Genomic DNA, 262,841 nt, shown 5'->3' with positions numbered 1-262,841 from the left:
TGTAGCCTCAAAAAAACAGTCAAAGCAGGAAAAAGAAAGTAAAAAAAAACAAGCACAAAAAAAAAGCGACCATAAATAAAGACTGCCGAAAACACTCAAAATTAGACCAAAAAAGTTGCAAACAACAATAATAAATAACTCCCATGGACTGTCTAACTAGCAATTTATGGCATGGAAATTAGAGAGCGTGCTCATCAGTATGACCGCAATCACAGCTCTCTCATTTATTTGTATTTTTTTATTCTAGATCTTTTTTTCCGAAAACTGATGGCGGACATTTCACTGCCGCGGGCCTGTCATTGCGCTGAGCGTTGTCTGCGGTTTCTCTGCACCTCGGATGCTGCTGTCCTGAATTTTGCTGATCACAAGTGCTGATGAAGGAAGACTAAAAAATCAATGTCCCATGGGAAGATGCAGTATTAACCCTTCAGTGACAATACCCCGGGTTGGATCAAGCTTGTTAGTTAAAGGGAGTATCCAAAATGCAATCATTTTTTAAATTGGTCTTTATTACAAACCAGCTGAAGGACCAATGTTTGTGTATGTCGTTAAAAGATATCAACACTATCCACTATAACAGTAACATCTACAGCACCCCGCCCCCTTAACAGTGACCTCCACAGCTCCCCACCCCCTAACACTGACCCCCCCCCCCCCCACAGTGCCCCGTCCCTTAAAAGTGGCCCTTCACAGCAGCCCACTCCCTTAACTTTGACCTTTACAGCAGCCTTCCCCTTTAACAGTGACTTTCACAGCATACCACCCCCTTGACAGTGACCTCCACAGGGCCCCGCTCCCTTAACAGTGGCCTTTACTGGATCGGGGGCGTGTCCTTTTGAACAGCTCACTCTAAGACAGCAGCACTGTGCTGTCTGAGTGTGAGCTGCAGTGAGAAAGTCACCCTCCCTCCCACCCCTGCAGCTGACAGAAGTAGATTTTTAACTTCATTTTTTTCAATCCCTGTCAGCTCAAGAGTGGGAGGGGCATTGCCTAACCAGATCAGGGGCGTGGCTTAGGGGGCCTGGGGACGGGTTTTTAAGTCTTTTGAGGGTGGACACATTATGGCAGGGGGCGTGTCTGGGCTCCTGCAAGAGTGACGCCCCTTTGGGCACCTTAGTGGCTCATTTGCATACCAAATAAACTGAATTTTCAGAGGATAAAAACATCTATTGCTGGAACAAAGGCACATCTTGAAATAAGGTACTAAGTGCTATTAGGCCATGGCTTTACTTCAATAGTGATTATCCTGGTGACAGATTTTCTTTAAATTTCTCCTACAGCAGTGAAGATAAATGGCTGGGTTGTTATGGAAACCTGGAGTAAAATTGTGTATGTGGAGGCTGGGGGACCTGCGAGCTTCTATTGGCTGATAAGGGTCATGTGACCAGGCTTCTATTGGCTAATGCATTTTTTGGGGGAATATCTCCGGAACGGCACGTCCTAGAGAGTGGAGACCTGGTCTAAAACCTTCCCGGACACCTGATGTACCTGTGTGCCAAATTTCGTGATTGTAAATGCGACAGTACGGATTCCTTTAGTGGACATACACACACACATACACTCAGCTTTATATATTAGATATGGAGCCCTTTTCTCTGTATAGAGCTGAGATACTCTAAGACAGAGATCTGAATTTTCTCTCTGCTCTGTCAGGCAGCTCATCTGACGGCTCCTTATCTCTGCTCTCTGACCTTATAAACACTCATTAAGGCCTCTTTCACACTACAGTATGGCTATTTCAGTGTTTTGCGGTCTGCTTTTCACGGATCCGTTGTTCCGTTTTTTTTGTTTCCGTTGTGTTTCCGTTCTGTTTTTCCGTTCCGTTTTTCCGTATGGCGTATACAGTAAATTACATAGAAAAATTTGGGCTGGGCATAACATTTTCAATAGATGGTTCAGCAAAAACGGAACGGATACGGAAGACATATGGATGCATTTCCGTATGTGTTCCGTTTTTTTTGCGGACCCATTGACGTGAATGGAGCCACGGAACGTGATTTGCGGGCAATAATAGGACATGTTCTATCTTTCAACGGAACGGAAATACGGAAACGGAATGCATACGGAGTACATTCCGTTTTTTTGCGGAACCATTGAAATGAATGGTTCCGTATACGGCCTGCAAAATGAAAAAAAAAAACGGTAGTGTGAAAGAGGCCTAAGGCTCCATTCACACGTCCGTGGTGTGTTGCGGACCCGCAAATTGCGGATCCTTAACACACCCGCCCGGCACCCCTATAGAAATGCCTATTCTTGTCCGCAAGCTGCGGACAAGAATAGGACATGTTCTATCTTTTGCGGAGCTGCAGACCCAAAGATCGGGGCCGCGCTCCGCAAATGCGGATGCGGACAGCACACTGTGTGCTGTCCGCATCCATTCCGTCCCCCTAGAAAATGAGTGGGTCCGCACCCGTTCCGCAAAATTGCCATTTCGTCCCCATAGAAAATGAATGGGTCCGCACCCGTTCCCATTTGCGGACGTGTGAATGGAGCCTAAAGCTCACTTCTTATCTTACTGATAAGAATGAGGCCTAAGGGCTCGTGCACAAAACAGTATGGCTTTTTCAGTGTTTTGTGGTCCGTTTTTTACGGATACGTTGTTCCGTTTTTTGTTTCCGTTGTGTTTCCGTTCCGTTTTTCCGTATGCCATATACAGTATACAGTAATTACATAGAAAAAATTGGGCTGGGCATAACATTTTCAATAGATGGTTCAGCAAAAACGGAACGGATATGGAAGACATACGGATGCATTTCTGTATGTGTTCCGTTTTTTTTGCGGACCCATTGACTTGAATGGAGCCAAGCGTCGTGATTTGCGGACAAGAATAGGACATGTTCTATCTTTTCCAGGTACGGAAATACTGAAACGGAATGCACACGGAGACACTTCCGTTTTTTTTTTGCTGAATCATTGAAATAAATGGTTCAGTATATGTACCGCAAACTGAACTCATAAAAAAAAAAACGGCCAGTAGGGGGGCGGAGCCTGACCTCGCTTCATGGCGGCTGCATCTGAATAGAGCTCCCGCCACCAAGCTCTCCATAAACCTATCATCAGCACGTTCTGCCTCCTATGGTGAAGATACAGCCTAAAGAACTAGCTGTGGCGATGTTCAGCACCGGCAAAAACACCAAACAGGACAAATCCATGGAGAAATTCCTGAATAAATCGAGACCTCGGGAAGATAGAGGACAACCTAAGATGGCGCCGGCCGGCGCACTGCCGCAAGATACAGAGGCGGGAGGCCGGTTAGATGGCTCAGATCTTGATGAGGATCCTTCTGCTGTCTCATCAGGGGTGAGTGCAGTGGCCCCTCTAACCACAGCTTACCTAGACAGAGCCTTGAGCAGAGCCTGTGGATCTTTCTCATATAAAAGCTGACGTCCGCCATATTGGCGACAGGGTAGAAAACCTGGAACAGCAATGTGAGGTCCAACAAGCCTTTAACGTTGCTGTTAGTAAATCCCTGACCTCATATCAGTCAGCCCTGAACGAATCCTTTGTATTGAGGACCAAGAAAACAGGAGTCGTAGGAAGAATTTGCGGATAAGAGGCTATCCAGAGGCTCCTGATAAGGAAAATTTGGGCAAAGCTATGAAAGATCTCTTTACTTTCTTGGTGGGAGCTGATCGGGCCACTTCCAGAGTGGTGGAACGCGTTCACCGAGCCCTCAGGCCCAAACCTTTACCCTCGGATAACCCAAGAGATATCATTTGTGGGCTACTGAGTTATAGGGACACGGAGATCCTATTGAAAAAAGCACGGGATCTACCTGACATCTTTATTGGCGGTGCAGAGGTCCAAGTGTTCCAGAACATCTCGCCCGCCACGCTACAGAAGAGGAGGATGATGAAGCCCTTAACTGTAGCACTGAGGGAAGCTGGGATCAATTACCCCTGGCTGTTCCCGTTCGGCCTCCTGATCACCGCAAGGAATAAAAGATATACCGTCCGAACCCCAAGTGATCTGGAACAACTTTGGGAGCACCTGGGACTAACTCTGATGAAGCTTCCCTCATGGCTACCGGTTCCCCTTGAGCCCGACCTACCTGTTATCAAGATTCCGACAGAATGGTCCACGGTCAGGAGACAAAGACCCCACAATCTTCAGCGCTCTGCTCTACCAGATTCCAACGACTGAGCAGCGGATGGAAGTGTCGTACGGCCTTCTTCCTTTCTGGATCAGCGGAGATCCAGAGTTTCGTTTTTCTTGGTTAGACTCTTATTGCCAATTACACCGAAGTCAGCTACTCGCGGTAATAATGTCAGCCTTGATGTTCCTAGTTTCTCCGTTTAAGGAATTATAGCAAGTAGTATTCATATTACTATTTGCCAACAGTCACTCCTTATATTTGCCTTATTTGTCCCCTGTTTGATATTTGATTTTTGATTTTTACATTATTAAGTCGAGACACAGCTCATAGAGAGCGATATAATGTGAGCTATTTAACCTTTTAGCATCTTATTGCTTGTCCATATTAAGTCGGATAGTAGGGAATTATTCAGGTCCCCTCTCCCCTAAATTTAGCAAAGTGTAACGCATTAGCCATTAACATTCCCCAAAATACCGTTGCAAACTTAGCTGCTAACTACCCTTTTCAGTGGGCTACATCGCATATTCGGTACTTGGGAATAAATATCTCCTCAAAACCTTCACAACTTTGTGACCTCAACTACACCCCTATCCTGAAGGAGATTAAAAAACAACTGGATGACCTGCGGGTCCCCTTCATGTCCCGGCTGGGTAGGGTTCACATGATTAAGACTTATATTCTCCCTAAAATCCTTTATACCATACAGACGCTCCCGGTATTTGTACCCGATCCCTACTTCAAAGCTTTGCGCAAAATTCTCTCTTCCTTTATTTGGAAACAAACCAAACCACGTTTATCTTATAACCTGTTGACTCGCCAGAAACACAAAGGGGGTATCGGCATGCCGGATTTTAAGTTTTACTACCTATCCTCCTTCCTCCGGCTACACTCAGAAATACTGAACCCTAATAACCACAAATTAGGCTGTCAAATCGCAAGACAGGTTCTCTCCCCAACTGATGTAGCTAGCTTATGGAAAGTTAGGTCAGCCAATACCCCAACCACACAGGGTCACCGCCGGGCCTTCTCAAACGCCTCACCTTTTTATCAAGGGGTTCTTTCCACATGGCAGACTTTGTCGACCCTACTCGATCTTCACTTCACTCACAGCCTTCGCCCCTCATGCCGATTAAACTCCTCCTATACTACCTGCTGAATGGTTACTCTGATACATACAACATGTGGAGGAGACTTGGAAATTATACTACAGGTGACATACTGAAAAACAGATTAGTCCCACAGGAAAGTGATCTCCTGGCGTCACTCAAGTTGGACAATTGGTCCACATTGCACTACGCTCACTTTAGTTTTTTCTGCAGACAATACTTGGACCTGACTTGTCTTAATTATCTCCCCTCCTGGTACGATGTTCTTTTGACATCTGGCTCCCCAGTGAAGAAAGTACTTTCCTTAATATATAACAAAATCCTAGTGGCTAATTCTAGGGATATACCCCATTTCATCTCTCAATGGGAAAGGGACATGGGAGTTCCCCTGGTGGCGACAGATATAGAGGAGAGTCTCCGTAATTCTCACAGCTATTCTAGGTGTGTCCGAATCCAGGAGAATTCTTACAAACTAGTAACCCAATGGTACAGGGCTCCCACTATCTTGCACACAATGGATCCCACCTCCTCTCCGTGTTGTTGGAGATGCCATAGAGATTTAGGCACGAATTATCACGTGTGGTGGGCCTGTTCAGAGATCACCGGGTTTTGGGGAACGATGTCAAAGGACATACAATCTATATGCTCTATAGGCACTCCATTAACCCCCAAGATAGTATTCCTGAATCTACCAACTAGGGATTACCCTCTTTCCAAATTCTCGCTAGTATCACACCTAGTGGCAGCGGCAAAAATTCTTGTCCCACGTCACTGGCTCTCGATAGAAGCTCCGACTAGAGGGGAATGGATAGAAAGAGTTAGGGAAATCTGCAGATTTGAAGAACTATCTAGCTGGGAAACTCTCTCTCACGATAAATACCTTAAACATTGGGCGCCTTGGTTCGCGTGGTGTGTTTCCAGTGGGTTGGCTCCCATGCCTTAATTTTCCATCAATCACCTTAAAGCTCCTTGTCTCCTTAGCACTCTCACCTAGACCTAGGCCTCATTAATAGATACGGTCTGTAGACATCAACAGCTGATGGCTCCTTTACAATAATACACCGGCCATAACATGTTTGTTTGTTTGTTGGTATGTCTTCCCTTTATGGGTATTATTGCCTCTCATGATTTTGATAGGTGAATAATGTATAGGGAAGGACAACGTCAAAGCAAATGTTGTAAACAGCTGTGCTACAATGTATACCAATTTGAACGTTGACCCTGTATGTCCTTGCCTTGATATATAAATAAAGATTTGAAAGAAAGAAAAAACGGCCAGTATACTGAACGCAAAATACTGTTGTGTGCATGAGCCCTAAATCAGTGTTTATGAACTCTCAGTAAATTAGAGATAAGGTTTATGATTCAAAGTGAAAGTAAAAGATTCACACAGCTAGACAAACAGTTAACCCTTTGGGACAGAACGGCTCAATATTTTTTAATAAAGACCAATTGCAAAAATGATTTTTAGCCCAAAATGAGTAAAATGCAATCATAAAATTTTTTGCCTCTGAAGGTGTACATAGCTTTTCATATTGATCACCTATCTTTGGCATAGGTCATAAATATCCAATCAGTGGAGGGCCCCTGGTCAACTGTTGCCGTCAGAATAAGATGGACCCAGCTATATTCAAAGCCTAGTGGTTGTGGCAGGTAACTGCAGCTCAGCGCCTGTTCAAGTGAATTACTACAATGCAGCAGTAAGGGTGGGTTCACATTGTGAACCCATCCTTAACACGTATACAAAAAAAGTATACGTTAAACAGATGCCTCAGATTGAGGCCATACAGTTGCATCCGTTCACCATAGAGTTCCATTGTAAAAAAAGAAACAACAATTTAAAAAAAAAGTATACTTTTTTTCTTCTTCTTTTTTTTTACTGGACTCTGCAGGATACAAGAACGTGGTGTGCTGCATTTTTGTATCCTTTTCTTTTCTTTTCAAAGTTCTTTTTATTGTGGAAATATTAAAGAACAAAAACAGCAGTACATCTGTACAATTTTCATATTGGCATACATATTGAGTTAACGACAACAGAAGAAGTGGTCATTCTAGTCTTGGGACCCGAAGAGGAAGTATATAGATTATAAACCGTACAGCTTAATACTGAGGCATGAAGAATAACTTCTTGTAAGTAAATTGAGATATACAGACATCGCATTCCATTAACCCCTTAAGGACCCATGACGTAGCTGTACGTTATAGGGGTCAGAATATGGTTATGAAAAAAAAAAAAATTTCCTCAAAGGTTTTAAAAAAAAAAATCTGTATTAAAATGCAAGAAAAATTATACAAGTGTGGTATCTTTGGAACCGTACTGACCTGGAGAACGAAGATAAAAGTGTAAAAATAAAAACCTTTATCTGAATTGCGTTTTTTCCCAATTCTACCCCATTTGGAATTTTTTCCCCACTCCCTGCTACATGGTATGCAACCGTAAATAGTGCCATTAGAAAGTACAACTTGTGCCCCCAAAAAATAAGCCCTCATAAGGCTATGTGAAATAAAAAAGTTAGGACTATGGGAAGGCGGGGAGTGAAAAACAAAAATGGAAAATCCCAGGGTCCTTAAAGGGTTAAATCAGTAAGTGGAGATAAAGAGTATTAGGGAGATAAAGGGAAAGGAGGGAAAGGAAAACAGGGGGGGGGGGGGGGGTAAGAGCTACTCCAAGAGGCCTCTCTACCAATGGATTCTTGCATCTGTAGACTAAGGCCTCTTTCACACTTGCGTTGTTGGGATCCGGCATGCACTTCCGTTGCCGGAGGTGCCTGCCGGATCCGGAAAAACGCAAGTGTACTGAAAGCATTTGAAGACGGAACCGTCTTCCAAATGCTTTCAGTGTTACTATGGCACCCAGGACGCTATTAAAGTCCTGGTTGCCATAGTAGGAGCGGGGAGCGGGGGAGCGGTATACTTACAGTCCGTGCGGCTCCCCGGGCGCTCCAGAATGACGTCAGAGCGCCCCATGCGCATGGATGACGTGATCCATGTGATCACATGATCCATGCGCTTGGGGCGCCCTGACGTCACTCTGGAGCGCCCCGGGAGCCGCACGGACGGTAAGTACACTGCTCCCCCGCTCCCCGCTACACTTACCATGGCTGTCAGGACTTTAGCGTCCCGGCAGCCATGGTAACCACTCTGAAAAAGCTAAATGTCGGCTCCGGCAATGCGCCGAAACGACGTTTAGCTTAAGGCCGGATCCGGATCAATGCCTTTCAAAGGGCATTAATTCCGGATCCGGCCTTGCGGCAAGTGTTCCGGATTTTTGGCCGGAGCAAAAAGCGCAGCATGCTGCGGTATTTTCTCCGGCCAACAAACGTTCCGTACCGGAACTGAAGACATCCTGATGCATCCTGAACGGATTACTCTCCATTCAGAATGCATTAGGATAATCCTGATCAGGATTCTTCCGGCATAGAGCCCCGACGACGGAACTCTATGCCGGAAGACAATAACGCAGGTGTGAAAGAGCCCTAACAAGAAAGGAGTGAGAGGAAAAGTTGTAGGTATCTACTGATCGGAGGGCAAGTAAGTAGAAGAATCTCTCTCCTATATGCATTACTATCAGCCCCAGTTAGAAAAGTGTCTAAATTTAGCCCAAGGACACCATATCTTCTGGAAGGAGGTGTGTGTCTTGGTCTCCCAGCTTGCTAGTTCCTCTAGGCGGAACAAAGAGTCTACCTTATCTGACAATTGTCCGAGTGTTGGAGGGGAGGTCAACTTCCAATAGGTAGGGACTCAAATTCTAGCAGTTGCCAGGAGGTGTTTTATGAGTTTCAATGTATGTTTAGGGAGCCTCTCGGAGGCAAATCTCCGGGAGCAAAGCGAGAATCGTTCCTGCGATAAGGTTAATCTGTGACATAAGGACATAAGACCAATATGTAGCTATAAGTGGGCATGTCCATCATAAATGGAAGTATGTGCCCGTCTGTTGTCCGCATCTCCAGCAGTTAGGATTATAATTAGAGTTGTATTTGTTTAGCATAACCGGGGTTAGATGCTATCTAGTTAAAATTTTATACCCGGACTCTTGCATCTGTATGCACTTAGAAGATTGCTTAGGAGCTAGAAAAATTTTACCCAAATCTTCGTCTGTGAATGCTTACTAAATCTTCCTCCCACGTTTTAATGCAGGGTAGTTTGTCAGAGGTGGGTGGGGCAAGCAATAGTTTACTTATAGTCGACAGTACATTCCGCAGCGTTTTAAGTTGGGATAGAATAGTTTCAAATTTTGTTACTGATCTCTGTAAGTCATTTTTCTGTATGAGCTGTTTATGGTTCAAAAACTTTTTATTAAGGTAGGTATATATAACAAACTACACCAAAAAGGTGTGAGATGGATTGAGCATCACACATCGGATATTGTATGAGCTGTTTAAAAGAGAGGGTTATTTTATTATACATTAAAGGAGATACAAGTGAACAGCCAAGTTGCTCATTTAAAGCCGTCATAGAGGGAAACGTCCCATCTACGAGAATAGAGTCAATAGTGGAACAATTGAGTTTTATCTCCTTTGGTATAGTGCTGTTGTAATCAACATCGGCACTATAAAGTAAATCCTTGACCTGGAGTCGGGGGGGTGGAAAAGGAGAGCATGATGCACGTACTGCACCCGAATACCATATTCTCCGGGTTTCAGAGATGAGATTATTATGTATTATGCGGGATGTTAGGCCAGCTGGGTCAGCAAAGACAATTTGGCGAAGTGGATATCGTAGAATGTCCTCTTCAATAGGGACCCAGAGTTTGTGGGGGGTTTCCTAACCCAATCCACTACTCTGTACCGATGTACAGCTTTAAAAAAAAAAATTGGTGCAGGGAGATCTATTCCACCATATTTTTGCGGAAGCTGCAGTGTAGCATATTTTATTCTTGGTTTCTTAAAATTCCATATATATTTGGAGAAGATCTGATTCAGTTTAGTATAAAAGGTAGTAGGGATATATATGGGCAGGGCTTGTAGCAGATAGGTTACTTTCGGCCATATGAGGCATTTGGCTATATAGTTTTATATCCCTAGCCAAAACCTGGCCTGGAACGTGGGGAGCAGCCACCCACCCTGCACTTTGGCTGCTCCCAGTAAGAGCCGGCCCGGATCGGCTCTACAGCCATACTAACTAACAAATACTGTCAGTCAGCACTAGCTGCCACTGACACTTAAAATTACCGACTCTTACCTCACTGAGGCCAGGAACCTCGGTGACACATACCTTCCGTCAATGACAGCCCCTTGCGCTTTCCTACAGTGGCTAGGATTAGAAGAGATTTTGATTCCTAGAAATTTAATGAAAGGTTGAGACCAGTCGAATGGAGATGTATTGGAGAGCTGAGAGGACTGTCGCTTGGGGAGGGAGATGTTTAGAGCCTGTGACTTGCTCATGTTTACCTTAAAGTTTGATATCTTGCTGAACTGGTTAACCCTTAGGATACCAGAGGTTTTTTTCGTTTTTGCGTTTTCATTTTTCTTCCCTATTTTCTGTGAACCATAATTCTTTTATATTTCCAGTCACATAGCTGTAAAATTAGCGGTTTCTTGGATTGCTGAGCATAGGTGGTAAGCTGTAGCACGTTATAAATATTGTCCTTACCCTCCCTACCCGGCACAAATCCCACCTGATCCAGGGAAATAAGAGAAGGAAGGATCGTTTGTAGTCTCTGGGCTAACATTTTCGCAAATAATTTGATGTCAAGGATATGAGCCGATAGTTGCTACACAAAGCTGGGTCTTTCCACTCCTTATGCATAATAGAGATCTGAGCCATCAATGTTTGTTTGTGAAAGGGAGTGCCAGTTAGTGCAGCATTGTATAGCTTACTGAGATGTTTGAGCAAGACATCAGAATATGTAGCGTAGTAGAATGAGGACAAGCCGTCTGGGCCCGGACATTTGTTTTTGGGTGTAGTAGCAATGCATCCTTAATTTCTTGGTGGGAGATATCGGAACACAATTTACGACATTGCTCGGGACTGATTTGCGGAAGAGACAGTGTGGAGAGGAAGTTAGTGATTAGATCCTTTTTAAGGTGAGGATCTATTGCTTCTTGGGATGTTTGCAAATTATATAAACTCGTATAGAAATTGCTGAATTCCTTTGCAATGTCTTCTATCTTATGTACTAGAACACCAGAAGGGCTTTTAAGGCTAGAGATGAATGATTTGGTTTTCCTAGCCTTAATCTGAGCTAGCATAAATCTAGTTGGTTTGTCACCATGGGCATAATGTTTGTATTTCGCGTAAAGGTAAGCTTTGGCTGAGCTAAGATTAAGGATATTTTAAAGCTCATCTCGCAAAGATGTTAGTTCTTTTTAATGAGAAGCTAAAAGGGATTACTTGTGCAAACATTCCAGCTTCGATATCCTCTGTTGTAAATCAGCAATTTTTTGGGATTTTTGATGTACATACTGTAGCCCTATACTCACGCCTCTGGACGCGCCACTGTCTGAGCTAGCATGAAACCACGTAGAGAAATGCAATCTATTCATGTTCGGGACACTTCTATTCTTAAAGTGAGTTTCTTGCAGTAAGCAAATATCAGATTTATTCTTTTTTAGAAAGTACATCACCTGTCCTCTTTTAGATGGAGAGTTCAAACCTCACACATTGTAGGAAATAATAGGAAATAATCTTAAAACGCGTCATTGGCAGAGTTGAAGGGAGGAGCCATTAAACGCTGTGTCCAGTTGGTACCAGTAGCCCTAAAAATGGAGGGAGGGAGGAAAAGGCAAGGAAAGGGGTGGTGGGGTGGAAACGCATGGGGTAGAAATGCAAAACAAGTGCAATATATCAATTCGAAGTTAACATAGATCAATTGAAATCTTGGCAAATGCAAAACTAGTGCAATGTTAAGATAAGGGGGGGGGGGGGGGAGAAACAGCCGAAGGCATTTCAACTTTAGATGCCCCGGCGAGTGAGACCCAACTATTCTAGTGTACATGGTGTAACAAGAGTAAGAAAAGAAAGGGTGGGGGAAAAAAATAGCAAAAAGGATAGCTCTAGAATCAGTGTAAAAGTGCTACAGATAGTAACGGAAATTTAGGGATAGAGGTATAGTAAAATGTTAGAGTGGAGGATGTTCTAGCGGGGCATGAGCCCTATTAGAAGTAATGCATTAGACAAAAGGTATTAAGAAAAGTAGGAATAAGAAAGGAGTCTGGGAAGAGAGCTTTGGCCGCGACGTAGTCGTGTGCCAATGTGGGCAGGCACTCTGACAGAACAGATAAGAAAGGAAGATCAGTATGCAAGAGAGCAGAATGGAATACAGACAGGAAAGGGAGGTACAGAGACAGTTATAATATTCAACTGTGTAATGGAAGAACCCCCGTAGTTTCAGGGTACCACTGGGAAGAAAAGTGTCCTTTATATCAGTGCTGCATTTCAGGTGTTATCCGGCGTCAGTTTCCCGGCTTTCTTCTTGGACTTCCCGAGTCTCCCGTGCATCACTTCTTCCCAAGGGGTGGGTGATTGAACATGAGGTAAATTGTCTAGCTCTTTCACCACCGCCCAGTCAGGGATTTGCAGATCTGGTAACTCAAAGGCTTTGTAGAATCCCGGGAGGTCTGCCACTGATCAGATCAGAAACTCTTTATTTCCAAACGTGAACATGAGACCAAAAGGGAATTTTCAGCTGTATTGGATGTTTCTAGCATTAAGAGCCTCTGTTAATGGTTTAAGGGTTCTTTTTTTTGTAGTGATTGAGGGGATAGATCTTGATAGATATGTATTTGGACGTCTTCATATTCGATTTGAGTAGAGGACCTAGTGTGGCGTAATATTTCTTCTTTCACCTTATAGTTGAGAAGGCGACAGATAACGTCTCTAGGTGGTTCTGATTCTCTAGGTTTTCTCCGTAATGCCCTATGTGCTCGTTCAATAATGATGTCCATGGTAGAAGAGTCCCCTGGGATAGAGCGAAAAATTTGCAGGACTGTAGAGTGCAATGCTGTCGGTATAGCCGACTCTGGTAGGACTATTTCTGCAGCTTCTGTTTTCCTGGTCTTCTATGGCATCAAAGGCCGCGTTAAGGAAGTTCTGTCAGGATGACATTTTAGCCGTGACAGCTGCACCGTGGTCACATATGGCAGTGTGTGACATCTCCAATTGTTCAACTCTGGCCCCTATATGTTTCATATCTTGCTTTATGTCTTGTAAGTCTTTAGAAAGGGGTCCAGGGCTTTTGCAAGTGCTTTGTCCAAGGACTTTTGTAAAAAAAGAACGTGAGATAGGAAGGGAATCTTGGCTGAGTGGGACTTCCATTTCACTATCAGACTCCTCTCCAGTGTCTGCATGAGCTCTAGAAAGTGCGTTGTAGCCATCTTCTGAGGAGCAGCGTTAGTATTCTTTTTTGTCATGAATTTGTCCATCTCACCAAGTAAGGGAAAGGGTTTTTGTGTAGTATTAGGATCTTTGGTAGTAGCGTTCCCTATTTTCACCATTTTCTTGGGATGGGAGCTGATGAGGAGTTGGGTCTCTCAGGAGCTTTCATTATAATCACATCTAAAGTTTATGAGCACACAGAGAATAAAAATAGTAGCAGGAGGGCGCCACAGAAAAAATTAGGACACACTCCTGAGGATAATGATAATGTAGCTCCGAAGTGCTGGCAACAGATTAGAATATTACAATCTAGAAAAATTGGAGCTTCGCTCCTACAAAGGGTGGGGGTGTGGAAGTGATATTTATATACCGCGCCTTAAGTGAATAGCCGGCAAGGAAGCACTTTTAATAATGAATCATGTAAATAGAGGACCCACCAAGGCCAAAGCTGACCAAATTCCCGGGGTGATCTGACACAGACGACGTGATTGTAGCATGATAATCACCCACCTGAGAGCTGACGAGAAGTAACGGGCAGCAAGGCTGGCTCCAACTACTGCTAAGTCTCAATGAGGCGCCCACATGATGGGTATCTTGTCAATGCGGTCCGGTTACCAGCAGTATCGTCGTTGGAGCTGGGTGAGGACGTGCCTCGAAGGGGTGTTTGTCCACCGTCCAGCGGGATCTGGTAGGTCTATAATTGTAAGCATATTAACCTACAAAAGGCCACCCGTCGGCTAAACAGTAAACAAAAAACCACTTGTATAACAACCAAGGTAAACCAAAAACTAACAAATGGGGGATGGTATAAAAATATAATTTTATTGATAAAAATTCAAAGGATGGAGCTACTACAGAATTACAAGAATGCGGAGAAGCACAGGGTCACAGACAACACAATACACCAAGATGTCAATGAATAATGACATCTATTACAGGTACCAGAGTAAAGTGCAAATGTGCATAAAAATAAACCAATGTGCAGTTGCTGTACGATTCCTTCCAACAATTGATGCAGAGTGCCCTGTTAGTAGCAGGGGAAAGACAAAGCGAATCCACACATAGCATAGAGGCCAGAGAGTAACAATTGAATTCCTCTCATAAAGAGCAGTATATAAACAATAATCGACATAAGTATGTAAAGAGGCTCGCTATGGATACGTGCAGAATCACCAGCAGGGTTAGAACAGGAAGAAATCAATGCAGACCGTACCTGAAGACATGGTGGTGAGTGGGTGTGAGGACCCTGAGCGCACAACCTCGACGCGCGTTTCGCCCTGCGGCTTCGTCAGGGCGAAACGCGCGTCGAGGTTGTGCGCTCAGGGTCCTCACACCCACTCACCACCATGTCTTCAGGTACGGTCTGCATTGATTTCTTCCTGTTCTAACCCTGCTGGTGATTCTGCACGTATCCATAGCGAGCCTCTTTACATACTTATGTCGATTATTGTTTATATACTGCTCTTTATGAGAGGAATTCAATTGTTACTCTCTGGCCTCTATGCTATGTGTGGATTCGCTTTGTCTTTCCCCTGCTACTAACAGGGCACTCTGCATCAATTGTTGGAAGGAATCGTACAGCAACTGCACATTGGTTTATTTTTATGCACATTTGCACTTTACTCTGGTACCTGTAATAGATGTCATTATTCATTGACATCTTGGTGTATTGTGTTGTCTGTGACCCTGTGCTTCTCCGCATTCTTGTAATTCTGTAGTAGCTCCATCCTTTGAATTTTTATCAATAAAATTATATTTTTATACCATCCCCCATTTGTTAGTTTTTGGTTTACCTATAATTGTAAGCAGCCTGGTATGTAGGTCCTTGTAGAGGCTCCCTCAGGCAAGATTTGGATGTGCGTAGAGTATGGCCTGCAATCTGCGTGCAGCCCAGTCCGATCAAGATGGCGGAGCCGTCAGAGCGCCCGCTGAGATTTGGAAGGCTAGTGATGGGCCAGGCCAAATCCACGAATGCTCCACCGGTGAGTTTTCAGGATCAGCCGGGTTCCTACGGTACGCACTGGGAATTAACCCGACCGTGATACAAGCGTACCTCGTATAGTACGATAGGTCGCGGTCTTCCATGAGCACTAGGCCCAATCTGCAACTCCAGTCTAGATGGACCGATCCGCCCAGGTAGATGGTTCCCAGGTGTTTGGAAGCCACTAGTGCGTATCTTCTAGATGGATGACGTTGGATTTTAAGTCCGCAGTCGGAGCTCTGTAGAAAACCAGCTGCTCTCCTCGACTTCCGGCCCGTATCCTTTTGTTTGTTCTAACGTATAGGTCAAATGGAGGCATAAAACGTGATGTGAACCCAGCCTAACCCGCCAGAGCTGCAGCTGTGCTTTCCTCTCCATGCAAAGTACTAGTCCTTACTAGATCCCCCCCACCCCCTTCCCGAATGGATCTTGAAGATCGGTCCTGAGAATGGGTCATCAATAGTAGGAGCTTGGAAAACCCCTTTAATTACACCACTGGGCATAAAACACATTTGAAAACATAGGGCGGTTGGTCAAGATGGCTGCTTTCTTCCATGACCGGCCCCAGATCTGTCCAGTCTTGCAGCTCAGCACCACGGAAGTGAATGTGGGCAGGGGTGGTGATATTTGTTGTAAGTAAGCAGCCATGTTTTTATAATCTTGACCAACCCTTTTCAAGGGTTCCACAGGATTTTTATATTGATGGTCTATCCTTAGGATAGGTCATCAATATCAGGTCGGTGGGGCATCGACTTGCGGCACTCCAGTGCCAGAACTACACAGCTCCATCCATGGTGTAGAGGATGGAGCTTGTTACTGCAGCTATGCTCCCATTCACTAGAAAACATCCAATATGCAGATTAAGCCACAATTGCCTACTGGGTGATCCCATTTGTAGTAAGTGCCCAGGCTTGTCTCCATGATGCCTCCCCCCGTTTTGCAGTCCGATGTTACTCTCTCTGGCAGTAAAATCTTGCTCATGTGCTGTACCCACCAGCCTATGGACATCAGCTTCAATAACCTATGCCCTCGTACATAAGCAGTACATCACTGAAGCCAGGCTGAAGAGTACCGTGCCTGGGCAAACCTGGGATCACACAGCGCATGCGCAGGTGTCATGCTTCGGTGTGGGAGGGAAACACCACACTGAGCATAGGAGGGAAGGGGGAAACAGGAAATCAGGCCTGAGAACTAGGGAAGGAAGATGGACACCTCCTAGTGAAAACCCTAACCAAAATCCTGACTGACTACCATTACGAACAGACCCCAAAAGTAGGTGAGTTCATACGCAGGAATACCTAGAGTCCTATCTAGCTCTATAGGATTCTGGTACTAATGGCAGTGATGAGACTACCTGTTCCTCCAATAGGAAGAACGAACTAGAGTCTACTTCAGGCCTAATACAAACAATAGAGAAATGCAACACACAGAACCCAAACAAAATACAAAAAGGAAAGGAAAGACTTAACTTCAAAGGAGCAATGGAAGCACCAGGAACTCAGCCGAGATCCAACCACAAACAAACCACAGGCACAGAAGCTATAAACCGCAAAGCATAGTGGGGGAAGCAACTATAAATAAGGAAGGCTAAATGACCACATAAGCAGCACCTGAGGGCAAGGGGGGTGGCCATACCAGAAACAACACAGACACCTATTGATCCACTAGGAAAACCTGTCAGATCAAACCACTGTTGCCAGTTTCACAGATCTGCCACTCACTGTCGCCGAGACGTCCGTATGTCTCGGTATGTCCGTGACAGCAGGATTTCAGCACAAGAAAGATTGATGTCAGAGAGCATAGGGGCTGTCAATCAATACAAAGGGGGGCACAAGGCAAGGATTTTGAAGGGGCACCTGGGCTTTTGCCATAATAGGGACCACCCGATAGGCATGTGTGGCCTCATTTGCATATTCAATATAACTTCCTTTCCTCCCAAATTAGACCTTGCTTGCATACAAAGCTTAGGAAATCTAGTGATAATCCAATGCAAAATAAGGCCTCATGCACACAAACGTATATTGTTTCCGTGTCCATTCCGTTTTTGTTTTCTTTTGCGGATAGGATGCGGACCCATTCATTTCAATGTGGACCCATTCATTTCAATGGGTCCGCAAAAAATGTAGACAAGGATAGGCATTGTTACGATGGATCCGCAAAAAAATGGATGCAACACGGGCATCTTCCGTATTTTTTGTGGATCCACGATTTGCGGACCTCAAAACACATATGGTCGTGTGAATATAGCCTTACTCAGATATTCAATGGTTGCATACTTCTTAGCACCTGCAGTATCACTTTGACGCTATGACCTTGCACTGTTGTCCAAAGGCTTCATGACCAACCTGGTCCGTGACTGGCCAAGTCACTTGACGTATGTAGTATGATAATTTATAAAGTGAATTTGGAAAGTCTTCAGACCCTTTCAATTTTTTCACATTTTGTTATGTTGCCGTCTTGTGTTAAAATTTAAAAGAAATTCAACTTTTTCCCCCTCATTCTGCTCTTAATCCCCCATAATGAGAAAGTGAGAACAGAATGTTCAAAATCTTTGCTAATTTATTGAAAAGGAAAAACGAAACTCTTGCATTGACATAAGTATTTAGACCCTTTACTCAGGACTTAGTTGAAGCACCTTTGGCAGTGATTCCAGCCTCCAGATTACTTTGGTATGAGGCCACAAGGTTTGCACACCTGGATTTGGGGATTTTTTGCCATTCTTTTCTGTGGATCCTTTCAAGTTCTGTCTGGTTAGATGGAGACCGTCAGTGGACAGCCATTTTCAGGTCTCTCCAGAGATGCTCTGCCTGGGCCACTCTAGGACATTCACAGAGTTGTCCCTAAGCCTCTCCTGTGGTGTCTTGGCTGTGTGCTTATGGTCATTGTCTTGTTGGACGATGAACCTTGGGCCCAGTCTGAGGTCCAAAGCACTCTGGGTCAGGTTTTCATTAAGAATATCTCTGTACTTTGCTCCATTCAGCTTTCCCTCCACCCTGACCAGTCTCCCTGTCCCAGCCTCTGAAAATCACCCCCTCAGCATGATGCTGACATCACCATGCTTCACTGTAGGGATGATATTGGGCAGGTGATGATTAGTGCCTGGTTTCTTCAGACGTGACATTTCAAATTAAGGCCCAAAAGTTCAATCATGGTTTCATGAGACCAGAAAATCTTGTTTCTCACAGTCTGAGAGTCCTTTAGGTGCTTTTTGCAAACTTGAATGTGTCTTCCACTGAGGAGAGGCTTCTTTCTGCTCACTCTACCATAGTTGACCTTCTGGAAGTTTTTCCCATCTGCACACAGAATCTTTGAAGCTCAGGCAGAATGACCAGTAGGTTCTTGGTCAGCTCTTTTACCGAGGCCCTTCTCCCCGATTAATTAGGTGGGGCAGCAAACTTTAGAAAGGGTCCAGGTTGTTCAAAACATCTTCCATTTAAGAATTATGGAGGCTACTGTGCTCTTGGGAACTTTCAGTGCAGCAGATAATTTTCGCCCCCTCCTCCAGATCTGTGCCTCCACACAATCCTGTCTCTGAGATCTACAGGCAGTTTTTTCCTCCTCAAGGCTTGGTTTTTGCTCCGATATGCGTTGTCAGCTGTGAGACCTTATATAGACAGGGCTGTGTCTTTCCAAATCATGTTCAATCAACTGAATTTACCAAAGATGACTCCAATCAAGGTGCAGAAACATCTGAAAAATTATTCCCCCAGAGTCCTCCAGAGCTAAATTGCAACTGTTTATAGCAAAGGGTCTGAATACTAATGTCCATGCCAAAAATGTTTTTTTTTCTTCTTTTTAATATAGTTGCAAAAATTTATAAAATTCTGTTTTCACTTTCTCATTATAGGGGATTGAGTGCAGAATGATGGGGGGGGGGGTGGAGGGCTTGATTTTTTTTTTTTTATTTCAGCACAAGCAACATAACAAAATGTGAAAAAAGTGGTTCTGAAGACTTCTGAATGCATTGTATGTACAGTGTACACATTGAGTATATTACAACCTCGGTGCATACTGCCTGGTTCCCGGGAGAAGCAGAATGTCTGCAGGGTACTGCAGTGCTGGGTGGATGCATTAGCAATGTACCTACAGTTCTATACAGTATTGTTCACTATGTGCCTATAGGTGGCCGCTGCTGAGTGGTAGCGCTTTGCCCGCGCAGCATGGAAGACTTGATTTTTTTCTTAAATTAACAAAGAATAAATTAATAGAAGGGTTAAGACAGAATTAGCTAATTTGGGTTAAGATGAGGGGTGCCATTAACTAATATTTTATTGTAACTAGAATTCTGGAAAAAAGTATGATTTCATGAGAATTATTGGGTATGGACGTGGGCAAGCTTTTCTTCACCCAGAGCAAAAATTCAGTCATGTACTGTATATAAATACCATGACCAAGGCAGTGTGGCTTTTTGGTACAACCGCATCCTCTGGTGTACAAAAATGCACAATGAACTGATATATGCCATATACATCTGGTGGATGGATGCTACTAATATTTAAAGGCCATCTCAGACAATGTAGACATATCAAAATCATATTAAAGGACATCTGTCAGCAGTTTTGTACCTATGACACTGGCTGACCTGTTACATGTGCTCCAGGCAGCTGGAGGCATCTGTGTTGGTCCCATGTTCATATGTGCCCACATTGCTGAGAAAAATAATGTTTTTATATGCAAATGAGCCTGTAGGAGCAACGGGGGCGTTGCCGTTACACCTAGAGGCTCTGCTCTCTCTGCAACTGCTGCGTCCTCTGCACTTTGATTGACAGGACCAGGCAGTGAGGATGTCTTCACTGCCTGGCCCTGTCATTCAAAGTGCAGAGGGATCGGCAGTTGCAGAAAGAGCGGAGCCTCTAGGAGTAACGACAACGCTCCCGTTGCTCTTACAGGCTCATTTGCATATATTAAAACACTATTTTTATCAGCAATGCGGGCACATATGAACATGGGACCAACACTGATGCCTTCAGCTGCCAAGCACACATGTAACAAGTCAGCCAGTGTGATAGGTACAAAACTGCTGACAGATGCCCTTTAACCACCTCAGCCCCTATAGCTTAAACAAAATTATAGCTGAAATTTTTCACTTTCAGGTGGGGTCACTTGTGGGGTAGTTATACTGCCCTGGCATTCTAGGGGTCCAAATGTGTGGTAAGTAGTTTGAAATCAAAATCTGTAAAAAATGGCCGGTGAAATCCGAAAGGTGCTCTTTGGAATATGGGCCCCTTTGCCCACCTAGGCTGCAAAAAAGTGTCACACATCTGGTATCTCCGTACTCAGGAGAAGTTGGCCAATGTGTTTTGGGGTGTCATTTTACATATACCCATGCTGGGTGAGATAAATATCTTGGTCAAATGCCAACTTTGTATAAAAAAATGGGAAAAGTTGTCTTTTGCCAAGATATTTCTCTCACCCAGCATGGGTATATGTAAAATGACACCCCAAAACACATTGCCCAACTTCTCCTGAGTACGGAGATGCCACATGTGTGACACTTTTTTGCAGCCTAGGTGGGCAAAGGGGCCCACATTCCAAAGAGCACCTTTCGGATTTCACCGGTCATTTTTTACACATTTTGATTTCAAACTTCTTACCACACATTTGGGCCCCTAGAATGCCAGGGCAGTATAACTACCCCACAAGTGACCCCATTTTGGAAAGAAGACACCCCAAGGTATTTCGTGATGGGCATAGTGAGTTCATAGAAGTTTTTATTTTTTGTCACAAGTTAGTGGAATATGAGACTTTGTAAGAAAAAAAAAAATCATCATTTTCCGCTAACTTGTGACAAAAAAAATAAATTCTAGGAACTCGCCATGCCCCTCACGGAATACCTTGGGGTGTCTTCTTTCCAAAATGGGGTCACTTGTGGGGTAGTTATACTGCTCTGGCATTCTAGGGGCCCAAATGTGTGGTAAGAAGTTTGAAATCAAAATGTGTAAAAAATGACCGGTGAAATCCGAAAGGTGCTCTCTGGAATGTGGGCCCCTTTGCCCACCTAGGCTGCAAAAAAGTGTCACACATGTGGCATCTCCGTACTCAGGAGAAGTTGGGCAATGTGTTTTGGGGTGTCATTTTACATATACCCATGCTGGGTGAGAGAAATATCTTGGCAAAAGACAACTTTTCCCATTTTTTTATACAAAGTTGGCATTTGACCAAGATATTTCTCTCACCCAGCATGGGTATATGTAAAATGACACCCCAAAACATATTCCCCAACTTCTCCTGAGTACGGCGTTACCACATGTGTGACACTTTTTTGCAACCTAGATGCGCAAAGGTGCCCAAATTCCTTTTAGGAGGGGATTTTTAGACATTTGGATACCAGACTTCTTCTCACGCTTTGGGGCCCCTAAAATGCCAGGGCAGTATAAATACCCCACATGTGACCCCATTTTGGAAAGAAGACACCCCAAGGTATTCAATGAGGGGCATGGCGAGTTCATCGAAAAAAAAAATTTTGGGCACAAGTTAGTGGAAATTTATTTTTGGGGTTTTTTTCTCACAAAGTCTCCCTTTCCGCTAACTTGGGACAAAAATTTCAATCTTTCATGGACTCAATATGCCCCTCAGCGAATACCTTGGGGTGTCTTCTTTCCAAAATGGTGTTATTTGTGGGGTGTTTGTACTGCCCTGGCATTTGAGGGTCTCTGCAATCATTACATGTATGGCCAGCATTAGGAGTTTCTGCTATTCTCCTTATATTGAGCATACAGGTAATGAGATTTATTTTTTCCGTTCAGCCTCTGGGCTGAAAGAAAAAAATGAACGGCACAGATTTCTTCATTCGCATCGATCAATGTGGATAAAAAAATCTCTGCCAAAAAAAGAAAAAGGAGGGGAAAGGCGTCTGCCAGGACATAGGAGCTCCGCCCAACATCCATACCCACTTAGCTCGTATGCCCTGGCAAACCAGATTTATCCATTCACATCAATCGATGTGGATGAATAAATCATTGCCGGGATTTTTTTTTTTTTTTTATATATACAAAGTGTTTGCCAAAGCATATGAACACCGTCACCTCCTCAGCTCATATGCCTCGGCAAACGTATCTTTTACTGCAGAGGAGAAATCTCGTCTTGCAGCGCCGCATACACCGACTTGCGTGTAATCTGACAGCAGCGCAATGCTTCTGTCAGAATGCACATCAGTGCTGCAGCTAGTCGATCGGTTGGTCCACCTGGAAGGTAAAAAAAACAAAACAAAAAAGAAAAAAACAGTCCGCAACGCAATAAATGTTATTAACTTTATAATAACTTTGGAACAGAACATATAAACTTTTTTTTTTACTTTTTGAACTGAAGTTAACTTTTTTGCTTACTGGTGTTTTTTTTTTTTTTTTTTTACCTTTATAGAACAAACCTCTCCTTCCCCATGGGACAATGTGCAAAGTGCAAATCGCCCAAAGATGTGGCGAAGTACATTATGCACTTTATCCCAGGTGAAAGGAGAGGTTTGCTGCAGCTGTGAGTAAAAGGGCCCTAATAGCCCTGTGTGCCTGTCCTGTGAGATGCAATCCCTATGCTAAGTGTACCTGTGTGTGGTACTTCCGGAAACACTCTCCATAGCATAGGGCAGGGTGGTCAGGGCAGTCAGGATAGAAATAGCGGGTGTCACGCCTTATTCCACTCCTGCTACAGACATGACATCTTTTTCGGGGTGACGGTTGGGTTGAGGTACCAGGAACGACACTGGGGAAATGTCGCTCGTGTAGACGGCTAACTACACTGGTGGATGGGGCCACGGAACCTTCTGGATACAGGAGGTTCTCGATGATCTCTTCCTGAAATTTGAGGAAGGATCGTGTTCTCCCAGCCTTACTGTAGAGAACAAAACTATTGTACAGAGCCAATTGAATTAAATATACAGACACCTTCTTATACCAGCGTCTGGTGCGTCGGGAAACTAAATACGGAGACAACATCTGGTCATTGAAGTCCACCCCTCCCATGAGCAAATTATAGTCGTGGGCTTTTCAATGACACGGGTTGCTCGCTCAATTTGGATTGTCGTGTCTGCGTGAATGTAGGAGAGCATGTAAACGTCACGCTTGTCTCTCCATTTCACCGCGAGCAGTTCTTCGTTACACAAGGCAGCCCTCTCCCCCCTTGCAAGACGGGTGGTAACGAGCCTTTGGGGGAAGCCCAAGCGACTAGTTCGCGCGGTGCCACAGGCGCAAATCTGTTCTAGAAACAAATGCCTAAAGAGGGCCACACTTGTGTAGAAATTGTCCACATAAAGATGGTACCCCTTGCCAAATAAGGGTGACACCAAGTCCCAGACTGTCTTCCCACTGCTCCCCAGGTAGTCAGGGCAACCGACCGGCTCCAGGGTCTGATCTTTTCCCTCATAGATTCGAAATTTGTGGGTATAGCCTGTGGCCCTTTCACAGAGCTTATACAATTTGACCCCATACCGGGCACGCTTGCTTGGGATGTATTGTTTGAAGCCAAGGCGCCCGGTAAAATGTATTAGGGACTCGTCTACGCAGATGTTTTGCTCGGGGGTATACAAATCTGCAAATTTCTGGTTGAAGTGGTCTATGAGGGGCCGAATTTTGTGGAGCCGGTCAAAAGCTGGGTGGCCTCTGGGACGGGAGGTGGTGTTGTCGCTAAAATGCAGGAAACGCAGGATGGCCTCAAATCGTGCCCTGGACATAGCAGCAGAGAACATGGGCATGTGATGGATCGGGTTCGTGGACCAATATGACCGTAATTCATGCTTTTTAGTTAGACCCATGTTAAGGAGAAGGCCCCGAAAAATTTTAATTTCGGAAACTTGGACTGGTTTCCACCGGAAAGGCTGGGCATAATAGCTTCCCGGGTTGGCGGATATAAATTGTGTGGCATACCGGTTTGTCTCTGCCACGACTAAGTCCAAGAGCTCCGCAGTCAAGAACAGCTCAAAAAATCCCAGGGCCGAACCGATCTGAGCCGTCTCAACCCGAACTCCAGACTGGGCGGTGAAAGGGGGAACTAATGGTGCGGCTGAAGTTGGTGACTGCCAATCATGGTTTGCCAGCACCTCAGGGACTCTAGGGGCCCTACGGGCCTGTCTGTGCGGTGGCTGCGACAGGGTAACTACTGCACGTGCCACCGTACAAGCTTCAACTGCCCTTCTGGTGCTCGCCACGTCACCATGTTGTACGGCAGTGCTGGTACTAGGTCCAGGGAGGGCTGCGCTGCTGGTGTATGCCTCACCACGTGATCCGACAGCTCCAGCCCCACTCTGCTGCTCTTGAAGCGGATCCTGCGCAACCTGTGGTCTAGCGACACGGGGCCGGGTACGCCTGGTTCTATCAGGGACCTCCACCTCCTCGTCCGAACTTTGGGTCAGAGTGCCACTGCTTTCTACAGGTTCATATTCTGACCCACTAGATTCGTCAGATGAGGGTTCCCACTCCTCATCCGACTGGGTCAGAAGCCTGTAGGCCTCTTCAGAAGAATACCCCCTGTTTGACATTTTGGACTACTAAATTTAGGGGTATTCCCTGAGACTACCCAAGAAAAAAAGCAAGCCTGTCTTACAAAGGGGAGGCTAGCGAAGTACCGGAGGCCGCTGCGGTTGATAAAGTGTAAAGTGAATGTGCAATGATCAAAAAAATATATATTTTTTGTCACTGCGGTGGGGCGGGCGTGGGTGAACGCACGTGTGGGCGACCGATCAGGCCTGATCGGGCAAACACTGCGTTTTGGATGGAGGGCGAACTAAGGTGACACTAATACAATTATAGATCTGACTGTGATCAGTTTTGATCACTTACAGATACTATAAATGTACAAATGCCGATTAGCGATACGCTAAACAGCGAATAAGTGAGTGCGGTGGGCTGGGCGCTAAACAATCGCTAAACTACCTAACCAAGGGGCCTAAACTATCCCTAAAACCTAACAGTCAATACCAGTGGGAAAAAAAAATGACAGTTTACACTGATCACTTTTTTCCTTTCACTAGTGATTGACAGGGGCGATCAAAGGGGTGATCAAAGGGTTAATTGGGGTGATGGGGGGTGATCTGGGGGCTAAGTGTAGTGTTGGTGCTACTCACTGTGAAGCCTGCTCCTCTGCTGGATCCAACCGACGAAAAGGACCAGCAGAGGAGCAGACAAGCCATATAACAGATCATATTTACTAATATGATCTGTTATATGGCTTGTGATTCGTTTTTTTGAAAATCGCCAGCCTGCCAGCCAATGATCGTTGCTGGCAGGCTGGTGACGAACTTGTCCTCTAACTTTTGCCGTCCCGCGATGCGCATGCGCGGGCCGGCTTTGAGCGAAATCTCGCGTCTCGCGAGATGACGCGTATATGCGTGACTCTGCGCAGCGCTGCCGCCTCCGGAACGCGATCCTGCGTTAGGCGGTCCGGAGGCGTTTAATATGATTTTGATATGTCCCCATTGATTGAGATGGGAATACCCCTTTAAGTCAAGAATGATAAGAATTTGAGTATTTTTTTCCCGTACTGTGCTCGGTCTAGGGTATTTATGGAAATGAAAAAGAATGCATCATGAGCCCCATGAAATATTTATGCAGATGATGAATACAAACAGGTCCCAGTTTCCATGTGGTCCATTGTCTGCATTTGCTGACGCATTTTGCCGACGCTGATTTAGATTTGTTTGTCACTACATGTGCAATCATATACTTTCCCGGTGGTTGTTTACCAGGATATCACCATGGCAACACTGTCTTCTTTTTCAACCGCCATTATAAACTCCTTTGACATAGTAATGCCAAACGCCTGTTTCATATCTTATCCTGCCCGAGTGTCAGCGTCAGTCTGGTGCTATGGACATTACTTTACAGGTTGACTTCTCGTATATGACTATATCTTCTCAGGAGAAATCCAGGGGTCATCGTTCTGGTGGCCTTCATCAAAACATATGATCTGGTCGGTGACTACGGTGGTCACTACAGGAGCAAGATGGTCCAAGGCAACGTGCTGAAAACTTGATGGATCCATTAGAAGTCGTTGGGGTCAATCCGGCACCATTGGTGTCCATCATACGGTTTTCTAGTGTGATGGAGCAGAAAAACTGTAAATTTTTGCAAATGTGTGAACAGAACCTAACACGCAGGCTTTGGAGACTGTTGACAGGCTACGGCTCTAGTTTACAGGGACTTTCCTAAGGCATACCTCCAGGACAGGAGGACTTCATGCTTGTTTGTCCCCCACTTTTATTTTCTATCATCCAAAAGCTGATTGCTAACCTTGTGTGTCCTGGGAAACCATCATCTATGCGTGAGTAAGTTCTCACCACCTTTTGAAAATGGATAAAATGAACCTAGGCTAGGCCGTCTGTTTTAAAGGGCATCTGTCAGCAGTTTTGTACCTATGACACTGGCTGACCTGTTACATGTGCGCTTGGCAGCTGAAGGCATCTGTGTTGGTCCCATGTTCCTATGTGCCTGCATTGCTGAGAAAAAGGATGCCCTTTAAAGGGGTTATCCCATGAATAATGTAAAAAATTAAAATCAGACATCATATAGGACATGGCAACTTCTAACAAAGCTAGAACCAGCCCTATACCTCACATGGATCCACAGATCTCCCCATTCATTGCTCTGCTAGATTTATATCAAGCCGACCACTCAAGGGGAGTGTCTTTTCTGCTGCAGATAAAGGGGTGTGTCTCCGCTCTGCCTATCACAGCTCAGGGGGGCGTGTCCATACTGTCCCTATCACAGCTCAGGAGGCAGTTGAAGGATGGAACTGAGCATGTGCGGCCATCTCAGTGAGAAGGACAAAGAAATAAGAGAAAATAAACAAACTGCAGGTGGCGCTGTACAGATACATTTTATGGAATAACTCAGTGGCTATGCTAAATTTTTTATTACATGCAATTGCAAAAGTGTTCAGATCCAGGTGCTGGTTTGAAAACTGTAGAGTATTTTTCGTGGGACATCCACTTCAAGGGACACATAGCAGTCCAATGGGAAGCCCAGATGTAATGCAAAAACACAGTCTTCACTGAAGTACTATATGCCAGCACAGTGACCATCAATATTAGATTGGTCAGCACCCTCGCTGATTGAGGGTGTCACAGTGCTCATCCCTTTCATCAGTTACCAGGCGTATGTTTGGTCAGGGGCGTAAACTGATTTCATAGGGCCCCATTGCAAAACTTAGTATGCCTCCTTCCCATAAGATTTATTTATGATTTTTTTCTAAAGTGGAGGAATATTTTTATGAAAAAAATCATGCTCCTTCTTACCTTCTCAACTGATATGTTGGAAAAAGTGGAACAGATGCTTCATAAATATGGTGCTCCTTCTGAACACCATATTACTTAATGTGTTCACGCCAGACAACAAAATCTTCATACTGTTCAAAAGCCTCTGCTTCCTTTCACATATTTGGCCATCTGCAGCCACCACTAGGGGCAGCACAGTGCATAGAATGCATACATTGCAGTCAATGGAAGCTGTAAAATCTCTACTGGTGGCGGCTGCAGGAAAATGCTGTGAATTTATGCTGGGAACAGAAAAAAAAAGTAATTCAGCAGTGGCACCCCCTCATGCAAGGCCCCATAGCAGGTCTGCCTCCATGGTAGGTACGACGCTGCTGTGGTTTGGCAGCTACTATGCTTGTTATTGCTGCTCAGCCCCAATCAAAGAATAAGCTCAGTTGTGGAACAAGAACCCCACCCTGCCTGTGCAAGCTCCAACAGCAGTGACTGGAAGACTGATTTCCATCGTAGCGCAACACTGCACTGGAGGGAACTAATCACAATTCCAAATAAAAAAATTAAAATTTCGGACAGTCTAATATACTAAAGAAACTAAAACGGTAGGTAATACACTACAGTAGGGATAGGGATTGATTGCAGGGTCCAGCTGCAGACGCAGACCCTGAAATCTGCACCAGAGAACCAATTGTTACAGAGACTATATTAGGAACTCAGAGCATTACACCTGCTCTTTAAATTCAGGGACATTTGATAGAATATGGAGATGCCCTTTAATTTCACTCATCTACCACCAGGTGGCAAAATTCTCTATGTTTGCCTTTGTAGATAAAACAGGAAAGGCTGTGATCTCTGCAGAGAGCTGGAAATGTATCTTCAATATGTAAATGCTCTAGAGTATTTCTCATCACCGCAATAGTGTTAGGCCTCGTATTTTTGGTGCACTTCCAATCTGTATTTTTTTGTGGATTTTACGTGGATCCATTCATTTCTATGTGACTGCAAAAAAAAATGCTGACATCCCTGCGCTGTCCTCATCCTTGTGGCCGTCCCAGAAAGTCCAGAACATGCCCTGCCTGCCCTTGTCCATTTCGTGGATAAGAATAGGCATTTTTACTATTGGGCCCGCGAGAAATGCGGCATGCACACAGCCAATATCCATATTTTGCGGATTCGCGGCTTGTGGACCGCAAAACATATATGAGGTCTAATAATGGCGCATGAAGTAGGTTTAATTGAATATAAATCTCTGATACGCAGAATATGTTCTAAAAATGGTTTTGACAAAGTAGAAAAAAAGGCAAGAAATAAATATTTGTAATTTTTTCCCCCCCATATCTGGAGGACTGCATTCACACTCCATTCTCCTGTCCACTTATATTTGCCTGGTAATTTTTTCACCCTGGGGCTATAATCTGTCAGTGTGTATGCCGGCTAAAGTAGGTTTCACATGGCTGTAGCACAGCCACATTGACATTGTGTACTATGAGCTGTGCAGCCCCATATGGAGCATACTGTGATCTACTGTGTGTACTGACACCTCTCTGTCTTAGCCAGCAGTAACTTTTTAAAGGGGTTGTCTCACGAAAAATATTCTACAGTTTTCAAGCCAGCACCTGGATCTGAACACTTTGGTAATTACATGTAATTAAAAATCTAGCATAGCCACTGAGTTATTCAATAAAATGCATCTGTATAGCGCCACCCGCTGTTTGCTTTTTACTTATTTCTTTGACCTGCTCACTGAGAAGGCCGCACGTGCTCAGTTTCATTCTTCAACTGCCTCCTTAGTTGTGATAGGGCGAGAGGGGACACGCCCCCTTAGCTGAAGCAGAAGAGACACTCCCCCCTGAGCTGTCAGCTTGATATAAATCTAGCAGAGCAATGAATGGGGAGATCCCTGGATCCATGTGAGGTGCAGGGCTGGTTCTAGCTATATTAGAAATAGGCTGTCATGTACTATATGATGTCTGGTTTTCATTTTTTACATTAGTCATGGGATAACCCCTTTAAGTAATTTGTGCTACAGTAAGCTTTGCTTCCTGCCTGCATCAATGATCCTTGACTCTCATAACCCTGTTGCCAGTTTATTGTTGTCCTTCCCTGGACCAATTTTGGTTGGCATTAAAGGGGTTATCCAAGAGTTACACAGACCTCCCAGACTGGTCTCTGCTGCTGGGTTCGATGTCTGACATTCCTGGGCTGGCTTTTCCTGCTCCGATGAGGTCAACATCCGTTGACGCTGCAGCGCTGACCTGCTCCCCTTAAGTCAAATGACCATATGATGTGACACAAGGGGAGCAGGTTACCACTGCCACCTGTGATTGGCTTCAGCGGTCACATCTACGGATGTTGATCTCAGTGCTGCAGGGAGAGGAAGAGGAGGCCCAGGAACGTTAGACACCGAAACTCAGCAGTGGGGACCAAGTATGATCTCCACCGTGGGTCGGCCCTTCTGGGAGGTCTGTTGCATACTCTTGCATAACCCCTTTAACCACTGCATACTGGGAACATAACACAAGACCTATCGTTTTGGAGATCCTCTAATTCTTCATCTAGCCATTACAAGTGTATTTTTGGATAAATCTGAGTAATAAAGCAGGTTGACATAGAAAATGACATAGCGCAACTGATATAGTGCCAATACATCTTTATGCTGAACAGATCACTGGTCACTAGAAAAAGTAAACTCTAATCATAAGCAACCTGTTCTCCCTTGACAATAATCTGATCACAAAGTGTCCTCATGCTGGGGCCCGCAGTGGTCATCATTAATCTTTAAAGGCTATGGACACCTTTGAGGGCAATTTTTTTTATTATTGCATTGTATTAATTTTGAGCTAAAAATAATTTTTTAAATTGGTCTTTATAAAAAAAAAATATATGGAGCCTTTTTTTCTGTACATAGCTGAGATTCTCTAGAAGCAGCCCCTCTTTTCCATGACTTGGGGAGCTGACGGCTCCTTATCTCTGCTCTCTGACCTTATAAACACTCAATATAGCTCAGATCGTATCTTACTGATAAGAATGTGGATTAAATAAGTGTTTATGACCTCTTAGTAGTTAAGAGAAAAAGTTTATTACATGACTGGCACAAAGTGAAAGTAAAAAGTAGATTCACACAGCTAGAAAAACAGTTAACCCTTTGTGACAGAACAGCTCAATATTTTTTATAAAGGCCAATGGAAAATATGATTTTTAGCCAAAAATAAGTAAAATGCAATCATAAACAAAAATGGCCTCAGAAGGTGTAAATAGCCTTTAAGGAGACCTGGCAATAAGTGTTCACTTTCCCGGCAGTGCTATGATCAGCAGATTTTCGCCTGTTTTGTGTCATGTCCTACTGTCTATTAGTTTTTTGGGGGGAAATTGCTCTGCTATTGTCTCACAGCTGATCTATTACTGTGGGCCAGCTGTTCACTGATGCAGGCCAAGCTCCTGTTGGGAGAAGTTCCTTATTGGACAGCCTTTCTTTAAATGTTTTTTGTCTATGCTGTGAATCTTGCTGGTGATAGCGTAAGCTCTGTGCATTTGTATGTAGAAAAAGTTTGTATCTTGTAAGTAGTATCTAGTTCCTTGTCTAGTCGCTAGATCTTATTTTCTGGTGTCTTGTCATTTGTTTCTGACTTAGGCCGGGTTCCCATCACATTAGAGGAGCAGAACAACAGAAATAAAATAAGTTCTGGATTGGGCACATAAATGACTCGAACGGAGCTGAACAGACTCCATTGATTGTTTTTTTTTTTTTTTATTGGACTTTTTTATCCAGTCTCTTTAACGGAATCTGAGACGGAGGCCCCAAACGGAGCCTCAAACGCAGATGTGAACTCAACCTTTGCTGTTTGTTTTAATTCCAGTATAGCTGTTTGGTGCCTTTGTACTGATCATGTTAGGGTTTTGGTATATAAGATTAGAGCTTTTCCCTAGGGATATCTTCAGGGGCAGTGAGGATCCGTTTAAGGGTCAGTATCGCAGGATAGGTCTGGGTAAGACTCAGGGTAAGCTAGAGTCTGGGTCTGCTTTTTATCCTTGGTTATAGTCAGGGGTGCACCTAGCCTTTCTGCTGCCTAAAGCGAAAATTGAAACGGCGCCTCCCTCCAGCTCTACTGTTGTTGTGATACAGATGACTATAGAGAGAAGCGCACTTCCATAATGGAAGCGCTCATTTCCCATGGCCCTGCCACTGCCGCCATTTGTCTCTGGGTTTCCCTGCCTTAGGCAATCGCCTCACCTGGCCTCATCGGAGGTGCACCCCTGGTTATAGTCATCCATCTGCTTCGTTACCTGACTGGCATTATCATAATCTATCTGCATCATTACCTGATTGACATATTCATCCGTTTGTTTCATTATCCGTTTACCATCATGATTCGGATCCTGTCATCTGTCGATGTGTTTCTACTTCTGTATATTTGTTAACTGCCAGTGATGATACATGCTTCATATATTATTCTCGTGACCATCTGGTTGTCATACAGTTTGGCCCTACCGTAAAACCTAGGGGGAGACAACCGGTGTTATGTAGGACAGGACAGGTCCTTCAGAGTGAGAGATGTTCTTGGTCTCCGTTCTCCACCTTGAACAAGAGATGAGGATCCCTTCTAATAACTTAAGAGTTTCATAATGACGTATACAAAAATGGGTGTACTTCATTGGACAGCCCCTTTAATAACCAGTTTTTTAAATTATATTGGCTCTTTTTTCTTCAGACAACTTGCAGCCTCATTCACACATGGACTGTAGTGGTGCAGTTGTGATCTATACCATCACCCTAAAATAAAATCTTTAAAACGCAATGCTCCGGGGCAATACCCAGTCAATGCCACATCTAGAGCATGCAGCATTCTTAAATTTCCATTCAATTAATTTGGGCATCTGGTAGGGCGTCTGGCTATAAAAATGCTGTGTGTGAACTCAGCTCTAGCCTTTGGCAGAGCAATCAAGTTAAAGGAAAAAAATACTCCTTGGTTTACAACCCCTGTAGAAGTCCTTTGAAGTTCTACCGTATTTCCCGATGCCCCTTCTGTTGTCCCTGCTCTGACCACAGGTTTCCCAGTGCCTGCGGGCGCTTTTTAACTCTGCTTTTTGATCCTGAAAATTACAGATCAGTCTGGAAGTCAATTTTATGGGTGCTGGATAGTTAGGATTTTAAGGGGTAGCAAACTGGACAATTGTACAATGCCCCTGTTTCCTAGATTGCTCCTGAGGACAGTAACCTCCAGTACACGCTGAAACCACCAAATATTATGTAGCATTGCATAGCAGTATTTGAGAACTGGATTCTATCACGTGGGAACTATCTGGTGACATTATGTGGGCTCTTTAGAAGAGTTTGGATGCTGCTTATTATTTAGGAACTGTTTGGTGATATATAGACTGTATATGGTAGTATTATCTTGGTTGGTTGAAAGAATGGCAAGTGTGGGGGGGGGGGGACTACTTTACTTGTTGTTCTGAGCCCTATTTTGTCGAAAACTGAATTTCCAGACCATCAGGTGCTAGAAAAGAATTTTGCTGCATCTGTATTAGGGCTCATGCATACGAACGTGTGCCGGCCGGACCCGTGCTGCGGACCGCAAATTGCGGTCCACAATGCACGGGCACCGACCGTAGGGCCACCGCATGTGGATCACGGACCCATTCACTTGAATTGGGTCCGCGATCCGCATCCAACGGTCCGCACCCCAAAAAAAGTAGTGCATGCACTACCTTTTTGTGGTGAGGAGGCACTCTGTAGTGCTTCTGTGCGGTTCCGTGCCTCCGTTCCGCACAGACCTTCCGGATTGCGGACTCATTCAAGTGAATGGGTCTGCATCCGTGATGCAGGGTACACACGACCGGTGCCCGTGTATTGCGGACCCAGGCAACGGCGGTGTGCATGAGCCCTTACTTCGTACCTTACCATGTTCTTATGTTCCCATGCTTATGGTTTCCCACATGGTGATTATATATGATTTTATTTTTTTCAGTACATTTAAACACTTATAAAAGAGCCAGATACATCATTATGATTAATCTGACTTACATGCAAGATGCGCGCTCATCGGTACTTTGTAAAGGTCTTGTAAATGTGTCCTCATTGTGCAGAAATCAGCATCTGGCACTCCACCCCTGTACAGCGCGTGAGCGCTATGGAGTGCCTTTTGCGCTGTGGCATTAGAAGAATTCGGATATCCCTGACTTTTAGTCTAACCAGACTGTCTGTTACTCTGTAATTCCTCTAGCGCCGTTCTATGGAAACAGTAGGTTTAAAGAGCACACCAAATGCTTGAAATAACTTCTTTATTAACTTCAACTTTTCTTCATATATAACACTGCCGCCTCCGCAGCAGATAGTCCATGTACATAACACGTGTTGCATAAAAATTCATAAAATGGCGGTATGCATAAGATGGTGGTTTAACTGGTCAATCTTGTCATTCAACATAAAATGGTGGATATATTTCTCTCTTGAGTATCTGTACTCTCACTTTAAGTTATTTAAGCACTTTCTGATCTCTCTGAGAGGTATATCTGAGGTCTAACTAATAGTTCACTTGCTGAATTAGGTCGCAATTTGCAGTATGCAGTCAGCAGTAACTATTTGCAGATTGGTTGAGTATGATCTGGTATGGTTGTATGCAATTTGGATTGCAATATGGAATTTGAATTTGGATTGTGAACTTTGTAGTTTGCAATTGGTGGAACTGTAAGTAAACACACATATAACTGGTTCAGTATACAGTTCTAATCACTATATTAACAGTAGGAACATTATATAACTGGTCTAAATACCTATTTTGGCCTCTCTGCTTCCATAGAACACAGCTCTTAGGGTACTTTCACACTAGCGGCAGGACGGATCCGACAGGCTGTTCACCCTGTCGGATCCGTCCTGCCGCTATTTCGCCGTGCCACTGGACTGCCGCCGGCAATGGGGACGGGGGCGGAGCTCTGGCGCAGCACGGCAGTGCAATGTGAGAGGCCGTCGGACTAATAAGTCGGAAATGTCGTAGTTTAAGTCCGGCGGCCTTTCGCCGTGGACTGCCGTGCTGCGCCGGAGCTCCGCCCCCTTTCCCCATTATAGTCCGGCGGCAGGACGGATCCGACAGGGTGAACAGCCTGTCGGATCCGTCCTGCCGCTAGTGTGAAAGTACCCTTAGTGGAGTGAATGTCTGTTCAATAATGATTCCAGCAGCTCTTGCTAGGGGGATTTCCCACACAGGCTGTGTGTGAGGCTGGCTGTGATTTGTCAAAACTCCTGCTGTGTGTGAGGCTGGCTGTGATTGGTCTAGACTCCTGCCCAGCAACAACAGTTTAACCCTATGCTTTCTGTTTCTGCTGTGTCATTGAGCTTACCTCACATCCATATAATGAATCTTAAAGGCACATTGGGCCAGATTTATCATTAGCTCAAGTTAGAATAATAGAGTGAAAAAGTCGCAACTTTTTGGGCAATTGCTTAAACTGCGCAAACATTTGTGACTTTTATTGGCTCTGCGCTATGCTCGCCAGTTTTCTGAAAGTGGGCGTGTTTTCTTATGTAAATGAATCTCTAGACAGATTTACTATTGCGACTATTTAAAAAGTCGCAAAAAAGTCACAAAAAATGCGCAATTTCACTCCAGTGAGGACCATGCTTATCTTATGAGACTTTTTTATAGAACATGCGACTTTTTCGTAAAGATGTGCGACTTTTGTAAAGCTGCTTACTGACAGATAAACTGCTACCGTCAAACCACATTTATTAAAGTCTTAAAGGGCCAATCATAAATCTGACTTGGCTAAAACTGACTTTAGCCATATGTGAAAGTGGAGTGAGCTGTCAGAGTAATGATAAATCTGGCCCATTATCTTTTCTGCTTCTGTGAACACAATATATAACAGTTATATGACATCCAAACATGAAGTCACTGTAAATAACTCTGCTTTTGTCTTTAACACACAAACATAGGAACCAGTGGCGTACACACAATCCATGGGGCCCCGATGCGAAATTGATCCATGGGCCCCCCCCCAACCCGCCGCCATACCCACCCCCACTACCGCCCCTACCATTCAGGTCATTGTTCTCAGCAGCAGGCCAGGGCCCCCTACTCAAGTAGTCAGACTCTGTAAAGCAGCTGGCCTGCTGCTGAGAACAATGACCTGCAGCAGTGGGGCCCTGGGGGGCAGCCTGAATTTATTGATGGGATTGCCAGATTGGGGCCTGGGCTGATCTAATCATCTGAGGGGGTCTTTGAAAGCAAAGACAGTCTTTGCTTTCAAAGACCCCCTCAGATGATCAGATCAGCCCAGGCCCCAATCTGGCAATCCCATCAAAGCAAGGCAGATGGCCCCTGGCAGATGACGGGGGGGGGGGGGGGGGGGGGTAGGGTTTACAGTCACTGGCACTCGTCTCTGGCAGGAAAAGCCCGCAGCAACAGGGCACACTGAGGCCCCCAGCCCCCCAGGCATCCCCCCTGGCAGATGACCGGGGGGAAGGGGTTTACAGACTACAGTCACTGGCACTCGTTTCTGGCAGGAAAAGCCCGCAACAGGGCACACTGAGGCCCCCAGGCATCCCCCTGGCAGATGACCGGGGGAGGGGGGGAGGGTTTACAGTAAGACTCAGTGTGCCTTGTTGCGGGCTTTTCCTGCCAGAGTCGAGTGCCAGTGACTGTAAACCCTCCCCCCCTCCCCCGGTCATCTGCCAGGGGGGATGCCTGGGGGCATCAGTGTGCCCTGTTGCGGGCTTTTCCTGCCAGAGATGAGTGGCTGTGACTGTAGTCTGTAAACCCTCCCCCCCCCCCGTCATCTGCCAGGGGGGATGCCTGGGGGGCTGGGGGCCTCAGTGTGCCCTGTTGCGGGCTTTTTCTGTCAGAGACGAGTTCCCCCCCCCCCCGTCATCTGCCAGGGATGGATGCCTGGGGGCCTCAGTGTGCCCTGTTGCTGCGGTCTTTTCCTGCCAGAGACGACGACGAGTGCCAGCCTGGGACTGCCAGGGTCCGGTCCAGTCGGGTCCGGTCCGCAACCCCCCCCCCCCGGGGCTTTTATTTACTTACCGTCGAGTTACCGGCTGGCAGGGCAGGGGAACTTCAGTTCTTCTGTTCTTCCGGTCGGTCGGCGCCTCGGCGGTCCTCTTCTCGTCCTCTCTCAGTCACTTCCGGATCCCGTCTGAGTTCAGGCGCGCGCCGAGCGTGCATGTTTCCGCGAGACCTGCACAGGAGTTCACACAGGTCTCGTGGGAGTTCACGGGCCCGGCGCCGGCGCTGACCGCAAGGAGGAGGGCGGGGGGAGGAGGGCGGTGTCAACTTAACTGGGATTGGGAATCGGATGCCAGACGCAGCTGCAGCAGGGGCCAGGGGTCCGCAGGCGGCCGGGCCCCCTGGGGTGCCGGGCCAGGTAGCAACTGCGACCCCTGCGACCCCTATATGTACGCCACTGATAGGAACTGTATTAAGGGTATTGGCAGGTTTAGCTGTATAAATATATAAGCTATATTAGCAACCTAGGACAGGTCTTAGCTGGCCAGCTACAAGCCGAACGAGCTGCCGGAAGAATTCAGGACCAGGCATGAATATAACTTCACTGACTGACCCTGTCAGTGAAAGTGGTGGGGATGTAGCAGGGAATGGAAAGGATCAAAGTGCAACTAGGTGCAAAGGCACCGCCCTCATTGCACCCATAGCATAAAATAAAACTCTAATTTGTACACAATGGCTATATATTGAACATATTGAAATAGGACCAAGACCATTACACATCTCGCATGTAAGACCTTATTCACATCACATCAGGGTTTGGGCCGTGTTTTCTATCAGTTATTGTGACGGTTCAAATTTTTCCATTATAAATTTATCTCTATGTAGGCTTCTCTCCCGATTTTGGATTATGATCACTGATGGAAATCACTGACCAAACACTGACTGTGTGAATAAAGCCTCATTCACACGTCAGTGTTTTCCGAGCCAAAACCAGGATTGGAGCCTCCACAGACATAGGGTATAAGGGGAAGATCTGCACCTGTTCTGTGTTTAGAGCCGCACCTGGTTTTGGCTGAAAATCACTGATGGAAATCACTGACCGAACACTGACGGGTGAATGAGGCTTAAGGCCGAAGTTGGATTCATAATGATGTATCTGGTGAAAGATTCCCTATAAAGTAATTATGCTTAGTAATTAAAAGTTTACATACACTGTATTTTAGTTTGCAGTGTTTTTGTGGACTTGTGACTTTTTTGTGCTCTGGATATGCCATTTTCCTCTTAGGTTTCTCTGTAGGATTTCAAAAACACCAGAAAAAAACAATGACATTTTAAATGTTACAAAATAATCTATGCCACCAAAACCTGGGATTCCCTGAATGTTTGACAGGTTTACAACTTCACACTTTGCAAATCAACAGGTACTGAACAAGCAGGGGGTGTTGGTAGATTTAAGCTCAGAAGTCGGGAGACTTGTGAATAGTGCAGTGAATATAGGCTGTAGCTCAGTATGTGTATATATTAGATAGAAAATCCGGATTTACATCAGTGAGGAATTTGTAACCGTATGTAACACTGTGTTTTTAGTTTAATAAATTCTGCTTTATTGATATAATTTGGAGTGTCCTGTATGCCTGCAGATAGTTGAGTGCCCTCCAATTTACATTATTTACATTTTCTCGACAAATCGATAATGGGTGAATCGAGGAACGTGCACATTTTTGTATTTGTTATAACTTTTGGAGAATATACACCCCCAATTAAATAGTCTAAGTGGAATAGGTGATTATAATCCGATCACACTGCATTGCCGATACATCACATAGTGTGTACCGTTGCACCGATTTCCATATGGACTATTGAAAGGGGATACATACAATTAGAATATATTGTATTGTATTTGTGCGTACCACATTTTATGCATTTTTCTGGATGTTGACCCTTAATTTCAAATTTAATAATAAATGTCTTTTAATAGGAATATAATGCACTATATCTCCCTATGAACTCTAGAGATCTAGAGTGCCCTCCAACCTTTCATTTTGTAGCACTAATTTCATAGGGCTTGGGGTGTTGCCCTTGGGGAGAGCACCTTCCAAGGTAACACCTGCTGGTGAGCCACTGTTATTTATTTCACTCTTTACCATCTCCCAAAACAGACCTTGCCCCGATTTAGCAATTCTGTTCTAACCTGTTTGAACCATGTCTTGTCTGCCCAATTTGGATGTCACTGGAGTTCCTTGTGCCCACCAGAGGAAATTATTCTTGGGGCCCAACCCATATAAAGTCTAACTGGTTTTGATTAAAACAAATAGACCCTAGTTGTCACGGCGCGGTGTGGGTGGTAAACTCCACCCCAAACACAGGAGGGAAGGGAAAAGGTACTAGGCCTGGAAACTAGGGAAAGGGAAAAAGTCACCACCTAGTGAATCCCGAAACCGAGCCCTGGCTACTCTCAGTATGAACAGACCTCAATGGTAGGAATGTTCATACGCAGGAACCTAGAGCCCTATCTGACCCTAAAGGGCCTTGGAAATAGTGTCAGGACAAAAGACAACCTGTTCCTTTCCAGCTGAAGGAACAGGAGACTCCCTCAGGCCTAATACCAAAAGATAGGGGAATACAACAAACAAGAAATAGGATAAGACACTTAACTCTGAAGTACACGGACGAGCAGGAACTCAGAGGAGAACCAAACAGCATTTCTACAACCAAAAAGGAGCTATCAACCGCATAGCATGATGGGTGAGACCAGACTAAATAGAGGTGTTGGAATGACCACTTAAGCTACACCTGAGACAAGAGGTGTGGTCATAACCAGCAACAACACAGAAACAAGTGACACCAAAGAGGCTGTCAGATCACATCACGTGCAGCCAGTCTCTTAGATCTTCTGACCCCTGTCACGGGAGAGACCGTGACACTAGTGCTACTTATATCTGTAAAGAATAAATTAAGGCAACTAGACTTACTGTAGATTTCTTGAAAACGTTTCACTCGTTCTTCCAACGAGCGTTCTCATTTCTGAGTGACTGTACAAGAATTCTCTGGGAATAAATATGTAACTGAATCAACATCTGGTAATTATACCCACCATGGGGTCAGAGGTCATTATACCCAGCATGGGGTCAAAGGTGTTGATTCCATTATCCTAATTGGAGTCAGTAGGTGATAATGACCTCCCAGAAAAAGGTGTCAAGACAGCATTGTATGTGGCAGACAATAGATGTCTAACCCCCCCCCCCCCCCCGCCTCTATTCAAGCTTGGCTTCTCCATTTTTACGTAGATGGCCTCCTTCACACCTCGTTTGTACCAATCGGCCTCCTTATCCAAAACACTATTGTCCGCCACTAGGTGCCCCTAGGATCAGGGGCAGATGGTCACACACCCTTGAGGCCGGCTCCGCAGGTGACCACCCCTAAGTACGCCCCTGCCTAATATGTAGACATCCTCATTCTTCAGACAGACCTTCACATAAGATCTCAGCTATAAAAAGAAATACATTTTCTCAGCGGTTGAGAACGCCATATAGCATTACTACTCTTTTCCCTCGTTCCTTCCTCCAGCCTCCCCTCCATCTGTCTATCATCTTCTCTCATTCTTGTACATAGTTAGCAGTAATTATAGCCTTGAAAGGTCACGGCTGATTCCTGGTGAGCTCCTTGCATGCCTCACGTCTGAAGCAGCCCCATCTCCTCACAGTCACAGCCTTTAACCTCAGCAGTCGTTGGGTAGAGTTTCCTCCACAGGGTCCCTTGCATGGAGCTTGGGGGGGGGGGGGGGGGGGTTGCATTGCATTATGAGTCATTTTGAGTCAGTCGGTGCTTGTGGCGGGTGTGCAGATTGCTGCTGCAGTGTGTAGGCTAAGCGCGCTGTTCTGCTTGCATAGACACAGCATTTGCAATGCTATTATATTTCCAAGGGTGCATTGTTGCTAGACAAACGCTGGGTACAGAGGGGCTATGACAAAGCTGTGGGCAGAGGGTGGCAGGAAAGATTGTGACGGATGAAACCAATCATTAGACGGAGTTCTGATGCTATTGCAATACCCGACCTCCGTGGAAAATTAAGAATGAATCAAAGAGACACAGACTGTAATGTTAGTCAGTTATAGTGTATGGTTATTTTCTGGCGAAATGCAAAAGGATAAAAAAAAAAAAGATAACCATAGCAACCAAACATCAATTAGACAACGAGAGTTAAACGCCTAATTGGTTGCTAAGGTCTGTGTATAGCATGCTTAGTAAATAACCCTCAAGCAGCTGATATATGGCAATGTTCTTCTTCTCCAAAGATAGGACTTAAATGGATTGTCCAGGATTTTACTATTGGTGGCCTGCCCTTAGGATAGGCCATCAGTGTCTGACCGGCAAGGTTCCACTACTCAATGGATGGAGCTGTGTAGTTTTAACGTTGACTTCCACCTCCGAAACTACTTGGGGTGCTAGGTGTCAGACTCCCGCCGATCAGATATTGATGACCTATCCTGAGGATTGGTCATTCATTTAAGCCCTTTTAAGGTGCCCTCACACTTTCAATAGCTCTCGGCTGAACGTTCGCTTGGACGTCAGATATTATTACACTCTTCCCCATATGAGAGAGAGAGTGTATATGTTTTATATGTTTTCAGGAGGAAGATGTAGCCTGACACCTCTGGTGGTGGTTTATCTTCCGAGAGAACAAAAAGATTGGGCAAAAAAATTCAATTCGATCAATCCTCTTGATGATGATGTTGGGGGAGAGACCTGAAAACCTGAAACGGCAGGTTTGGCCAATAATACCTAATATGTATGAGTGAATCGATTCTAATGAATCAATTTGACTTATTAGATGGACTTCTTCACCTATGAAGGACTATCCATGCAGGAGAAGAAGTGCCCACCTACGGCAAGATTGACATTTTGCCCTGACAATTTCCTGCCTATGCAGCTGCTCTATTTAGCAACGCAAGGCCAGAGACTCTGCTTGGAAGCAGCGACTGTGCAGTACATTACGAACTGTAGGGACTCTGTGTGCCACCATGCACCATCCCTGTGTGTGCTCTACCACGTAGGAAGTGAGAGCAGAGAGGCACCGTAGAGCGCCTCCTGCTTTGACAGACTTTACGCCACCATGCATCCATTTATTTCAGTGGGAACCATATAGTACCACAAATGAAGAGCTTCCCATGGTGGACCATGATGGACCACTGGAGAAGGGTCGTCCAGATAGGACAGCCCTTTTAATTCAATTATTTAATGTTGAAGGAGGAGGAAATTGGCCAAATACTTCTTCTATAGATGAATGCGATTATAACAGAGATGGGAAGGTAAGTAGCTGCTGGAGACTGCTGGTTTTGCTTATCTATAAGGGCAACATCAGGATCATATAGGTAGAACCTGACTTTATAGGTAGAACCTGGGGCCATAAGCCATCTCTAGCCATCACACTGAAAGGTCCTCATACACACGCACATAGTACATACCCCCTGACATAAAAAGAGGGGCAACTCCTTCCACATTCGTAGCGTACCATGCCAAATTTTTCTTTTAATCAAGCTACACCTTTAAACCTGTCTACTCGGTGTCCATATGCACCCCCATATCACCCAGTCCCTCTTATGTCCCCCCACACTAATGGTGCCCTTTAATGCCCCATAAACTGTCATTGTGCCCATACAGTGATAATGCATCCTTGGTGCCTCCTCATAGTCATGAAGCCCCCTTAGCGTTTCTGCACAAATTAAGGATGCCCCCTTCACATTAGTGCCTTCCGCACAGTAAATCCCCCTCTTAGTGCCCCCAAACAATAAAGTTGCCCCCATAGTTCTTCACTAACAGTAGTGATGCCACATTAGTGCTCCCACACAGTGTAGATGCCCTGTTAGTGCCTCCACGTGAAAAAGATGGCCTCTTAGTCCCCCCACACACAGTAAAGATACCACCTCAGTGTCCCCACACAGTAAAGATAGCCCACCACGCAGTATATTTCCCCTTTAGTGCCTTCCCACATAGTATGATGCTCCTTAAGGGCCCCCACACAGTATAAAAACCTTTTTAGTGCCTCCAAAATGAATACTTACCTAGCCCCATGCCCACGACGAGCAGAACAGATTACTCAGTGCAGGTCTGCATTGTCTGTGGCTTGGCGCAACAGGCTCAATAACGGCACTGCTTCACACCTACCTGCACCAAGTCGCCAGTGCCAGGGGTTGCAAGGTGAATGGTGGAGCACCGAGCTTCACCTTTGTATTCAGCTGTATCCTGAGGACACAGATACAGTTGAAATCGGGACATGTGGGACCGCAGGACAGTGCTGGAAATCCGGGAATTTCCCGCTGGATCTGGGATGGTTAGGAGGCATGATAGTGTGACAAGGGGGCCCCAAAAGTCCAGCTGCTCTTGAAGAATACACCAATATTTTAAGTGGCACGTGGCAGGTGGGGCCCTTCTACAGATATTGCATTGGGGCCCTGGAGCTTTAAGTTACGCCGCGGATTGAGATATGTCAGTGTGTGCAGATGTGGATAATTCCAGGGTCTTACACAGGTAACAGAAGACCCCCGGAGAAGCATCCTGGCAGAATTCACACTGTAAAGACATTACAGGGATATACTGAGCTGCTTTCTGCTAGCGTCTGTCAGCGTGTGGGTGGGTGTATTTTTTTTTTTTTTCGCTTTCTCACACCCCTCGTCCCCCCCTTTTTCTGCAAGCATGTGGGAGTTGGCACATTGTGTAGTGTGAGCGCTTTGCCTTCTTCTAGAGATTAGTGTAACCTAATGAGTAAAGGATATCAGGTAGAAAGAACAATGCAGTGTACGGCGAGGTGGTGGGAAGAGCAGCGGGGACCGGCCTAGGAGCGCCGTCTGCAACCATAATGGAGTGGAACAGTCAAAGGTTTCATGTGACTCACTTTTCTAGAACTCAGTTCATTAATTATCAGACAATCCAGACTGATATCACATCCATTCTTGTAATACAGGGGCAGGTAATCACTGGATTCCATAGCAAAAATGGACATTCAGGCGCATACAGGTGCACAACATACATATATACATCTACAAACACACACACACATATACTGTATATACATACATACATGCATTTATATACCAATATAAATACAGTCAGGTCCATGAATATTGGGACATCGACACAATTCTAACATTTTTGGCTCTATACCCCACCACAATGGATTGGAAATGAAACAAACAAGATGTGCTTTACCTACAGACTGTCAGCTTTAATTTGAGGGGATTTACATCCAAATCAGGTGAACGGTGCAGGAATTACAGCAGTTTGCATATGTGCCTTCCACATGTTAAGGGACCAAAAGTAATGGGACAATTGGCTTCTCGGCTGTTCCATGGCCAGGTGTGTGTTATTCCCTCATTATCCCAATTACAATGAGCAGATAAAATGTCCAGAGGTCATTTCCAGTCTGTTATTTGCATTTGGAATCTGTTGCTGTCAACTCTCAAGATGAGATCCAAAGAGCTGTCACTATCAGTGAAGCAAGCCGTCATTAGGCTGGAAAAACACAACAAACCCATCAGAGAGATAGCAAAAACATTAGGTGTGGCCAAAACAACTGTTTGGAACATTCTTAAAAAGAAGGAACGCACCGGTGAGCTCAGCAACACCAAAAGACCCGGAAGACCACGAAAAACAACTGTGGTGGATGACCGAAGAATTCTTTCCCTGGTGAAGAAAACACCCTTCTCAACAGTTGGCCAGATCAAGACCACTCTCCAGGAGGTAGGTGTATGTGTGTCAAAGTCAACAATCAAGAGAAGACTTTACCAGAGTGAATACAGAGGGTTCACCACAAGATGTAAACCATTGGTGAGCCTCAAAAACAGGAAGGCCAGATTAGAGTTTGCGACATCTAAAAAAGCCTTCACAGTTCTGGAACAACATCCTATGGACAGATGAGACCAAGATCAACTTGTACCAGAGTGATGGGAAGAGAAGAGTATGTAGAAGGAAAGGAACTGCTCATGATCCTAAGCATACCACCTCATCAGTCAAGCATGGTGGTGGTAGTGTCATGGCGTGGGCATGTATGGCTGCCAATGGAACTGGTTCTCTTGTATTTATTGATGATGTGACTGCTGACAAAAGCACCAGGATGAATTCTGAAGTGTTTTGGGCAATATTATCTGCTCATATTCAGCCAAATGCTTCAGAACTCATTGGACGGCGCTTCACAGTGCAGATGGACAATGACCCAAAGCATACTGCAAAAGCAACCAAAGAGTTTTTTAAGGGAAAGAAGTGGAATGGTTTACAATGGCCGAGTCAATCACCTGATCTGAATCCGATTGAGCATTTCACTTACTGAAAACAAAACTGAAGGGAAAATGCCCCAAAAACAAGCAGGAACTGAAGACAGTTGCAGTAGAGGCCTGGCAGAGCATCACCAGGGATGAGACCCAGCGTCTGGTGATGTCTATGCGTTCCAGACTTCAGGCTGTAATTGACTGCAAAGGATTTGCAACCAAGTATTAAAAAGTGAAAGTTTGATTTATGATTATTATTCTGTCCCATTACTTTTGGTCCCTTAACAAGTGGGAGGCACATATGCAAACTGTTGTAATTCCTTCACCGTTCACCTGATTTGGATGTAAATCCCCTCAAATTAAAGCTGACAGTCTGCAGGTAAAGCACATCTTGTTCGTTTCATTTCAAATCCATTGTGGTGGTGTACAGAGCCAAAAATGTTAGAATTGTGTTGATGTCCCAATATTTATGGACCCGACTGTAGATGCTTAGTGGTTACTCCAGTTAGACATAGATGCTTGGTGGTTACTTCAGTTAGACACAGATACTTGGTTACTTCAGTCAGACATAGATGCTTGGTGTTTACTTCAGTTAGACACAGATACTTGGTTACTTCAGTCAGACATAGATGCTTGGTGTTTACTTCAGTTAGACACAGATACTTGGTGGTTACTTCAGTCAGACATAGATGCTTGGTGGTTACTCCAGTTAGACATAGATGCTTGGTGGTTACTTTAGTTAGACACAGATACTTGGTTACTTCAGTTAGACATAGATGCTTGGTGGTTACTTCAGTTAGACACAGATACTTGGTTACTTCAGTCAGACATAGATGCTTGGTGTTTACTTCAGTTAGACACAGATACTTGGTTACTTCAGTCAGACATAGATGCTTGGTGGTTACTTCAGTTACACACATATTCTTGGCGGTTACTTCAGTTAGACACAGATGCTTGATGGTTACAAATGGTAAAGATCTTGGTGATAATAAAGCTTATGGTTTTTCTCACTAGGATGTTCCAAGCATGGCGGCACCATTTGACTAATCAGTCAAGGCATATTTTGGCAGACTTGTGATGGTAGCTGTCTACTGGGCCTTGTTTGTGGCATGGGTGATGGTCCAAGTTAGCCTCTTGATGAGATAGTGGTTTGCTACCCCTCCTGCACTCTTTCAGCATGAGCATGGAATCACCTCGCTTCACTGCCCATCAGGCACATGCACAATAAAGTGAGGTCTACCATCCTTAGCTTCATCGATGCAGTGCACAGGTGCCTGTGAGTTGCGTTTTCATTTAGTGTTCTCTGCAGAGACGGATGGGTTTGCTGTGGGCAGATTTGGGACCCTAAACCCGAGCTCTCTAATGGCATGCCGGGACACCTAGTGGCAGGAGATAATAAGGCAGGCATGTGTAGACTTCATCACATAGGCACAGTATACACATAATATGAATGACATGCCAATTAAATAGTACAATATACTCAGAAATTGCATTTTTAATAACAGTGCATACTCTCAATATGTATACCGCACCTCACCTCTTCACCTCCTGACGAACTGAAATAAATGGACAGGTGTAAATCTGCCGTGACTGCATAAGGAAAGCAACTGTACACAGGGGCGTAGCTAAAGGCTCATGGGCCCTGGTCCAAGGGTTCAGCTTGGGCCCCCACCCTTTCCTCAGTGTTTTGTGGCTAGGGAAGCACATAGCCTTCATGCTGCCTGCGGCAAAAAATTGAGACAGTAGACCCCCCCAACCCACCCCTCCCATGCCAAATTCTTGACCTAACCCCTTCCCTCCAGCCAGAGCTATAACTTGACCAGCATGCACTTTCTATAATACTGGTGTCTTCTTATGTGGCACAAGGGTCTTTGGGCCCCCTCAGGCTCCTGGGCCCGGTAGCGACTGCTACCTCTGCACCCCCTATAGCTACGCCCCTGACTGTACAGATACATACATTCATATATCCCTATATCGGTACTCTCCAGCTGTTGGGGAACTACAACTCCTAGCATTCCAGCCAAGACGGTGCTGTGAGCTGCAGCTTCGGAACAGCTAGAAAGCCATGGGTTGGAGAACATTGTTCTGGTGGATCCCATAGGTGCTGTGTGTCACCACCAGCCTAAGGGCAGAGTTCGATGGCTGTGTTCCAACCAGGATGCAGTCATCAGAGAGGAGCAGCGTAATCCCTGTGTTGGGACATCAGCGAGGTCCTCCTCGTATCTTTATGTCAGAGCTCATAGTTTCACGGTGACAAGTCATTCTTGTGGAATTGCCTTGAAGGAGATGTCACTTGAATTGCACAAAACAGGGTTTCCTAGCCTAATGACATGAAATCTGCAAGACGGGACATGTTGGGCTCTGTTCACATCTGCGTTGCGGCACAAAGTCAGAAGGCTCTGCCTCTCCAGCAGTGCCTGGACTGGAGCTACAGCTCTGATTGGAGCCTCAGACTCAGATGTGAGGACATATACATGGTCATGTAAGCTCAGGTGGCCAGCAGTGGTCATGTGCCTGTGTACAGCAGGTCACACTTCCAATCCAGTAGGGACAGGAGTTGCGGCACTGGACCGGGCACAGTGACGGGACGGGTGTTTTTTTTTTCCGTGCAAACACTGTCCAGACCTCTCTTAAACTTTCTTAGCTCTGAACCTTCCCTTTAAGCTTTGTTTGCTGCCACCTGCTCTGGTATTAGTCTGGTTCTGACACTGCTGCAGATATTCTGGACTACAATGTCTTGGCTTCTTCTCTCGTGGCTCTGGGTCACTGCTCTGTCTGCTCAGGAACCTGGACTCTGATCGAGCTACACACTGGGGGGGGGGGGGGGGGATAATTCTCCACATGCCTTTTTTTTGGCGTAAAGGGAGACGGAAATTTACGCCAGATCGGAGCTGGCATAGATTTCACATTAAGAACCCAGGCTGGTAAGGTGCACCTAATTTGTAATAGGCCTGCACCTCGTATATAATAGGCCTGCGCCTCGTATATAATAGGCCTGCGCCTCGTATATAATAGGCCTACACCTCGTATATAATAGTCCTGCGCCTCGTATATAATAGTCCTGCACCTCGTATATAATAGGCCTGCGCCTCGTATATAATAGGCCTGCGTCTCGTATATAATAGGCCTAAACCTTGTATATAATAAGCCTGCGCCTCGTATATAATAGGCCTGCACCTCGTATATAATAGGCCTGCGTCTCGTATATAATAGGCCTAAACCTTGTATATAATAAGCCTGCGCCTCGTATATAATAGTCCTGCGCCTCGTATATAATAGTCCTGCGCCTCGTATATAATAGGCCTGCACCTCGTATATAATAGGCCTGCGTCTCGTATATAATAGGCCTGCGCCTCGTATATAATAGGCCTAAACCTTGTATATAATAGTCCTGCGCCTCGTATATAATAGTCCTGCACCTCGTATATAATAGGCCTGCGTCTCGTATATAATAGGCCTGCACCTCGTATATAATAGGCCTAAACCTTGTATATAATAAGCCTGCGCCTCGTATATAATAGTCCTGCGCCTCGTATATAATAGTCCTGCGCCTCGTATATAATAGGCCTGCACCTCGTATATAATAGGCCTGCGTCTCGTATATAATAGGCCTGCGTCTCGTATATAATAGGCCTAAACCTTGTATATAATAGGCCTGTGTCTTGTATATAATAAGCCTGCACCTCGTATATAATAGGCCTAAACCTTGTATATAATAAGCCTGCGCCTCGTATATAATAGTCCTGCGCCTCGTATATAATAGTCCTGCGCCTCGTATATAATAGGCCTGCGTCTCGTATATAATAGGCCTGCGCCTCGTATATAATAGGCCTAAACCTTGTATATAATAGGCCTGTGTCTCGTATATGATAAGCCTGCCTCTTGTATATAAAAGGCCTACACCTCGTATATAATAGGCCTGCGTCTTGTCATAGATTAGGCATATCTTCCAGCAGTGCAGGGGAGATCACACACCGGCGTAAAACCTGTTCTATAATAAATAGCTATCTCATATCTATTGGTCACTTATCTATCTATCCAGCTTTCTATCTATCTATCTATCTATCTATCTATCTATCTATCTTTTGTCTATCTCCTATCTAATCTATCCATCCAATATCTATCTATTTATCATCTGTATCTATTATCTATCTATCGCTATCAATTAATCAGCAATCAGTCTATCTGATCTCTATCCCTGATTGTAAAGCGCTGCGGAATATGTTGGTGCAATATAAAGATTATTATTATTTATTATCTATCTATCATATATCTATGTTACAGCAGCATCTTTATGTGTTACATTCTCATTGGCCATCAACTCCTCTATCAGCCTGTCTATCTCTATCTATCTATATTATTCTATTTAATATCTATCTGCCTGTCTTTATCTATCATCTCATATCTGTCTACCGATCTATCTCTTCATCCAATATCTATCTATATCCTATATACTATCTATCATTACTGTCTCATATCCCTATCCCATATACTATCAAATTTAACCCTTTTGTCAGTCTTTCTTACCTGTCCTGCCCCCATTCTCTTGTTTCCTGGGGGGCAGTTACAACAGTAAAGGAAATGCTAGTCTGGGACCCCAGTACTTGTAGGGGGCTTGCTGTGTGACAACCCTTCGTGCTCTGAGCAGTTGTCACTCTTCCATCACTCACCAGGGGGCGAAAAAGAGCAAAAGAGAAAGCAACAGCCATGGCAAAATGAAGGTAATATGCCCATCCAGAGGCAGGAGGAGAAGAAAGTTTACTATTATAAAAACGATATATGTATATTTGAACACCTTTAGTAAAATGCATTGTATCATTGGTGTCAATCTGAATTGCGGATGGACTAGCCCTTTAAGCAGACTGCCGTGTTCCTCCTGATGACACTTGCTCGCTGGCAGCTGTCAGCCAGTGTAAACAGCCATCTCCAGAGCTGCAGTAGCCACGTGTTTCCAAAACAGGTCGCCCTGGCCCTGCTATTTATTTTCATTTTAGGGCACTCCTTCCTAAAGCATCACGGGAATTGTAGTTCCTGCCTCTCCTTAGCCCCCACAGGTGTCACTTTTGACAGGTCGGAGGTGGGCGGTCCTAGCGCGTTTCGCCTACACGCCGCCTGATTGGTCGGCAAGTCCCCGCCCACGGTCGCTGATTGGCCGCTTGCGGAGAGTGACGCGCTTCGCCTTTCGGGGCCCCCCCGGCTCCTCCAGACTGTCAATGCGCAGTGACTCTGCAGCAGTTGCCGCGGTAGCATCGCGCGCTCCGCCCCCGGCACCATGCCCGGCCGCCCCAACCTGAGCTAAGCCCCTTCGAAGCCCGAGCTCCATCATCCCACCCCGGCGGCTATGGAAGGGGGAGCCGGCTCGGGCCCTAACCCCGGGGGGCAGGAGTCCCCGAACCGGGCCGTTGAGTACCTGCTGGAGCTCAATAACATCATCGAGAGCCAGCAGAAACTACTGGAGACCCAGCGGCGCCGCATTGAGGAGCTGGAGGTGCAGCTGGACCGGGTCAGCCAGGAGAACCGGGAGCTGAGGGAGACCCGGGTGGAGCAGCACCGCTCAGACTATAGGGAAGCGGTGGCGGGAGGAGGCTGCGGGGGCTACGGGCATCACCACCACCCGCAGCAGCACCACCACCACCCGCCGCAGCAGCAGCAGCAGCACCACCACCGCGGAGAGAACCAGCCAGGGTACCAGGCAGCCTACTCCACACCGCCGCACCACCACCGTGCCCGGGAGACCCCGCGATCTAATCGGGCCACCTCTCGCAGCTCCAGCCCGGGAGCCGGACACAGCACCACCAACAGCCCGGCCACCACCCTGCAAAGAAAGTGAGTGTGTGTCAGTGGGGTGGGGGCGGCACCTAGTCTGGTGCCATCTACTTCTAGGCTGTGTGGGCATCAGTGCCAACCTGGATGGGGTCTGCTTGTTATGATGCCACCCTGTGATCCTCCAGCAGATGCTTCACTACCACTCCTAGCATGCCCTGGCTGGCAGGAGAACAGGGCATGCTGGGGGTTGTAGTTTTGCAAGCCCTGAGAAGATCCCTGATGGTCCTGGAGGCCTGCAGATAAGTAGTGTTTGCTGAAGGATCCTGGTGGTAGCTTCTCTCCGTACCGTCACCTGGGTGGCATGTTGGGGAGGGGGGTCAGTGCTGCACTGCAGAGCCGGACGGTCAGGACGCCTCTTTGGAAGTCAGGTTGCATTTTTCTGCAGATGACTCTAGAGCTCCATGCAGATGTTCCTCACTCTGGAGCTATGTGCAGCATGGTCCTGTGGACTTCTTGAAAAAAAGTTGCCCCTCAAGTGGTTAGAGCGCGTCGTATCCGTCTGTGAAGATCATGTCTTGGTATAATGGGGTGATGGTGGCATGTAAGAGACCGGTGGTGGTGGCGGCCCTTTACTGGATTTGTCTAGTTGCGTAATGGTCATTCTAGTTCATGTGGGCACCATGGGTAGTGGAGATGTGGTAGGTTTGGTATATGATCCAAGCTTTGCCCCCCCCCCCCCCCCCAGTCCTTTCCTCAATCTATAAAATTTATAGGGGATCCACATCACTTCAGTAGGTGTCAAGTGGCTACATCATGTAGTATAGCGGGGGGCATTTAAAGGGGTTGTCCAGGATAAGGAGAATATGATCTCTTTGGACCAGAAGCAGAATCGTCACAGTTGTCCACAGGTTGTGTGTGGTATTGTAGCTCAGTCCCATCAACCTCAGTGAAGCTGAACTGCAGTACCAGGCGTAACCCATGGACCCATGGAAAGGAAGCAGCCACTTTTTTTCTAATCCTGGACAACCCATTGATTAAATGAAGGCTTAGGCTTGACAACCGCTCCTTTCTTTATGAGGTATGATCCGTAGGTCAGCACTGGCTCTCTCAATCCTTGTAGACCATAGAAGGTACCATCCTAGCTGACCACATTCCAAAGAAATCAATGACGATTTGGGCAACGAAAAGTTGCGCAACCTGATCACCATGGCACTCCGCATTCTTGTACCAAGCACCAGGCCTTCAGTATCCCTACGCTAATGAGACGGACTGGGTGATAGTGACTGGTGGATGGCCTCTGTTGGGTTGTGGTTGAAGGAAGTTTTGTTGGGTTGTGGGTTTTGTATTGGCTTGGCTTCCAATTATGAGTTGCGTTGAGTTGACGTGAGATACTTGTGGGTCTGAGGTTCTGAAAAGGTAGTAATACGTTCTAGAAGGACCATGTCTTAGATGATGGAGAACTGTTGGGTTTGGGACCTGGATAGAGGCTTGATTATATGTCCTTCACAATCAAATGGTGCAATAGGTTGAGGTTCTAGATGTTAAGTATCTTCTATATCTATTTGTCAGATCCTAGTGACCTTATGACTACTGACTCTCCAGAAAGTCTTCTGTTTGAGTCCTTCACCTCTTTATTGATAATGTCATGGTTTCTTTGGTAGCAACCGTCCATCACCCCTTTTCCTCTGTCCGCCCTTTTGAAACCTTGATCATCAGTGATGTGTAAAATGTGGTTCTCTTGCTTGGTGCTGTACGCCGGTTTGTGTTGGGAGGGCTCTGTGTGGACAGATGGGCATACTGAGGGTATATGTTTGGTTCTGACTGTAGTATGCAGGAAAATGGGACGATCTGAGGTACTGGCGTTGCTGCCAAGCTGAGGCATCATATGATTTTTCTGCACTGACATGTGATAAACAGATCTCTGACTCAGTCAGGTGGGGGCGCTGTACAGCTGTTACGATGGGGGTGTAACCCACATGATGTGTAGGGGCCTGAGTGAGTAAATGCCCCCATGTTGGCATGAGAGCACCAAGTCTTGTTTATATATGTGTATAGGAATTGATGACACGTCTGATGACATCATCACTTATTAGCATATTTGTCTATTTCCGTAAGCTTGCTTATTAATGCTATAACAGATGCGGGGATGGCAGTTGCGTCTGTAAGTAAGTGGGGCCCTGTCGCAGAATATGCATTTGGGCCCTAGAGCTTCAAGCTTTGCCTCAGATTGAAGACCATGTCTATAAAACTACCTGGAGATATGTCCTTCAAGGGCTTGTCCACTTTGTTGCGGATGTGCTAGCGGCCATCTAGCAGCCCATGTCCTCAGCTCTATACACAAAATCCCGGTGACAGGTTCCCTTTAAGTTGTCTTCGTCCTTGGCTCTTGCATCAAGTAAGGCAGAAATGACCATCTCCGTAGAGGAGGTCACCAAACTTTTGCCCAGTTTCATTATATGCACCATATAGTGGTCCAAATGTTTTGACCATAGAACCCTATGATCATGTGACATTGTCTCAGCGCAACCACAGGGCGTCCGAGTGTTGGGGTCATATTCAGACCTTCTGAACTCAGACTTGAAGGGGTAGTCCTATCTCGGACAGGGGTAGGCAACCCTCGGCACTCCAGCTGTTGTGAAACTACAACTCCCAGCATGCATACTTGCTCTGCTCTTCTCAGAACTCCTATAGAAGTTAATAGAACATGCTGGGAATTGTAGTTTCACAACAGCTGGAGTGCCGAAGGTTGCTGACCCCCTGCGCTGGGATACACCACTAGTGACACCTCCCAGGACCTGCACCTTTTTTTCGAGCGAGGAGGAAGAAAAAAAAAAGGCGCTGTGTAAATTAACAAGCAGTTTTCCCATTGAAATCAATGGAGCTGATTTGCGGAATCCACACCAAATTCTGTGCCCAAAAAACTCGGTGTGAACATACCCTAATACGGTGCAAGATGAGGTGAGATTTTCAAAGTCTCATGTATAAAGTGTGGAGGTTTTCCATGTGGATTTTAAAATCTGCAGCATGCCAATGGTGGTTGGACCTGTGCGGTCGGGGGGGAATCTGTGCCCCTCATAAAATCAAGCTGCATTTTAAAAAATATTGCACCAGAATTTTTTTTACATTTGTTGTTGCGTCTGTGATGCAGAAGGCGCGTTATTCCGCAGCCATGGGTTTGTAAGTGGGCTTTGGGGGCGAGGAACGTACGTCTTGCAAGGCCCCTTTCACACGAGTGAGTATTCCGCGCGGGTGCAATGCGTGATGCAAACGCATTGCGCCCGCAGGGAATCCGGATCTATTTATTTCCACGGGTCTGTGTACATGAGCGTTGGTTTTCACGCATCACTTGTGCGTCGCGTGAAAATCGCAGCCCGTTCTATATTCTGCGATTTTTCACGCAACGCTGGCCCCATAGAAGTGAACGGAGCTGCGTGAAAATCGCATTGCATCCGCAAGCAAGTGCGGATGCGATGCGTTTTTCAAGGATGGTTTCTAAGAGATGTTTTTTGTGAACCTTCAGTTTTTTTTTATCACGTGCGTGCAAAACGCATCAAATCGCATTGCACCCGCGCGATAAAAACTGAACGCGATCGCAGTCAAAACTGAATGAACTTGCTTGCGAAATCGCGCAGTTTTCACTGAACGCATCCGGACACGCCCGTCTGCAAGGGGCCTTAGGGTGATTAGATGTAGACCAGTGAGGTACATGGCTGAGTGACCCAGTTCTTGTCTGCCCGGGTGGATGGACCAGCTGTGGAGTAGTCATCCTCCCACGTTAGAAGGGGGCACACCTCATGGCTTAAGATGGGAATTTTATTGCGTTTTTTTGGGGGATTTTTCACAAATATTACTTAAAGGGGTTTACGTAAATAAAATAATCTACATATTGTAAGGCTACTTTCACACTAGCGGCAGGACGGATCGTACAGGCTGTTCACCCTGTCGTATTTCGCCGGACTGCCGCTCCGTCCCCATTGACTATAATGGGGAACGGGGGCGTAGCTCCGGCGCAGCACGGCAGAGCACAGCGAAAGGCCGCCGGACTGCATGTCCGACTTTTTAGTCTGGCGGCCTCTCACCGCGAACTGCCGTGCTGCGCCGGAGCTCCGCCCCAATCCCCAATTTAGTCAATGGGGACGGAGCAGCGGCACGGCGAAATAGCGGCAGGACGGATCCGACAGGGTGAACAGCCTGTCGGATCCGTCCTGCCGCTAGTGTGAAAGTACCTGCCTGAACTGCTTGCCTGATTATGCAAACGCATGTCATTTTTTCTGACTGATCAGGATTCTGACGAGTCTGCAAAATGCCTGATCAGTCAGAAAAATGCATTGCAATACCGGATCCGTTTTTCCGGTGTCATCCGGCAAAACGGATCCGGTATATATTTTTTCCACATTTTTAAAGGTCTGCGCATGCGCTGACCGGAATACCGGATCCGTCAATGCGGCAATTTGAATGCCGGATCCAGCACTAATACATTCCTATGGAAAAAAATGCCGGCGGGGGCCTATGCCCTAGTGACCTAAAATGGTAAAAAAATGAAGTAATGGATGACACATAAAGGACATATTAAAATATCTAATATGTAACCTATTACATAAATTATTATGTAATCCATTATGTGAAATAGATTTATGTAACATAGGAACGCTGCGTCTCCTCCGCTGCTGAGAAACAGCAGGAAATCCACAGCGAGACGCCGAAACAAAGTGCCAAATAAACCCTTTCATGACCATGGAGGTTTCCGGGCTTCATGCTGCATTTAAGGGGAATTTTGTAATTTTGTAAGCCCCCAGACCCCTAAACATCATTGAGAGGCAGCAGAAACTAGTGGAGACTCAATGACTTCAGGACCAGAGGGCAGTTGCAGAGAGAGCAGAGCCTCTAGGAGTAACGGCAATGCCCCCATTGCACCTAGAGACTCACTTGCATATATTAAAACCTCATTTTTCTCAGCAATGTGGACACATTTGAACATGGGACCAACACAGATGCCTTCAGCTGCCAAGCGCACATGCAACAGGTCGGCCAGTGTCATAGGTACAAAACTGCTGACAGATGCCCTTTGAGTGACCTGTATACAGAGTCATGCAGAGGAGACACAGATCATGTCTTCTGTGCATCACTCCAGAATCTCTCTCTAAGGCCCCTTTCACACGGGCGAGTTTTCCGCGCGGGTGCAATGAGTGAGGTGAACGCATTGCACCCGCACTGAATCCGGACCCATTCATTTCAATGGGGCTGTGCACATGAGCGGTGATTTTCACGCATCACTTTTGCGTTGCGTAAAAATCGCAGCATGCTCTATATTGTGCGTTTTTCACGCAACTCAGGCCCCATAGAAGTGAATGGGGCTGCGTGAAAATCGCAAGCAAGTGCGGATGCGGTGCGATTTTCACCCACGGTTGCTAGGAGACGATCGGGATGGAGACCCGATCATTATTATTTTCCCTTATAACATGGTTATAAGGGAAAATAATAGCATTCTGAATACAGAATGCTTAGTAAAATAGGGCTGGAGGGGTTAAAAAATAATAATAATAATTTAACTCACCTTAATCCACTTGTTCGCGCAGCCCGGCTTCTCTTCGGTCTTCATCTGTGAGGAAAAGGACCTGTGGTGACATCTCTGCACTCATCACATGGTCCAGCACCATGGTGCTGGACCATGTGATGAGCGCAGTGACATCACCACAGGTTCTTTTCCTCACAGAAGAAGACAGAAGAGAAGCCGGGCTGCGCGAACAAGTGGATTAAGGTGAGTTAAATTATTATAATTTTTTTTTTTTAACCCCTCCAGCGCTATTGTACTATGCATTCTGTATTCAGAATGCTATTATTTTCCCTTATAACCATGTTATAAGGGAAAATAATACAATCTACACAACACCGAACCCAAACCCAAACGTCTGTGAAGACGATTTTTCTCACACGCGTGCAAAACGCATTAAAGGGATTCTGTCACCAAGTTTTAGGCTATAGAGCTGCGGACATGCACGGCTAGATCGCCACTAGCATGTCCGCAATATACCGGTCCTATAGGGCTGTGTGCTTTTATTTTCTTTAAAAAAGGATTTTAGAGAGATGTAAATTAGTCTTGTAAGGTGACCAAGGGGCTGTACGAACCTTCCTGGTGCCCAGCCACGCCCGCCTGTGAAGGAGCCCAGCACCGCCTATGTCCTCCGAATCTCCACCTTTTGTCACCGTTAGATAGCCGTAATCTTGCGATGCGCGAGCTCGCGCATGCACAGTGCCGGTATAGTGTTCCTTCCCTGTGCTGGCATCAGCCTCAGGGAATGAACTGTGCATGCGCGAGATTACGGCTATCTATCGATTACGAAAGGAGGAGATTCGGAGGACATAGGCGGTGCTGGGCTCCTTCACAGGCGGGCGTGGCTGGGCAACAGGAAGGTTGTGCAGGGATCCGGAGGAACGCGGATGCCGGTGAGCAGGTAAGTATAATGTATACGAGGGGCCCCTGGGCATGGGGGGGTTGTCATTATAGGGGTTGGATAACCTCTTTAATAAGAATATGGCTTGAATATGTGTTTGAGGTCAGGAAATCAAAGATAAGAGCGACACATGAGCTTTCAGCTGACGGGATTCAAAGAAAACAGACTGTGACAACTTGCCAGACTGATTTTTAACCCCTGTATATCACGAACGGCTGAACATTTTTAATAAAGACCAATTGGAAAAATGATGTTTAGCCCAAAATGAGTACAATGCAGTTCATAAAGCAAAATGCCCCCAAGTCTGAAACTGTGATTTCTCATGTGCATAAGCTCATTCCGATGATCAAAAAAAAAACTTCTTTTTTCTTTTTTCAATAGACCGCCCCTCAGGTGGTGTTCTTATTAACCCGTCCACTAGAATGGGCGAGTCCTGTAGGAAAATCGGACCTCAATGGTGTATGCTGTGATCCCCCCCCATGGACTGATTGGGGATGGAGTGAAGGACGTTACGTCTCCATGTTGGGGTCCTGAGACGTCCGATCTGATCCTGCTGTGTGTGTCAGGGGGCAAGCCTTTTTCTATCTTCTACATAGCATCGGCCCTTTAAGCCTCGTTCATGGTGACGAGTGGATGAGAGGCGATGACTGTTGGTGAGCTGAGGAATGTATTACTCACTGCTGCACACAGCGAAACGTGACGACACGCCGCTGCTGGCTCGTGTGTGCCAGCTCCGTCACCTAGGCTCTGCCGCCGATGGGCATGAATGTGTGCCCCGTGCAATGAGTCACTGTTCCCTGCTATATGTGTGTCTCTGCCTGGCTGCAGTGAACACGGTTTATGCCCTGTGGCGAGTCTGTCATAGGTTATTTGGAGAAGTCGCGTACCACGCGCAGATCTTCATTCAGAAAATCTCGTGCACATCGTGCGGAAATTGACCTGTGGTGTGAATTTTTAAAATCCGCTGCGTGTCAATTCTTGTATGGATTTTCAGTGCGTTGCAATGCAAAGGAAAGGATTTGGGGCAAATCCGCGGCAAAATCCATGGCCAAATCCGCCATACGTAATATGTGCGGATTTAGGTGTGGAAGTCTGCATAAACGACTCTGTCGTGTGCATGTACCTTAAGGCCGTCTGCACATGTTGCGGAATGCGCAAAGGTTTTTCCGTGCGGATTCCTGCGCAGAAAAAAAAAAAAACGTAGCGTAGTACGGTACCAGGAAAGTGCATGGTCACACAAGTCTCGTGTACACGCTGTGGATTTTTTTTCCATGCAGAAATTGACCTACTCTGTGGATTTCCATATATGCAGCATGTCAGTTAGGTTTGCGGTTTTAGCCTTGGATTTCATCCTTTTCAACGGAATGGCGAAGATCTGCGGCAAAACCGCATCAAAATCTGCACCAAAATCCGCATTTAATAATTGTGGCTTTTGGTAAGGATATGGTGCATAAATGTACATAAGTCCGCATGGAAATTAATGCGGATCATATCTGCGTCCACCTGCCATCGTGCGCAGGCAGCTGTGTTGCGGAATATACGCGGTTTTTCCACACCGATTCCTGTGCAGAAAAACCACAGCGTATTACAGTACCAGCAAAGTGTATGAGATTGCACAAACCTTGCGTACACTTTGCAGATTTTTTTTCCCCCATGCGGAAATTGACCTGCATTACAGACTTCAACATCTGCAGCATGACAATTACGTTTGCGGTTTTAGCTGCGGATTTCACCCTTTTCAATGGAAGGGTAAGATCTGCGACAAAACCGCTGTTAGACATTGTGGATTTTGGTGCTGCAGAATTGCACATAAATCCACGCGGAAATTCCTGCGGATCTTATGTGCGTTCACCCGCACCCGTGTGCATGTGGCACACGTTGCGGATTACGTGCGGTTTTTCTGTGCGGATTTTTGTGTGGAAGGACCCCAGCGTAATACAGCATCAGCAAAGTGTATGAGATTAGTCAAATCTCACGTAGACTTGTGTTTTTTTAAGTTTTTTTAGAAATCCGCAGCATGTCAGTTGTTGCTGCCGTCCTTTTGTGCGGATTTCACCCTTTTCAATGCAAGGATGAGAGCTGCGGCAAATCCGCATCAGATCCGCAAGTGACACGGAAAATCATGCTGATTTTCCATCACCCATGGGCAGGTAGCCTGGTAGTTTCTTCACATAGACTATATGCACATGGCAGTGTAGTATATGCGGATTTTCCTGCGTTTTCGCACCAAATCTGCACAGAAATGTACATCTGTTACTTGCGGTCTTTGTCGCAGATTTACCCCATGTGTATTTACTTTGCGTAAAATCTGCGTTGAAAATCCACACAAAACAATTGACATTCTGCACGTTTTAAAAGGTAAATTTTAACGTATTAAGATTTTATGCACTTTGTTTTAACTGATGATCTATCCTCTGGATAGATCATTAGCATCTGATCGGCGGGGGTCCGACACCTGGGACCCCCGCGGATCAGCTGTTTGAGAAGGACGCGGTGCTCCAGGAGCGCCGCTGCCTTCTCACTGTTTACCGCAGGCCCAGTGACATCACGACTAGTATCAACTAGCGTGGGCGGGGCTAAGCTCTGTTCAACAGCTGATCGGCGGGGGTCCCGGGTCTCGGACCCCCGCTGATCAGATGCTGATGATCTATCCAGAGGATAGATCATCAGTTTAAACAAACTGCAGAACCCCTTTAAGGTTGCAAATTTTTTATTTTATTTTTTTGTTCCTATAAATATACCCTGCAAGACAGACGTGTCAATGGCAGAATCAACTTTAGCACCCAGCGTCAGGAAGCTGCTGCCAAGGCAAATAAAATTACATAAATTAAAAAAAAAAACTTAAAAAAAAAACTTGGTGAGAACTTATATATAGTCCTAGCCAAAAAGTTGTCCTCCATGCCCATGGGAAACAATTAGGCCTCTTTCACACGAGCGTGACGGTTTAAGTCCGGATGCGTTCAGTGAAACTCGCACCATTTTGCAAGCAAGTTCGGTCAGTTTTGTCTGCGATTGCGTTCATTTTTTTTGCCGCGCGGGTGCAATGCGTTTTGATGCGTTTTTCACGTGCGCGATAAAAAAACTTTTGCACTTGCTTGCGGATGTGATGTGTTTTTCACTGAAGCCCCATTCACTTCTATCGGGCCAGGGCTGCGTGAGAAACGCAGAATATAGAACATGCTGCGTTTTTCACGCATCGCAGAACTGATGCGTGAAAAAAACCGCTGAAGGGGTTAAAAAAAGAAAAAGTTATTTAGCTCGCCTTAATCCACTTGATCGCACAGCCCGGCATCTCTTTCTGTCTAGTTCTTTGCTGTGTGCAGGAAAAGGACCTGTGGTGACGTCACTCCGGTCATCACATGGTCCGTCACATGATCTTTTACCATGGTGATGGATCATGTGATGACCGGAGTGACGTCACCACAGGTTCTTTTTAAGGGCTCATGCACACAAACGTTTTTTGCGTTCCACATACGGACCGTATTTTGATTCTGTATACGGAACTATTCATTTCAATGGGTCTGCAAAATATGCGGACAGCACTCTGTGCCGTTTTATATTTTTTTTCAGTAGTGTTTCTGGTTCCGTTTTTCCATATGGCATATACAGTATACAGTAATTACATAGAAAAAATTGGGCTGGGCATAACATTTTCAATAGATAGTCATGTCACTTCTTTCCATGCTGCAGTTTTTAAAACCGCAGGAGTAAAAAAAACACAAAAAAAAACGGACAGTGTAAATTTCCTGGTGGTGAAATTATTAGGAGGTGGATAGGATGTGTTTTTTTTTTTCTGTACAGATTTTATGAACCGAATCCACGTAGAAAAAACTGCACACGGTGCAGATTTGTGTGCAGACAATCCGCACCAAAAATGCAAGTAAATGCGCACTATTTATTGTGTTCTTGGTGCAGATTTGATGCGGATTTTCACCCTAAGAAAAAGAAAAGAGCAATGTACACATGAGATTTGTCTAATACACTTTGCTGGTACTGTATTATGCTGCGGCCCCCCCCCCCACGAAATCTGCGCGGAAAAAAACATGAGTAACCCATAGGCTGTCTTGCAGGCTGTCTTGCAGAAATTTTGCACAATTTTCCACGCAGAGCGCGGACAAGAATAGGACATGTTATATTTTTTTAGCGGGGCCGCGGAACGGAGCCACGGATGCGGACGCCAAAATGGCGGCTCGGATGCGGACCCAAACAATGTCCGTGTGCATGAGGCCTTAGGGTACTTTCCGTGCTGCCCCAGAACTAGTCTGCGGGCAGGCGTGCACTAGCGGCAGCACGGATCCGACAGGCTGTTCACCCGCTGAAACAGTCTGCCGGAGTTTTTTGCCGCTAGTGTGAAACTAGCCTAACGGTTCCTTTTTTTTTTCTTTTTCCTTTTTTAAGTTTTCTGTTATTCTGATGAATCAAAAGAGCGGAAAGTTAAACAGTGAAGTGAACCCGGCCTTACTTGCGGTTTTTGGAGCTGATCTGATGCAGATTTGCCGCAGATTTCGCCCTTGCAGGGTGAAATCCTCACAAAGAATTGACATAACGCGGATTTTAAAATCTGCACGGAACGAAAAAGCAAAGTCTACATGAGATTTGTCTAATCTCATACACTTTACAGGTACCGTTGCTTTTTCCGCACAAGAATCTGTGTAATCCGCAACATGCGCAGGTAGCCTTGGGGTACGGCCAGACGGGGCGGCTGGTGCGCGTTGGAGGCACGTCTGCGAGTCAAAGCTGTTTGGTATCAAATTGTTAAAAAATTAAGCAGTGGCTTGCTTATCGTCAACAAATGCGCAGTTTTGTGGGCACCGCTCAGCCATTAACACTATGCAAATGGCTGCCGATCAATTTTTAACCTTCTAATGCCTAACAGCTGCTTCTCGCTGGGCCGCCTGGTGCCCGCCAACCACCGGAACATAACCTTTTTAATTGAAGCGCCAATGATTTCCTGAATGCCGCAGATCTGGTGTCATGTTGTAATGGTTACATACGTGTAGTAATACATGTAGCACACGGATCCGATAGGAAGATCCTTCAACGCAAGAGACGACCTAGCTAATGGACGGGTTCCTGAGGAGGGACAGATACCCTCATATCGGAAATGGAAAGGGGCATCTGCTATGTCTGTATATGGTTTCACCGTGAGCACCGAATGGGCTTCTTTACAGTAAGAGCAGTGAAGATAATGGTTGCACTCCCTGTCATACCGCCAGATGAGCATGTGACTGTTTCCCGTCTGTCAGGCTTGTGAAGAACGTGTGATGTGTCTTCTCCGAAACGTTCCCTCGCCGGCCGTTATATAACGCGAACGCCTCAAGTCTTTGCATTCACGTTTGACAGCTGCCTGTCAGTCATTTTTATCCCGATCCTACCTCCTGTAAGCTCAGGCATATGATGTCTCCTCTGCAGACGCCAGTTCACACTGATACCTGACATAGCATCCTGTGAATGTGTACCGCTACAGGATTTGCCGGTCGGGGGTGGGGGGGGGGGGGGGTTACCTAGGGGGATGCTCACGGTATCTGCATGTCGTGGGTTCTGCGCGTTTGAAAACCTTTTTTTACCTTTCATTTTTTTTACTGCGCTAAATTGACCGTGCTATTCCTTACGGAGGCGTCCAGTAAAAACCTATACCTTGCGGTATAGCGCATAAGTATAGATCACGCCCCCACAGAGTAGCAGCCGCCCCCATCATCAGTAAGGGGGTGGTGCCCTCCCTCACGCTCTGGGGTTTTTGCACAGTGGCACCTTGGGCCACGAGGGTGAAAATGAATGCAGACCTAAAAATGACTTCACCCATGTCAGCCAATTGGATGACAGATTTCAGCTCATAAACAGCACTGGAAAAATGAAAACTGGAATCTGGTTGCTATGGGCAACAGCTCCATTTGGTTTTGTCTCATGTAGTAGTCACACATGAGAAATATGAGCGCGCACTTTCAGAATGAGCAACTTGTTAGGACTGAAGTGAAAACTGGAATCTGGTTGCTACGGGCAACAGCTCTACTGGTTTTGTCTGTAGTAGTAGTTATACATGAGGGAGGCCTTTGCTTTCAAGACAACAGAGTTAGCAACTTGTTAGGGCTGAGGTAAAAACTGGAATCTGGTTGCTATGGGTACCAGCTCTACTGGTTCTGTCTGTTGTAGTAGTTATACAAGAGGCCTTTGTACGGAGTACTTTCGAAAAGACACACTGAGCAACTTGTTAGGACTGAGCTGAAAACTGGAATCTGGTTGCTACGGGCAACAGCTCTACTGGTTTTGTCTGTAGTAGTAGTAACACATGAGGCCTGTGTATGGAAACTTATTAGGACTGACGTAAAAACTGGAATCTGGTTGCTATGGGCAACAGCTCTACTGGTTCCCTCAACAGCAGTGGTTCTACATCAGGGCCATGTATGGCGTACTTTCAAAAGGACCAGTGAGCAACTTGTTAGGACTGAGGTGAAAATTGGAATCTGATTGGTTGCTATGGGAAACATCTCTACTAGTAGTAGTAGTAGTAGTTCTACATGAGGCCTATGTGCAACGTACTTTCAAAAAGGCAAAATGAGCAACTTGTTAGGACTGAGGTAAAACTGCAATCTCGTTGCTATGGGTGACAGCTCTACCAGCTTTGTCTAGTAGTAGTAGTAGTAGTAGTAGTAGTAGTAATTATACATGAGGCCTATGTACAGCAGCTTGTTAGGACTGAGGTAAAACTGGAATCTCGTTGCTATGGGTGACAGCTCTACCAGCTTTGTCTAGTAGTAGTAGTAGTAGTAGTAGTAGTAGTAGTAGTTATACATGAGGCCTATGTACAGCAGCTTGTTAGGACTGAGGTAAAAACTGGGATCTGACTGGTTGCTATGGGCGACAGCTCCACGGGTTTTGTGCATAGTAGTAACTCTTTTACATAAGGCATACTTACAGAGTGAGCAGCTTGTTAGGCCTGGGGTGTCCGCTTTGATAACATTCCCGTAAAATCAGCAAACAGTTAAAACTACAATCACGCGCTGACAACTTCAAGTGCCGTGAAATTATATTGTGCGGGCTTTAATTGGCTTTTAAAGCTGTTGCCACGTGAAGTACGGTTTTATTACAGGGTGCCCTTCACTGTTTATATCGCCTCGTACAAGGACCTGATTAAAGCTTTACCTCATCACAAAATGGCGAGCCAAATTGCAGCCAGCCGGCGACATGCCGTAGGACGGTGGGAGGTTACCTAAACTTTTGCTGGATGATATCATCTCCGAAACAAAGCTTGAAGCTTATAGATTTGTCTTAAAGGACCCCCGGAAAGTGGATCTAAGGACCGTAATTGGAAAATTAAAGTAGCCTTTGCCCTACACGCCGCGCAGGCGCTGGCAAATGACCTGTCCACCTGTGACACGCCGAAGTACAGACGTCAGCATCGTCTCTGATTACAGCTTAGCCTATAAGTGTAAATGTAATGGGGGTTTTTAAAGGGGGTTGGCCTATGAACAAATTTTCCACCTGTCCATAGGATAGGTGATAACGGTATAATGGCTGGGGGGGGGGTCCGAAAACAATTATGAGAGTGGGGGTCCCTGAATCCCCAGTGTAAATGCAGCGATGGTGAGCGTGCGTGAATACTGCTTAATTCACTTCTATGGGGCTGGCAGAGATAGCACTGTACGCACCAGTCCCATAGACAGAGAATGGACTGGTGGCTAAACATGCACACTACTGCTCCATTCACGCAGGGGACACAGTGCCCCCCCCCCCCCCCCCTCTCCATTCCTGTGATCGTAGAGGTCCCAGTAGTCCGATGCCCAGCGATCAGACATTTATCCCTATTCTTTGGTCAGCCAACCCCTTTAGGCTGGGGCTACATGGGGATCTTGGCTGCAACACTCATCGCTGTCTAGCAGTTCAATCATTGAAATGAAGAAGGTAGCGGTGCAACTGGCAGTGACCATTACCCCGAAATGGCAAATTCTCGGGTCACTGTTGCGGCAGTTTGTACTGCAACCCCATTCAGTTCAATGGCTGCACTGCTCTACAGCGATCTTTGGTCACACAAGAGGTGTCGTGGCCAAGATCACCATGTAGTCCCGTCCTAACAACCCTAAAGAAGTTGTCCACCTCTGTTGGCCTTTTAGTCAGATCCGCTCCCCGACACCAGGTTCTGGCTCCTTTGGTTCCCCCCTGCCACCCTCTAGTCCCACTCGTCAACATCCAGTTTGACAGGCGCTGCAGGGGGAATGTTTGGCTAGACTCGGCTCCCTTTAGCAGTATTGGGCTAAATGCACACGACCGTTGTTTTGGTCCGCATCCGAGCAGCAGTTTTTGCGGCTTGGATGCGGACCCATTCACTTCAACGGGGTCGCAAAAGATGCAGACAGCACTCCGTGTGCTGTCCGCATCCGTTGCTCCGTTCCGTAGGCCGCAAAAAAAATATAACCTGTCTTATTCTTGTCCGTTTTGCGGACAAAAATAGGCAGTTATATCAATGGCTGTCCGTGCCGTTCCGCAAATGTCGGAATGCACACGGACGTCATCCGTGTTTTGCGGACCGCAAAACACACAACGGTCGTGTGCATGTAGCCTGGTTGACTTCTGCTTACAAAGGGGTGACTTCATGAGACAATCCCTTTAAAGATGGGATGCCCAACATGCGGCCCTCCAGCTTCTGCAAAACTACAACTCCCAGCATGCCCCGACAGCCCACAGCTAACAGCAGGGCACTGTGGGATTTGTAGTTTCAGAACAGCTGGAGGGCCGCAGGTTGGGCATCCCTGCTTTAAAGGGAGTCTCTCTCTAGCGACCTCCCTATCAAACATTTGCGTAGACACATAGCTGAGGCTCACCTGATTAAAACGCTGTTTTTGTTTTGTTGATCTGAGGCTTCGTTCCCGAGTTATAATACGTTTATTTAATATGCAAATCAGGCCTTTGGTGCAATGACGGCGTCAGCATTGCTCTTGTGGCACCCAAGCTTTGCTTTTTTTTGTGACCAGCCCCTTCCTGGTTGCTTTGACACTGTCTATCAAAGCAGCGAGGGAGGGGCTGACCACAGAAAGGAGTGGAACTTGGGTGCACCAAGTGCAACGGTGACTCCCTCATTGCACCAAAGGCCTAATTTGTATATTAAGAAAAAGTCTCATAACTCGGGAACGGAGCCTCAGGTCAGCAAAATAAAACCAGTGTTTTAATCAGGTGAGCCACGGCTATGTGTCTGTGTAAACAGTTTAATAGGAAGGTCCCTGGTGACAGATTCCCTTTAAAGGGATTATCCAGTTTAGAAACCTCATTGCCTTATTGGGGAATTGGGAGTTATTACATGGCGTCCTGTCCTCAAGATCCTCATCTCTTGTCAAGAGAGAAATTACAAACAGAGTCTTTAACTCTGGAGGACCCGCATTTTTACAGATAACCCTTTGATTTGAATGGACACCATGTAATGCTTCATTATGCCTGTGGCGGCGCCCTAGAGAAATTGAACACAGATTTACAGCTGATCGCTGAGGTTCCCAGCAAGGAGACACTTTATAGAGACCCTTTCATCAAGTAGGGATTGTCCAAAAGGGGTTGTGCCTCCCGAACACACACTTTACCAGACCTGTGAAAGGGAAGATTACCGTACTTACCTGCCTCCTACTGGCTCCCCGCTCCTTCTCCTCCAGGCCTGCGATGCTCAGCTGGGCTCCCTTGATGTAAACACCCAGTTTGAGATGGCCGCAGCCAATCACTGACCGGCTCCACTTGCGTCATGTGACCATTTGTCATGACGTAAGGGCATCTGGTCGCCGCCACAGCCAGTGATTGGCTGTGGCGATGTCAAACTGTATCGAAGGAGCCCAACGGAGCGTCGCCAGCCTGGAGGAGAAGTAGCAGGTAGCTGGGAAGCAGGTAAGAAATCTTTCCTTTACAGGTCCGGTAAAGCGGGAGGAGGGTTTGCTCAAAAACATTCTTGCACAACCCCTTTAAGGTCATCCTTTTTGTGCTTTTCAACTTACCAGTGAGACGTGGACCTTAATGGGCCTCCAATAGTTTATATTAAATTCTAATAATCTGTCCCGGCCCCCCATGACAGCCTCTGCTGTGTGTAGGTGAAACATCCACTTTAACGACAGCCATTGATTTTCTCGTACAGTCAGAAAAATGACCCATCTGCGCGAGTTTCCGCCTGTGAATCAAAAGCTGGGTCCCTCCCCAGCCATTGTACGCTCGGACCCCCCTCTGTCTGTCCCTCTCTCCCTCTCGCCCCCACACGCTTCCTTTTACTTGATGTCCCGTCAGCCGCAACCTATCACTAAATTCACTCGCCATCCCACGCAGACTTCCTTCACTCCCAAAGAAGCACTTTGCTAGTGAGACATTCACAATCGTTGCTGACAGAGCCAGCCGCGGAAAAGCTATCCAGGTGCCGCATTTGACTGTCATGGCAACTAGCGCTGCGGGGATGTAATTAGCAACCGGTTAGATACTGGGAAATTTTCAAATAAAGAGCAGAAGCCTCCTGCCTCCAAGAGGTTAAATTATGGAAAGCAAGCCGATTTAGTCTCCTGTACGCGTCTATTCCACTTGGCAACCCTTAACTGCTGCCAACGGCGGTATTACGTGATGCCATATTGGCCTGTGCGGTGGAATCTCGAGCGTTGGAGGGGATGTCGCCCACTCGTCAGTATCTCTGCGGGTCCGGACTTTGCTAACTGAGCAATGGGCATGGTGTTTTTTGGTACCATTGCACCCATACCTGCACTTTGCCAGCTGGGATGGCCTTGTCTTTCGTCTTGTGATGCTACGCGTTTCATGACCGGACCCTGTTCACGCGGGAAATATTATAATCAATGGGAAATGTGTGCTGATGGGTGACAACCTTTTAAAGGGGTATTCCGGTTACATTAAAGTATCCCCTATCCTGTGGAACTATTAGATCGGTGAGGGTCCCAGCAATGCGAGACCCTCTGCAGCCCCTTGAAACAAACGGAGTGGACGGTCAGGCTGCGCCATTCATTTCCAAGGGGGCGTTCCGCCGAGTACAGCGCTCCGCTATATCTGGAGTTCCAATAGAAATGAATGGAGTGGCGGCACGCATGCCCGACTGGGCGCTTCATTCGTTTTAGGTGCTACAGGGGGCCCCCTGTTCTCGTGACCAGTGGGGGTCCTGCTGTTGGGTAATCTAGTAGTTATCCCCTGTCCCGTGTGGATGTCATTAGAAAATTTAGCATAGCCACCAAATTACTCAATAAAATGTATCTGTATAGCGCCACCTGCTGTTTGCTTTTTTTCTAAATTCTTTGTCCTGCTCACCGAGATGGAAGCACATGCTCAGTTCCATCTTACAACTGCCACCAGCTGCAGCAGAAGGGACACCCCCCCCCTGAGAAGGGACACACCCCTGAGCTACCAACCTGAAATAAATTTAGCAGAGCAATGAATGGGGAGATCTCTGGATCCATGTGAGGTGCAGGGCTGGTTCTAGCTTTGTTAGAAAAGAGATTGTCATGTACTATATAATGTCTGATTTTCATTTTTTACTTTCATCATGGGATAACCCCTTTTTAAAGGGGTTCTCCGGGCTTTTAATATTGATGCCCTATTCTCAGGATAGGTAATTAATAATAAAAGCCCGGAGAACCCCTTTAATGTCAGCCATTTGGGGTTGTCGCAGAACCTGGATGACATAAATCTGCATTGCAACCTTACTGTTGTGTCACCGTATTTCTGTCTCGTTTTAGATGTGGTGCTCTATCTGTGTACCAGGAGGCTCAGGATGAACAGTGTTCTATGTCCCATCAGGATAGGTGAGTGCTAAAGTGCATGGAGACTAAGGAATAAAATATATTTACATTTAAAGGGGGTTGGTCTTAATCCTGCAAGTAAGGCGGTATGGCCGAGGGACCGCTGCGGACTGAATTAAAGGGATTCTGTAGATTGATGAAAGATGAATGTAATACTGCCTTGTACAATTCTGGAGTCCCCATTACTCATGTGACCAAGCAAAATAGGGTTAATAGGGTCAACAAGAAGGATTCTTGACCCTGTATACCAGGGGTAGGCAACCTTCGGCACTCCAGCTGTTGTGAAACTACAACTCCCAGCATGCATACTTGCTCTGCTCTTCTCAGAACTCCCATGAAAGTGAATAGAGCATGCTGGGAATTGTAGTTTCGCCACAGCTGGAGAGCTGAAGGTCTGCATGCTATAGACCATGCAAATGGCAGCATGTACCTGAAACTAGTGTTGTCCGAGATTATAATATTGATACCTCACTGATGATCACTGGGAGTCCGACCTCTGCTGATCAGGTGCTTGAAGAGGCCATGACGCTCCGCTGAAGGCTGCTGCCCCTTTCCTAAGTCAGTGACATCACGTTTAACGGTCACATGGCCTTGGCGCAATAGACTGCAATACCAAGCACAGCCACTATCCAATGTATGGCGCTGTGCTTGGAAAGCTGAGAGGAAGCGGCAGCCTCTCTGCGGCCTCTTCAGCAGATCAGTGGGGGCGCTGGTTGTCAACCCACATCCCCCAACGATCCGATATTGATGACCTATCCTGAGGACAGGCCATCAATATCAAAATCTCAGACAACCCCTTCAAGCTGGCCATACACCTTACATAAACATCACAATTTTGGTGGGACTTGCTGGCCATCTAACGTGTATGGGGACCATTCCCTGTGGAGAGGAGTATTGAGCAGTAAGATTTCAGCATGCCCAATCCTTTTGTTCTCAGGCAGATTAGCTGCTGCCAGAGCTGTTTGGAGGCAGATTCTCCATCCAGGACACATACACTCTTGGCTGAGCCAAGCTTGCCTGTGTTTAGGCAGGGTCAGGAGAGACAGCGTGGTCAGGCAAATGTGTCTAATGTGTATGGCCGACCGTGGGACCACTTGGCGGTAGTGGCGCAGGACCACCAGCACGTTTCGGATGTCTGCTCATGCAGAATGACTTTTGGATTCCAAAAAATACTACAACTTGAAGCTTTCATATAATATTTGACATTTGGATTGATCCGTCCCCTTCCGATCGTGCTGTGACTGAGAATCAATATGCGTTTCGATCCACGCTGTGACCGCATTCTGCAAGTGGGTGGCGAGGGCTCAGAGCCGAAGCAGCGCTGTTCCTCTAGGTAGGAAAAAATATATAAAATATCCACCGCTTCTGGATTCATCCAGAGCCCTGATCTGCAGTAACATTTCCTCCTCGTCTCAGCAGGAGCGGGCGCTGGACAGGTGTGACCTCCTCGTACGTTGCGCTCTTCAGGGAGGATGCTGCAGATGATGATAAGCTATGAGGCTGAAATGAATGGCTGATGGCTATCAGGATAGCACGTACTGCCCAGGTTCCCACCGAGTCAATCATAGGCTTTACCAGCTTTCAGATGCCCTTAAACACATTTCTTGGCACGGACCCGTTGATCGCTATACAGTGTGTTTGGATGAGGGTTGCGGCTCTCGCTCACCCACGATAATTGGATAATGTGCAGCCTGAAGCGCGTTTCGTGCCTTATTGATTGCAGAGGTGGAAGGTTAGTGCACAGGTTGTGTCTATCTAGAGAGCCGCCACCAAATTATCAAATTTTTATCATTCATAAGCCCTAAATCAATCGGATACTGAGGAAGGGGAATTAAATCCTCTTGCCTAGGAAATAGGTCGAAATAGTGTTTCTTGCACAAACCCTTAAAGGGGTCGGCCCATGAGTAACATTAATCGCCTATCCGCAGGATAGGCATACCTCCCGGAACCTGAGGGACAAGATCAGTAGCGTGGCAAATTTCTTCCATTGAGCCAGGGATGCTCAACATGCGGCCCTCCAGCTGTTGCAAAGCTACAACTCCCAGCATGCCCTAATAGCTGTAGGCTGTCCGGGTTTGCTGGGAGTTGTAGCTTTGCAATAGCTGGAGGGCCGGAGGTTGGGCATCCCTGCATCAAGCCATGCCTCATTTGTGCCCCCAACATGGTAGTTATGCCCCCTCACAGTGAGAATATCCTGTCAGTGCCCCCACACAGTAGTTATGCCCCTAGGTCTGCTCTCACAATAGTGCTGCCCCTTTAGTGCCCCCTCAAAGTAAGAATGTCCCATTAGTGCCCCTCACAATAGTGCTGCCCCCTCATGGTAAGAATGTCCTGTTAGTGCCCCTCACAATAGTGCTGCCCCCTTAGTGCCCCCCATAGTAAGAATATCCCAATAGTGCCCCCTCATAGTAAGAAAGTCCCATTCGTGCCCCCTCTTAGTAAGAATGTCCCGTTAGTGCCCCCTCACATTATTGGTGCCCTCTTAGTGCCCCCTCAAAGTAAGAATGTCCCGTTAGTGTCCCTCACAATAGTGCTGCCCCCTCATAGTAAGAATGTCCTGTTAGTGCCCCTCACAATAGTGCTGAACCTTAGTGCCCCTTCATAGTAAGAAGGTCCCCTTCCTGCCCCCTCATAATAAGAAGGTCCCCTTCCTGCCCCCTCATAGTAAGAAGGATCCCTTCGTGCCCCCTCATAGTAAGAAGGACCCCTTCGTGCCCCCTCATAGTAAGAAGGACCCCTTCGTGCCCCCTCATAGTAAGAAGGACCCCTTCGTGCCCCCTCATAGTAAGAAGGACCCCTTCGTGCCCCCTCATAGTAAGAAGGACCCCTTCGTGCCCCCTCATAGTAAGAAGGACCCCTTTCTGCCCCCTCATAGTAAGAATGGTCCCCCTTCCTGCCCCCTCATAGTAAGAATGGTCCCCCTTCCTGCCCCCTCATAGTAAGAATGGTCCCCCTTCCTGCCCCCTCATAGTAAGAATGGTCCCCCTTCCTGCCCCCTCATAGTAAGAATGGTCCCCCTTTCTGCCCCCTCAAAGTAAGAATGGTCCCCCTTCCTGCCCCCTCATAGTAAGAATGGTCCCCCTTCCTGCCCCCTCATAGTAAGAATGGTCCCCCTTCCTGCCCCCTCATAGTAAGAATGGTCCCCCTTCCTGCCCCCTCATAGTAAGAATGGTCCCCCTTCCTGCCCCCTCATAGTAAGAATGGTCCCCCTTCCTGCCCCCTCATAGTAAGAATGGTCCCCCTTCCTGCCCCCTCATAGTAAGAATGGTCCCCCTTCCTGCCCCCTCATAGTAAGAATGGTCCCCCTTCCTGCCCCCTCATAGTAAGAATGGTCCCCCTTTCTGCCCCCTCATAGTAAGAATGGTCCCCCTTTCTGCCCCCTCATAGTAAGAATGGTCCCCCTTTCTGCCCCCTCATAGTAAGAATGGTCCCCCTTCCTGCCCCCTCATAGTAAGAATGGTCCCCCTTCCTGCCCCCTCATAGTAAGAATGGTCCCCCTTCCTGCCCCCTCATAGTAAGAATGGTCCCCCTTCCTGCCCCCTCATAGTAAGAATGGTCCCCCTTCCTGCCCCCTCATAGTAAGAATGTCCCTTCAGTGCCCCCACGCAATAGTGAAGACGCTTTATTGAATAATTTTCTTGTTTTTAATGAAATAATAAAATACTCACCTAGCCCCATTCCCTGATGAATGGAGCACATCATCCCCTGGCTGTGCGGTCTCCCTCTCAGCTCACCAGGTGCGGTGACATCAGGCCGGTGAATGGTGGAACAGGGAGCTGACGGGGCTCCTTGCTTCACCATTGTATTCAACTGTATCTGCGTCCAGAGGTGGATGGAATTAGGACATGCGCGTCCAGAAATGTTCACTAGAATGGAGACCACTAAATCGCCTGTGTAAATGCAGCAGTAGTGCGCATGCGTGACCACCTCTCTATTCGCTTCTGCGGGACTTGCAGAGATGGCACGTACTCAGCAGCTCCCTATACCGTGAATGAACCGGTGGTCACACATGTGCAATACTGCTGCATTCACGCAAGACATTCGGGACCTATGTTTTTGTGATCATTGGGGGCCCCGTCGGTCAGATCACCAATTCTTATGGTAGGTAATAAATGTTGTTCAGGGGCCAACCCTGTTCATATGCCCCCACTCCAGCCCCCTCTTTCAGCACCCACTGCAAACAGCAGCTTTCACACTAACGGATGAGGCCCATCCATGTATTACATAGATCGGCCATGTTTGATATATAGTATTACAGTTCCCATGGCCCCTATGGCCACCATCGATTTTGGCCGATCCAGCTGATCGGTATAGAAACGGTTTGTCATGGTGAGGCAAATGCGGGGGTATTCCAGTTTGATCCAAAAAGGTAAGGGTATTTTAAATTGAGTTTTTGGGGATTTTCTTTTTAAGACAACTTTTTGGGAAATATGCTTCATACCTCAGACGAGAGGCCTAAGTGATATCCAGGACTTGTTTTTGGCTGTGCTCTGACCCGCTGCAGTTTTATCATGCTTCCCCACCCTGTCCATGCAAAATAAAGTCATTCAACACCAGCAAAAATATTTCCTGATACGAGTCTCTTTAAATGCTGACTCACTGACTGCAGAAGCACACTGCCCCGAAGCTGCTGCCTCAAGCCTTTCCTAATCCGGTCAGGTTACACAAAAAAAATGAAGGGCTTCACCATTTAAAGTTCTCACCAGTGTCCAGGTCCTCCACCAGTCCCAGTTGTACGGTGGAACTTTGCGGCTCACTGTCTGTGCTGGTAATATGTCACATGACCCCTGACAGCAGTGACGCCACAGTGGATGACATGTCGCCACATTTCTGCATATCCCGAAAAATGGCGGCGGATCCGGACACCTGCTGCCCTGGAGGCGAATTTTAATGTTGAGTAGATGGCAAACTTTTTTATATTCGTTGATTTTAAAAGGGGCGTCTCATTTAGAAAATCAATGTTCAGGTCGAAGGGATAACGCGTTTCTAAGTGTCTCCCTCACAATCTCCAGATCTAACCTGCCTCTGGCTGTAAGGCAACTGGCTGCAGCAGCGGCCCTCCTCCCGAGACCGTTTTCTTCTGCTTGCATCATACATTTCTGTGCTGTTCCTTTAACTATTAGTGGCCTTGTGATTGCCACTGTGGGGTAAATATTAACATATTATTTGACCAATTTATGTCCAATCAGACCAATAGTTGGTGTGTATAACCAAAGATCTGTGTGAGTAACCGGCCGTCTGACCACAGATAATCTGTTGGTGTAAATGCCCCCTAATTGTGCACACTGGATCAGCTTGCATAGGCAGGGGCGGCCCGGGGCTGTCTGACCAACTCGGGCCCCTCCCTCCATTTTATTTTATTTTATTTTTTTGTATGAAGAGGCTGCGGTGCTTTGTGAGCGCCACAGTCTCTTCCTAGGCCATATGACATCTTCAGACAAAAAAAAAAAATACCCCAAATTACCCCAAATTGTCTCTTAAACTGACAAATTTGGTCGCCAAATTTAAAATACATATAATTATAATACAAAAGACTTGGAGGAGAATACAGCACCACATACCTCTTCTCCTCCGTTAGACCGCCATGACAAATTCTTTCAGCCGCTTCTCGTCTCTACAGAGTTTGTAACACAGAGACATTAGATTTCTCAATTTTTCCATCAACCTCCCCATCCTGGTGTCCCCACAGTGTCATCCTGCTGCCACCCCTAACACTGTGCCCCCCAATGTCTCAGGTACTATACTGCTGAAAAAATAGTGACCCCAGTAGACATTTATCAAACTGGTGTAAAGTAGAACTGGATTTCCAAAATTGCTGTCAAATATGAATGGTGGAACCTGATTGGTTGCTATGGGCAACTAAGCCAGTTCTTCTTTACAGCAGTTTAATGAATTACCCCAAATGTCCCTATAGTGTCCACAGCAGCTATAATGTCCCCTAGATTACCCCGAGTAATAATAACACCCTATATTGTGCTCCAGGCAATAATCCCTGTATAGTGTCCCCAGATATAATAGAATTGCCTCTACAGTGCCTCCCCAATAGCAAGGCCCCCCACGCTGCCCCCATATAGTAATCCCCACATAGTAATTCCCCCCCCACTGTAATTCTCCCCCCCCCCCCACTGTAATTCTCCCCCCACTGTAATTCTCCCCCCCCACTGTAATTCTCCCCCCCCACTGTAATTCTCCCCCCCCACTGTAATTCTCCCCCCCCACTGTAATTCCCCCCTCACATTGTAGTTCCCCCCCCTCACATTGTAGTTCCCCCCCTCACACTGTAGTTCCCCTCACACTGTAGTTCCCCCCCCTCACACTGTAATCCCCCCCACTGTAATCCCCCCCTCACACTGTAATCCCCCCCACTGTAATTCCCCCCTCACATTGTAGTTCCCCCCCCCTCACATTGTAGTTCCCCCCCCCTCACACTGTAGTTCCCCCCCCCTCACACTGTAGTTCCCCCCCCCTCACACTGTAGTTCCCCCCCCCTCACACTGTAGTTCCCCTCACACTGTAGTTCCCCCCCCTCACACTGTAATTTCCCCCACGTTGCCCCATATGGTAATTTGCCCCACACAGTAGTCCCTCCCATAATAATTTTCCTCCACATAGTGATTTGCCCCCATACTGCAATTTCTCCCTGATGTATTGTTTCTTCACATGTCCTCCTGTGAGTCCCCCAAAGTTGGCACATAAAAAAACAAAACTGAAAGCAAAATACTCGCCTATGTCCAGGCGCGCGATGGCAGGCGATCACACTTAACTGTGCTGCGTCCCGGCATAGGCGCGCGCGATGACATCATCACGCACGCCTGCGTCGGGATTTCACTACCGCATAGGCCTCAGGCCTACTAGGCCTGAATGCTATGGCGGTGATCGGCGGCGGGGCAGGGAACTATGCGCTCCCGTGCCCTGCCGCAGTATGTGGGCGTTCAGGGCGGTGCTGGGCCCGGGGCTGCTGACCCGAATGTCCCTATTGTAATCCGCCACTGTGCATAGGGCATTATGGAGATTCTTTCTCTAAAAGGAAGAGTCTTAGGCTACATGCACACGAACATTGTTTGTTTCCATGTCCGTTCCGTTTTTTTTGCGGATAGGATGCGGTCCATATCCAGTCAGCGCCTCCTGTGTCAGACTGTGCAGGAACCCTCCCCCCCCCAACTGCTAACACCAGTCTGAACCTTCATTGCAAGCAGATATAAGGCGGACGGGAGTTGCTGTGCATACGTGCCCATGTGATCTCCCACAGTCCCAGCCACCAGAGAGGCCGGCAAATTTTCCTAGAGTGTGCAAGCACGACCACCGCTGCTGGTGGTCGTAACCCCTGTATATGAGCCGTGCATAATGTGATGGAAAAATAAATCCAGCCTGCAAAGGTAGCAATATGGACAATCACAATACATTAGTAAATGCCTTGTATTCACTTCCTCTACAGAATAAAAGGCTTGCATGGTGTAAAACAGTAATATAAGTCATATATTTTCCTTACCGCCCCTCGGCTGCTTCTGTTCCAATGCCTCCCAGTCCTTCAGGGGTCTCGGCTTCCCGGTCACTCTCTGCACAGTGATTGGCTGAGTGATCATTTCCTGCCTGTCAAGAAGGACCTTGAGGAACCAGGGATGCTGTGAGGTGAGTATTATTTCTTTTACTATTTTACAGCTTGTGGAGCCTTTAAAAAAAAAAAAAAAAAAAAATTCTACTCTTGGACAACCCCTTTAAGTAATGTCGTTGGAGAATTTGCCTTGTAAAGTACATCATGAAGTCTAATAACGTTTGCTAATGCGATTCTTAAGAGTTCCCGTGAAGTTGCTCAGTTCACGCCATTTGCTATTACAGCGCACGTAATGTAATAATAAGTGGAATGCCGGGTATGCAGCTAAATTAAAAGATAATTGCACACTCTATAATACCAGTTAGCCCTCGCTATTCTTGTCGCACAAGGTCGGTAGTCATGTTGGATTGGAGGTGGCGTCACTGAACTACAGGTAAATACTTCTAAATACCCACTTTTTATATTAAAGGGCATCTGTCAGCAGTTTTGTACCTATGAAACTGGCTGACCTGTTACATGTGCATTTGGCAGCTGAAGGCATCTGTGTTGGTCCCATGTTCATATGTGTCCGCATTGCTAAGAAAAATGATGCTTTAATATATGCAAATGAGCCTCTAGGAGCAACGGGGGCGTTACCATTACACCTAGAGGCTCTGCTCTCTTGAACTCTGCACTTTAATTAATAGTGGTTACCTGATCATACCTGGTCCTGTCAATCAAAGTGCAGAGGGAGCGGCAGTTGCAGAGAGAGCAGAGCCTCTAGGTGTAATGGTAACGCTCCCGTTGCTCCTAGATGCTCATTTGCATATATTAAAACATTATTTTTCTCAGCAATGCGGGCACATATGGACATGGGACCAACGCAGATGTCTTCAGCTGCCAAGAGCACATGCAACAGGTCAGCCAGTTACATAGGTACAAAACTGCTGACAGATGCCCTTTAAAAAATGTCCTAGTAACAGTCAGGGCCGTCTTTAACGCAGGGCAAAAGGGGCAACTGCCCCGGGCCCAGTTGCTCCTGGGGGGCCAAGGCCCCTCTTGAGCCCCGCTGGCCACTGCCCACAAATTCAATGACATTGAGCGGCGTGCCTGGGGGAGGGAGTGGTCCGCCCCGGGTGTCAGGCTGTCAGCTACACAGGGGGGTGCTTCCATGCCTGTCTGCGTGCGGGCACTCCAGGCAGCGAACTGTGAGAGAGTGAGAGCTGGGATTCTCTTAGCAGAAAGGACCTTAGATGACATCATCACCATGTGACCAGTAACATAGCAATATTACTGGTCACATGGCTATGAGGTAATCAAAGGTCCTTTCTACCAGGAGGGTTGCTGCAGGAGAAGTTTGCCATAATTGTGGAGTTTTTTTTGTGAAGATAACATCAGGAAAAGGTGACAGGGGCTGTTATACTAATAGACTGTAAGCTACTGTATAGTGTGGGGTGCTATACTGCTCTACTGTATACTGTGGGATGCTGTATACTGTGGGGTGCTATACTGCTCAACTGTATATTGTGGGATGCTGTATATTGTGGGGTGCAGTATATTGTGGGGGTGCTGTATACTATAGGGTGCTTTACTGCATACTGTGGGATGCTGTATGCCATAAGGTGCTATACTGCATACTTTGGAATGCTGTATACTATAGGGTGCTATACTGCATACTGTGGGATGCTGTATACTATAGGGTGCTATACTGCGTACTGTGGGGTGCTGTATACTATAGGGTGCTATACTGCATACTATAGGGTGCTATACTGCATACTGTGGGGTGCTGTATACTATAGGATGCTATACTGCATACTGTGGGATGCTGTATACTATAGAGAGCTATACTGCATACTGTGGGGTGCTGTATACTATAGGGTGCTATACTGCATACTGTGGGATGCTGTATACTATAGAGAGCTATACTGCATACTGTGGGGTGCTGTATACTATAGGGTGCTTTACTGCATACTGTGGGGTGCTGTATACTATAGGGTGCTATACTGCATATTGTGGGATGCTGGGGTGCACTGCAACGTTGGGGTCAGCCCCGGTCTCCTTCCTGAACTGCAGAGCGGTGCCCACTTCCAGCCCTGAGCCCAGCTGCCCAGAGCACTGATCCTGAGCCTGCCTGCCAATCAATATTAAAGACGTCCCTGGTAACAGTTCCCGCATTTATACACTGAGCAAATATGTAAACGCAACACTTTCGGTTTTGCTCCCATTTTGCATGAGCTGAACTCAAAGATCTTAAAACATTTTCTACATATACAAAAGACACATTACTCTCAAATATTGTTCACAAATCTGTCTGAATCTGTGTTAGTGAGCACTTCTCCTTTGCCATATCAAGGTGCTGATTAGACAGCATGAATATTGCACAGGTGTGCCTTAGACTGCCCACAATAAAAGGCCACTCTGAAATGTGCACAGTTTTGCCTTACTGCAGGGGGCGGATGTCAGAAAACCAGTCAGTGTCTGGTGTGGCCACCATTTGCCTCACGCAGTGCAACACATCTCCGTGGCATAGAGTTGATCAGGTTGTTGATTGTGGCCTGTGGCATGTTGGTCCGCTCCTCTTCAATATCTGTGCGAAGTTGCAGAATATTGGCAGTAACTGGAACACGCTGTCGTATACAGATCATCCCAAACATGCTCAATGGGTGACATGTCCGGTGAGTATGCTGGCCATGCAAGAACTGGATGTTTTCAGCTTCCAGGAATTGTGTACAGATCCTTGCACTATGGGGGCCGTGCATTATCATGCTGCAACATGAGGAGATGGTCGTGGATGAATGGCACAACAATGGGCCTCAGGATTCAAAATGCCATCAATAAAATGCACCTGTGTTCGTTGTCCATAACATACGCCTGCCCATACCATAACCCCACCGCCACCATGGGCCACTCGATCCACAACGTTGACGTCAGCAAACCGCTCACCCACACACGCTGTCTGCCATCTGCCCTGAACAGAGAAAACCGGACTCATCCGTGAACAGAACGCCTCTCCAACATGCCAGACGCCATCGAATGTGAGCATTTGCCCACTCAAGTCGGTTACGACGACGAACTGCAGTCAGGTCCAGACCCCGATGAGGACGACGAGCATGCAGATGAGCTTCCCTGAGACGGTTTCTGACAGTTCGTGCAGAAATTCAAATCGATTGTTGCTGCAGCTGTCCGGGTGGCTGCTCTCAGACGATCATGGAGGTGAACATGCTGGATGTGGAGGTCCTGGGCTGGTGTGGTTACACGTGGTCTGCGGTTGTGAGGCCGGTTGGATGTACTGCCAAATTCTCTGAATCGCCTTTGGTAGAGAAATGAACATTCATTGCACGGGCGACCGCTCTGATAGACATTCCTGCAGTCAGCATGCTAATTGCACGCTCCCTGAAACGTTGCGACATCTGTGGCATTGCTGTGTGATCAAACTGCACATTTCAGAGTGGTCTTTTATTGTGGGCAGTCTAAGGCACACCTGTACAATATTCATGCTGTTTAATCAGCACCTTGATATGCCACACCTGTGAGGTGGGATGGATTATCTTGGCAAAGGAGAAGCGCTCACTAACACAGATTTGGGCCTCCTGCACACGACCGTATGGCTTTTTCAGTGTTTTGCGGTCCATTTTTCACGGATCCGTTGTTCCGTTTTTTGTTTCCGTTGTGTTTCAGTTTCTGTTTCGTTTTTCCGTATGGCGTATACAGTAATTACATCGAAAAAATTGGGCTGGGCATAACATTTTCAATAGATGGTTCCGCAAAAAACTGAACGGATACGGAAGACATACGGATGCATTTCCGTATGTGTTCCGTTTTTTTTGCGGACTCATTGACTTGAATGGAGCCACGGAACGTAATTTGCGGGCAATAATAGGACATGTTCTATCTTTCAACGGAACGGAAATACGAAAACGGAATGCATACGGGTTACATTCCGTTTTATTTGCAGAACCATTGAAATGAATTGTTCCGTATACAGAACGCAAGAAACGGCCCGTAAACGGGGGGGAAAAAACGTTTGTGTGCAGGAGGCGTTAGACTGATTTGTGAACAATATTTGAGAGTAACGGGTCTTTTGTGTATGTAGAAAATGTTTCAGATCTTTGAGTTCAGCTCATGCAAAATAGGAGCGAAACCGAAAGTGTTGCGTTTATATTTTTGCTCATTGTATGTTGCACAACTTTTAAAGGGGTATTCCAGAAGCCACCCTTAATTAATAATATCTTGTTTGCAAATTAAAGTTGCGTGGATTGACTTCTCTGGAACCTAAATTCTACATCTGCCAACGTAGTGTCATTTACAAGGAGGAGGGCATTTCTTTCGCAGCCCTGTGCGGGACAATAACTGTTCATCTCCCTGGCACATGCGCAAATTCCTATATCCACCTGATCTGCCCATACACCAGGGAGATGGATAGTTTTGGCCCGGTCCACAGCACCTCTCCTGTCCTGGGCTGTGGAGGTGACATCCCCATCCATAGACCAGAAACCTGGTAAAGGACATTGGTGGATTTAGGGTTTTCCAAAGTGGATTGTCACCTGATTGTCGCCACACAAATTCGAGACAGTAAGTATACTGGAAACTGCGGGGTTGTGGGTTCTGCTGGGTTTCAGGGAAAAAAAACTCTTTTAAGGGTACTTTCACACTTGCGGCAGAGTGATTCGGCAAGCCGTTCCGTCACCGTAACTGCCTGCCGGATCCGGCAATCTGCATGCAAACGGACATCATTTGTAGACGGATGCGGATCCGCCTCACAAATGCATTGCAAGAACGAATCCGTCTCAATTTTTTTTTCACATTTTTAAAGGTCTGCGCATGCGCAGACCGGAAGGACGGATCCGGCATTACAGTATTTTTAATGCTGGATCCGGCACTAATACATTTCAATGTAAATTAATGCCGGATCTGGCATTCCGGCAAGTGTTCTGGAATTTCGGACGGAGATAAAACCGCAGCATGCTGCGGTATTATCTCCGTCCTGTAAAGTCAAAAAGACTGAACTAAAGACATCCTGAACGGATTGCTCTCCATTCAGATTGCATAGGGATAAAACTGATCAGTTATTTTCCGGTATTTAGCCCCTAGGACTGAACTCGGTGCCGGAAAAGAAAAACGCTAGTGTGAAAGTACCCTAAGTCCACCCCTTCTATAGACATGGACTCCCCAGAATAGGACTACCAGTCAGTCACATTACCCGCCCTGAGGTGATGATGGGATAATTCTTCTAATAACATTTAACGTGTTCTTCTTAAATTATACGACACTAGGGGAGATTTATAAAAACTGATACAAAGGGAAACTGAAAGAAGGAATTTTTCAGATTTCGCCTTTTATTTTTCAGATTCCACCTTTTATTTTTCAGATTCCACCTTTTATTTTTCAGATTCCTCCTTTTATTTTTCAGATTCCTCCTTTTATTTTTCAGATTCCTCCTTTTATTTTTCAGATTCCTCCTTTTATTTTTCAGATTCCACCTTTTATTTTTCAGATTCCACCTTTTATTTTTCAGATTCCACCTTTTATTTTTCAGTTTCCACCTTTCATTTTTCAGAGCTCCTTTGGAAAATAAATGTGGAATCTAATTGGTTGCTATGGGAAAGTAAGTCAATTTTCCTTTGCACCCGTTTTAATTAATCTCCAAAATTGGTGAAAAAATTGGTAGATCTGTAGTCACTTGTGCAACTTTTTAGTGATTTTTCTTTGAAGATTGGGAATCGGGAAGTCTCTGTGATCCTGCATCGGTACGGAGATGACATCTGGAGCTGTGCTCCTTTACTTTTTTTTTTGTTGTATAGATTTTGTTTTATCATGAGATTGGTTTAAATAAAGTTATGCTGTGGTATGAGTTCCTCTGACGACCACTTTGTTTAGAACAGGAAGTGCTCAAATCGGGACGCAAGTCCGGTGCTTGGTATTGTAGGTGCTTTACACTTTTTCCCTGACATTTTTTTAACTTCCTGAAACTGAGATCCTAAATGTAGATTGATTTACACAATTTTCCTCTGTTCTTATGGAGTGGAAATTTGGTAAGGTTCCGGCCCAGTGGTGCAGTCAAGTAACGCCCACCTGATCAACCAATCGCTGCATGAGTTTGCGGTTGCTGTGGGTGGGCGTGGCTTAGCCGCATGTGGCCAGCCACACCGTGGGGTGTACCCTAAAAGTGACAACTTAAACTGCAGCCATATTGGTTGTTACTTTTCAGAAACTTTTGCTCCAGTTGGACAGGAGGAGGCTGGGTAAATCTGCGGCCATTGCAAGTCACTACGACTGTGTAATTAACCTGCGGCTCGGCCGGTGACGCCCCCTGGAGGCTGCAGTTGTTGAAAATGAAACTGAACTGCATCTCATTTTGCTTAGATGTGGGTCACTAGATAGGCTAGTCGAAATAAGGTTTACATGCACAGGACCGTATGTGTTTTGCGGTACGCAAATTGGGGATCCGCAAAAAAAAAAAACAGATGACATCCGTATGCCATCCATTTTTTTTGCGGATCCATTGTAACAATGCCTACAACGGACAAGAATAAGACATGTTCTATTTTTTTTTTGCGGGGCTACGGAACGGACATACTGATGTGGACAGCACACGGTGTGCTGTTCGCATTTTTTGCGGACCCATTGAAATGAATGGGTCCCCATCCTCTCCGCAAGAAAAAAAAAAAACAGAACGGACACGGAAGCAAACAACATTTGTGTGCATGTAGCCTAAGGGGTAGGATTTATGCTGTTTTATATACTAATTGTTGCAGTTATTACTTCTGCTGTCGCTTGGCTTACTTAACTGTTTACCATTTATCACCCAGTTCCCCCCCCCCCCCACCTTCCTCATATGGTGATAAATATGGTGCCAGGTGGCATTTTAAGGGGGTTCTCAGCTCAAGTTTATAGAAGTAGGCATTGTCTGCCCCCCACACCTCCGATGCAGCGCCACACTTGTGGACTGGCTGTGTTTGGTATTGCAACTCAGATTCATTCAAGATTCATGTTGTTTATAGACCTTCTTTTTTATTTTTTATTTTTTTTCCCTAATTTCATGCAACTCCTTTAAACAACTCTGTTTCTTCTTTGCCCGGGTTTAGCAGGGTCAACCCTACAAAAGCAGGCAGGGTTGATCCTGCTGATTACAATGTGATTCTGTGAAAATCACTTACAGCATTCTCGATAAAATAGACCTTTATGGAAAGGAGTGGATGAGCCGCGTGGCCTAGCTTCTCAGTGCACCTCGGCTCTTCACCTTTCCAGTGCTGGTCACACCCCTCAGTCCACTGAAGTCCTCATTTGCAGAAAGAATGTAAGTCTTGTTTTTTTATGGCAACACCGCAACCAATTTTCACTAGACAGGTTTCATTTAAAGGGAACCTGTCACCGGGATTTTGTGTATAGAGCTGAGGACATGGGTTGCTAGATCACCGCTAGCACATCCGCAATACCCAGTCCCCATAGCTCTGTGTGCTTTTATTGTGTAAAAAAAAAGATTTGCTACATATGCAAATTACCCTGAGATGAGTCCTGTCCCTGACTCATCTCAGGTTAATTTGCATATGTAGCAAATCTTTTGTTTTACACAATAAAAGCACACAGAGCTATGGGGACTGGGTATTGCGGATGTGCTAGCGGTGATCTAGCAACCCATGTCCTCAGCTCTATACACAAAATCCCAGTGACAGGTTCCCTTTAAATCAGAAGGATCAACCCTACCAGGCGGTATATCTGGTTTAAAAGGACAGCTGAAACTGATTTATCGTGCGGATGGTGATATCTGGAGCATGTCAGTTGTTGTTGCGTTTTGTTGTTCGGATTTCACCCTTTTCTTCACCTAAGGGTACTTTCACACGGTATTTATCTTTTTCACACTTTTAAAGGTCTTTTCCAAAACACTTGGGCATTGATGCATTTTAATGGAAAATAATGCCGGATCCAGCATTCCGGCGAGTGTTCCCGGAATTTTGGACGGAGAAAATACCGCAGCATGCTGCGGTATTTTCTCCGTCCAAAAACCGTACAGTGACTGAACTGAATACATCCTGATGCATCCTGAACGGATTTCTCTCCATTCAGAATGCATTAGGATAAAAGTTTTTTTTTTCCGGTATTGAGCCGCTAGGACGGATCTCAATGCCGGAAAAGTTTAACGCAAGTGTGAAAGTACCCTAAATCTGCACCGTGTGCGGCCAACCTAAGTGAATTTTTTTTGGCCTAAAAATCTGAATAATCTGAAATGTAATGGACAGCAGGTCCCTGGCAACCAATCTAACAGTTGTGGACTGTTTTGGCGGATTGGATGATGTTCTTCTCTTTACCAATGGCAACTGATTTTGTGCCCCGTGAAAAACATCCGCCAGATAGTTCAGGCTGTAACTACAACTGGCAAGTAAACTTAGTTATAGCACCTCATAGGTCTGCCTTTATGCAGTGCCTGCCGCGCGGCCCCTCCCCTACGCAGTGCCTGCCGCGCGGCCCCTCCCCTACGCAGTGCCTGCCGCGCGGCCCCTCCCGTACGCAGTGCTCTGCTAGATGGTGCTAGAGCTTAGGGTGTGTGTCTTTTCATAGGGGGCATGCCCTTTCTGCTGCAGCTGCTGGCAGTTGAAGGATTGAACTGAGCGCGTGCTTCCGTCTCGATGAGCAGGACAGAGAAATTAGAAAAAGTGCAAACAGCAGGTGGCGCTATACAGATAGATTTCAGTGAATAGCTCAGTAGCTATAATACATTTTTAATTACACACAATTACAAAAGTATGCAGATCCGGGGGCTGGTTCGAAAAATGTAGAATGTTTTGTGGGAACAACCCCTTTAAATGAGCACTGATTGGCTTGCTGCGTTGGCACTCGCTCGTTTCGGGCACTTTATCTGGCCTGCTTGACCCAGCAGTTAATGACACTTTTGTGATAAATTTGCTTTCAGGCCATGATTTCCATTTTCTCCCTGATTCCCTGAAAATTGAGGGTTGCTATTATGGTCGCCAGTGGCCACATCAGATTGCGGACTGTCTCAGAGCAGATATGTTTGTTGTATGGTGGATTTGCTGGTGGAAAATGTAGTACTCCATAAGACTTTCACGTAAGGTGTGCGCCTAATCATTTGTGAGCGGCATTCGGATTTGTTCTTTAAAGGGGGTGCCCGCTTTGGACAACCACTTTTTATTAGAAGGGTCCCCAACTATAAGCTTGTAATAGGTAGGAAAACACAGCAGCAAGTGCTTAATTCCCCTTTAGCGCTTCTACAGGAGAAAGGTGGTATTACACCCGTTGAAAGCTGTATGATGTATATAATATGTGACCTTGTTGGGTCCTCCAGTGTGATAGACACTCTTTATAGCTGATGTCCACTCTGACTAATGGATAAGGGCCCTGAATGGATGACCTCCATTTATAGGCTACTTTCACACTTGCGTTTGTAATTCCGGTATTGAGAGTTCCGGCAGAGCATCTCAATACCGTAATTATTTGGATCCGTTTCGATTTTGCACTTCGGGATCCATCTGTTTCGGTTGTGTGAAATCAAAACGGGGAAAAAAACGTATTCGGTGGTTTAGTCTCCAAATAATAAAACGTATCAGTCACCATTGACTTACATTGGTTTTAATGACCGATCCGGTTTGTTCCGTTTTTTATGACCGGACAAAAAACCGCAGCTTGCAGCTGTGTTGTGCCACCGAGATTGCCTCATCCCTTTGCTGCATGCCCAGGTGACGTACATGATATTTACTGTATGTGCTTCACATGTTCTTACCACAAAATCGCAAGAATTAGAGGTCATCCATGTGCGTTTTTGCAGTGCCAAATTTGAGTGTTTAATACTAATGGCCTATCTTGGCACCCCCGCTGATTACCTGTTTGAAGAGGCCACGATGCTCCGGTGAGCGCTGCGACCTCCTCACAACTTGCCAAGCACAGCGCCGTCTATTGTATAGTGGCTGTACTTGGTATTGCAGCTCAGCCCCATTCACTTGAATGGGATTCAACTGCTCCTAGGCCACGTGACCTACGAACGTGACGTCACTGGTCTAGCAAGTGGCCGAAGCGTTGGCCGGAGTGCTGTGGACTCGTCAGCGTTATATCGTTATATCGTTATATCCTACTTCCCTAACAGGGTATTTGAAAATGGATTCAGACAGTACTTTGAAAGAGTCTTTGCCACGAGACCAAGTCAAGGAGCACCATGGTGGATGTAACCTCCCCGCAGTGCGCTCTTTCGCGTGATGCCACATCATGGGCATCTGTAAACAAAGTACCAGTGTGGCGGGTGAGCAGTGGGCAAGTATGCCTATATATTGCAAACCATGTTATTACCGTATTTCCAGCAAAGTTCAAGGTTTTCTGGCGTTTTAGAATACCCCTTTAACTTCACTTCTGTTGGGGTGAGATCTGCAAAAAAAATTACCGGTTTCTTCCAGCAGGTGATGAAGGTGTTAAGTCGGGCACTGTACGAATGATTCCGCCACCACAGGGGCCACTTGAAAAAAGTGGTAAAAAACATCTGCCGTTGGCAACTGAAAGCTTCAGGGCACAGTGTGACCGCAGCAGATCTGTGCTGCTGGTGCAATGTCTCGGCTCAGGTGTTACCTCTCCAGGCTGCTGCTTTTGTCAGGTCGCAGACGAGAGGGGTAAAAACGCGCTGCACCCGCTGCTTAACAGCGTGGGTTCCAGGAACACTATGCCACAGGGAAGATCACGTAGCGTCGCCCAATGGCTGCCGCTTGATGTCGTCGCTTCAGACAGTTCGTGAGTCATAGCAATTGTCTGCAGTGCTCCGAGGGAATGACAGCCCAGCGCTACTCATATTTATATTGTACCGGCCATTGACAGAATGACGCTGAGCTGTCAATAATTAACCGGCATGTGTCGGGGCTGAAAATAACATCTGCAGGATATAAAGCGTTAGAAGCGTCTGGTTTGGCTCTCCTGGGAAGGGTTAATCATTACTTCCCTAGTTTTACATATTAGATGTTGAACTGGCACAAATATGGGGGTCTCCATCTCAGGATAAGGGGCTCTGCAGCTTGAATGACCGTCATGTAATTCCACCTTTCTCCTGTAGTGGCCACTGCAGGGAACGTGAGTGACCTGGTGCTGCTCTCCCCGGCGATCACAGCCGATCACCCACCAGCTTTCTTTTAAAAGGAGTTTTCTTGGTGAGATGGTTGCTCAGATTTACTAATCCTAAAGATGGCGTAGCCTTAGACAGGCCGTCTAAACCTGTACCCGATTTATCACAGGGGTTCAGGCTGGAGGATGAATCTGGTGCAGGGATGGACGCTTTTCTCTGACTCTATATCAACCATTGGTTGGCTTCCTTTGAGGTAGATCCATTTGGTGCAAAATGGCGCATCTTAGGCCCCGTCTCCTGGTTTGGAAAAAGCGTAGAAACCCTAGATGCGCGACATTTTAGACAGATTTGGTGCAGACACATTAGTAAATCTGGACTAGTGTCTTTAAAGGGATTTTCTGGATGTTTAATATTCAATATCAGATCATGCGTTATCGCCGGCGATCAGCTGTTTGTGGAGGCTGCAGCGCTTCGTTGAGTGCTGCGGGTTTCTCACAGCTTACCAAGCACAGCGCCGTGCATTGTATAGTGGCCGTGCTTGGTATTGCAGCCTCGGCCCCATTCACAAGAAATCAGTGCATTGTGGGATCTCACATGATGGAAATTCTACATGATCTATAAAATGCATGGGAGCCCCCAGACTTGTCCTTAGCAGTAACCTGCAGAATTTTTATGGAATGGAGTACTGATAATTTAAAGGGGTTGTCCTACTTTTAATAAGAACCTATCACCTAGACACGCAGTATCTGATCGTTAGGGGTCCAACAGCTGGGACCTCCACTGATCATGCCATTCAGCAGCACCATCAAGGTGGAATTGACAGCGGGGGAGCGAAGGAGCTGTGACCCGGCATCAGGGGGCAGGTAAGTATGTTTGGCCAGGAGGGCGGTTTTCAAAAAAAAAAAAAAGGCGACAAACTTCTTTAATGCAAGCAGTCTATGTATTACTTGCTACTGAGCAATCGGAAAATCCACGACCAATGAGTGTATTTCCACGGACCACTCATTAGGCTACTGGAAACAGAGCTACGTTATAAATCCTACACTGGGAAAAATGTCCGCAAATGTATAGGGAAAATAGGAGTGATCACCTCTACCGTAACGGGGGCAAGTGTAATCCCTGAATTGGCCAGTAGAGCATTTGCATTTAACGCAATGTTTGTGTACATGGCATTGTTGCCCCATGTATTACGTATGACTTTGTTGGCATTGTGTTCTTCACACCCCCTTGCATTTGGGGGTCGTGGCACCTGACAGCTGGCATGGCGCCGTGTGTGGACCACTACTAATCATGTGGTCACAGGTATACAACGTCAGACCTTTGTAATGTCACAGGGACGTTTTGCTTTCACAACAGATAGCCAGATGGCAATGAGCCGAAAGGCCTTTGCATTGGCACGCTCATTTATGCCGGAGGCATTCTTGCTAAACTGGTGTCACCACTGGGTGACAGGTGTTGTTGGCAAGCAGCGCAAAAAAAATCTCTACCCACATACATTAAGGTAGGATTACAGTGCACCTGTTGCAGCCATTAATGGTTGAGTCACTCGAAAGTGGAGTTGTTCTCGTTAGTCCCTTCCAAGTCAAAATTAAAGGAAAACCTCAAATGAAATACTGTTATGCCTAGTGGTGTGGGGCCTAAAGGGGTGGAGCATGACACAGGGATACTCCCTGTCTCATGTCATACTCCAGCCCCTCAGAACCTACAGTAGACATAATGCAGTATTTTTGCCCTGGGTATGTTCAGAGGTGGGTACCCATATAATATATAGGATCTTGCGATGGCACCCTTCGGGATACATCGCTCATAGAATCTTGTGATGGCACCCGTCAGGATACATAGCTCGGATCTTGCGATGGCACCCTTCGGGATACATCACACATAGGGTCTTCCAATGGCACCATTCAAGATACATCACTCATAGGATCTTGTGATGGCACCCTTCGGGATACATCGCTCATAGGATCTTCTGATGGCACCCTTCGGGATACATTGCTCATAGGATCTTCTGATGGCACCCTTCGGGATACATCGCACATAGGATCTTGTGATGGCACCCTTCGGGATACATCGCTCATAGGATCTTGTAATGGCACCCTTCAAGATACATCGCTCATAGGTTTTTGTGATGGCACCCTTCGGGATACATTGCTCATAGGTTTTTGTGATGGCACCCTTCGGGATACATCGCTCATAGGATCTTCTGATGTCACCCTTCGGGATACATTGCTCTCAGGTTTTTGTGATGGCACCCTTCGGGATACATCGCTCATAGGATCTTGTCATGGCACCCTTCGGGATACATCGCACATGGGATCTTTTGATGGCACCCTTCGGGATACATCGCTCATAGGATCTTCTGATGGCACCATTCGGGATACATCGCTCATAGGATCTTGCGATGGCACCCTTCGGGATACATCGCTCATAGGATCTTGCGATGGCACTTTTCAGGATGCATCGCCCATGGGCTGTCATTATAAAAAGCTGTGTACCATATGGTATGTTCATACGATTTAGTAGAATACCCTAATAAAAGGCATGCTAAGGGCGAGTTCACATCACAGTTTATTTTTAAGTTCTTTTGATCCGTCATTAAAAAAAAAACTGGAACCTGTAAAAAAAAAAAAAAAACACCGGTCCTGATCATTATTATAATTTTTTTTAAACAGAATTCTTTTTTTTCCTTTATTTTTCTGTTCTTCGGACGGATCAGAAGAATGGAAAAATAAATGGTGATGTGAACGCACCCTGACATGCTGGTCCAGTGTATGCCTGAAGGACATTCTTTTGGCATACGGTGGGCACAGTGGGACCTATGGACATGTGGGAGGTACACTTGGGGGAGTATCCCTGACATGTACAAAAGCAGCTGTGAGTCTTATGCAGGTATTTGCAGATTTACGGATACTGAATGTCTCCACATACTATATATTGCAGAGACCCTTCGTTTTCGTCTTGCCTGCAGTCCAAAATAATAGGGTTATTACAGGTTAGGAGCAGAGGAATTTATTTGGCTGTGGGTCTAAAGCCGGCCACACACATGACAACGGCTATCTGTCCCAACCCTTCCATACATCCTTATCCTATGAAAAGTATCACTATGCAATGAACAGGGCATTTCAATTGCAATATATAGGCAATAAAAAAACTGTTCAAATTTTTTAATTTTTTTTAATTGTATATTTTCCTCTCTGTCAGCGCCCTCTGCTGTTTATCATGCTAGTCCACCTTCTCCTGCATTCACAGGTGGACACACATGCTCAGTAGCTTCTTCTATCTTCTTCCTCTTAGAGCTGGTGTAGTGAAGCAGCCCAGACACCTTTCCTTCATTTGTCTCTATGTCTAAATTCATAGAAATATATAACTATATCCATCTAGACAGCGGAGAAGAAGATTGTGGGGGGTGTTACATACCAAATGTATCTCTGAGGCTATACGTGAGGGGCTATTTTGTATGCAGTGAAGGAAGAGATTAACAAGAGCTAATTGCAATGCATCCAGGGAGCTGGATGAGCTACTGCCCACCTACAGAAAGGCAAGCAAGTCCTCCAGATATACAAGGAACAAACTATTTTATATTAGTTCGATAACCCCTTTAATGTGAATGTCAGACTGTGGGGGGGGGGGGGGGGGGGGGTGCCAAGGAGCTTTATAGAACTGCAGGGCGTCCAGGGAGATGCAGGCGCTTGATGAGCTGCTACCCACCTACAGAAAGGCAAGCAAGTCCTCCAGATATACGAGTAAAAAAACTACCGTATTTTTCGCCCTATAAGACGCACCATCCCATAAGGTGCACCTAGGTTTTAGAGGAGGACAATAAGATACTTGGTCCTCTGGTACTAATGAGCTCTTCCATAATGCAAGTGCTCATTAGTATTTACCCATAAGACACAGGGACATTTTTTCCGCACTTTGGGGGGAAAAAAAAGTGCATCTTATGGGGCGAAAAATACTGTTTTTTATTTATGTGTGATAACCTCTTCAATGCGAATCTCAGACTCTGGAGGGTGCTGAGGAGCCTCCTAGAACAACACCGTGAGATGTTACCATCAAGCGAATAATCCTATGTGTTACCTGTCATCCGCTTCCCTTTGGGACCGCGTCGTCCAGTATAACTGGCGTGGTGGGACCCTCTTCTGTGACGCCCCTCGCTGCTTTCCCTGTAGCTGGGCGTTTGTTCTCGTGGGTCTGTCTGTTATTTAGGTACAGGTTGTTGTTTTTGTTTTTTGTCATATGCATTAATGTTCTTCTTTTTAAATCTAGTAGACATTTATCTTCGGTCACCATAGCAACCCCGGACCTTCCTTTTTCCAAGGTTTATGAGTATATGGTGTAGAGAAGATGTTTTTGGTCCAAAAATTCAGTTCAACAAATACAAGTTTATAGATAAAAAAAAAACAACTATTTTTTTCTCTACGTTTTCGTGATAGATTTTTAATGCGCGTTCAATATTCTTTTCAGTAAAAATAAATAGAATTTTTTTTACGTAGTCTATTTTAGGTTATTTTCTCATTATACTGAATAATTCATGATCCTTTGCGGTCACCATTTCCATTCGGCGGCGGCTGGGGTCAGACTGCGTTTTTGGTCTCTGTTTTACATGTGTGCCTGTAGTACATCTTAGAAGTGTACGTTTTGTTTACCTTGATATGGCATCTGTCGGAGGCATCCATTAAACTCCAACAATCACATTCAAATTGGAAAAACCCTCCCGAAAATGTCCCTTTTTTTATTGTAGATGTTGAATTTATGCCTGAATCTGCATTGTAGCCCCCTAGGCCGCTTTCACATCTGCGTTGAGCTTTCTGTTCCTCCGATTCATCAGAAGAACAGAAAAATGAAAAATAACTCGTCTGTCTTATTTTGAGCATCAGTTGTGATCTGGTTGTGTAAGTTCTGTCAGACATCAGTTACTCTTGACAGGAAAAAAAAAAGTCCTTTTCCTGGTTCACAAGACGCCTTTACGCCGTCCTCGCCACTGGGGAGTGGCGAGAGCTTACTGTAGGCAGGGCCATCGGCCCCGGCATATTCATATACGTAAATGACAATTGATATATACTCCAGCCAGTTGCGCCTAATTTATGATGAGGCCTCTTCATAAATTAGTCGCATCCTCCGTCAGCACAAGTGGTGTAAAATGCCTGTCTTTGGTAAATGACCCCTAAAACTTCAGGAGTGAAATCAGCAGAAACCTGCTTTCTTTTTCAGCTGCTGTCACTCCCGACCAATTTCTAATGGCTGTATCTCCCAATATAGAAGAGATATAATAATGTGATTCTGGTCTTGTTTTGAAGCTTAGATTGCCAGCTTTCAAACAAGACCTCTATCTTTTACGAAGATATTAAAGGGGTTTTCTGAGACTTTTTAACTATCGACCTATCTCCTGTGTAAATGGAGCGGTTGTTACGTAGGCATGCTTGCACTCAGCTATATCCTGAAAACCCCCTAGAGTTGAATGGAGGGGCGGACACGTATTTGTTTCTGTCACTCCAGTCAAACTGGGAGCACAGGCCCGGTTCTTACCCGCGGTCGGAACCCCACGTCCAGACACATCTGCTATCCTGTGGATTTCTGCTGTGGTTTTTTAATTTGAATGTGGATGACTCATTCGCGGTTCAGCCCCATTGAATGTGACTAAACCACGAACGGATATTTGCTGCGGTTTTCAGCGTTGTCTGCACCGTGCCACAGAAGTGAAGAAAAAAATAGAAAAAAGGAGTTGACTGAAAGGATATTGGGAATAAAGGAAATTTAGGAGGGGGGAATTGTTATTACATGGGGGATGCACATAGTTACTAAAACTGACATGTCAGGAGAGGTCATCTTGAAGGATATGTTCACGGAGTAGAAATTTTCACATGGAATTTGTCACCTATCCTGCACCGAAACCTGCAGCAGTCCGCACCCCTTTTATTTCTGATGGGGGTCCGGGTTGCTGTTCTTCCTGCAGTTTCTTGTGGAGACCACGCCGTCTTAGCCACATTGACCAGGGTTGGACAATACAATCTCTTGAATTGTGTTCCTCCTCCAATGGTGTGTGGTTTTCAGCCGGGATCCATGTAATACTTTATTTTTGCTGTGGTGGCGCTGTAGTAAAATCAAACACTTGCTGAGCGGTTTCCCCTATAGATTATGGCAGATCAATGTAAGAGCTCATTCACACGAACGTGTGTTCCCCGTGTCCATATTGCAGACCGCAAACAGCGTGGTCCGCAATATACCGGCACAGGCCGTGTGAATTCCGTATCACTTGAATGAGTCCGCAATTCGCAAGATATGGTTCGGAGCGGAGGCACGGATTAGGTGCCCATGGAAGCGCTTCCGTCCGTGCCTCCACATCTCCAACAAATAGGACATGCCCTTTTTTTTTTTTTTTTTTTTGGTGGTGCGGCCTGTCTCTTGCGGATCGCATCCGTAGGCGGCGTGCATACGGACGGTCCCTGTGCATTGCAGTCCACAGCACGGGCACACAAGGGCCCCTAGGCCTCAACCCTATCCGTTTTTCAATCTGCAAACCATGTATCCGCAAAAAATGTAATAAAGGTGCGTTGTCCGCATATTTTGCGGCACCATAGAAGTTATTGGCTTACATCCTATTCCCAAAAAAATCTGATTGGGTGCAGGCAAAAATTGTGGGCATGGGGCCTTCCCGTCAGGCCATCTGTATTAAAATCCTGGAAAAGTGGAAATGTTTTTTAACCCCGGTCTTTGGGTCACGCTGTTTTGTCCATCAATTTATAGCCACCCTAATTCTCGGTAAAGGACCAGATGCTTTTACATGATAGGCGCACCACGTCTTCTTATTCTCGTGGTATCATAAGTCTGTCTCTTGGGTTTGCTACGCTCGGTAATTGATTTCTATGAGAAATGCGTCCTTTCAACGTCCCCTATCATTTCATCACGGGGATGACATTCACAATGTGTGCGAAAACGCTGCAAAATTTTATTTCCCACCATTAACTTTTGGAGAACGTCCAACGTTTCATACAATTAACGACGACCCGAATATACAAAGCAGATTTCCTGTGGACAAAAGTTAAATGACTTTTCTGTAGTTTTAAAGTTTGAAAACTTTTCTATGAATGTTCTCCTTCTTTAAGGAGTATTCCTGGCCTGTATCATGGGCCATAAGATTATGATATGTGGGGGTCCGACCTCTGGGACCCCAGCCGATATGGAGGAGGAGGAGGTCCTATCAGTATTTCACCTGCTCAACGATGCCCCTGGCTGTCCGCTGTGTGGGAAAAACGTTGAACAATTAACTAATTCTGTGGCCCCTTCATTCTTAGGATCATGGGGGTCCCACTAGTCAGATCCCCATAGATCGGTAGGTGATGGCATAATCTAGTAAAATACCACCCAAAAAAATAAACTTTTTTTTTTCTGGAAACAGCGCCACTTGTGCCCAATGGCTGTGTCTGGTATTGCAGCTTATCCTCATTTAAAGGGGTTGTCCAATTAGAACAATTTACTATTCACAGGATATAAGATGAGTGTCTGACCGGCAGAGGTTTGACTGCTGCAGTCCCGATCACAAGAATGGGGGGCGTATCCCTCCTGTTTGAACGGACACGCAGTTCAGATCCGTGGGACTTGTACTTGTAGCGGAGCACTTGTACTTGACCATCTCCCATAGATGGAGTGGCGGACCCGAGTTCGGTAAAAGGTTTCTTACAGTAGAAATTTATTTTTGAAGTAATAACTTCGGCTCATCGGATCCAATACATTCTAATACTGTACTGAGCACTCGCTCCGAACAGTACGTTTTATGCGAATCGACTTCGGATGTTCTAGTTGCTATATGTGCAGTTCCTTAAAGGGCATCTGTCAGCAGTTTTGTGCCTATGAAACTGGCTGACCTGTTACATGTGCGCTTGGCAGCTGGAGGCATCTGTGTTGGTCCCATGTTCATATGTGTCCGCATTGCTGAGAAAAATGATGTTTTATTATATGCAAATGAGCCCGTAGGAGCAACGGGGGCGTTACCATTGCACCTACAGGCAGTGCTGTCTTTGCAGGTGTCCACTTTTATTGACAGGTCGATGCAGAGGAAACATTCACACCTGGTCCTATTGATTAAAGTGCACAGGGTGCGGCAGTTGCAGAGAGAGCAGAGCCTCTACGTGCAATGGCAACGCCCTCGTTGCTCCTAGAGGCTCATTTGCATATAGTAAAACATAATTTTTCTCAGCAATGTGGCCACATATTAACATGGGACCAACACAGACGCCTTCCGCTGCCAAGCACACACGTAACAGGTCAGCCAGTGTCCTAGGTGCAAAACTGCTGACAGATGCCCTTTTCCCATGTCCTACTGCCTGTACGTATGTTGACAGGATGGAGACTCCTCATAAGAGTTCTCATTACTGCTCCTGACCCTCTGGATAAGTAGTCTCCAACCTTTGGCTTTCCAGGTGCTGTGAAACTACAACTCCCATCATGCCCTGATGCTGGAAATAATTTTGCAACAAGCGGAGAGCCCCAGCTTGAAGACCCGATCCAAAAATACTCCTTGCTGCTTCAGTGCTCACAACCTTTGTCACTGCTGCGGTCGTCTGGGATGCTCTCGGCTCATTTTTCCCTTTCAGACATTAATTTATGTGCATTTTTCATGGCTCCGTGAGTTGTGAATTTATATCATCATCTGCAGGCTGCCTGCAAGGCTTTGGCTGCTGTGTACCTAAGAGCCGGGGATGTGCAATTTCCGGAGCCCGGAGTCTTGTTGTTTCCATCCTTGCTTTGTGTCCTTGCTCCTGCGTGAGATTTTTTCCACTTCCTTTGCACTCTTCTGCGAGCCACGTGGCTGCGAACCCTTAGCTGACCTCATCTGCTGTGCAGAAACTCGGGCGCCTTTGACTATGGGCTGGATTGAGAACATGCTGTTCAGGCGTTGACTAACTCCGTTCTGCTCAAATTTTTTCCCCCTTGAAATATTGACATCTAATATAAAAGCTAGCAAATTCCATCAGTCTGGTTAAAATCTTCAGCTCTTTCTTGATGACTGTCCTTTTAAATCCCATGGTCACTGACGCGTTTCAGACTTAAAGTGAATGCCTGTACTTGAATGCCGTTTTTTACATTTTGTGCAGTCAGAAAGCTACTAAAAAAAGAAAGTTCTAGCTCCCGCCAGCCACCACTAGAGGGAGCTCAGGAGCTTTCCGCATACTGTTCATAAATTTAAAAGCCATATTTAAAGGGGGCTGTCCATTCACTTAAAAGCTATAAAATAATACAAAAAAGTAATATTCACCTTACTGATCCCCCACCGCTCCCATTCCGATGCTTTCCAGTTCTCCTGCTTGATCATTGACGTATTGATATATACATGTGACAACTACAGCAGTAATCTCAGTGGTGGTGAATCGTCACCATCGCCGCAGTCTGTGATTGGCTGTAGGGGTCACATGTCACTTTGGAAGCATCATTGCCGGAGCAGGAAGATCAGAGACTGGTGGGGGACCTGGAAAGCATCGGAACAGGAGCAGTGGGGGAATCGCTAAGGGTTTTATTACTTATTTTAATATTCTGTAGCCTTCACACTTATGTGGACAATCCCTTTAAATAGTACGGTCGGTGGCGTTTTCATTGGGAGGCAGCACAGCCATTTGCGTTGCTGAAAGGTTGAAAGCCGGGACCCTGCCACGTAGGGACGTGTCCCTTGTTGGCACCGTGTCCGGCCAGATGCCGCTGAAATCTGCAGCAGGTGCCCGTTCATGGTTTCGCTCCATTCAATGTGGCTAAACCATAATTGGGTCCGTGGTATCCAAAGTGAAAAAACAGAAACCACGTCCGTTTCTGCCGTGGAGTACGCTGCGGATTTTGCAAAGCGTAGGTCATCAGTATTTGCTTGGTGGGGGGTCTGACACCCAGGACCCCCGCTGATTAGCTGTTTGAGATTCCGCCTTGGCCTTCACTCTGCTCACCAAGCACAGCGCCGTACATTGTATAGTGGCCGTGCTTGGTATCACAGCTCAGCCCCATTCACTTCAATCATGTGACCAGCTAACGTGACGTCACATGACCTAGGGATAGCTGTGAGAAAAAGCTGCTGCACTACTGCTAGCGCTGCTGCCTTCTCAAACAGCTGATCGGACCCAGGACCCCCACCAATCGTATACTGATGACCTATCCTGAGAGTAAGTCATCATTTAAATAATACTGGAAAACCCCTTTAAGTTTCAATCCCAGGACAACCTCTGTTAAAGGGGGTTTGTGGCCGAATAAAATTTGGTGGCGTTGGAGTTTAAAAAACATAATGGAGCGAATACTGTCCCTCGTTGCTGGATCAGCCGGAGAACCCCTTTAAGTCTATAGCTTATGGATATGGAAGAGGTGGAGGGTGTCCCTCTCGGGAACCTCTTCTATGACCCAGAAAGGGGACCCGGCCCATCTATGCCTACTATGTAGTTGACTTTACCAGGGAATAGAGAAGACCTGTGGTGTCTGTTTAGGAAGAGCTCGTCCCTTTAACAGGGAAAATCGTACAGAAGTGCTTTATGAATAAAACCGTAAAACCTGATCATGGAGTCATCAATACAGGGGAGTGGGTGGCAGCCTCCCCCACAAGAGGCAGAAGGGCCCTTCAATTGAGTAGTAAGTGACACAGCCTGATCTTCACAAGGGTTTGTGCGTTCCGGCCATGGCACCAGCTGCTGATGGTGCCAGTTACCAGGCAACTGCTTAACCATATACCGCTACTGCCGAGCACACGGGGCGCCTGCAAAAATGAGTTATTAAGACATGTGAGGGCACAACAAAAAGTAATTACAAAGAGAGATGGTTATGTGATACGTCTGCCTCTTTTAGAGGACCCGTCACCTCTCCTGACATGTCTGCCTTAGTAAATACATGTGTTCTGCATGAGAGAACAATCCTGAATCCTCTATTCTCCTAGCTTTATGTTGTGCCTTTCCTCTATTATTCCTACTATTCCCCCACACACACACAGACTGACACTGTCCAATCAGGGTTGATCGTCTGTGGGTGACCGCACATAAGATCTGTACGAATTTCCGTGCAGATTTATGTGCGTTTCTGCAGCATATCCGCACCAAAATCCACAATTGCGGTTTTTGCTGCGGATCAGATACAGTCTTTTCCGCAGATCTCGCCCTTCCGTTGAAAAAGGTGAAATCTTCAGCTAAAACTGCAAACGTAATCGACATGCTGTAAATTTGGAAATCTGCACGGCAGGTCAATTTCCGCATTGGAACAAAATCTGCATGAGGTTAGTGTAATGCCGTACACTTTGCTGATACCGTAAACCGCGCATATTCCGCAACGTGTGTAGGGACACGCCCCTTGACGATGCTAATGGTGAAACCGTCTGGCCACGTATTAATACATTTCATGGAGGACTGACACACATCGGAGATCTAAGAAAAGGTTTTCCAGTATTGTTATTTCGCGGAGAATACATGTATTTACTACACTCCTTGGCCAAAAAAATATATATAAAAATCCAGCACCCAGATAGAAATTTTGGATTGCTGCAAAACTCTGCATTCAGTTGTGTCTCAGGCAGATATGTAAATCATTACAGGTGAGGCCTGATATGACACTGGGTCCTGCCGCAAGAGGGTGTAAAAAGTGCTTCCCCCACCGCTGCCGTATAAAAATGCTCTCAGAGGCTACTTTTGGGTAGTGTACTTCTTGGTGAGAGATCAGTGACATGCCTGAGATCAGTGACATTTTGCTTAGCTCGTTTGAACCCCACACAAGCACACGCAGCTCCCTCAGTTTCATTGTCCACCATCCAGACACAGGGGGCCCCTCCATTACACACCCCTGTCTCTGCCCGCACCATTTCTAGGCACTTAGCAGAAGGAAATTTGATGTCCTGGTGCCCAATTACATTTCCTGCCATTGACAATCCACCACTATAGCCTTGGTTTGCAGTGGTGTCGTAAACGAGGAACCTGGAATGCTACAGACTGGAACCGCAATGTCTCTAGTGATGAATCCAGGTTCTGTTTGGGATCAGATCACGGTCGGGTTGGAGTATGGAGACCTCATGGTGAGCGCTTCAATCCTGCCTCTGCTGTGGAGGAACACACTGCCCCAACTACTGGTGTGATGATCTGAGGAGCCATCGCATACGACAGCTCAGTGATATGTGCAGGACATCCTGCCGCCACATGGGTTACTCTCCTGGCAGGGCTTCCAACTAGCATTTTTCAGCAGGATAATGTTCACCCACAGACAGGAAGGGTTTCCCAGGAATGTCTCCTCCATAGAACAGCACTTCCTTGGCTGCCCGATCACCAGATTTATCACCAATCCACCATTTATAGGACCAGCAGGCTCCAGCTTCACCAACCTACAAGTGTGCAGGATCTTTAGGCCCAGCTGTAACATCTGTGGGCAACGGTGCCACAGGATACCATGAATCTGTATGTTTCCATGCCCAACCGTATCTCATCTTGTATCCAGGCTGGGGACTGTATCTCATCTTGTATCCAGGCTAGAGGCCGTATCTCATCTTGTATCCAGGCTAGAGGCCGTATCTCATCTTGTATCCAGGCTAGAGGCCGTATCTCATCTTGTATCCAGGCTAGAGGCCGTATCTCATCTTGTATCCAGGCTAGAGGCCGTATCTCATCTTGTATCCAGGCTAGAGGCCGTATCTCATCTTGTATCCAGGCTAGAGGCCGTATCTTATCTTGTATCCAGGCTAGAGGCCGTATCTCATCTTGTATCCAGGCTAGAGGCCGTATCTCATCTTGTATCCAGGCTAGAGGCCGTATCTCATCTTGTATCCAGGCTAGAGGCCGTATCTCATCTTGTATCCAGGCTAGAGGCCGTATCTCATCTTGTATCCAGGCTAGAGGCCGTATCTCATCTTGTATCCAGGCTAGAAGCCGTATCTCCTCTTGTATCCAGGCTAGAGGCCGTATCTCATCTTGTATCCAGGCTGGAGGCCGTATCTCATCTTGTATCCAGGCTGGAGGCCGTATCTCATCTTGTATCCAGGCTAGAGGCCGTATCTCATCTTGTATCCAGGCTGGAGGCCGTATCTCATCTTGTATCCAGGCTGGAGGCCGTATCTCATCTTGTATCCAGGCTAGAGGCCGTATCTCATCTTGTATCCGGGCACACAGTTTCATTCTAGTCTAACAACTCCTCCTTGGTGCGTTTTTTTTTTTTTTTTGGTCTGAGTGTAAATCAGACATGTCCCGAGAGGTTTCGGGTCCCCTTTAAGAAGAATGTTTTTGCAGGCATTTGACTGGAAGAATTGTCAGAAGGAAATCTTCTCGGCGGATTGTCTCTTCAGTCTTGTAACAGGTTGTAGACTCCATCCTTGAGCCTTGGCAGTCTCCATTCTCTGGAGCACTCAGCGTCTTCTCAGAGGAAGGTCTGCAGTTGTTACGTTGCCTCGAGAGGTCTCCACGTTGAAGCCTCTTAACGTCTATTAAGTCTGAATATGTTTTTGTGTCCTGTTCTCCCTCCGGCACCTGACAAATACCAGTAAAATACCAGTACACATAATACAGTGGGGTGAAAACTGGTTTGGATTGCCCTGCCCTATCTTGCGGTAATATAATGAGGGTGTAGTTCAAAAATACCTTTTTTCTACCTAAGAATGTCAGAATATTCAAACATTTTTCTTCTATCGCTGCATTCTCAAATACAATGTGTATAAGATGCCCTGTATGTGCACATTCTTCTATGGCCTACCTGGGGCTGTTCATGCGAAGCCATCACCACTTTTCCTCCGTAAAGTGATAACTATAGGGCAGTATAAACGCCTAAGTGATGGTACCGTTACCTCTCTAGGGGAACAATACCCACTTTTGAGCTTTCAGTGCAAATTTCTGTCGTCTGGGGCCCCATAGTACTGCTAAAGCCAGTTTCACATGACCGTATTCAGTCCAGGAAACAGCAATATTCCCGGGACTGAAGACTGCTCCTCCTCAAAATCACTGATGGAAATCACTGACCGAACACTGACGTGTCAATGAGGCTTAAGGCTGTGACTACAATTCAGTAGACCCGCGGTGAGACTGAATACGCTCGTGGGAAGCTGGCCTGATACTTCTACTAATACTAGTCATTCTAGTTGTGCTTGTACTATTACTACCAGTAAGGGCTCATGCACACGACAGTATGCCCTCCAAGACATACGGTCCGTGAGCGGGCCATATGTCCCGGAGCTGCATACATCGTGCGCATGGGAGCGCACAGCATCACAGCATCTATATGATATTATGAGTGCGGGACAATAGTCCCACGGGCGGCCCGATGCGCACAGTATCATGGTAACCTATGCTGCTGTGCGCACGATGTATGCCGCTCCGGGACATATGCCCCGCTCACGGACCGTATGTCTCGGAGGGCATACGGTCGTGTGCATGAACCCTAATAGTATTCTTATGATTGCCTAGTGGTGGTAGTAGTAGTAGAACAGTAATCACATGAGCTGCTGGGTTGAGTTCGGGACCTGACATCTACCAACTACTACTACTCCTATTATTATTAAATGACAAACCATTTATGATGCCCCTTTCTCCTAGAGACTCAAAGCGCAGGGATAGTTGTGTGTCGGGGGCGACTCCCTGGGATGTCAGTGGCTGCCATATAGGTGATCGACCCCCAACCACACAATGCACCTAGGGTCAATTTCCTAGGAAGCCAATTTGCCGATTTTTTTTTATTTGTTATTTTTTATTTTTTTTATATTTTTAGTATTATTACTACTATTATTATCACTACCATCGCTACTACCATTAGCCAGTCACATGTTCTGTTCATTTGAGGTCTACAAACTACTACTATATAATGTTATTACTTTTATTGCTATTATTAATATACGTTTTATTACTACTATTCTACTACTGCTACTATAATTGCTATGACCGCTATTATTAGTATTGCTATTACTACTATTGTGGCTACTACTACCATTAGCCGGTCACATGATCTGTTCCGTTGAATGGGAGCTAAGCTGTAGTACCCCCCCCCCCCCCCCCTCCCACCGGCACGGAGCCGCGGCTGGCGGGGTGTCGGACCCTCACCAATCTGATACTGAAGTCCTATTCTGAGGATAGGTCAGCAATATCTGTAGCCCGGAGGACCCCTTTAATTATTGTTACCCCAGAATTTCACACACTGTGGGCCTGAATCCAACCCCCTTCAATTGACTGCCAGGAAAGCAGGAGACGGGGAAATCGGTCTGGGTGACAGAAAAGTAGCCGATATGGCTGACAGAAGCTGCGTCCTGTCACATACACCGAAGATCAAGAGACGGTTTGGAAATGGTTACTACTCGTAATGATTCAGGAGAACAGTCAAGTATTTTTTGGCAAGAGGAACACCACAATATGGCCAGACAGATCACCGCGGCACAAGATCCAGCTGTTTCCCGGCTCTTCTCTGCTGTCCTTCTTCCATTCAGTTGTCTCTAGGAACTTCTACTGGGAGATCTCGAGCAGTTTATCAGTTCCAGATGGTGAGGATTTTCTGCCAGTTTCTTAATGGATAAATAAGGAACTCTCCGGGGTAAGAATAAAATGGCTGCTTTCTTTCAAAAACAGCACCCCCGCCCCCTGTCAGCAGGACGCGTCTGGTATTAGAGCTCGGCTACGATCAAAGTGAGGTCTGCAAAACCATACACAAACTGAGGACGGGTGTGGCGCTGTATTCGGAAGAAAGCAGACACGTTATTCTAATCCTGGACAATTTCGAGTGAACTTTTTGGGACTTTAAAGGGGTTGTCCAGGTTCCAATATTGATGACCTGTCCTCAGGATAGACCATCAATATCAGGTTGGTGGGGGTCCGACTCCTAGCACCCCCCGCCGATCTGCTATTTGAAGAGAACACAGCGCTCCTGAGAGGCTCGATTCACACAAGAATATTTTTGGTCCGCATCCGATCCCCATTTTTTGCGGATTGGATGCGGAAATGATTCATTTCAATGGGTCTGCAAAAAATGCGGACAGCACTCTGTGTGCCCATTCCATAATACAGCAAAAAAGATACAGCAGGTCCTATTCTTGTCCGTTTTGCAGACAAGATTAGGCATGGTTACAATGGATCTGCAAAAAAAAAAAAAAAAAAAACACGGACGTCATCCGTTTTTTTTTTGCGGACTACAAAATACACACATTTGTGTGAATGCATCCTCACTGTTTACCTGCTCGCCTTTTGGCATTGCAGCGGCGAGCAGTGTAATTACAGCTATTCCATCCCATTGACTTGAATGGAAAGGAGCAGTTGTAGTTACACTCCCAGTCCCATTCAAGTGCGATTCCGACGGTGAGCAGGTAAACAAGAGCACTGTGTTCTCTTCAAACAGCTGATCACCGGGGATGCCAGGAGTTGGACCTCCACTGATCTAATTTTGATGACCTATCCTGAGGATAGGTCATAAATATTGGAAACTGGGCAACCCTTTTCAATATTGATGCCTTAGGCCCCTTTCACACGAGCGAGTTTTCCGCGCGGGTGCAATGGGTGACGTGAACACATAGCACCCGCACTGTATCCGGACCAATTTATTTCTATGGGGCTGTGCACACGAGCGGTGATTTTCAGTGAATGGGGCTGAGTGAAAATCGCAAGCAAGTGCGGATGCGGTGCGATTTTCACGCACTGTTGCTAGGAGACGATCGGGATGGGGACCCGATCATTATTATTTTCCCTTATAACATGGTTATAAGGGAAAATAATAGCATTCTTAATACAGAATGCATAGTACAATAGGGCTGGAGGGGTTAAAAAAAAAAATAATAATAATATAACTCACCTAAATCCACTTGATCGCGCCGCCCGGCTTCTCTTCTGTCTTCATCTTTGCTGTGCACAGGAAAAAAACCTTTTGATGACGTCACTGCGCTCATCACATGGTCCGTCACATGATCCATCACCATGGTAAAAGATCATGTGATGGACCATGTGATGAGCGCAGTGACGTCATCAAAGGTCCCATTCCTCAAAGAAGAAAACAGAAGAGAAGCCGGGCTGCACGATCAAGTGGATTAAGGTGAGTTTTATTATTTATTTATTTATTTTTAACTCCTCCAGCCCTATTGTACTATGCATTCTGTATTAAGAATGCTATTATTTTCCCTTATAACCATGTTATAAGGGAAAATAATACAATCTACACAACACCTAACCCAAACCCGAACTTCTGTGAAGAAGTTCGGGTCTGGGTACCAAACATGCCGATTTTTCTCACGCACGTGCAAAACGCATTACAATGTTTTGCACCCGCCGGAAAAAACGCAAACACGGAACGCAATCGCAGTGAAAACTGACTTGTTTTAGTGTCAAAATCGCACCATTTTCCCTGAACGCATCCGGCCCCACTCCACAACGCCCGTGTGAAAGGGGTCTTACCCTCAGGATTCGGGGTTAAACTCTCTGCACCCCTGCCGAAGGGCCTGTGGCGCTTAGACCACTTCCTCGATCTGTGATGTTACGTCTGTTGATCACATGGTCTTTTCGCAGCTAAAGTCAATGGGATGGAGCTGCACTACCAAGCACAGCCGCTATATGTTGGATAGCACTGCGCTTGGTATACCGTGAAGAGGTCTCGGCGCTCACTGAAACAGCATTTTCAAACAGCTGATCAGCAGGGGTGACAGGAGTCGGACCTTCACCCATCTGACAGTGGTGACCTTCATCAATATTTAAAGGGGTTCTGCACTTTCATTTAACTGATGATCTATCCTCTGGATAGATCATCAGCTTCTAATCGGCGGGGGTCCGACACCCGGGACCCACGCCGATCAGCTGTTTGAGAAGGCAGCGGCGCTCCAGCAGCGCCGAAGCCTTCTCACTGTTTACCGCCGGCCCACTGACGTCACGACTAGTATCAACTAGCGTGGGCGGGGCTAAGCTCTGTTCACTTGAATGGAGCTTAGCCCCGCCCACGCTAGTTGATACTAGTCGGTGGGCCGGCGGTAAACAGTGAGAAGGCTTCGGCGCTGCTGGAGAGCGCCGCTGCCTTCTCAAACAGCTGATCGGCGGGGGTCCCAGGTGTCGGACCCCCGCCGATCAGAAGCTGATGATCTATCCAGATGATAGATCATCAGTTAAAGTGCAGAACCCCTTTAAAAGTGTTTTCCGAGACTTTACTACTGATGACCTCATCTGTGTAGGTCATCGGTATCTGATCAGTCGGGATCAGCTGTTCGAGACGGCACTGGCACTTGCAGTAGTGTCGCGGCCTTCTCCCTGCTCGCCAAGCACAGCGCCGTCCATTGTATAGTGGCTGTACTTGGTATTGCAGCTCAGCCCCATTCACTTCAAAAGCCATGTGACCAATGAACGTGACATCACATGACCTAAACTAAGCTGCGAGAAGGCTGCGGAGCTTCTGCAAGCTCCGATGCCTTCTCACACAGCTGATCGGCGGGGATCCTGGGTGTCACACCCCCACCGATCAGATACTGATTACCTAGGAAAGTCCCAGAAAATTCTTTAAAAAGATACTTCTATCAGAATTTTTTTTTATATATATATATATTTAGTAATCCTAGATAATTATTTTCTTTGAGTTTATCAGGAACCCTTGGTGGAAAAAATCTACATCCAGAGCCCTGAGGAGGAAGCGGGGGGGATGGGACGGACGGACATGTCCTATTATTGTCCGCATTACGGACAAGGATAGTGCTGTTCTATTAGCAACCAGCTGTTCCGTTCCGCAAAATACGGAATGCACACCAACGTCATCCGTATTTTTTGCGGACCGCAAAATACATATGGTCGTGTGCATGAGCCCTAACATCTACGGATTATTAATCTCATTCCGATGTGGGTATACAAATGCTGTTATTTTGATGGGGTCGGTGCGGTGACCTGATGTGTTCTAATCCACCCCATGTAAAATCTCGGACAGGCGTGGATTAAAGAACGCCTCGGTCCCAGGTAGGGACTATCTGTATGGAGGCTATAGACGTGTACCTGGATGCGAAGAGGTTAAGGCTTGTTCCTGAGCTGTTTGGTAAGAATCCTATGCTCCTTGCAGATTTTCTGGAGTGCCAAGGAGTGAGTCACAGGCTCTAGCGTTTATTTATATCGTGCTGAGCATACCGCTGCCATTTCCTGAATTTCTGCCAGGGATGCACGGAGCTCGCAGGCCTGCGGTGATCAGCGCAATGTATTTCAGTTAGCACCGTCCCATTCCTGGACCCTTAGGAATGTCCGGGATAGTAGTAGAGATACAAATCCATCCATATTCATATACATCATTTTTGTGGGATAACGGAATAACACTAGACTTCTCTTGTTAACAGTGGTCTGCATATTACGTTTATTTAAAGGGTTTGAATAAAACCGCAAGTCTAGTGTCTGAACATCTTGAGAAGTTTCTCCCTGATAGGGGTCCGCTCTTTGGACAATTTTTACTTCTTGCAAAAGTTCCTTCAAAATAAGTTGATGTGACCAGCGATCACCAGCGATTTAGCTGTCATCTGTAGCAGCAAGAGTTCAGTTTCCCTGCAGCACCACCGCAGGGGAAATGAAGTATTACACAAAGTCCTTTTCACATCAATGGTCTACAGAGGTCAGGACAGGTCCTCCAGCGTGAGAGACACTCTTTTTAGAACTGCTCTGAGAGATGAGGATCCTGGATCGAGGACCCCCCCCCCCTTACTGTTGACCAAGAATCTTCTAGAAGAATCTATGTAGACATCCTGTTTAAAGGGGTTTTCCATTAAGACAACTTAACCTCTATCCTGTGGAGGGAGGATAAGTGCCTGATCATCAAGAGTCCAACCACTGGGGCCCATGCTGTCCTTTCGAATGGATCGTCAGACATTTACCCGAGAGGTGGTACTCTCACCGATCAGACATCCTGTGGATAGAGGATAGGTTGGCTTAATTGGACAACCCCTTTAAAGGGCTTTTCCCAGCGCAACAGACATTGGTGGCAGCGGGGTTAGGCTACATTCACACGTCAGTATTTTTCTATATCCCGATTTTCGGTCCGTTTTTTGCGGATCCGTTGTTCCTGAAAATGTTTCCGTATGTCATCCGTTTTTTGCGGATCCGCAAAAAACGGAAACATGTATAAATTTCAATAAGCAAATAAAGTTGTTTGGATTTCTTTGAATTTTAAAAAAAAAAAAGTTTATAAAATAAAATAATAATTTCCAGGAACGGAATCCGCATAAAACGGATGACATACGAATGTCTTCCGTTTTTTGCTAATCCATTGACTTTGTATTGTACCAGGATCCGATTTTTGCGGAAAAGAATAGGACAAGTTTTATATTTTTTCGGACATGCGGAACGGAACAATGGAAACGGACAGCACACATTGTGCTGTCCGATTTTTTTTTCCAGGACCCATTGAAAATGAATGGGTACAGAACTGGTCCAGATCTGTTCTGCATAAAACGGAACAGATCAGGAAAGAAAAAACGGACGTGTGAATGGACCCTTAGAGTGGCTTCAAAACATAAATGAAGCGACAATGCCGTTTTCTGGTTGAGGCCGGTCACTGCTGCCGCCAGTTATTGGCTGAGAGGGCATTTTCAGCAGGAGGCGGTAGTGACGAGAAGCTGGGACCTGAGCAGCGGTGGGGGATCGGTAGAATTGAGTATCGCTTCTTTTATATTTATAAGCCACTCCTACCCTGCTTTACTGGAAAGCCCCTTTAAAGGGGTTCTCCAAGATTTTTGCAAGTGGTGACCTATCCTCAGGACAGACCAATTACTATCTGATCAGCGGGAGTCCGAAACCTCGCACCTCCTCTGAACACCTGTTCTGCAGTAGCTCTGACGCTGGAACTACAAAGCTCCGTCCGTTGTGTAGTGGATGGAACTGGACACCGCAGCGCTGTTCCCATTCACTTTAACTACACAATGGATGAATCGGTTTAGTTCCGGCGTTGAGCTACTTCAGAAGAGCCGATCACAGGGGTTGATCAGTTAGTGGTGGTCTCTCCTTAGAGTAAGCAATCACTTGTAAAATTGTAGACAACCCCTTTAAGGGCTGATGTTGGGTACCATCAACTTCCATAGAGGTTAGCTGCAATCCCCTTTCATTTTCCGGCATGTGCCTCTTTATAAGTTTATAGTTATATATGTTTTGGAATCAATATTTTTTTTTGGTGCAAACCTTTCCACTTTTGCACTAGACGTGGACCAACCAGAGAAGATGGATAAACTGGACCCTTACCGTTAAAGGGGTTGTCCAGGATTAGAAAACATGGCTGCTTTCTTCTTCGTACAGTGCCATACCCGTTGAGTGGGTCGCAGTAAACTTTGCTGCGCTGCAATACCACACCCAACCTGTGGGTAGGCGTGGCGCTGTTTTTGGAGGAAAAGGAATCGTGGTTTGGCCCGCTGCTGCTTCCATTTTGAAGGACCTAAAGAAAATATATTGGGCTAGCATTATATTGTCCAAGGGCTCGGAAGATCGGGACACGAGTATCATTGAGGTGATCTACGTTGCACTGGTTCTGTGCCCCCGTATCTCAGGTGTGCTCCTCATCGAGCAGATGCCCGCGCTGTCAGGGTGCTGCTGTAATTAGCAAACTTCACTGAACATTGTCCTCCTCCATCCGTTTTACCTGCACCCTGCCTGTTGGTAGCAGATGGCTGGGGCACAAGGCGCACGGGCAGCTTGCGGTCTGTACCTGACGTGATGCTGCAGCCTGCGTGTGAGCTGGCGAAATGTACATCTGCTAGGCGGTTCGGTGCCAGCCTGTCTGCCCGAAAGCTTGGGAGGCTGCCACAGGCCAGGAGCAGGATTCCTTGAGGAAAGTTGCAAGCCGATCTCTGGAGTTACATAATAGAGCCATCAATTTGTAATTACTTCTTGTTAAATCTTCCAAGATAACGATGAGGGAATTCAGCTCCTTGTGCCGTATTCATAAATGATGTTACCAAACCATTGAAGTAACGGTACACAACAATGCAGAGAAACCGGCAAACGCTGTGGTAGGAAGCGACTGCAGATATTGCCGGCGGGCAGGGGTTTACACAGATCTCATAGTGCCCGTAGCAAAACTTAAAGGGATCCTTTTGATCAAATTTCAGGTTAGTGATCGATTCGTACAAATCAAATTCATTGAAAAATCAACCTGCTTGAGCAGCGATGGGTTGCGCCACAGCTCAAGAGACTCTCTCCCTCCCTGATTGACAGGGCCAGACTTATCACGATTTTGCGCCTGCGTTGTTGATCCAAGTAGCGGTGCAAGTACAAAAGATCGACTACTACTAACTGAGCAGATGCTGACTGTGCATGCGCCGCTGACGTCTGGGTACACCCGGAAATGTAACCGTGCATGCACAGTCTGCGCCTGCGCTGCTTACGTAGCAGAGGCTCTGTGCTTGCGCTGCTACCCGGAGCAGTGGTGGTGCAGGCGCGAGATTGAAAGGGCCAGGCGAGATGTCTGGCCCTGTCAATCAAGGGGGAGGGGTGACTCCTGAGCGTTGAGGCTACTCCCCCTCGCTGCTCAAGGAGGCTGATTTCTGAACAAATGCAATGCATACATATCGATTTGCTTATCTCTACTCCCTGCCAAACCTGTGGAGGGGAGTATATTTATCAGTTTCCCCACTGCTCGCTTCCGGCTCCTCCTGTTCGTGGCGCTGTGGTTCCAACTTGTAAACTTCCGGCATGGACGATGGTCGTGTCGCTGGGGCTGGTCCCCCCCCAAGCTGCGCGCCACAGGGTAAGGTGCTGTTTGGGGAAACCATCACCGCTCCGGCCGATCATTGGATGCAGCGACACATGTGATCTATGCCAGAAGTTGACAGGCGTGGGCCAAAGTGCTGTGAATGAAAGAAGCTGGAGCTGGTGAGTATGCTTCCCTCATTGTGGGGCCAGCTGGCATAAATACAAGAATAAATCTCCATACTATTTAAAATCTACTGCATCCCCTCAGATATTACTAGACTGGCTGTCTGCAGCCACCACTAGGGGGAGCTCAGTGCACAGGCATTTATACAGTTGTCATTGCGTCAGTGAAGCTGTAAAATCTCTAGGCACTGAGCTCCTCCTAGTGGCCACTACTTTCAGGAGACTTAATAGCTCTGGAAAAGAGGGCACCGATTGCCAAAACAGTCAAATATGTCAGTCCCAAGGGTGAGCCATTAAATTGGAGGGGTATATGACTTCTTCAAAGTGATACTCCAGGCAAATGATGAAAATCCAGTGGGAGGTCCTATCGGTGATTGACAGCTACACACTAATACAGGAATGGCTGTCAATCACTTATAGGTCCGCCCACTGGACTCCTAAATGTAAAAAGACCAGGGATTTTAGTTCTTACTGAATGTGTTCCCAAACTAGATATGAATCTGCTCAGCTCCTCCTGCTCTATACCCTGCTGCCTGCAGATCTGACACCAGGATCAATGGGACAGCCTCCCTTTAAGTAAAAAGAGTTGTGAAAAGTGGACAACCCCTTTAAGAATTGTTACTTAAAACTCAGGCTTTTTTTTCTCTAGTTTTCTGATTGGTGAAGTGTATTGCAGTGGTCAGTTTCCCTAATTTAAAACATTGCCTGTCCTGGATTCCTATAAACGGGGTTATGCTATGTTTGACGTAAAAAATGAAAATCAGACACCATATTATACATACCGTAACTGTCTCTTTCTAACAAAGCTGAACCAGCCCTGTACCTCAGATGGACCCAGCGATCTCCCCATTTATTGATCTGTTGGACTGTCCTCATGCTGGCAGCGGAGGGGTTTGTATCCTTTCTGCTGTAGCTGTCTCCCTATCATGGCTGAGGGTGCGTGTCCTTTCTGCCGCAGCTCCCTGGGGAGTGTGTCCTTTGTACTGTCACAGCCTTCTGCTGCAGCTCATTCCCTATCGCAGCTCAGGAAGCGTGTCCTTCCAGCTGCAGCTCCCTTCCTGTAACGCTCAAAGCAACTGTTAGATATGGGCGATGGCAGATGGAATTGACCATGTGCGACCACCTCAGTAGGTGGACATGCACATTACTATACACAGTAAACGCCATTTATGTAGCACAAAGTAAATTACAAAAGTAACTAGTTTTTCATGTTGAATTATATTGAAGGGAACCTGTCACCTGGATTTTGGGTATAGAGCTAGCGCATGCGCAGTTGCCTCATTCACATATCTATTTTTGACACCATAAAAGCACACAGAGCTATGGGGACTGGGTATTGCGGATGTGCTGGCGGCCATCTAGCAGCCCATGTCCTCAGCTCTATACCCAAAATCCAGGTGACAGGTTCCCTTTAAAATACTATTTAATGGTGGCACAACCACTTTAAGTCACCCCACTTAGATTATATCATTGCTCGCCATATGTTTTGTCGCGCAGAGGGGCTCGACTCTTCCTGTCCAATTTCTGTAAACCTGAGCATCACTTGATGCCAATAGATCCTGGGCATCGGGCACATACCGCTTGCTGGTTGCTTCCTAAAAGGCCTTCATGTCAGAACTACTCCCCGATCAGCCATCCCGCTACCTGAAAGTTGGTGCACGCCATGACTTTCCGATTTTTTTGTGTGCTGTAGACGCTGGCAATGCTCGGAACCGGTTTGTATACCCACATCCTTCACGTTGCGAGATGTGGGGGCTCTGGACCAAGAAATTATCTTGTAATTAAATAATTTCTCCTCCCCGTGAAGCAGAATCTATTTGTGCTGATAATGTGCGGGGCTGTGTCTGCTGGGTTTGGCATGCCTCGTTATGAATGTCCTCTGTCGATGTGTAATTACATTTTCTTCTGTTTTTGCGCTTGGCAAAAATATCCGCCTCAGACAAAATCCACTGCGCAATTCCTCATTCTTCAAGCCTTGTTTCTGTCCTGAACAGCCCGAGCAGAAGATGAAGTAGATCTTCATTATCTTGGAGATGATCGGTGGCCTTCATATTGCAAATGACACTCGGGTACCAAAATTTTAGTTTTCTTCTGATTTGCGTTCTTCTCAGGAAGGCGGGAGTTAATGCCCGAAATGTGTTGTCATTGATAAAAACCGGTACATCTTAAAGGGGTTTTCCAAGTGTATGCTCTGGATAGGTCATCAGTTTCTGATCGTTGGGGGTCAGACACCTGGCACCCCCTGCTGATCAGCTGTTTGAGCTCCGTGGACTCTTCGCGACTTACCAGGTATATTGTATAGTAGGCGGCCGCACTTGGTATTGCAACTTGGCCCTATTCACTTGAATGGGACTGAGCTGCACCTACAGCCATGTGACCAATGAAGGTAACGTCGCTGGTCTAGGAACGGGCTGCAGCACTCACCGAAACACCTCGTCCTCTTCAAACAGCTGATCGTCGGGGATCACAGGTGGGTACTCTGGGTATGGCTTGATTTTAGAGTAGGAAGAGCTCGTTCCAATACTTGACCCCCCCCCCCCCCCCCTTTAGTTACCATTAGGTGAAGCTCCCATGGATCAGTTGTGATCTGTGGTGGAACCTAGAAGCAAGTGTTCAATCCCACCACAGCGCCTCCACAGGCAAAATAAAGCATTGCATGGCAACATTTGAAATCCATGGACGGTCTATGTAATACACATATGTTTTTGGTCCTCCAGAGTGAAATACACTCTATGTAGCTACTATGGCTGATAGGTGAAGGCCTCAAATAGGCGACCCTACTGCTATTAACTCAATATTCCCTAACAGGGTATTTAAAAATGGATCTTCTGAAGTAGATATGTTCTTTAACATCAAAAGTGGCATTAAAGGAGTTTTCCAGGACTTAAAGGGGATGTATCATCTTGGTCATTGGGGGCATTTCCCTAGAATATGCACCCAGTGTTTGATAGGTGCGGGTCCCACCTCTGGGTCCCGATTCTATGTCTAGAACTGAGCCCCCAAAGAGAAGAAGTGACGAAAATTGCAGAATGGCGCGCTTGTGTATTTTTTGGAAGTTTCCTAGAAATGAATGTAGGGCGACTGCGCTTGCACGGTGCACTCCTGTTCATTTTGGGAGCTCCGTTCTGCAGATCTGGGACTCGCACCTATCTGACTTTGGCATATCGTAGCGATATGCCACCAATGTTTGAGGCAAGACAACCCCCACCTCAGGATAGGCCATCAATATCTGAACAGTAAGGGGTCCAGTTCCCCCGCCGATGAGTGGTGTTTGGGTGAGTACTGCGGCCTCTTCTTCTCCTCCCCGTAACGTCACCGCCATTGGTCACATGAATCTTGGGCAGCACAAGTGAATGGGCCTGAGCTGCAATACCAAGCACAGCCACGATACAGTGTACGGCGCTGTGCTTTGTATTGTATGAAGAGGTGCAGGCTCATTGGCAGCATTTAGGGGATTTTGGTTCAGACCTGTATCCCTGCGGTCCCCCTGTTGCTACGTTCACCGCAGGATCAGGGAGCAGCTGGGTCCCGTGACTGCTGCAGTCACAGCATTGATGTACCGTTCAGACTTTGGTGACCACTGAGACCTGTGATTGACCTCAGCAGTCCTGGGCCTACGAGGAACGGAACAGCAGCGCGACCGTGGACAGGTGAGTCTTTTTATTTTATTTTATTTTATTTTTAAGGGCACAGATCCAGACCTATGGGGTTGTCTGCTCCAACACCGGACAACCCCTTTTTAATATTACATTTTTGGAAGACCTCATTAATTAAACCTTTATCATAGGAATAGGTGTGGATTCTTATTACTAGCACTTTCTATAAGCTCCGATCCTAAATGCTGCCGATTTTGACGTGGTCCTTTTCTATACATTTAGGTATTGGGCCTCTTTTGTGTTGACGTCTTGTTTGCATTCTTGGGGGTTTCTGCATTGTGCACGGTCCGGCTGAGATACATCCTTCCTTCCTTCCTTCTCCCCCGGCTGGCGGTATCCTGAGATGCTGCCCCCTCCTCCTGTAGCGAGTGGTGTAGTTATGAATATTTATGGCTGTTACCATGCTGCAGGAGTAGGAGTTGCTTGCCTGTCCTAACGCCCACACCTCTTCTCTGGGCACAGAGCTCTGTATGAATCCATCTCCATAGACAGTGCTTTACGCTAGTGTTACAGATCGCCCTCGCACGCTCTCTTCATCGCCATTCACGAGGGGCATCCAGGGTCCTGGTTGATGACCACCTTCCTTTTATTTACGCGTTTCAGTCTGAAACATGGGTAGGCGGCAGCGGTTGGTCCAATGGCAATATTCCCCAAACGAATTGGCAGATTCTGGGCGAGGGTGGGACGCGTAAACAAGAGTTTCATCGCTACTGTCAACATCGTACGTCAGTAAAGCTGGCAGTTCACTCGGATGATGGAAATATCGGGATGTCGGGGCTTATCCAGTGACATGGCGCACAGTCTTGTGACCTATGGCATCCAATCAGAGTCTTAAAGGGTATCTGTCAGCAGATTTGTACCTCTGGCCGGTTGCATGTGCGCTTGGCAGCTGAAGGCATCTGTGTTGGTCCCATGTTTACATGTGCCTGCATTGCTGAGAAAATTGAAGGTTTGTTGTATGCAAATGAGACTCTAGGAGCAACGGGGGCGTCACCATTACACCTAGAGGCTCTGCTCTCGCTGCACCTGCCACTCGCTCCCCACTTTGACAGGACCCGGCAGTGTAAACATGATCACACCTGGCCATGTCAATCAAAGTAGAGAGGTTGCAGAGAGGACAGAGCCTCTAGGTGTAACGACCACGCCCCCGTTGCTCCTAGAGGCTAATTTGCATATATTAAAATATCATTTTTCTCAGCAATGCGGACACATAGGAACATGGGACCAACACGGATGTCTTCAGCTGCCAAGTGCACGTGTAACAGGTCAGCCAGTGTCATAGGTACAAAACTGCTGACAGATGCCCTTTAAGTTCTGACTTGGTTGGCATGATATCTCAGTAAGGCTACTTTCACACTCGCATTTGGTGCGGATCCGTCATGGATCTGCTCAGACGGATCCGTTCAGATAATACAACCGTCTGCATCCGTTCAGATCCGTTTGTATTATCTTTAACATAGCCAAGACGGATCCGCCTTGAACACCACTGAAAGTCAATGGAGGACGGATCCATTTTCTAGTGTGCCAGATTGTGTCATAGAAAACGGATCCGTCCCCATTGACTTACATTGTGTGCCAGGACGGATCAGTTTGGCTCAGTTTGCTGCAAGCAGCATTTTGGTGTCCGCCTCTGAAGCAGAATGGAGACGGAACGGAGGCAAACTGATGCATTCTGATCCATTTTGGACCGCTTGTGAGAGCCCTGAGCGGAAAGCCAAAACGCCAGTGTGAAAGTAGCCTAAGATAATATATAAGGCCGAAAAAAGACATCTGTCCAGTGTCCATCCAGTTCGGCCTGTTATCCTGCAAGTTGATCCAGAGGAAGGCAAAAAAAAAAAACCTGCGAGGTAGAAGCCAATTTTCCCCACTTAAGGGGAAAAAAATTCCGGAACCATTCACTTCAATGGGGCTGTGCACACGAGCAGTGATTTTCACGCATCACTTGTGCATTGCGTGAAAATCGCAGCATGCTCTATTTTGTGCATTTTTCCCGGAACGCAGGCCCCATAGAAGTGAATGGGGCTGCGCGAAAATCGCAAGCAAGTGCAGATGCGGTGCGATTTTCACGCATGGTTGCTAGGAGACGATCGGGATGGAGACCCGATCATTATTATTTTCCCTTATAACATGGTTATAAGGGAAAATAATAGCATTCTGAATACAGAATACTTAGTAAATTAGGGATGCTGGACCCCTGAGGTACCCCACTAGTGACAGTGACCCAATCTGAGTGTGTACCGTTAATAACCACCCTCTGTTTTCTATCATTGAGGCAGTTACTTACCCACATACAGACGTTTTCTCCCAGTCCGAGCATTCTCATTTTATATACTAACCTTTTATGTGGTACAGAGTCAAATGCTTTGGAGAAGTCCAGATACACGACATCCATTGATTCGCCGCTGTCAAGTCTAGAACTTACCTCCTCATAGAAACTGATTAAATTAGTTTGACATGACCGATCCCTCATGAAGCCATGCTGATATGGCGTTATTTGCTTATTTCCGTTGAGATGCTCCAAGATAGTATCTCTTAGAAAACCTTCAAACAGTTTACCCACGACGGATGTTAAACTTACCGGCCTATAGTTTCCAGGCTCTGTTTTTGGACCCTTTTTGAATATTGGCACCACATTTGCCATGCGCCAATCCTGTGGAACATTCCCTGTCAGTATAGAGTCCGCAAATATCAAAAATAAGGGTCTGGCTATGACATTACTTAAAGGGAACCTGTCATCAACTTTATGCTGCCCACACTAACGGCAGAATAAAGCGGAGACAGGTGAGTTGAGTTCAGCGGTTCTGTCATTTGAAAGTTAAAAGTAAGTGGTTGCCGAGAACCAACCTCACAATCATTGCAGACTGGGCCTGGAGAAGAGTCACAGCCACCTGAGAAGAGTCCTGGTTATCCATGAATTCCTGCTCTCCTGCTGATGACTGACAGTCTTCTACCTAGTTTCCTCCCTTTCTCTATAGGAGAGAACTGCCAATCATCAGCAGATGGACGAGGAGAGCAGGAGATTATAATAACCAGGACTCTTCTCAAGTAGATTTGACTCTTTTCAAGGCCTGTGCTGCAATGATTATGATGTTGGTTCTCAGCAACCACTTACTTTCCGCTCATGAGTTACACACCGCTGACATCAGCATTTCTGTCACTATTTTATGCTGCCCTCAGTAAGGTTAGCATAACATTGATGACATGTTCCCTTTAATTCTCTTAGGATACGGGGGTGTGTGCCATCTGGTCCTGTTTATTTATCTATTTTAATCTTTTTAAGACGCCGCTTTACTTCTTCCTGGGTCAGACAGGACACTTTTTTAATGAGGAATTACCTTTTACATTCTGCATTTCATCTGACAGTTTATTTTCTTTAGTGAATACAGTGGAGAAAAAATATTTAATAGCTTTGCTTTCTCCTCGTCGCTCTCTGCAACTCCCCCCCCTATTACTCTGTAGAGGACCGACACCTTCAGATTTATACTTTTTACCATTTATATAATTGTAGAACATTTTAGGGTTAGTTTTGCCCTCTTTGGCAATTAATCTCTCGGTCTCTAGTTTGGCTGCTTTTATTTGTTTTTTACGTATTCAATTTTTTTCCTTATAGTTTTTCAGTGCTTCCTCGCCACCCTCCTGTTTTAGTGATTTAAATGCATTTTTTTGTCATATATTGCTTTTTTTACAGTTTTATTTATCCACATTGTATGTATGTACCAACACAGCTGCCCCTTCCCCATTCAGGTGCAGCCCGTCCCTACGATAGAGCCTGTAGCCGATAGAGAAGTCGGCCCAGTTCTCCAGGTACCCAAACCCCTCCTTCCTACACCCGTTCTGGAGCCACTTGTTAATCTCCCTAATCTCCCGCTGCCTTTCTTGTGTGGCCCGTGGTACAGGCAGTATTTCGGAAAACACTACCTTTTGAAGTCCTTTCCCTAAGCTTGTGACCTAAATCCCTAAAATAATTTTTAAGGACTCTCCACCTACCTCTAACTTTATCATTAGTTCCGATATGGACCATGACCGCTGGATCTTCTCCAGCCCCTCCCAGTATTCTGTCAACCCGATCCGCGATGTGTCGAACTCTAACGCCAGGAAGACAACACACTGTTCGGCGATCCCGGTCTTTGTGACAGATTGCCCTATCTGTACCCCTAAGTAATAAACCAATATGGCTGCCACTACAACTCTCTTTTCAAAGGTACCTCACTTGGCAACTAAATGGCAAATTTTCCTAGTACAGGGATGCTCAACCTGCGGCCCTCCAGCTGTTGTAAAACTACAACTCCCACCATGCCCTGCTGTAGACTGATAGCTGTAGGCTGTCTGGGCATGCTGGGAGTTGTAGTTTTGCAACAGCTAGGGGGCCGCAGGTTGGGCATCCCTGGCCTAGTATATTATAACCCCCTGTAGCTGCAAAATATAGCAATTTAAGGCTGTTTATATATTTTGGATAACAAGCTCCTCACAGCTCCCATACACATGCATGCGTGGCTTACTGTGATTGGTTACTGCCCCTTTCTGCCTGGCTTCTGATGTCAGGGGGTGCATTCTCCTTATGAATACACTGGACTCCTAAGTATGAGTCCACTGCATTTGTCCATTACTTCCATGAGCCAGGTGGCCTTGGACAAAAGTCCAGCTGTTTTGGCAGGATGGATCTATAACTAGCCAGTGTAGCACAGAGGCAGTCTAGTGTATAGCAGACATATTTTTTTTATAAATCAAACTGGTGCTCTCCAAAACCAGGGGGTCAAGTGGTTGCTAATCATGCCATGCATAACATACCATATAAAAAATACAATAATACGTGGTGTTGGTCTTTGCCCAATTAAAAATTATTTAACATTTTTGAAACCAGCATCAGGATCTGAATATTTTTGTAGGCATGTAATTAAAATTTTGCTATAGCTACTGAGTTATTATTCCGTTAAATATTTATATATAGACGAGCCACCTATTGTTTTTTTATTTTCCTCAACTCTCTGTCCACCTTGTTGAGTTGGTCGCACATGCCCAGTTCCATATTCCAACGGGGCGACGGTCCCTAGCCTAAGTGCGCAGGACCTAATCTGGATTAAAGGGGTAGTCGGACAAACCGGTTCAAAATCTGAGAGTCACATCAACAGAACTAAATGAGAGACAACAGGCGGGGTCAAAAACCAAGGACGGTGAAAGCCAAGAGAATTTCAGACGCAAAGTCAGCAGACAAAGGCAAGGTCAGATCCGGAATCTAGAGAGCATACAAACAAAGCTGATGGCCAGCAAATGCCCCACCAACAGGAAGCACGTGACGCCGGTGCCGAGCCTGGCTTCCCTGCTCCCTGATAGGCCAATCGGCCCCACTGTCGGCATGAATTTAAGTGAATGGGACTGAGCTGCCATACCATACACGGCCACTAGACAGCGGATGGTGCTGTGCTTGGTACACTGAAAACCCCATTCAAACAGCTGGTTGGTGGGGGGGTTCCGGGTGTCGGACCCCTGCTGAGGATAGGTCATCAATATGGTACTCCCAGAAAATCCCGTTAAAGGGAATGGTGCTGATGAGCTCCCAGTTTATTTCTGAGAATTATTTGTCACAATATAGATAGTCTTATTTTATATTAAAATATTCTTTTATTTCATGTCTTACAGGTCTGACGGAGAGAACTCCAGGACGGTGAGGTGAGTTTGCATTCCCTCTAATTCATGTTATTCCTTCTCCGCTTGGCCATCCATGTTGGGTGTGTTGTGACATAATTATAATTTTAGGCTCTGTTAAGAGGTAGCCTTCACGTCACCCTTCACAATCATGGACTTTTGGTCATTTTTTTTTTTTTTGCAAGGTTGCAGGAGGCTGTAGGGTCTCCAACTGTTGTCGGGTATGGATCATCCTGGCCTTGTGTGGCTGTTCAGTAAGACCCTTGGGTTTTGATTTTGTTTCTTGGCGCTCATGATCCTTCACGGAGAAGGAGGTGTTGTCTTCGTGCTATAGTTTACACAACTTAAACCGCTCTTCCGATGCAGCGGCGCTATACCGCGTAGATTACCGTCTTTTGTTAGCACATTATCTCACTGTTAAATTGGTCTTTTCACTAGAGCATAACATCGCAGAGTGTTCTCGATTTAGACAAGACTTGTTAGTTTTGCAGCTATTTTCGGGCGTTGCTCGGCGCCTTTTATACTACAAGAAAAAAAAAAAATCCAAAAATGGAACCGTGATTAGAGCCAGTTCTGCATCCTAGTTATGTAATCCAGTTATTTCTTGTAGGAAATATGCATCCAGTGAAGATCCGGGTTTTTGCAATGACCACCTTTAACACCTTAGGGTCAGCCTTCTATGCAGAATCTTTTCTGACTATATATTTTTATAGATGGCGGTACTCCATTTTTCTGATACAGAGCTCCAAATCCCCTGCATAGCCAGATAACACTGGGTAGAGGCTGTGAATGGTACTGCAGCACTGCTCCCATTTCAAAGGGTTGTCCAGGGCTTAAAGGGGTTGTCCGGTTTCAGAGCTGAACCCAGACATATCCCTATTTTCACCCAGGCAGCCCCTCTGACATGAGCATCTGCGATCCAGTGACGTACCGGGCACTCAATAGGTAAAGCTAGGCGAAGGATTCCACCTAGCAGTGAGCCCGGGGGGGTCACCGGCACTAATGGGCGGGCTTTAGCACTGCCCTAGCCTATAAAACGGCTAGGGCAGTGCTAAAGCCCGCCCATCAGTGCTGGTGACGTCACCGGGAACCCTGCTAGGCGGAAGCCTCCGCCTAGCAGTGTAAAAAAATAAAATAAGCAAACCGCTCTTGCCCCCGATGCTCATGTCAGAGGGCCTGCCTGGGTGAAAATGGGGATATGTGCTGGTTCAGGGTGTTGATGACTTATTCTCAGGATATGATTGGTGAATAGTGTTGAGCGAACTTCTGTTTTAAGTTCGGCGTCTAAAGTTCGGCTTCCGGTTATCGGAGAATCCCGATATGGATTTCGAATTCCGTTGTGGTCCGTGGTAGCGGAATCAATAATCGGCCATTATTGATTCCGCTACCACGGACCACAACGGAATTCGGAATCCATATCAGGATTTTTCGCTAACCGGAAGCCGAACTTTAGACGCCGAACTTAAAACAGAAGGTCGCTCAACACTATTGGTGAACAACCCTAGTGGTCTCCTTTTGGAAGTGGCTATGATGATCAGGCAAGCACTGTGGCCCTTACCCACCCTATGACGTCACGTCTGTCGGTCACATGGCCTTGTACAGCTCAATTGGATTTTAGGCCAAGCCACTATACATTATACAGTTCTGTGCTTGGTATACTGTAAAATAGGTCAGAGCCCCTTCAAACCCCTTGATCGTCGGTGGTGCTGGGATTCGGATTCTCACCAATCTGATATGGATGACGTGTCCTGAGAATAGTCAGTCCATTTAAGTCAATGGGAGCAGCTCGGCAGTACCATTCACAGCTATAACTCGGCATATAGAGCTGTGCCGTTTCGGAGCACAGCAGCCTGTTCAAACAGCGGATCACCAGGAATGCTGGGAATCGGGCCCCCACCTCTCTGATATTGATGATCTCTCCTAAAGGTAGGTCATCATTATTACAGTCCTGGAAAACTCTTGCAAAGTGATAAAATTCTGACTGCCTTCAGCCGCCTCTAGGGGGAGCATACTGTTTTATTATATAGTTCTTTGCATAAAAAGTATGTACTAAGCTGTCTACACAGGGGATTTGTAGCTCTGTCTCATTAAGAACAGCTCTAACCAAAGAACAAAATGGTGTTCAAGGGTGGACATCCAAGTATTTATCAAAAAGTGACACTATTTAAAGGGGTGGTCTCACCTCAGACATTGGAAGGTATATCGATAGCTTCAGAACAGAAAGTGAAGGTGGGCGCACCACGTATGCGCCCTCCATTCTTATGGGAGCGTCGAGAATAGCTGAGCGGTATGCTTGGCTAATTTCGTCAGTCCCATTGAAATGAATGGGAAACACACTGCGCAAGCGTGGCCGCCCTCCTTCTCTTTGCTGGCTCCGTTCTAAAGATAGGTGTGGGTCCCGCACCTAGCAGACATTGGGGGCATATCTTAGCAATATGCCCTCAGAGTCTGAGATGTGACAACCCCTTTAATTTTTGGACAGAGTGGCTTGCCAGGGGTCCACCAAAGTCCCAAAATTGAGTATGTGAATACAGTTTATTTGGGGTTTTCTGGGAGTAATGCTTTTTTTATCTAATGCCCGCAGCCTGCCTCCGTAAGTTAAAGATTAATACTTACCTGCTCCTCTATGGCTCCAGCATGTCCATTTTCTGGTCCCTGGACTTCCGGTGGTGCATGGGCATGGTCACGTGCTCTGCTGCAGCCAATAACTGGCTTCAGCAGTGATGTGCCGCATGTGGCCACATAACTGCTGAAGCCAGTCACTGACTGCAGCGAAGCATGTCACCGTCTGGACTAGACATGCTGGAGCCAGCACGGAGGACCCGAGCGACGGGGAGGAGGCAAGTATGAATCTTCTATTTATGGAGGCAGGCTGTGGGCTTTAGATAAAAAGGCTTTATTCCCAGAGTGCCCTTTAAGACTGTGTGATTTACTTCTTGGAAAGGTAGAGAGAGTGCTTCCTCCTTTACTCTGTGGGCATAGAGCTGCCTACATGGGGCTTGTAATGACCTCAGACTGTCTAATACTGGTAAAAACGAGCAACAAAAATGAAAACTAGGGGGTTGTGAGTTTTTCCATATACTTTGGAGATTTAGATATTTTTATTGTTTTTTGGTAGGGGAGGTGTAGTAGTTTTTCTTTTTTTTTCGTTCTTTTTTTTTCTTTCCCTTTTACACTGTTTATTTTACTTTTTAAACTTTGTTCTTTCTATAAATTGAGAACATTACATTTCGATAGATTATTTTTCCATTTACCATTCTTTCCCATGCACTTTAGGTCTATTATCTGTTACTGGCGGTCTCTGAGTTCCTATGATAACCAGGCTTGCTGAGTTAATTGCAGCACTTGGTTGATTATTGCAGTATGGGATCAGTAATTACAAGTGGCGATCCTCTTGAAATGGACAATCGGTGTCAATCTCGGCAAAATTCATGGTTCGCGCGTAGCCGGCGGTGCCAACTGGCATCACTAATTCCCGCCATAATTAGGTTATAGATGACAATGGCTGAATGGTACAATTTGGGCCCTAAATGTGAATATCATAAAATTTCGACTGGGTAAATACGTTTTTATTGTGCAGTCCACATAGTAGACCATGTGGGTTCTGCATGTGTATATATATATATATATATATATATATATCCCCTTCTGTATTTCCTAATATTGGCCTACAGGAAAGTGTTGAAATTCTCAAGTCCTCAACCTTTATTGACAGTGGATTCCTGTGCGTGACCTCATAGCAAAGACTTAGGAACTTGGAATATATACATTTCTAAGTATGGTCCCATGATGCTGGTGGGGTTCTTTTTTTCAACCCCACAGGAATCTTTTTCCACGCAAGCTCATATTGTATGAATTGGTACAATGGCCACCCAGGTTGAGACACACCACACCCTTTCCTTTGGAATATTTTAGGAACCATCCCAGCTCCAAAACCCTGTTATCCAGGGATGCTCCTCCATCGGTGATCTCATATATTAAAGACCTGAATCCATCCAGTTCAGCCTATTAGCTTGCATTGTTGATCCAGAAGAAGACAATGAGGCAGAAGCCAATTTTCTTCCTCTTTGGGAAACAATTCGTTTCAGAGTCCAAATCTGGCAGTCATAATGAGGCCAAACGTCAGTGAATCATGGATGGTCTCCACGGACAGCACATGTATCCATTAAATTTAAAGGCTATGTACACCTTCTGAGGCATTTTTTTTTCCGATTACATGCTACTCATTTTTGGCTAAAAATAATTTTTTCAATTGCCCGTTATTCAAAATATTGAGCCTTTCTGTCACCAAGGATTAACTGTTTTTCTAGTTGTATGACTGGTACTTTCACTTTGTGCCGGTCATCTAATAAACCTTACCTGTAATTTACTAAGAGGTCATAAACACTTATTTAAAGGGAACCTGTCACCAGTTTTATGGTGTCCTAACTAAGGGCAACATAAATAAGTGACTGATTCTCTTAGCACAATGCTGGGTCACTTTCTTTAATTGACCCAGTCAATCTGCCAACATCTTGTATTGAAAAGCTCCAGCTGATAATGATGAGTCATGAATATTCATGAGCTCCTGACTCTCCCCGCCCACCTGCTGCTGAGTGACCGTTTGTTTCCATATGAAACAGCAGCAGGTGGGCAGGGGAGTGGCTATAGCTCTGAATTAAATATACGCTGGACTCAATGACATCACGCTGGACTCAAATCAGCTCATTAGCATGCGGCATCTTTGTGTGTATATTATGAGGTAACCATCTATCACACCAGTAAGTGAATACATCTAAGGTACTTTTTAGTAGTTAATGATTGTATATAATTAGTTAGATTATAATCAAATATCCACATGACAGGTTCCCTTTAAGCCACATTCTCACCAGTAAGATAAGAACCGAGCTTTAATGAGTGGTAAGGAGGTCAGAGAGCAGAGATAAGGAGTATCACCGCAATATTCAGCTACAGCGCAAATGGCGATGAGGCTAAAAAGTCTTGTCGCCATCTTCAAATTTTAAGGCGCTCTAGCGACCATTTTTGTTGCCATCTGGAGCGCTGAAAAGGATTCCATATTTTTAATAAAGACCAATTTAAAATATAATTTTTAGCTCAAAACGAGTACAAAAATGCCCCCAAAGGTGTACATAGCCTTTAATGTGTATATTGACACATCAATGGCTTTCCACGGACCGTGGGTCTGTGGTGACACCGCGGAAGCATGCCCTATTTTAGTCTGTGATTACAGATCCCTCACGCACAAGTCTTTCAGTCGATGAAAACCACGAACGCAACGCGGATACCATCCGTGTTTGGTCCATGGTTTTCACAGATAGTTGCTAAGATATGCTTTGGAAATTATTTTTTGCCTAGCAGTGTCCGTGGAGTGCGGATGACACACGGAGGGCAAAAACTGACACACAGACCAAACACGGATCATTCATGAACATCTTTGCGGTTGAGCAAATGACCATCTTGTCAAGGATGTTATCACAGAGGTTTTAAAGAGGCTAACTCCCTGGATCAGCGACACGTCTCCATTACAATCGGGAAAGACATTCACCACCACCACCACCACCACCTCTGGCAGAGAGCTCCATATTCAGAGAGTCCCTGATGAGACGGAGCAGATTATAGGAGTGGTAGTGGCTCCTGTTATAACACAGTCCATCACAGTGGCTATCCTCTCACCGTTGCTCCCTACGGCCATGTTGCATGAGGAGGCACCCTTTCTTCCCCCAGGGCACACCCTGATGGTAGTTGGGGTGCCTGTAATGTTAGGTGTTTGGATGGGTGCAAGGCAGGATGTGCAATGGCCAGTGTGTGGTGTAGAAGTCCGAAAAACTAGGGCAGAATAAACGTCTCGTCATTCCTTAAATGTGTAGGATGTCGTAGCAGTAATCCCGTAAAGTCTGTATTACCCTTCGTGGCGGTAGACCTTGCAGCAATCACACAGAGATCTGTTAGTCTCCAAATACATGGACTTCGCTTCCTTCCTCTCTCAGACTCTCCTAGAACACTCTAGAGCACGGTTCAGCAACCTGCGGCACTCCCGGTGTTGTGAAACTACATCTCCCATCGTGCACACTTGCTTGGCTGTTCTTTGAACTCCTACAGAAGTGAAAGGAGCATGCTGGGTGTTGTAGTTTGACAACCACTGGAATGCTGAAGGTTGCTGATCCCTGCTCTAGAGCCAGGATAGGAGGCAGCCACCACCTAGCGACACATCCTTTGCAGGAGGTTGCTAACTCTATCACTACCATAGAGAGCTATGCTGGGAGTATAATACAGGACATGGCAATGCAATCATTTGCAGATACCCCAAGCTCTGCTCTTACAGTAAAGCATCCCCATCTATATTGGTGGATATAATGCTTCTAAAGGTGGCAACTCTAGACTTGTAGACCGGCCACATCACAGCCACGGTAACAGAGATTTTCTACATCGGAATATTTTTTCCCATGAAATGTAGAAATTCTCAATATGATTGGAAGTGATTGCCAAGTATAAAAAATAATAATAATAATAATAAAAAAAATCCCGACTGATGAGAGGACATTATCTGACAAATTTCTTCCAACCGCCGGGACAGATTATCATTCATCCTAAACAATCATTACATCGCCATTGAGAGATAATTGCCCCGACCGTCTGTCATTGATTGGGTCGGCCGGAGTGACGGCTTCAGTCTTTTAAGTGTTTTCTCTCTGTTTGATTCTGCAAATCCCAGCGTTAATGAAGCAAGGCTGTTTGCGTGAAAGTGACAAATGGAAGGGTGGGGCGCGAAAATATCAAAGGATCGGGCTGTGAGCTTGACGTCCCTGTGCAGATTTCCCACAAGGAGTGAACGCGCTGTACGCGGCGTCGAGTACTGTAATGAGCTTCATGTGGATGAGAAGAGGTGGCTGAATAGAGAAACGGTAACAGGCGGCGAACGCCAGGTTCAATAGACATGGCCGTCTAGCATTGCCGGATGAAGTTAGGGATGAGATTAGGAGCAGATGGAGTTGTCTTAAGTGAAGCCTTCGGTGAGAATCGCTATGAGAAGTTATTACTTTCTACCGATGGGAACTGGGAAAAGGCAAGCAGTAACCAGTGCATCGTGTAATAGAGTCCGTGTGGCGTCCGCGTTTGATCGTATTTGGTTTCTGCTGAACTGAAAAGGGTTTTCTGACATTTTAAAGGGGTTGTTTCATCTCAGACAATGGAGGCATATCGCTGGGATATGCCCCCATTGTCTTATAGGTGCGGGTCCCGGGTACTGCACTGCAAAGTGGTGGCCGGAGGACTCCGGTCCGGCTACCGTCAAGCAGAGGCTCTCGCCATCAAATTAAATGGGTAGCGCACCGCGCATGACCGGCCACCACTCCCATTCACTTCTAAGGGACCCACGGAAATAGCCGAGCCAGTGCTCAGCTATTTTTGGCGGCCCCATAGAAATGGACGGAGGGCAGCTGCGCATGTGCAGTTCGCCTTCCACCACTTTCGTGGCTCTGTACTCGATATAGGTGCGGGTCCTAGCAATATGCCCCCATTGTCTAAGATGAGACAACCTCTTTAATATTGATGACCTATCCTGTAGGCACAGATTGTCTGGTGTCTTAAAGGGATTGTCTGAGATTTTGATATTGATGGCCTGTCCACAGGATGGGTTATTGATATCTGATTGGTGGGGCTCCGACTCCCGGCACCCCCACGATCAACTGTTTGAAGAGGCTGCAGCCTCTTGCTAGGCCAGTGATGTCTCTTTCATCGGTCAGATGGCCTAGGCGCAGCTCAGTCCTATTCAAGTGAATGGGCTTGTGTTGCAGTATCAAGCATAGCCACTGTTCAAGGTATGGCACTGTTCTTAGCAATCTGACAAGGCCACAGCCTCTTCAAACAGTTGATCGGCAGGGGTGCTGGCTGTTGGACCCCCACCTCCACCACCAATCAGATATTGATGACCTATCCTGAAAATAGGCCATCAATATCAAAAACTTGGACAGCTTCTTTAAGCAGGCCATACCTGCCTTTCGACCCCCCCCCCCCCCACTCCCCCTAATATGCATGCACACTCAGCTTGGCCGAGCATGCATGTTTTCTGAATGGGGAGAAGAGGAGAAACCAGTTGCTGGCTGTCATAGTATTGCCGCTGGCTTTGATATAATCGAAGGCCAAGGTGGTAACTAGAAATAGAAGTTCTTCATTCAGATACCGGGATTAGTGAGCTTGCTTCTTTCTGTTGGAAGCCCACTTTACATGTGTTTACTTGTCTATAGCATCTTGATAACTTGGGATTCGCTGGGCTCCCCACTCCTTCCTACAACTCGCCGCTATAAGGAGGCTTGGGAGGCATTACTTTAATAAGGGAGACTCTAGTGTGGCTAACGAAATAACTTACAAATGACAAGGGACAAGAGAGCTGCTAACGTGCTGGTAATTGCCTGTGCGGAATTTGGAAGCCCCCCATTCTGAGGGGAAGAGCATATTACTAACTATTGCAGGGCCAATGATGCACAGAAAGATGAGCCTGTAATTCAGATATTGATTAGTGCTTGAGTACGTGCTGTGACTTCCTGCTAAGCTAGAGGAGGAGGCAGCTGTATGATTTAGATTCTGGATAAAGACCAGAACCTGTCATACATGGAAGGATGAGTCTGTGTTTACGAGCAGCTTATTGGATGGATGTAATTCAGCTGATCATTGGTGCTAGAGTCCGTGCTGTTACTTCCCGCTAAGTTAGAGGAGGAGGCAGTTGCGTTTTTTAGTTTCTGGTCCAAGTCCAGAACCAATGATACATAGAAAGATGAGGCTGTATTTATAAGTAGCTTATTGGTTGGATGTAATTCAGCTGAGGATTGGTACTTTAGCTCACGCTGTGACTTCCCGCTCAGCTAGAGGAGGAGGCAGTTGCTTTTATCAGGTTCCGGACGAAGATCGGTTGCCATTCAAAAATACTTTAGTTAAAAAGTTAAAACATGTTGAGAGTAGTTCCCAATCACGATTGGGGCATGGGCTCACCACCGTCATATACTGTACGTGTTTACAAGTTTTCCTACCGATACAGGAAAGTAATACAATTTAGCAGTCTTTCAGAATGCTTGCGATACTTTTAGAACATCATGTACATAGGAGAGGTTAATAAAGGTGAGTTTACACCCCAATCCTGAGGCTATGACATGAGCTTTTGCTGATTCGGGACATCTGCAATTTCGTGACTCATTAGTACAGGGCAGGGTGTCCTAACCAGGGTCCGCAATGTGTCCTACGTCAATAGCAAGAACAGGAACATAAGGATCTAGTCCTCACACTGATGTATAGACGTATATCATAACTTAACCCCTTAGTCACTGTATAGACATAGTTATCTTTCTAGATGTCTGTAAATCAGTATTTGGATGCCTAGCAACTACTCAGTGTTCTATATTGTGACAACCATTTAAAGAGGCGTTGTCACCTCTCCTGACATGTCTGTTGTAGTAACTACTTGCATCCCCCATGTAATAACAATTCTGACTCTGTGCTGTGCCATTCCTTTATTACTCCTGCTAGAGGGTATTAATGAATTACAAGCAATTCGCAGTCAAGGTCCAGATGGGTGTTACCAGTTAGGTTGCACCCCTGCACAGTCTGACATTATCCAATCAGTGCTGCCAGTGTCAGAGTGTGCAGCACTGATTGGATTGTGTCATACTGCGCAGGGGTGCAACCTAACTGGTAACACCCATGAGGACCTTCATTGCAAACTGCAGGCAATTTATTTATAACTTCTAGCAGGAATTATAGAAGAATGGCACAACACAGAGTCATAAGAATAGATGCTCCAGAATTATGACATGGGGACGGGGGGATGCAAGTAGTTACTAAAACAGACATGTCAGGAGAGGTGAGAGGTCCTCTTTAAAGGGAGTCTGTCACCAGGAAATTAACTGGTATAAACCATGTGCAATGCTTTGTAGTGCCAACTCAGCTGAATGTAATGATTTCTTAGCGATTTATTGATTCTGGAGAAAAATTACTTTTAATCCATACGCAAATTATTAGTTAAAGGCGATGTACACCTTCAGGGCAATTGTTTTTGTTTATAATTGCATTTTACTCATTTTGTGCTAAAAATAATTTTTTCAATTGGTCTTTATTAAAAATTTTCAGCCGTTTCTGAGTTACAGGGGTTAGAAATCAGTCTGACACAGTCTATTTTCTTTGACTCCCGTCATCTGACGTCTTGTGTAGCTCTTATCTCTGATCTGCTGACCACATAAACGCTCATCATAGCTCAATTCTTATCAAACTGATAAAAATATGGCTTAAATACGTGTTTTTGAGGTCAGGAGATCAGAGCTACACAAGAGCCGTTAGATGACTTGATTAAAAGCAGACACCTTTTTGTTTAACCCTTATATCTCAGAAACGGCAGTCGCAGAGCGACACCATAGACTATCATTATAAAAATTGTCGCGTGACATTGGTGCGACAAAATGTTGCGCGACAAATTTTGTCGTGTAGACCTAGCCTTAAAGCCCTGCATTTCCTGGGGTGTATCCAACCGTGATTTTGAGGGAATTCTATTTTAAAGGGGTTGTCTAGGATTTTGCAAGTGATGGCCTATCAGGATAGACCATCGATGTCTGATCAAAGGGGGTCCAATACCCCCACCAGGATCAGCTGCTCTGGGCCAGAACTACACCCCTCCATCCACTGTGTTATGGATGGAGCTGGTGTTACCGCAGCGCTGCTTCCGTTGAAGTGAATAGAAGCAGCGCTGCAGTAACCAGTGGACAGGGCGGTGTAGTGCCGGCACAGACTTCTGACGCAGGAGCTACTCTGAAACAGCAGATCGTCCGGGTGTCAGACCTCCGCCGATCCTGAGGATAGGCCATCAAAATCTTAAATAACCCCTTTAAATGGGTTCTCCCAAGGTATGAAAAGCGTTTCACGGGATAGGGGTTAAATATCTGATCAGTGGGGGGGTCCTACCACTGAGACCCTCACCAATCTTGAGATCAGGGGTCCCATGTTCCCCAAATTAATGGAGTGGCAGTTGGGAGAAGGCACTCTGGAGCTCCTACCACTGAGACCCCCACCAATCTTGAGATCAGGGGTCCCATGTTCCCCAAATTAATGGAGTGGCAGTTGGGAGAAGGCACTCTGGAGCTCCATTCATTCTCTATTGGACTGTGAGATAAATATTTAAAAAAAAAATCTTCTGCTTGCTTCGGTAGTAACCGGAGCACAAACCCAGCAATCAGTCCATAGAACAAGCCATAGACCCATGTATCATAGGCAGAAATCACATTCTGCTAGTCCAGCATATTCACAAGGATTCTGGATTATCGGATTCCCTAAATTTTTTTCTTTTTTTTTAACCTCAGTTCTAACCCCCCCTAAGTATTTTTGGGCATCTCTCCGCTGCAGTTCCCTGCGATGTTTACTGTCAGTAATGCCGCCGACAAGTCCAGGTCTCCTGATTTGCCTTCCAAAACTGTTTCTATGGATATCACTCCTCTATTAATTTTCAGAGGGGGTCTACCTGCTCCCCCCCCCCCCCCCCCCAATTTGAAACTTTCCTCCATTTTGCCTCCGATTTTTATTGTTTTGCCCTTTAATTATTGAGATGCTAATGAATTTACGGCGATGCACAGGGTTAAAAGACAACTCTCTTTCACACTTCCATATTGCGTTGCTGTTCAGCCGCACTGTTGCCATGGAGACTGTCGCTGGTAAACTATACAGGAAAAAAAAAAAAGGTCTCTTTCCAAAATAGCCCCTCCCCCTCCTCCTCCCTTCCATGTTAATTGCTGGGTGTGAGTCATTCTGCAGCTGTGATGCTCTGCGCTGGCGCTGCGCTTCACCCTCTGCCCATCGACCCCTTAGGCTACATTTAGGAGAATTTAACGGCTCGCTTTATTTGGCTCTCTGGGGGGCGCTGCGGTGCTTGGCCTCACTTCCCTGTGCACGTGTAAACCAAGTTACTGTCTGCCTCCGTCAGATGAACCTTTCATAATGTACAAGGGGGGGGGGGGGAGAGGCTGACTACGCCGCAGGCTGGAACGGGAGCCGCTGTTTGCATTTTGGGGGTACAATAAAAGTTAAGGGTTAAAAGAGTGTCCCTGTTGTAAGGGGGGCCTGCGTCGGACATCGTGCACACTTGGCCCGCACCTCCTAATAGTCTGATCTGTCATTTGCATGTTCTAGAATGGAGCGGATGCCGCAGAGGATGTGCGTGGTGCGCAGCGCGGTGTAGTGTCAGCGCTTGGCTTTTTATGTCTGTTGCATTTGCCCAGGGAATCCCTGGTATCGGATGACTTGGTATCTATCGGGCACTCCTGTTGCTGATCCATCAGCAGTCTGCCATGGACTAGGCACAGGGGTAGGCATTTTAGGGTACGAGTCCAAAGTGGGCATTTAGGCCAGGTTCAGATTGCGCTTTTTACATGCTGTGCTGTAGTAAATGTCTTATACTACAACAGCTGTGATTATTTTACTTAGCCAGACTGCTGTTATAGGGGGCGCTCTGGACTACACACCAGACTGCTGTTATAGGGGGCGCTCTGGACTACACACCAGACTGCTGTTATAGGGGGCGCTCTGGACTACACATCCAGACTGCTGTTGTAGGGGGCGATCTGGACTGCACAGCCAGACTGCTGTTATAGGGGGCGCTCTGGACTGCACATCCAGACTGCTGTTATAGGGGGCGCTCTGGACTACACATCCAGACTGCTGTTATAGGGGGCGCTCTGGACTACACACCAGACTGCTGTTATAGGGGGCGCTCTGGACTACACACCAGACTGCTGTTATAGGGGGCGATCTGGACTGCACAACCAGACTACTGTTATAGGGGGCGCAGTAGACTGCACAACCAGACTACTGTTATAGGGGGCGCTCTAGAATGCACAACCAGACTACTGTTATAGGGGGCGCTCTAGAATGCACAACCAGACTGCTGTTATAGGGGGCGCTCTGGACTACACACCAGACTGCTGTTATAGGGGGCGCTCTAGACTGCACATCCAGACTGCTGTTATAGGGGACGCTCTAGACTGCACATCCAGACTGCTGTTATAGGGGGCGCTCTGGACTACACACCAGACTGCTGTTATAGGGGGCGCTCCATACTACACAATGCACATCCAGACTGCTGTTATAGGGGGCGCTCCATACTACACAATGCACATCCAGACTGCTGTTATAGGGGGCGCTCTAGACTACACAGCCAGACTTCTCTTATAGAGAGCGCTCCCTACAACTGGTCATAAGTTGTGCTGCCAGAAGTGGTATATTTGAGGGGCTCACCCATCGTCTTACATGATGCAGATTTCTTTTACAACCCATTATATATCAGGATAATGATCTCAACCTTGAGCACCAAGCATCAAGTCACATAGACAGATGGTAAGTGCTGGGGGGCAAGGCCTCTACATGCCGCGGAAGCCTCTGCATTGATTGGTAATTACCCTTTACCCATAAAATATCTGGAGTCATTCAGTAAAGATACGGCGGACCTCTCCTCCAGCGCCAAATAGGTTCATTAAAAATGCAGTCGTTAAAGGGGCACCAAGCTTTTAACTTTAATGCAAGGAATCATGTTAATGAGGCTTGAACTGCATTTGAATAACGTGTAGGACACAATCTGGCCAGTCCCTTAAATGATAAAGGTGCCCTGATGGCATCTTCTGAGATGGCAGGACATTAACATGCACACTGGCACAGCTTCCAAGGAACCTCATTTCCGATTCTGCCCGGACAATTGTAATGAAATATTAAAGGATCTGCGCTTTTGCAGAGAAGGATACCAAGGGACCGACTTCGTCGTCTGTGCACCCTTGGTTTCCGCGACAGAAGTGTGGAAGGGCTGATGGAGGACAAGGAAGCTCAACGCCTCTAAGTGATAACTGAAAACTTTTGTATTTGTGCATCAGTTTCCAAAAATTCTCAGTTTTTGTGGTGGCAAAAAATTCTTCCTCCACAGGACGCCCCTTTTGGTCAGTTATGTTTTTACCTTTTTTTGGCCCTTCATCAGGAATACCATCTCCAGGTCTACAGATTTTGACCCCCAGGCATAGTGCAAATGATTCAGAATCTACATCAGTTTTGTGAGCTATTCAAGATAGCTCTCCTCCAGAAGGAAGCAACCTGACTCTCCAGGGCCACCTATAGGTCACTACCCTGTACGCCGGTGTCCCGCCATTATAATAGAGCCTTGAGACATGACTAGGAGTATCATCCCAACCAGATCCCTAGCCGTGCCTCAAGGCACTACAACCATTGTCTCTAGTGCCACCGGTAGATACCATCCCTTTAAACCAGTTTTCTTCCTTCTAGAGAAGAGCTGATTTGCATAATATTCTTGAAGACGTCCTACATCTGGGGGTCTCCACAAGAAGAATCTGTATCTTTCAAAGAAATACCATTCATCATCTTCATTTCTGTATAGATCTCCATGGGGTCTTGAGTTTCATATGTCCAAACCTGGAGCTGTTTTCCTGGTGGAGCCTCAGAATTGTGACACAGGAGCACAAAGATGGGGGGAGTCCATATGTAAATGAAGTTGCCCCCTAAGAGATACTTTAATTGGTCACTAACTTTTTACACAACTTTGTATAAATCATTAGTACCGACTAATATAAGAATCCTTATAATATATATCTTGCCTCTTTCTCCACTTATCAGGTTATCTGAAGCATCAGAGATCCAGACGGGCTGTCAGATCACTCCCCTCTACATAGACTTCTATGGGCAGCTGTAATCTGATCCTTTAGTGAGCTGACAGTCTGTCTCGAGCTCTCAAGACGAGGCGGAAGATGTTAGTTTACAAGGGGGGGAGGAAAGGAGTTGGGCAAGTGGAGAAAGAGGCATTTTTCTTTGATAAGGTATATTATGAAGTGTCTTATATTTACCTGTACTGTATATGGAAAGCTGTGTGAAAGGTTGGTGACCATTTAGATGGCATCTGTCAGCAGTTTTGTACCTATGAGACTGGCTGACCTGTTACATGTGCACTTGGCAGCTGAAGGCATCTGTGTTGGTCCCATGTTCATATGTGCCCACATTGCTGAGAAAAATGATGTTTTAATATATGCAAATGAGCCTCTAGGAGCAACTGGGGCGTTGCCGTTACACCTAGAGGCTCAACTGTTGCACCCTCTCCACTTTGATTGACAGGGCCAGGCAGTGTAAACATCATCACACCTTGTCCTGTCAGTCAAAGTACTAAGGGCGTGGAAGTTTCAGAGAGAGCCGAGCTTCTAGGAGTAACGGCACCGCCCCCTTTGCTCCAAGAGGCTCATTTGCATATATTAAAACATCATTTTTCTCAGCAATGCGGGCACATATGAAGATGGGACCAACACAGATTCCTTCAGCTGCCAAGTGCACATGTAACAGGTCAGCCAGTGTCATAGGTACAAAACTGCTGACAGATGCCCTTTAAGCTGTAACCCTTTCCTTTTCCTAGGGCGGTGGTCTCAAACTTGCAGTTCCCCAGTAGGTATAGAGTCCCAGCTTGCCCCAACAGCCACACTTTGACCACTAGCCTAGTTAGTAGCATGGAAACCTATGAGGAGATGATCACCTTGGAGTTGTAGTTCCACAGCGGTGTCATTAGCTGTTGCAGAACTACAAGTCCTAGCATTCCTTTCTCTATAAGGGCATGCTGGAAAGTGGTAGGTTGGAGAGGACCTAGATGCAGCTAATATGCTATATACTGTCAGATACCAGGGGGGAGGCAGTAAAGCTGTAGAGATGTTGAGATTTTAATCCCCCCCCCCCCCCCCCCCCCCATGGTTGGCAGCCATTTTGTTGTTTGGTCAAGAACCCACATTTGTAATCCACCGATTTCTGCGGTTTGCATTTGTGATGTAACTTTTTCTTATTAAATTCTGCTGCTTCCTCATATTTTTTTATTGTCTTATGTTGTACCCAGAATAGCAGCCTGACACCCGCCCGTGGTCAGCAGCAAACAGGAATGAGGAACAATACAATGGAATTATGATGCTCAGGAAGGGGAAGCGTGTCCCTCACATGTTTTAAAGGGAACCTGTCACCAGGATTTTGTGTATAGAGCTGAGGACATGGGCTGCTAGATGGCCGCCAGCACATCTGCAATACCCAGTCCCCATAGCTCTGTGTGCTTTTATTGTGTTAAAAAAACGTTTTGATCCATATGCAAATGAACCTGATATGTGTCCGGAGATGAGTCCAGCGGAAAGGAGCCCAGCACCGCCCCGCATCCTCCGAATATCCTCCTTGCTGGCTGACGTCACAGAGCTGGAGTGCCGAAATCTCGCGATGCGCGAGCTAGCGCATGCGCAGTGTCGGCATCATGTTCATTCCCTGTGCTGGCATCAGCACAGGAAACTAACTACGCATGCGCTAGCTCGCGCATCGCTTGATTTCGGCGCTCCAGCTCTGTGACGTCAGCCAGCAAGTAGGAGATTCGGAGGATGCGGGGCGGTGCTGGGCTCCTTTCCGCTGGACTCATCTCCGGACACATATCAGGTTCATTTGCATATGGATCAAAACGTTTTTTTTTACACAATAAAAGCACACAGAGCTATGGGGACTGGGTATTGCGGATGTGCTAGCGGCGATCTAGCAACCCATGTCCTCAGCTCTATGCGCAAAATCCTGGTGACAGGTTCCCTTTAAAGCGACCCTGCACTTCAAGAAAAAAATAAAATAAAAAAATAGACATTATCTGGTAAACGAACAGAGCACTTACCTGGTGCCCTCCGTTCCAGCTTTAGATCTGCCACTTCCCGGGGGCGCCTCTTCTGTCATCCAACATGGCCGCCCAGATTCTCAGACTACCTGGTGCATTTTGTAGCCCAAGTCACTTCCTGCTGCCCTCGGATTGGCCGCCACGGCTCACGTGAGCCGCGCTGACCAATCTAAGAGCAGGGCTGGACAAGCAAGAAGTGTCTTGGACTACTGAAGCGCAGTCTGGTAGTCTGAGAAGCAGTGCGGCCATCTTGGACGACAGAAGAGGTGCCCGAGGATTAACAGATCTGCAACTAAAAAGATGAAAAGGAGGGCAGCAGTTTTTTTTTTAAAGTGTCACTTTAAGGTGAACTTTTCCTTTTAAAGGGGTTGGCCCACCTCGCCTATTGGTGACATATCGCTAGGATATGCCACCAGTGTCAGGTAGGTGCAGGTCCCACCTCTGGAACCCACACCTATCTCTAGAACGGGGCCTCCCAAAGCGAAGGAGAGCGCACCGCATGCTGTCCATTTACTTCTATGGGAGTTCCAAAAAAGAACCGAGCGAGCGTGCTCCACTATTTTTGGAACTCCCATAGAAGTGAATGGAGAGCTCACGGCCACCTTTACATTCAACTCTATGGGACTGCCAGTGCTCGGCTATAGAAGTTAATGGAGGGTGGCCGCTTTCGCACCGTGAGCCCTCTTTTACTTTGGGGGCCCTGTTCTAGAGATAGGTGCAGGCCTATCTGACGTTGGTGGCATATCCTAGCGAGATGGGACCAACCCCTTTAATGGCTCATGCACACAAGCTTATTTTTTTTTTCCATTTCCGTTCCGGTTTTTTTACAGGTCCGTATGCGGAACCATTCACTTCCATGGGGCTTGAAAGAAAAAAAACAAAAAACGGAAATGACTGTGCATTGCGTGTCCGTACGTCCACATGTCGGTTTCGCCCAAAAAATAGAACATGTCCTAATTTTGTCCATTTTTCAGACAAGGACATGCATTGTTACAATGGATCCGCAAAAAAAAAAAAACCCTGATGCAACACAGACTTCACATGGACATCATCCGTATTTTTTGCGTATCTGTGTTTTGCGGACCGCATCGTGTGCATGAGCCCTAAAGGAGATTTACTGATGTACTTTCAGTCTTAAAGGGATTAGAAAAACATGGCTGCATTTTTCAAGAAACTGCTCCACGCCTGCCCCCATGTTGTGTCCGGTACTGCAGCTAACGTCACTAAAATGTAAATGGGGGTGAGCTGTAATACCGCACACAACCTGTGGACAGGTGAGGCGCTATTTTTTGGTAGAAAGCAGAAGTGTTTCTAATCGTGGACATCCTCTTTCATCAAATCTGTGTGTAGAAGGCAACATTAAGCTGGCGTCCTATTCTTCTTTACCCCCCCATCTGCAACTGTCCCATACATCTGGTGGGGGGCCGTGCCAAAACAACCCCATTCAAATGAATGGATCTGGTTTTCAGTCACAGAAATGTCTGCTTCGGGTCTGCCATGTGTGAATATTCCCTAATTCATCAAGTATCACATCCCCATGGTCCTCCTTCTGGACATTTGAAGGAAAAATGCATTAAAATGACTGCATTTCATATGTTACGTAGACTCCCATCTGTGCTCTCTGCTATAGGTTCGCCCCCTAGTGGATCTTTTTGAGTAGTGCACCAATAATTTGGCAACTACAGTACAATCCCAGTCGTTCGGCAGGCTTGCCACCCGACTATTGGTCTCTAGCTCTGGGGAAAATGAGATTTCGGAATTTATCAAAGTTGTACTCGTCCATTCATCATGAATTTTGCCACCGAGCTGGCATGAATTCTACCTGAAATCTAAGCCAACCCATTGCCGGCATAGACTTCAGTTTGGATGTACAGACAGCCCCGGAGGTGTGTCCACATCCTCTTAATTCGGCGCAGCCTGCCTCACCGGTCGTATTGCAAAGGTATGTGGAATACCAGTCTTATTCAATCTGCCCCATAGTGTTTTAGTATATCTGTATATATTGTGCCAACATATACTGCAGAGGTGTACTACTGCCATTCTACTTGCCCAGTGTTCCTATAATTCAAGGGTCACTTTCATAAGGGGTATGTTTTCGGGTACTTTCACACTTGGGGCAAAGGATTTCCCGGCAGGCAGTTCCGTCGCCGGGGCTGCCTGCCGGATCCTTGCCAATCCGGACGCAAACGGATGTATTTGTCAGACGGATCCGGATCACAAATGCATTGCAATACCGGATCCGTCTCTCCGGTGTCATCCGGAAAAACTGATCTGGTATTAATGTTTTCTGCATTTTTAAAGGTCTGCGCACGCGCTGACCGGAAAGCCGTATCTGTTTTGCCGGAACACTGGCAAGTGATCAGTATTTTTGGCCGGAGAGAAAACTGTATTTTCTCCGTCCAAAAAATGTAAAAGGGACTGAACTGATGCATCCTGATGAATACTGAACGGAATGCTCTCTATTCAGAATGCATTAGGATTAAAACTGATCCGTTTTTTTTTTTCCCCGGTATTGAGCCCCGAGGACGAACTCAATACCGGAAAACTTTAACGCAAGTGTGAAAGTGCCCTTAACGTACAATGACTCACTTCAATCCGTCTGCCCTAATTCTGAAATCCCAAAAGTTATCCTATATCTTCATTGCTCGTTATTGCTCTTTTGACTCCCTTTTCTGAATGATTTGACTCTATGGAATCTCCTGTTGCGACGTGGAAACCATCAGCATGCAGGCCAAGTATAGTTCTAGTTATGGCTTCGTTTTAATTATGGCTTTATGTTTAAAGAGGAGTACAAGATGGATGACCTGTCTTCAGGATAGGCCATAATCTGATCGGTGGGGTTCTGGCTTCTGACACCCCCGCCGATCAAGCGGTGAGCAGCACTGTGGCCTCTTCCTAGGTCAGTGACGTCACTTTCGTTGGTCACATGTCCTTGGTGCAGCTCAGTCCTATTCAAGCCTTTGGGGCCCGGGCTGCAATACCGAGCACAGCTACAAATGGACGGCGCTGTGAGGAGGCCGCAGCGCTCGCCAGAGAGCGATGACCTGTTTAAACAGCTGATCGGTGGGGCTACGACATCAATATTAAACTCCTGGAAAGCCCCTTCAATCACAATGTGACTTGTGTTAAGGGTTAATATCCCGTTCGTTCAACCAATGTTTTCAGATGCCTGTATTGTCTATTGGAAGCAACTTGCTGATGGTTTCCCTTCAGTAGTAGAATTGTGTAGTAGTAGAAAAAGATGTCGCTTGCTCCCGGGTCCCCCTTCCCCCTTTTCTCCCCCAGGTGACAGGTGTCGTCTTGACGTTTCATTTTGAAGGAACTTACTTTTTTTTTTTTTTTTTTTAAAGTCCTTGTCACCGCCAGCATAAAAAGATGCTGTAGCCGCAAAGAACTTGATCCAGAAGTCGCAGGGATCGCAGAAAGGACAAACCAGCCATGTTTCCGCCATGATTAATGCTTCTCCTTGGGTATTAGTTTATTCTTAAAATCTGCGTGATTCATTCTCTCCCTGTCTGACTACAGTCAAGGTCTCTGCCAACAGCAGCTGCAACACTGACATCTAGTGGCCATTCATGTAGCAGCGTGTAGCATGGCATTTCAGCAGCAAACTGGAAAAAATTATAAAATGGGGACCTTTTATATAATTTGGTTTCAGGCCAAAAAGATGAAATTTATCCCCATAGGTCCAATCTATTCCATACAACAGGATTAGACATGAGCACTGGAAATCAAGGATGCAATAACCTCTGCCCGCTAGGCACTTGCTGCTGGCATCGCAGAAATTGTACTTATTTTTTCTGCGTTTTGCTTTTCTTATTTGATCATCTGTTTATTTTTCCCAAAAAATAATGGAGAAGGCCACGCTCCCGCTCCATTCAGTAACCTATGGGGCCGACATGGCAGCTTGGGACCCCGTTCTTGTGATCCGTGGGGGTCTCCGCGGCTGTCCATTTATTATCCATTCTGCTAATAGGTGATAAATGTTTTTCATGATGTCTAATAATCCCGGTACGCAGGGATGTAGACAGATCTCATAGCAAAAAAGTATAGGCCCCCCCGCCCCACCCAGTTTCCTAGTATGCATGGATCAGTCATTCCCAGGCAATGCAGAATCCAAAGAGCAGCGCCCCAGATTTCTTATGAGTTTAATAAAAAAATATTTTTTACACGGAATAAATTAAGAAAAAATAATAATAAAAAGTCACTCTTGGCCACACCCACTTTATCCAGTACTCATTCTGACCACCATATTTCTCAATAGATTCACACCAGAAATCTGGCATAACTACATTGATAAATCACTGCTTCCTTTCTATTACAAAGCTGACTGCTTGCAGCCACCACTAGGGGGAGCTCAGTGCATAGGAATTTATGCAGACTTGAAATGGAAGCTGTAATATAATCTGTTTGCATTGCACCCCCCCCCCCCCCTAGTGGTGGATGCATGAAAATGCTGTATTTTCACATTAGGACAAGAAGAAGGAGTTCAGTGCCGGACCCCAGAGCAGTCACGTGGTCTGCCTCCATTGCATATATGCTACTGCCTATATGGCAGCACATAGTGTGCCTATAGGTCTACATAGGCACTTTCTGTGCTTCTGTATGGTGCGTCTATGAGGCACGGGTCTGTAGCCGGCTATGGGGGTCTTATGACTGACCCAAAAAACAGGGATCTATGTAATGTGGATTCTGCGCTTACAGTCTTGTGTGGATTTGTCCCTTTATGAAGACATTGATTAGAATGGGCACCGATCTCGCCTGTTATCCCTGGACCCCGCAGAATACGGACTAATGGAAACATCAAGGTATCCGAGCTGTCTAAGCTGCTTGCCTTACTTCAGTCTGACGGTTGACCAGAGCTGACAACCATCAGATGTTATGTAACCGAATTGTCAGGAGCAGATGTAGATGAGCAGAGGCCATCGAAGGTCCTTAAAGGACCAGACTTCATTATTCACTATGTACTGCTTTATCTATCTATCTATCTATCTATCTATCTATCTATCTATCTATCTATCTATCTATCTATCTATCTATCTATCTATCTATCTATCTATCTATCTATTATCTATCTATCTATCTATCTATCTATCTATCTATTATCTATCTATCTATCTATCTCTCTATCTATCTATCTATCTCCTATCTATCTCGTATCTATCTATCTCGTATCTATCTATCTATCTATCTATCTATCTATCTATCCATCTCATACAGTCCTGATCAAAAGTTTATTTAGCATCCTATGTAGCATGGCTGGATCTTAACAAGGTTCCAAGTAGAGCTTCCACATGCAGCAAGAAGAAATGGGAGTGAGACAAAACATTTTTTGAGCATTCAATTTAATGAAAACAACGATTAAACTGAAACAGGCTGTTTTTCAGCGGATCCAAAGTTTAGGACCACATGCCTTTAAAAGGCCAAATCTGTGCAAAGATGTGGATTCATTGTCATTCTCTGTCAGGTAGTCACACGTTGTGATGGCAAAGGCAAAAAAACTCTCCCTTTTTGAACGTGGTCGGGTTGTTGACCGGCATAAGCAGGGTCTCTCACAGCGCGCCATCGCTGCTGAGGTGGGACGCAGTAAGACAGTCATTTGGAATTTCTTAAAGGATCCTGAGGGTTATGGAACAAAAAAGTCAAGTGGAAGACCCCAAAAATATGTCACCACCACTGAGCCGGAGGATCCAATTGGCTGTCCGTCAAGACACTGGACGATCCTCGACCCAAATTAGGGCCCTTACTGGTGCTGACTGCAGCCCCATAACCATCAGACGGCATCTGAGACTGAAGGGCTTCAAAAACAAAAAACGTCTTCAAAGACCGCGTCTCCTTGAACGCCACAGAACTGCTCGTGTGGACTTTGCAAGAGAGCACCAAACATGGGACATTCAAAGGTGGAAGAAAGTTTTATTCTCTGATGAGAAAAGATTTAACCTTGATGGTCCTGATGGTTTCCAACGTTACTGGCATGACAAGCAGATCCCACCTGAGATGTTTTCTACGCGCCACAGTGGAGGGGGCGCCATAATGGTCTGCGGTGCTTTTTCCTTCAGTGGAACAATGGAGCTTCAGGAAGTGCAGGGGCGTCAAACGGCCGCTGGCTATGTCCAGATGTTGCAGAGAGCATTCCTCATGACTGAGGGCCCTCGTCTGTGTGGTAACGACTGGGTTTTCCAACAGGACAACACTACAGTACACAATGCCCGCAGGACAAGGGGCTTCTTCCAGGAGGATAACATCACTCTCTTGGCCCATCCTGCGTGTTGCCCTGATCTAAATCCAATTGAGAACCTTTGGGGATGGGTGGCAAGAGAAGTTTACAAAAATGGACACCAGTTCCAGACAGTAGATGGCCTTCGTGCGGCCGTCTTCACCACTTGGAGAAATGTTCCCACTCACCTCATGGAAACGCTTGCATCAAGCATGCCGAAACAATAACGGCAGAGCTACTCATTACTGAGTCCATGTTTGGAAGTTGTATTTCTGTTTTGGGGGGGTTTAGTTTTTTTTTGGAGGTGTGGTCCGAAACTTTTGATCAGCTGAAAAACAGCCTGTTTCAGTTTATTCGTTGTTTTCATTAAATTGAATGCTCAAAAAATGTTTTGTCTCACTCCCATTTCTTCTTGTTGCATGTGGAAGCTCTACTTGGAACCTTGTTAAGATCCAGCCATGCTACATAGGATTGTTTGCCATTTTTCAAGTGGTCTTAAACTTTTGATCAGGACTGTATCTATCTATCTCTCTATCCATCTATAAAAAGCACACTACTTTAATTCACATTAACCAATTCTTATATAAATGGACTCATGTTCATCCTGAGCTTCCTGGTTCAACACCAGGAAGGTGTTCATGGGGGGGGGGGGGGGGGGGGGGTTATCCTCATAACAATCAGACAGATTGTAGATCGGCAACCTCCAACACTTCAGATGTTGTGAAATTATAGCTCCCAGCTATAATTTGTTTTGGTCCGCATCCGAGCCGCAGTTTTTGCAGCTCGGATGCGGACCCACTCACTTCAATGGGGCCGCAAAAGATGCGGACAGCACTCCGTGTGCTGTCCGCATCCGTTGCTCCGTTCCGTGGTCCGCAAAAAAAAAATATAACCTGTCCTATTCTTGTCCGTTTTGCGGGCAAGAATAGGCAGTTATATCAATGGCTGTCCGCGCTATTTCACACATGGGCGCCATCCGTGTTTTGCCGATCTGCAATTTGCAGACCGCAAAACGCACAACGGTCGTGTGCGTGAGGCCTAAAACAGAAGGCGATTTCCCTTCTCGTGTGACAACTCTGGTGGCTCCTGTAATGAAGCTATCCGTGGTTGTCAGGCCAGATTCACACAGACACGTCCAAAATGCTGCGGAAGACATTTACCGGTAGCGGATTTATATTTCCAGGTTATTTTCTAATTTCATCAAAGCTCTTTAAATACAATCTGCGCCGGCAGTCATGATTTCCCGCTAGAAATAACTCCCCTTATTAGCGCCCCCTTCTGGTTTAATGCAGGGCTACAGGATAGCATTGTTTACACTTCACTATCTTAAAGTGTTCCGAAAAAACGCGACTGTTACCGGGATAATGGATCTCCATGACAACTGCTCCGTGCCCGATCCTATTTAGTCTGCTGCAGATATTTTAGGAGCCGTCTCCAGGTGGTATGGCAGGGATGAGAGCCCCACGGGCAAGCACTTTAGAGAAGCTAAGTGTGAATGTCGTCCTCCATTTGGCTGCAAAGTCGGTGAAAGGTACAGTTTTTTTTGTTTTAATGTAGTATTTTATATTTTTTTTTAGACTTTTACTTTCTTTTTATCAATGCCAGGCCAGACATGAAACACTTGTCTTTATTGAAGGGGTTAGTCCGTGATCCAAACCAGCACCTGGATCTGAATACTTCTGTAATTGCATGTAATTAAACATTTACTATAGCCAGTGAGCTGTTCAATAAAATGTATCTGTATAGCGCCACCTGCTGTTTGTTCTGTTCCTTATTTTTTTGTTCATCTCACTTTGGTGGTCACTCGTGCTCGGTTTAAGGCCTCTTTCACACGAGCGTGACGCATTGGCTCCGGATGCGTTCAGTGAAACTCGCACCATTTTGCAAGCAAGTTCAGTCAGTTTTGTCTGTAATTGCGTTTAGTTGATCCGGTTTTTCCACCGGGGTGCAATGAGTTTTGATGGTTTTTCACGAGCATGATAAAAAAACTGAAGGTTTACAACATCTCGTAGCAACAGTCAGTGAAAAACGCATTGCATCCGCACTTGCTTCCGGATGCGATGCGTTTTTTTTTACTGAAGCCCCATTCACTTCTAGGGGGCCAGGGCTGCGTGAGAAACGCAGAATATAGAACATGCTGCGTTTTTCACGCAACGCAGAACTGATGCGTGAAAAACAACGCTCCTGTACACAGACCCATTGAAATGAATGGGTCAGGATTCAGTGCGGGTGCTATGCGTTCACGTCACGCATTGCACCGGCGCGGAAAACTCGCTTCTGTGAAAGGGCCCTAAATCTTTAACTGTGATCGGCCATATGTTCTGTTTGAAGCTGTGGCAGTTACCGGCAAAGAGCTAGCAGCAGAAAGGACATGCCCCCTGAGCTGTGATAGGGAGAGCATGGACACGCCCCCTGAGCGGTAGCAGAAAGGACATGCCCACTGAGCTGTGATAGGGAGAGCATGGACACGCCCCCTGAGCGGTAGCAGAAAGGACATGCCCCCTGAGCTGTGATAGGGAGAGCATGAACACGCCCCCTGAGCTGTAGCAGAAAGGACATGCCCCCTGAGCTGTGATAGGGAGAGCATGAACACGCCCCCTGAGCTGTAGCAGAAAGGACATGCCCCCCTGAGCTGTGATAGGGAGAGCATGGACACGCCCCCTAAGGCATAGCAGAATGGACATGCCCCCTGAGAAAGGTCATACCTCCTGAGCTGTCACTGTAATATAAATCTAGCAGAGCAATGAATGGGGAGATCTCTGGATCCATGTGAGGTACAGGACTGGTTCTAGCTTTGTTAGGGCTCATGCACACAAACGTATTTTCTTTCCGTGTCCATTCCGTTTTTTTTTTTTTGCGGACCATATGCGGAACCATTCATTTTAATGGGTCCGAAAAAAACGGAAATTACTCTGTGCGCATTCCGTTTCCGTACGTCTCTTCTGCAAAAATATAGAACATGTCCTATATTGTCCGCATTACGGACAAGGATAGGACTGTTCTATTAGGGGCCAGCTGTTCCGTTCTGCAAAATATGGAATGCACACGGACGTCATTCGTATTTTTTGTGGATCCGTGTTTTTCGTAACGCAAAATACATACGGTCGGGTGCATGAGCCATTAGAAGTAGCTTCTCGTGTACTGTATGATATCTGATTTCAATTTTTGACATCAATCATTGCATAATCCCTTTAAATGGGGACGAGCTGCAAAACCAAACATGGGCAATATATTGGTGTGGCGCTGTTTGTCGAAGAATAAAAACTTTTAGTTTTTCTTATCATAGGCAACACCATTGATGCTTATGGTGGGGAAACCCCTTTAACATCAGATATCATTGACCTTCCATAAGTTCTTCTGTTCTCTTATGTGCCAAAAGACTTTCCAGCCACACCAGGCATAGAAGCCTAGGGACGAATGTACACAGATCTCCTAGGGCCCCAGAACAAAACTTAAAGGGGTTCCTTAGGCTTTTAATATTGATTACCTATCCTCAGGATAGGTCATCAATATCAGATTGGTTGGGGTCCGGCGCGCGCAGTGTGTCTCTGCCGACTCTCTTCTTGCTAGCCATAGCAGCAGCGAGCAGGAACCGAGATGGGAGATGGCTCGTGAACACTGTGCGCGCCTTCCCATCATACAGCTGATCGGCAGGGGTGCCGGGTGTCTGCCTCCCGCCCTCCTGATATTAATAACCTATCCTGAGGATAGGTCATTAATATTAAAAACCCGGAAAACCCCTTTAATATGGCCCCGCGCTCGACCCAGTTTCTCAGCACGCATGCTCCCAGGCGACGTGAAATGCAGTGCGACTCTCAAGATTTCTGACAAATGTACAATTCTTCTTAGTTCTTTATTAAAAACAGAACCCATTTAAAAAAAAGTTACACTCTGCCTCAAGCGCTTCACCCAACTTTTGTAGGAAAAAGTGGAACCAGTGTGTCGTACATATCGCCTTCGTTCTGCACAGTGTATTTCTCAATGCATTAAACTTGACTACTTGAAAAACTACATTGATAAAAAACGATCTGCCTGAAGCCACCACTAGAGGGAGCTCGGTGCATTGGAATTCATACAGTTACCATTGACAAGCTCCTCATAGTGCCGGCTGCGTGCAGTGTTTTCATGTCGGGAATAGGAGTTCATCGCCAGGTCCCCCCTCCCCTGCCTCCATGGGAGGTGGACCACTGCCTAGAGGCTACGGTCATAAGGTGCTCCCCTTCTCCCACATCAGGATGTCTATTTACAAGAGGATCCACTGCGAAGATCCAAGGCGAACTTGATTACTTACCCCCACAGTGACTCCACATCAGGAGGCCTGGATTCTGGGGTCATGTTTGGTCATGACAATCCACTTCGATTCATTAGATCAGGCATGGCCAACCTGCGGCTCTCCAGCTGTTGTAAAACTACAACTCCCTCCATGCCCTGCTGTAGGCTGATAGCTGTAGACTGTCCGGGCATGATGGGAGTTGTAGTTTTGCAACAGCTGGAGAGCCTCAGGTTGGCCATCCCTGCATTAGATGGTACTATGCGGCTCACTTAAAGGGGTTATACCATGATTGATGTAAAGAAAATGAAAACCAGACATCCTATAGTACATGAATATCTCTTCCTAACAAAGCTAGAACCAGCCCTGTACCTCACATGGATCCGTAGATCTCCCAATTCATTGCTCCAGTTGTTCTGCTACATTTGTTTCAGGCTGGCAGCTCAGGGGAGCGTGTCCTTTCTGCTGTAACTCTCTCCCCATAACTGCTACAATTTGTAACCGAACATATGGCTGGTTACAGGCGAAGATTTAAACGGAGCACGTGCGACCACCGCAGTGAGGTGGACAAGAAATAAGGAAAAGAACAAGCAGCAGGTGGCGCTATACAGATACATTTTATTGAATAACTCACTGGTTATGCTAAATATTTTTCGTGGCACAGCCCCTTTAAAGCATCCAGGTAGATTATTAATCATGTGACTATGTGTCCATGTCTTTTTCTTTAAACTTTATTTAGTACCGTTTACTTCGCTTTTACTCTCATCCTCTCTAATTTAGATAACAAGCTCGTGGGAAAAAGTAGCGGCTTCCGTAGTTTATTTTGGGCCTAATATGTAAAGCATAGTGGAGACAAAGTGGTGGAAATGTTTAGCATTTAATCAGATTTTATCTCTGGCTGCCGTGGGTATACCTGAGGCCTGTAGTTTTCACACACAACAGAAGCATGAAGTTACTGACTGTTTCCTTAGAATTTAAAGGAGGTCCCCTATCATAGAGACCCCGATTACCCAAACTCAAGACCCTAAACATCCATTTTCTTGGTCTGTTCCATTCCTGTATCTGTCCCATATTCTGCCTCTCTTCCTTCCTCTTTTCCTCTGTGTCTCGGCTTTCTCTTCCCCATTTTCCTGTGTGTCCAGTAGTCACAGCGGAGTCATGTCATTTATGATTGCTGTCTCGTGTGCATGCGGAGTGCTGGCACCAGGTAGGTTAGACCGATTGGGTTATAATGAATCTGTTATTACCTGTTGGATTGAGGTAATGATCTGTTAAAGGGGTATTCCCAGAAGAGCAGAATGGATTCAAAATTTAAAAAAATAAAATAAAATAAAAAGAAGCATTCCTCACCTCACTGATCCCCTGCTGCTGTACTGATGCTGCTTCGGTCTCTGCTCCTCTCTACTTCCTGCTCCTGACTCAACACACAGGAAATGGCAGGATATACCCACTCAGCCAGCCACTGGTCTGAGAAGGTATCTTCTGCCATTTCCTGTCTTGTCTGGGGGAGGGGGGGAGGTGAGAAATGCCTCTTATTATTAACCAGCTCTGCTCCTTTTAGATATAATGTTTCTTCCCCAAAACAGAGACGGCTACCTTAAGGGCTCATGCACATGACTGTATGTATTGCGGTCCGCAAAAAGTGACATCCGTATTGCAACCGTTTCTTTTTGCGGATCCAACGTAACAATGCCTGTCCTTGTCTGCCAAATGGACAAGAATAGGACATGTGTTTTTTTTTGTGGAACGGACATACAGAAACGGAAAGCACACGGAGTAATTCCGGACCCGCTGAAGTGTATGGTTCCGCATACAGACCTGTAAAATAACGGAACGGAAATGGAAAAAAAATTTGCACGCATGAGCCCTAAAAGGGATTTCTAAAGAAAAAAAACATGGTCGCCTGGTTTAGGAAACCCATTTTCAAACTGGGAATATTGGGGATCTCCTGTTCAGGCTTCTCTGTGCGTCTGAAGGGGAACACTTACAAAGAGCATCTGTCACTCTGGGGGAGCCCAGTACATCTACGCATTAGGCTTTATTCACACCGAGGCTTTCATTTATATTGGAAGCCATGACACTGTGCTGAGCCTGCCATATATCTGATCCAAATGGGAGCCAATTGATTTATAATTAATGGGGTGGTCTCACCTTAAACATTGGTGGCATATTGCTTGGATATGCCCCCAGTGTCTAATAGGTGCTGGTCCCACCTCTGAGACCTGCACCTATCTCTACTAGAACAAAGTGAATAAAAGAGCACTGCGCATGTGTGGCCACCCTCCATTCATTTCTATGGGAGTGCCGAAAATAGCCGAGCACTGGCTTGGCTATTTCTGGCAGTTCCATAGAAGTGAATGGAGCGGTGGCCACGCTTGCGCAGTGCACTCTCCATTCATTTCTATGGGACTTCCAAAGATGGCCTAGCACGCCACTCGGCTGTTTTCAGCACTCCCATAGAAACTAATGGAGAGTGGCCGTGCATGCTTCTTCACTGTGGGCACTCCGTTCTAGAGAGATCCTAGTGATATGCCACCAATGTGTGAGGTGACACAACCCTTGATTCTACATCGACAGGAAGAATAGCCATTCAACTTTACACAGACATCCCATTGATTTGACAGATTGCTCCCTAATTTCGTCTTGGTCTCGCTGGTCTGTGTCGTCTTCCCCTACTTTATGCTAACCTCAGTGAGGGAAACATAATGGACATGACAGGTTCCTGTCCTCGGGACAGGTCATCAATACCTGATCGTTGGGGGTCTGACACCCAGCACCCCCATTGATCAGCTGTAGAGGAGGCCACGGTGCTTCGGCGAGTGCTGCAGCCTCCTCGCAGCTTACCATGCACAGCGCAGTACATGGCATAGTGGCTATGCTTGGTACTGCAGCCCAGGTTCATTCACTTGAATGGGACTTAGCTGCGCCTAGGCCAGTGGTGGCGAACTGTTTAGAGGCCGAGTGCCTAAACTGCAACTCAAAACCCACTTATTTATCGCAAAGTGCCAAAACGGCAATTTACCCTGAATACTATAGTGCAATATAGTATATCATCCATGTACTTTATCATTTAGCTATAACAACCTGCCTACTTTCGGGGGGCTGCCTTTGCCGTTCATAGCGCGCCCTGCGCTGATGAATGGCAGAAAAAGTCTAAGGCATATTGGTACACCTTAGACTTTTTTCAGGGTGTTGGTGCCCACAGAGAGGGCTCTGAGTGCCCCTATGGCACCCGTGCCATAGGCTCGCCACCACTGACCTAGGCCATGTGACCGATGAACGTGATGTCACTGGCCTAGGAGGGGGCGGCAGCGCTCCTCTTCATCTGATCGGCATGGGAACATCATAGTCTGTATTTTGTGGTCTACTAACCGTGGATCTGCAAAATACGGATAACGACCATGTGCATCCTGCACTTTCCTTAGTCCCCATTATAGAAATGCCTGTTCGGGTTCACAAAACTGACAAGTATAGGACATGTTATATAATTTGCGGCACTGCCGCACATATGGCATCATGAATGGGTCCACATCTGAGCCGCAAAAAAATGCGGATTTGACCAAAATTACAGTTGTGTGCCTGAGGCCTTTTTACGCGTTGTATTCAGATGCGTCTTCTGTCACTGAGAAGGTTGGGTGACATCTAATATGGCTGCCAGTACAGCTCCCACAGGGATTGACATGCGACTTTCCGAAACTTCTGAACTGCATAGTTGCCTAGTTATGTTGCCGTCGTCCATCCTACTCAGATACAGAGCTAGGTTAGGATTTTCCATGAGACTCTCGCAGCCTGTACGCCCCCTAAAATCACACAATATCGGTACATATTTAGACCTGAGAGGAATACGTATGACATTATACTTATGCCTTATGTCCTCCTACTGTTAACCCCTTAAGGACCTCCGCCATACATGTACAGCGGAAGTCCGGTTCCCAAACATGGCGCCCGCCATAGCCGCGGGGTTTCTGCTATTTTAAATAGCAGAGACCCGCGGCACATGTATTCGATCAGCCATAAGGCTGATCGCATACATTTTACCCTTCAGATGCCGTGGTCAAATGTGACCACGGCATCTGATCAGTCCGGAAGCGGAAGTCACGCGCTTCCGTTCCGGTAATAGCGTTCCCCAAACTAAGATCGGGGATCCTCTTACATAGCGCTACTAGACTGAGTCCATTAGATGAATATACCAATACAGGACACTAGGTGGCAGCATTGTATTGGTATAGTGCAGGGATGCCCAACCTGCGGCCCTCCAGCTGTTGCAAAACAGCCTACAGCTATCAGCCTACAGCAGGGCATGATGGGAGTTGTAGTTTTACAACAGCTGGAGAGCCGCAGGTTGAGCATGCCTGGATAGTGCAAATTAAGTCTTCAATGATGGCTATTTAGCTATCAATGAACACAATGGGCAATCTAATGATTGCCAGTTATTGTCAACCAAGGTGACTTTAAAAAAAAAAAAAAAAGTTAAAAAAAGTTTTTACATATACAGTGCTGCCCATAATTATTCATACCCCTGGCAAATTTTGACTTAAAGTTACTTTTATTCAACCAGCAAGTAATTTTTTGACGAGAAATGACATAGGTGTCTCCCAAAAGATAATAAGACGATGTAGAAGAGGCATTATTGTGGGGGGAAAAAACATTTCTCAGCTTTTATTTACATTTGAGCAAAAAATACAAGATGTTCCGCACTGTGGAAAATCTCAGAGGACGTGGTCGGAAGCCAAAAGTGACACCTGTGCTGGCCAGGAGGATAGTTAGAGAGGTGAAAAAGAATCCAAGGATCACCTCCAAGGCCATCCTGGTGAATCTGGACTCTGCTGGTGGCAATGTCTCAAGGCAGACAATCCAACAGACACTGCACACTGCAGACCAAGGAGGACGCCACTTCTCCAGATAAGGCACACAAAAGCTTGCTTGGCCTTTGCAAAAGCTCATCTGGAAAAAGAAGAAGACTTCTGGTCTTCTGTGTTATGGTCAGATAAAACAAAAATTTAATTGTTTGGTCACAATGATGTTTCCTTCATTTGGCGTAAAAAAGGAGAAGCCTTCAACCCAAAGAACACCATCCCCACTGTCAAACATGGTGGTGGGAACCTAATGCTGTGTTTTTCAGCCAAAGGACCAGGGAACCTAATCACAGTAAACGGCACCATGAAAAAAGAGCGATACATGAGGATTCTCAAAGACCACATCAGGCGTCTGCAGAGAAACGTGGCCTTGGGCACCAGTGGACATTTGAGCATGACAATGACCCAAAACACACAGCAAAAGTGGTTAAGAAATGGTTAGCGGACAACAACATTAACGTTTTGGAGAGGCCCAGCCAGAGTCCAGACTTGAATCCAATTGAGAATCTGTGGAGGGAGCTAAAGATCAGGGTGATGGCAAGAAGACCCTCCAACCGGAAAGATTTGGAGCTCATTGCTAAAGATGAATGGGCAAAAATACCTGTGGAGACCTGCAAGAAGCTGGTCTGCAATTATAGGAAGCGTCTGATTGCTGTAATAGCCAATAAAGGCTTTTCTATTGATTATTGAGAAGGGTAGGAATAATTTAGGACTGGACACTTTTTGCTCAAATGTAAATAAAAGCTGAGAAATGTTTTCCCCCCCCCCCCACAATCATGCCTCTTGTACATCGTCTTATTATCTTGTGGGAGACACCTATGTCATTATCCGTCCAAAAAATACTTGCTGGTTGAATAAAAGTAACTAAGTCAAAATTTGCCAGGGGTATGAATAATTAAGGGCAGCACTGTGTGTATATATATATATATATATATATATATATATATATATATATATAAATAATAAAATCGCCCCCCTTTCCTAAAAATAAAAATACTTAACCAATAAAATAAATCAACACCATGGGCATCGCCGCGTGCGAAAATGCCCATACAATTAAAATATAACAATATTAATGGCATAACTGGGGAAAAAAAATAAAATCAGCCAATTTGCCATTTTTTGTCACTTCAATAACCCAATAATTTTTAATAAAGTGATCAAAAAGTCGCACACACTTCAAATTGGTATCACTGAAAAGAACAGATCGTCCCGCAAAAAAAAAAGCCCTCACACAGCCCCGTACATATAACTACAAAAAAGTTATAGGCGTCAGAATATGGTTAGAAAATATATTTTTTTTCCCCCTTAAAGGTTTTAATTTTATTTTTTGTATTAAAATGCAAGAAAAATTATCCAAGTGTGGCATCAATGTAACCGTATTGACCTGGAGAATGAAGATAACAGGTCAATTTTACCTTATAGTGTACAGTGTAAAAAAAAATAAAAAAAACTAATAACCTTTATCAGAATTGCAGTTTTTCCCAATTCTACCCCATTTGGAATTTTTTGTTTCCCGCTTCCTTCTACATGGTATGCAACCGTAAATGGTGCCATTAGAAAGTACATCTTGTCCCACAAAAAATAAGCCCTCATAAGGCTATGTGAATGGAAAAATAACAAAGTTAGGACTATGGGAAGGCGGGGAGTGATAAACAAAAAAATGGAAAATCTCAGGGGTTAAAGGATCGGTCAGGTTTCGACAGGCAGGTTGTTATGAGGAACTTGGGCTGATTATTTCTTAGGTAAGCCATGTAAGTTCTACCACCAGAGCAGAACATAGGGTCGGGATCTGGTCAGAGGAAACATCATGGCTGCCATATAGAACGGAATGTGATCTTGTTATTGGAATGGGTTAAAAGTCTATGGCTGCTCTTGTGGTCTGACAGAGAATTGACGACTGACCTGGAGTTGGTCGTGTTCACAAACTGTGATGCAGAGGAAAAGTGAAGGAGTCTCCATAGCAGCCAGTTTGTGGTCAAAAAATACCAGTTTGTGGTATTCCAACCTTAGACAGTTATGGCTGGACATGCACACCTATCTTCAGAGAAAAGGGTCCCCTGATCCCGGTCTTACCACATGAAGCGGCCATTAGTCACCACATCCAGCGGAGAATGAACGCCACCAGTTTCCATAACTCGTACACATGTGTGGCCATCTTTGCGTCCACTCTTCGCTTGGATGTGGAACCGAGATGACAGGGATCCTCATTGGGACCTGGATGGCGTGGGACCTGGATCTGTCAAACATTTATGGCATATTGTAGTTACCTGTGACACGTTGCTAGTTTCATCCCTCTTGCCTCACGGTCATGAGAAAGGTGCCCATGCCGACTACAGGTCATGAAGATGCCACCTTGTGGTTCCCTGGTCCCCTGCTTTCGTCTCGGGGTCCATGCCCCTTTTGAGTAGTAGTCTCTGCTCTTACACATCTCTTTCTAGGTCTATCTTGTATTATGGCGATAATGACAAAAAATATTTTTTTTTAAATACCGTCCCAGGGGTTTGTGGGCTGAGCTGTGTGTGTGCCACTTCAGGGCCATGTCTCCCGTCTTGAGGGTGAACGCTGTCACTGTTGTCTTGTGTTTGAGTTCTGTCTTTTTCTTGACTCTGTGTTTTTTTTCTTTTTCTCTCTCCCTCCCCGACTTTTTTCCCCTTCTCTTCTTGTCTTCTCTTTTCCCACTTTATCTACTCTACCCCCTCCCTCCCCTTTCTATCTTTTCCATCCCATCCTCTTGCTCTTTTTCTCCCTCCATTCCCCTTTTTTCTGTACCCTGTAGGTCTTCCTCGTCTCACACTCTCCACCAGTACTGCTGCCCCGCTCAGTCGCAGCTCTGCATGCAGCTAGCTCCCCCCGTCAGGCACACTGACTGCAGGTAAGAGCTAGAGCGGCGGTCTTCACACTGCCCCCCCAACCATTCACCACATAGTCTGGTCCCTCACCAACTGGGCATCACTTCTTCTTTACGCACATCCTTCACACGTTTTTCACCTGTTGACCATTAACGTCATTGAAACCATTGCTACAGTTCAGATCTCCCCCCCCCATAGACATCTACTGCTGATACGTGTCCATGTACCCACCACGGTTGATTTAAAAATGCCCATCTCTTGGTTGTCTTGAGTTCCACCATCCTCGGCAAATTCAGTCTCCGTTGTCTTGTTGCTTCAGTCTGTCTGTGGCCCAAATCAATGCTAATAACAGTAGGGGATTTGTCAAGTCACCGAGGCATGAGGTTTCAGTGTCTCGTGGCTCATGACTTGCCCCACATAGTGACAATCATTGTCCTTATGGTGAAAGTAAGGCAAGGAATGACGCCCTACATCTAAATGGGGTGGGCTTCCATGCATGTCATTTCTAAAATCTACCAAAAAAATGGCCGAATTTTTTAGAAAATTAGATCAATTGTTCCCAGTTGACCAGTTTCCAAAAATGGCGCTCTGAGCAGGGTATAGAAGGGGATTCTTATGAAATTCACAGATATGGTGTGTTTTCAGATTTCACGTAGGGTAGGGGATATATGGCGCTAGTACTGAGCTGATCTCCCCCATCTACAGATGACTGAAGCCTATTGTCTTCTACGTGGCCAATGTCAATATAATGTAATGTATATCAGGTTTTGTGTGGATACCGATGTAGCAGAGCTGAGTCTTTCATATAAATGTGAATGTGATGCAATAATACTGTACTTCAATTTCATGGACTGCAGGTAAAACCTACTACATTAGGTCAAAGAAATGGGGTTGACGGTCTAATAATCGCGGGGCAGATTTCAGATGATGGCGTTGCGGCTGGCCGTACATTACCCCGCAGTAGCCACAGCAAGAGACATTCAAACGAATGGAAGACCAAGTAATATATGGATGGGCCAGGTCTTCACAGTGCCACCCTTGGCTCTTCATTCTGGACATTAGTGTGGTGGTCCCTAGCAGGAAGAATCCCCTCTCTTTCATCCATTTGCCCTAATCCCAAAAAATACCCTCAGCTGGTGATATACAAAGGATCGGAAGTGCTGGCATCACGTGTCTGTATGTGGTATGATTGCCAGTACGCTCCTCTGATCCACTCTGTCCTCTTCCACGGCCTATCACTATGACTTATTATTGCGGTTGCTGCAGCAGTGACACCCTTTATACTGCTGCAGCCAATCACTGGCCTAAGTGATATACGGCATGACCCCACTGAAGTCAGTGATTGCCTGTAGTGGTATTTGGGTTACCGCCACAATACATCGCTGGCTGCAGCCCGTGGGAGAAGAAGAAGTGGCAGCGCTGGATCGGACGGGCTGGTCAGCCACACTGCAGTTTCCTATGAAAAATGTATATATATATATATATATATATATATATGTATATATATATATATATATATATATATAGAAATCAAAAAAAGGAACACAGCAGCACAAGACCAAAAAATTGCGGGTGCAAGTCCTCACAGCCGCAGGCTTAGACGGCTATCAACAAGTATAGTTTCCAAAGATGAGGCAGCACAGGGGAATGTAGGGGAATAAAGGATCCACTTTTTACTTCAATTGGAGTGCTGCCTCATCTTTGGAAACTATATATATAGATAGATAGATCAGAAAAAAAAACGGCACTCCTATAGATGATAAAAATGTCTCTTTTATTCACCCGTGCGGTGCAACGTTTCGGCTCAGCACTAGAGCCTTTTTCAGCACTGAGCCGAAACGTTGCACCGCACGGGTGAATAAAGGAGACATTTTTTATCATCTATAGGAGTGCCGTTCTTTTTCTGATCTATTATTGGGGTAAGAAGTCTCTTTCCTTATGAACGTGCACCTTTACTTTTTTTCATTTTGCTGGTGCCACCATTTTTCTTCAGTATGTGTGTGTGTGTGTGTGTGTGTGTGTGTGTGTGTGTATGTATATATATATATAGAAGTAAAAAATAGCCAGCAGCACTCCAGGAGATTAAAGGCAAACGGTGGTTTATTAGACCCAAAGTCAAGCAACGTTTCGACAGCTTGTTGCTGTCTTTGTCAAGCATGGTGCACATGTGACACAAGTGTGGTATAAATAGGGATGTCAATCCAAAATATATTAACATCAATCACATACATTATAGTATAAATATACATCTTACAATCTGAAAGTGATTACAAACTATACATGTATTGATGCGCCAATGTCTGGCAAACATAGTGCATAAACAATAATAAAACATAAATGTGGTGTATCCTGTTTACTGTGGGAAAAAGCATAATTGGTGCAGGTGACAATGTTGATGAAGTGAATTAAAAAACTCACTGTCCGGTGGGGAACTGTATGCTGCATGGATCGTGTGCAGTGGCGTCCCGGTTCTCACACTGCGCATGCGCGAGAACAGCAAATCTCGCGATGACCGCGGTGGTCAAAGACCGAAAAACAGCCTATACCAAAATGGCCACAGCGGTCTCACATATGATGTGCGCATGTCCGGTAAGTGCTCGGTGCCGCCCAGCAATCACTACACTAACGTAGTCATGGATACAGATAATAACAAAATAGTATGGATAAACACTAACAACAGGTCATGCGATCAGAGAGGAGAATCGGCGATGCTGACCACGGGTCCACAGGACAAAGTCAGTGAGACCACCGGGCAGACGCCGAGCTACATTGTGATCGCAATTAGATACAAAAATAAGGGAGATGGTCCCTATAGTGACGGATCATTGTAAGAGCCATCAGTGTAGGAGGGAGAGATGAACGTCACCGGGATATACCCACGGACTATCATCAATCCCTCATCGGGGGGCGCCACCATCTCACACATTCATAAGACAAGGGGAAAAAAAGATGATAATGTAAATCTAAATATCAAAAAATATAAATATATATAAGCTAGATGCATCGGAAGTCCTCCCATCTAGCTTATATATATTTATATTTTTTGTGTTTATCCATACTATTTTGTTATTATCTGTATCCATGACTACGTTAGTGTAGTGATTGCTGGGCGGCACCGAGCACTTACCGGACATGCGCACATCATATGTGAGACCGCTGTGGCCATTTTGGTATAGGCTGTTTTTCGGTCTTTGACCACCGCGGTCATCGCGAGATTTGCTGTTCTCGCGCATGCGCAGTGTGAGAACCGGGACGCCACTGCACACGATCCATGCAGCATACAGTTCCCCACCGGACAGTGAGTTTTTTAATTCACTTCATCAACATTGTCACCTGCAGCAATTATGCTTTTTCCCACAGTAAACAGGATACACCACATTTATGTTTTATTATTGTTTATGCACTATGTTTGCCAGACATTGGCGCATCAATACATGTATAGTTTGTAATCACTTTCAGATTGTAAGATGTATATTTATACTATAATGTATGTGATTGATGTTAATATATTTTGGATTGACATCCCTATTTATACCACGCTTGTGTCACATGTGCACCATGCTTGACAAAGACAGCAACAAGCTGTCGAAACGTCGCTTGACTTTGGGTCTAATAAACCACCGTTTGCCTTTAATCTCCTGGAGTGCTGCTGGCTATTTTTTACTTCTAGCTCATTGGACCTAGGTGCTGGTCCATATTTGCCGGACGTGCACCCCTCGTTTACACAGTGTGCTGCCTCCTCATTTTTTCAAATTATATATATATATATATATATATATATATACACACACACCTTAGATTGAGCAGCCCTTTTAATTTTAATAATTTTATATATTAATTTTAATATATATACAGTACAGACCAAAAGTTTGGACACACCTTCTCATTCAAAGAGTTTTCTTTATTTTAATGACTATGAAAGCATCAAAACTATGAATTAACACATGTGGAATTATATACATAACAAACAAGTGTGAAACAACTGAAAATATGTCATATTCTAGGTTCTTCAAAGTAGCCACCTTTTGCTTTGATTACTGCTTTGCACACTCTTGGCATTCTCTTGATGAGCTTCAAGAGGTAGTCCCCTGAAATGGTCTTCCAACAGTCTTGAAGGAGTTCCCAGAGATGCTTAGCACTTGTTGGCCCTTTTGCCTTCACTCTGCGGTCTAGCTCACCCCAAACCATCTCGATTGGGTTCAGGTCCGGTGACTGTGGAGGCCAGGTCATCTGGCGCAGCACACCATTACTCTCCTTCATGGTCAAATAGCCCTTACTTTCAAAGTTTTCCCAATTTTTCGGCTGACTGACTGACCTTCATTTCTTAAAGTAATGATGGCCACTCGTTTTTCTTTACTTAGCTGCTTTTTTCTTGCCATAATACAAATTCTAACAGTCTATTCAGTAGGACTATCAGCTGTGTATCCACCTGACTTCTCCTCAACGCCACTGATGGTCCCAACCCCATTTATAAGGCAAGAAATCCCACTTATTAAACCTGACAGGGCACACCTGTGAAGTGAAAACCATTTCAGGGGACTACCTCTTGAAGCTCATCAAGAGAATGCCAAGAGTGTGCAAAGCAGTAATCAAAGCAAAAGGTGGCTGCTTTGAAGAACCTAGAATGACATATTTTCAGTTGTTTCACACTTGTTTGTTATGTAGATAATTCCACATGTGTTAATTCATAGTTTTGATGCCTTCATAGTCATGAAAATAAAGAAAACTCTTTGAATGAGAAGGTGTGTCCAAACTTTTGGTCTGTACTGTGTGTGTGTATATAATATATATATATATATATATATATATATATATATATATATATAGAGAGAGGAAAAGTCAAGGCAGCACTCCTAGTAAAGTTGGTTGGGTGCCAGCGGCGACAACACCTTGCCAAGGTGTACAATATAGAAGAAAGAAAGACACCGCAGCACGTCCGTTGAAGTGAAAAAAGTGGGACCCTTTATTCACCTGTGCGACGTTTCAGTCCGCTTACTGGGACCATTTTCAAGCTTGAAAATGGTCCCAGTAAGCGGACTGAAACGTCGCACAGGTGAATAAAGGGTCCCACTTTTTTCACTTCAACGGACGTGCTACGGTGTCTTTCTTTCTTCTATATATATATATATATATATATATATAATTTTTTTTTATTTTTTTATCATGTCCAAACTATACGCTCCTATAGAGCTAAATTACCAATTAAGCTCTGCTACATCTGTATGTTGCGGGTAATTTACAGAAAGTGGTGGCCAGTAGGCTGTCCATCTGGATTACACACCCATATCTGTGAATACTATTAATGGCATTTTATATGGATCTTCAGAAAGATCTGCCTGCCGTCTCCATAATGCTTATCAGCTATTGAGTGCTAACACACTGATAGCGTCCCCGCAACAAGCCACCAACCCTAGTGAGGTAGGTAATAATGTGGGAGCGGCAGCGGTGACCGATAATACAATGGAGACACTTTAGGCCTCATATCAAAATGGTGCCTGAGGTAAAGTGGCCTTGTTGTCTGTAGCAACCAGTCAGAGTCCATGTTTCATTTTTCCAGTGCAGTTTAAAAAATGAAAGCTGGGCTCTGATTGGTTCATTTAAGCAACAAGGCTGGATGGATCTGATGTATGGCTAATGATGCCTTTTTTTTTTATATAGGATGGTGGAACTTAGAGATGAGGTGTTTTCTAATAAAAGGGGACTATAGGCAAGAATAGCAGCTAGCGCCGCCAAAATTCCCATCTAAATTTTATGTACGTGACAAGTTATCTCATGTTATCCACCTAAACCGCATTAATGAATTCTATGAGCTCGGACCTGTTGGGCCCCTTCGCTCAGAAATATGCACACTGTTCTAGAGAAAGAACCATTAGAATCAATAGCGCTTGCTCAGAACATTTCATAAATCTCTGTATAGAACCAAAGGGGTTCAGCAGTTCTGCAGAGCTCTGATGACCAATGATGGCCTCAGCCCATAGACCTCACCAGTGTACAATATCAGAAGAGCATTGGCTAGATTTGTACAAAATGGTGAGGAATTTAAATACAGCAAAATATGGTAAACCACGGCCTTTAATTGAGAAAAAAAACAGAGGCAGGTTATGGAATATTCACACTGGTCAATCATGATTTGCTAAAGTCTGTGCCACCATCAAAAAATAAATTATATAACTATATATAGAACGACATGATGTATTTAATGATGAGACCCCCACTGATTACTAAAACGATCGGCCATTTCTGATCGGCTGATCCTCAGAGACTGGAGCGAGTCTCAGAGAAAGCTGGCTGCTCTGTTCATTGAAAGTTGAGCAGATCCAATCAGTAATAAAATGTCCCAGCGCTCAGTTGACCACTTTTGCCCCTTCATTTAAGCAATCGGTGGGATTCTTAGCAACTGGACCACTACTGATTAAAACTTCGGATATGACCTTATGACATGTCAAAAGCTTTTTTTTTTTTTTAAATGACAGGTACCCTTTAATTTCTTACTTAGCAGGACTAAGCTGTGTGGTAGGACTATTTGTCCTGTCATGCGTTGAAACAGTTCCTGGAAATTTTCTGAATAGACTAAGAACATTAGTTAAGCTGAGGTAAGAAGTGCGCACAACTTGTTTTGCTGTTCCGAAGACAGTTGATGAGTAATCTAAGGCCAAGTGCGGAGAACTATCAGCTACCATAGGAGACTTTAGCTGAAGGAAAAGTAGAGGAATAAAAGTTAAAGGGCTTCTGTCACCCCACTAAACAGTTTTTATTTTTTTTGGTTACTTATAATCCCTATACTGCGATTTATGCATACATACTGTAATTAATCATTTTGGTTCAGCAGATTCTGTTAAAAATGTACTTTTAAAATATGCAAATTACCTTGCTACCAGCAAGTAGGGCAGTTACTTGCTGGTAGCAGCCGCATCCTCCTATCCTAAAGACGCCCCCTCCGCATGTTGATTGACAGGGCCAGCGAACGGGATCTTTCTCTGCTGGCCCTGTTTGCATTCAAAATCTGGCACCTGCGCCGTACCTGTCTTCAGTCGGCGCAGGCGCACTGAGAGGAGGACGCTCGCTCGGCCGCTCCTTCCTCAATGCGCCTGCGCCGGGTGTAGATGTGACGTCATCGGCGCAGGCGCATTGAGGATGGAGCGGCCGAGCGAGCGTCCGCCTCTCAGTGCGCCTGCGCCGACTGAATACCGTTACGGCGCAGGCACGAGATCTTGATAGCAGACATCCCGTCCGCTGGCCCTGTCAATCAACATGCGGAGGGGGCGTCTTTAGGATAGGAGGATGCGGCTGCTACCAGCAAGTAGCCGCCCTACTTGCTGGTAGCAAGGTAATTTGCAGATTTTTAAAGTATGTTTTTAACAGAATCTGCTGAACCAAAATGATTAATTACAGTATGTATGGATAAATCGCAGTATAGGGATTATAAGTAACCAAAAAAAAACCAAAAAAACAGTTTAGTGGGGTGACAGAAGCCCTTTCATTCCCAGACCATACATTATAAGTTAAAAATTATTTCTCCTTTAATGCACCTATTTGAATAATTTGGGGTTATACACCTTGAGGAGTTAATACTTACTTGGCTACAATTGGATATTCCAATTTTCAGGCAATCAGAGGCCATCAATGTATTTTTCAGAAAAATCTGATTACTAATGCCGGATGAGATTCTATTCTGTCCGTACTATAGCTTTGAGGTGAATATCTGATTCATTTGAGACAGTGTGGTTGGTAAGAACATACTTCTATGGAGTCTCAAATTATTTTGATTGGACGATGGACATAGAGGCTCAGATTTAGGCCTCATGCACATGACCATAACTGGTTTTTCATGATCCACGAATACGCTAAACACGGATACCAACCATGTGTGCATCCTGCATTTCCCCTTCCAAAGGTCCTGCAGTATGTTACAGATGCCTATTGTTATCTGCAAAACTGACAAGAATAGGACATGTTCAATTTTTGGGGGCGTGGCCGCGGAACGGACATACGGATGCGGACAGCACACTGTGTACTTATCTGCATCTTTTGCGTCGTTGAAATGAATGGGTTTGCATCCAATCTGCAAAAAATGCGGATTGGATGCAGACAGAAAATGTGCATGAGGCTTTATCTATAAACCATGTTCTTTCCTGTCCTTACTGCCTTGGTAATCAGATTTTTTGAAAAAATAAATAAATAAATGCAATCTGGTGGTCAACCTTTTTGTCTTTTCAATAATAAGTAGCAATCCTTAGCAAATCACCATTGACTCCTGCAAAGTAAAACTTGTACCTGTATTTTTGCACCACCTGCCTGGACGCCACGGATTGCCTACCTGTTGGGAGGGAACTGAACGAATGGGACTCCATTCATTTCAAACACATGTAACTCTTAAAGGGGTTGTCCGAGTTATGAAAAAAAAAATATATAGCACTGTAAATCTGATGGGCAGCAATATATGACTGAGCTAAGCAAGTTTTAGGTAACAAAATATATATATTTTCTAATTTCCCTGGTTCTCATCTGGCCATTTATTTACATGCAATAACAACAATCTCTGCCCCTCCCCCTGATCTGCAAAGGGAGTGGATAAGTCTGCCCTGAGTGACATGTCTGCCTGCTGGGAGACTTGGCAGCATGTTGTATGTGTAGGACTACAGGTCTCAGGTGTACAATGACACTGCTGATACACACAGGATCTTCCCCCTACCTGTTCTTGTGCAATGCTCTGCAGAATTCCTCTGTCAACTCCTGTGCCCAGCATTTGTCTCCTCACTGCCTGCAGCTACTCAGTAAAGCCTTCAGCCCTGAGTCTGTGCAGCTGAAGGGGTTAAGAATCCAGGGAGAGAGCAATAGGTCCCTGTACAGACTCATATCTGATCTCTCATCATTATCAGAGCAGGGAGAGAAGCTGACATCACAGGTCATGTGACCCTCAGTGAAATCTGAGAAAGGAGCAACTACAGTAAGTGCATGGTAAAGCTGTTACATTTGATTAGTTAGAAACCTACAAAGAACAAAAAAATAACTCTGACAACCCCTTTAATGAATGTTAAAATCTTTTACTCTGTAGATCATTTTCATCTCCTCATCCAAACTGTGACTCCCCCAAGCCGCAAGTCAACCGCCTCTCGCATTTACCCTGCCTCAACTCATCGCCATCTGTATTAAAGCAGTTTACTTGTTCGTGCTTCCTCTTCTGCTCCACAGTCTTGCCCATCATTCTCTTTGGTTGTTTCATGTCTTCAAGTGTCTCTGACCACCGACTCATTGCCATCTCCCAACCTGCTCAAGTGTCATCCCTACATTTTGACTTCCCCTTCTGCTGCCCGTGTGTCTCTATTCAGGGGTGAGGATGAGGAGGAGGAGGTTGTCCATCAGTTTTGCTGCCCTGCCTCGGAGTGCAGCAGCCCGTCCTCCAGGTAACATGGAGAGATTCGGCCCTGCACCCCGCTCACATGGACTTCTGCCATCACCCCCTACTTGTCCTCTGGATCACGGGTCACACTGTAGAGCGTTGGCTGCTCCATAGGTTGAAAGGTGTTCTTCAGAGGACTGCGACTCGATACGGACCTTGTGCTTCAGCGTGGATGCAGCACTGATGACTTTCTCCAGGGGGAGCCATTTTCGGAGTGACCGATCCCATCATTGTCTGACCTCTTTGTGCCTCCTGCTTCAACACGCCACCACAGAGAAGAGATAGCCGCTAGTCTCTGTACACCGAAACACACAGACATTGAACACGCCCTACCCAACCTCCTATTTGTCAGGGTCGTAGGAATTGGGACTGGTCAAAACCCTGTGATGGACCTTCACCACATTTTATCCTATTCTCTTCTCTCAGGGGGGGCTGCATCGAGCTCGTCCTGCTGTGAAACCAAATGGTGTGCAGTGTATTTTGTGGTTTTATTTCCCCAAGACTTCCCCATGTGTTGCAGAGGTCTATACTCTGCGTAATTCCTATGCAGTAACATGGGGGGAGGCTGCCTGCAGACCAAGCCTTGTGTGCATGAATCTCCAGCAACCTAATAGCCTATCTTTAAAAACCCCTTTCCCCTGCCCCTTCAACCGCCATCTTGTCTGTGTGGCCCTTATAATACCCTGTCTGCGTGGTCCCTAGAGCCCCCCGTCATCATGGACTGTGACTCCAGTGTGTCATTTTGTTTAACCCCCTTGTATATTCCATTGTGACCCCAGGTTCCTCCTCTTCCACCATTGTGTCTGTGATGTCCATAGGTCTTCCTCTCCACCCGTGTCCCTCTGGGCCCTCCCGCACCTCCATTCTTGCCTGACACTCTGTGTCCCACTAAGCTTCCGGTTGCTTGCTTATACTCTGAGGCTGATTTTCTTCCTCCAGATCTCCAGTGCTTTATTTTTGGACCCCTAAGCTTTCCACTGTCCCGCTGTCCTTCTGCCCTCTGTAAATAGCTATTTATGGTACTCTCCTCGAAGAATAATTTAAAATAAAAAGCTGCTCAACTCTAAATAAAGACTATTGAAAGCTGTCTAGACATTCTTTTCTTATGTGCTCACACATCATTTCTCATGCTGTGCATTAACTTTTTTTGGGGGGGAGGGGGAAGTTGACTTTCACCACTAGGGGTCATCATAGTTTTACTTGTGCAGTGTTAGAATCCTTCTATATTGACAATCAGGTCAAGATGATGGCTTGGTTTCTTTTGTTGTCCGCCCCAAGAGCTTGCAGTTTTTATAACCACGTCCATTTCTAGTACGGATTTACGTGGTGCCCAGGTAACGGGGCTGCTATAACCAGTATACATTCAAAAAAAAAACAATGCAAAATACATTGCATATGCATATAAATGTATGTATCTGGCAGGAGCATACATTTTCTTGCCTTGGCATACTTGGGTGCAGTGGGAATTTATTTTTTATTTTTATGGTTCCTCACTATATTCTTAAAGGGCATCTGTCAGCAGTTTTGTACCTATGAAGCTGTCTGACCTGTTGCATGTGCGCTTGGCAGCTGAAGGCATCTGTGTTGGTCCCATGTTCATATGTGCCCGCACTGCTGAGAACAATAAAGTTTTAGTTGTAAAACAAAACATGCAATGCAACAGCTCTCTGCAAACCAAATAAAGTACAAAAATGCATTATAATTGCTAGTGCTATACTTATAAATTAGAGATGCTTGGCAAATACATTTTGTCGAAATTATTTGAGCCCGTCTGCCACACGTCAAGGCGATCTCTATAAGACGGGTCCTAACACTAAATACTACCCTTTATGTGCCATGACGGCTACCATATGATTCAGGGAGTGTAGGTCCCACATGCATGCTGGGCCCGCTTTTATTTCCGTCATCTATGGTGCCAAAATGGCCTCCATTATATACAAGGAATGCAGGTACCAACATGCATGCCGAGCCCACTCCACACCTCTCCTGGTGCCAAATGGCCACCAAAGAATGCAATGAGAGTCCATGAAGCACTATACCTCTCCTGGTGCCAAATGGCTTTCTCATTCACTGGAAGCTATTTGGCACCAGGAGAGGTATAGTGTGGACTCTCATTGCATTCTTTGGTGGCCATTTGGCACCAGGAGAGGTGTGGAGTGGGCTCGGCATGCATGTTGGTACCTGCATTCCTTGTATATAATGGAGGCCATTTTGGCACCATAGATGACGGAAATAAAAGCGGGCCCAGCATGCATGTGGGACCTACACTCCCTGAATCGTATGGTAGCCGTCATGGCACATAAAGGGTAGTATTTAGTGTTAGGACCCGTCTTATAGAGATCGCCTTGACGTGCGGCAGACGGGCTCAAATAATTTTGTACAAAATGTATTTGCCAAGCATCTCTAATTTATAAGTATAGCATTAGCAATTATTATGCATTTTTGTACTTTATTTGGTTTGCAGAGATCTGTTGCTTTGCATGTTTTGTTTTACAGTGTTGTTTTCAGCCATAGCAACGTGCTCCTGCGCATTGGTATGTGCTGACTGACCCCCTTTTTTTCAATAAAGTTTTAATATATGCAAATAAACCTCTAGGAGCAACCCCCGTAGCTCCTAGAGGTTTATTTGCATATATTAAATAATTAAAACTTTGTTCTCTCTGCAACTGCCGCATAATCTGCACTTTGGGTGACCCCAGGCGTGATTACTTTTTCACTGCCTGGCCCTGTCAATCAAAGTGCAGAGGGCGCGGCAGTTGCAGAGAGAGCAGAGCCTCTAGGTGTAATGGCAACGCCCCCGTTGCTCTTAGAGCCTCATTTTGCATACTGTATATTAAAACATCGTTTTTCTCAGCAATGTGGGCACATATGAACATGGGACCAACACAGATGTCTTCAGCTGCCAAGCGCACATGTAACAGGTCAGACAGTGTCATAGATGGGCCCTTTAAATCGCTTCTATACATAGTAACATAGTACATAAGGCCGAAAAAAGACATTTGTCCATCCAGTTCGGCCTGTCATCCTGCAAGTTGATCCAGCCAGCCATACAGGTGCAGCCCAGCAATTAATGGTCATAGTCATGTGGCTTCTGTGGCTAGGACACGCCATGTACAGGCACCCATATAGTGTGAATTAGATAATTGAAATAGTTAACTCTTTATTCAACCTACCGTAATTACTGTGACATGAAAGTAAAGTGCAGGGCTTCAGATGCCAACTCATGTCATTTTTGCAAAGACCTTTTGTAACATCTGTGGAGCTCTGCATCTCTAAGGACCCCGCCCCCGAGGAACTCTTGACTTCACAATTAACCAGTCAAATGCTGATGTAATCCACAAAAATGTGTTTGTTTGTGAATAGCAGTAGAATTTATGGTTGCGCTGGAGAACCTGAAATATATATATATATATCATGCGGGTAAGTAGCCGCCGTTTCCTCTTATCTATAGATGCTTGTACACCTGCCAGTTACATCTGATGGTATCACGACATCCAAATAGCTTTAATTGATTGATTTTAGTTATTTTTTTATGACTTGCGTCATTTGCTAGTTGCTTTGACCCAATCTACACAATCACAATCTAGAATAGAATATTACTATTGGGTGAAAGGGTGCACTGTAATCCAACCTTTTGCATGCTAACAAGATTCCTCTTATTCATTCATGTGGGTATGAAGAAAAAAAATTACGTTTCCGAGGCTGGTCTTTATGTTCCGCTATGTTTCTTTGTTGGCTTCATCCATTTATCTGCTATATATGGGGTGACATTGCCGACATTTCTATGCTGTTAAAAATGAACTGTAAAATTTGACTACACACAGAGTTTGTTTGTAGTCTGTGACCATGGAGACGCATAGCTCTGCATTGGAGCTGCATTCACAACAGTAGAATAGGTTTACTTTAGAGTTTTTGGATTATTTTTATTTTTTATTTTTTATTATAGATGCATCAAAGTAATAAAAAATTATCTTTTGGTGAAAATTGTGTGAATCAATATGGTCACCGTTATAGCCCCCACTGAGGTCGTTACCCAGCTTTATTCCTGGTTGCATATCCATTGGTCATGTTAAGGACCTCTGAGCTATAAATGGATTGAATCTATGCTCTCACGAATGAGGCCATTTCTGGATTATCCAGCTCCATGGGGATCTCCTTGTGGTATGTACCTTAACCTGTATGTTAGTATAATGAGCAGACGTACAAGACCACCACCTTTTGACTCATGCCAAGCGAGAATATAAAATTCTTTGCAAACAGGCATCAGTTATGCAAACCTGTGTATGTGGTTATGTATTTAGAATAACACCACAGGGTTTAAAAGTGCAAGATATTCTTGTCACCTACTTACCCAGGAAGCCAGGGGCATGGTATGGGAGGGTATGGTATGTGTAGGCAGTGCCTATAAAGTGCATTAGACCAGACACACACAAGGGATTTCAATGTGAGAAACTTGCATAGTGTGTCAATGTGAGGTCCCGCTCTGACCTCCGCTCTTCTCCACGGGGTGCAAAAGTGCAAGACATTCCTGTCACCTACTTACCTAGGAAGCTAGGTGGGTGGGATGGGATGGGATGGTATGTATAGGCAGTGCCTATAAAATGTATTAAACCAGACACACATGAGCGAGTTCAATGTGAGAAACTCGCATCGTGTGTCGATGTGAGGTCCTGTTCTGACCTCCGCTCCTCTCCACGGGGTGCAAAAGTGCAAGACATTCTTGTCACCTACTTACCCGGGATAGGATGTGTAGGCAGTGCCTATAAAATGTATTAGACCAGATACACAAGCAAGTTCAATGCGAGAAACTTGCATTTTGTGTCAATGTGAGGTTCCGTTCTGACCTCCGCTCTTCTCCACCCAGGAAGCCAGGTGCACGGGATGGGATGTGTAGGCAGTGCCTATAAAATGTATTAGACCAGACACACACAAGCGAGTTCAATGTGAGAAACTTGCATCGTGTGTCGATGTGAGGTCCTGTTCTGACCTCCGCTCCTCTCCACGGGGTGCAAAAGTGCAAGACATTCTTGTCACCTATTTACCCAGGAAGCTAGGTGGGTGGGATGGGATGGTATGTATAGGCAGTGCCTATAAAATGTATTAGACCAGACACACATGAGCAAGTTCAATGCGAGAAACTCGCATCGTGTGTCAGTGTGAGGTCCCATTCTGACCTTTGCTCCTCTGACAGGATTATAATAATATATATTGCTGTATGACCCTGAGAGTCCTGACATAATGCACTTAGTGTAATGCAATCTATTCCAGGACGCTCAGGGTGACCCATCCTTATAAATCATTATAATCCCACTGACACACGCTGCAAGTTTCTCGCATTGAGCTCGTGTATGTCTGGCCTAATAGTGCTTGGCATCAGCTGTATATGATGAGAAAGACACCTGGAGTTCCAGTGGCACGGAGCTCCTCTGTGGTCACCGGCTGACTGCCGGTGGCATTGACATGGAGGATTTGATGGGGCTAGTGGGTATTATTTTATTTTAAAATAATTAAAAGAAATGGACAGAGCTTAAGTCCTTCTTACTTGATTATTCTAAGAATTCTATCCATCTTGGTTATCTTTTTTTTTTTTTTTTTGGGGGGGGGGGGGGGGGGGGGGAGGCTGGGTGGCACCTGATGTCATTTTAGCACCCACAAGAGGCTTCATAAACGCCTGATCTGATATTAATGGAAAATGTGTCCTTCAGGAGTCTGGGAAAGCTGGGTTAACGCATGTGCAAACTGTAAAGTAGGCGATATTGCTTGTCACTTCATTTTATTTCCAGGAACCAATGAGGCTTGGCAGCAGCTTTAGGGCTCATGCACACAACATATGTATTTTGTGGTCCGCAAAACACGGATCCGCAATGCGGAACGGACATACGGAAACTGAATAATTTGAAGTGAATGGTTCTTCATACGGGAGGCAAAAAAAAACAAAAAACGGAATGGACACTGAAACCTTACATGGTGTATTAGGTTGCACAGGATTACAAAAACCTAGCCGCTGTTTTTCAGAACCAGCGCCACACCTGTCCATGGGTTGCATCTGGTATTGCATGCCAGCGGAATTGAAGTGGGTGTGACGGAGCTGCAATACCGCAAATAATCCATGGACTGGTGTGGCGCTGTTTTTGACATAAAGCAGCCATGGTTTTCTGATCCTGAGCAGACCCTTTAAAAGAGAAGGCAGCTGGAGTTGATTGGGTGGCTGCACAAACACACACGGAGGTCCAGTGTAGTCACCTGCTGGCTGCACTCCGTGTTGCTAGGCAACTGATTATACATGCACTGGCATAGACTAGTAAACGTGGAGGATTGGATGGGGTTCAGGCATTCCTGTTACTTAATATAGCATGCCTAGGGAGCTAGGTGAGGGAGCCAGAACGGTATGTATAACAAGGTGTGTCGTGAAGATATTATTTTTAGAGGTGTTTTGTTTTTAGCCTTGAAATTTGAAATTTAAATGTCTTGTTATGCAAGACTCTAAAAACTGCATTTCTTATGACAAATTCTGAAAATTGTGTACGGCAAATGTCAAGGGTCTCCAATCCGGGTACCTAAGGCTATATGGGTAGTTGCCTTTTGGAACGTCATACAGGGCCTACTAAAGCAAATGAACCCCTTTGACACGACGATTTTGTAGAGCGGGGGCTTTGGCACGCCAGCTGTTGTGAAGCTACAACTCCCAGAGTGAACGCTGACTCGGCTGTTCTCAGGACTCCCATAACAGTGAATGGAGCATGCTGGGAGTTGTAGTCTTGCAACACCTGGCGTGCCAGAGGTTCTTGACCTTTGTTGCAGAGCTTTTTGGTTCAGGAAATGAGCAGTCAAAAACTTGTGGAGGTGTGAACAGAGCCTAAATCCTGCCCCTCCTCCAAAATTACCAGGATTATGTGCACTAGTATTAGGTGAAGCAAACCTATCCGCTTGCATACATGTAAGCAGTCCCGATTTTGCTGGTGCAGTCTCAGGAGCAGGACCGCAAAGGGGCGGGGTTCATTCAAACCATGCCAAAACGGCATTCGCAATTCGTTTGGGTGAAAGGAGAACTACCGTATGCTCTGTAATAAAGAAATGGAGCACCATAGCATTATCAGGTTACTTTCTCAAATCATTCATACTGCTGGTTTCTTAGAAGAAAAGTTGTGACTGTTGGTATACTTCAAGGCAATAGACACCTTCAAGGCAATTTTAGTTTCTGAACACATTTTACTCCTTTTGGGCTAAAAATATTTTTTTGAATTTGCTTTTATTAAAAAATTTAAACCGTTTTTGAGATACAGGGGTTAAAATTCAGAGTATCAATTCTCAGTCCCAGCAGCACCAGAGTTCTCATGTGAAGCCTTATCTCTGATCTCTTGACCTCATAAACAGTCATTTTAAGCCATATGCTTATCACTCAGATAAGAGTTTAGCTATGAGTGTTAACTCCTGTATCTCTAAAATGGCAGAAAATTTTTAATTAAGACCAATTAAAAAAATTATTTTTTAGCCTAAAATGAGTAAAATGTGATCAAAAACTAAAATTGCTCCGAAGGTGTCCATTGCCGTTAAGTTGGGGCTTATAATCCATTTAAGCCTATGTATAACCAGATCATTCAGCAAAATCTGGCCTTGTTACCTAATTGAATGCCGCACTGTGATTGGTTGCTGCAACTAGGGTTAATTTTGTCCACACTACGTCATCTTCCCATGAGACAGAGGCTGCTGAATGGAGTCTGTTTCCTGTTTTTAGCGAATTCAGTCTGGAGGGAGGCACATGGCGGTCATGTGACGTCACAACATGGTGTCAAAATCGTAGCCCCTCCACTGTGGGTATATAGAGTAAGGGTCCATTCACACGTCCGTAAGTGTTTTGCGGATCCGCAAAACACGGACACCTGCAATGTGCGATCCGCAATTTGCGGATCCGCACATCACAGACACTATAATAGAAAATGCCTTTTCTGGTCCGCAATTGCGGACAAGAATAGGACATGTTCTATTTTTTCCAGGAACGAAATTGCGGATCCCGAAAAAACGGATCCCGAAAAAACGGATGAGGATCCCGAAAATGCGGATGCGGATCCAGGAAATGTGGATTTGCATCCGTTCCAGCCCCATTGAAAGTGAATGGGTCCGCAAATTGCGGAACGAATGCGGACCCAAATTACGGACGTGTGAATGGACCCTTAAAGGGGTTGTAAACCAACAGGGACCTTTCGGGCAGACCCTGCAATTTTGCAAGACCTGCGTAGGGAAACATACTTACCTGATCATTGCAGTGGTGGCTTGTCACTGGGTCATGTGACACATGGTGGACTCATCGCTGCTGCAGCCAGTCATTGGCTGCAGTGGCCACGTGACCTGCGTCAAAACAGATGTTGACTTGGCCGCAAGAGAGAGAAGGAGCCAGAACCCAGCGCTGGGGATCAGGTATGTACGATTCCCAAGGCATGTGCGACCATATTGGAGCTGTCTATCCAAAATGGCTAGGGCGTGAACAACCCCTTTAAGCTGGCCATACACATTAAATGTATGTCGGCCGAACCTGCGGTAATGGTGGTCCTTGCGGTAAAAATCGTCCAGACGTTGGCTGCCGCAAGTGGGGGTTTCCTGACTGAACTGTGGCAGTTGTTCCCTTGCAGTGTTCGAGGACCCCTTTTAGTATACTATATAGTGCCCAAATAATACAGCCATACAGTGTACATCTAACCAATCCACACAGAGCCTAAATAACACCAGCCGCACCACGGGGGATCAGTAGTAACAGTGTTAAACTGTATAGGAATGCTCATGGTAACTCCTAGCTTTCAATTGCCAGAGGGAATAACAGAGGATCGGTACAACAATATTTTAAGAAAGGATGCTCTAGAATTGTAGTTTTATGGGGAATTCGGGTATTTCCCAAAACAGGAGAGGTGACCGGACCTCTTTAAAATGTGCCCCCTGAGTGATGTAACTTAAACCTGGCGGAAGGCGACCATTTCACCCTTGAGTTTGGACTGAGGACTGTTCTGCTCGATCTGCATATTTCCCCGGCGTCCTCGCCCCGTCCTATCTGCAGTTTACCTTTTCACTATGTTTCTACAGTAATCATGATGCCGGCACAGGCCAGATAGATAAACCTGCAGGATCACAAACAGACTCCTCGTTATTGACTTCATTGACCCGTGTGGAGTCTTGAAATACTTGGCGTAACATGACAGGAAGGTTCGAAGCCGTTGTGGTCACATTATTCACAAGGTCCATAAATAAACAGGAAGGAACCGGCTCTCTGCTTTATTAACCGCGCCATAGAAAAGTAATTAATTTTTCTGTGCCAGGGCGGGCACCTCCTCTGACCTCCAATCTGTTAGTGTAATTACTCTCCTCGTGGTACTTACAGCCTGGCACGCCATCTTCACTGTGATATCTGCCGCAATCCTTTTACTGGACAGTTAGACATTCTTCATCCTTGTTTCTGTTTCCATTCACTGACGGCAAGCAAAGAACATGAAATGGGCGATAAGCGATAAACTCAAAGGGGGATATATTTTTTTAAATCTTTTTTGCAGTTTTTTTTTGCGCAAGTGCCGTTTTCGCGGCCTTTAGTGCTCCAGGCTTCTGCGTACTTACCGTTTTAGTTTGGAAAATCAAGACATCTAAGCCCCGCCCCTGTGAATGCCCCACCCCCACCTGGGTGGCGCTTACATTAGCACCACCCTTTTAAAGCTAAGGAATGCCCACTTATAGGTGGGATTTACGTTAGCACCACCCTTTTAAAGTTTAGGACTGCCCACTTACTGGTGGGGTTTACGTTAGCACCACCCTTTTAAAGCTAAGGAACGCCAACTTAGAGGTGGAGTTTAGATTAGCTCTGCCCATTTTTGGCCTGACAGCCTGATTTTCCCAGGACTGGCTCTGAAAATCAGGGAAAGTCCCCCCCCCCCCCCCCCCCCCCCCCCCCAATTTGGTACCGTTTTTGCTGCTGGCCCTTCATCAGGTTGTGACGTCCACCTCCATTTAGACATTGAGCCTCATTTATCAAAATGGTGAGAGTAAGGCGGGCTTTGTCACCCATAGCAACCAATCAGAGCTCAGAGTGAAATGAAAACTATGGTATGATTGGTTGCTATGGGCCACAAAGACATTGTCTTTGTTTTTAAAAACGACTCTGGTAAAATGAAAGCAGCGCCCCTGGTGTCCGTCCTGAGGTGTCATGAGAGTGTTCTGCACTCCTGGCCTCTTACATCACCGCTGACATTGTGATCTGATGTGTCAGGTTCCTGGGATGTTTCCTGCATTCTGCGGCCTGTACTGTCTGCTAATTATACCTTCCCCCATGTCTTATTACTGCGCTCATCATCCCTGTCATCACACAGCGTGTGGAGGAGGAGGTGAGAGCTGGGGTTATCTGTCTAATGTCTGTCTGACTATCTGTCTGTCTCATATCTGTCTAATATCTGTGTATCCATCTATCTATTTATCTATCCCATATCTGTCTAGGTCATATCTATCTATCTATCTATCTATCTATCTCATTATCTATCTATCTATCTATCTATCTATCTCATTATCTATCTATCTATCTATCTATCTATCTATCTCGTATCTATCTATCTCCTATCTATCTCATTATCTATCTATCTATCTCATTATCTATCTATCTATCTATCTATCTATCTATCATCTGTCTATTATCTATCTATTTATTGACCTATTATCTTTCTCTTTTATCTACCTATATAGTCTATCTAATCTGTCTATTTTGTCTAATCTTTATCTATCTATCTATCTATCTATCTATCTATCTATCTATCTATCTATCTATCTATCTATCTATCTATCTATCTATTATCTATCTCATATCTATTATCTATCTCATATCTATCTATCTATCTATCTCTTCTATTCTTCCCTCCTTCACCATACACATTCGTCCAGGCTGGAGATGCATGTATTTTTGGAGGAGAATAAGCGGCTGCCCCGTGCCTCTTATCTCGGCTTCTCTTCGGCAGGGAGGACGCCCGGTGACTGGTCTGATACATTACACATATTGTACACATAGAATGTGTGGCATCCCTTTACACTGAGCCGCCGTTCCTTCCCTTACATAACTATCATTTATCAGAGACGTCCTTCTGGTTCTGGTGGTGAAGAGGAAGGTCCTCTAGATGTCACATATAGTATTCAGGAGAACATCTGATGTGGAATCGCATATGGCCCTGAGACACTGTCACACTGACACATGGGGGCGCCATTCAGCAAAATGTGGGCCATCCCTGGTATAAATGCCTGTGCAGTGCCGTCCATCGCTGCTGGTGGGGGGAACTCAGGGGTCATTTCCCAACTCCATGGGTCATTCATCCTTGTTTTGAGGTGTTGCATATTTTATGTCTATGGCGCCTCAAATGCTGACACTTCTGGAGTATCATTTTATTGCAAACAGTGCCACCACCTCTTTTACTATGTACCTACGCAGGAGGTGCAGAAGATATTGTCCACGGAAAACCACCTTACAGGTGGAAAACCGTGTCCAGCAAGTTATTAGGGGGTCATTTATTATGGGACTTGCGACTATTTTACTCGAAAAAATATTCGCAAGTCCGTTTTTTTAACTGGTTTCACTCCATGTTAGGTAGTTGGACGAGTGGCATTTATGTAGTTTATGCTGCGTTTCCACACCAAATCTGCATCAAAATCCGCATGCGTTTTTTGAAGATTTTGTCGCAGATCTGCCCCAGATCTTGAAGCCCCCATTGACATGCTGCAGATTTCACAATTTGGTGCGAATTTTCCGCTGTAGTTTTCCCTGCGGATTTGCTGCAGAAAATTGTTGTGTGAAATCAAAACATAAAAAAAAAAAACGGATCAGTCGCTAAATACATTAAAAGTCAATGGGTGACGGATCCATTTTTTTAGGCTGCTAAAAAAACAAATCCATCAACATTGACTTACATCGTTTTCAGTGCCAGATCCGTTTTTATGACCGGACACAAAACCGCAGCTTGCAGCAGTTTTGTGTCCAGTCACCTAAAACGGAACACTGCCGGAACGTTAGACATCCTGATGCATCTTGAACGGATCTCTTTACATTCAGAATGCATGGGGACAAAACGGAAATGTTTTTTTTTTTCCGGTATTGAGATCCTCTGCCGGATCTCAATACCGGAAAACAACAGCACAAGTGTAAAAGTAGCCTTAACCTAAAAACCTGTAGTAGAAAAGGATCCACATAGCAGGTTCCCACCAGGTCATAGTACAGATCTGCTCCATCTCCTGTTGGCTGACCTCTTCATAAGTTCTGGAGATGTTTGAGATTCTTCTGGTCTTGGTCGCGTCATTTTCATCTCCTGCTTGGACAGGTCACCAGAAGGAGTAATCATAATTGTACCAAGCACCGTGGTCTTCACTTCTTGGCCTGATAGGACAGGAGAACTAAAGGTCTGAGGGAACATAAGATATGGGGAGGTCAGAGAACCAGTTTTAAGAAGTTGAAGGGGTTGTGCCGAGTTTTGATGTTATCCCCTATCCATAGGGTAGGTGATAACTAATTCAGAGAATGGGGGTCCCCTTCCCCCCTCCTGATAGAGCGGCAGGTCAAGCGCGCTCACTGCTGCTCCATTCATTCTCTGTAGGACACCATCATAATCCTAGCGGTTCCGATTTACCTGTTAGCACAGGTGCATTTATAGCCTCCCTAGCCCTCATCGTGGTTAGAACAGCCTCGTGTTTCCATAGTCACCTCCAGATTTATCTTATATTGTATATACAACCCCTATTTTTCGGCTGTATGGGGCAGCCATGGGTTCGGTGTTATGCACGAGGTAGTTATTTCAGTCCGGGTGTCAGTGGTAAATCTTAGTGACACATGGGGAAGTACGGTAACACAATGCCACATTGTTCCAGCACAAAGCCTGGAAGAGTTGTATCATTGTGACGGCTGGGAGACATGTGCACGTGCAGGCGGCGGTGTGTCACGTTGTGCTCCTCTCGGATGCAATGAGTTGTCGAGGCCCGGAGCGGCTGTGACACATCCCCGCACATCAAGACCGTTCCTGTCTGGCAGCGCAGGATCTGTGCACTTGCCTCCAGCTCTGCGCCGTAATTGTCGTTCCTAGAGTTTTCACTCCGTCAAAGCCTTACGATTCATTAACCTCCGCTTTCTGCACATCCTTGTGCAATAAATAATTCTTAAAGGGGCGGGTTGGATCTGACAACCCTTTGTGAAAGGTTTTTATAAGAGCGTGATGATGTCATGGAGGGAGTTCCCTTTAGAACCTGCTCTCTGCAGGACCCCCGGCCTCCATTCAAAGCGATGGCCGCCCCCGCATTTCAGTGGGAGTCGTCATTTTCCTTTGAGAAGTGTGCCGTTACGTTGCAGTTTCTATGGCGGAGGTTTCAGCCGGCGTAATCCATGGTCAGAGATGTTCAAACCACAAAGCTCTTAGGGCACACGCACACAGCAGTATAATTTTCGCACCCAAATTTGTACGCAGAATTGCATGTGCGCTTGGTCTGTGTTGGTCCCATGTTCATATGTGCCCGCATCGCTGAGAAAAATGATGTTTTAATATATGCAAATGAGCTTCTAGGAGGCTCTGCTCTCTCTGCAGCTGCCACACCCCTTTCTACTTTGATTGACAGGGCCAGGCAGATGTGATGACGTTTCTACTGCCTGGCCCTTTCAATCAAAGTGGAGAGGGCACAGCAGCTGCATTAAGAGCTTAGCCAGTAAGTGTAACGGCGACGCCCCCGTTGCTCCTAGAGGCTCATTTGCATATAATAAAACATCATATTTCTCAGCAATGCGGACACATATGAACATGGGACCAACACAGATGCCTTCAGCTGTCGAGCGCACATGGGTCGGCCCTTTAATTTTATTACACTAAGTGGTGGGGGCCCATGTATTACAGTTACACCCCATTATACATAAAAGATTTATGTGGACATGCATTGCCAATATACTGCCAAATGATGTCATGAGACAGTTGAGAATGATGTCACCCGTGCACCATCCCTAGCCATCAGTGATCTGAAGAACCTTCTGATATGGTCCACATTTGGCCAGCATTTATCCCGCACTAAGCCAGTGAGGAGCCTGAGCCAGAGGACTGGCGGCACGCTGACATTTTAGGCAGGTGCACTCCCCACCCCTCCACCCCTTCCCGGACAGCCCGGCTTTCACTGGGAGATGCAGGTCTCAGCTGGTGGCAGTGTGACAGCCCGCAGGAAGGGAAAGCATAGCAGGGTAGGGCTGGAGAACAGGAAGAGCCGGCACAGCACACGGCAGTCGCACGCTCACATGGAGACACTATGGTGGGGATCCACACCTTCCTCAGTAGCTGTCAGTGCAGCTGTTATTTCCTATGGCTCCTGCTGCGCCGCCTGTCCACACGGTATGGTGTATTCCTGACCCCTATTCCTCTGTCTGACCTTCCCCCTCACGTCCTATGCTGGATCGCTCTTCTTTGTCTCCATAACTGCTAACCCCTTCTCGTCAACCCCAGACTGTCCTAGTCTGGACTTACTTACTTTACCCCTCTCGTCTTTGCAGCCCCCAAAACTTTTCCCCTAATCTGGACATGGATGGTTGGATTATATGAGCACCATGACATCTATGGCCGCTTTGCTCCTGTCTCTGTAGTCCTCTTTATGGTTTGTTTCGTCCTTTTTTATATACTTTGTGCGTGTTATGTGTATAACTAGATTACCGTGTGAATTTGGCCATACAGGCGATGGCAATTTGGCAGCGAGCGCTGTGACACAGCGACCAGAGAATGCAGTATGGCGGGGTGAATGGGGTCATAGCGCGACTCGCACATTCACTGCGACATCAGAATTGCCAAAAATACAATGCTGCTGGATTTTTTGGCGTCGGGGCAAACGCGTGAGTCGCATAGAAAATCCATTAATTCCTGGGGCAGCCCCGCTACACTGAGATCTGTGGTCAAAATCGCCCTGTAGACGCGTGCTAAAAAAAAACTTTTTAGTATGTCCCTTGTGTCCCACTCGACTGCAGTGGCCATTCCTGTGACCGCGTCGGTGTCACATGCCTTACATGCACTTGTGACCACTGAAACCGGTGGGAGCGATGAATCATCAGCAGAGTCCGAAATGTGTGTGTGTGTATATATATATATATATATATATGTTGGGCTCTAGTCACACATACAGGTTTTGAACAGGTTTTTGGATGCAGTTTTTGAAGCTAAAATGTAAAAGGTATAGATCAGAGAGAAGCAGAGAAGTATAAAGCACAGATACTTCTATTTTATTTTTTTAAATACCCTTATTGCAAAGCTCCTCCTCACTCTGCAGTCTCTTGCAGTCCCTCTCCATAGTAAGCCCTCTCCTCTTGGTCATTATTGTGCTGGTCTGCTCTCTGTTATCAGCGTGCCGCCATCTAATGATGCTGGGGGTTGTGCTGCGACCTCAGGGGCAGATTATATGAGAACACAGGCGAGGCTCCTCAAGGAAATCTGGAGGCATGTCTCATGAAAACAAGCAGGGGGACTCCATATTTTTTCAGTTTTAGGGTGCACATGTAATGGACTGCTTTTCATTAAAGGGCATCTGTCAGCAGTTTTGTGCCTATGACACTGGCTGACCTGTTACATGTGCACTTGGCAGCTGAAGACATCTGTGTTGGTCCCATGTTCATATGTGTCCGCACTGCTGAGAAAAATTATGTTTTAATATATGCAAATGAGCCTCTAGGTGCAACGGGGGCGTTGCCGTTACTCCTAAAGGCTCTGCTTTCTCTGCAACTGCTGCATCCTCTGCCACTTTGATAGGGCCAGGCAGTGTAAATGTGATCATACCTGTCTGGCCCTATCAAAGTGGAGAGGACGCGGCAGTTGCAGAGAGAGCAGAGCCTCTAGGTCAGTGATGGCTAACCTCTGGCACTCCAGCTGTGGTTAAAGGGAGTCTGTCACCTACCTGACCGGTTTCAAACAGGTGACATTGTTCAGTGGGGCACAAAGACATGACACAGATGTTACCCGTGTTTAGTTCTTCAGATGCTTCAAATCGCCCAAAAAGTAGTTTTTAGCATATGCTAATGAGCTGTCGCAAGTGCCCAGGGGCGGAGAGTTTTCTGAAAGTGCCCAAGTCCCCCCGCCTCACTGGCGCCTAACTCTGCCCCTCAGTAAGCTCAGGCCAGCCCTGTGGCTCTGTGACATCATATTTCCCTATAGGCTGTTCGCACATCACTGCCGGGCCCGGGCATGCGCAGTGTTCTGCCCACTGTGGGCAGAGGGACAGGGATATGGAGTGCGCATGCGCCAGTTACTGGCATGAAATTGGCGCATGAAAAGGCGATTTGAAGCATCTGAAGAACTAAACACGGGTAACATCTGTGTCATGTCTTTGTGCCCCACTAAACAATGTCACCTGTTTGAAACCGGTCAGGTAGGTGACAGACTCCCTTTAAACTACGACTCCCAGCATGCTCGATTCATTTCTATAGAGTTCTCAGAACAGCCAAGCAAGTGTGCATCTTGGGAGTTGTAGTTTTAACACAACTGGAATGCCGGAGGTTAGCCATCACAGCTCTAGGTTCTCAGCAATGCGGGCACATATAAACATGGGGCCAACACAGATGCCTTCAGCTGCCAAGCGCACATGCAACAGGTCAGCCGGTGTCATAGGTACAAAACTGCTGACAGATGCACTTTGAAAGGATTTTATGAAATACTGTTCCGCTTTGGGGTGTCCGTAAAGCATGCCCTCTCTGTTGCAGATGTTTTCCTTGGGGCCATCCACATCCTGTAGATGTCTGGTGGTCGTGCAGCCTTGTTGGGGGTCTTATTTTCTGCTTTGTACCAGTCGTAGTAAATGAACATCTATTAAAAGGTGACAGATTAGGCTGTTCCCGCCATCAGGGTGTCACCATGTTTTGTGTGTTCATTCCTGAAGAGCATTATGTAAGTGACAGGTGTCGCCAATCGCAACCCATTCACGTCCCCAAGGGGTTAATAATTCAGGACGGGTGCTTTCATAGTATTTGTATTATTTATTGATCGGTCGTATGATTTACCCTCCGTTAATTCTGTAATATTGCATTTAAAGGGCATGTCCACTTTTGCAGATGTTTATTTTTGATTTGCTCCATTGCATCTTAAATGGAAAATTATAATTGGTTTGGCTAAAAATAATGCCACCGGTTTGCGTCTGCAGCTCTCATGCAGACTTGTGCGTCTCCATAGTTGCACATGACAAGCAAATCCTATTTTACGAAGTTCCAGTCAAGGAACCCCTCGTTTCTCCAGTTCATTTTGATCATTTTGATCCTTCCCATAGCATATAATGGCGATGGGCCTCATTTATCTAAACCGTCTAGCGACCAATCAGAGCTCAGCTTTCCTTTTTCTAGCAAAGTTTAAGAAATGAAAACGGAGCTCAGATTGGTAGCTATAGCCAACTAAGATAGAGGCCCAATATCCCTGTATTGGGTAATTACTATTTAAAGTTTTTTTTTTTCTGGGACTTAAAGGGGTTGTCCAGTCTTGTAGCTGATAAGACTTGGGGTCCTCCCTGTTTCTCTAAACATAAAAAAAAACCTGTCCGCCATGCCATTACTGCTTCATGTCCCTGACCAGTAAGTGGTTTGGTCTTGTGATCGCTGCAGCCAATCATAGTGGCTGGAATGCTACAACACAGCAGCCTGTGTTTGTCTGCAGTGGTCACGAAACCAAGCCACTTCCTGGTCCGGAAATGGAGCAGCTTCAGCACCACATATAGATCAGTGGGCTTTTTCATGTTCGGGGGACAGGCAGGATCCCAGGGGTTGTCTGCTCAGAGGCTGGACAACCCCTTTAAATACTGATGATCCGATCAGTGGAGGTCTGACTCCTGGCAACCCAAGAGATCATCATCTTTTGACCAGTCTCTGCGGTCTATTCCTTGGCCTATGACGTCACATCCGTTGGTCACACGTTGAACGGATTGTACTGCAATATCGAGCACGGCAACCATACGCGCCGCTATTCTTGTGTATTATAGTGAGATCTCAGATTCGGAAAAAATAGACTTAACGCAACTTAGGTTCATAAAATTTTACTAGACTATGATAAAAGATATACCGGTATATATATATATATATAACACACAGAGTAAAGTAAGTAACAGTCACCAAAAGCCGTCAACAAACGGGCAAGCTCCCCATTGACCAGTGCCCAACATGTGGCCCATATGATACAAAGAGAGGTGATTGTGGCAAGACACATCTTACCCTAAAGATGTCCTCAATGGAGCTAAGCTCTTTCTTACATAGCTGGATGTTTTCTAGTCTCCTGACCCTGCCTACAGGTCAGTACGGATGAAGTGTTACTTCATACTTCAGGAACGTAGCCAGGTATCAGGCGCCGACCACATTACAAGGGGAATGAACCACTAAAATACCTTGCTGTACAGCTTGGCATACTGCAAGAGTGCCGATCCACGGAGGGGCCAGGAGTCAGACCCCCCACCGATCTGACAACCTCAGGATACGTCAGCAACATTTAACTCCTGGAGAAACCCTTTAAGGAATTTTCTAGTATATATATAGTGTTTTATTGCATATATATTGAAATATTGGGATTGCGTTTTTTAGTGGTTTTACGTCATTCTGGGGAACGATGAATAGAAAATTGTAAAATAGTTGAAAATGGCGACAGTAGTATAATTTCTGCAAAGAAATAATGGTTGGTGCACACCCACACACGTGAGTTGTGATTATATATATAATACATACATATAATACATACATATAGAATATGCCGTTTCCATGGCAATGAGTACTCTGAATCCATCATGTCTATTCTTCCTTCTGTTCTTCCTCCTCTTTTTCATTTTTTTTTTTCACTCCTCCTATTATAACCATGGCAACCCTATTCATCCCCATGGCAACTGCATCCTCGACTGGTTGAGACTCTTGCTGAAAAGATGCTGCCCTCCCTGCCGCACTCCCCCTCTGTGGGTGCACATTAGGGCAGCAGAGTGCGGGGGATCCAGTTTATTACCATTGTAGCTTCAGTATACCCCCCCCCCCTTCTATTCGCAGAGCATTACACCCGGCGCAGTGATCTCCGCTGATTGCTTACAGCTGGGGGGCGTGCAAGTGAAATGTCACATGCCTGTGAAGCTAATATAGCTCCACGTGACACCCCCACTTGGGGTCAGGGCACAGAGCCCGGTGCATGTAGAAGTGGTAGCAGGAGCTGAATGCTGCATTTTGCATTCAACCCAGTGACTTTTAACTCCGTCCTGCCTCCAGGAGCTCTTTCCCGGAGCAAGTTAATAGTCCGCAAAGTTCTGCGTTAAAGATCCCCTGCCCCGTGCCCCCCCTCATCTGATCGTTTTTCTACCCATCATTTCACACCATTTGTGTAGTTTGTGTGGTTCCTTCCTGTCTTATTCCTGGTACCCGCTTCCCCCCCCCCTTTAAGTCATGGACTGCTCCACCCCCCTTTTGGCTGCTGTCACCGTTGTGTTCAGCTAGGAGGCGGCAGTGCCGGCGATCTGCAAGAAGGGGAACATCTGTACGCCGGACAGTCGGAGGGCGTCCGAGGAGAAGAACCATCTACGCCGCTCCGTTACCTATGCGCAGCATGTGGTGCCTACACTGCGCTTCCGACCGGGCGCCCAGGATTTTGCAGCACGGTCTCTGGTAGGAAATACGGGCTTGCTTGGGATGTGTTGGTACGGTTGGCAAGTGTACATGTGTGTGTGTGTGTCTTCTCCAGTTCGGACTTTGACAACTTAGTATGTTTACCTTTTGGGAAGCACGTTGAGATCTTGTGGCAGATGACAAACCCGGCTCTGCTACCTCTGAAAATGCGTTCTCCGCTCTAGCATGGTACGGTCTACAAAAAGTACCGCCAGCATCGGCTGTCAGACAGCCGCTCCCCGCAGTAGACCGTACCGTTACAACTAGCAAAGGATGCAAAAAGTGGCCAGCCGAGGGGTCGGTAACCCTTTGATTGCCGGAGATATACTTCATTTTAGACCCTACCAGGCAGCGTAAGGGTTAAGCCCCGAGATGCCTCGCTGTGTGTGCTCCAGTGCCTATTACTAATGTAGGAGCCTGCAGGGTTCACTTGAGAAAACACACAAATTAAGAAGAGGAACATTCTTCGCCTCCCTGGGGACCCTTAATGCCTTGTCTCCCTTTCTAAATTGCTACCTCAAGTGGTGCCATTTATTTCTCTCCTTCCCAGAAGCCCCATTTTCCCATAAAAATCACGTTCCTGAACCTTCGGCATCCATGTCTTAACTGGGGACCCTTAATATTTGATTTTCGGTGTTGCCCTTTAATATGTATGATTGGCTTGGTGTCAGTCACTACCGATCCTCGAACTGTATAGACGTATGCTGTACAGTACATGGCGCATCTGATATTCCAGGAGCTGCGTGCAGCCCGTTCGCCTCTGTTTTGGCACGGGACCCCTTTGCCGACGGTCGGCCCTTCGCCGAGACATCTGCTTGTGTTTTATTTGTTGCCAGCCATGTTTGGGCTGGAAGAAGCGGTTGTCTCTGCCTAACATCCTGTTGTGAGCCTCGTTCCTCAGCGAGCGGTCTACTCCTGACCGTCGCCGAAGCGTTGAAAGGGTTAAGCTTGCCATGACATTACTGTGTGCCTTCTTGTGACCTTGGATAAGTGACTTTTCCTGTCTTTCAGTCATCATCACCATTATGTCGTTCCGCCGGGCCACCGACGTGCTGGGAAAGGCCTACGGACGCGTTGCGAATTCCTTGGGAAACGAGACCCGAGACGTCTTTTAATGTTTGATCAGGGTAGACTTTGCAGTGGAATAAGTGAGCCATTCCCACAGGAGGCTGCAAATGTGTACCGCCATCTATTACACATTGATACGTGGTCTGTCTGTACCCTCGCTATACGCTAGGCCAGGGATCAACCTCTGGCGCTCTAGCTGTTCTAAAACTACAACCCCCAGAATCCTCCTTTCATTCCTGTGGGAGTCACAAGAACAGCCAAGTTAAGTGTGCACGCTGGGAGTTGTAGTTTTACAGCAGCTGGAGTGCCAAAGGTTGCTGATCCCTGCGCTAGGCCCTGTAAGCAATAAGCAAAAGGAACGAGCAGAGATGTAGTGTAAAGCATGGCGAAAGAACAGCGAGGTGAGAGGAGGTGGATTTTTACTATGAAAGGCAGGTCCATTAAGCGACAACTCATATGTCATTTTTACGACCGTATATCTACACCTATTAGTACGTCCCCTTAGGATATGTGCATATGGCGGATATCTTTGTTAGAAAAAAATGCGCAAAAATGATGCAAATTTGCATTAGCAGCTGTGGCGGATTATTCCATTCAGTCGGGCCAATTCACACCTGACTTGCGTGTGACGGATCTATCATTGCATCTTTACAATCAGAAGCCGTAATGAAAATGTGAACAGAGGCCTACAGCTGCAGAGCCACAACCAACAAAGGCCATCGTAACAGGGGTCATTTCCCAGCTTCCCAAAGAACCAGGAGGTTCTGGATGAACGGGCTATAGGATTTGTGCGGCAAGTTATGACCATCAATGTAGTCCTGAAGGTAAACCTTTTCGGCGTTGCGGTACAATATTACAGTTACGTCCCTCTACCCCACTAGTGTACTTGCACATCAGAATGGTTTTGGCATTCTATTCGTGAACCAGGGAGCTCAGGATGTATCCTGCTAAAAATCCAGCAGACACTTGGTTATCCTAGGTCAATGGAGCTGTAATTGGAACTGTGATCGATGGAGACTTCCTGCAATAAGTCTAAGAACTTTAAATGAGGATCATTCATCACCATTCCGCTAAGACTACACTATTATCTTTGCATTGAACTGAGTGCCGCGAGCGTGAACCAAGTTGCCGCGAGCGTGACCCCATGAATGCAAAAAATCCAGCACTGCTGGATTTTTTGCAATTCTGAGGTTGTGGCATCTTCCTGGTCGCTCCCAGGAGCTTCTGGGCTTATACTTAAAGGGCATCTGTCAGCAGTTTTGTACCTATGAAACTGGCTGACCTGTTACATGTGCATTTGGCAGCTGAAGACATCTGCGTTGGTCCCATGTCCATATGTGCCCGCATTGCTGAGAAATTTTTTATATATGCAAATGAGCTTCTATGAGCAACAGGGGCGTTGCCGTTACACCTCGAGGCTCCGTTCTCTCCCTTCTGCACTTTGACGGGACCTGGCAGTGTAAACATCATCATGTCTGGCTCTATCAATCAAAGTACAGAGGGCGCAGCAGTTGCAGAGAGAGCAGAGCTTCTAGATGTCAGGGGAACGCCCCTGTTGCTCCTAGAGGCTCTTTTGCATATATTAAAACACAATGCGGGCACATATGAACATGGGACCAACACAGATGCCTTCATTTGCCAAGCGCACATGCAACAGGTCAGCCAGTGTGACGGGTACAAAACTGCTGACAGATGCCCTTTAAGTACAAGCCCGGAGAACCCCTTAAAGCTCCTGGACCCCGAGGTTACTGTCTACTATGTGCCAATTATAATACTAGTGTTGTCTTATTTGACTTGCGGGGCATTTGGGCACCCTCGGGCACCAGGACCCAGGGGTGATTGCTTCCTTTGCTCCTGCAGTCACTAATTACTGACAGGTCCCATAGGCACTACCATTAGTGGCCACTAAGTGACAGTCCTCCTAAACCTGGAGGATGGGTCCGACTTGTGTCAGCGTCTTTCCCTTACCAGTGTGCACTGGGATAACGTGAGATATGGCAGTGTGCTGGCATCCTAGCTGTGCCTTGGTTCCCTGCGCTGTGATGCCTGACGGACATGAATAAAGTGCCTGTCTTCCTACCACATTCTCGTCATCTGCTTTGTGCTCGGTGGCCCATTGAGAATGCGTTTTTCATGGGTAGCAGTGGGCTATTATTTCTCTTCTGTCTTGTACGGGGGTTGATGTATGGGGTGTATCTGCTGGAACCTTTGGCAGTCCGCTCTCTCGCAGCCCGGCCTCCTTGCTGAAAATAAGAAGGCTATAAATACCCCTCCACCTTCTTGAGTTTCATTGGATCCTTCTAGGCTCCTACGCAGGCAAGAGGATGATGGAAGAGAGATTTCAAGGAGGGCTTTTCGGCATCTCGTACAGGGAAATCAGAAGGGATAAAAGCACCCAATTTGAGAACCTACCTTCTGCCTTTAGCCTGTAAGTGCCACTGGCGCTAGATTCTGAATGGTCCGAAATTAGGAACCATTTTTTTTTTACTGTCGAGCAGCTCTTCATGGTCTTGGGGATATTCAATATTTTTTTGCAAGTTAGCAAATTCACACTCTTTGTTTTTTGAAGGGGTAGTCCAGTCATTATAACTATTAGATCCCTACTGGGGATCACCGATCACGATACCGGGGACCCCGTATCCTATAAAGTCCCCCAGAAAGGAACGGAGTGCCCGGTCAGGCATGCGAGTATCCATCCATTTCTATGGGAGTTCTGGAGGAAGCTGAGTGCTGTACTCCACAGGGTACTGGGTCCCTGTTCTCGTGATCGGTGGGTGTCCCAGCAGTAGGACTCCCGCCGAGCTAATAATTATAACTTCATATAACTGGAATACCTCTTTAAGTGCTTGACCATTCTGGGCTACAACAAAGACAGATCATAGCCCAAAAGGGTCCATCCGGGAACCTCCTTTTTTTTCAGGCGTTAATGGAAGTCCCATCACCAGTCCCATTTGTTGCCGAGATACCACATCAACACCAAAATCTAATCATAGCACTTCTTACTGTTTTCCCATTCCCTACCACTTCTTAGGTTCATGTGGATGGACCATTAATGACACTGACCTACCATAAAAGATGAGACATGTTCTTGACACTCACAGTAGTAGCCCTACTGGCCAGGGGGGAATTTAGGGAGATTATGGGGCATAGCCATGGGATCGCCAACATAACTCAATAGTATCTCTAAGGAAAGCCTACTGTAGCTACACCTCTGCCTCTTCTAGCTGGCCTTCTAATGTCTCCCTGGTCTGCGGTGGGAATGCAAATGCTCTACTTGTCTAACATGGTGATACGTCATAGTAAGATAGCTACAAGACCTTAAGTCTCTGTCCACAACCCAGCCTCTTTCAGATCTAGCAAGCTGGACAATCCTTGACTTAGAGAACATGGTGCAGTTCAAGGTCCATGGGTCTACAACCAAACCGGTGCAGGGTTCGATAGTTAGCGTAGATCCAGCTGTAGACTAGTTTTGGACAAATTTGTAGTTATTGAAGCCTTGGCGATTTTCATAGCTGGGCAGGAGCTCCATCTAGAAGATGTTTTCTAAAGGATGTGTCTAGTCGCTTGAAGCTAGTCATGTAGAAGATCCCCAGATACTTGAAGAGATGTGTGCGTGATCTGGTTGTGTGGTAAGGTTGATGACCTGGGAGATCTTGCCAGAAATAAAAGGCTTTCTTTGCCTAAGAACAGTTGGAGGGGACTTTATTTTCTTTTATTTCACAGTTTTTCTTCGCTTCAACCAAAAGGAACAGGATCATTGGGTAGAAAATGATGGAGTCATAGCACAGTATAGTATACTATTATATATAATAATATCTAGCATACATATAGTGTAGTGCGGTGTATAACATTGTGGAACTTTATATATCCTGCTGGGGAATGTTAGTTCATGATGGCAAGCGCACCGTATGGGCAGCAATCTGTTAACACCAGAGATCCTTACATGCGGCTGAGGTCCAGATTTCGCCCTCTCAGCAAATGGGGTACGACTTAATTGCTGAACTCCTGAATATCGTTTTTTCTCTCTGTATTGCACCTAAGGTTTATGTTGGAGTCGGCACATCTTTAATGTTTTCTTTCCATTTGGATGGTTTTGGTTTGGACCATTGGAAACACGTGCTATCGTTTTTTATAAGGTCTTAAAAATCACTGTGGTCTAGTATTTGGCCTCTCGTTCCAGGTGTACAGCTGCCATGTGGCCCCTTAATGGACCTGCACAGGACCCCCCGCTCTTCCTTGCCATGACGGGTTAGACTTGGTGACATGGCAGCTGTGCAGTGTCCACAGGACTACCTCGAGTAGCATAGTGATTTCAGTGTAACAGCTGCCAAAAGTTGCGGTTGACGCAATACCATCCTTCAACTTATAGGGGCTGGGGAGAGCAGCGCAGCTTTTGTGGAGCATTTTTTCATCAGAAGTAGTGAGAATATAAAGTTTCATTCTGCTTGAACCAGGAGGCAGGGCTTCATTATGATTTGCTCTGTGCATTGAGTTGCTTCACAGCCCCTACCTTCTGTGCTGATTGACAGCTGTAGAATCCAACCAGGAGATGACTACAGCTGTCACTCAGAGCAGAGAGCACTTCGCAGTGAAGTTCCGCCTCCTGGGCACTTGCAAAAACAAAATATAGCAGAATAAAACCTCATATTCTCACTACTTCTGATGAGTGAAGCTCTACAAAAAGTATACTTGTTCTTCCGTCCACAGCTCCTACCTGGTGCTGTCAGCAGTTTAGCACGGTCAGGACTGCTGACAGATGCCCTTGAACTGGTTTTCTGTGACATGGTGTGTGGTAATGGGTCGCCGTTATTACTGCCCACAGGAAGACATCGGGCTTAGCGCGTTCTCACTTTTTGTTTATATTGCAATCACATTTCATCATGTGTTGCAGTACAAAACGCCATAAAACAATTGGGAAATTGTCTGCAGCAGATTCGTGTCCATATATTCCTTCTTGTGATCAAAATAGCGCTTCTTTTGCTAAATTGACTTCACTTCGGAAAGCATAGACTTTGTCTCACTTTTCCGACCTGCACCCCTCACCAGAATTTTTATTTTCTGGACAACTTCTCCCAAAATCATGGACAGCCAACATTTTTTACGGACACATTGGAAAACCATAATGAATGATAAAGATTATAAATAATACAGGTCTATAGCTCAATATACTGATTTGCGGTATATTTTACCACCAAAATAATTTAGTCAAGTACCACCGGCCTCAAAAAAAAAAACATGGACATATCTCTTTTTTATTTATTTTTCACAGACTGTTCAGTTATTTCTGGACGGTTGGCGACACTGCCCCTCACCCTTGGGCTCATGAGACCAACATGGCAGCTTCCAGTCACCAGTAAGGCCCGACTTACTTTTCCGTGTCCATGATGACATACATGAGAAGATGGTCCATGTTTGGACCATGTATCAGTTTTTTGCCCTTCACGTACACTGCTAGGGTGAAAATTGATTTCCGGAGCAATGGTCAGTGAAAGCCACCTTCAGAACACAGATGCCATCCATGTTTCGTCACTGGTTTTGCACAGACCCATAGACTTCAATGGGCGTGTTTGGCCATCTTAGACCAAAGTAGTTCATGTCTCCATTGTTTTTCCACTGACCCACAGTCGATGCAAAAACCACTGATGTGTAAAATACACACATTTAGGGCTCCTGCACCCGACTAGCCGTTTTTGCGGACCTGCAGAACACGGATACCGGGCGTGTGAATTCCTCATTTTGCAGAATGGTGCGTCCCGCCCTCTTAGAACTGCCTATTCTTGTCCGCAAAACGTACCAGAATAGGACATGTTCTATATTTTTTGCGGGACCAAGGAACGGACATATTGATCTGGATAGCACACGGTGTACTGTCCGCATCTTTTGTGGCCCCTTTTAAAATGAATTGGTCCGCATCCAATCCGCAGAAGATGCGGCTTGCATGCGGACCAAAACCACTGTCGTGAGCATGAGCCCTTAGGGCCAGTTCACACTGAGTTTTTTGGCGCCTATTTTGGAGCGTTTCCGCCTCCATCAGCTCCACAAAATGCCTCAAAACAGCCTCCTATTCATTTTAATGGGAAGAAGCAGCATACCCTATCCTGGGGCGGAATCTGCTCCGAATCTCCCATTATAATGAATGGGAAGCATCAAAACAGCTCTGTAAGGCCCCATGCACATGACCGTTGTGTGTTTTGCGGTCCGCAAAACACGGATGGCCTCCACGTGGCACGGACAGCCATTGATATAACTGCCTATTCTTGTCCGCAAAACGTGGACAAGAATAGGACAGGTTATATTTTTTTTGCGGACCACGGAACGGAGCAACGGATGCGGACAGCACACGGAGCGCTGTCCGCATCTTTTGCAGCCCCATTGAAGTGAATGCGTCCGCATCCGAGCCACCAAAACTGCGGCTCGGATGCGGACTAAAACAACTGCCGTGTGCATGAGGCCTAAGTGTCCATGCATTTTCTTCTACACATTTTTTGGCGCGGAACCGCTGCAAACACCACAGGCTGAAAATGCAGTTTTGTACTAAAGTGAACACCCATTGGTTAAAAAAAATGTGTGGAAAAACGCATCAAAAACTTTTTTTGAATTTTGTAGGCGGATTTTCCAAAGCAGTCGTGTGAACATATCCTTACAGGGGTTATCCCATGACTAATGTGAAAAATTAAAATCGGACATCATATAGAACATAATAATCTCTTTCTAATAAAGCTAGAACCAGCCCTGGACCTCACATGGATCCAGAGATCTCCCCATTCATTGCTCTGCTAGATTTATATCAAGCTGAGAGCTCAAGGGAGTGTTTTTTCTGCTGCAGCTCAGGGGCGTGTCTCAGCTCTCCCTATCAAAGCTCAGGGGGCGTGTCCATGCTCTGCCTATCACAGCTCAGGAGGCAGTTGAAGGATGAAACTGAGCATGTGCGGCCTTCTCAGTGAGTAGGACAAAGAAATAAGGAAAAAGAAAACAGCAGGTGGAGCTATGCAGATACATTCTATTGAATAACTCAGTGGCTATGCTAAATTTTTAATTACATGCAATTACAAAAGTGTTCAGATCCAGGTGATGGTTTGAAAACTGTAGAATATTTTTCGTGGGACAACCCCTTTAAGTAAGTGGGTACACGTGCTGTCCATGGAGAACAGCACATGCCCATGATGTACTGAAGTGTGAATGGTACAGGATAAGGGTTCGTTCCGCAATACACGGGTCACCAGCCGTGTGCATTCCGCATCATGAATGCGCACCCATTCACTTGAATGGGTCCTCAAATCCGGAGATGTGGTGCGGAACGGAACGGAAGCACGGGACGGAACCCTACAGAAGCAATACTGAGTGTTCCGTTCCGCAAAAAGATAGAACTTGTTCTATCTTTCTGCGGAACGGATGGATCCCGGGCCCCATTCAAGTGAATGGGTCTGCGATCCGCATGTGGCTGCCCCAGGGTCGGTGCCCGTGCATTGCGGACCACAGCATGGGCACGGAGCCCTTACATTCGTGTGAACAAGCCCTAAACATGAGTGCGCCACTGGGTGTGACTAGATGCTCCGCTCATGTTGTACGCCTGATGATCTGTAATAATGTTCAAAGATTTAATCAAATACGAACTAAACTTTAAAAAAATTTTTAAAGACATGCATCTGGTTGTGGTATATTTCACTACATGGTCACCGTCGTCCTCTATTTTGTTTTTTGGAGACCCTGTTAAGACAAAAGCACTAGGATAGAAAAGGCTCCATCTATAGGGAATACTAGGCCTCATTTCTCTGTTGTCCACGGCAACCAATCAGAGCTCGTCTTTCATTTTTTTAAATGCTGGGCAAAAATGAAAGCAGTGCTGTGATTGGTTACTATGGACAACACTAAGGAAATGTGGCCTATTATTTCCAGTTTATGGAGACCTGTACTCCTACAGACTTTAAAACTTATTTGCTGCAATTTTGCATTTTTTTTTTTTTTTTTAAATAGAGTTTTCTGACTACTGAGTGACACTAGTGTGTCACCAGTCCAGTGAGAAAAAGAGGATAAGTGGCCTCAGAAGTGTCCTGCAGCCTCTTATCTCCCCATCCTTTGTAAAGTTACACAAGTATTACTTTGATGTTAATAGGGCAATAACTTCATGAGGAAGACATTTTCACCAGCAGATATCTAGTCATATTACAGTAGGAAGGGTTAAATGTAGCAATAAATGAGAGGTCACAGTCAATGGATATGTGAGTGATTCATTGAGGTAATCATGGAGAGAGCAGGGTCTCCAGCAGCACAGAGTGTTTCAGCAGAATGATTTGCTGATTAATACGGTACGTTATTTAGTACCATACCTGCACGCAGGACGCCTGCTGATTAATACGGTACGTTATTTAGTACAATACCTGTACGCAGGACGCCTGCTGATTAATATGGTACGTTATTTAGTACAATACCTGTACGCAGGACGCCTGCTGATTTAATATGGTGCGTTATCCAGTACAATACCTGTACGCAGGACGCCTGCTGATTAATACGGTACGTTATTTAGTACAATACCTGTACGCAGGACGCCTGCTGATTAATATGGTACGTTATTTAGTACAATACCTGTACGCAGGACGCCTGCTGATTAATATGGTGCGTTATTCAGTACAATACCTGTACGCAGGACGCCTGCTGATTAATATGGTGCGTTATTCAGTACAATACCTGTACGCAGGACGCCTGCTGATTAATATGGTACGTTATTTAGTACAATACCTGCACGCAGGACGCCTGCTGATTAATATGGTGCGTTATTCAGTACAATACCTGAGTACAGATTGTACTTCATATGATAATGTCATCGTCAGTGACAGGGAGCGGTGTGTCCAGGTTACTTCCGTCTACACCTGCCATCCCTCTTCCGTGTGGATTGTGTTCGGGGAGGAACAGGTTTGTTTTGTTCTCAGGGAGATCAGTGAGGAATGTCACCGAGTCGTAATATACAAGAGACGAGGCTGGATATTGCTGTATTACCTGCCTGGACACTTTCTGTACTAATAGCGTCTGATCCACATGAAGTGGTCCTATACAGGCGACGCCATGCTCCACTGACCTACATGGGAAGTCACTGGTTTGTCAGACTGTAAACTGTAAACTGGTTTCTATTGCTAGTCTGTAATCTCTTGCTTAAAGGATTTGTCTGGTTTGGGTCACTGCTTTCCCAGCTCCCTCCATTCTGGACCTCGCTCTAGACAGATTATGCAGTGGCAGTATGTTTTTGTTTTTTTAGAAGTGCCAAGAATAGGACATACAGATGCGGACAGCACACAGTGTGATGTCCGCATCTTTTGCGGTCCCATTGAAATACGAAAAAATATGGATTGGATACGGACTGATGAGGCTTAAAGGGGTTGCCCAGCGTAGAAACCAATTTTCATGTACACTATTAGAGAATTCAAAGTTAATGGGGTTCTCCGGGATTTTTATATTGATGACCTATCCTCCGACTACCTGCACCCTTGCTAATCACCTGTTTGAGAAGCCACAGCACTCAATGGATCTCAGGTGACACCGCGGCCTCCTCGCCAGCCGAGCATGCACAGCGCCATCCATTGTATAGTGGCTGTGCTTGGTGTTACAGCTCAGCCCCATGCATTTGAATGGGGCTTTGCTTCGCCTAGGCCATGTGACCGATGTACGTGACATCAAGTGGCCCAGGAAGAGGCCCAAGCACTCATGGAGCGCCGCGGCCTCTTCATACAGCTGACCGGTGACGGTGTCAAGACTCGGACCCCCGCCAATCTCCTATTGATGACCTATCCTGAGGACACGGGCGAGTATTCCGCGCGGATGCGATGCGTGAGGTGAACGCATTGCACCCGCACTGAATCCCGACCCATTCATTTCTATGGGGCTGTGCACACGAGCGGTGATTTTCACGCATCACTTGTGCGTTGCGTGAAAATCGCAGCATGCTCCTCTTTGTGCGTTTTTCACGTAACACAGGCCCGATAGAAATGAATCGGGTTGCGTGAAAATCGCAAGCAAGTGCGGATGCGGTGCGATTTTCACACACGGTTGCTAGGAGACGATCGGGATGGGGACCCGATCATTATTATTTTCCCTTATAACATGGTTATAAGGGAAAATAATAGCATTCTGAATACAGATTGCCAAGTAAAATGGCGCTGGAGGGGTTAAAAAAAATAATTAAAATAATTAAACTCACCTTAATCCACTTGCTCGCGCAGCCCGGCTTCTCTTCTGTCTCCTTCTTTGCTGATTGCAGGAAAAGGACCTGTGGTGACGTCACTCTGGTCATCACATGGTCCATCACCGTGGTAAAAGATCATGTGATGACCGGAGTGACGTCACCACAGGTCCTTTTCCTGCAATCAGCAAAGGAGGAGACAGAAGAGAAGCCGGGCTGCGCGATCAAGTGGTATAAGGTGAGTTTAATTATTTTTATTTATTTTTTAACCCCTCCAGCGCTATTTTACTATGCATTCTGTATTCAGAATGCTATTATTTTCCCTTTATAACCATGCTATAAGGGAAAATAGTACAATTTACAGAACACCGATCCCAAGCCCGAACTTCTGTGAAGAAGTTCAGGTTTGGGTACCAAACATGCGCGATTATTCTCACGCAAGTGCAAAACGCATTACAATGTAATGCGCATGTTCCCGCAACGCACCCGCACCTTTTCCCGCAACGCCCGTGTGAAAGAGGCCTAACAGTTTTTCCCAAGCTCTGCTCGGGCTTTGAGAAAAGCACTTAAAGGGGTTGTCCGCCATTTTCTTACTGATGATCTATCCTCTGGCATCTGATCAGTGGGGGTCCGACACCCAGGACCCCCGCCGATCAGCTGATTGAGAAATGAATGTGGCTGGGCTGTGCCCAGGCCACATAACTTATAGTCATGATGTCACTGGCCTGCAGGAAGGTGCAAGAAGGCTGAGGGGGTCGCATGTGTTGGACCCCTGTCAATCAGATGCTGATGACCTATCCAAAGGATAGATCATCAGTTGGAGAAAAGCTGGACAACCCCTTTTAAAGGGCTTTTCCTCATGATAGGCCAACAATATGTTTGTTGGAGGTTCCCGTTGTTCTGCAGTAGCTCCACCATCGGATCTGCTCCGTCCATTTGTGCACCGATCAGATATTGATGGGCTGTCCTGAGGATTAAGGTACTGGAAAGCCCCTTTTAGGGTCCATTCACACGTCCGCAGGAATTGCGGACCCATTCATTTCTATGAGGCAGCACGATGTGCTGCCCGGATCCGGAATTGCGGATCCGCACTTCCGGGTACCGCAATTCCGTTCCCGAAAAAAATAGAACATGTCCTATTCTTGTCCGCAAGGCATTTTCTATTAAGTGCCGGCGATGTACGGTCCGCAAATTGCAGAATGCACATTGCCGGTGTCCGTGTTTTGTGGATCCGCAATCTGGACATTGTGAATGGACCCTTGGGGGATACCTGGTTCGGGTTCCCCATCTGTTGGCGCGAGCAAAGAGTGTGTCCTGCATAACACCTTACCGACTGATATGATTGGTCACTGTGTAATGCCCGAATTCACCTGTGGTGGCGCCAGCACTTCTAGGAGACCTGTCACCCCTTGAGGGCAGCATAAAGTAGTGACAAAAGCTGATTCCTGCGCAGTTCATGTGCATCTTAATCCTACAGCGCACCTCCAGCGAGCAGCCCCATGCATTCTTCCTATACAGGCTATCCTTTGGAGGCTGATTGACAGATTTTTCCCTTTTACTGTTTTGTGTTGACCAAGCTACCATAGAAATCAGTGTAGCTGTCATGTACTAAACTAGCACAATGGAAGCCATTATGCAGATCTGACATATTGGTACCATCGTGTCAATTTACATAGCACTAGTGACACTTTTTCTCTCAGTGGTATTATAAAAATGAATGTCTTGTATACGGTGGCTTAGATACAGAGCTATTGTAGCAGAGCTGAGTTTGTTATTTGTAATACCACAGTCTATTGGGGTTGTACATAGGACTGCAGAAAAACTAATGTGCTATCCATCGTCATTTAAAAGGTTTGTCCGGCCAGTTTGTTCAGGGGCACAAGTTAGGACCCCAGGGGTTTGTTGACTCGAATTCGGGACAACCCCTTTAAGGCGGCTTTCTCACTGCGCTTGCAATGTTAGAAAAGCACATATGGCCCGACATAGTGTCCTTATTGCCTCATTTGGGCAGCAGTTTGGCAGTATACTTTTTTTTCTGTATGGAATACCGCAGCAAGTTCTACGTTTCCATACAGAAGCATTCACTAAAGAAATGTGTACTGTGCAGTATGCATACGTTCTTTTGCAGGGGAGTCTATGAGCGCCAGAGACCAGGTAGAGTGGCATCCATTGGAGGTATATGTCTAGAAATCCATCTGACATGCACACACTGCAAAATGCAGTGTGAAATCACAGGCTGCATCACTTTGAACATACTCAGCTCTGCTACATTTTCCCTACTTCCGATTGCTGTCACCTTGGGTGTCTCTCCCTCCTTCAGGCACGTCCATGTGTTTGGTTTGACATCAGGTTAAGCAAATGACCCTTGCAACAGGCGTTACCTGGATGTGCCCTGTGAAATTTGCGGTGCGTACCTGTTGTCAGTGATTGAGAAGACAGGTGCCGGGGAGGGTGAAGGGTTGTCCTCAGTCTGGAGGTTGGGGAGGAGCAAAGCTAGGTGTTGCCTGCGGCTCCATAGTGATGGGTTTTAGGATTTCCGTCACAAACAGCTTTTCTGGATTAACCCCCTGCAGAGCATGCTGAGGTTTCTTCATGTCACCTTCTCTCCCTACCTGACCGTCTTGCAAGGTGAAGTCGTTGGATGCTGCCTGACATCCACTCTGCACTTTCCAAGAAGATGAGGAAGAAAAAAGGGGGGAAGCCGCCTCGCCTCCCTGCCCGAGCCGCTCTTTACATGTGAGTTATCAGCTCGGCGATGGCAACCCCCTGTCATGTGCATTACCTGTGATCGGCCGGCGTGTTTACAGGACGTGAGGGAGATGTGAAGGGCACATCCTTGGAGGCAACACCTCCGTCTTATCTGCAAACACCTGCGATCTTCTTGTTTACCACAAATAACCGCGCAGCTAATCTCCTGCGCAGTTATCCATCTCATCATGAAAGATGATCATGATCAGATAGCCGCGAGCTGGGCTTTGGATGAGAAATGTCGGGGCCCTGGGATGTAGGGGTGACTATGCATCCGATCTGTCTTTTAGGTATACGTGGGCCATGGGCGGTCTTTCAGCAGAGCTTTGCTCCATACTTCTGTTGTTGGTGATATTAGAATTCTGAGAAAGTCTCGGAAATCAAACTTTTCAACCTTAAAGATGGTCTTCTGCATCCAAGCAATGGAGAATAGCAGGATAGGGGGCACTGTGCGATAAAATGGCAGTCATGGTAGTTAGTATTCGCTATATGAACCCCGCCCCAATGGGAATTGCTACATTTTTGTGTCACTGAGTACTTAGTGGTATGGTGGATCATTGGGTGGTGCAGGACCTCTGCTGTCGGCATTGGTGGTCTTTTGTGAGGATACTCCCTGAACAGAGGAAAGCGCAGTCTGGGATTTATAGGATGACTGTGCAGCGGATCTATCTTTTTGGCATATGTGGACCACGGGTGGTCTTCCATCAGAGGGTTGCACCAAGCTTCTGTTGTTGGTGATGTTAGAATTCTGAGAAAGTCTCGGAAATCAAACAGTTCAACCTTCAAGATGGTCTTCTGAATCTAAGCCATGGAGAATAGCAGGATAGGGGGCGCTATGTCATAGAATGGCTGTCATGGTGGTTAGTGTACACTATATGAAACCCACCCCAGTGGGGATTGCTACCTTTTTGTGTCATTGAGTACTTATTGGGTGGTGCAGGACCTCTGGTGGTCTATTGTGAGGAGATCTCGTGATCAGAGGAAAGCGCAATCTGGTAAGATATGTTTATGGCTACAAGAGAAGGAATTTACTAGAGAAGGGAGGCGTCTGCCGATGGAGGGGCAAAGTTCATCGGAAAGTGTTGTTGTGGGACTGAGAAATAAGCTTTTTTTTATGTACGTGCACGACTTCCTCGCTTTTGTATGTTTTTATGGGTAACTATATACTTACACTTGTTCTTTGATTCTTCATATATTTATTTGTGTTCAGTCTGTTGGCTGCCTCGTCTGTTTCTGCCCTGGCTCAGCCTTGCTCTCATATTGTGCTGCCTGTGATTGCTGATTGTATGTTGTGCTACCATTGCTAATAATAACCAGAGAAGGGGGCACACAGAGAATATTGGAGTGCAGTGCTAATAGTCCTATCAAAGTATACAGCGGAACAGAAGGACTATATAAAAAAGCAGCACATCCCACAAATATCAAATATAATAATCTTTATTATAGTCACAGCAGGACAGAGGTTAAAGGGCATCTGTCAGCAGTTTTGTACCTATGAAACTGGCTGACCTGTTACATGTGCACTTGGCAGCTGAAAATATCTGTGTTGGTCCCATGTTCATATGTGTCCGCATTGCTGAAAAATATGATGTTTTATTATATGCAAATGAGCCTCTAGGAGCAACCGGGGCGTTGCCGTTACACCTAGAGGCTCTGCTCTCTCTGCAACTGCCGCGCCCTCTGCACTTTGATTGACAGGACCAGGCAGTGAAAACATTCTCACACCTGCTCCTATGAATCAGAGTACAGAGGGTGCAGCAGTTGCAGAGAGAGCAGAGCCTCTAAGTGTAATGGCAACGCCCCCATTGCACCTAGAGGCTTATTTGCATATATTAAAACATCATTTTTCTCAGCATTGCGGGCACATATGAAGATGGGACCAACACAGATGTCTTTAGCTGCCAACAGGTCAGCCAGTTTTATCGGTACAAATCTGCTGTTGTGTGCATGAGGCCTAAGAATAATACCGCTACCCAGAGCACACGTTATATCCTATGACAAACATAAATAGATGAAATCTATCTTTGACATTTCATTATTAGATCTTATATTTCTGGGATGTGCCGCTTTATTATATAGTCCTCGTTTTCTATAGTGCTACCATTGCTGGCTGACTACAGCTGCAACTACTGTTATTGGTGCTCTCGTGAAACAACTGCTTGTGCCTTCTCTGGCTGACTGTATTTCTGATAGTTCTGTCCGTATGTACGATCTTTGGCAGACTGTATATTTGCTGCTTCTGTCAGTGTGTACCCTCTAACTCACCGCTTGTACCCTCTCTGGCCGACTGTGTTTCTGCTTCTTTTGAGTACCCACAGTACACCCCCTGACAGACTGTATATTTGCTGCTGTCAGTGTGTCCCCTCTGACTGACCACTTTACCCTCTCTGGCCGACTGTGTTTCTGCTTCTTCTGTCAGTACCCACAGTACTCCCCCTGACAGACTGTATATGTGCTGCTCCTGTCAGTGTGTGTGTACCCTCTAACTCACCGCTTGTACCCTCTCTGGCAGACGGTGTTTCTGCTACTCACAGTACACCCCCTGACAGACCGTATATGTGTTGCTCCTGTCAGTGTGTGTGTACCCTCCAACTCACCGCTTGTACTCTCTCTGGCTGACAGTGTTTTTGCTACTCCCAGTACTACCCCTAACAGACTGTATATGTGCTGCTCCTGTCAGTGTGTACCCTCTAACTCACCACTTGTACCCTCTCTGGCTGACGGTGTTTCTGCTACTCACAGTACACCCCCTGACAGACCGTATATGTGTTGCTCCTGTCAGTGTGTGTGTACCCTCCAACTCACCGCTTGTACTCTCTCTGGCTGACAGTGTTTCTGCTACTCACAGTACACCCCCTGACAGACTGTACATGTGCTGCTCCTGTCAGTGTGTACCCTCTAACTCACCGCTTGTACTCTCTCTGGCTGACGGTGTTTCTGCTACTCCCAGTACTACCCCTAACAGACTGTATATGTGCTGCTCCTGTCAGTGTGTACCCTCTAACTCACCACTTGTACCCTCTCTGGCTGACGGTGTTTCTGCTACTCACAGTACACCCCCTGACAGACCGTATATGTGTTGCTCCTGTCAGTGTGTGTGTACCCTCTAACTCACCACTTGTACCCTCTCTGGCTGATGGTGTTTCTGCTACTCACAGTACACCCCCTGACAGACTGTACATGTGCTGCTCCTGTCAGTGTGTACCCTCTAACTCACCACTTGTACCCTCTCTGGCTGACGGTGTTTCTGCTACTCACAGTACACCCCCTGACAGACTGTACATGTGCTGCTCCTGTCAGTGTGTACCCTCTAACTCACCACTTGTACCCTCTCTGGCTGACGGTGTTTCTGCTACTCACAGTACACCCCCTGACAGACTGTACATGTGCTGCTCCTGTCAGTGTGTACCCTCTAACTCACCACTTGTACCCTCTCTGGCTGACGGTGTTTCTGCTACTCACAGTACACCCCCTGACAGACTGTACATGTGCTGCTCCTGTCAGTGTGTACCCTCTAACTCACCACTTGTACCCTCTCTGGCTGACGGTGTTTCTGCTACTCACAGTACACCCCCTGACAGACTGTACATGTGCTGCTCCTGTCAGTGTGTACCCTCTAACTCACCACTTGTACCCTCTCTGGCTGACGGTGTTTCTGCTACTCACAGTACACCCCCTGACAGACTGTATATGTGCTGCTCCTCACAGAGTGTACCATCTGACTGTATTTCTGCTACTATGTACTGTCTGGCTAACTATACAGTGCGATGCCCCTACGGTATAAAGCTCTCGCTGGCAGGCATGCTGCTGTTGTACCCTCTGTGCCTGACTGTATTTCTGCTTTGTTTTCTACAATGTGCCATCTCTGGCTGTACTCAGTGAGGCCACTGTTAGTATAAACCTACCCCCGGCAAACGATTGTTTTCCTGCATATGTCCACGTGTGCCCTTTCTGGCTGACTGTTCTTGTTTCTTCCATGCATTCACCGTATTGGCTAACAGTATTTCTGTTTCTGCTCAGTCTGTAGTCACCCTGGCCGACTGTCTTTTTGCATTTTATTGCCAACCTATTATTTTCTCTGTTGTATGTGCCCTTTCTGGCTGACTGTATGTTCTGCCAGTGCTACCAGTACAGTTGGCATGTGCATCCCCGCCTTGCCGTTGTGTGGTGCTTCCTCGTAATCAGTCGCTGGCTGACTGGCATGTTTTTTTGTTTTTTTTTGCTTCGTATGCCCGTTGTCTGTCTTTGACAGTATGCGACCCATCAAGCTCCACTTAATATTCCGGTGTGCTTCAACTGACTATAAGCTTCCCTCTGCCTGTATGCACGGTGTGTTTGCTTCCTTGCCTTGTCCTCTAGCTTTTTCTAATGGCGGTCACTTCATTTGCCCTTGGTTATTACCATTGTCTGTCTCTTCAGCGTCGAAGGTGGCGACTCTCTTGGCAGCGAATCTGGAACAATTGTTGACAGTCCATGCCAGCAGCCCCCCTACCGTGGAGAGGTGAAAAGCGATCACTACGACTTGCCATCACCCACCCGTCACCCGTCTCACCCAGGACTCCAGTGGAGTCAAAGGGCCAGACTACAGCCCGCCAGCGTTGCCTTGCGCAAACAGGAAGAAGAAGAGAATAAAAGACCCAAAGCCTTGTCTGACAGCTATGAATTGTCTTCTGACCTCCAGGACAAGAAGGTATCTACTCTTGTTGAAACCCAAATCAATTTCCTTGTCCTTGACTTTCCTTCTGTCTCATATCAAGGCTTGGTCTGTGATTTCCGTCTTTTTCCCCCCCTGTCCTTCTGAGAAGTGGTTTTCAAACATGTCATAGTCCTAGTAACTTCCAACCAGTCGCGTAGTAAATTTTTATAGTCCCTTAGCGGGGACTGTTAACAAATCTGAAGGACAAGTTTGGAAACTTCTCTCCTTACTAAGGTTTATGCTTCTTCCCTGTCTCATATATGTTCCTTTTGACCTCATGTCTCTTATTTTGTACCCCCCCTCCTTCCCTCCCGTGTTGTGTCCTCGGGCCCTCTCTTACACACACACTCTACCTGTCTCCTGATGTAGGTGGAAATGCTGGAGAGGAAGTATGGGGGCTATTTCCTCAGCCGGCGAGCAGCTCGCACCATCCAGACCGCGTTCAGACAATATCGCATGAATAAGAACTTTGAACGTCTACGCAGCTCTGCTTCTGAGAGCCGCATGTCCCGTCGGATCATCCTATCCAACATGCGCATGCAGTACTCCTTTGAGGAGTACGACAAGACCCACAACACCCCATACTTCCAGGGCAAACCCGTGTCATTGGACGAAGGGGTAGCTGCATGTCGTGGGCAGGGGGAGCGAGGTCTTCAGTATGGGGAATCCTGCAGCGGTATGGACGGTGATTCCATCAACACCTCGGGGGAGTTTTCCAATGAGATCACAGAGCTGGAGGATTCCTTTTCCAAACAGGTGAGGCGCTGTAAGGATGAGTGTTATTCCCGGGAACAGGAGACAAGTATACGGCTGGGTCTGCAAGGCAACACGTCGCCCGACATGAAGATCGGGGCGCCGCGTTCCGACACGGCATAGAAATTTTGCCTATGGAGTCGCGAAGCAGCATGCAACCAGCTACAATGTGGCACGCAACATTGCCACCGGGGGACCACAATGCAAGTCTCGTGTGCGCTGAACCTTTCAACATAATGGAAGTGCACGGGATTGCAACGCGACCTTCAAGTTGTCACGAACGCGACCACAGAATCGCAACGCTAGATTTTTATTTTTTTTGTGTGATTCTCTGGCCGTGGCAACTTCTGGGTTGGGTTTCAACCCCATTCACCTCCATTATGTCGTGAAGATGCAGTCCTACACACGACCCAAGTCGCCAGCCATGACTTCAACGTGCGACATGTCGCCATGTAGCCCCAGCCTACTAAAGAGGACATCCAAGTCTTGTATCTTTTGTAATGTGGTATTACGGAGCCCTTCCGTGGCTCTCCTGTCATACAGTTAAAGTGGACCCACCACCTACACATACAGAGGCAGCCATTTTGAACCACCAAATAATGGTCACACGGATGCAGTTTCTTGTTGAATTAACGGACTACCGTAGTTGAGAATGAGTCCGCAACCGGGGAAGTGTCTGCCTCTTACGGTGATGGATCCACTTTAATACCTATATTCCTATTGTGTTCTCTCTCCTCGCTGTGTCCTAGTGCACCGCAGAGCTACATTTGTCTTCCTCCTGCTATACTTCTGTGAGTCCCCCCTACCCGGCTACCCTTTTTGTGTTTTTTGCCCTTGCGGAAATTAATATATCCGTAGATTATTGCTGCTGCACAGATGCACATCATCGAAGGACCTGCTCAGATCATGTCGTCTTCTACACCATGGTGCCCCAAATTCTGTCTAAACCCCCTTTATGAAATGATCGCATGTCCTGCCATGGTGTAGAGTTTAAAGGCGTTACATCCCGGTTAGTATATTTTTCACTTCGTTTTTTCACGTGAAATAGTAGCAGCTGGACTACTTACCTTCCAATCTATACATTCCTCCCTTCCGGGCAATGACCTGGAACTTCGAGGGTTAATGCAAAGTACCCTGAATCTTCCCAAAGCATCAGATTTGGGTTAAGTCATAACCTTTTATTAAGGCATAGTAATCAAAAGCTAACGTTTCGCCCTCCCAGGACATCTTTCATCATCATCATCATCAGGACATCGTTGGCTTTTTATTATTCTGCCTTAATAATGTTTAAAGGGGTTGCGTCACTTCGGCAAATGGCATATTTTTTTTTTATGTAGAGAAAGTGAATACAAGGCACTTACTAATGTATCGTGATTGTCCATATTGCCTCCTTTGCCGGCTGGATTCAGTTTTCCAGACACTGCTCGTTTCCATGGTTATGACCACCTGGCAGTCCAGCAGCGGTGGCCGCGCTTGCACAATACGTTAGTAAGTCTCTTGTATTAACTTTCTCTACATGATAAATGTAATTTCCTGAAGCGACACAACCCCTTTTAAGTCTGAAGCCATATCCAGGGCCAGAAACCCCTGGAATATGTCACCAAGGGAAGAATGGATCTCAAAAGTGGAGGAGGGCTGAAGCGGTGTGGCACGGAGGATTTGCATTGCTCCTCTAGGCAATGGTGAGAAGCCAAAGAGGACCAAAATGAAAGGAAATACTGGGACTAAGGAGAATGTAGTCAGCTGCTACAAACACCTTAAAATACAGCACAACTGCATTCACCGACCCTTTAAAGGGCTTATACCATTATTGATGTAAAAAAGAAAATCAGACATCATATAGGACATGACCATCTCTTTCTAACAAAGCTAGAACCAGCCCCGTACCTCACATGGATCCAGAGATCTCCCCAGTCATTGCTCCAATTGTTCTGCAAGATTTATTTTCAGGCTGGCAACTCAGGGGGCATGCCCTTTCTGCTGCATCTTTCTCACAATCATTGCTCGTGCAGCATATCTTTTCTGCTGCAGCTGTCTCACTATAACAGCTCATGGGGTGTGTCCTTTTTGCTACAGCTTTCTCACAATCATTGCTCGTGCAGCATTTCTTTTCAGATGCAGCTATCTCACTATAACAGCTCAGGGGCGTGCCCTTTCTGCTACAGCTTTCTCACAATCATTGCTCGTGCAGCATATATTTTCTGCTGCAGCTGTCTCACTATCACAGCTCAGGGTTGTGCCCTTTCTGCTATATCTTTCTCACAATCATTGCTCATGCAGCATATCTTTTCTGCTGCAGCTGTCTCACTATCACAGCTCAGGGGTGTGCCCTTTCTGCTACAGATTTCTCACAATTGTTGCTCATGCAGCATATCTTTTCTGCTGCAGCTGTCTCACTATAACAGCTCAGGGGTGTGCCCTTTCTGCTGCATCTTTCTCACAATCATTGCTCGTGCAGCATATCTTTTCTGCTGCAGCTGTCTCACTATCACAGCTCAGGGGGGTGCCCTTTCTGCTGCATCTTTCTCACAATCATTGCTCATGCAGCATATCTTTTCAGCTGCAGCTGTCTCACTATCACAGCTCAGGGGCGTGCCCTTTCTGCTACAGCTTTCTCACAATCATTGCTCATGCAGCATATCTTTTCTGCTGCAACTGTCTCACTATCACAGCTCAGGTGGGGGCCCTAACTGCTGTAGCTCTTTCCCTAAGGGCTCATGCACATGAACGTATTTTTTTTCTCTGTGTCCGTTCCATTTTTATTTATTTATTTATTTTTATTTTTGCGGCCTGTATTGCGGCCCGGCATTCATTTCAATGGGGCCGCAAAAAAAAACAGAAATGACTTCCGTATCCATATATCTGCAAGTCCACTCCGCCCAAAAAAAATTGAACATGTCCTATTTTGTCCGATTTGCGGACGAGGACAGGCATTGTTACAACGTATTCGCCAAATAACTGTCACGCGGATGTCATCCATATTTTTTTTATTTTTTTTTTGGCGGATCTGTATTTTGCGGACATCAAAATACATACAGTCGTGTGAAGGAGCCCTAACAGAGGATATGTCTGGCTGCAGTTGAAAATTTAAACGGAGCACGTGCAACCACCTTAATGAGGTGAACGGAGAAATAAGGAAAAGAGCAAACAGCAGGTGGCGCTATACAGATACATTTTATTGAATACCTAGCTCCTTGGCTATGCTAAATTTTTAATTACATGCAATTACAGAAGCATTCAGATCCAGGGGCTGGTTTTAAAAATGTAGAATATTCTTCATGGCACAACCCCTTTTCGATTATTTTTTTTTTTTTTAAATGTATTATTATTTTTTTTTCAATTGGGCGCTTATCCTCAGAATGTGATCTACAAGGGTTTAACACCCCGTGGCTGCACCCATCAGCTGTTCCAGAGAAGCTCCGGTGCCAGACATACACAGTACACACGTAGTGGACGGAGCTGGTTACTGTAGCTCCATTCACATGAATAGGAGGACGGCTGCAGTAACCAACAACATCAACTACACAATGGATGGAGATTTTTGGGAACATCTTATCAGCACGGGTGCCTGATGTCACGCCCCCACCGATCCATCCGATATATTGTTGAGGATAGACCATCAATATAAAAATTATGGACAATCCCTTTAAATAGATTATTTTAAAAAAAAAAATTATTTTTTCCTCAGAAAAGCATCACCTCTATTCATGTTTTGATATTGCAGCTCAGTCCTATTTACTGGAATGGGGCTGCGTTGCAGTACCAGACACAAACCATGGACAAAGGTGGCACTGTTTCACGGTGAAAAAAGCAGCCCTCTCCCCCCTATTATTATTATTATTATTATTATTATTATTATTATTAATAATAATAATAATAATAATAATATAATATTTTTTTTAATTTTTTTTTTTTAGGATGGACACCTTAAAATAAAGCACCACCTTTGGGTCTACCAGCCTGCAACCCACAGACTAATGGTTCTGTCGGCTCAGAGTTAGGGCTCATGCACACGACCGTATGTTTTTTGCGGTCCGCAAAAAAAACAGATCCGCAAAAAATACGGATGACGTCCGTGTGCATTATTAGTTTGCGGAACGGGACAGCTGGCCCCTAATAGAACAGTACTATCCTAGGACAGTAATAGGAAATGTTCTATTTTTTTGCGGAAATACGAAACACGCTTTTTTTGCGAACCCATTGAAATGAATGGTTCCGTATACGGTTCGCAAAAAAAATAAAAAATGAACGGACACAGAAAGAAAATACGTTCATGTGCATGAGCCCTTAGGGGCTGATCCACACTTGGTAGGGGCCACCACCTTTACGGATGCTCGGCTCTGCTACATTTCTGCTGGCTCGGTTTCCCTTTGTATGCATTTTGCTGATTAATTCCCAGGCATTGACGGGAATAACACTTGACATCTAGCGGTAGATCATGGCTACAGCTGATCAATGTTAAGTGCAGAATGCACGTCATCATGCGGATCTTGTCTCATTGCTTAGATAAAGTCTCCACGCTAAGATCTTGGCGCATTTAAAGTGAATCTCCGAAAATTAGGTGCCTATTCATTCCTTCTAAATATATTTCTTATATATATTCTTATATATTAAGATTAGGAGCTAGAAATGACCCTCCTACATTCATTTAAAAACATAACCTTCTGGACGCCTGTAGCCACCACTAGGGCGAGCTTTGCTGCATACTATTTTATTATTGAGTTCAGTGCATAAACTGTATACTGTAAGCTCCCCCTTGTGGTGGCTGCAGGTAGCCAGAATATTACAATTTAAATTTATGTATGTTCAGGGGATTTTGAGCTCTGTATCAGAAGAACAAACCTTTAGATCAAGAGATTAACCAGTACAGAATTTTAAACCTAGAACAAAATGGTGATCAGGGATAGATGAACTTTAAATGGGTTCTACAGGACTAGACAAAAGTGTGCTCTGGCCCATTCACTTCAATAGAGCTGAGCTGCAATACCAGACACAACCCATGGACAGGGGTGGCGCTGTTTTTGGAAGAAAGCAGCCATGTTTTTTCTAATCCTGAACAACCACTTTAAGTGCTCTTTAGTTCCACCAGAAATACGGCAGACTTCACAATAAAAGAAAGACTCCTGATCAGGTTCACTAATCCCATAAAGTATATAGTAAGAGAATGGCCATGTCTACATTATTCCAGTGCCTCATCCAAACGAATGTGAGGACGACCCGTCACATACTTATGTCTTCTATAGAGCCTCCATAAATAGTCTGCACACATCATACAACTAGAACTGTAAGTGGATATTGCTAATTGGGTGCCAATGTGCCATGGAAGCAAAATTGATGAACTGGTTAAAGGGGTACTCCAGTTTTATTTCTTTAATATATTTGTTTATATAATTGGAGATCATACAATTTTCTAATATACATGTATTTAAAATTCTGCCTGCATACCTATATATGCCTTATATCAGGCAATTGACCCCTATATGCAGTAGAATGGTATAGCCCATGTATCCCGTGTAATGTATCCGTGGCCTTACTGAAAACATGGCATCAGTCATGTGACACTCTTCACATCAGATAATCCCTGACATTCAGTAAGCAGCAGTGTTACATGACATCCATGTGCAGAGTTATTACAGTAACTACATCACTGTGTGTATCCACATGGCTGCCTGTCTGTAGGTGATGTTGTAAAATGGCTGCCTGTCTCTAGGTGATGTTGTCTTTTAGTGTAAAAAGAAAAACACACACCGATATCTGCTTCTACACAGATACTGACTGATATGATGAGCTACTGCTACAGGTAGTAATACAGTATATACACGTTCTGCTCCTCAATACACTACTATTCACCCGTTAGATATCTGAGCAGTTAACTTAAAGAGGTTATCCCATCTCGGACATTGGGGGGGGGGGGCATATCGCTAGGATATGCCCCTAATGTCCTATAGGTCTAGGATCTGCTCCTATACTTAGACCGGAGCGGGTAAAGTCCCTGAGGGTGCAGCGCGCATGCACGGCTGTCCTCCATTTATTCCTATGGGAGCACCAAAAATCGACGAGTGTTCCGTATTTTCGGAAGCCCCATTGAAATGAATGGGAAGCAGACTGTTCGGCCATTTGAATGAATGGAAGGCGGCCGTGCGAGCACGGTGCGCCTTCCGGGACCTTGCAAGCTCTGTTCAGAGGTGGGACCTGCACCTATAGGGCATTGAGGGCATATTCTAACGATATGCCCCCAATGTGCGAAATGGGAATACCCCTTTAAAGCCAGGTCACATGATACTTGTGAGGATCACATGACTGACGCCGTGTTTAGTCCTATCCTACAAATGCATTTTACAGGACTAAAATGGGCCAAACCATTCTCTTTCTTTAGGGAGAGGCTACTGTATGGAATACTATAAAGGTCTGCAAGCTAAATATAATTATTAAAACCGGAATACCCCTTTGCTGCCTGCGAGCAGAATTCCTGCTTCCTATATGGTAAGGCCGATATGTTATGTTGAGTCTGGGACCAATGGGGAACTGCGCGGCCGGACCCCCAGCGCGCATACATTTATCCTCTATCCTGTGGACAGGCGATGAATGCTGTTCGTGGGTCGTCCCCTTTATGTTCTGATTTCCCCAGATTTTTCCCCAGATTGAAGAACTTGTCTGTAGTCCTCTGTCAGTTGCTTGGGATAACTTTCCGTTTCTTCTTCTCATCAGGTAAAGTCTCTGGCGGAGTCGATAGACGACGCTCTAAGCTGCCGATCTATGCACTGCGCCGATGAAAAGGGGAGTCTGGAAAAAGGCGAAAGCAAAGAGCAACACGGAGACAGCACTGCTACTTCATTCAGCGATGTCACCCTCTACATGGACGAGGGCGTGCCGGTGTCGCCCCTTTCTCTGGATAGACCTCCAAGCTCCGATCAGGACACTCCACAAGGAACTAGTTCCCGGCAAGAATACTGGGCCACTTCCTCCTCCCGGGAAGACAGTCGGGAAAACGGCAGCAGGCGGAGCACGCCCTGCATGGAGTGCCGAGACTTTCGAATGAGGGGGGCTCACCTTCCTTTGCTCACTATTGAGCCCCCTAGTGATAGTTCTGTAGATCTGAGTGACAGGTCAGACCGAGGGTCTCTGAATAGGCAGGTTGTGTATGAACAAGAGAACTGCAGCCCACACGGGACTCTTAAACAAGCGCCTCACAAAGGACCCGCCCGCTCCCCACATCCGCATCGCCATTACCACCCAGATCCTCCGCCTCCCTCTTCGGACTCTGGAGGTGGGAATAATGGTACACAGGTGGGAGTCGGAGGTGGCATGGGAGGGGTACGGCATCTTCATCACGGCAAACAGGAACTTGGTGAAAACTCTGATGGGGATAACGAAAGTCTAAATAGTACCACCAACTCCAACGAAACCATCAACTGCAGCTCAGGCTCCTCTTCCCATGATAGTCTGCGGGAGCCCCCCAACACGCTGTGTAAGCAGACGTACCAGAGGGAGACCAGGCACAGCTGGGACTCGCCCGCTTTCAACAATGATGTGGTCCAGAGGAGACAGTACCGCATCGGCCTCAACCTGTTCAACAAGTAAGTGCTCGACGGGACTTAAAGGGGCATTCCGGTTGCAACAAATTATACCCCATCAACAGGATAAAGGATAACAATTAGGGTACTTTCACACTAGCGTTATTCTTTTCTGGCTCTGAGTTCCGTCCTAGGGGCTCAATACCGGAAAAGAACTGATCAGTTTTACCCCCATGCATTCTGAATGGAGAGCAATCCGTTCAGGATGTCTTCAGTTCAGTCTTTTTGCCTTTTCAGGACGGAGATAATACCGCAGCATGCAACAGTTTTATCTCCGTCCAAAATTCCTGAACACTTGCTGGAATGCCGGATCCGGCATTTTTACCCATTGACATGCATTAATGCCAGATTCGGCCCCGCAAAACTGATCCGTTTTTGCTGTCTGCGCATGCTCAGACCGTAAAAAATGTGAAAAAAATAAATGCCGGATCCGTTTTTCCGGATGACACCAGAGAGACGGATCCAGCATTTCAATGCATTTGTCATACAGATCAGGATCCTGACAAATGCCATCAGTTTGCGTACATTTGGACGGATCCGGCAGGCAGTTTCGGCGACGGAATTCTCTGCCGCAAGTATGAAAGTACTTTTAGGTCGGTGGGGGTCCTACCACTGGGAGCCCCACCGATCACAAGAACAGGTACCCACTACCCCCCGAAATGAACTCGGTGATAGGTCGAGCATGCACACTGCCACTCCACTGAGCTACGCGGGAGTACAGCGCTACGCTATTTCCAGAACTCCCATAGAATGGAGCGGCAGTTCGCATGCCCGACCGCCCGCTGCGTCAATTTCAGGAGGCTCCAAAGGGTTATGGGGTACCTGTTCTTGTGATCGAGAACCAATCCCCCACTGATCTAATAGTTATCCCCCATACTGTGGATAGAGGATACCCTTTAAACAACCGGAATACCCCATTAAAGAGGACCTTTCATCTCCCCGGACGTGTCTGTTTTAGTAAATGCTTGTATTCTTCATAACCTAACCGTTCTGGAGCATTGTTTCACATAACTCTGCCTTGTGTCGTTCCCCTGTTAATACTCCTAGAAATTTCTGAATAAATTGACAACTGGTTATTAACATCCTCCTTCCCAAAGGATGTGTCTGGTGCTCTCAGCACGGAGCCAGACTCGGTAGGAACACAACACCCTGTTATCAAAATATTCAGAAATTTCCACGAGGAGTAACAGAGGAACAACACTGTGCAGTATTCTAAGAAAATATGCTCCAGAATTGTTGTTTCATGGAGAATAGAAGGGTTTTCTAATTATTCCTATTCTTTATAATCTTTCGTAGACACCTTGTGATGTACATTGGACCTCATAGGTTGTGTGTGTGTGGGGGTGATGAATGTTACCGCATCACTTCAAGCCATGTCACAGTAGGGGTCTCCTCTTGGTGCTGGTTCACCACACTGCACCCATCTTGGGACAGGAGGTGGTCTGCACTTGCTGGCAGTGTTTCAGTCTATTATGGACCACCCTCGTGTTGATGCTATTGTCCCTGGGGAAATGAGGAGCTTCGCGTAGGTTGACATTGGGAATTTATGGGGGGCCCAACCCGAGGCCCTCTTCAACCAGAAGAGCCACTTGTATGTCAGGGTAAGGCCTTAGTCACATCCACACTGCGGTCGTACCCAGGAATTTGCATGTACTGTGGCTTAGAACGTAGCGTGCCCTCGTGTCCTTCATGGTTGGTAGAAGACCTGGCACGAGGGTTTATTTTCAACACGTTGGACTTGGAACTACTTACATGTGCTGAGATTAACATGTCTAGGTGAAAATGCTCATAATTCGCCAACTTCCTTTGCTGGAGAAACCTTGGGTCAACTCCATGAGGTCACTTTAGCTTGGCAAATATGTAGAAATGCACGATATTACTCCAGGAGTGACGTGGTAACATGCTTATGTTGCAGCCTAACATGTATGATACACGGCTTCCCACCTAGACTTTGAGCAGGGGTCTACAAGATGCTTCATCTAAGATGAGATGAAGTCCAAGCTTCAATCGAGAAGCACCAATTTGTGCCGACCACAACGCAAGGCATTTCGTAGATGCCTGTAGCTCAGCGTAGACCTCTTCATTTCAGATTGAAAGGGATATCTGCTCCTTGCATAGGCAATGCTCCTCCAAGGAACGGTTATGTGTTGCCATCTGCTGGTAGGAACGAGTATCTTAAGCCAGACCCTTGACCTTATCTGGAATCCGGTGCAAACTTTATTTTTTGTGCTTCCGCTTGTGATTCTTAAGCCAAGTCCTCTGCGCTCCTCCACTTACAGGACATTGTCTCCTCCTATTCTTCCTCCATACTGTGGGCGAAGCCAAAAAACATCCCATATACAGCGTCGTTGGGAGCCCAGTGAAGAGCACAGTAGAAGTGACGTTTACTGCGGTCGTTGTGCTTTTTACTGTTGTGTGTTGTGATGCACCCGGAAACCTGATCCGCCAGATTGTCACACGCCACCTCATCGTTTTCTGACACCGCGCAGATTTAATCGAAACCTGCCTCTACTTAGAATTCAGTTTTTGTGAAGTATTACAATTATTAGTTTTGGTTTTTTTGTCTTCTTTTTTTAATCATTTTGAATTTCTCTTTTAGTCTGGACAGGGTAGATAAGTGGCTTCATAGAAGTTATGTATCTCAGTGACCCCCCCCCCCCCCCCCCCCCCTTTCCCTCTGCAGTGGCATTTCAAAATTTTCCCAATTTTCCCAGCCCCTCATCCCCCCACATATGATGTAATGTCTCTGGAGGTTATAAGAGGAGCTGCTGATATCGGTCACATGTGATGTAAATGTCGCCAGTGGCCTTGCTGTGATGTCAGTATCGTTCTGCCAGTCCTTCTCCTACAGTACCATCTGCTGTCGGGTCCTCTGACACTTACGGGGGTAGGGTTGTCACGATACCAAAATTTTGATCCGCTTTCGATACCACAAAAAAGTTTTGCAATACTCAATATAATTCGTTACCACGCGAAAAAAATAAAACACCAAAAAAAGCTGCGTGCATTCCGCATTTTATGGAAGAACGTCCGGCCCATAATCGAACAGTCCTATCCTATTTTTTTGGGAGGACAAGCCGACAAGGTAACAAAAAAATGGCGAATCGCACAGTTTTTATTTTTATTTTTTCTGTTACGGCGTTTACCACATAGATAAAATAGAGATATTTTTTAATATTTTAGTAGTTTGGACTTTTCAGACGTGGCGATATGTAATATGTTTATTAAGTTATTGTTTATATATTTTATGTGTTTTTTTTTTTTTTTTTTTTTTTTTACTTTTTATTTAATAACTATTTCCCCCCCTTCCCCCTTAGGGGCTAGAACCTGGGATCTTTTAATCCCTTGTCCTATTCACCCTGATAGAGCTCTATTAGGGTGAATAGGATCTCACACTCTCCCTGCTGTCCTGTGCATAGTGCACACAGCAGCAGGGAGATTACCATGGCAGCCAGGGCTTCAGTAGCATCCTGGCTGCCATGGTAACCGATCGGAGCCCCGCGACTTCACTGCCACTGCCCCACCAATGAAGGAAGAGGAGGGGAGGGGACCCTGTGGCCACTGCCACCAATTATCGCAGCACCCTTTCATAGAGGCCGGGTGCTGGCTATGTGTTTCTGCCGCCGACACCCGCCTCCTGTTTTTGTATTAATGGTTTAGTTATCATCATTGGTGGCACAGTAGCCACAGCCCCTCCCCTCCTCCACCCCTCTCTCTTCTCATTGGTGGCAGTGGCACAGTGGGGAGGGAGAGAGAGAGACTGCTTCCTTCTCCCCTGTGCTGCTGAGGGAACATGGTGTGCGCTGAGAGCAGCGCGGGCCATGTTCTCTGATACTAGGCTGTGCAGTAGAGCGGCCTAGTATCAGTAAATAGCAAATCCCAGTATCGAATCGATACCGGTACAAAAGTAGAGATTGGGTATCGATAATTCAATACCCGGTGCAACTCTAATAGGGGGCCAACATTATTGTGTGGAGGCAGCAGTACTATATGGAGGGCATAACTACTGGGTGGGAACAGAAAGGGGGCCTAACTACTATGTGACAATGGGTGGCATTGGGCATAGACAAATCACTGAGCGGAGGCATGGCTTAGTGGAAATAAATTTGGCGTGGCACACTCCGGCTATTATCCCTCCTTTGGCTTTTCAGGCGTCGGGAGGTATTTTGTGTGAACCACGCCTAATGGTTTGCTGACCCCGCACACTTGGCTTCACCCTGCCTCCTACCATTTTGACCCCACCTACAACATGAGATCACTTTTATGCTTTTTTCCAGGGCCACTTTGAGTTCCCAATCCGCCCCTGGTATCAACAAATTACAGATTTTACTGATTTTTAATAGAGTCAAACTGTAGAATCGGGTAAGTGAGATTGTGCAAAAATGGAGTTCCCCTTTAAGCGTTACTTCTATACCTTGTTTACACCACAGGCCTGAAGCAGTTTGTGTACAAGGCATTATGGGTTCACTGACCACATGCAAAGTGCCAGACATCGGAGAATATCAAGATTTTTGAGCTGTTAAAATGCTAAAGTGACCATGTGATTCTTATGTGAGCCCTCATGTCTGGATACCCAGTGCTCTGCATGACGGGCTACGGGGTTCGGCTCCCTGGTGTGACACATACAGACATGGGTGGTATACAATGCAGGGTTGTGGTATACAATGCAGGGTTGTGGTATACAATGCAGGGTTGTGGTATACAATGCAGGGTTGTGGTATACAATGCAGGGTTGTGGTATACAATGCAGGGTTGTGGTATACAATGCAGGGTTGTGGTATACAATGCAGGGCTGTGGTATACAATGCAGGGCTGTGGTATACAATGCAGGGCTGTGATATACAATGCAGGGCTGTGGGATAGGTGGGCATACAAGACAGGGTTGTAGGATTGGTGGGTATACAATGCGGGGTTGTAGGATTAGTGGGTATGCAGTACAGAGTTATGGGATAGGTGGGTATACAAGGCAGGGTTGTGGCATTGGTGGGTATACAATGCAGGGTTGTGGGATAGGTGGGTATACAAGGCAGGGTTGTGGGATTGGGGGGTATACAATGTGGGGTTGTGGGATTGGTGGGTATACAAGGCAGGGTTGTGGGATAGGTGGGTATACAATGCAGGGTTGTGGGATAGGTGGGTATACAATGTGGGGTTGTGGGATTGGTGGGTATACAAGGCAGGGTTGTGGGATAGGTGGGTATACAATACAGGGTTGTGGGATTGGGGGGTATACAATGTGGGGTTGTCGGATGGGTGGATGTACAATGCAGGGTTGTCGGTTAGGTGGATATACAATGCAGGGTTGTGGGATTGGGGGGTATACAATGCAGGGTTGTGGGATTGGTGGGTATACAATGCGGGGTTGTAGGATTAGTGGGTATGCAGTACAGAGTTATGGGATAGGTGGGTATACAAGGCAGGGTTGTGGCATTGGTGGGTATACAATGCAGGGTTGTGGGATAGGTGGGTATACAAGGCAGGGTTGTGGGATTGGGGGGTATACAATGTGGGGTTGTGGGATTGGTGGGTATACAAGGCAGGGTTGTGGGATAGGTGGGTATACAATGCAGGGTTGTGGGATAGGTGGGTATACAATGCAGGGTTGTGGGATAGGTGGGTATACAATGTGGGGTTGTGGGATTGGTGGGTATACAAGGCAGGGTTGTGGGATAGGTGGGTATACAATACAGGGTTGTGGGATTGGGGGGTATACAATGTGGGGTTGTCGGATGGGTGGATGTACAATGCAGGGTTGTCGGTTAGGTGGATATACAATGCAGGGTTGTGGGATTGGGGGGTATACAATGCAGGGTTGTGGGATAGGTGGGTATACAATGTGGGGTTGTGGGATGGGTGGATGTACAATGCAGGGTTGTGGGATTGGGGGGTATACAATGCAGGGTTGTGGGAAAGGTGGATATACAATGCAGGGTTGTCAGATAGGTGGATATACAATGCAGCGTTGTCAGTTAGGTGGATATACAATGCAGCGTTGTCAGTTAGGTGGATATACAATGTAATGTGCTCAGTATAAAGACCCGATATGTCAGATCACCTCTGTACATGTCTATTATTCGCATTATTAGATGTTTAGTACTTGTGCTGCTTTGTGTTGTTTTAAAGGCTTGAAGAACGTAATATTTGCCCCCAGTATAACGATGCTGTCCTCCTGCACATTACTGGGACCACCAGGTATTGGGTCACGGTGACCATCATAAGCTTCACTGGTGACAGAAGTAATAAATCCCCTACCGGATGGTGTGAACGGGCGGATTACGTACCGTGTGTGAAGCACCGGACTGCGGGCTCTGTGCGTGTGGCCGATGTGTGATCACATCCATCTGCTTCTTTTATGGGACAGACTCATATTTCGGATATTCTACTAATTGTCAGATTTACTTACTGACATTTATAAGTCTTTGAAAAGATTACTGACAACTTGCTCATCCTTCATATAGTAAAACTAGGACCGTACGTGATCTTGTACATGCCTCGAGTCCTTCCATTTCAGACTTGTTTGTCATGAAGGTCCAGCCGGGTGTTACCAGTTAGAGGGAGTGCCCATGCACAATCTGGCAGCCCTGATTTTATAGTGTCAGACTGTTCAGGGACATGCCCCCAATTGATAACACCCAGCTGGACCTTCATTGCAGACTGCTGGCAATTAATTCATAACTTCTAGCAGGAATAATAGAGAAACGGCACAACCTAGTCATAGGAATAGATGCTCCAGAATTGTTATTACATGGGGGATCTTTAAAGGGGTTTTCTGATCTCAGACAATGGGGACATATCGCTAGGACATTGTCTCAGATGGGTATACCCCTTTAAGCACTGTTACTGGAAAGAATCCCTTCCTCTACTATTATATCATGTGCTGATGCCACAAGAATTTTTTTTTATCTAAGTATTCATCTACATCCCAGTTGCCATCATAAACTGAAAATATAACGAAGATCTGGATCGGTCACACCATGGACACCAACAGACCCCACTGACTTAGAATAAGGTCCACCGGGGGTACAGTCATGGCGTGCTTTTTTTTTTTGGCATGCAGCCCTGATTTCATCCAATATGGCAGATTCTGTGACGGAGTCTCCATTGCATATCTGAACATATAGCCTTGGAGGCATGGTGTCAGAATAATTCGGAAACAGCACCCCTCTTGTGAAAGGTCTATGCCTGATATTGTGCCTCCGAGCTGTGATACCAGATACAGCCCACGCACAAGAGGGGCGCTGTTTCTGAAACAAAGCAGCCTTTATTTTTCTGTTGGGTCACACAACTCCTGGAATAGTTCTCACAAATATCAATATTCTAGTCCACAATTCTCCCTACGGTCCCTAAGGTTTAGACCCATCGTGTCCAAAACCCTGGCTGTTTTGAAACTACACCTCCCAGCATGATTTAAAAGCCTGGTGCTGGCAGGGCATGCTAGGTGTTATAGTTCTGTATCGGCTGGAGAGTAGCGCAGTGGAGACCACGTGAATTTTGGCCTAAAACTAGCATTTCTCGTCTTTAATTTGCTTTCTTAGGGGGAAGCGAAGTCCTCTTGTGTTCTGGTGTAAGCATGTGGCAGAAAGAAACTGACGGAAATGAGGAGGCTCAGGACGCGACGGTTGCGCATAATGTGTTGACATAATGGATTTCTTGTACCCTGAGCAGATAGCACAAGGGGTTACAGGATTTTTGCTCCCCCCCACTAAGAAAGACTAACACTGACCATAGACATAAGATTAGGATTGGCTAGGATATGGCCGATCAATCGACGATCGACATGCCAGACCAAACTTGCAGATCAAGATAGGTCATTAGTAGTTCCTTTGAGGGAAAACCCCTTTAAGGGAATGTTCGCACCTGTTGGATTTTGTCTGCCACATATATATTGGAGGATGCGTCGACAGAAATCTGAACCTGGCACTCTGCAATTTGAACCGCCACGGATGATTAGCTCCATTGTCCATGGACTTAGCGTGCTTCTTATTTCCGTGGTATGGGTTCTGATTTGAACGGGGTTGCAGAAACTCCATTCACATGCATTTGATCGTGACAAATCCGGGATGTGTAATCAGATCCTGACAACATGCCAGTGTATAACTAGGAGAGGTGGTCACCCAGACAAAGACATGTGGTTGCTGAGTGACCTACTAACTAACCTACCTTAAAGAAACTCAGTATGGAGGGGAGTGGGTTGCAGCAAAACACATATACATGCAGGGGCGAGCTAGGATCTTAAAGTGGCCCTGGAAAAAAAACAACTAAAAGTGGCACCATGTTGTGGGCGGGTCCAAATTGACAAAAGACAGGGCGACTCAAGTAGGCAGGGGCAACAGATGTAGGCGGGGCTAGCAGTACCATAGTGCAGCACAAAGTACCACCCCTGCAGAACCAAATACCATAGAGCAGCACTAAATACCGCCCTAGCAGAACTGAATACCACAGTGCAGCACAAAATACCGTCCCAGCAGAACCAAATACCGTCCCAGCAGAACCAAATACCGTCCCAGCAGAACCAAATACCGTCATGGAGCACAAAATACCGCTGCCCCTGCTTCAGTCTTCAACTGTATCACCATTGTGAGGAAGGAGAGCACCTGTGCCACCGGCCAGGGGCATGAGTACCTGATACTGCTAGCATTATTACTACTGAGAGCATCAGATCATTAGGGCTTGAGCGGGCCCCTGGGCATCAGCCCACCGGGAAATTTCCCTGCAGCGTCTGTGGCCATGTATACATGTATTCTACAGAGATATGTAACATTACAGGAACACACCAGGAAAATGGATACCCTGTGTTATGCCTTGTGCAGGGATTGAGAGGGTGGATCATGACACAGGAGTTCAAAGACCCCCACCACCGGTAAAAGCCATGCGTCACATCCTCATGCCCTAAGTGTAAAGGGTTTCATTTTGCCTGCAGTGTTCCATTGATTTAGGGTACAATACAACTTTTTGGATGTGGCCTAAGGGATTGTCCTTTTGCTAAATTATATTTTTTTAAAGGATCAGAATGCTATTAAATTAAAAAAAAAAAAAAAAAAACTCATACTCGTCTCCCCCAATTCCCCCCCACTCCCATTTGGAGATTTTCGGGTCACCGCTGGTTCTTCTTGATGCCCAGGAAATAGCCGCTCAGCCAATCCCTAGCTGTAGTGGGTCACCTGTGTGTCAGGAAGTAGAGACCAGCGAGTACTGAGGAAGCATCAAAGCCGGAGCGGCAGGGGATCGGTGAGGTGGGTATGACTTTTTTTTTTTTTTTTATAGCATTTTGACCCATTTTTAAATATCTTAATTGGCCCTTTAAGTTATCGCTATGTTGTCAAATTTAATCATGGAATTTTTCGACAGACTTGATTTAATCACAAAATCCACACCGCATCCGGTTGACGTGCCAGTGATCTAGAATAAATACCCATAAACCCGCCCGTTTTTGGGTCACGCTATAGAAGTATTACAGGAGACAAAAAAACACCTTTTATTGGGACAGTAAATCCACAATGCTGATGTCAATGGGATTGTAGTCATTGTGGGATCCCTTAGAGGATCGTATGGTGCTGATTCATGGGGAAGAGGGCGCATCCCGTGTCAGCCCTGAAAAAGCTGTCCTATAAAAAGACTATTTTGAGGAGTTTTATGTGTTCGAAATTATTTTGCGTGAATGTATTTGTTGTAAATCATTCTCCGCCCTGGATGTTCAAATATGTGGGAAGACGGACCTCGACCTCCACTGCCGTGGACCCCTAACTCATTAAGATTTTAGGAATGCACACTGAGTGTAATACTTCATTCCTCCTGTGGAGGCACTGTTGGGAAATTGAACACTTGCTGTCCCCTGCAGATTACAGTTGATGGGTGGGGGATCTAACTTATGCTCATTATCTTTCAAAAGGATTACTTTTCTAAGGTGTTGTCCAGGGTTTTGATATTGATGGCCATCAATATCAGATGGACGGTGGTCCGCCACCCCACAGCTTATCGGCGCCAGGTGAACACAGCTCTGTCCACTGGGTAACGGATAGAGCTGGTAACTGCAGCACTTCTCCCATTCAGTTCAGTAGGAGCAGCGCTGCAGTTACAAGCTCTGTCCACTACACAATGGACAGCGCTATGTAGTTCTGGTATAGCGTACCATACAGTGATCGCCAGTGTGTCTGATCAAATATGGATGCCCTATCATTGGTATCTGGACCTCTGCTTTAAAAAGGGGTTTCCAAGATTTTAGAACTGATGACCTATCCTTTTGGATAGGTCATCCGTTTCTGATCGGTGGGGTCCGACACCCGCACAGGCTCTCGCAGTAGCGCCGCGGCCTTCTCACGGCTTCTCCTACGCCAGTGACGTCACCTGACCTAAGAGCAGCTCAACCCCATTGAAGTGAATAGGGCTGAGCTGCGATACCAAGCACAGCTGCTATACAATGGCCGGTGCCTTCTCAAAAAATATCAAAAAGTTAGGAAGGAGAAGGTACATTTTTTGTTATATAGGAGGGCTTTCATTTATGCCTCTTGCACACGACCATATGTATTTTGCGGTCCACAAAAAATGGATCCGCAAAAAATACGGATGATATCCATGTAGATTCCGTATTTTGCGGAACGGAACAGCTGGCCCCTAATAGAACAGTCCTATCCTTGTCCGTAATGCGGACAATAATAGGACATGTTCGATCTTTGAACGGAACGGAAATGTGCAAGAAGCCTTGGTGCTATGTCTGTTGCTTTTATAAAATGTTTAATTATATGAATTGTAATAAATCTATTTTCTTTTTACCGCAGAAAGCCAGAAAAAGGGATCCAGTACTTGATTGAGAGGGGCTTCCTATCCGATACCCCGGTGGGGGTAGCGCATTTCATCCTGGAGAGGAAAGGCCTGAGTCGACAGATGATCGGAGAGTTCCTCGGAAACCGCCAGAAACAGTTTAACCGGGATGTGCTAGAGTAAGTCGCCATGAAATCTGCGAGAGAACACCCAAGCGTCGCCATGTGGTCCCTTGTGCCATCTTGTGCGGATGTGGGTTTGCCGGGGAGAAGGGGGTCTTTCCTTTTGTGCTCGCTAGAGCAGGATGTGCCGAGCTGCGCTTCCTTGGCTCCGTGCGGAGGGCGGTCCTGGAACGAGAATGCTTGACATGTTGTGCGAGCGGATAAGGATTTGCTGGAGGTCTGCCACTGTGGGAGAGAGCAGTATGCGTCTTATTAATGAGGACTGCCATCTTGGAAGGGATTCTGGGCAATATTCAGTGGGGTCAGCCAAGGTAAAATCGTCAGGGGCACATATGTAATTCTGGAGTCTTTCCAAAAATGAGAAAGCAAGAGAGGGAACCCCCGTACGTCCAGCACACGTAAGCATACAGGTAAGGCTATGTTTGACGTATAAGGGTCCATTCACACATCCGCAATTCTGTTCCGCATTTTGCGGAACGGAATTGCAGACCCATTCATTTCGAGAAAAATAGAACATGTCCTATTCTTGTCCGCAATTTAGTGCCGGCGATGTGCGGTCCGCAAAATGCGGAACGCAAATTGCCGGGGTGTCAGTGTTTTGCGGATCTGTGGACCCGCAAAACACACACGGATGTGTGAATGGGACCCTAAGTCAAGCAGACCCATAGGGCCCCATTCACACAACACAGGCCGTTTTAGCTTTACAATAGGGGCATGTGTGCAGCGTATCCTACTGGACGCCTATACAGTGGCGCAGCAGTGTACATCAGAAGATCCTGCTCAAGCGTAGGCTCTAAGCGTCATGTGAACAGAGCCCGACATGCACACTTTCCCCCCCGTGTCCAGGATGCTATATATAGGGAACGTTTCGAGGGAGTCGTCAGCATTGATTTTCGTTCCCTGACTAACATAATAGCCATTCTGGCGGGTAAAAAGCCGATCTATTTTTGACTCCTTTCACCCCGCAGAGCTGCAGCCAGCTTGTTACCCGCAGTCATTTAGATCTGCCAGTAAGCGAGGGCTGGGGTTAGCAGCTCTGTCAGGTTTCTCTATTTATAACCCTAAAAAGCTCCTGCCAGTGATTATAATCTGTATACAGCGCTGCGGAATATACTGTAAGCAACAGGAAATCAATACCATAGAGATGTAGCAGTGCTGACTTTGTCCTTTAACAGCTCGGGGCTTCACTACTGGTCAGCCATGATGAGGCGATCTGCACACAGGTGCAGGTTTCAGAACCGAAAATCTGTGGGGGGGGGGGGGGGTTTACGCAGATTTCTGTGTTTCCGCACCAAAATCTAAATTGCTTGCAGTTTTTGGTGCAGATTTGAGGCAGTTTTGCCTTTGAAAAGGGTGAAATCCACACAAGAAAAATCATACAAAGAATTGACACGCTAGGGATTTAAAAATCCGCACGGAACCAAAAAGCAAAGTGTACGTGAGATTTGTGAGATCCGTTTTGCTGGTGCTGTGTTACGTCGCGTTTTTCCCGCCGCATCCTCCGCAACGTATGCAGGTAGCCTTTTACGCCGCTACAGATATAGCAGAGGCAAGTTTGTATTTTGTCACAACTGTGTGATACATGATCAGCAAATACGTGGCTGGTTTCTTCTGAAAACAGCGCCACACCTGTCCCCAGGTTGTATGTGGTATTGCATCTCACTGAGTGCCAAGTGCCGGGCCCCTTGTCAGCCCGGGCCCCGAAGCAGCCGCTTCCCCTGCTTCCCCGGTAGTTACGCCACTGCATCTCAGCCTTATTGCCTTCCATGTTATTGAATGGCACTTGTGGTGCTGTTTTTGGAAGAAAGCTGCCATTTTTTTTCTAAACTTTGACAACCCCTTTAATTGCATGTTCTTCATAGGACTGCAAGTAAACCCACCATATTATCCAAGTGCAATTGCATTATTGCAATGCGCAAATGAAACTGTTAAAGGGCATCTGTCAGCAGTTTTGTACCTATGACACTGGCTGACCTGTTACATGTGTTGGTCCCATGTTCATATGTGTCCGCATTGCTGAGAAAAATGATGCTTTAATATATGCAAAAGAGCCTCTAGGAGCAACGGGGGCGTTACCAATACTCCTAGAGGCTCTGCTCTCTCTGCAACTGCCACGCCCTCTGCACTTTGATTGGCAGACACAGGTGTGATGATGTTTTCTGCCCCTGTCAATCAAATTGCAGAGAGAGCAGAGCAAACCCTTTAGGTGTAACAGCAACGCCCCCAATGCTCCTAGAGGCTCATTTGCATATATTAAAACATCCTTTTTCTCAGCAATGGGGGCACAGATGAAGATGGGACCAACACAGATGCCTTCAGCTGCCAAGCGCACATGCAACAGGTCAGCCAGTTTCATAAGTACAAAACTGCTGACAGATGCCCTTTAAATCACAAATTGAGCTCTGCTACATATGTATGTGCAACCACATATTTGATTCCTTGTTTTTCTACTTGATTTTGAAATGTAAGATGCAAGTCGTTTTTAATGGATCTGTTGTATTCCCAGCTGTGTGGTGGATGAAATGGATTTCTCCAACATGGATCTGGATGACGCCCTGAGGAAGTTTCAGGCTCACATCCGCGTTCAAGGGGAGGCTCAGAAGGTGGAGAGGCTCATCGAAGCGTTCAGGTGACTCCTCGGATCACGCTTTCAATCTTCTATTGCGTCTCTAAAACCATTTCATCCTTTTCACGTCTCTCCTTTTTTTTTTTTTTTTATGTTCCCCCAGCCAGCGGTACTGTGTGTGCAATCCCGCGCTGGTTCGCCAATTTCGGAACCCGGACACCATATTTATACTGGCGTTTGCGATCATTCTCCTCAACACGGACATGTACAGTCCGAGCGTCAAGGCTGAGCGCAAGATGAAATTGGATGACTTCATCAAGAATCTGCGTGGTAAGAAATAAACCGTGGGCTGATGTGTGTCATTGGGTATCTTTCGCTCAGATGTGCGATTGTCTGCAAAGTGCCTTAAACGGGCCTAATGCTCTGCAGAGATCGTGATCAATGAGAGACCCCAACCAATCCGAGTAATGGGACACGCCGCCACTCAACGATGTTTTTCCGGTAAGTTCTCGCAGCCTGCCCCCTGAAATAGAAGATTTATACTTACCTCCTCCTCGCTGCCTCCATCTTCCAGACCCCGCACTGTTTACATCCGGCGGTGCATGGTTATGGTCACTTGCACTGTCCCAGCCAATGACTGGCTTCAGCGGTGATAGGGCTACAGGCATCACGTCACTGCTGAAGCCAGTCATTGGCTGCAGCAGTGCATCTGAGCATGCCCATGCACCGCCGGACGGGGGGGCTGGAAGGTGTTGAATGGATCTTGTTTATTTCATGGGACAGGCTGTGGGCACTTGCTTACAGGGGTTTTCCAAAACCTTTTAACTGATTACCTATTCTCAGGATAGGTCATCAGTATCTGATCAGTGGGGGTCTGACACCCGGGACCCCCTCCCCATCAGCTGTAAGCGCTGCGGCATTCTCTCAGCTCACCAAGCACAGCGCCGTACATTGTATAGTGGCTGTGCATGGTATGCTGCGATATAAGGGCGCCCTTAGATGTACAAAACTCACTAGACCACATTTTCCTGGAATGAGGTCATAGAGTCCTTGTGCTTCCTCATATTTTCTTGACATGCCTATGAAACCTATTGACTGAGCTGAGTGATGAGGAATTCTTAAAGTACATTCTTCACGACTTTACACCTTGCACAGTACAAGGAAACGGTCTGATTGACTTAGCTTGGTTTGTTGGACATTATAGTTACATCGGCGACCTCAAGTGCCATGGGCTGAAATATTTACCTGTGTCGGCCTATGACTGCTTTTAAAGGGCATCTGTCAGCAGTTTTGTGCCCATTAAACTGGCTGACCTGTTAACTGTGCACTTGGCAGCTGAAGGCATCTGTGTTGGTTCCATGTTCATATGTGCCCACGTCGCTGAGAAAAATGATGTTTTAGTATATGCAAATGAGCCTCTAGGAGCAACAGGGGCGTTACCGTTACACCTAGAGGCTCTGCTCTCTCTGCAACTGCCGCGCCCTTTGCACTTTGGCACTGCCAGTCATCACACCTGGCCCAGTTAGTCAAAGTGGAGAGGTTGCAGAGAGAGCAGAGCCTCTAGGTGTAACGGCAACGCCCCCGTTGCTCCTAGAGGCTCATTTGCATATCTTAAAACATCATTTTTCTCAGCAATGCGAGCACATATGAACATAGGACCAACACAGATGCCTTCAGCTGCCAAGTTCACATGTAACAGGTCAGCCAGTGTCATAGGTACAAAACTGCTGACAGATGCACTTAAAGTGTAACTGTCATATTTTTTTTTATTTGCTAGTTTATTAGAGCTAGGCATGTATACCGGAGTTAGTCTGTCAGTGATTGTCAAAAGATCTGTAATTACCTTATAATAACAGCTTTCATTAATGTCCCCTGTCCCTTTCCACTGCTCCCTTAAAAGACCGTTGCTATGGCTCGTCTGTCTCCGGCTAGGAAGACAGGAAGACGGAGGGGCGGTCCTTCACACTGCATGCCTGCATTAGGCTTCAGAGTGAGGAGGCGTGTCTCTCAGTAATCCGATCTGATTGGCTGGCAGGGAACTGCTGGCTACAGCAAGTGTGTATGGGAAGTGAGGGAAAGCAGTTTTGGCCTCAGAGAACTGGCAGAGGAGCCATCTTGAGGAGGTCTTCATATTGTAAATGTTTAAACAGTCATAACTAAGGGGAAAACTCAAGGAAAACGGTGGGAAGTGAAGAAACTAAAGATTGCTTTATGCATAACGCTGCTGCATAATGATTTTTTGATGAAAACATGACAGTTACCCTTTAACCACTTAAGGACCACAGGTTTATACCCCCCTAAAGACCAGGCCCTTTTTTACAAATCGGCACTACACTACTTTCACCGTTTATTGCTCGGTCATGCAACTTACCACCCAAATGAATTTTACCTCCTTTTCTTCTCACTAATAGAGCTTTCATTTGGTGGTATTTCATTGCTGCTGACATTTTTACTTTTTTTGTTATTAATCGAAATTTAACGATTTTTTTGCAAAAAAATGACATTTTTCACTTTCAGTTGTAAAATTTTGCAAAAAAAACGAGATCCATATAGAAATTTTGCTCTAAATTTATAGTTCTACATGTCTTTGATAAAAAAAAAATGTTTGGGTAAAAAAAAAATGGTTTGGGTAAAAGTTATAGCGTTTACAAACTATGGTACAAAAATGTGAATTTCCGCTTTTTGAAGCAGCTCTGACTTTCTGAGCACCTGTCATGTTTCCTGAGGTTCTACAATGCCCAGACAGTACAAACACCCCACAAATGACCCCATTTCGGAAAGTACACACCCTAAGGTATTCGCTGATGGGCATAGTGAGTTCATAGAACTTTTTATTTTTTGTCACAAGTTAGCGGAAAATGATGATTTTTTTTTATTTTATTTTTTTTCCTACAAAGTCTCATATTCCACTAACTTGTGACAAAAAATAAAAACTTCCATGAACTCATTATGCCCATCACGAAATACCTTGGGGTCTCTTCTTTCCAAAATGGGGTCACTTGTGGGGTAGTTATACTGCCCTGGCATTCTAGGGGCCCAAATGTGTGGTAAGGAGTTTGAAATCAAATTCTGTAAAAAATGACCAGTGAAATCCGAAAGGTGCTCTTTGGAATATGGGCCCCTTTGCCCACCTAGGCTGCAAAAAAGTGTCACACATCTGGTATCTACGTACTCAGGAGAAGTTGAGGAATGTGTTTTGGGGTGTCATTTTACATATACCCATGCTGGGTGAGATAAATATCTTGGTCAAATGCCAACTTTGTATAAAAAAATGGGAAAAGTTGTCTTTTGCCAAGATATTTCTCTCACCCAGCATGGGTATATGTAAAATGACACCCCAAAACACATTCCCCACCTTCTCCTGAGTACGGAGATACCAGATGTGTGACACTTTTTTGCAGCCTAGGTGGGCAAAGGGGCCCATATTCCAAAGAGCACCTTTCGGATTTCACTCGTCATTTTTTACAGAATTTGATTTCAAACTCCTTACCACACATTTGGGCCCCTAGAATGCCAGGGCAGTATAACTACCCCACAAGTGACCCCATTTTGGAAAGAAGACACCCCAAGGTATTCCGTGAGGGGCATGGCAAGTTCCTAGAATTTTTTATTTTTTGTCACAAGTTAGTGGAAAATGATGATTTTTTTTTTTTATTTTTTTTTCATACAAAGTCTCATATTCCACTAACTTGTGACAAAAAATAAAAACTTCCATGAACTCACTATGCCCATCAGCGAATACCTTGGGGTCTCTTCTTTCCAAAATGGGGTCACTTGTGGGGTAGTTATACTGCCCTGGCATTCTAGGGGCCCGAATGTGTGGTAAGGAGTTTGAAATCAAATTCTGTAAAAAATGACCTGTGAAATCCGAAAGGTGCTCTTTGGAATATGGGCCCCTTTGCCCACCTAGGCTGCAAAAAAGTGTCACACATCTGGTATCTCTGTATTCAGGAGAAGTTGAGGAATGTGTTTTGGGGTGTCTTTTTACATATACCCATGCTGGGTGAGATAAATATCTTGGTCAAATGCCAACTTTGTATAAAAAAATGGGAAAAGTTGTCTTTTGCCAAGATATTTCTCTCACCCAGCAGGGGTATATGTAAAATGACACCCCAAAACACATTCCCCACCTTCTCCTGAGTACGGGGATACCAGATGTGTGACACTTTTTTGCAGCCTAGGTGGGCAAAGGGGCCCATATTCCAAAGAGCACCTTTCGGATTTCACAGGTCATTTTTTACAGAATTTGATTTCAAACTCCTTACCACACATTTGGGCCCCTAGAATGCCAGGGCAGTATAACTACCCCACAAGTGACCCCATTTTGGAAAGAAGAGACCCCAAGGTATTCGCTGATGGGCATAGTGAGTTCATGGAAGTTTTTATTTTTTGTCACAAGTTAGTGGAATATGAGACTTTGTATGAAAAAAAAAAAGAAAAAAAAATCTGCATTTTCCACTAACTTGTGACAAAAAATAAAAAATTCTAGGAACTTGCCATGCCCCTCACGGAATACCTTGGGGTGTCTTCTTTCCAAAATGGGGTCACTTGTGGGGTAGTTATACTGCCCTGGCATTTTCCAGGGGCCCTAATGTGTGGTAAGTAGGTAAATGACCTGTGAAATCCTAAAGGTGCTCTTTGGAATATGGGCCCCTTTGCCCACCTAGGCTGCAAAAAAGTGTCACACATGTGGTATCGCCGTATTCAGGAGAAGTTGGGGAATGTGTTTTGGGGTGTCATTTTACATATACCCTTGCTGGGTGAGAGAAATATCTTGGCAAAAGACAACTTTTCCCATTTTTTTATACAAAGTTGGCATTTGACCAAGATATTTCTCTCACCCAGCATGGGTATATGTAAAATGACACCCCAAAACACATTCCCCAACTTCTCCTGAGTACGGCGATACCAGATGTGTGACACTTTATTGCAGCCTAGATGCGCAAAGGTGCCCAAATTCCTTTTAGGAGGGCATTTTTAGACATTTGGATACCAGACTTCTTCTCACGCTTTGGGGCCCCTAGAATGCCAGGGCAGTATAAATACCCCACATGTGACCCCATTTTGGAAAGAAGACACCCCAAGGTATTCAATGAGGGGCATGGCGAGTTCATAGAAATTTTTTTTTTTTGGCACAAGTTAGCGGAAATTGATATTTTTAATTTTTTTCTCACAAAGTCTCCCTTTCCGCTAACTTGGGACAAAAATTTCAATCTTTCATGGACTCAATATGCCCCTCACGGAATACCTGGGGGTGTCTTCTTTCCGAAATGGGGTCACATGTGGGGTATTTATACTGCCCTGGCATTCTAGGGGCCCTAAAGCGTGAGAAGAAGTCTGGAATATAAATGTCTAAAAAATTTTACGCATTTGGTTTCCGTGAGGGGTATGGTGAGTTCATGTGAGATTTCATTTTTTGACACAAGTTAGTGGAATATGAGACTTTGTAAGAAAAAAAAAATAATAATTCCGCTAACTTGGGCCAAAAAAATGTCTGAATGGAGCCTTACAGAGGGGTGATCAATGACAGGGGGGGTGATCAATGACAGGGGGGGTGATCAATGACAGGGGGGGTAATCAATGACAGGGGGGGTAATCAATGACAGGGGGGGTGATCAATGACAGGGGGGGTGATCAATGACAGGGGGGGTGATCAATGACAGGGGGGGTGATCAATGACAGGGGGGGTGATCAATGACAGGGGGGGTGATCAATGACAGGGGGGGTGATCAATGACAGGGGGGTGATCAATGACAGGGGGGTGATCAATGACAGGGGGGTGATCAATGACAGGGGGGTGATCAATGACAGGGGGGTGATCAATGACAGGGGGGTGATCAATGACAGGGGGGTGATCAGGGAGTCTATATGGGGTGATAACCACAGTCATTGATCACGCCCGTGTAAGGCTTCATTCAGACGTCCGTATGCGTTTTGCGGATCCGATCCATCTATCAGTGCATCCGTAAAAATCATGCGGACATCTGAATGGAGCTTTACAGGGGGGTAATCAATGACAGGGGGGTGATCAGGGAGTCTATATGGGGTGATCACCACAGTCATTGATCACGCCCCTGTAAGGCTTCATTCAGACGTCCGGATGCGTTTTGCGGATCCGATCCATCTATCAGTGGATCCGTAAAAATCATGCGGACATCTGAATGGAGCTTTACAGGGGGGTAATCAATGACAGGGGGGTAATCAATGACAGGGGGGTGATCAGGGAGTCTATATGGGGTGATCACCACAGTCATTGATCACGCCCCTGTAAGGCTTCATTCAGACGTCCGGATGCGTTTTGCGGATCCGATCCATCTATCAGTGGATCCGTAAAAATCATGCGGACATCTGAATGGAGCTTTACAGGGGGGTAATCAATGACAGGGGGGTGATCAGGGAGTCTATATGGGGTGATCACCACAGTCATTGATCATGCCCCTGTAAGGCTTCATTCAGACGTCCGGATGCGTTTTGCGGATCCGATCCATCTATCAGTGGATCCGTAAAAATCATGCGGACATCTGAATGGAGCTTTACAGGGGGGTGATCAATGACAGGGGTGTAATCAATGACAGGGGGGTGATCAGGGAGTCTATATGGGGTGATAACCACAGTCATTGATCACGCCCCTGTAAGGCTTCATTCAGACGTCCGGATGCGTTTTGCGGATCCGATCCATCTATCAGTGCATCCGTAAAAATCATGCGGACATCTGAATGGAGCTTTACAGGGGGGTAATCAATGACAGGGGGGTGATCACCACAGTCATTGATCATGCCCCTGTAAGGCTTCATTCAGACGTCTGTATGCGTTTTGCGGATCCGATCCATCTATCAGTGCATCCGTAAAAATCATGCGGACATCTGAATGGAGCTTTACAGGGGGGTGATCAATGACAGGGGTGTAATCAATGACAGGGGGGTGATCAGGGAGTCTATATGGGGTGATCACCACAATCATTGATCATGCCCCTGTAAGGCTTCATTCAGACGTCCGGATGCGTTTTGCGGATCCGATCCATCTATCAGTGCATCCGTAAAAATCATGCGGACATCTGAATGGAGCTTTACAGGGGGGTGATCAGGGAGTCTATATGGGGTGATCACCACAGTCATTGATCATGCCCCTGTAAGGCTTCATTCAGACGTCCGGATGCGTTTTGCGGATCCGATCCATCTATCAGTGGATCCGTAAAAATCATGCGGACGTCTGAATGGAGCTTTACAGGGGGGTAATCAATGACAGGGGGGTAATCAATGACAGGGGGGTGATCAGGGAGTCTATATGGGGTGATCACCACAGTCATTGATCACGCCCCTGTAAGGCTTCATTCAGACGTCCGGATGCGTTTTGCGGATCCGATCCATCTATCAGTGGATCCGTAAAAATCATGCGGACGTCTGAATGGAGCTTTACAGGGGGGTGATCAATGACAGGGGGGTAATCAATGACAGGGGGTGATCAGGGAGTCTATATGGGGTGATCAGGGGTGATCAGGGGCTAATAAGGGGTTAATAAGTGACGGGGGGGGGGTGTAGTGTAGTGTAGTGGTGCTTGGTGCTACTTTACTGAGCTACCTGTGTCCTCTGGTGGTCGATCCAAACAAAGGGGACCACCAGAGGACCAGGTAGCAGGTATATTAGACGCTGTTATCAAAACAGCGTCTAATATACCTGTTAGGGGTTAAAAAAAACACATCTCCAGCCTGCCAGCGAACGATCGCCGCTGGCAGGCTGGAGATCAACTCTCTTACCTTCCGTTCCTGTGAGCGCGCGCGCCTGTGTGCGCGCGTTCACAGGAAATCTCGGCTCACGCGAGATGACGCCTATTGGCGTTAGCGTAGCCTGGGGGAGCCGCCGCAATGACGCCTTTCGGCGTTACAGTTGCGGGAAGTGGTTAAGAGGACCTTTTGGCTCATGTGATGTCTGTTTCAGTAATTACCATGAAACAACAACTCTTTAGTGTCTTTTTCTTAGAACTTTGCAATGTGACATTTCTCTGTTATTCCTCCTGGAAATATATTGCTAAATTGACACCATCTCCCTTGTCCATAGGGCGTGTCCCTACAGATCCTGATAGTTTCAGGACTGATTGATAGACAGTGCTGGACCATGTCGGGACAAAAATCATTGGGATTACGGCCATTTGTCAGTTTATTCATACATTTCTAGGAGGAATTATAAAGGCTCAACACAGGGTTGAAAGAAATGGTGCTCTAGTATAGTTACTTGGGATGCATTTATGGGAACATAGTATACAGATTTCCCCTTATTTTTTTTATGTCCTAGGGGTGGATAATGGGGAGGACATTCCCCGGGACTTGCTAGTGGGAATATATCAGCGGATCCAAGGTCGAGAGCTGAGAACAAACGATGATCATGTATCTCAGGTGCAAGCCGTGGAGAGGATGATTGTTGGAAAGAAGCCGGTAAGGAGCATGGTGACCCCTACACCCATTCCTGTGATAGTTAGTGCACTGTGGTTGCTCTAGATGATATCGCTTTGCCGCTCTCACCCCTGCAGGTACTTTCTCTTCCACATCGGCGTCTTGTGTGCTGCTGTCAACTCTACGAGGTCCCAGACCCAAATCGTCCCCAGAGGATGGGTCTGCACCAGAGGGAGGTCTTCCTCTTCAATGATCTTCTGGTGGTACGTAAGAAGCTTGTCTGGTCAGTGAACGGGAGGACATATATATATTGCATCAGGGTCCAATGAATCCTTCTTCTCCTGCCGTGTAGGTGACAAAGATCTTCCAGAAGAAGAAAATTTTAGTGACCTACAGCTTCCGGCAGTCCTTTCCACTGGTGGACATGCAGATGCAGCTCTTCCAGAACTCCTGTAAGTGATGACTACTACTGTACATAATGTTGCTTAGATTTAGGATATGGACAGACATGGCGGGTCCGCTGCAGATTTTCCGTAACAGAAAATCCGTAGGGTGTCTGCTGAAATTCTGCAGCAGCAAAATCCGCACCAAATGGGCCGGGATTTGTCACCGAAATTCTGTGGATTCGCTTTAGGGGTCACCCACTACATGGCAAAGGGTGACATTCGCAGCACAGATCCATAACCTAAGTTGACACGCTGTGTATTTAAAATCCACACAACATAGCAAGTCTTTGAAATGTTACCCAGCACGTGGGCGACATTTATTAAAATCGCATCCTCATTGCTTTTACAGGAAATGCTGCAGATTTTCCGCACCCGGTTCCACTGTGGAAAATCTGCAGCGTTTATGCCACATGTGGCTGTTCCTTTAAAGTTTGGGGGTCACTTGTATTGATGTTCTCTAATATACTTACATCTGTTACCAGAATCCCTCCCTATATAAACGAGTGAGGATATGGCTACACTAGATACGGCTGGAGCACCACCACACCCCATTGACTATAATGGGATCCGGCCTGTTTCTGGCATTAGTGCCGGGATTCGCTAGTTTTTGTCTGGCTGAATCCCAGCAATCGTTCCGGAAACAAACTGGGTCCCATTATAGCCAATGGGCTCTGGCAGTGATCAGCAGTGTCCGGCTATGCTGTATACGGTGAACTCTGGCAGACTGTTCCACTACCAGATAGTTTAAACCAGGGATGCTCAACCTGCGGCCCTCCAGCTGTTGCAAAACTAGAACTCCCAGCGTACCCTAATAGCTGTAGGCTGTCCAGGCATGCTGGGAGTTGTAGTTTTGCAACAGCTGAAGGGCCGCAGGTAGGGCATCTGGTTTAAACGCATACGTGAAAGTAGCCTTAGTCTGTTAGACCGTATTTCTGGGTCTGCACCTGTCCCACAATTTTGCGGAACGGGTGCGGACCCATTCATTTAAATGGGGCTGCAAAAAATGCAGACAGCACATCGTGTGCTGACCGCACCCGTAGTTCCGTTTCACGGCCCCGCAAAAAAAGATAGAGCATGTCCTATTCTTGTCTGCAACCTCGGACAAGAATAGTCATTTCTATCATAGGGTTTGCCATGTGCCAAAATAAAACGCACACGGCCGTGTTTTACGGATCCGCAATTTACGAACCGAAAAACACTTACAGTTGTGTGAATGGACCCTTAGTAGAAGTCAAGAATCTTGCTCTATTGCCCTGCTGGTCTGTCCGTCCTTTGGTGCAGTAGGTATAGGCTGTTATACAACAGCTGATAGACGTAAGGAAGCCACGGGGTCTCTCCACCATTGCCCTGCTCGGTTATCAGAATCTTTTCCTAGTCGTAAAATGGGGGGTCCTGAGAAAATATATCAAAGACTTGCTGTAGACGCAATCGCCTAATCTACGTACGTTCACCTATTGTAATGATGAATCACTGTTCTCAGTTACAGAATGTGAGGTCACGTTCACACACATCAGCCTGGTGCTCAATAGTGCCAAGCAAAATGGCTGCTCAGTGCACGTGTCAGGTTGAAACTGCTAAGGCTACTTTCACCCTGCCGCTTCTGGGTCCGCTTGTGAGATCCGTTTCAAGGCTCTCACAAGCGGCCCAAAACGGATCAGTTCAGCCCCAATGCATTCTGAATGGATAAGGATCCGCTCAGAATGCATCAGTTTGGCTCCGTTCCGCTTTTGAGGCGGACACCAAAACGCTGCTTGCAGCGTTTTGGTGTCCGCCTGACGATGCAGAGCCAAACGGATCCGTCCAGACTTACAATGTAAGTCAATGGAGACGGATCCGTTTTCACTGACACAATATGGTGCAATTAAAAACGGATCCGTCCCCCATTGACTTTCAATGTAAGTCAAGACGGATCTGTTTTGACTTAGACTTTTTTTTTTTTTCAACGGATACAAGCGTTTGCATTATCGGTGCGGATCCGTCTGTGCAGATACAAGACGGATCCGCACCGAACGCCAGTGTGAAAGTAGCCTAACTTTTCTATGTGCTTAGAAGCACAAAAGTTCAGATAGGGCTCTTCATGAAGTACTTTATGATTCACCTCTACAGAAATACCTGAACATATGATGCATCCAAAAGTGACCAGGTAGGTTATCGCTGGACGGGTGGGAGTTATGGAGGGTTAAGCTCCCCATTTGAAGCATACTGGTCACCGACCAGTCACATATGAAGTTTACTAAAGGTAGCCATATCCATCAGATGAATGCCGGGAACCGGCCAACCATCTAATTTGTATGGTGGTTTGCTCGGCCAAGTGGGGCATGTGTATCGGGGTGTTGAGAGGAATCCCTGTCATTCAGTGTATGGAGGACGGAGCGCTGCGGTTTAACCACTTCACCCACGAGCCAGGTTTGGATGTGCCATACGGAGTAGTTACTATATTAAGTTCATATAGAAGATCTACCGTCAATAGTATTTATTACCTATGAAAAAAAGTGTCAAGAATGTCCGAAAAACTCTAGATGAGCGTATTAGACTGTCCACTTGTGTGTACCGCCATGTCTACTCTAGTAACCTCCCATCTTCTGCTGCAAACAGACTATCAGAACGGCATCAAATTGCTCTCTGCTGCCCCTGGTGGTGAGAGGAAAGAACTGATCATCTTCAACGCTCCCAGTCTTCAGGACCGGTTGAGGTTCACCAGCGACCTACGGGAGTCTATTGCAGAAGTCCAGGAAATGGAGAAGTACAGAGTGGAATGTGAGTATGTCAGCGGACGGTTTCTTTCTATAACCGGGTGGCGGTCTCCACCAACTCAACCCATTTCACATATTTAATACTATGTTTTATTTGCATTAGCTGAGCTAGAGAAGCAGAAGGGGGTGATGCGTCCCAACACCTCCCCTGGACCCGGGATCAAGGAAGCGGTCAATGGAACTCTAGGCCGACCAAGTCTGGATGACACATATGCACTAGGTGAAGGTCTGAAGAGAAGTGCTCTCAGCAGCTCCTTGAGAGATCTCTCTGATGTTGGTGAGTATTCCTTATCCCCATCCATGCCATTTTCACGCACGGTTGCTAGGTGACGATCGGGATGGAGACCCGATCATTATTATTTTCCCTTATAACATGGTTATAAGGGAAAATAATAGCATTCTGAATACAGAATGCAAAGTAAAATAGCGCTGGAGGGGTTAAAAAAATAATAATAATTTAACTCACCTTAATCCACTTGTTCGCGCAGCCGGCATCTCTTCTGTCTTCATCTGTCAGTAATAGGACCTTTGATGACGTAGTGACGATGTGGTGATGAATCATGTGACGGACCATGTGATGAGCGTAGTGACGTCATCAAAGGTCCTATTCCTCAGCTTGTCGGTAGCTTATTCCCCTCTTTCCGTACAGAACACCTGCATGCATGGCCGAGCATTCACCCGCCGGAATCAGAGGTTTTGAAAAATAGCCCCCAATTACTTGCGCTGTGTGGTACATTAAATATGCATCTCCTCTGATCAGTCCTTGCCTTATTAACTCAAGTACAAAGATTATATTATTCCTTTTTCTGCCATGCTGTTTGATACAATCTGTTGGTTAAGCAGGCGATCTGCCAACTTTATAATGAGCCAGACCCCAGCCACTTGAATTGCCAAAGTTACCCGGGCACGGAGCCAGGTGATGAATCTGATCAGGCAGACATCAGAACAGTGACCCTGGTGGTTCAGTGTGCTTATATATCGGGGGGTTCAAATCTGACCAGGGACAACAGCTTTATCGAGTCTGTATGTTCTGTCACTGATTGGGTCAGTCTCATCCAGATATTACAATTTACTCTATACCAATAATTATTTGGGATTGGAAAAGTAGATTGTGAGCCCAACTGGGGAGGGGGAATGATTGGGGCGACTGTAATCTGTATACAGCACTGCAGAATATGTAAGAAAGCAAGCAATAAGGGGTAAGAAATTAAAGGGCATCTGTCAGCAGTTTTGTACCTATGAAGCTGGCTGACTTGTTCCATGTGCGCTTGGCAGCTGAAGGCGTCCATATTGGTCCCATGTTCATATGTGTCCGCATTGCTGAGAAACATGAATTAATATATGTAAATGAGCCTCTAGGAGCAACGGGGGCGTTGCCGTTACACCTAGAGGCTCTGCTCTCTCTGCAACTGCCACGTCCTCTGCACTTTGATAGGGCCAGGCAGTCAAAACGTCATCACGCCTGGCAGCTCTGTCAAAGTGCAGAGGGCACTGCAGTTGCGGAGAGAGCAGAGCCTCTAGGTGTAACGGTAACGCCCCCGTTGCTCCTAGAGGCTCATTTGCATATATTAAAACATAATTTTTCTCAGCGATGCGGACACATATGGACATGGGACCAACACAGATGCCTTCAGCTGCCAAGCGCACAAGTAACAGGTCAGCCAGTGTCCTAGGTACAAAACTGCTGACAGATGCCATGTAAACCGTTTATAGCCTGACCCTTCAAACAGCTGATCGGCAGGGGTGCAGGGAGACGGACTTCTACCTATCTGATATTGATGGCCTGTCCTGAGGATGGCTCATATTACCTAGAATGGAGTAGTTTTATATTGATTATCAGTCTTCTGGGTGTAAAAAGAATGCTTCTGTTGACTTAACAGCAAGCAGAGATCTTATAAATAGTGAAGAATTAAAAGTATATTAGAAATAATGGGGTAGGCGGAGGCGTCTTGCAGATGTTGCATTGAGGCCCTTATATGTAGTAATTCACTTACAATGCAGACCCCGGGGACGACTTTATATGTGTAAGTAGCTGGGGGGATAAAACAAATTTGCACGCTACGCAAAACTGAGGCTCACATTTCATTTCCAGTTCTAGCAGCATTAATCTTTCCCCCCCCGTAAGAGCTTCATAGTGGTCCGGGTTGCACATGGTTTACAGTGCTGACACCGTGCTTTTGTATGTGATATATAACCCACCCGTTGCCTATTCTAATGCTGGTGCACAGGAATCCCCTGCTGGCGAAGGGCACATTGATTTCTATGTAGCACAGTGACTTGCTGCCACCTTGTGGACAAATGTATGCATGGCAGCTGCAATACGAAGCATGGAAAATGCAGGTTGTGTGGGCAGACGTGTCATTTACAGCAAGGGAACTCACTGTACCCAACAGATGGCAACCCCTCGGGACGTAAAGCAGTCATTTGTATCCAGGCAGCGAACACTATTCCCTTTTATTCTCTGCATATTCTATTTTCTCATGGGTTTCTACATTAGTCTATTTCCGCCTGTGTTTTCACTCCCGTGTGCATGCCTCTGCCTTCTTTTTCCTGTGAAATCCGTTTTTTTTTTTTTTTCCTTTTGGCCTCTCCTTCTCTCTTACCCATTTATCCATTATGTCCCCTCTTATCTTCTTCCTCCTGCTCCTTAATGCTTGCTTGTTACTAACTTGATGCTTAGGTAAGAGAGGGAGGCGTAACAGCGCGGGATCTCTGGACAGCACCATCGAAGTAAGTCCTGAGATTTAGCTGCATGTGATATGTTACTGTGTGCATCCACGTAACCCCCCGAGTGTCGTGGGGATAATGGGGTAGCCGCCTGTCCTTTTTGATGTTGTACTTAGTGGTTCCTGTATGTGTGTTTGGGGGGGGGGGGGGGGGTGCATGCAGGTGAAACGTTAATGCAGTTCTAGTCATACGCATGTCTTTCTTTCTCTTCCCAGGGATCTATCATTAGCAGCCCTCGCCCCCACCAGAGGCTTCCCGTACCACCGCCACCTCCCCCGGAGGAGTACAAGGCTCCAAGACCAGTGTCCAATTCTTCCTCTTTCCTGGGTTCTCTGTTCGGAAGCAAGAGAGGGAAGGCTCCCTTCCAGAACCTGCCCCCAACCTCGTTGCCGCCGCACCCTCACACTCCTCCAGGAATGGATGGACAGTCAAAGATTCAGGCTCTACATGCTCAGTACTGCCACAGCCAGGGGGTGCTTGCCCAACCCCCACCACCGTATCACTCCCAGCCACCGTCTTCTGCGCCACCACAGCCTCCCACTCAGCCTCCTCATCGTTACCACGTGCCACCGTCATCGGCTCAGTTTACGTTGCAGCGCCCTGGACAACAGAAGAGACCAGCCGTAGGTGCCCCACCCCTGACACCCAGTTCACCTCACCCGCAGTACACCTTGCACGGCCGACACCCTTCGAACCAGCCGCAGTCTCCGTTACCCATGTACGGATCTGCGCCCCAGCATACCATGACGCACACCTATCCTCAGCACATGCACCAGTCTCAGCACTCCATGCAAAAGCAGCCACCCAAGCACTTTGTATTTACCCACCACCCTTCCCAGGTTCCTCCACAGCCGCAGCGCCCCCAGCAGGCCCAGTACACTCCCACCCAGTATAATCAGCAGCACAGCCAGTCTCCTTGCTCGCCTATATCTCCCATTCCACCACATCCATCCTATCCGCCCCTTCCCCCTCCGTCTCCGCATACACCGCATACACCTCACACTCCCCTCACGCCACACTCCCCGCTGCCTCCAACCTCCCCCCTGCCCCAGCATGCCTCTCATCATCCTATGGGCACAAATACATCGCAGGGTAACCCTAAACAAAAACCAGTCAACAGAATCAGCACGGTGGTGTAAGAACACTGGCTGTACAGGATCAGAGGTGAAGGAATGGCATGCACATGGGGATATGGACGAAGGCTCCTTGGCTGTTCTACCCCCCCTTCCCGGCTCCATCAGCGCTCCTTGGCATTTAAGAGCCACGGCCGGTGATTATATTCATTCACTGGGACTATGTTTCTGACATGTGAAGAAGTGACTATGTCCTAATATATGCACCACCCTTGCATTTCCTTTCCCTGCTCAGAAGTCCCCTTTTTGTCGGGCGTTACTCGTTTCTTAAAGGGCCAGTTTATAGTTGGCAGAGCCGTTTGAATGGGTGAGTGTCCGAATATGTTGTGAGCAGATTAATGCACCTCCGTGATGAAGGCGTGCCTGGTGAGAGCGTGCTTGTGTATTAGAAGGTCATGAGACTAACGGGTCCGTGCCGACCCTGCTGCTAGGGGCCTGCCAATGCGAGCGTGATGAACAGGTGGAGTGGGCACAAGGGGCAAGCATGGGCACTAGAACCTTCACTCCAGGTACTGCGACTACCTTCTTCTCCCAACCCAGTGCCATCCATGCATCGCGTCAAAGGGGAGGCCTTGTATTTTTTGTTCTGATCGGACTCTCATTAAACGCTCCCTGTATATGTGCAGTCCAGGGTATATACCACTAAACGACGCAGGGAATGGACCCCGTTAAAACAGCATTAACAAAAAGTGTATATAGCAAGATAAAAAAAAACTAATGTTTTGGGCATGTTTTGTGCCATTATTTCTGCACAATCATTGAGCAGTTACTGCTTTCTTAAGAAAACTATATACAGAGTTCTATGTATAGAGATAAAAGATGTCTATATTAATATATATATAAATATATATAGTGTAAAATCCTTTGGACGAGGTAGAATGTCGGCTTCTATGTCAGGCAGAATAGAAGGTGCAGATACAGAAAGGTGGATGCACTGGATCATGTTATCCCAGCAGCCGACAGGTAAACCAGCTTCACTTTAAGAGGACCCATCACTTACACACAGTGGAGACAGATTTTCGGTTAAAGGGGCTCTTTGGATTTTAATCGGTGAAATGACTTAAAGGGGTTGTTGCGAGATTTTGATCTTGATGGCCTATCCGTCATCAGATTAGTTAGGGGTCTGACTCCCGGCACCCCTACTGATCCACTATAGGAAGAGGCCGCAGCTCGTAGTCTACTTTCACACTCGCGTTTTGGTTTTCCGTTAGTGAGATCCGTTCAGGGCTCTCGCAGGCGGTCGAAAACGGATCAGTTTGCATTCTGAATGGAAAAGGATCCGCTCAGAATGCATCAGTTTCGTCTCCATTCTGCGTCTGATGAAACTGAGCCAAACGGGCACACAATGTAAGTCAATGGGGACGGATCCGTCCATCATTGACTTTCAAAGGTGGTCAAGAAAGGGATCTGTCTTGGCTATGTGAAAGATAATACAAACTGATCCGTCCATGACGGATCCGCACAACACGCGAGTGTTAAAGTAGCCTTACCGCTTCCTAGGCCATTGGCGCAGCTCAGTCCTATTGAAGTGAATGGGATTGAGCTGCAATACCAAGCACAGCCACTATACAATGTATGGCACTCAAAGTGCTGAGCAGCGGGATGCCGAAAGTTGGACCCCCACTCGAATGGGACTGAGCTGTGCCTAGGCCACATGACCAATGAACCTGACGTCAGTGGCCTAGGAAGAGGTCGTGGCGGTCACTGGAGCGCCGTGGCCTCTTCCAACAGCTGATCGGTGGGGGTGCCGTGAGTTGGACCGCCGCCAGCCTCATTTTGATGACCTATTCTGGGGACAGGCCATCAATATCCAGGCAACCCCTTTTAGCATGAGCGCACATCTTTTGGTATACTCTATCATAAAAGTATTGGTTTTATTTTCTGGAGGTAGGTAAGAATGATTTCAATCGCTGCCAGCAAGCAGAGATCTTAAAAATTTGTATTAGAAAGTGGCATAACTTCTTAAACTTAAAACCCTAATTCAAGGTATGCCTGTGGCCAGAAGAAGAGATGCAACTTTCCGTTCCCGTTACCAATTTCCGCTAGAATGACGACCATCTAATGTGTATGGAGGTCTCCCGGCTTTCCCCGGATAAGAATCGGCAGTTGAAGATGCTTCTGTTCTTGGCGAGGTATGAGAGAGGTTTCTGGCAGCAGCTTTCTCCCTACTCCCTGTCCAGAACACATGCATCCTCGGTCAAGCCATTTAAGTGGGGTTTTGGAGATAGCTGGCCGACGTTCGGCCTACAGCGGTCTAATACGTATGGTCGGCCTAAACTGTGGGCAACCACAGACCGTTAGAAGCAGGTGGTCCAAGCAGAAGAAGCTTCCAGCCTAAAGAACTGGACCAGCTGCCTCTCTTCCCGGGATATGGCCGACCTCTTAGCTGGAACCTCCCTTTAATTCAGCTTTTAAGAGAAGATCCCGTGGGCCGTGGCCATCTGGAATGTGGTAACCCTAAACAAAATCCAGTCAACAGTTACCGGTTATGTGCTTGCTTCAAATAACTTTATTTACATCTACAAAAGGCCGGAGAGCCCCTTTAACAGAACAAATCTTCATCTTGTCCCCTCCCGAATGACGTCCCAGAACAGCTGCTTCCACTGTGGGTAGGTGGCAGGAAATCTGAAAATCTTCCATTTATTAAGAAACAAGCAGGGTATGTCTATCACAGACCCGTTCTTCATTGCCGGTCTATATGCGTGGCATATTAAGCTTTGCACTGAGTCTCTAAAAAAAAAAAAAAAATTTATTAAAAAATTGATTCCTGCGACTTTGTCATTGTGATCAGGAGATTCTCCGTACGGGATCACTGACTCATATTGGACCTCAAAAAGGGATCGCCAAAAGCAATGCAACAACCTGCACCTTCTACTAAATTCGTATTTTTTAGTGGAAACCTCATCCTATTTATTCTGCCAGATTTTATTTTACTGTAAATATACAAAAAATAATAAAAAATTAAAAACATATTTTTTTTCCCTTTAAGGGTGTACACAGAGAGTAAGACGCATTAAGATAAAGGGGGCTTAATAAAATGCAGCAATTTAAAGGAGTTCTCTAGGACATTACAAGAAAAAGGGGGGATTATGTTAGGCCGGAGAGCCCTTTTAACATAATCGTCATTCAGCTTCAGTATCCGATCCAGGGCCTCAGTGCTCCCGCCAATCAGCTGTTGGAAGAGCGCCATACATTGCACAGTGGCTATGCATGGTGTTGCAGCTACAGAAAGGCTATGTGACATCACCCAGGTCGAGGAAGAGGTCGCAGCACTCGTCCGCCTGCCGAGGCTCCTTCCCACAGCTGACTTGCGGGGTTACCAGGATTTGGACTCCCAGTGACCTGATGCTGATGACCTATCCTGTAGATAGGTAATATTTAGAGGGGTAGTCTCACTTCCAACATTGGTGTCAATATACAAAATATTAGTTAAAATAGTTATTTCTGTCATCGACAAAAAAAAAAGCCTTTTGTAACATTTTCAGATGTGAAATTCACAAAGTGGTATCTAACGAAAAGACTTTGAGGCGTGCAGAGAATATCCTATGCAACAGAATTTCCATCTATACACTCAAACTGATGAGACTATGGCTTAAATGAGTGTTTGAGGTCAGGAGATCAGAGATAAGGCCTCACATGAGCCGTCAGCTGACGGAACTCAGGAGGGACAGTCTGCAAATAGACTGATTTTTTAACCCCCATGTATCACAAAAATTGCCCGAAGGTGTTCACAGCCTTTAAACCTGACTGAGGAAAACCACATACATTTGTCCAACTATTTGGAAATGTTACAAAATGCTAATTTTTTTAAAGATTTTTTAAAAATTCTTTTGAAAGACTAATTCTAGATGTTCAGCCTCTCCATGAATCGTATAATGCTATTGAGAAGCCATGTTGTCTATCAGAAATAGGAACGTTTCTGTGACCTAGTGATTGCACTTTACAGGCGGTGATGGGGTTGTCACCAGTTTCTCCCAGTATATTTAGTTATTAGGGTAGTTTGATGGACAGTGACTCGGTGAGGATGGGGGGAATGGATAGAAGGAGGAAAAATAGGAAATTTCAAGGCTGAAAACCCTCGGTATCCCATAATGCTTCTGTAGCACCCAATGAATCTCCTAATCCAAAGACCATTTTTAAAGGGACCTGCTGCTGGCTCCACCCAGCTGTAATTTGTGGGAGAGCCCATCAGGTGATTAAAGCTGGACAACCCCTTTAAGGCTCATGAATGATGGCGACATAAGTCCTATGTCTGTGCTACTAGACCATTTGTATCAGACTATTGGTAAGAATGTTTATCTGACTTTTTTGGGGTCAGTAGTCATTGGGTTCCATAGATTTATTAGCCAAGAATCTGCACGTGGGGCACATTTATATGTGGCTCTTGATAATGTAGAAAATATCAGAATGCTTTAAATGGAGGTTAAAAATCTTTAAAGGGGTTGTCCAGCATTAGAAAAACATGGCTGCTTTCTTTAAAAAACCAGCACCACCCCAATCCATGGTTTGGCATTGAAGCTCCGCTCTGAATTAAGGGGGGCAGAGCTGCAATACCGCACAGATCCTGGACAGGGGTGTTGCTGTGTTTTTATTTTTTGAAGAAAGCAGCCATGTTTTTTTAATCCAATCCTGGACACAGCCCCTTTAAATTTAAGTCCAGCTTTAGTCGGAGAAGGACATTTTTTTACCTCCCGCGGGCAATCAACACATTCAACATTAGGTGTCGTCGTCCCCCCGTATGGCACCTATAAGGGCCTCGAGTATAAACACCCTACAACTATCCCTTTTTTTTCGGACTACCTTGTTGGCCGCTTTCATAAAATTAGCGATCAACTCCTACTATTAAACATTTCCATTAAAACTGCATCATTTAAAGAAGTATTCCAGTTTTAATGATTACATTTATTTGTTTAGACAATAGGCATTTATACAGTTTTCTAATATACACGTGTCGGAAATCTTGCGCGCAGACCCTTATTATATTCGCACAGATAATGGAGTGCCCTCCAGTCGTATACACAGATACACAGTTTATATTCGCACAATAGCCTCTCTCCCAAGAATAAAAATAGTACAGCCCATTTTAGTCCTGCAAAATGCATCCATAGGAGATCTGAATAGGACTAAAGATGGCGTCAGTCATGTGACCCGCAATCCTGTCATGTGACCTGGCCTTCAGATTACTGTCTAGATATCAGATGACAGTTGAATAGTAGTTTATTTAGATACAACAGATATGTATACCAGTATATAATTAACTCGGTGTATAATTAGCTTTATTAACATGACAACATCACCTAGAGACAGGCAGCCATTTTACATATCACCTAGAAACAGGCAGCCATGTAAACACACATACGGTGATGTCGTTGTTGTAATAGCCACATTGGGTTCCACCATTAGACCTAAGTACGGTAGTTATCCCATGGAAGTGTGCTGACCACATAACACTGTCGCTTTTCTGAAGGTCAGTGGATTGTCACATGACTGATGCCATGGATGCATTACACAGGACCGACTGATTCTTGGGCTATACTATTTTACTGTGCAGATAGGCAACCCAACATAAGAAAGGTATGTCGGCAAAATTTTAAATACCTATATATTAAAAAAAATCGGATCATTTCCTATTCTATAAACCAATAAAAACTGGAATAACCCCATTTTATTAGCATTAAACATCTTGGTACCATGACCACAATAATTCATCCAAGAAGCTGGGAGCTCATCACTTGAGCATTGACAATGCATTTTTTTAAATATCACTATAATTCTCAGGGTGTCCTGTAGGCGGTGCCTTTTTTTTCTCTCTCTCTTCTGGAATCCCTCTGCAGAGATTCTACTAAAAAAAATTCAAAGAAAATTAAAACTCAAAGAAAATTTACTTTCAAGCTTCACTGATTTGGGTTCGAATACCCTCGAATGGTAGTTTCGGAAACCTCAAGGACCCAAAGAAGTTTTTTTTTTATTATTTTTTTTTTTTATCGTGATAGCTTGAATGTTTCGGGCATGGGTGTGTGATATTTTGCAGGTCATTTCCATGGGAGATGGGTGAAATAGATTTTATAGGTAGGGTCAGATTCATCCACTATGACTTGCTTTTTCTGTTCCCAGATAGGGCCAGTAGACACCATATATTTTTTTTATTTTTTAAGTTCCTCTTAATGGCTTCTGTTCCCTTCTGTATGCTCATAGCATGCTTGTGGTGTGCTGCTTGCAAGCACAGCACTGCTGTACAGTTCTGGATGTGTGTATAGACTATATATGATAAATATTTCCTATGGAATGGTTATCCAGCCGGTGCCGCGTGGGGTGGGGTTTACGGGGAAGTAATGGTCCATTTTTCCGTTGGACAGGTATCTTGTCCTTATTTTCAGTTGGTTATCTTATTTTACATCTGTTTTTTACGCCCAGTTTTCGGGACTGATTTATTTTTGTGTCTGGGTGTGAATGGGGAAGGGGGGGGGGGGGGGGGGTTCATCAAAATCCTATGAAGTATATACGAAATCCAGATTGTATATATTGTGTATATTTAATGCTTCAGAAATGGAAAAAAAAGTCTGTTACTGGTGTGTATTTTACTGTGTCCTCCCTTTATTTTATTTGGTGGTGTTTTATTACATACAGAACATCTAATGCTTGGCATACGAATGCTGCCTCTTTACTGGACCAAATGAGTGAATTAGGCAAATTGAATGTCTTAGGCTGGGTTCACATGACGTTTTTGCCATCCTTTTTAACATATACAAAAAACGTACATGTTAACAGATGCCTTCCAACTGATGCCATAAAGTGGTATCGCTGAAGAGACCTAGTGCATTTAAGCTGCAAATCTTATTTTGACCAGCAGATGGCAGGCCAACATAAGAAAGGAGCAATTATTTATTTATTTTATGCACTTTATATAGCGCTGACATATTCCGCAGCGCTTTACAGACATTATCATCCAACTGTCCCCAATGGGGCTCACAATCTAAGTTCCCTATCAGTCTTTGGAGTGTGGGAGGAAACCGGAGAACCTGTAGGAAACCCACGCAAACATCGGGGAGAACATACAAACGCCACGCAGCTGTTGTCCTTGGTCGGATTCAAAGCTAGGACTCCAGCGCTGCAAAGCACTAGTGCTGCCCCGATTCTGACATTTAAATGGAAATAAAAAATCCATGAATGTTCAGAATTCAAAACAAACAATTGGATTTTATAGGCTCAAATATGAGCTTCAAAATCATAACAGAAAAGAAAAGTATTAAGATATAAAAATATTTTTCCAATACGGTGAATGGCGTAACGGGAAAAAAAGGTCAAAATGGCCAATTTGCCATGGCTTCTCTTACCTAAAAATAAATGTAATAAAATGTGTTTAAAAAGTCACACACATTCCAAAATGGTATCAATAAAAACTACAGATCGTCCTGGAAAAAGTAAGCACAACTCAGTAGATAGAACTATAAGAGAGTAATGGGGGGTCATAATATGGTGATGTAAAAAGAAGAATTTTTTTTTTCCAAAGTTTAAATTTTTTACACTATTTAGACATTAAAAAAACATATGTGGTATCGTTGTAATCGTACTGACCGAGAGAATGAAGGGCATGGGTCAATTTTGCCGCCGTGGGAACAAAACCCATAAAACGGTGGAGGAATTGCGTTTTTTTTTTTTTTAATTGCACCCCATTTGGAATTTTTTTTCTTCACTGCATTGTATGTTATACAAAATGGTGGCATTAGAAAGTACAACTTGTCCCGCAAAAAATAAGCCCTCATACAGCCATGTGAATGGAAAAATAAAAAAGTTATGGCTCAAGGAAGATAGGAAAGAAAAATAAAAACGCAAAAATGAAAAAACCTCTGGTATCCTAAGGGTTAATGGATTCCTCAAACTGATGCCATATCGTTGCATCAGTTCCATAAAATTGAAAAAAATATGCATTAACGTATATAGTTTTTTACTGGACTCTGCAGGATTAGGGCTGCAACGAGTACTCGATTAAGGCTAGTTTCACACTAGCAGCATGGGAGTCCGGCAGGCTGTTCCGGCAGGTGAACAGCCTGTCGGATCCGTCCTGTCGCTAGTTCACGTGTGCCCCCGGACTGGCGCTCCGTCCCCATTGACTATAATGGGGGCAGAGTTCCGGCGGCAGCACACGGCGAGAGGCAGCCAAACTAAAAGTACTGCATGTTGTACTTTTTGCCTCTCGCCGTGTGCTGCCGCCGGAACTCCACCCCCGCGCCGAATATAGTCGATGGAGACGGAGCGGCAGTCCGGGGGCACACGTGAACTAGCGGCAGGACGGATCCGACAGGCTGTTCACCCGCCGGAACGCCTGCTGCTAATGTGAAAGTACCCTAAATTGAGTAATTCGACACAAATAAATCCTCAATGCTAATTTTTTGCATCGAGGATTTGTTTGTCTCACGTGACCACGGAGCGGGAGTGAAGCGCTTGCAATTACTCCTGCTCTGTGGTCTCCCGCTGGCCCGCAATGCACTTGGAATACTCACCTTTCCAGCAGGGGGCCTCCGGACACTCCACGGCACGTCCATGGTCCTGCGCTGCACTGACCTCCTAACGGACGCACACCGTGACCTGATGCGCTGTGTGACGTCAGGCCCAGAGCAGAGCGGAACGATGGAGGGTCGGCGGCGCCCCTGCTAGAAACGTAAGTTGGTGACACACCGAGGGGGTGGGGGCGCGACTAGCAACCTATGACGCTGTGCACTCCGGGTGTCAGGAGGGCACAAGGGGAGCAGAGACTACCGTGTTTCCCCGCTCTTTTGCAGGGTTTTTGGAGTAGGCTTAAAATATAAGCTCTACTCCAAAAATAAGCCCTAGATACAGCCGTATTTTATTTTATATAAAGGGAAGGTGGGGGAAATGTGCGGGCTGCAGCAGCGCTCACTAATGGCTCCTGAGCTGCCATGAAACTGCGGGCGGGCAGCGCAGCCTTCAGTGAAGCCGCCAGCCCGCGCATACATCGCGGCACTAAGCAGCACCTGATGGGCGGGCTGGCGGCTTCACTAAATGCTAAATTATGCCGACAGCCCGCGCTTCCCTTCACTATCACCTTGGGCAGGCTGGCGGCTTCTCTGTATGCCCTGTACTGCCGCCAGCCCGCACGTTCTTACTTACATGAAGGAGGCATCTCCTTCTTCTCTCTGCTGCCTGGAGGAGCTCCCTACATCTCTCCCGCGCCGTATCTGCTCTCCCTGGTACCGTAGATTGCTGCCTAGGTCCCTTGGGTAAGGACAGCTCAGGGGCAATATACGGTACCAGAATGAAAAATGTGTGGCAAATATGACTATAACCCCCCTCATCCATAGGAATGCACCCATGTACTGCAGTATATGTGTGCATTCCTATAGATGAGGGGGGTTATAGTTGTATTTAATATAAACACTGTCCAAGGACTGTTCTGTAATTGGCATGTGTCTGTATAACATATGTTCATAGAGCCAAAATAAGCCCTAACCCTCTTTTTGGAGAAAAAAATAATATCAGACCCTGTCTTATTTTCGGAGAAACCCGGTATGACACAAGGGGGAGCAGAGACTATGACACAAGGGGGGAGAGACGATGGCACAAGGGGGGAGAGACGATGGCACAGGGGTGAAGTGGAGCTGATGGCACTGGAGGGAACTGAAGCACTTGGGCTGATCGCACAGGGGGAACGAAGGGTGTTGGGGACTGATGGCAGGGGGTCTGATGAGTTTTTATAAAGGAAAACAGTCTATTAATACATTTTTTCTTATTAGGCCTCTTTCACACAGGCGAGATTTCCGCGCGGGTGCAATGCGTGAGGTGAACGCATTGCACCCGCACTGAATCCGGACCCATTCACTTCTATGGGGCTGTGCACACGAGCGGTGATTTTCACGCATCACTTGTGCGTTGTGTGAAAATCGCAGCATGCTCTAGTTTGTGCGTTTTTGACGCAACGCAGGCCCCATAGAAGTAAATGGGTCTGCATAAAAATCGCAAGCAAGTGCGGATGCGGTGCGATTTTCATGCATGGTTGCTAGGAGAGGATCGGGATGGGGACCCGATCAAATATTAGCATTCTTAATACAGAATGCTTACTACAATAGGGCTGGAGGGGTTAAAATTTTTTTATAATTTAACGCCCCTTAATCCACTTGTTCGCGCAGCCCAGCTTCTCTTCTTTCTTCTTCTTTGCTGTGCAGGAGGAAAGGGACCTGTGGTGACGTCACTGTGCTCATCACATGGTCCGTCACATGATCCATCACCATGGTGATGGACCATGTGACGAGCGCAGTGATGTCATCAAAGGTCCTTTACCCAGGTCCTGAAGAAAGAAGAGAAGCCAGGCAATATTTTTTTTAACCCCTCCAGTCCCATTTTACTTAGCACTCTGTATTAAGAATGCTATTATTTTCCCTTATAACCATGTTATAAGGGAAAATAATTACATCTACACAACCTTGAACCCAAACCTGAACTTCAGTGAAGAAGTTCGGGTCTGGCTACCACATTCAGTTTTTATCACGCGAGTGCAAAACGCATTGCACCCGCGCGATAAAAACTGAACAACGGAACGTGATCGCAGTCAAAACGGACTGAAATTGCGTACCTACTCACGCGTGTTTGCCGCAATGCACCCGGGATGCATCCTGAGCCAAAACATGACGACCGTGTGAACCCAGCCTTAGAATACTCGATTCATCGTAAAAATAATTGTCAGAATACTCGATTACTGAAATAATCGTTTGCTGCAGCCCTACGCAGGATACAAAAGCGTAGTGTGCTACACTTTCGTATTCTTTCCCCCCCCCAATGTATACGTTAAACGGATGGCAAAAGCGTGATGTGAACCCACCCTTATGCTTACCATCAATGATAAAACGCATTGCATCTGGATGCCTTCCGTTTTTCATGCAGGCCCCATTCATTTGTATAGGGCCAGGGCTGTGTGAAAAGTGCACAATGCAGAACATGCTGCGATTTTTCCTGAAAGCAGAGATGATCCGTGATAAATCTCATGTGCCCATGCATCGCATCCAGACGGAAACCTTGCTTGTATAAAAAAGAGGCCTAAGGTTAGGGCAACATAGCGACTTTGTCATGTGGTGGTCAGGGACACGATCTCAATGTTTTCCAAAGTTAGAATTCTTATACTTATGACCCCCCCCCCCCTCCTCCCCATGCAAGATGTTAAGACTAAGGGCTCATGCACACCACTGTTGTTGTTTTGTGGTCCGCAAAATACAGAGATACCGACTGTGTGCATTCCACATTTTGCAAAACAAAATGGTCGTCCCATAATAGAACAGTCCTATCCTTGTCCATAACGTGGACAATAGTACATGTTCTATTTTTTTACGGAGCGGAAATAAGGACACTGAACGCAAAAAATGCGTTTGTGTGCATGAGCCCTAAATCCGTGCTCCACTGCAGTAACGTCATCCTTAAAGAGGACCTGTCACCAGGGGTCTACACAGATCTCATAGGGCCCCATAGCAAAAGCTTAGTATGGGGGCCCCCTGCACCTACATCTATCGTTTCCAAGTGTATGTGCATCATTCTCTCCCAGGGAATGCAGAACATGTGCAACGTCCCAGATTTCTGACAAATTTACCCCTTTTTTCTTTTTTCTTTTTTTTTCTTTATAATCATGGAAGAAATTTTAATTCAATGCAAACTAAAAAAAAAAAAAATTATGTTGGAAAAAATGGAACATGTGCTTCAAATATATGGTGCTCATTCTGATCACCATATTTATCAATGTATTTACCCCCAGAAAACTGGCAAAAATACATTGATAAATCTCCTGTTTCTCTTGTATTAAAAAGCCAACTGGCTGCCTGCAGCCACCACTAGGGGGAGCTCAATGAATAGGAATGAATACAGCTACTGATAATTTCTTTGCATTGCGCTCCCCCTAGTGGCGGCTTTGTGGAAATGCTGTGTGTTCACACATGGAAGAGAAGAGCAAGTTCAGGGAAACACCCCCTAAAAGGTAACACCCGGCGGCCAGTTCATTCATAAACTGGAATAATGAAGGATATGCACAACGTAGAGTCCTATGAAAATGATACTGCAGAACTGTTACTTCAGTGGGAATGCAGGTAGCTACTAAATTTGACATGTCAGGAGAGGGGAAAGGCCCTCTTTAAAGCATACAGCACCTACACTTTCGTTCTCCCATGCGTCCTGACCATCTAGCGTGGTGCAGTTGATTTTCCTTGGTCTCCAATGGGAAGTCTCAGACTAGAGCTATTTTTTTTTATTGTTCTTTTATGACTAAGATGAGCCCAAAAGAGCTGATCGGTGGAGGTGCCAGGTGTCGGACCCCCCCCCCCCCCCCCCCCCCCCCCCCCCCAGGGATCTGATACTGATGCCTTATCCTGATGATCGGTCAATATCTGTAGCCCGGAGAACCCCTCTAATGTTCACCATTCTATTTTCAGGTTCAAAATTCTGTGCCGATAAATTCAGTATATCTGTATTGTGATCACGGTTGGCAGCTTTGCTACGTTTTATAATTCAGGTTGCATACCGCCACCACTAGGAGGCGCTAACTGTGCATGGATTTATACAGCATTTATAGATCTGTATGCAGTGAGCTCCCCCTAGTGGCAACTGTAGGTTGAAGGCCATTGCACTCAAATGCCCTACCTCTATGGTAGGCTATGTGCAGAGATGTGTAACAAATGCCGTATAACCCACGTACTAATAAAATCCTATTCACTTACATCTGACTACTGCAAGGAGGAAAAGAAATGTATGCAGCCAGACCGCGACCTGAAATAACATGCGAATAGGGTTAAGTGCACGGCTTATAAGTTCTTGAGGTGCCTCCCGTTCTCATCTTAGAACCCAAGGCAGCAGCGACTAAAAATACAATCCTTCTCGGAGGGATTTTGCGCTGTGCCAGTTCACTTGAGTTCACCCGTGGAATATGTAGCCGGAGAGATAAAGCTTCTCTGATGCGTTCTTGTCCCCCGCACACTACTACACCAAATCTCCGCCGACGGTGGAGTTTAGTTGACGTCCATTTTGCACTGTTGTATCTTAGGGGGACTGGATCCCAGCAGGATGAAAACGCAACTTTTTGACTCGTGACATTTGAGCAAGGGCCACAAATCATATGTTTATATGGCATCAACATGTTCTGCAGCGTTGTACAGAGGTAGTCATCACTTCCTATCCCCATTGGGCACACAACTTTAATGGGTGCGTGGTCGGCATTTTGTGGTCAAGTATAGGACACGTTCTATCTTTTTGCAGAACGGATGCTGAAAGCTCATGGATCCGTATATTCCTCAAAAAGATAGAACATGTTCTATACTTGACCGCAAGATGTGGACCACGCACCCATTAAAGTCGATGGGTCTGCAAAAAATGCAGCACAGATGGTATCCGTATTTTGCGCGATGTGCTTACTGCAAAATACATAAAACGGTCATGTGGATGAGGCCTAATTGGAACTTAAAATGTGTGCCCGAAGATAGAATATGTCCACCTAATGCTGACCACAAACCCATGGAAGTCGATGACTGGGTTAATAAAATTGCAGAAGGTACATGGACCATATCCGTATTTTGTGGTTCCACAATTTACTTGTCTCCCAAGTGGCTCGTGACTGAAATGAGGTGCGGCTTGGGGGGGGATTCGTCACCGCTGCGACCGGTCATTGGCTGTAGAGGTGCACATGACCTCCAAGTGTGGATCGAAACGCAAGGGAGACAGTGGAGGACCCACTAAGCCGGCAGCTTGCATTGGGGAGCAGGTAGAGATGCTTGCCTTCACGAGTCCCACAAGGTGGGTGGGGTGTATAAAAAAATAACCTCTAAGACCCCTAATTGTTTCCAGAACAGGCCCCCTGAAAGTGAAGTCATTTCTGTGGGAGTTCCAAAAATAGCTGAGTCGGCGCGCATGTCTTTTTTTTTTTTTTGGAAGTCCCATAGAAATGAATGGAGAGTGCACTGCGCAAGCGCGGCCACTGGTCTATTCACTTCTATGGGACTGCTGGAGATAGCCGAGCAAGCGCTAGGCTGTTTTCAGTTCAGGAAAACCATAAAGTGATATTTCAATTTTCAGCTATAGGGATAATCTCTCTGTCACGCTGCTGCGGTGCACCAAGCTGCCTGTTGGTGTTTGTGACCTACCTTATGGTGTTATAAGTCACATTTAGGGCATTAGATCACCTCAGCAAGTAGTAGGGCTAAGAGTGCCATGATTTGTTTCTTCCACTCATCCCTTCTGTAGATCTAAAGTTGGTTAGATACTTGGTAAGTCATCCAAAGCCGCTGATCTAATGTATAGGGCCTCACAACTGAAGACAGACGTCCGCAGTATGAGATTTCAACATGCCAAATCCTTACCTCTTCTGGGAGACTAGCTGTCCGGCGCCTCATAGGACCGCCCACTGGACTCCTAAGCATAGAAAGAGCGGAGATATAAACGAATAAAGCATACGCTCTCTGGAATCTTTTCCCATAAAAGTTCGCTCCTCAACATTGAAATTGCAACTAAGACCTGCAGAGAATCATATTTTCAAGCACCCAGCTCCAATCTGTGGCATGTGGGAGGGGCCAGATTGAAAACAATGTTTTTTAGCTAGATAAAACGTCAAAAAAAAACGGATCAAGTCTTGTGGGATGATTATGCAATGCCTCATATTCATGTGCCTATTATAACTACTTGTCACAAACTTAGAGCACATTCACATGACCGTATGCGTTTTGCGGTCTGCAAATTGCAGATTCGCAAAACACTGGTACCGGCCGCGTGACTTTTCGCATTTTGCAGAACGGAAAGGTCGACCCCTAATAGAACAGTCCTATCCTTGTCCGTAAGGCGGACAATAACAGGACATGTTCTATTTTTTTTTTTTTTGCAGAACAGCCATATGAACACGGAAGGCACACTGAGTCATCTCAGTTTTTTTTGGTGTCCCCATTGTAGTGAATGGTTCCACAACAAACAGACCGCAAAACAAACAAAAAAAACGGAACTGGAACTAAGAGACAATGGGTGTCATTTATTAAACAGAAATACACCTAAATTAGGTGTATTTCTGGCGCAGATTGCGGCACAATGTGTAAGCATGGAGCCCGCTCGCACGTGCAGCGGGTGCCATGGCCGGCAGGTCTCTGCTGTTTCATACAGCAGAGACCTGCGGCTAACTACCATGAGTGGCAATAATGGCGATTGCGGTAATTAAAGGCTTTAGATGCCGTGATCAAGTGAGATGAGGCTTATAGTGTTCATGCTGCAATTCCTTTTTTAGCCACCAGATGGCAGGCCTGGATAAGAAAAATGAACATTCTGCAGTCCAAAACTCATTTTAAAAATCCCTGATAGCACAAAATAAAAAAGCAGAATTTATAGGCTCGTATATGAGCTTCAAAATCATCACAATTTTTTTTTTTAAATAAAATTATATAAAAAAAACATAAGTTTAAATCACCCCCCTTCCGTATAATAAAAAAATGCCTAAATAACGATAATTATAAACATCACAGGTATCACCGCGACTGAAAACACCTGTAACCTATAAAAAAAAATATTCAAATACGGCGATTGGCGCAATGGAAAAAAAGGTCAAAATGGCCGATTTGCCATTTTTTCATTGCTTCTCAATAAAATGTGATCAAAAAGTCACACACACTCCAAAATGGTATCAATAAAAACTACAGATTGTTCCGCAAAAAATTGGCCCCTATCAGTAGACGTAAGTATAATAAAAGTTATGGGGGTCAGAATTGTAAAAAAAAATTTGCAATAAAAAACCTATACATATGGGGTATCGTTGTAATCGTACTGACTAAGAGAATGACGGGCATGGGTCAGTTGTGCCGCAAACGAAACGCTGTGGGAACAAAACCCGTAAAACCGTGGAGGAATTGCGTTTTTTCTTTTCCAATTCCACCCTATTTGGAATTCTTTTACCGCTTCCCACAACATTTTATGCCATAATTAATGGTGGCATTAGAAAGTACAACTTGTTCCGCCAAAAAATAAGCCCTCATACAGCTATGTGAATGGAAATATAAAAAAAGTTATGGCTCAAGGAAGATAGGGAAGAAAAATGAAAACGTAAAAAACAAAAAAACCTCTGGTAGTGAAAAGGTTAAGACCGGCGTCTAAAACACTGGTCTTAATAAATGTGCCCCTTTGTGCCTTGGCCGAGATGTTGGCACTGTTCAATGTTGCATGTCCCAGTGGTTGGGAAAACAACATTGACAACAAGAGGTGCAGAGAGGAGAACCCCTGCACGGACGTATTGTCTAATTAGACGAATGGCATGTACTGATCCATTCTGTATTGCAAGTGAAATTGGACGTCACATCCCAAGCCTAGGGGGGCAAACAATGTCTACATAGACCATCAGAAGGCATTTGCACAACACTGGGCTATGAGCCAGACGTCCAGCTAAAGGTGGTCCACTGACTTCATGCCACCTCTCTTAAAGGGTAACTGTCATATTTTTTATTTATTGGCTAGTTTATTAGAGCTAGGCATGTATACCTGAGTTAGTCTGTCAATGATTGTCAAGAGATCTGTAATTACCTTATAATAGCTTTCATTAATGTCCTCTGTCCCTTTCTACTGCTCCCTTACAAGACCGTTAATAACTTAAGGCTAGTCTGTCTCCCAACTTAATGTAAAGAGAAGACAGAGGGGCGGTCCTTCACACTGCATACCTGCATTAGGCTTCAGAGTGAGGAGGCGTGTCTCTCAGTAATCCAATCTGATTGGCTGGCAGGGAGCTGCTGGCTACAGCAAGTGTTTATGGGAAGTAAGGGAAAGCAGTTTTGGCCTCAGAGAACTGGCAGAGGAGCCATCTGGAGAAGGTTTTCATATTGTAAATGTTTAAACAGCCGTAACTAAGGGAAAAACGCAATGAAAACAGTGGTATGTGAATAAACGAAAGATTGCTTTATGCATAATGCTGCTGCAGCAGTAACATATCTTTAAAATAGATTTTTTTTTTTTATGAAAACATGACAGTTACCCTTTAAAGGCTATCATAATGCACAGCAAGACAGTAGTGGAGGCTGGAATGGAGGTCTATCCTCTTCAGGGATCAGTCCTGCTTTGGTCATAGCCAGAGATTGATCTGGAGACCACGTGGGCAGCACCATGAAGAGGCCTTCACCTGGGAACATCACACAGGTCCTACACCTGGGGTTATGGTGAGGGGTGACATAATGTACTGTAGCTGGACCCCTCTAGTCTTTATTTCAGGTACACTAACAGTTTGACATTACTTTGACTTGATCATGGAACTATTAACACTGCTATTTCTCCAGTGTCCCAGGAGCCATTTTTCAACAGGAAAACGCCAATCTGCATGTTGCACATTCTACTGTGAGCAGCCTGTGTGGCCTAAATGGGCTGCAGCATCTCTGCACTTGTCTCCCATCCAGCATATCTGGGATATCATTGGTTGGCAATTACAAAGTGAGCTGCCAACAGCGGATCTTAATGATTTGCGTGCCCAGAACATTCTACAGACAACCATTAATAACCTCACTGATAGTTTGCCAAGGAGCGTAAGTGTGTGTACAATACTTCTGTGCCTGGCGCTTATACTCGATATTGAATAAATTGAAATGTTTTGAATATTTTGTTTTCATTTTTATTATTATTATTTGCATATCATTAACATATCAATCGTGTGATTTCCATAACTCCACAACTTCTCTTTGGTGTTTCAATTTCATTGTTGAGTAGTGTATATAGCAATCAGCTCAGCTCCTCCTGCTCTGTATTATCCTGCCACAGATTGGACTACATGTTCAAATACAGCCATGTAAATGTGCATAGTCATTATTTTGAGCTAAAAATCATTTCTTCAATTGGTCGTTATTAAAAATATGGAGCCCTTTTTTCTGTACAGGGCTGAGATGCTCTAGAAGCAGCCTTTGAATTTTCTCTCTTTTCCGTCAGTTGGGGAGCTGACGTGCTCCTTATCTCTGCTCTCTGACATTATAAACACTCATTATAGCTCAGTTCTTCTCTTACTGATATGAATGTGGCTTAAATAAGTGTTTATGACCTCTTAGTAGTTTAGAGATTAAGGTTTATTAGATGACCGGCACAAAGTGAAAATACTATTCACACAGCTAGAAAAACCGTTCACTCTTTGTGACAGAACGGCTTAATATTTCTAATAAAGGCCAATTGAAAAAAAATATTTTTAGCCAAAAATGAGTAAAATGCAATCATAAACAAAAATTGCCTCCAAAGGTGCACATAGCCTTTAAGTATTACATACAGGCCATTCAAAGAAATGTCTGACATGCAATGATACATGGATAAACTGGATCCTCAGAGCACAAGCTGTTATTTCTTCTTCTCTGTGACTAGATGGGGGGGATCCTGTGCAGCGTAAACCCTGTATGTATCCCCATATACCTTGATAAAGCATATTACAAGGGGTGACACGGCCCTTTATAATCGACCTCCAATGCAGCTCTAAACTCGTCTGTGTAATATTAAAAGCTGATGAAGTCTGGGGTTTGTGACTGTAAATTTTAATTGTAATGATCCCCTTACGTAGAGCAATCTTAGCCCTGAACAATAGACAGTATATAAGTGTCTTGGTAATTGCTGAAATGGCCTTTTTCACAAAGGATTATGCAAAGTGAATGGGGAACGAATGATCGCTATGATCATTCGTCCCCTTAGTCAGTCTGTCATAAGAAGGGTTTTGATTGGTGGGGGATCTGAGTGCCAAGATCCCCACCAATCACTAGAACAACGAAGGAAAAGCGCTTGCAATGCTCTCTCCTTACTGCATATGGGTCCATAGACTCGCAAGGCTCTCTCTGCACTCCACACGGGTCTGTAGACTTTTTACTGAGTCAGTCTCAATTCCGAGAGAGAGAGTCATATAAGCGAGCGCCTCTCTGTCCTTGTTCTAGCAATTGGTGGGGGGTCTCGGCACTCAGATCCCCGCCAAACAAAACTTTTGATGTGTCGCCAGGCAGTGTGTTCATAGATCAGACGTTCATGTAGGAGGAATCGGACCCGGGGGGAAGGGGGGTGTATAATTTGAACATTTACTGATCACAGTTTTTTTAGGGTATGTCTTTGGATTGTTAAACCCTGGAATCCACCTCCTTTGTCACTGGAGCAGGGGTCGGCAACCACCAGCATGCTCAATTGCTCTCAGAAATCCCTTAGAATTGAATGGAGCATGCTGGGAGTTGTAGTTTCACAACAGCTGGAGTGCTAGAGGCTGAAACTGCTCTGTCTTTCCCCCATGATTTACACTCCCCATCAGATAGGTTCCTGTATATAAGCAAAAGCTCACAGTCACCTTGAAGAGCTGACTTCTACTACAGGGAGAATGTGATGATTATATGCTGCAAGCAATAAAATATATATATGTCATCAGAAAATGGCCTATTATTTAAGTCACATTTTTGTGTAATATATATATATTTATTTATTTATTTTTAATTTTCTATTTCGCTAAATTTAATAAATGTTTGCAATCCTGCAATTTTCACACTGACCACTAGGTCTAATAATAATTTCATGATTTCCTTTTCTGTAAAGGTTACTTTTCTGTAGCTATTATCATCACAGGCAGGATTAGAATGATGAATAACACATCCACATAGGTAAAACAGGATCCACCATTCACAATAGGTGATAGCACAGCTTATCTACTCCCCCTCCCTGCACAGGTCACAGAAAATGCCTAGAAAAATCTCTCATAGAAGTCAATAAAGGTCCCCTTCTTGTGTCAAAAGACAGGAAGTCTTAACATATTTTAGGCCTAGTGGCCGGTATGAACATTGCAGGAATATATACATTTTTAATACAGATAGTGACATGGAAAAAAAATTTAAAAAAAAACACCAAAAATGCTAGAAAAAAAATGTTTGTGTGTGTATGTATATTCACTGTATACTTAAGTATGTGTGTAGAGATAGAGAGTGTATGTGTATATATATATATATATATATATATATATATATATAGTGGGGTTTCGCTCTGGTAGGTAGGTTAGCGGACGCAGTATAGAGACACCCACAAAGTCTTTAACTTAAACAGTTCAGTGTTTATTCACACAGAAGGCAAAACAAAATGACAGTTCACAGACTTGGTGTTCGTTCACACCATGGAAAGTCCACAGAACAAAATATTCACCTTGTGAGCAGTTTTTCATCAGCGGTCCCCTGCAGGCTTTAGGGGCCTGTTTTCCAGCATGCGGCTCTCAGCCCTTTAGCACAGCACACATCTTCAGATCCCAAAACACAGAGACTCCACAGCTTCACTGTGAGATGGAGGATAATCCACCACACCTGACAGCGCTGACTGCTTTTTATAAGCCTCCCAAGACCCGGCCTAGAATGTGGGGAGTAGACACCCACCCTGCACTTTGGCTACTCCCAGTAAGAGCCGTCCCGGATCAGCTTTACAGCCATACTAACCAGCTGAAGTGTCAGACAGCAATAATGACATTTCAGGGGAAAAAACGGCTCTTACCTCACCAAGGCCAGGAACCTCGGTGACACATACCGCCCATCAATGACGACCCCTCCTTCCTACAATATATATATATATATAGTGGCGATTCGCTCTGGTAGGTGGGCTAGCAGACACAGTATAGAGGCAACAACAAAGTTTTTAACTTAAACAGTTAAAATCCTGGTGTTCCATTCACACCTTGCTGCAGGTACCGCATAAGAAGGTCAAGTCCTGGTGTTCACTTCACACCATGCTGCGGGTAACGCATAAAGAGTCCAAGTCCTGGATGTCGTTCCCTTGTCCTCCCAGACAGGTCGCAGGCATGCATCCAGCCACAAGCCTCCTACACAGACACAGCCCTGGCTCTGAGCCCAGCTGCCTATTTAAGGACAGCCAGGTACTGCCAAAACCCGGACCGGCATTTAAACTCCGGTCCGGTATCTGAGCTCACCTGGCTGGAAACCAGCCCAGCTGCACATGTTGGGAGGAAAAAAACCTGCCTTCCCATAAAAAAAACCTCGCTGTGTCACAATATATATACAGTATCTCACAAAAGGGATTACACCCCTCACATTTTTGTCAATATTTTTCATGGGACAACACTGAAGATATGACACTTTGATACAATGTAATGTAGTCAGTGTACGGCTTGTATAATGGTGTAAATTTGGTGTGCCCTCAAAATAACTCAACACACAGCCATTAATTTCTAAACCGCTGGCAACAAAAGTGAGTGCACCCCTAAGTGAAAATGGCCAAATTGTGCCCAAAGTGTCCATATTTTGTGTGGCCACCATTATTTTCCAGCATTTCTATAAATCCCAATTAGCTATTTTCCTCCCTGGTGTCATGTGACTCGTAAGTATTACAAGTTTTCGGGTGTGAATGGGGAGCAGGTGTGTTACATTTGATGTTATCACTCTCACACTTTCTCATGCTGATCATTGGAAGTTCAACATGGCGCCTCTTGGCAAAGAACTCTCTAAGGATCTGAAAAAAAGAATTGTTGATCTACATAAAGATGGTCGAGGCTATAAGAAGATTGTCAACACCCTGACACTGAGCTGCAGCACGGTGGCCAAGACCATAAAGCGGTTTAACAAAGCAGGTCCCACTCAGAACAGGCCTCGCCATGGTTGACCTAAGAAGGTCATATCCAGAGGTCGTATGAGTGCTGCCAGCATTGGCGCAGAGGTTAAAGGGGTGGGGGGGTCAGCCTGTCAGACCATACGCAACACGCTGCATCAAATTGGTCTGCATGGCTCTCCTCCCAGAAGATGATGCACAACAAAGTGCAAAGACAAGCAGACTAAGGACATGGATTACTGGAACCATGTCCTGTGTGGTCTGATGAAATCAAGATTAACTTATTTGGTTCAGAAGGTGTCAAGCATGTGTGGCGGCAACCAGGTGAGGAGTTCAAAGACAAGTGTGTCCTGCCTACAGTCAAGCATGGTGGTGGAAGTGTCATGGTTTGGGGCTGCATGAGGGCTGTCGGCTGTGGGGAGCTACAGTTCATTGAGGGAACCATGAATGCCATCATGTACTGTGACATACTTAAGCAGAGCATGATCCCCTACCTTTGGAAACTGGGCCGCAGGGCTGTATTCCAACAGGATAACGACCCCAAACAAACCTCCAAGACGACTACTGCCTTGCTATAGAAACTGAGGGTAAAGATGCTGGACTGGCCATGCATGTCTCCAGACTTAAACTGCATTGACCATCTTTGGTGCTTCCTCAAACGGAAGGTGGAGGAACCCAAGGTCTCTAACATCCACTAGCTCCGTGATGTCATCATGGAGGATGGAAGAGGATTCCAGTGGCAACCTGTGAACTCCATGCCCAAGAGATTTAAGGCAATGCTGGAAAATAATGGTGGCCACACAAATATGGACACTTTGGGCACAATTTGGCAATTTCGTGAGATTACGCCACTTTAGCTTTGTGATGTCGGGGAGCAAGGAGGAGATTAGGAGTATGCGGGGCGGTGCTGGGCTCCTTCACAGTCGGCTGAGCTGGGCTTCCGGAAACGTTAGTAGCCTCATTTACATATATATATAAAATCTGGTTTTTTTACACAATAAAAGCACACAGAGCTATGGGGACTGGATATTGCGGATGTGCTAGCGGCGATCTAGCAACCCATGTCCTCGGCTCTATACCCAAAATCCAGGTGACAGGTTCCCTTTAAGCCGATACATGCTGAGCATGTGCGCATACCCGCAAAAGTGTGCTAGTTTATTCTGAACGCCTCCTATGGAATCATTCAATATATAACTTTCCCAAGGTCCCTTTGAGAGCTTCCATGTTGTACCATTCTGTGTACCTGAAAGACTGCAGAATTGTCATGACCTCGTTTTGAGTGAGATGTTTGACAATAAAAATTTTCCATCGTTGGAAAAAACTCTGGTTTTTTATCTTTGTTTAATTCGGTGTCTAATTTATCGAAATACATAAAATGCGACATCTGAGTTATTATCTCCGGAAGCTTTGGTGTCTCTGACCTCAGCCATTTCAAAAGTAAACAGCGCAATGACACCAACAGTGCCGCATCTACTATTATTGGGGGCGCAGGTGTACCCTCGAAAATGTGAAACAGCAGGCTCTCCGGGGCGAGCCCCATTGTAAATCCAAAATTTAACCTGTTCCCAAAATTGCTGTACCCGGTGGCACAGCCAAACACAGTGCGACAGATCTGCCCTTTCCAATCCACATTTTGGGCAAGCAGTGAGATGATCGGGGTTGTCTGCTTTCCTGGGAAGGTTGAAGGCGTCAATAGCATGATGTATCAGCCGAAGATGAGATTCCCTCCACGTTTCACAAGGCACGGCTTTACAAACTCTTAGCCATCCCTGTAGGACGTGATATTAAATTTTTTCCCCCCATTTCCTAAAGAGAGCTGACGCTATCATTTTATATCCTGATTCCCTTAATGTTTGATAGATATGAGAGATAGAGAGTTTAGTGTTGGTCGCCCCTAGAGAGAATATTAAGGAGGCATTATCACA

The 262,841-nt window shown here is 45.9% G+C and overlaps 1 protein-coding gene and 1 long non-coding RNA gene across 6 annotated transcripts; both read left to right on the top strand.

The window, feature by feature from the left end:
• The first annotated feature begins 50,103 nt into the window (after window positions 1-50,103).
• On the top strand, window positions 50,104-240,561 carry IQSEC2 (IQ motif and Sec7 domain ArfGEF 2). 5 transcript variants are annotated; one of them, XM_040406122.1, is made up of 16 exons: window positions 50,104-50,724; window positions 68,807-68,872; window positions 119,510-119,539; window positions 201,825-202,095; window positions 202,471-202,857; window positions 209,563-210,431; window positions 221,204-221,365; window positions 223,875-223,997; window positions 224,098-224,264; window positions 232,223-232,362; window positions 232,458-232,583; window positions 232,673-232,772; window positions 235,362-235,523; window positions 235,623-235,796; window positions 238,200-238,249; window positions 238,462-240,561. In XM_040406122.1, the coding sequence occupies exons 1-16, from the start codon at window positions 50,240-50,242 to the stop codon at window positions 239,383-239,385; spliced, it is 4,236 nt and encodes a 1,411-aa protein (XP_040262056.1). In that variant the 5' UTR covers window positions 50,104-50,239; the 3' UTR covers window positions 239,386-240,561. The 5 variants fall into 5 exon arrangements, with proteins under 5 accessions (XP_040262056.1, XP_040262060.1, XP_040262058.1 ...); XM_040406126.1 differs by lacking the exon at window positions 238,200-238,249 and having other exon boundaries at window positions 238,462-238,658; XM_040406124.1 differs by lacking the exons at window positions 50,104-50,724; window positions 68,807-68,872; window positions 119,510-119,539 and adding an exon at window positions 177,969-178,163.
• A 164-nt stretch (window positions 240,562-240,725) lies between these two features.
• On the top strand, window positions 240,726-245,232 carry LOC120977941. The gene is made up of 2 exons (XR_005774015.1): window positions 240,726-244,724; window positions 244,847-245,232. It is a non-coding gene; the product is annotated as an uncharacterized LOC120977941 (long non-coding RNA).
• The last annotated feature ends 17,609 nt before the right edge of the window (window positions 245,233-262,841 follow it).

The sequence above is a fragment of the Bufo bufo genome, chromosome 8, assembly GCF_905171765.1.
Source record: "Bufo bufo chromosome 8, aBufBuf1.1, whole genome shotgun sequence".
NCBI lineage: Eukaryota > Metazoa > Chordata > Amphibia > Anura > Bufonidae > Bufo > Bufo bufo.
The sequence above is the reverse complement of the archived record's forward strand: the minus strand, read 5'-3'. Positions and strand labels throughout refer to the sequence as shown.

Bases quoted from the DNA above. Each gene is read 5' to 3' on its own strand.
- IQSEC2 (XM_040406122.1), top strand. From the start codon at position 50,240: ATGGAAGGGGGAGCCGGCTCGGGCCCTAACCCCGGGGGGCAGGAGTCC. The intron at 235,524-235,622 runs GTGAGTATGTCA...TATTTGCATTAG, and splicing joins GGAGAAGTACAGAGTGGAAT to CTGAGCTAGAGAAGCAGAAG. The intron at 235,797-238,199 runs GTGAGTATTCCT...CTTGATGCTTAG, and splicing joins GAGAGATCTCTCTGATGTTG to GTAAGAGAGGGAGGCGTAAC.